General features: G+C 42.4%; 4 protein-coding genes and 2 pseudogenes across 10 annotated transcripts; 5 read left to right on the plus strand and 1 right to left on the minus strand.

Moving 5' to 3' along the window:
- The first annotated feature begins 3,700 nt into the window (after positions 1 to 3,700).
- LOC129080196 (60S ribosomal protein L29-like) lies at positions 3,701 to 5,889 on the plus strand (annotated as a pseudogene).
- Positions 5,890 to 23,422: 17,533 nt separating this feature from the next.
- NME1 (NME/NM23 nucleoside diphosphate kinase 1) lies at positions 23,423 to 29,363 on the plus strand. The gene is made up of 5 exons (XM_054585417.1): positions 23,423 to 23,470; positions 25,141 to 25,270; positions 27,546 to 27,647; positions 28,196 to 28,308; positions 29,042 to 29,363. Exons 2-5 carry the CDS (start codon positions 25,145 to 25,147, stop codon positions 29,157 to 29,159), a joined length of 459 nt encoding a protein of 152 aa, XP_054441392.1. The 5' UTR covers positions 23,423 to 23,470; positions 25,141 to 25,144; the 3' UTR covers positions 29,160 to 29,363.
- Positions 29,364 to 31,843: 2,480 nt separating this feature from the next.
- LOC129080149 (nucleoside diphosphate kinase B) lies at positions 31,844 to 35,848 on the plus strand. Its single transcript, XM_054585416.1, has 5 exons — positions 31,844 to 31,970; positions 32,331 to 32,460; positions 33,638 to 33,739; positions 34,725 to 34,837; positions 35,590 to 35,848. Exons 2-5 carry the CDS (start codon positions 32,335 to 32,337, stop codon positions 35,705 to 35,707), a joined length of 459 nt encoding a protein of 152 aa, XP_054441391.1. The 5' UTR covers positions 31,844 to 31,970; positions 32,331 to 32,334; the 3' UTR covers positions 35,708 to 35,848.
- Positions 35,849 to 39,650: 3,802 nt separating this feature from the next.
- MBTD1 (mbt domain containing 1) lies at positions 39,651 to 106,845 on the minus strand. 6 transcript variants are annotated; one of them, XM_054585421.1, is made up of 18 exons: positions 106,458 to 106,845; positions 105,474 to 105,537; positions 101,740 to 101,837; positions 80,335 to 80,536; positions 75,316 to 75,455; positions 73,908 to 74,022; positions 73,014 to 73,096; positions 64,312 to 64,429; positions 59,076 to 59,210; positions 58,716 to 58,804; positions 58,285 to 58,519; positions 57,618 to 57,673; positions 57,172 to 57,276; positions 53,402 to 53,549; positions 52,447 to 52,529; positions 51,818 to 52,052; positions 51,233 to 51,310; positions 39,651 to 42,748 (listed from the first exon to the last, which is right to left on the minus strand). In XM_054585421.1, exons 4-18 carry the CDS (start codon positions 80,486 to 80,488, stop codon positions 42,630 to 42,632), a joined length of 1,893 nt encoding a protein of 630 aa, XP_054441396.1. In that variant the 5' UTR covers positions 80,489 to 80,536; positions 101,740 to 101,837; positions 105,474 to 105,537; positions 106,458 to 106,845; the 3' UTR covers positions 39,651 to 42,629. The 6 variants fall into 6 exon arrangements, with proteins under 6 accessions (XP_054441396.1, XP_054441394.1, XP_054441395.1 ...); XM_054585419.1 differs by lacking the exon at positions 106,458 to 106,845 and adding an exon at positions 106,173 to 106,408; XM_054585420.1 differs by lacking the exon at positions 106,458 to 106,845 and adding an exon at positions 106,173 to 106,408 and having other exon boundaries at positions 105,474 to 105,553.
- UTP18 (UTP18 small subunit processome component) lies at positions 106,804 to 142,887 on the plus strand. Of its 2 annotated transcripts, none has more exons than XM_054585426.1 (14): positions 106,804 to 107,263; positions 108,884 to 108,996; positions 111,438 to 111,536; positions 113,798 to 113,865; positions 119,438 to 119,526; positions 121,068 to 121,193; positions 121,294 to 121,468; positions 125,914 to 126,014; positions 126,301 to 126,391; positions 129,019 to 129,142; positions 135,601 to 135,775; positions 140,224 to 140,366; positions 141,692 to 141,730; positions 142,741 to 142,887. In XM_054585426.1, the coding sequence occupies exons 1-13, from the start codon at positions 106,925 to 106,927 to the stop codon at positions 141,714 to 141,716; spliced, it is 1,668 nt and encodes a 555-aa protein (XP_054441401.1). In that variant the 5' UTR covers positions 106,804 to 106,924; the 3' UTR covers positions 141,717 to 141,730; positions 142,741 to 142,887. The 2 variants fall into 2 exon arrangements, with proteins under 2 accessions (XP_054441401.1, XP_054441399.1); XM_054585424.1 differs by lacking the exon at positions 142,741 to 142,887 and adding an exon at positions 142,037 to 142,135 and having other exon boundaries at positions 106,836 to 107,263.
- Positions 142,888 to 176,468: 33,581 nt separating this feature from the next.
- LOC129080265 (uncharacterized) lies at positions 176,469 to 176,587 on the plus strand (annotated as a pseudogene).
- Positions 176,588 to 288,358: the final 111,771 nt, after the last annotated feature.

Raw genomic sequence — 288,358 nt, forward strand, 5'->3', positions numbered from 1 at the left:
GAGCAAAGTGGAAAACAGAGGGACAGGGAAAGCAACCGTAACCAGGACAAAGTCTGCGTGATAAGGGAGTCTCGAATGGGATAGATCAATAGATTCCATATGAGAATAATGAGAGTAAGGATGGACTAAAACAGAGGAAGTGCAAAGCATTGTGGAGAAGGATAAGATTGTAACGCCACATCTTGGCCCTTTCCCAAACACTGAGTTTCTGGGCTTTTTCCGGCCAACTTGGGAGAGTGGCATTTCCTGGCTCCAGTCACCCTCCTTTCCTAAAGTCTCGAAGAGGGGGCGGAGCGAGGAAGTGCGGGTTGAGGAATAGGAACGAAAGGGGGTTGGGTCACTGGGATGAAAAAGCCCCGTGATCCGCGAGGTCTTCGCCGCCTGAGAGAGCATCACGTGTGGGAATGACACAGCACCGAAGCCTTCGGCGGGCTGAGTCAAGGGTCCCTTCCCGGCATTGGCATTCTCCTCTAGCTTCTGCGACTGGAACGGAAGTCACTCCCAAAAGCCCCTTCTCTCCGCAGCAGGTGACTCAGGAGTTCTGGGGCCAGCCGGGGCAGGACTTGAATAAACAAGGGTTTAGTGGGGGAAGCAGCCACCTCCCAGAATCATAAATATCCTCAACTTGACGTTTACAAGTTCAAGTTCTTCCTACCTAGCACGAACTAGTCCCTCAACGTCTCCCAATCTGGACCCATCTGGAGACCCACGAAAACGTATGGAGGTTGAGTGAGGCCCAACCTATAAACAGAGGACAAAAATGAAAATATTAAGCCATATGACGTCAGATGGGACTGAATTTGTGGTCTGTACTGTCTCCCTTTCTCACCCTTACCCACACCATCCTTATGTTGTTTGTGTATATGGCTGGATCATAGTAAGGCCAGTTACCTTGTTGTGTGGGAGCCCCAAATGCTCTTTTTCTTCTAAACCTCACATTTGAAATCAGGAAAAAAAAAAAGTCTTGCTCTGGATCTTTCTTTTTAAAAAAAAAAAAATAATATTTACTATATTTTTTCCATTACCATTTAGTCCCCTTCTACTCTCTACCCCTTAGATCTTCATTTTATCTTTTTTTCTCTTCGATAAAAACAGAATCTACATAGCCTTGGGTGTCAAATTAGCATGAAAACTTAGGGCAAGGTTTTACTTTGTCTTTCCACAATATTATCATACATGTCAGGAAATATAGAGAAAAGACAGTGTTGATTTTCAGGTATGACAAAATCATACTAAGTATGCTTCTTTTAATATAAATTAAACATAAAGTGATATGAAATATATATATTTATGTCTAGATTTGAAGTTCCTGCTGGTTAGCAGAGATTTGTTGAAAATAAAATTCAGCCAAATATCCATCAGCTGTTGAATAGATTAAATATGATGTATACATGTAATGTAATATTTATTATTTAGCAATAAAAAGAAATAAAGTAGCCCAGCTGGTGTGGCTTAGTTGGAGGGTCATCCCATGCACTAAAATATCATGGGTTTTAATTCCCTGTCCCGGCACATGCCTAGGTTATGGGTTTGATTCCTGGTTGGAGCTCATGCAGGAGGCAACCAATGGATGTTTATATCCCTTTCTCTCTCTCTCTCTATCCCCCTTCCCCTCTCTGGGATCAATAATTTTTATTTATTTAAAAAAATGAAAATCTATTTAAAAAATGAAGTACATGCTACAACATGTATGAACCTTGAAAGTACTATGCTAAGTAACAGAAACCAGTCACAAGGGACCACACATGAAAGATTAGTGGTTACCTAGGGCAAATGGGGGGATGAGGGAAAATAGGACTGCTAATGTGTACGGGGTTTCTTTTGAGGGTAATGAAAATGTTCTAAAATTGATTGTGGTGATAGATACATGGCTCTGAATAAACTAAAAGCCATTGAATTGTGCACTTTAAATAGGTGAACTGTATGGTATGTAAATTATATCTCAATGAAGCTTTTAAAGTTATGGCTATCATGACTATAAACGGAATGGAAGTACGTAACTCAGTGTGGTAGAGTGGAAAGGAAACAATTTTTAACTTCAGAACCTCATATTCTAATAGAGACTGGTCATTTTGAACAACGTAGATTGGAAATAATAAAGGAGTAGTTGCTGAGTCCTGTACCTACTGAGTGCCAGTCACTGCAATGAGGAACTGTGACCCTCCACTTGTTGATCTGCATAATGAAGAGGGGAGTTACAGAATCTGTAAAGATTTCTTGCAGTTTTGTAATCCTATGATCTTCCTTTGTAGGTAGAAGTGAAAGATAGGAGGAGAGAGGGCCTTGAGATACATTCCTGTTAGCGCCTGATTATGTAGGCAGTAATATTAACTCCTGTATTCAACAGCATGGATAAATTCCCAGCACTCAGCTCTAACCCCAAGGCCTGAGATTATTGCTGAAGACTGAGACTAAAACCCTGGCTGGGTAGATCAGCTGGTCGGAGCATCATCTCAGTATGTCAAGGTGCCAAGGATGGGATCCTCAGGCAGGACACATGCAAGAATCAACCAATGAATGCAGAAATAAGTGGAATAGCAAATCTCTCTCAAATCAATAAATAATAATTTTTTTAAAGACTAATAGTCATTCAGGAAAAAAGGTCATGTTACGGACTTCAGAGTAAATGTTTACACTTGATTCCTAAAAGGAAGGAAATTTCAAGAGATTCCGTGGCCTTGCAAAAATAGCGAAAACAGTAATGGAGCAGCGGAGGGGAGGAGTTATTGAGGGCAGGAAGGGAGGAGTTTCTTCCTAAACACAATAACTATAATCACTGGAAGACTAAAATTACTAGTCCTGTTGTTTGTCTAGCCTTCTGGAACATTTACAGTTACTGAATTTCTATGTGAATCAATTTCTCTGGCTTCACAAACTACATTTTTCCACATGGGAGGAGAAGGGCTCTCACCACTGAAAGAGGAAGAGAAAAAGGCTCCCAGTGCACAAGGCCCTCCACTTAAGGCAGTGTGAAATGATAATTGATTCATCACACCTCAAACTAGACTGTTTGATAAGGAGAAGCAGAGTTTGTATCCCCAAATACACCTATTTGGGATAATGATTATTTTAAGCTGATTATTTTTAACTATCAAAAGACTCAATCTTTTATCTTACCCCTTCCTGCCTAAAAGAATCTAGACAGAGGGTATGCTCCAGGAAGGGCGCTATCATTGTAGGTGACCGTAGTTTAATTTTTAGTTTGTGATAGATGGGAAGGAACCCAGCCATGCCCTTTTGATCAAAGTCCTGTCTGTGTCCCATTCTTAAAGATGACCCAGCAAACATTTATTTACTAAGTATTTGTTTTTCCATTTCCACGAAAATTGCCTTCCTGCCCTTTATAGTCCCAAACCCCAACTCTCCCCTCTTAGTTCAAGAAGGTTCAAAATGGCTTGTAAACATTAACTTCCCAGTCTGTCTTCAGGTCCTACCTCCCTCTGACTTACACTGAGTGGAATAAGAGGAGGCCCATCACCCACCTCTTAGTGTACTTGTTATATTTAAAGCTGAAATTCACTCTGGGGATGAAAGACTTATTTTCAAAACAGTGGGTTGGCTGGGTCCCCAGCCACATCCATTACAGATGAAATGCATACCCACTATAGGAAATTTGGTAAAGACAGAAAAGCACAGAGATGATAATTAAAATCACCGACATAATCCCATCTCCCAGATATCACATGATTAACATTTAACAATGTGTAAGGTGATCCAGGGAGTCTTCATCATCACTATGGGAGAGGAGTCAAGCGCAAGGGGACTTGCTTTTTCTGGCACAAGTAAGCATCCAGTAAGACTTCCCAGCAAAAATCCTGAGTTTTGTCTCTCCAACCTCTCACTTGAGTCTCATAAGTAGATAGGTGAAAAAAGAAATAGGTTAGAATTTTAGGAAACATCAAACAACCTGGATCCCATTTCCAAAAAAAGTACTTAAATAGATTACACTGTGGATAACACTAGAAATCCATTCAGGTTTAGAAATTAATTTTGACACATTAATTAACAGTCATACTGGGAAAGGAAAGGAGATGAGAAGAAACTAATTTTCCTAAATGCCAATTAGTTTGTGTATATGATTTTGGAGGAATGTCTCAATGACCCCCAAAGCATCACTTCGGAAATCCACCATCTTTAAGAACTCAGTGTAACTCAGCCAACACTTTTTTTTAAATACTAACTTTGTAAAAAGATTTTATTTATTTTTAGTGAGAGGGGAAAGGAGGGAGAGAAATATCAATGTGTAGTTGACTCTCTTGCGTCCCCCACTGGGGACCTGGCCCGCAACCCAGGAATGTGCCCTGACTGGGAATCCAACTGGGAACCCTTTGGTTTGTAGGTCAGCACTCAATCCACTGAGCCACACTAGCCAGGGAAACACTTCTTCTTTCTTTTTTTTTTAATTATTTACTTTTAGAGAGAGGGGAAGGGAGGGAGAAAGAGAGGGAGAGAAACATCGATGTGAGAGAGGAACATCAATCAGCTGCCTCTCTAATGTGCCCCAACCTGGGACCAAACCTGCAACCCAGGCATGAGCCCTGACCAGGAATCGAACCAGTGACCTTTTGCTTTGCGGGATGATGTCCAACTAACTCAACCACATGGGTCAGGGCAATACTCCTTACTAAGTGCAGGTCCTGTGCTAGGTTCAAGATGAAGGTACTAGACCTTGGGTTAGCACCTTCAGGCACAATACTTGCCCTCAAGGTGAGCAGTCTAAGGGAGACAGACCTGGGAAGCATAAAGTGTTTGGAAGTACAACCATTTCACATACAAGGTGAAATGATGATAAAGAGGAAAGAATAGTTAACTCTGGAGGTCATTTAGGTGATGGTCTCCTGGAGGATTTTGCCAAAGGGAAAGTAATCTAGGCAGAGACTTGCCTTAGGGGTTAACTCACAGATTCAGAAAGCCACAGAAATTTGATTTGTTTTATCCAAACCTAATCTGGCCTCCTTCCCAAGACCGTAGTCACAGAGTGGGGCCTAACTAAAGGAAAGCTAGGACTAAAGGGAATATTGAAACAGTCCCTCCAGGTCATAGGCAGTCTCTCTAGAATGCTGAGTGTTTGAGCTAACTCCTGTCCCTCCCTTCAGAGTATTCAGCATATGGGGGAGAAGTGTGTCCTCTTCCATTTGATGGAGGTAGATAAGGTGAATGGGGTCTTTGGATCCATGCAGTGAGTTTTGCTCTCTGTCTTCCAGTCTCTTTGCGATGTTCCTTGCTTGCCTGGTTTCTGTATACCAGCTGGTGTTCGAAGTTGAGATTTTGAGCTACTGGAGCTCAGGGTCCACCCTTCTGGGATCTCTCCCTGCCTAACTCGTCCCGTCTGACTCTGACGTTCCCTGAGACATCTGTGAAACCTGGCTGCAATGGTGGCGTTCCCTGCAGCCCTCACTCAGAATTGCCTGCTGCCTACCATCCAGCCCCGTCCCGAATTCCTGGGCTAAGTTCATGTTACCTGACGAAAGGGGTCCGTTTGCCTGTGTGCATCAGAGGCCAGTAAGACACAATCAGGAGTACAGGAATCTCTTAAGGGGGTAGACCCCAACTTCCAGAGAAGCATGTGCTTTGCCAGGCAGCACAAGAAGAGCCTGAAGAAGATGCAGGCCAGCGTTGCCGAGGCCATGAGGACATGTGCTGAGTCTATTAAGGCCCTCGTAAAGCCCAAGGAGGTCAAGCCCAAGATCCCAAAGGGTGGCAACCGCAACCTTAATCAACCTGCCTACATTGCCCACCCCAAGCTTGGGAAACATACTCACGTGCCTCGTCAAGGGCCTCAGGCTCTGCCAGCCAAAGTCCAAGGCTCAAACCAAGCTCCAGGCTGCAGCAGTGGCTGCAACTCATGCTCCCAAATGTGCCCAGGCCCCCACAAAGATTCCACAGTAAAGGCCTCTGCCTGCTGATGTGAGGACGGAAGGGCTGGTGTGCCCCCTGGGTTGCTGTCTGTGTGGGGCTGGTGTCCTCTTGTGCTATTTGTACAAATAAACCTGAGGCAGGATTTGTCACACATACCCACACACAATAATCAACCTCCATTTCTCCAAAAAGTGCAAAAACCCAGCACATAGCCCCGGCTGGTGTGGCTCAGTGGATTGAGCACCAGCCTGCGAACCAAAGGGCCGCTGGTTCGATTCCCAGTCAGGGCACATGCCGTGGGTCAGGTCCCCAGTGGAGATGCGTGAAAGGCAACCACACATTGATGTGTCTCTCCTTCTCTTTCTTCCTCCCCTTCTCTCTCTTTCTCAAAATAAATAAATAAAATACTTTTTAAAAAAACCCAGCACTAAGGGCAAGTTCAACCTACATCAGAGAACAGGATATAAACAAACTAAAACGCAACACACTATTGAATATGTTTTCTTTTAAAAAAAAATTTTCTATTTAAGGTATACAGCTTATCTAAAATAAAACAGAAAAAAGAAAGGCTAGTTGAGAACAAGGTGTGGTGTCTGGTCAGAAGGAAAATAACCCACAGGGCCTCTATGACCTTTGTCACTTTTCCCCCCACATATTCATGTATGAAAATGACTCAGCCCTAATTCTAGTGGTTTATTTTTAGTAGGGTCAGCAGAGCCAGTTGAAAACTTAAGCACAGTAACTATTGCCAATTGACAGCCTCACACATCAGAAGAAGAGAACAGACACTCACTTGTTCATTTCAGTGTGATACGTGTGACTCCAGGGGCAACAGAGAGCCTGCCTCTTTCAAGAGAGATATTTGCTCCTTTCTTCTGCTACAGTGCTGGAAATTCCTTGTGGGAGAGTTTCTCCTTTGGACATGAGATGTCAGCATTAGCGGGTCCCTTAGCCAGCGTGGAATGGAGTCCAAGTCCCACATTTTATAACTGAGGAATCACCCACAGTTATATGGAAAGGTACGGCTGTTTGGAACAAGTATCTAGAGCTCCAAAATTTTCAGCTCAGTGTCCCATTTGGCCTCCCTTTTTTCAAATTCCTTAGTCAAATGCCAAATAACACATTTGACATAAGACCACAGGTCTGGAAAAACACATATCCTGAGCTGATGTCCCATTCTAATGTATGTAAATGTTGCATGTAGAGGAACAACATTCTGTCGTCCACTATCAAATTACCAGAAACCAGGATTCAGAAGGAGGTATTCTTTACTGTTTTGTAAAAATGTTAAAATTCAAAACCTCAGCCAAACAGGAAGCATAAGTAACAGTGAAAGAGTACAGGGGATATGGAGTTAGCTGCCGGAGTCTGAATTGTGCTTCTGCCACTTATTGGCTGTGACATCTTGAGCAAGTTACTCTCTGCACCTCAGTGTCCTCATCTGTAAAATGAGGCTGAGAATAAAAGTACACATTGCATAGGGTTGTGAACATTCAATGAATTAATACACATAAAGCACTTCGAATAGTGCCTGGCACATAAATGTTTGATAAATATAAGATTATTAATTGTTAAAGAATTATTAGCAAGGGCCAAGCTCACCTCCCTTTTCTATGGGTATCTCTTCTTACAAGTCACTATTTCAAAATCATGCCCACCATGAGTATAGCAGTGTTCGTTCTCTTAGAAGGTTCTGAATTTTCTTCTCAAGGTTTATGGAAGGATGACTTTGTCTCTTAAAAACTACAGAGGCCAGGTATGTTCTGGGGAAATTGGCCCAGTTGGGACTTGAAGCCTTGACATGAGAAAAAAGCTTCACGCTACTGGACATAATTACGCTATTGAAGAGCAGCCTTCAAGAATATTACTGAGCTGTCTTCAAATACCTTGTCATGTTGGGGAAGGACCAGAGGAAGGATTATAACCAAAGGTACATGGAGGTATATTCTTTTCTCAATGTAAGAAGGTTTTTCTGACCCTGACAGGGTAGCTGAGTTAGTTAGAACTTCATCCCGATACGCCAAGGTTGTGGGTTTGATCCCCAGTCGGGGCACTTACAAGAATCAACCAGTGAATGCATAAAATACATAAATAAGTGGAAGGGCAAATCAATGTTTCTCTCTCCCTTCCTCTCTCTAAAAAAATCAATAATTTTTAAAAAAAGAAGTTGTGGTTTTTGTTTTGTTTTAATCAGTAGGAGTTTTCCAGAAATGGTTAGGTGGATCTTGGGAAATAGTAGGGTCCCCAGCAAAGGAGTTGTTTAAACCCAGGGTGGGCAGCACATGGCAGACATGTGATCAAGGGAAACAAAGATAGGAGTTGGAATAGGTAAATTTTAAGGTCCTTTTCATGAAGGGATAAAGAATTACAAATTGTTAGTCACAAAATAGTCCTGGGAATGTAAAGTATAGCATAGAGAATATCATCAATAATATTGTAATAGTTATGTATGGTGCCAGGTGGGTACTTGAAATATTGAGGGGACCACATTGTAAGGTATATGATTATCTATGCTATATACCTGACACTAATACAAAATAATATTGAATATAAACTGTAATAGAAAAAAATAAAAAATATTTTGAAGAAAACAAAAACAAACAAAAGAGATTTTGTTCACTAGATCTCTGCTCTTAAAATTATTAGGCTGGCAAAATTTGCTTTTAGTGCCAACCCCTTCCTGTTTATGCTATTTTTTCTAATTCTAATATTCTGCCTCCATTGGCTTTCCATTTCCCAAGATTAAACTACTGCTTTTTTGCCATATAATATCCAGTCTGATACTGTACAAGAGGCCTACCAGCTCCCATACTTCTCCTTCTGTACTCAACCTTTCGTGTCTTGATATTAACAAGCCGTTAAAGAAAAAAATGGCTCCCTGAGCTAATTTTTACTAAAATGTAAATGACTAAGTCTTTTACTTTTAAAAGTGTTCTCTTCTCGGGGATACACCCCTTTAAAAGAAAATATTTGTTTGATAGTTGTATGCTTGGCATAATCATAAACAAAGACTACAAAGTCTACCAGAATATTCTACTCCAAAATGCAGTATGCCTCTTTGGCATATGGATTATTTTGAGCTAAAGGCCATTGAGAATCAGCAGACTCAGGAAAAGCTCTACAAACAAGGCACAAGTTTTCCTTTTGTAAAGGAAATTTATATTTATAAATGAAATCTCCATTTGCTAAATGTATCTCCTTTCCTCCTAACTAGGAAGAAGATTCTTGTGAGCTCTTTTTTAAAATGATGTTTATTGATTTGAGAGAGAGAGAAACATCAATGTGAGAAACATCAATAGGTTACCTCCAATATGTGCCCTTCCCTGGGACTGAACCCACAACCTAGGTATGCACCCTGACTGGGAATTGAACCAGTGCCCTTTCAGTTATGGGGCAATACTCCAACCAACTGAGCCACACCAGTTAGGGCTTGACAACTCATACTAATGGAGAAGGCACTCACTCAAATCTCTGTAACATACCTTACTAAACAACATGTGTTTGTCATATATATATATATATACACATATATATACATATATATCTTATTTTTTAATGGTTTTATTTACTTTTAGAGAGAGGGGAAGGGAGGGAAAAAGAGAGGGAGAGAAACATCAATGTATGTCAGAAGCATCGACTGACTGGTTGTCTCTCACATGCCGCCAACTGGGGACCTGGCCCACAACCAAGGCATGTGCCCTGACTGGGAATCCAGCTGGCAACCTTTTGGTTCACAGTTTGGCACCCAATCCACTGAGCCACACCAGCCAGGCTGTCTTATTTTCCTAGTCACCTTCCCCTAACTTGCTTCCTCTGCCCAGAAACCCCACACTCTTTTTCCTTTGTTTACTCTATGATAGTATATAAACCCAAATTCTACAGCCACTCTTTTGGGTTGCTCATCACTGGTGCTTCCAAGTGTATACGCAAAGCATGCACATTTTAACAAACTTCCATTTGTTTTTCTTTTGTTAATCTGTCTTTGGCTAGTCTAATTTATAGGGTCCCAGCTACCCAAGACGAGTAAAGGAAAAGATTTCTTTTTCATCCCCTACAACTGGAAAGAAGTATGCAAATAACAATAATTTTTAGGTTGATAGTATTAATTTTTCTTACTTTTAAGTTTCCTTAAATACTGCTTCTGTAGTGTGTTTAATAAAGAACAAAAGCATGACATTATTATTCACTCTGATCAGTATGTGAATGAACTGTGGCAAAGGAAGGCATACTTCTACCAGAGGGCTTTGGGGCCCTTTCCAAGAGGTCTTTTTGTCTGACATATATTTAACTATCCTGGGGAGATAGTGATGGGGACCGCAAGAGTTAAAAATTTTTAGCTTTAGTTATAGTTAATAGGTTTAGTGATTAATGCCTGTGGAAAGCTCTTGTTCCAGGAAGTGGAGTGCATGACTGGACCTACCCTGACTCCAGGAGGCCTGCAAGCAAGTCAACCTTTGTGCCCCAGGAGGACTGCACACAATCAAGATGATATCTGAACCCTGGCTGGTGTGGCTCAGTGGACTGAACACTGGCCTGGGAACCAAAAAGTCACAGGTTCAATTCTCAGTCAGGGCACATGCCTGGGTTTTGGGCCAGGTTCCCCACTTGGGGACATGTGAGAGGCAACCAATCAATGTATTTCTTGCACATAGATGTTTCTCTCCCTTTCTCCCTCCCTTCCCCTCTTTCTAAAAAGTAAATAAATAAAATCTTAAAAAAAAAAAAAAAAAAAAAGATATCTGAGGCACTGTGTGTGCTCCAGGGAGGAAACATCTACAAACCAGGAGGCAGATAAAGAATCACTGGTCAGCAGAAGAATGGATGCTAGGAAAACCGCTGATTGCAGCTTCTATATGATTAACTCTTTTCCCTAAAATCCAAACCTCTTATAAACTCTTTTCTTCTCCTTATAAAAAGATTGGCTTGATATGAGATGTGAAGGTGTTTTTTTGAGGGGGTACATAACCCACCATCTTCTCCGATCACCAGCATCTGAGTAAAGTGCCCATGAAGAGCCAATCCTTGTCTCTACTTACTGGTTCTGGTAGGGACAGGCAGCACAAATGCCACTTTTCCCATTTCAAAAGTGAACGAGGGGTGGGCCCTGGAACTGGTTTACAGAGAATTTGTTCAACCTGCTTTTATTCCTTTAGTATTTCCCCTGTCTCCTTTTTTTCATCTCACTCCAGAGAAAGAGTGTTCCTTGCTCTTATGGACAAAAAGGGACCATATACTAAACCTGAGAAGCTCAGGGGACTCCTGTGTGGTGGCCTTACAAACTCAGAGACCTAAAATAACTACAAAGAAGGAATTGAAATTAAAACTTTTTAACTAAAAGCAGGTCATGGTGGGCACTCATGTCCTAGGCTATAATCTTCCCTGAGGTCAATCTTTACCTCTATTGAGCCTGTTTATTGTCTTTTTGTATCTAGGATAACATACCTTTTGAATGTTAAATTTCTTTTTTCCAGACCCCTCAAAGCCCTAGCACCCTACCAGAGCAGAGACCACACATCCCCTCATTGTCATTGTTACCATGTTAATTATTGACTATTAACTGCCCACCTATGTAAAAAGAAGTATGTGTCTATCATTTTACTTTTTATCCAATTCCAGAGATTCATCCCCTTTGCTTTTTCTCATCTCCCTAATCTATCACCAATGGATTTTATGTAACCGTCTTACATCTTCTCTTTTGATTATAATATATAAATTAAGGTGCTAGCATTGACCTCTATGGCTCAGTTGGTTGGGTGTCATCCTGCAAAGTGAAGGTCACCAGTTGGATTCCCAGTCAGGGCACATGCTTGGGTTGCAGGTCCCGTCTTCTGCTGGGCGCATACGAGAGGCAACCAACCAATGTTTCTCTCCCATCAATGTTTCTCTCCCTCTCTTTCTCCCTCCCTTCTCCTCTCTCTAAAAATAAATAAATAAAATCTTTTTTAAAAAATAAATAAATAGAGTCAAAATGAACTAAGGTGCAAAACTACCATATTTTGGAGCATTTTCTCAATCCACTGAGGTTTTGCTTCCTGGCAACTGTTGTCAGTTAGACTCAGAAAAACTCATAAAAATTCTTAGGTTTGGACATTTCTTACATTGACACTCTTATTAACTCCAATTTTATTTATTTATTTATCCTCACCCAGGACATTTTTTTCCATTGCTATCAGAGAAAGGAAGAGAGAGAGAGGAAGAGAGAGGGAGAGAGAAGCACTGATTAGTTGCTTTCTCATATGTGCCCTGACCAGGGATCAAACCTGCAACCTGGGTATGTGCCCTGACTGGGAATCAAACCCATGACTCTTTGGTCTATGAGATGATACTCCAACCCACTGAACTACACTGGCCAGGGCAATACCTCCAATTTTAACCAGAGAAAGTTTAGGATGTCTTTGCAGACCACTCTTAGCTGGGTAGCCCCTGGAAAATGACCAGATGCAAAACTAAGCATGAGGCTGAGGGAGAAAACATTCCACCTGTGAGGCATACCAGTGATGGGGCTGAGGCAGTATCATCTGACAGGAGATAAAACACTCCAAAGAACAAGAATCAGATTAAACTCTAATTTGTGGCTTTAGAGGTAGAAGGTTAAAGTCCAAGGTAAAAGTGGATGGGCTGTGACTAGACGGGGAAAGGAAGGAAGGTTACAGGGTAGGATCCATTAAGGAGAAGGCAAAGAAATTTCCAGCTCACACAATGCTACCTGTCCCTCCATAATTCCTAGATCCCTTAGAGTTACAAGGCCATTTTATCGGAAAGAACGGTGATAGGTGTCACCTCCAGGCCAAACCCAGCATCTAAGAGCTGTGTGACCCTCTGGGTGTCTCTGCCCTGCTGTGGTCCACACAGGCATTGTATGTGGAGATTGCAGAGCCACACATTAGAAAGAACCAGGCTTCCAGAACCGGTGTGGGGTGAGGAACTAACTACAGAGATGCTGGCCCTGCAGCAGATTTGGGGTAAGTCTGGTTTGGTTCAGTGCAATGGACTGAATGTTTATGTCCCCAGATCCCAAATTTATATCTTGAAATCTTAACTCCCCAAGCAATGGCGTTAGGAAGCAGGGCTTTTGGTAGAAGATTAATAGTCACTAGGGTGCAGCTCTTATGAATGGGATTAATGTCCTGCTAAAAAAAAGACCTAGGAAGTTCCAGCGAGCAGACTGCTATGAATGAAGAAGGGGGTTCTCACCAGACACCAAATCTGTCAGCACCATGATCTTGGACGTCCCAGTGTCCAGAACTGTGAGAAATCAATATTTGTTTTTTATGTGGACACAAAAGGGTTTCTATGGAAAGTAACCTCACAGGGTGACCTGATCATAAATTACTAGCAGGGCAGGGGCAGGTCATGGTGGGTAGTCACACCCCAGGCCTATAGCTTCTTTAGTAAAAGGTTTTAAGCCAGCCCTGTCCATTGTTCTTGTGCATCTAGGTTAACACATCTTTGAAATGATAGAAGTTACCCTCAAAGGCACAATCACCTTCAAGAGAGCACAACTATTTTATAATCCAATGCCGCCTTGCTTTCTCTCACCTTCATGTAATCTCCCTTAAAGTTTTTCCTTACTTTATTTTCTTAAAGTTTTATTATTATTATTATTATTATTATTATTATTATTTAGCCCTGACTGGTGTGGCTTAGTGGATTGGGCATCACCCTGGGAAGAGAAAGTTTGCTGGTTCAATTCCTGGTCAGGGTACATGCCTGGGTTGCAGGCCAGGTCCCTGGTTAGGCAATGGTGCTACAACTGTGCTAGAGGTAACCAATCAACGCTTCTATCCCTCTTTTTCTCCTTCCCTTCCCCTCTCTCTAAAAATGAATGAATAAAATTAAAAAAAATTTTTTAAATTGATTTTAGAGAGAGAGAAGGTAAATAGAGAGAAACACTGATTTATTCTTCTCTCAAATAAGTGTAATGAATGCACTTATTTATGCATTCATTAGTTGATTCTTGTATGTGCCCTGACCTGGGACTGAATCCACAACCTTGGGGTATTGGGGGAGGGACAATATGCTCTAACCAACTGAGCTACCTGGTAAGGGCAAATTCCCTCCTTATTTTCAAATGCATAAAAGAAACTGCAATACTGTTGTTCTCCAAAGCATTTGCGATCTTGCTTCTTGACAATTGTAAAAAGTCTCTAGATTTGGATGTTTTTAACATCAGCATTTATAAGCTGATGTAAGGATGTCTTTTGTTTGCTTTTTCGTTTTTGGTCTATGGTATTTTTGTTACACCAACCTAGATAGATTAAAACATTAAGCTACTGAAACTTTGGGATTGATTTTTTTTTTCTGCAGCACAACCTAGCCTATCCTGACTAATAGAAAAGGCACTGTAATTGTAGTATTATATAAATTACAGATTATGTGACATTCAGCCCCAATTTGGAGAGGCTGCAGAGAGCAAGGAGAAACTTGCTGAACCAGTCTAGTATCATCACCATCATCAGTAAAAACAAAAGACACCAGGCCCATGTCAAAGGCTCCCAGTAGTGGTCCTAGAGAGTCAAGCTACATGAAAGCAAGATGAAGATAGATTAATGTAAGTCATTGCTCTCAATATTGAGCCTCTTCAGCCACATAATCCTTTCCCCCTGAGAGTTTTATCCTGAAAGACTAGACGAGGATCAAGGCAAATGGAGAGACTGTTACAGGCAAAGAGCCTGTGTTTTTGCTAAAGGCTTTATTATACTTAAGCTTAGAAAGCAGAAACAAGAGGAAGCTTGTAAGAGAATGTAAAAATAAATGGGACTGAGGAGTTTAAGGAGAAAAGATCAATGCTATTAGTGTTGTTCATAGGCAAGAAAATATAGGGTTGTCACAGAAAGACAATATAGTTGAATAGGAAGAAAAAAGATGAGTGATTTAATTTGGGTTGGATTGTGACTTTTAAGGTTTCATTGGGCCAAAAAAAAAAAAATATATGATTTCTGATGACATGATAGTATATGGTGCATAGTATAGCGTGTAAGCTTAGAGCAAGAGTCAGATGGAGTCACAGCCAGGATTCTGCCACTTAGTAGTTTTGTGGCCTTGGCTAAGTCACTTAACCTTTCTGCATCTAGGTTTTCCCACCTGTAAAATAGGAATTAGAACAGTGCCCACCTCATATGGTTGTTGTGCCAGACTATGTGAGGAGTGTCTCAAGCCTTCCTTCCTCAATCAACCAATAATAGAAGTTTCCAAAAAAACTCCCTCTCTCCCTCCCTCCCTCAGGGATCAGTGCCTCACTCAGAAGATAGAGCGGGTAGTTCCCTGTGCTTAGTCTAGAGCCGGAAGCAGACAGATGAGCTGTGTGTAGTTTTTGTGAAACAGAGGCAATTATCTTCACCAAAAGATCCTGCTGTTTGATTTGTTGTTTGACTCTGGAGTCAAGGTAGGAGGGTTCATATTTCATTCTTGATTACGGGCCATAACTATTCCCTGGGGGCTCATTACCAATTACTGTTATGAATGTTCTCTCTTTGCCCTGTATCCCAAGATGGCTTTCTGTTTCTCACATGTGGGTTTATTGCATTAGTTGCTCTGATTCCTTAAATCATTAATAACAGGACAGTCACGACCTGAATCAATTCTATTCTTCAGCTCTGTGCTTTGCACAGTATTAGAGCTCGCTGTCTCATTGGTCTGGAACGATCATTTCTCGGCACCCCACTGTGATCCCCTCATGGAAGTGAGATGTAGACACAAAACTCTGAGCATAGCCAAGCAACACACACGTGGGGTTTAGAGCTAGGCTCCGGCATTGCAGGGGTTGGTTTTAAATTCTGATTCTACTTCTTCCAGGTGTCTGAACTTCAGCAAGTCACTCACCCTGAATGAGCCTCAGTTTCCCCATCTAAAAATGTGGATTATAGTAGTATTTACCTCATTAAGTGGTTGTGCAGATTAAATAAATTACCATAAGTAAAGTACTTTTTGTCTGGCACAAACCAATCTTTCAATAAACATCAGCCATTATTAATTTCTGTGTAACAAATGAATGGTGATTATCACTTCTTATAAAATACTTTTTAGCCCTGACTGGTGCACCTCAGTGGATTGTTTGTTGTTCTGCAAATCAAAAGTTTGCCTGTTCGATTCCCAGTCAGGGCACATGCCTGGGTTGCAGGTCAGGTCCCCCAGTTAGGGGTGTACAAGAGGCAACCAATCATGTTTTTCTCATACATCACTGTTTCTCTCTCTCTTTTCTCCCTCCTTTCTCCTCTCTCTAAAAATAAATAAAATCTTTAAAAAAATACTTTTTAGATCCACAGGTCATGTTTATGTAGATAATTCTCACATGTCCCTACTTAGGCCTACCATCTTTTCTGAACTGAATTGATTTATTTAATCAATTGAATAAATATCTTCAATTGGTAACTACACATTTTCTCTCTTGTATCACCCTTCATCAGATTAAACCTTACACCAAACTCATCTTCTTCTAACTGGCACCCTCTGGTCTTCCTTATTTCTGTTAATGTTATTATTGTCACTGTGGTTCTTAGATATAAAATTTGGTCACCCATAGCTATTAAAAAAAACAAACCCAAACAGCTGACATTTATTCTTTACTATGTACCAGACACTGTGTTAAATTTTATTGTATTACTTTATATAACCCTATAATATAGTGACTATTATTACTCCCACTTAGTAAATATGGGAACTGAGGCTCAGAGATGTTGAGTAACTTGTCCAAGGTCACATAACGTAAGTGACTGAGGCAAGACTCAACGCCCATGCTTTAAAACAGAGCCATGCTCTTGAGCACTACCATTGCTATGATATAGTTCCTCTCTATCCGTTCATTATATCTAATCAACACCCAAATCTTGTCAGTTCACCCTAGGAATTCTTAAAAAAAAAAAAAGATTTTATTTATTTATTTTTCGAGAGGGTAAGTGAGGGAGAAAGGGAAAGAAACATCAATGTGTGGTTGCCTCTTGCGCGCCCCCTGCTGGGGACTGGGCCTCCAACTCAGGCATGTACCTTGACTGGCAATCGAACCAGCCCATTTGGTTTGCAGGCCAGGTTCAATCCACTGAGCCACCCAACCAGGGCCCTCCTAGGAATTCCAGCATAAACATTCTTTTGACTGCTTTAATCCACTAGAGCTGTTACCATCCTCCCTTGGTTATCGATGATGGGTCCTAACGGGTCTCTGTTTCCAGCCTCTTCCCGTGCTATCTACCCTCCAGAATAGAACTTGTATCTTCACTGTCTAACAGACATGTACGACCTTTCGGAGTCTGTGTGCCACTCCAGAAGAAGAGTTGTCTTGGTGTCACAGGTGGGCACAGGTAAGCAGGTTCCTGGTGATCGTGGACAAAGAATTGAACCAGACACACAGAAAGTTTATAGCAGAAAGAGAGAGAGCAGATTTATTAAGCGATAGTATACTCCACAGAACATGGGAGCAGAGATTGACCTCAGGGGCTGGAGGGATTCTATTCTTATAGGGCGGATATTTCCTAGCTAGTTTTGGTGGGGTTTTATTGCACACATACAAGCAGTTATATGCCTTTAAAGCTACTGCACATGTGGTCTCCCATGATTTTCCTTGACTGGCCACTGGGGAAGAGGGTCCCACACTGTTAATTTATCATAATTCTATTATGATGAAGCAGGGGTCATGTAGCATCTTCTGCGCAGGCGCATTCATGATTCACCACGATTCAGTGCTTTTCCAGAAAGTGAGACCAGCCTTAGAACAGGGTCTCTGTCCTGTATCGATGTCCTTTATCTTAGCCTTGGGGCACCTCTGGAGTTTCCTCCTTCCTACCTCTTGCCTCATTGGGTTGCACATTAAGTACATTGCCACACAAAATTATAAAAAAACTCATAATGTGTTAAGTACATTTATGATTTTGTGTTGGGCCTCATTCACAGCCATCCTGGGCTGCATGCAGCCCACAGGCCGCAGATTGGACACCCCTCTCTAAAACAAAGTTCTCCCCATTGTACCAGTGTAATCTTGAATAAAGTAGGTCCTCTCATTTGGTCTGCTTGTATCTCTGTATAGTGAGTGAATTAGATGGTCTTGAGGCAGGACAGACAGAAGTCAGGGAAAATCCTAACAATTGGAATGAGGAAGTAGGAGCCCACATCCCCTCACAAGAGTCCCCACCTCCAGGCATGATCAAAGAGAAAACAGTTAATGGCAGGAAACTCCAGTTGTGGTCATGGAAGTCACAGCAACAAGGCCTCTTCCTAACCAGAAAGCAGAGTCAGAATTTGGTGCCACAAAACGTGGAGACAATCTCCCTACCCTTGGAAACACATAAAATCCCAAGAACTAACTGACCTTTCACACAGCTCACTCTCGAGTTGGCCCCATCAGATGTGAACATTCTGCTGTTTTCACCACAGTGCCTGAGCCCTGGCCTCTTTCTTTTTCTCTACCTGAATAAAACTTGCTTTGTTCTCTCTCCGATTCATCCTTGAAATCTTTCCTGGGTGAGTCAAGGACCTGGTGGTCGCCTCACACTGGAAAGCTCCCAGACCCCTGACCGTGAGGGGGCAGGGCCAGCTCTTGGCGCAGAAGCAGTCAGGCGACAGCCTCAACAGCTTTTCTAAGTTATAGAATTTTAAGATGCGTCTCGTGTCACTGTCCTGTCCTCCAAACTTCAATCACTTTCCATTAACCACAGCCCAGGCTCTCAACTTTTTAGACTAGCATTCAAAGCTTGTCACAAAAAACAAAACACAAAAAACAAAACTTGTGATTTTATCAATAGTTTCTTTTTTCCCTGCTTGCTTTCCATCCTTTGCTCTTGGCTATTTTTCTGATCTCCTGATAAGTACAGACTTACCTATTTACCATGTGCTTTTCATATATGGAAATCCTACGCCCTCTATAAAATCCTTCCCCTAACCCTATCCAGGCAGCCCAGGGACCACTCTTCCTCTCTCTAAAACACTTGATATCTAAGAGCAGTCCACTAAATATTAATCATTTTGGGGGGTGAGTATGTTTGATTAGCAGTTTGTTTGTTTTAGCAGGGAATGAGTGGAAGGCCAGTGATCTGATGTTTGAGGGAGTGAATGCCCACTCTTGGAGGTTTCAAGCAGAGGTGGCAACTCCTTGCTAGGATCTCTGGAGAGGGGATTGGTCTGTATGCCCATTGAGATTACTTTTAGTTCTAATTTCTTTTGTTTCTTAATGCTCTAAATTATTAGTTTTAAGAAACGTTTACCTGCAAAAGCCTGGAGGGCTTTGTGTAGGGTTGGGAGAGGAATGTTAGGGTGGAGTCCTGTAATCAGGATGGCTTCCAGGAAGAGCTGAGACCTTCCTGTTTTCTATTGCCCATCCCCCTTCTCCAGCATCTGCCTGGGCAAGACCTTCCTCACCTAAGGCTTCCATCAGCCATTTAAAAGAACCTGGCTCCAGGGCCTGGTCTTGCCGAGTCTATCAAACAACAGCATTGAAGTCGTCAAGCTGGCGGGCTCCCTCCCAGACCTACAGAATCAGAATCTGCATTTTAACAAATCCCCATGTGATTTTTTTTTTTTTGTATATAGAGGTTTTAAGTAACTTTTTTCAAAAAAAATCCTCTACCAAGGATATGTTTACTGATTTTGAGATAGAGAGAGGAAGGCAGAGAGAGAAACATTGCTGTGAGCAACATGGATCACTGCCTCCCTTATGTGCCCCACCCGGGAATAAACTCGCAATCTTGTGGTGTTTGGGATGACGTTCCAACCGACCGAACCACGCCTGGTTCTAACTGAAAGGTTGCAGGTTTGATTCTTGGTCAGGGCACTGGCCTAGGTTTCCAGTTAGATCCCCGGTCTGGGTGCATGTGGGAAGCAACTGATGGATGCTTCTCTCTTGTATCAGTGTTTCTCTCTCTCTCTCTCTACAAGCAATGAAAAGATGTCCTTGGGTGAGGAGGAGGAGGAGAATAATAATAATAATAATGAAAACCACTAGTACAGTGGACCCCAACCACTAAAAAAATACTTTGTAAATAATTCTATTGAACTGATATTTAATGTACCCCCTCCAAAAAAAAGAAAATACTGGGAGACAGCATCTATGTTATTCTTCTCTCATGCCCATGTCTTATCCATCAAGACCTACGGGTTCACTGTTTGTTTTTTGTTAAATTGAGTTATAATTGATATATAGGGACTGTGGGGGTTCAGAACGAAGTGTGACTCAGTGATGTGATTACATTGGGCTAACGGCAACTTTATCTGCAGGTTCAAGAGAAATTTCTGCCCCTCCCTTTACCTAGAACATGAATTAGGGGACTTGCCCATAATAAGCTTTTATCAGAGATAACTTCTTTTGACCTATTAGGGCAGGGCAAACTTCGATCTACTAAGCCTATGTTCTTGTCCTTTTGCAATGATCCTTTGAAACTCTCAAATTGTATTACTTCTCCCTAACTCAGGATGCCTTATATACCTCCATCCCCCCCTTTCTATCTCTGGATTTCTCTTGCATGTGGGGTCTCTGACTCTCATGTATGCAGGTTTCATAGATATACATTTATATCTATATAGAGATAGATAAATCAGATTATATATATGATTATATCTATATATATATATAAATAATCTGGGTTATTTTCTCTTGCTAATCTGTCTCATGTCTATTTGAGTATTAGACGAGCCAGATGAATCTTGAGGGTAGAGAAAAGTTTGTTCCTCCCCCCAGGGCTCAACCTTAAATATATATCCTATTACTAAACACTTCTCTCCCTCTCCTTTGTCACCACCTATTGCAAAACACCATCATCTCCTCCTTGAACTACTACTGTAGTCTCAGCCAGTTTTTCTGATTCTGTTTGAATATTTTTAAATTTTGAAATAAGTATAAATTCATGGGAAGTTTAAAAAAAAGTATGTACAAAAAAGTCCCACATGCCCCTCACCCAGTGTCATCTATTGGTAACATCTTATAATTATAGTATAATAGTTATACTATAATAATTATAGTATACTATTAAATTATAATTGAATTAAAATTATATAAATTATAATTATAGTATAATATTAAAACTGGGAAATTAACATTGGTATATCTATAGCATTTATTCATATATGATCAGTTTTACATGCACTTATTGGTGTGTGTGTGGGTCTATGCAATTTTGTCATATGTGTAGATTGTGTAACTGCCACCACAATCAAGATGCAGAACAATTCTTTTACCACAAGACTCCCTTGGGCTACCCCTTTAGGAACACACCCCTGCCCTCTTGTCCATCCCTAATGCTCTTAGTAACCACTCATCTTTTCTTTATCACTATAATTTTGCTATTTCAAGGATGTTTATACAAATGCAGTAATATAGTATATCATTTTTTCAATTGTCTTTTTTCACTCAGCATAATTTCCTTGAGATCTATCCAAGTTGTATACAATCAGTAATTTTTAAAAAACTTGTTTCACAAGAGGGAAGGAGGGAGGGGGGGCGGGGAAAAGGAAGGGAAGGGGAAAGTCAAGGAACATATAGCAAGGACTCATAGACAAAACCAAAGGGGAAGAGCTGAGGGAGGGAAGGAGGGAGTGGGCAAGGGAAAGTGGTGGGGGGTAGGCAGAGACAAATTTATTTGAAAAAATAAATTAAAAAAAAAATGACAAAAAAACCCCCAAACACCTTGTTTCATGGTATGGATGAACCATAGTTTGTTTAGGCATTTGCTTGATGGACATTTGGACTGTTTTCAGTTTTGGCTATTACAAATAAAGTTGCTATAAATATTTATATACAGGTTTTTGTGTGAACAGAACATGTCTTACTTAGTACTCTGGGATTAACATCCAGGGGTGAATTGTTTGGTTGTATGTTAAGTGCATGTTTAGTTTTATAGGAAACTGCCAAGCTTTTCCAGAGTGGCTATACCATGTTACTTTACCACCAGCAATGTAAGAGTGGATCCAGTTTCTACACCTCCTTGACAGCATTTGGTATTGTCATGATTTTTTTACTTTTAGCCATTATGATATCTCACTGTGGTTTTAATTTGCATTTCTCTAATGGCCAATGATGATGTTAAACATCTTTTAATGTGCTTATTTGTCACCTGTACAACCTCTTCAGTAAAATGTTTATTCTCATCGTTTGCTCATTTTCTAATTGGACTCTTTTTATACTGTTGAGTTGTGAGAATTCTTTATATATTTTAGATACAAGGCCTATGTTGGATATGAGGTTTGTTAATATTTTCTCCCACCCTGTAGCTTGGTTTTTCATTCTCTTCTTTTGAAGAACCTTTTGAGGAGCAAACGGTTTAAATTTCATTAAGATCCAGTTTATCAACTTTTTCCTCTTATGGGTTGTCTGGTGGTAAGTGTAAAAAGTCTTTGCCTAGTCTTTGGTCTTGAAGATTTTTTACCATGTTTTTTTCCACACTACAGTTTTACATTTGACATCTAAATGTACGATCCATTTTGAGTGAATTTATGTTTAAGGTAGGAGGTTTAGGTAGAGGATTTTGGATTTTTTCTCTATAGATGCCCAATCGCTCAGCACCATTTGTTGAAAAAGCTCCTGATTCTACATTGCACCTTCCCACCCCCCGCCCCCGCATCCATTCCTCCTACAGCAGTCAGAATTTTGAAAAATGTGTATCAGATGATGTCATGCCCTGATCAAAATGCTCCTATGGCTTCTCAGCATAGCATAATCTGGCACTTCTCCAACTGCGTTTTCTACCACTGGATGCCCGCTATTTTACTCCGCTTTCAGATAATCACCGGACTTGCTCCTTCATTTTATGTGTCACCTCCTCAGAGAGAGATTTCCTCAACCAACTTTTAAAATAGTTCACGCCTGCCCCGACTGGTGTGGCTCAGTGGGTAGGGCGTAGCCCACAGACCGAAAGGTTGCCAGTTAGCTTCCCAGTCAGGGCACATGCCTGGGTTGCCGGCCAGGTCTCCGGTTGCGGGTGTGCGTGCCGCGGAGAGGGGTGGCAACTGATCCAATGTTTCCCTAGCACATCGGTATTTCTCTCCCTCTCTTCCCCTCTCCGTAAAAATAAACAAAATATTTTTTTTAAAAAAGTTTACGCCTTCAATCTCCCCTGCCTCCCCTCCCCCCCCTTTTAACAGCACTTAACATAATGCCATATACATTTGTTCATTGGTTGCTCCATTCCCAGCCCCTGTGGAAGTACCAAGAGAGTTTACTGCTATACCACGAGGTCCTAGAACAGTGGCGGGCTCATGGTAGACACTCAGTAAAGAATCTACTGTTAGACTGGAAAGAATGAGTAAATGTAAAGCCAGAAGACGCGTCCACCTGAGTCAGGAGCGCGTTCAGACTTCAGGCAAAGTACGAGCGCCATCTCCCGGGAAGCCAATTTACTCCAGAACGGAGGAAGTGAGTCAGAGAGTCTGGAGAAAAAAGGAGGGGGGCGCGGAAGATGGCGGCAGCCTGCCGAACAGCAGTGCCGGAAGTTAAAGATCAGAAAGTTGCTCCCTAGAATGGCCCCCGACTCACAAGCGGAAGCGTGAGCGAGTGGTGCTCTGCAAAATGGGCTTTAGGGTTGCCGATTTGAGCAGAAGAGTTCCGCCCGTGCGGGTGCCGGGAACCACGTGGGGCCGGGGTGGGTTTCCGGTGCCGGCTACAGGAGGCGGAGTCGAAGCGCAAGCAGCTGGAGGGGTGAGAAGGGTTCAGGGTCCTAAGAGGAAAGGGAGAGCAGTGGGGTCGGGGGCGCGGGGAGGTGATGGGGTCGTATGAGTTACTCTCTGAGAGGTGGAGAGGGGAATTGGATGGGAGGGAAGGGTGAGAGAGCGCCTGTCGACAGGTACAAACCTGTCACCACACGTCCACGTGGACTCGCCTTTGCCCGTGGCTCGTGGCTGCTTTTACCATCAGGCCGCGACTGCCGGGGTTGTGCCTTATTTGTTTCTGTCGACTGCAGCCCTGGGCACGGACGGACGGTCAGTATATGATGCAGAACGAATGACAGGTGTATGTGAGAGTGAGCATGGAGGGACATTTATAGAGACTGTTTCTGGCTCTTAAGCCACATTTTCTCCTGGTGAATCCATGCTTGTCTCCAGCCTCCATCGGGAGCTCTCCGCCAGTCATTGGACTTCGCCTCTTTCTTGGAGGGGCAGGGTGATTATCACTTAAGACTTTTCTTTCTTTTTTTTTGCATTTGTTTAGTGCTATGCCCTGTGGCCATGTACCAGGGACAGACAACAGATCACTGGGGAAGACAGGCACACAAACATAAAATTCACATGTCTTGTTAAGGTTCTATAATAGATTAACTAAAGTACAGGAAGCTAGAGCCAGGAGGTGGTGCTGCTATCCACCTTAGGAACTGCCTTTCAAAGTGAGGGGCCTCCTTTCTCAACTCGTGGAGGCAGAGCAGGTCTTGAGCCCAGTCTTTTTCTCTGTAAAAGGAATGATCTGGAATAGATGCTTTTTAGGCTTCCTTCCAGCATGATGTCCTATATCAGATATTACTAATGGCTCTAGTTCTCCCACAACCCAGCGTTTATTGGTTAGTCAGAGTATTCATTACATCTTATCACGTAGCATAAATTGCATAAGGTTGGGAAATCTGGGTTTTGGCCCACATTCTGGTGCCCTAGATCTGTTTCCTTACTTGTGAAATGAAGGGGATTGTAAAGAAATAATCTCTGAAACTCCTTCCGGTTCTAATACCATGATGTGTAGTAGGTCAAACCATATTTCATACTGCCTGGAAAGAACCAGATGTCACTTTCACATTGTCAGTGTGGTTTTTCTCATCGGGGTGATTGAGATAGTTTTTTAAAAATTTATTTAATTTTTTTACATCCCCTGTATTAGTTCTGCCACAGTACTGGGCACACAGTAAATGCTTAATACAAGCATTTTAAGTAAAATAGGATATGCCCTGGCTGGTGTGGTTCAGTAGGTTGAGTGCTGACTTGTGAATTGGTTTGGTCATGGGTTTGATTTCTGGTCAGGGCACATGCCTGGGTTGCTGGCCAGGTCCCCTATGGGGGTGTGTAAGAGGCGATATTTCTCTTGCACATCGATGTTTCCCTGTCTTTCTTCCTCCCTTCCCCTCTCTTTAAAAAAATAAATAAAATCTTAATAAATAAAGGAGAGTAGAAATTATAGCTCGTGCTTTTGGAGTCTTCCCCATTCTGGAATAATAGTTCATACACGAGACGACTGAAGAGGAATTGGGTTTTTACTAGAGAGTCTTGGAGTTGACATGAAAAACTAAATCAGATTTATGGGGTAATCCGCTTGAGAAGGATAATGATGCAGGCAGGATGTTTACTGCCGTTTAACTGTTCGGTGCTGTGCCACCTGTCTGTCCCCAGGACCATGGCCAACAGGGAGCGCACCTTCATCGCCATCAAGCCTGATGGGGTCCAGCGCCAGCTTGTGGGAGAGATCATCAAGCGTTTTGAGCAGAAGGGATTCCGCCTTGTTGCTATGAAATTCATGCAGGTAAGTGGACTTTACTCTCCTTATTTCTATTCTTTTGTAGAACAAGGGAATGTTGTAGGTTAACTCTTCTGTGACCTAGCATCATGGCTGAGCCTTGAAACAAACCAAGTTATCTGTGACTTCAGCAAATAGCTTCCCCTTTCCTGGTAATGCAGAGTTCCATATTTATCATAAGACTGTAATTTCTGAATCAAAGCTCTGGTCATGTTTGAGCTCTGCTCTTGAACTTCCTGAGCAGATAATTTTAGAGATTTTTTCCTCCTCTGAGGGAGGTTGTTTTTGTCAAGGAAATCTTTCCATCATCATTTACCACCTACTTAGTGTCTACCATGTATTAGGCACCATTGAGGCACGTGGGGGAAAAGTGTGGTTTCCCCCTTTAGGGGGCCCATCTGCAACAGCAGCGAGCAGACCCTCTTGCAAAAGACCTGCAAAGCAATATTTCAAAAAATGCACAGGATTCATTGGCCAAGAATCCTTCTTCAAACAAACCTGGGAAAGGAGCGTTCACGTTCCCAAAGAAAATACATTAGGGGACAATCTTTTCTTCTATTGAAAGAGTCAACTTTGGACTCTTCTAGTGCATCTTAAACTTAGTTTGATTTACAGTTTATTTCCTATGTGATGTTTCGAAAAACTGCTTTAATATTAATGGGATTAAACTAATGTTAATGCTGAAGGAAGAGCACGATGGAATGATTAGAGCCAGGTGCTGGATAAGTAATGCTTCCCAGAGGGTTTGCATTTTGTGTTGTGTTTGAAGCCAAAGTGAAATCGAAGTATGGTTGGTTGGACATTTACCATGTGCTGGGCACATGGGTTTTCTCATCTGGCCCTCATGGCAACCCTGAGAGGCACTTATTCCTATTCCTGTGGTTCTGAGTGATGAGGAACCTGCGACTTGTAGGTTAAGTCATGTGCCTGATACAGCTGGGAGTTTAACTCGGCTGTCTCTGAGCCCTAGGCTTGGTGAAGAGTGGAAGGAGGAGTAGCTGTCATGAGTCTGCAGGGTTATTTGAAGCTAATTGGAGGAGGGAGGTGAAGGAAAACTTGAGATCCTCCCCTGCCCCCTAGAAGTCTGTGATCTGCTTTGCAGACTAAAGACAATAAAAACCAACTAATAGTAAAAGGGTGTTTTGGTAAGGAAAGGTCAAGTCAGTGTGTGTGAGGAGACTACCACTACCTTCGATTTGGATTGAAAGGGATGGTGAGGATGACTTGCTAACATGGAATGAACACATGGCTGTGCACTTTTACTTTGGCAAGTGACCATGTCCATGGGGGCTGAACATTACGATGTTCAGGACATGCTTTTTGGCAGCAAATGTCCACATTTGTGTGCATTACTGAAATGTGCAATATATTTCATACAGTGCAGTACTGTGAAACAAAAAACTAAGGAAGCTTGTTAGTGCCTTAACAAGTATCTATGCGGTGGCAGAGAGAGAACACAGTTGAGTCGAGTTGGAATTGCTAAGCAAATGGTTTGCACTTGAGCGAAATTGATTTTTTCTCACATACCAGCCTTGTAATATGAGCGAGTCTAACTCATTCTTCGGCAGAATTATTTATTGCTAGATGCCGTGAACTTTTGGGCCGTTTGCGAATGCCCGTGAGAATTGCATGATCACTGCCCCCGATCTTTACCCCCTGAGTCAGTGTGAAGTGTCCCTGGTTCAGTTTGCCTCCCATCAAATGGTAAAACCACCTCTCTCATTCCCCTCTAACGTTTTAGCTGAGGCTTGCTCTGGGAATGGACATTTATTGCATTGTTAGATTTCCGCTCTAAAACAAGATGACTGAATATGAATCTAATATTCTGTAGTTTACTGGTCAGGGCTAATAGGGGGGAAATTGGTACAAAGCTGAAGCACTTTTAGTCCTGGTAGTCTGTTTTATTTTTTTTAAAGATTTTATTTATTTACTTTTAGAGGGAGGGTAGGGAAGCGAGAAAGAGAGGGAGAAAAACACAAATCGGGGAGAGATACATCAATTGGTTGCCTCTTGCATGCTCCCAACTGGGGAGCCTGACCCGCAACCCAGGCATGTGCCTGACTGGGGATTGAACTGCTGACTTTTTGGCTCTCAGGCCGGTGCTCAATCCACTGAGCCATGCCAGCCAGGGCAGTCTTAGTAGTCTTGAGAATGAATTGGATTATAACAGAATCAATGAGCTGGGAGCTCACGTTTTAAACAGCAGGATGGGTGAGAGGGAAATAACCACTGGTTCCTAGTTTTGGGGGCCAGTTCTCATTCTTTCTGTCTTGTGCAATAGGCTTCCGAAGACCTTCTCAAGGAACATTACATTGACCTGAAGGACCGTCCATTCTTTACCGGCCTGGTGAAATACATGCACTCAGGGCCAGTGGTTGCCATGGTGAGTGTGTATGTGTGGGGTATTGATGTGAATGACTCAGTTGAGAGTGAAGAGTGAGTGTTGTGATTTCTGCTTCTGATGCCAGGTCCTCACTGATGCAGAGGCAACTGGGGCTGGGAGGACTGGACAATTAAGATACGAGTCAGCTCTTTGATCTACTAAAGACTAGACAACATTTGCTTGCTGAACTGAAGACTCATAGCTGGGAGCGATCAGGACAGGTCTATAAGCTTCTGGAGGGCAAGACCTAACATAGTAATTCTCCAAATATGTATTGGTAATCATCATTTTGCCAGGCCCTTTTCTAGACACTGGGGCTGCAGTCATGAATGAAACAAAGTAGGAACCTGTTTTTCTTAGCTTTCCTTGCCTACACATCGTGAAAGGGAGGATGCGCAGATAGTGAACACACCTTCCTCTATATACGTGCTCAGTGAGTGCATGTCATCTTAAGGGGGCTTTTACATTTCTTTTTTGAATTAGTAGTCTTCGGATTTTCTGCTGAGATTGGTTTTCTTCCTTAATCATATCTTCTTCCCTCCTTGGAGGTCTGGGAGGGGCTGAACGTCGTGAAGACAGGCCGGGTGATGCTCGGAGAGACCAACCCAGCAGATTCCAAGCCCGGGACCATCCGAGGAGACTTTTGTATCCAAGTTGGCAGGTGCTAGTTGGTGCTTTTTACCCTTTTCCAAAATCTGAGTTGCCATAAGAATTTGGGTTCCTGCAGCTAGGGATGGACATGATACCTTACACAGATCAATTTTAAATCAGCTCATTGTTTTTCTCTTAAGTTGGTGTTTGGCTTTGTAGGCTCTCTGCCTTGGTTGTCAACATCGCTGTAGCTGTGCCTCTTTTGAGGGTAGAACCTGGTATAGCAGTTTGCTGGCCAAAGTCCTTCCTGAAGCCTCTCGCTGCTTGCGTCAGCGGTGCCAGGAAGGCGGGATGGGGAGGGCATTCTCCATCCTACGGTAATGGTGGTTGTGGGGTTTTTCCTTTTATTTTTTTAAAACAAATTTGCTATTAAAAAAAAAAAAAAGGATTTATTTATTTATTTTTTGACAGAGGAAAGGGAGAAAGAGGGAGGGAGAGAAACATTGATGTGCTAGAGATACATCAATCAGTTGCTTCTCACGTGTCCCCAGCTGGGGACCTGGCCCAAAACCCAGGCATGTGCCCTGACTGAGAATCTAGCCGGCGACCTTTTGGATTGCAGGCCGGCGTGCAGTCCACTGTGTCACACCAGCCAGGGCGGTTTTTTCCTTTTAATGTGAACTGGTGGCACGGGCTTTTTCTGCTGCGGTAGTCTGTAGGCTTCTGGCAATGGGAGTGAGGGGGGCTTCTGGGCAGTTTAACCCTGTGGTCTGGGTAACGTGGTCATCTCTCTCCGCATGCAGGAACATTATCCATGGCAGCGATTCCGTGGAGAGTGCGGAGAAGGAGATTGCCTTGTGGTTTCGGCCTGAGGAACTGGTAGATTACAAGAGCTGCGCTCAGACCTGGATCTATGAGTGACGCGAAAGCGGCCGACGGTGCTTTTCTCACTCCATTTCCTCTCCCTCCCACGGCAGGGGACCAGACTGTAGCTGACCTACTTATTTCCCAGAATTTCCTTGTAATCTGGAGGGACACTCTTGCAGAGTGTTCCCTGTGCAGTGTTATGTGCTACCATTAGATTAAAATGTCTCACCCCAACTAGGACTCATCGGGTTTGTTGTGTTGCTGTATTGCTTGGTATTCTTTTCTTCTCATGTAATCTCTGGCTAACTTGAGCAAATATGGTATAAATTATAAATTTTTATATTGGCCTGACAGAGCACACACCCATGCAGAGTCTTTGCCCGTCCCTGCCCCCGCTGCATCCCACCCACTCTGTCACTGTGCCCCTCAACAGGCATCTAAGGACTTGTCAGGTTGTGCTGGGGGAGGAAGAAACTTACCTCGACCCTCAAGGTAAGTTTCTGCTCTAGTAATCGAATGGACATGAGACAGTTTAATGAGAGAAAATAACCAAATATAATTACATATGTATGGGGACACTGCATACATGGCACAGCCAGATAGATCACATGCAGAAGAGGTTCAAAGACAGAGGGAAAATGGATCTTTATGACCTTCTGAGCTAAGGATAAGGTAAGGCACCTGGGGACTTCAGAAGGTCACTTCAGGGAGAACACATGTTCAGGAATTAGTAGTTTACCCTGCCACACAGGTAGGTCGAATGAGGTTATCTCTGATAATCTCTTTTTATGGGCAAGGCCCTTCATTCAGTTCCAGGTAGTGAAGGGAAAGGCAAAAAGTTCTCTTGAGCCCTCAGCTAAAGGCAACTTTAGCTAAAAATAAGCCACATACCGCAGAAGCACATCTTGGGGCTACTCATTCTGACCTCACAGTTGCCAAGACTGTCTTGGGCGCAGAGGATTCATTGGAAATAAAAGTCATCCTTCCTGCTCTTGAGAAGTTCTCAGGACTCAGTGAATGGGAGTTGTACCTACACCAAAACGGAAAAGCTATGTGGATTGGGGGTCTGGGTCCCTGGGATGGCCTCAGAAGCAGCAGAAGAAATCTTGTAAATAGCTTCATTTGTTAGGACACTGATCTGGTTGCTCTAACAGAGGCAAATGGAAATTTACTTATCTTTTATTTAAATGTCCAGCTGGAGAGCTAATGTAGTGCGCTGTGACTGTAGTTAACAGTACTGTATAATATAGTGTTTACTTGAAACTTGCTAAAACAAAAACAATAAAAACCAAACACAAAAGAAAAAAACAAAGTTGCTAAGAGGGTAGTTCTTAACACGTTTTCACTATATACCTCCCCACCCCCCAAAAAGAAAGACATAACTATGTTAAGTGATACTTATGTTGACGATCATTTAATGTATACAGGGATGAACAAAAGTAGGTTTCCAGTTGTGAGCATGTGAAAGTTAATAAAGCTATTGTAATAATCATAACCTGCATGTCTTTTTCCCTATGGACAGCTTAAGTCTGCTTTTGCCCACCCCTTTATATCAGAACATCAATTGTATATCTAAATACATACAAATTTTGTCAAATATGCCTTAATAAAGCAGGCCAAACCCCCCCCCCCCCCCCCCCCCAAAAAAAGAAAACAACCACATCCGAGTGGGTAAGCAGGGCTGGTAATGAGCTAGGAGACTCAGTTCCAGTAAGGAAAGAAGCGCTGAAAGGCAGAGGATGTTACCAACGGTACCACAAGGAGGTGTAGTAGTGACCTGATCAGGGGCAAACAGCTCATTGAACAGTGACAGATTATAAGCATCATGCCAAGGCCTCTAAGTGATAATACCATGCCTGTGGTCAGCTCACTGCCCCGAGGAGAGAGACACACAGGGGCTCTGCCCATTTCAGAGTATAATCGCTGCTGGGCGGGGTCAGTGACTGCGTAGAGAAGGGGCTTGCCCTCCCTCAGGGAAACCAAAGGGTGGGAAGAGGAAGTGGAGATGGTCTGCAAATAGCTGGTAGACTTGATTTCTATTCAAGAGTGTGTCTCAGCCTGAAGTGGGTAACCTGACCACACAGTCATGCTGGGTGGGAAAAGAGCAGCTACTTGGGCTGGAGATGTGGGGGTGGGACAGAGGGAGACCAGGGCAAACCGTGCAAAGCGCGGGGTGTCTAGCTAAGGGGTTGGGCTATCATCTTCCAGGCGGGGGGGCATCAAAGCAGGACAGAGGATCAGACGGGCGTTGGAGGAGGGCGCTAAGGGAGGCTCGGCGTGGGAGAGGTTAGGTTGAGGCCCACTGGAGGCTGCCAGTTTGGATGAAGGAGGCGGGGGCTTGAGCCGGGGCTCCAGCAGAGGGGAGGGAAGGGGAAAATTTGGTTTCACGGTTAGGAAGGTTAGGGCCTAGGGGATGCGGAAAGAAAGCTCCATTCTGGGTGCTCGGCTGGACGGTGAAAGCAGATGGCGTTGACCAGGGTAAGAACTCAAGACCAGGGGCAAGTTTTCGTGTGTGTGTGTGTGAGAGAGAGAGAGAGAGAGAGAGAGAGAGAGAGAGAGAGAGAGAGAGAGAGAGAGAGAGAGAGAGAGAGAGAGGAGTTGGATTTGGACATTCCTAGTTTTACTTGCGGGACTTCTAGGTGGAGAAGAAATCACTTCCTGCCCTCGAGCCCTCACTCGCAAACCCGGGGCGTGGACAGGAGCCTCCAGCAGCGTCCGGCCTCGCGGGTTGGGCGGCGGAGCCCTCCGGGGTGTGGCCGCCAAGCGCTCCTCCTTCTCGGGCGACTGTCGGCTCCGGGGGTCGCTACAAGTCTCTGCTCCGGCTCAGCAGCGCAGCGCCGCCGCGGCCCGCCCGCCCGCTTTTCAGTAAGGCGATGGGGATGCTTTCCCCCTTCCTACCCGCCAGGTTCCCTCACCAGCTGGTGTCGCGGAGGGCGGATCCCGGTCTTAAGGCGCTCCTTGTCCCCGCAGGCCCCTGTGCCGGGTCCGAGCGGGAGCCCCAGGCCCTGCGGCCCCCGGGACCCTGGCGCGGCCCTCCGCGGGGCCTCGGGGGATTGCAGAGGGGCTGCGGGCCGCGGCAGGGCGGAGGCGTCCGGGCAGCCACGTGTCGCGCGGCGGGGGTGGGGAGCGCGCCCACGTGGGTTCCCGGGTCCGGGGTGGGGCGCTGGGGCCCGGTGCGGCCTGTGTCGGCCGCCCCAGGACCCTTACCGGATCGCTCGCCCGCAGGACCATGGCCAACACGGAGCGCACCTTCATCGCCATCAAGCCAGACGGCGTTCAGCGCGGCCTGGTGGGCGAAATCATCAAACGCTTCGAGCAGAAAGGATTCCGCCTTGTGGCCATGAAGTTCCTTCAGGTACGCGCCCCCTCCTCTTTGCTCTCAGTAACTCGGTCGCGTCTTGTTCGCGTCTCGTCCGATCGGAGTCCCCCATTGCTACTTCCGCCCCCGCGGGAATCCCTTTGTCCTCTTCCCTGGTCCCTGTCCGCTGACCCCTTCCCGAGGCCCGGCAGCACAGACGCCCTTGGAAAAGGTTAAGCGTAGGTAACGTGACCCCTGCTGGGGACTGGCCGCTTCGTTCTTTCGGCTGCGTAGGACCGTCTCTTGCGCATCCGTCACTGGGGGGCAGCAGAGAGTGAAGAAAGCCAGCGCCTCAGGCCCGTTCCCCTGGCCCACGTGGCTCATCTGTGTCCAGATGAGAAGCTTGGAGTCCTTTTTTGTTTTAGCTTGTAGCTCTGAGATGAGGTTTTAGGTGGGCTTTTAGGTGGGTTTTAGGTCCTTTTTCTGTAGGCTCCCTTTGCCGTAGGACAGTAATAGTGTTTTCCACATTAAATTTTGGGCACACAGATCCGGACCTGAAGGGATAAGTATCTAAGTGCTGAAATTTTAACTAAGCTCGCCAGTGAAGAGGTGAATGTTCTCAGTTAACAGCTAAAATGTTTAAACAGGCGCTGTGACAGGCCGGAGGAGTCTGATAAGACTTCCATCTGGCACATTTCTTTCCATTGCATCCAACACTTACCTCCCTAAATCTAGATCCTCAACTCAATATACTTTAAGGAAAACATCCATAACGTCATTGATATTATAAGGCTGTCGTCATGAGCAGAACAATCTTTTGGTAACATAGGGTCAGTTTAATGGTTTGTGGGATTAAAAAAAAATATTTTCATTGATTTGAGAGGGGGGGAAGAGAGAGGAAAAATATCGATATGAGGAAGAAACATAGATTGGTTGCCTTCCATACGCACCTGACCCGGACTGAACCCACAACATACTTATGTGCCCTGACTTGGAATCATACCCTCAACCTTTTGGTTGATGGGACGGGGCTACAACCAACTGAGCAACACTGGCCAGGGCTGGATGGGAGATTACACATATGCACACCGCCCCCGCCCCCCCTTATGTGGGCTAAAATACTAAATTGACTTTTAGAGATGCTACCATGTTAATTGGAGTCTGAGAGGTGGATGGAGCCATATTCAGGCCCTTCCAGTTTAGTTGCTAATTGGTACCCTCTCTTCAATGCCAGGCCTCTGAGGAGCTCCTGAAGCAGCACTACATTGACCTGAAAGACCGCCCATTCTACCCTGGGCTGGTGAAGTACATGAACTCAGGGCCCGTGGTGGCCATGGTGAGTGCTTGTCGGTGAGGAAGGGAAACCAAGGAAAATGAGGGCTTAAAGTAACTGGCCTTGGTCAATGACTGTGTGTTGTTTTTTTTTTAAGATTTTAAAAAATTTATTTGCTTTCAGAGAGGGGAAAGGAGTGAGAAAAAGGGAGAGAAACGTGGGAGAGATACATCAATAGGTTGCCTCTTGCATGCCCTTGACTGGGTACCTGGTCAACCCAGGCGTGTGCCCTGACTGGGAATTGAACTGGTGATCTTTCAGTTCACAGGCCAGTGCTCAATCCGCTGAGCCGCACCAGCCAGAGCTCTGGGTCATTTTTTAGACATCTTCCCCAGCTACTCCAAATTCCTTGTTTTACAGATGGAGACTGCTGGAGTATAGTTAACAGAGCAAAAAGGAATGTGAATCAGAGCTTAGAGAACTTTCTGTGTAATCCCAAGCTGGAAACAAAGCAGTCTTATTTCTTCCTGTGGCTTATTGTCTGATTGGGAGTGAAGAGACTAGAAGTAGAGGGTACAATAGGAGGCCACTAAATTATTGAGAAAGGAGATCTACTTCCTGTTCCGTGAGGATGACCTTTTCTTCTTTTTTCTTCCCTGGGATACTCTTTCCCCCTTCATGTCAATCTTTGCCAGCTCTTGCTCTATTTTCTGAGATGCCCTTCTCACTGATTCTATTCCAATTAGACCACTTTTCTGTACTCTTTCGTCCCCTTCTCAGTGTTTGTGGCTGCATAAGGATTCTTTAGTATTGTTTATCTTCACCTCACTGGAAAGTTACCAAGTTGAGTAAACTTTTTTTTACACTGGCAGTACAGTTGGGATGGAGCGTGGAGCATTTTCCATACGCCCCCTACTGTCTACTGGGGTTAGCTGAAACTCATGCCCCTGACTGGTCTGACTGATGTGTGTTTTTAGGAAGGGGTAGACGTGTATTCCTAATGTCCCAAATGGCAGACCTGATGCAGTTCCTTTTCCCTGCTGTCAAGGTCTGGGAAGGGCTGAATGTGGTGAAGACAGGGAGACTGATGCTTGGGGAGACCAATCCAGCAGATTCTAAGCCAGGCACCATTCGCGGAGACTTTTGCATTCAAGTTGGCAGGTAAGTCCTGAGGGGCACTTACGACTTCCTCAAAGCCATTTAAATGGGGTATAAAACAGTTTTTGGCATATCCCAATTTTAGAAGACTTTGAAGTTCTGAAGTAGGTGGTAATTGTCAGATACAAGTATTTTTAAATAGCTCCTTTCCTCAGCTGCTTGCTACTTGAAATTTTAACCAAGACATTGCACCAGGGAGCTGCATATGCTGGCAGAAAGAGTATGGGAAAAGGGTGCTGGCCTCGGCGTTGTTGTTGGGGGCATTATGCCCATGTGTCTGTCACTTAACCTCTTGGGCCCCTCACCTGTACAGAATCTGTATAAAAGAGAGTCCAGTGGAATAAAGGGATTGTCACTAAGCATGAATATCTTGGCTGGGCTTTGTAAATTAGTGTTAAGAAAATTGAGCAGAAAATGAATACATTGTATCGTGTTCAGGCTTTGGTCTGGGTTGGTTTGATTCTTCCTGTATTTTTCAAAATTGGAAAAGGAATGTTTTATGGCACAAGGATTCTTGGGATACAAGTAATATTTTGAAGGGGGGAAACTTGGAAGCATAATGGAGCTGAACCATAAGTGGGGGATGCTTTTGACTAAGTACTTTTATCATTGTTTTTAAGAGGAAATACTTTGGGGGAGTTGTATGCTTCAAGGGCAATTTGGCTGAAAAGGTCTGCAGCGGTTGTCCTTTGCTTTATCTATTAAACAGACTTTTGCACTTTGAAATGTGGTAACTAGTATTTGTTCTTTCTTAGGAACATCATTCACGGCAGTGATTCAGTAAAAAGTGCTGAGAAAGAGATCAACCTATGGTTTAAGCCTGAAGAATTGGTTGACTACAAGTCTTGTGCTTTTGACTGGATCTATGAATAAGGGGTGGACAAAGCATCGGTCCCCCTTGGCTCCGCTCGGATGTGTCCCTGGACACAGCTCTCCATTCCATTGACTTGGAAGCAATAGGATTGATCTTTGTTTTCTAAAGTATATATACCAATAAAGCCTTTGGAAACTGGGTGTAGCCTTCTGTGCTTACTTGGTACGCTGGAAGAAGTAACTTGATTCCCTGGCTAGAGTAGCATTCTTGAGCTAATTAACCCTGCTTATTACGGAAGAACGATCTGATCCTTCGTAGCACCTCTGTATACATCAGGACTCTACGTGGGAAAGCAGTGAGGCTGAAGAGGACCATTGGTAGCATGCTAGTACTCTACCTAAGGAAACCAGTAAGGAAACAATCCCCCAACCTCTTTAACTGATGCAGGAATGTACACTTATATACAAAGAATTTATTTAAACTTGAGTGAAACAGTCATCCAGATGAACTTTTTTGTGGATTGCAAGTTGGGCAAGTTATATATGAGGAAATGGAAGCCTAAAGACATCTGTAAAATGAGATCACTGCAGTGCAGGATTAAATGATGGATATAAAGGAGTTAACCTAGTGCCTGGCCTGCTGCTGGTACACACGTATGCTGTGCCACCCTGCTGGTTTCTCTTCTCTGGGGTAAAATATTTATCATGCCTGTTTCGTGGGTCAGAGCAGTTAGTGGCTACAAGATTTATTTCTACTTTCAGGGTTAAGTTTGTGGGGTTGGCACTGGTCACTGAGAGTCTGGCTTAAAACTTGGGAGATTATAGGAGTAGGAGGTGGGTCTCTGAATACCTATTTTCTGTTAGGAAACTGGTAAAAGCTAAGTCACTTCCATATGAAAGACTGTTACACATTTCTTTGCTCTTTATTTTCATTTCAGTATTACATTTTTAATGCATACTGCTGTACATGACAACAAATATACTGAGCTGGGTATAATTTTAAGTAAATTAAGTTTAACATCTTCTAAATTATTTTTCAATTTTAAAATTTAGCCACCTGGTCTGGCTCAGTGTGTTGGGCACTGTCCTGTGAACCGAAAGGTCACAGGTTGGATTCCTGGTCAGGACACATGCCTGGGTTGTGGGCCAGGTCCCCAGTTGGAAGTGTGAGAGGCAACCGATTGATCAATGTTTCTCTCATACATTGACGTTTCTCTACTTCTTCCTTTCCCCTCTTTCTGAAGATAAATAAAATCTTTAAAAGAAAGGAGAAGGGATTAGTCAAAGAACATGCATGAATGACCCATGGACAGACAATGGAGTGGGGATTCACTGAGGGAGTGAGGGGTGGGTTGAGTGGAGGGGGCAAAGGGGAAAAAATTGGGACTATTATAGAATAATCAAAAAATCTTTTTAAAAAAGTCAATTTTCATGTTTATGGTACATGCCTTCACCACAGTTAGGTAGTAAAGTTTGATGATTAGAATTCCAGATTCTGAGGTCGGCCTGGGGATCTGCATTTTAACGCGTGCTCCCCTGTGATTGTTCCACACACTGGCAGAGGTACTTCAGTTTGAAGCGGTAGTTACGTACGTGCTTACTCCGGGCTGGGGCTGGTCTACGAAGTTTGCACACATGAATTCATTTACTCTTCACAACTCCTGGGAGGTTGGTACTAATTTACCCATTTTCTTTATTAGAAACAATTTTTTTGTTGTTCCACTTATTTACGCATTCATTGGTTGATTCTTGAATGTGCCCTGACTGGGAATGGAACCCACAACCTTGGTGTATGGGAACGATGCTCTAACCAACTGAGCTACCCAAACACAGCAATATCCCTGATTTACAACTGAGGAAACAAGGGAAGGGGTCAGCCTCCTATCTGAGCAGCTGGCTTCGGACCCCATGCTCTTGGCCACTACGCCTGCCTGCCTTTATATAGTTACCCAAGTGACATGACGAAGTCCTGAGTTTGCAGGGTTAAAGTCAAATTTGGAATGGTGAGCGCGGACAGGAAGGATCCAATGTTCCGACTGAATTTGGCAGAAGCGAAAGGAGTAGACTACGGTGAGATCAAAAGCACTGCCCCCCAGGGAATAGTCAGGCTTGTGTGTGCTCCCTATGCATGGTGCCAGGTGCTGCGTGTATTGGGCAGACCACTTTGGAAAGTACATACATGTTGAACCACTGTACTGTACACCTGAAACTAATACAAAACAGTGAATGTAAACTGTAATTGAAAAATGAAATAAAAAAGTACTGCTTCTGGAGGGAGATCGGAGTTTGGACCTCATTTTGTATACCAGCTACGCGTGCAGTGGACAGCTCCTGCAGAGCCTTTCTTGCTTTCAATGGGGCTTTTGTTTTACTCAGTAAATGAACTGTAAGTGGGCAAAAGTAGGTTCCGTTTCTCGTATGGAAAATACAGTAGTTAATAAATAATACGAGAATAAACTGTTTCACGTATTTACAGCTGTAAACCTACTATCAGCAACTCCTGCATTTGAAATACATCTTTACATTATTACCTATTTGTTGGCAGTAGGCAAGCCCTGTTTTGGCCTGCTTGAAAGGCTTGACATTCTAACAGGTCAAGAAGGGTTACCCTAGCCTCAAGGGTTACTAACAGTCTACAAAAGGGAAATCGTTTCCCTGTTCTCCTGACCTCAGGAGGCCGGATAAACAAGAGTACTAAAAAGTTACTTGTTTGGGGGAACACTTGCTGCTCTTAAAATTCTGGGCATAAAGTACATTTAGAAGAATGGATCCCCAAGAGGCATGTAATGGTTTAAAGAAAAATACATCCATCCAAACTTAGAGAACCTATCTATCACAGCTTGTGGGATAATGAATGAGAGCCCACCTGGGAATTCCAGTTTACCAGGCAGCAGTTCAGGACAATAAACGTAGGAAACAGGGCAGAGAGTAGGGTCCACTTCTGTTTTTCTTGGAATGCACTGTATTCTTTTCTCAAGTGTGATGAAATTAACCTCTGAAGAGACCCAATCCATCTCATTGTCTTACAATTGTAAAACTCTCTACAAACTGCTTTTGCAGAAGTTGAATAATTTTCCAAAAACTCATTGGCAGAGTCGTCGTCTTTGAATTCTCTCTTAATGTATTAACAGCACCAGCTGCCTGGGACAATTTATTTACATCTTATTAACTTTGCCTGAGAGATTAACAGAGCTTGAAAAAAGTCCCCTAGCAGACAAGCCACCTTGAAACACCATGTTCTATAGCTCAGGCGATTTAAATCCCCCTTGGCCTCGTGGGCAGTAAGTACCCACTGGAACTGGAGTGATAATATGAGGCAGCCATGCCTCGCAGAACTGAGGAAATCAAGGACTTCCAGCTCCCAGCCACATGAAAGAATGCCCCAACTGTCAGGATATAGACACGTAAGGATAATGTGAAGTTTAAAGTCTGAAGCAGCAGATAACCTTGTATCTTGGTCATCACAGACAAAAAAAAAAAAAAAAAAAAAAAAAAGGGCAGGGAGACTGAAGCAGTCCCTGTCCGCAGGTTTGGCAGTGAAGGAGATGAAATGAACCAGACACCCTGGTCTGTTTTACGATGTTAAGACTTAAAAATAAAAACAAATCCCCCTTAAGTGGTTCACACTTACCTCTGCTCCTGTTGTGGTTTTTGCCTTTTCCGTCCGGCTCAGATGCAGCCTTGTCCATGCACCCACCCACACTCTCTTCCTTCCTTGTCAGCTGGTAGTAAATGCTTTCTCACGCATGGCCTTGCTTTACCTTATTACACTGTGGGTTTTGCGAGGAAGAAACCGATCTTTCACGGGGGCCTCTGACTGCTTATATTGCATTTGATATTTTTGATACAAAAAGGAAACCTCTCAAAGACCAAAGCATATTAAAGAAATTGCTCAAACACAACTTAACTTTAACATTTTATTTTGTGTAAAAAAGGGCAAATTTAGTGAATTATTTTCATCTTGTACACAAAGTTATAATTTTAATGCTTGCACATCCATGCTGAAAATTTGCAATTTGGTAAAAATGAAAGGAACATAAATTTCTCTGAAGAATTTGTCACGCCATTATATACACTTCCTGAGAAAGTTTCAAATACTTTCTCAATGATCACAAGTTACCAAGAAAATAAAAGATTAAATTTGTACAGATATTGGTCTATATATCAAATACATACAGAAATGATGTAAAAACCTTATGCAGTTTATTTTGACCTCTGTCCTCAAAAGATTTGCCCAGGGACAGATGCTTTTCTTTTGTATAAATGACTGTGGCTTTATTTAAAATATGAAAATCAAAGGAAGAAACCCAGTTTAATCACAGTATTTTTAAAATCCCTTCCCAATAGTAAAGGATCATTACCAAATATATAGCACCATAATACAAATATTGATGGGAGAGGGTATTCACATCACACAAAATTAATAATAATAAAAACAAACAAACACTGAAAACCCGTGTTAGTATCCGTAGAATAAGAAGTTGATAACAGCTTTAGCTTTCCTCATACACAGCAAAGAAAAGGTTAAAGAGTTTAAACTACCAAAAGCCCCAAATAATCCTAACAGGAAAAAAAAACAAAAACAAAAACAAACCCAAGGTCAGCAGTACATTTTGAACCGTAAAAGATAATGGGGCTATTGAGTTGTACAATTGGAGTTATGGCTAATACGTAAATCTCCTCTGCATCAACTTATCTTCTGTTCATCAGCAGTAGGAGTTAAAGTCTGAACAATGAAGAGGGCGTCAGATTTGTTTAGACTGTAGGAAGTCCTTACCAACCTTCAACTGTTGGTCATGGGATGAAGAGAAAACACACCATGAACAGGTGGGAAATTAAAAAACACCCAGAGCCTGGTTTTGCTCTAGAACTGGAAGCTTATAAACAAATGAGCATTTCACAGAACTAATTACCAGGCTCCAAATCAAATCTCTCCTGACTTATTCAGTTCCCCATAGAGCCCTTAAGCCCAAGGTACTGGTAGAGCATGCCATACAACTGGCTTCTTGTGCCCACATCATTAAATCAGAGTCCTGGATTTAATTCACTGAGTCTGAGAATAAAGACTGCTGTAACTCTTGCTTTGGAAGTCTTCTAGGCTTTAAGTTTATGGGAAGATCCTAACAAGTTAAAGATTTGAAAAGTGTGAGGATGTCACATTTACAGTAGGTCCCTCTCAGTAATGTTTAAGATAAATATCCAGTAATTTAAAAGCTGAATTCACATATATTTGACACATGAGAATCAACTTGGCGTTGATATGATCTACATTTATGCCCCTAAAGAATCAGTATTAAGAAATGTTGACATGCGATTCCATAAACTCTTACACTATAAAGTAACAAATTTTACTTCCAGTAGCAACTACAAAACCTTATGTTATTAACCCCTCTTGCATAGAATGAGGTAAACCTGTGCGTATTACCAATGCTATTATTCCCAAAAGTAGAGCATTATTTTAGAAAATAAATTGCTGGTTTTTAACGTTCTATGAATTTTAAAATTCAAACAAAAATCTTACCTAAAATGGTCTCCTGGGACTTTCCATGAACATTTTTTTAAAGCATTCCATAGGCTGAAGGACTGTAGAGTTTAATCATTTTGATTAATTTCTCATTAGCCCTACCTATATTCCAGAGGAGATGGTCAGTATTACCACTCTGAAGAGGCCAGGCTAAGACCCAGAAGCACTTCTAGAACAGATGCAATAATTCCTGAGAGTTTAGTTTATGAACCTCACTGGTAAACGCTAGAGCTCTCTCATTCAGTCACAACTCATAAAATTAGAAAACGCAGAGAGCAAACCTTTCACCAATTTACCCTTAGATCCTTTTTCTGAAAGGAAGCCAGGTGAATTTTAAAATAGGGAATGTTCAAAATGGTCCAAATCAGTTGTTATTGTTAAAACAAATTCTGAACACAAATAAACACAGTTCATACTATATAGATATATATGGAATTTCAAGAAAATTAAATTCTCTTTCAAATTAATTTGCTAACAAATCCAGATAGTTAAAAGCAGAGCTGGAATGATTTTGAAATCTGAAACTTATTTTGGCTTTAAACAACTTAGAATTTGATTCTCCTGATACAGAACATCTGTTTTGGGGTGTGGTTATTCCAAGTACTATCTCACAATTGGAGGGAGGTGGCAGAGAACTAATCAAAATCCCTTTTGTAGCGTATTTTTTAGTAAGGAAAATAAAAGAAACTTAGGATAATATTGCATTTTTCCCAACCCCCCAAAATGTAGACTGACATCCTGTATATCTTGTCAACCATTCCAGTTAACACTTTAGTGTTAGGATAATTTTAATCATTTTTTAATTAAAGAAGAACCTATAAAAGTATCCAGAGTTCTTCCAGTTTCATATAGAACTCCAAATAAATGTTCACAGAATGAAAAACATTTCTGTACAAACATTTAAAATGGGCTGCAATAAAATGCCAACAAGCAGAATTAATTACCCTTCCGTGATCTACGTGGTGATGAACCCACCATCAGGGGTTCAGTTGCATATTTCTGCAGCAAAGGAAGCTGGAGATGTGACTGGCCTAACTTCGAAAATCCCCAAATCTCCCAACAGGTACCAAAAAGGTTCATTTGTATTGACAGTTCACTTGCATTTTGCAACTATATCCTTCTTAAATCATTTCCTTCAATCCTGCTACCTAAACTTTAATCTTACCAAAAAGTTAGAATTTCAGTTCTTGTTAACAATGCACATAAATCCAAACGTGTAAAATATTACAAAATTCTTTCAAAAGCTTCAAATACAACACAAAAATTGTCCATCTTTATAAATTGAAAAATTTCCCCCCACGACTAAAATAGTTTCCCCACCCACCTGAAAAATCTGGAACTGAAATTTTCTATGTTTAGCAAAATGTCCCAGTAGAAGAGCCCCGCTGTACAGCTGGATGGATTACAAATCAGTCCGTGTAAAAGCCTTCCCCTCCCGCCCTCAGTTTCTGAGCCACCTCAGGGCTCCTGCTTGATGTAGAAGTTGGCAGAGCCATTGCTCTCCTGATCAGACGCTCCTTGGAGGAAATTATAATCCTCTCCGTCTATCAACTCCTCCTTCAGCTGCAATGTAGTCACTGCATGAAAGAGATAAATGTACATGGTGTATTAAGCCTTTCTGGAATATTCAGATTACTTCTTATCTTTACATTCCACCGGCTTTACATTTAAGTATAAGCATTTAACTAATGTTAATTTTCAAAGTGTATTAGCAGTTAAGGGAAGTTCCAATATAGGACAGTGCTGCATACTGGACACTGCACAATGGACATCTTCAACAAATAGTCAAGATAATAAGGATAACTAATTTGACTAGATTAGAATTTTTCTTATGGGTAAGTGTTCACTTTTATGTCAATGTCTATATGAAACGATGATATATTACCATGCATGGCCCTGAAATGTATTTAATAAGTAACACAAAAAATATGACTTTCATATAATCTTATTAACTCTATGGAGTACCTTTATTAAAAAGACTCCCTGAAGAAAGAAATTTGATATTAAATAATGTTAAAATATTACAATTATAAAATATTACCTATAGTATAAATAGGATATAAATTATATAAATGACATATACTTATTAAATAAACAATAAGTCTGATATTAGATAAACACAAGAAAACTAAAATCATGGAAAATTTGATGACCGTTTTAGGTAAAATAGAAATTTATTGACATCAGCAATGTGAAATTCACTGGTACAAAATGGCTAACATTACCAACAAGAACATTTAGCAGTAGTGCCCAACTGAGTTTTTATCTGATGACTTGCTTTTTAATGAACACAAACCAACAGGATAGGCAGTCCCCAATTTACAAAACCATTATGTTCTAATTGGTCTTTATTTTTATGGGCAATTATTTTTCAGTTTCTAATATTTTAAGTGGCTTTTAGATTTCTGGGTAGCTACTCAAGTCATGCTATTCCTAGTCAGAATTTCTAGTATGAGTAGGGCTCTTTCTAATGCATGGACAAGGATGAAGAAAAAAATTTTTTTGCTGGGCCCAGCACTGGTCTTATGCAAAAATTTTACTGTTTAATTCTGAGATTTTGCTAACTCTTTTTAAACCCCTTCTAACTTAAATCACTGTCCCTCGACACAATTACCCAGTTAACTTCACATTGCCCCAATTCCTTTCTCTGAGATCCACCTCCCTACTTCCTAGAGAACTCCTCCCTTCCAAGAAATTATTTCCCTGCTTCTTGAATGAAAATGATCTCAGGTTTTAGAAAACAAGTCTTACTAACAACTAACCTCTATGAGATGTGTTCCGGTTTCTTAAAAAGTTATTGTTTAACCAAAACTGAGTTTCAAATAATTTAAAGAACAGGCAACTTTGTATGCTAACATACTCACTGGAATCTAATCCCATGGTGAGCAATGTGAAGTTTCTTCACCCATCTACTAAAGACAGGTAACGAACGAACTGTGCTTTCCCTGTCTTACCTGTGTCTCCTGGGCCTTTTAAATTTGCCTGAATATTTTGAAACAAGGAGATTTCACATAAACCCTGGCAACACGAGAGTGGCATTCCTGAAGGGCTATGAGCAGCGGGAGCTGACCAGCTGTGTCGCGCTGGCGGAGGCAGCAGCACCGTGCGCTCACACATGTATCACAGCGTGTGACTGAGGCAGCCCGCCGCTTCCTCAGGCACTGGCCCCAAAGAAAAGGAAAAAGTATTCTGTATCCTCCACTATGGATCTTTTCCTTACAGTTGGAGTGAGGGGATGCACATATATGGAATGTGAATTGGGAACTGCTTATAGAGAAAATGTTAGTTTATGAGAATTAGGAGTCAGTATTTAGAGGAGCAGTGGGCCAACTAAGTTTTCATAAAGCAGTGACTCAGTAGCCTCGCCACATAGAGCAATATTCAAATGGCTACGCTTTTCAAAGTCAGATAGTCATATAAAATTATCATGTCTTGATTTTAGTTACAAAAGATTAGTTTCAAAAATAATGGTCTTTGATATCTTATTTAATAATTTAAAGAATCATCTTTTCATAGATGCCAATTCATTTTATTTTACTTTTTTACTTGTTTTGGTAATGATGTTAAAAAACTTACTAGTCCAAAGACAGAAAAGTGAATACACTGTAACTATAATAACAGCAAAACAAGTATCAATCAGACTGCTGAAAGAGAAAGCAAACAAGGCTGTGCAGTTCTTCTTTTCTTAAAAAAATTACTTAATGAAAATGTTTTTTATGAAGAATATCAAGTATGTAATAGTTATCCTTCTAATCTAACTAATATGTATTAATTGTTAAGGACATCTAAACAATATCATGAAAATAAACACATGAAAAGGCAAAAATAAACCCCAAGTTTCATTAAAGGTGCAGTACCCACAATAAAAGGTTGATTAAAATAATACCTTGTTATATGATGATCAGATGGCTAAATGAATGATAAAAGAATTGTCGTGCTTCAAGACCAAACATGTTCCATTCAAACAGATGTTGTTTTCTTTTTGCTTCGTTTAATGCAAGAAAAGTAAGTTGGGATTCTAAAGCATATCCTGAAACTATTTGCATTTGCTACTAACAACAAATTTCTGGATTATGCTTTTACTCATGTTAACATATGGAAACAATGTGCTTAAAAAAAAAGTAACTCAAGATAAAGGTGAAACATTCACTCAGATGTGGGATGTTTTAATGCAGTTTTGTTTTAATGGAAACTAAAGCAAAGCGGTGTCTTGTCTCTTCACACTAAACATTTCTCCTTGCCAGGTCTTATTCTCAAAGAAGGCTAGATGAACTGAAATAGGTCCGGTGGCTAGATTTCACCTTCTACACAAATGCATTTTCTTAGCTCCATTTTTAAAAGGAAGTCACTTTGCTGACTCTAATCACTAACATTCCAGGAAGACAGACAAATGGAGCTCACATTTTCCTAGCAAGGAGTCCATAAATATAATAAGAACAAAAGCTAACCAACAGCATCTTTTACACAGTTAAGATATCGTAGTCCTTACAGTTTCACCAGAGTAAAGCCAAACCGGTGCCACAGATGTGCCTCCAGCTCAGGAGACACCAGACACTGGTAGAAGAAAGAGCATCTGAGGCCTTGTGGTTTCCATCCCATTCATCTACTCTAAGTTCTTGCGTTTTGCCAATCCTAGAAGTTCCATTTCACATGAATCAGTAACCTCTCACAAAATGTGACTCTTGTCTTCAAAATCAATCTAATGCTTAAAGACATAAAAAATCCAGTAAAAATTCAAATATCTCCAGAGCTCACACTATTTATAATTACTTTGCTTAAAGACAACTACTTCGTAAGTAGTAAGCACACACAAAAACAATTTAAAGCAACAAGAAAGAAAACTGTAACGTTCTTCAGATAAACTTTGAAGGTTTTTCTGTTAAAGAGCAGGTAAACTTGGATTTGCAGCCCTGGTCTATTTTTTTAATACATAATATGTAAAAAGTATAAGGATATCAGAGAAAACGGACTGGGATGGCTCAAGGTGACCTAATAACACTGTTAGGGAGGCAAAAGCTAAAAAACAAGTCTTAAAATGGCCAAAAAAAAAAAAAAAAAAGGTCTGATAACTTGAGGTGCAAAAATATTACCAACCAACCAACCAAATACATTAGCAAACAGGGAAATGAGGAGGAATCTTGCACTAAGTCCCACCTGGGTTTTCACTGTACAAAAGGCATTTTAAACAAAAGCAATATGGTTTAAAAGCAACAGTTAGGATGCAGATACAACTTCAGTTTTCAATCGGATCTGTCCTGACGTCTACTGAAGTTTATAACATGCCAGTGAAGTTCTTCTGATAGTCTATGATAATATGTTTATTCTTAGCAATTACAAAGGGCGAACCCTTTTGCAGTTTTCCTTACAATCTGCCAGCTTGGCCTAATCAATTAAACTCAAATATAATTTAATTAATCACTATACATAAATAAATGTGAAATTATGAAAATAAATTTCACTCGAATGTAACACCAAAATCATACAGGTATTGTATTCCAAGTCCATGTCATTCAACTAAAGACTGTGGTAAATGTTACCACCAGAACCAAAATTACACTGAAACACAAAACACATTCGTTCTAATGACTGAGATGCTATGGAATGCTCTGACTGAAGCCTCGCCTTTGGATGTGATTAATCAGATCAATCCCTAATGGTGTCTCTCTCTCCTGGGGCAAGTCACACAGAATCCTGCAATGCAAATGTTCAACTGTATTAATGAAACCGTGAACTAGTCCAAGTTGCTTCACAATTCCATAAACTGAAATTATAGCTTGACCCTAATTTGAAGCTCAGAAATAGTTTGTTAACAAAATAAAAAACCTTTCTTCCTTGATGATTCATCTTAGTGAAAATGTTTAGTTGAAAGAAAAGAAAAATTTAATGGGTCAGCACCTGCCATGCCAGAGCATGCTTCGTCTCCCGCCACCCTACCCAGACTTGACCCTGTGTAGTACCTGAGGTGCTGATGTAACTGATTACCTGTTTTGAGGCTGGGACTGAACTCCCGGCTAGTGCTGGGAGGTGGGAAGGCCTCCAGGGCTGTCTGTGCTGGAAGGGTTCGATATGGAGGAGGAGTCAACTCTTCGTCACCAGAGAAGCTCCTCCGCACCCCACCTGTCATGGGCAGGCTCGACAAACTGACAGGCTTCTTCCCAATTGGCATCTTCCTCTCTAAATATCAAGTCAAACTAAAGTAAGCTTTTACTTACATGCGTGGCAAGAAAAGTGCATTATATAACTAGGAAAAGTCGTGCTGCATAGGATACTCTAAGAAGAGAACTGACGAGGCAAGGTTTGTATTTCTAAAAACAAGGAGCGTGTGCCTGTGTGTTTGGCACAGACGGGGGCGCGGGACAGGGTGGGACATTATTTTCTAGTCACTGAGAGCCTGGTGATCCTGGTTCCTGATTCTCAAATAAATTTAAAACATAACCGAGCAAAATGAACTACAGAACACATTTAGTACGGAGAATAGCTGGCTTATTTCCTTCACAAACATTTTAGCTTGAGGGGAGTTGAGAATTCTGTGCGAGAAAGAGAGGTTTTTAAGACCCTACTCGTGGAGCAGCATTTCACTGCCCACATAAGCGCAACACTGGCCGTCAGGGAGAAATCGAGGAGTCTGATGTGCTGTCTAGGTGGCAGGATTCTACCGATATAAAATGTGCTTCCTTAACTTTTGGTTTACAATCCAGTATTTTAGAAAACACTTATAATTCTTATTCTGAGGAGCAATTCTGAAATTTAAAGCTTGTTGCCTGCAAGTTCTTAAGCGGTCTCATTTCTTTCGAAACACCCTTTGGTTGTAGTTTCATAAACACATACCAGCCTTCAAAAATTTATACAATGCTTTCACTAACAAAAAAGAACATATTCTAAACTTTGCAAACATTGAACCGCCAAGCATACCGTATTAGTCAGGTTGAAAGCTGAAGAATACTTACATATATTTGTGACTATAAATTGTATTTGTTTTCTTCCGGAGTACACAAATGACCCAGGCAAGGACAATTAGAAATTACGCTTTACAGAATCAGGACTAAAAGATAAATAAATCTAAGTCAGAGAGTATTCCCATGTAAAGTGATCTGGGAACTAAACTACTAGTGAGTACACATTCAACTCAATTGCCAAACCTAAACCACACCCAGCAATCATTTAGGCTTTTTCTAATGTACTGCACACCTAGAGATGACAAGGCGAGAGAGTCTCCGATTCTCTACTACTTCTAATAGCCCCCCCGAAGATGATACAGAAATCAGTGCCGGTTTTTCTGGCTCTAAAATGACATCTTGAGGGAAAAAAGGCTTTTTAGATTGGATGGATCATATGCATACAAGTCTATACGACCCTCTTGGCAGAATATGACTTACTTTTCCAAAACACTGGTTAATAGTTATCCCTTTAAACCATGAATACAACTCATTACAAAACAAGCTAGAATAATGAAACCAATCAACTGCCTATTTCTGTAAAAAATAAGCACTACCACTGAATATACCGATGGATGATTTAGGTACCAAAAGACTGAAGAGCTACAGGAAGAAAACCGAGCCAGAATATAATAATCTGTAGGAAAAGTTCAAACAAACAAAAGGTTTCATGGCCTATCTGCTTATTGATTAAATCGGAATACAATGACTGACTTAGGTTTCTGAACCCTGAATTCTTTATTATTTGGGTAAGTTTTGTGGGAAAAATTTCTAACAAATGATTTGTTGAATAACATAAAAAAAACAAAAGCAAAAGGAGAACATAATTTCCTTATAATGAAGACTGTTTCTTCTTCATTCACATAGCACTACAGTTCCTTATCTCAATTCCAAAATCCAGAGTTTAAATAAAACTTTGGTAACAAAACCAGACCTTACTTGTTGATGCTATGTATAATCTTTATTTGGTCCATTCAATGTAAATATTTATATATTTTGCTTCATAAAAACGCTCCAGAGTCTATGAGGGGCATTGCATTAATATATGGCACACATACTGTACTTTTCTAAAATCCAAACAATTCTGAACTCTGAAATACATCTGGCCCCAATATACTAATAAGAGATTCTGGGTTCATAGTTCTCTTCTTTTCTATGTCCAAAGGACAATTTAAAGACATTAGAGATGATGTCATAATATGAGCTGTTAAAATGTTAAAGAACACATATATTTATAGCTAAATTGTTTTTTCCAGGTAATCCAGAAATCTGACAATGTTAAATGTCACTAAAAACTGGGGCAGTGATACTGTCACTTCATTAATTTTGTATTTCTTCTTATGTTCCTAGTCCATTAATTCAGAATCATCAAGCTCCATAAACCAGACACAGAGGACCCTGCAAGACGCACACTAGAAGGAGGCATGTGAACTGTGTACACAGAAAGTAGTTCTATGAAGTATTATTGTTAACCACAAAGTAATAAAAAACATTCTTAATTCAACACCTTGAAAAGAAAATTCTGAAATCTCAAAGTCTTGTCCAATAGAAAGAGAAAATACAGCTAGAACAGCATGTGCTATTCAACCTTACAAAAAGATTAGCGATCATATATACCATGGTTAGTTCACTGACAAAGCTCCGTGTGAATTCTCCCTGATCATTTCCAGATACATGGGAAATCACTTTGATCAGCCTGGGCTAGCAATGCTCTCTTAAGTTTTTTTTTAGGTGAATATCAAACGTGGCAAGCAACTTGTGGGCAAAGTAACTCTGGGCCTGTGGGAGGCTTATGCCTGTAATACGAAAGAGAGGGTAAGAGGCCTAACAGTTATCACTAATTTGAGGCTGACCTGAGTTTCCTGCTGGAAGGAAACTAAAGCACCACTGCAGTGGCTGGTAGAAGGTTTTAAGTCCCCCACTGAAAGAATTATAAACTAACAACTATAATCTGAACGGTAAGGCTATATTGATCTTTTTATGCCTCTCAGTCTCCTGGTTGTTAATGAGACAGATTAGCACTTATTTGAATTTATGGCAAGTCAGCTGGAAAAGAAAAAAGCTTTTAGTTTTAATCCTCGAATGTACTTTTTACATTTAAAAATAGCTGTACATAAAAATAATCTTATTTTAGAATGAAATAATCTATATCCATCTTCATGAAGAGAATCTATGGCTTCCTATGGTGGGGAAAATAGATTTTGAAAGAATCAGATACAGCTATCAATATATTTTATACTATTTTGGCTATTAATTCTAATAATTACTCATTGTAAGGTAAAATACAATAGAGAAAGTATATTTAGCTCTGGCCAGTTAGCTCAGTTGGTTAGAGCGTTGTCCCGATATGCGAAGATTGTGGGTTTGATCCCTGGTCAGGGCACAGACAAGAATTAACCAGTGAGACTTGGCCCGTGTGGCTCAGTTGGCTGGAGAGTAATCCTGTAAACCAAAAAGTTGCAGGTTCGGTCCCCAGTTGGGGAGCATGCAAGAGGCAAACGATTGCTGTTTCTCTCCATCCCCCGCCCTTCCTTTTTCCCTCTCTAAAATCAGTAATAAAAAAAATTAACGAATCAACCAATGAATGCATTAAGTGGAACAACTCTATGTTTCTCTCTCTCCCCGCCCTTCCTCTCCCTCTTTAAAATCAATTAAGAAAAAAAGAAATCACACTTAGAAAAATTTTCTTAAGCCTAACTTCGTTAGCCATCAATGTGAATTTCTTATAAGTACTGTTCTAGAGAGTTTTGGTTACTAAGAGTTTTGGGTTTATTAGGCTCCAAGTCTATTATAAGCATTGAGCATGTGCTTACATTTATTTTTTTAATAAAAAGGTTTTAAAAAAGAATTTCCAGTAGGTTTACATATTATTTCAAAAATTATTTGTAGACTCTGTTCTTTACCATGTTATAAATATTATGGCAATCATTTTTCCTGTCAATTAAAATATGTGTTTCTCATTATTAAAAATGTTTGCCTTTTATAGCATACTGCACCTTTAAGCATAATATACAATACACAGTCATCAGTTCTCACAAGGGATATGATTTTTCTGTGCAAAAAATACCACGACCCCAATTGGTTAACAATTTAGAAAATGTATGTAAACACAATGTGATGACCCACTTTTCTTATGTCCTTTGTATTGCTGGGACTTAGCCTTTTTCTTCTGCTTTGATGAACCTGATTGGCTTTCTCTTGACGCTGAAAAATAAAAGGGAAAATTGGTACCAGATAATTGCTTACAACTAACTACAGGTACAACTTAGATGAAATATCTTTACCAAGATCATTATACTTATAAAAAAGTCTGTAATGCTTTGAAAATAAGGGTGTTCGTTCAGGTAAAACCATGAACCTCAGTACCATACAGATTCCACTATTTATTCAATAAGTATTTATAATATACCAGTAAATCTTATGTCTATACATAATTTAAAATTCATTAAAATAAGTCTAGTTTAATTTGGTGAGCGCTCCTACTGTTGTGTTTCTATAGTCATCATGTAACTTGACTACTGAGTTCACACAGCCATGGTACGCATGGTCTGATTCTGTGATATTGTTGTTGAGTTTTAAGATCTTACCTGGCAACCAATCAGACATAGGTATATTCTTGTCCTGTGAGCTCACAAGATGACTTATGTGAGACAGTCCTCTGAAGAATTGCTGATTTTTACAAAAGGACACCTTTTCTGTATACCAACTTACACTGTGATGCTGGAGGCTGTAGTTGATATCCAGTTAACTGACACCACCCTACAGGATAGAGGTCAGGGGACTCACAGTCTACCCACTGATCATACTCTTCTTCCCATCCATCAAAATGTATCCTCAAGAGACGATGAATAATTCGAGTTACTGTGGCTACACATATTAAACGTGGCTCCATGAGATCTACTGCTTCTAATTTCATTCCTACACGAAATCCGTGATTTGGAACATCCTGACATGGAGAAGCAAAACATTAACACTGGTGAAAAGAAGAATGCATAACTCCACTTTCACTATCAGAGGAAAAAAAAGAAAGCAACATAACCAAGTAACATAATGTAAACCCAAAAAATCCCAAATAATTCTTTAGTTAGTGAAACATATAAAGGTAAAGCATTTAAGTACTAGTTAGGCAATGTATTCATTTCCATTTTATTCACATTAAAAAAATAAAACAAAGTTTGAAAACAAGCTTCACTTCCTAAGTAAAAATTTATATTGTTTTATTACTCTATTTTTTAAAAATATAAATCTCCACTAAGAAATTCTAATATATTCTGATCAAATAATGATTTACATTTGTATGTACACTTCCCCATAATTATTAGGCCATCTTTTAAATTTACCTTATTAAACAGTTTTACTGGTGCTGCAATGGAGCCAGTTTCCCTGAGGTAGTCAAACCATTTAAAAGGAAGTTTAGTGTAACCTGAAAGACACAACTAGTTTAAGTAGCAGTTCATTTAAAATTAGCATAATACTAAAAGCAGGTAAAGTAACTCAGTATACGCTCAGATTTTAGGTTATGTGACAAACTTTTAATTCATGCTCTAATACTACTGAGTCTGACAATTCCTCCATGTCATGAGGATTTTCTCCTTTTCCTAAACAGACATTGCTATACCCACTTATCTTAATGCAGAAGTGATTCGACTCGCCTTTCCTCTGATACAGGAACTACAGGCTTTTGCTTCTTCAATTCTAGGCTTACAACAGTCAAGCATTTAACACTTCCCAGTGACACTTTTCTTTCTTAGAAAGAAAGAAAACTGGCTGGACAAGTACTATTTTTACAGACCTCTGGTTTTGGCTTTTCCTCCTTTTCTTCTTAAGAGAAAAACTACAGGCTCAGATATTGAAATTAGGAAAGTCACTGGTTAGGCCACAAGAGCTATTTAAGGGTATGGTTTTTAAAAAGCCGCACGGGAACCTAAAAATGAAAAATTATCCCCATAAACCCAAAGAATCTATTTTAAAAAAAGTTAATGTATGCAATAACCTATTGAGCCTACATCACCATCTCAACAGGACTTGAGAATACTAATTCATATTATAAAGTATACAGATGCTCACAAAAAAATTCTATACTAACATGATGTATTAAAACTCGCTGGGATACAGTGCTTTGTTTTTAGACCACCCCACAGTTCTTGTTGTGTGTGCATATATACATTTGTAATATATACACACATTAGATATTCACATAGCAAGAAATCTAGGGCTGTGTTAAATGTTGTACACAGTTACCATGTAAAAGGAAAGCAAGAAGGAAAACCTAGTGCATGTATTAGCATGAAGTACCTCTAGGTGGAGTAAGTTCAATCATGTTAATTTCACAGAAACCAACAGGGAAAATAGAAGGGGAGGTTGCATGATAACAGAACCAGTCAGATCCATCTGCTGCTTCTGAGCCATCGATCCCAATCATCAGGAATCCATCAGCCAGCACCTTTTAAATTAAAAGAATTCCAAATATTTGAAATTAGACACCACTATTACAAAAATGATTCTTTAAATTTAAGTGGCATACTAAAAGAAAAGAAAATCTATTACATAAAGGTCTCTTGCAAGTGAAAAACGCTTCTCTATTTACGTTAAAGAGCTAAGATTATAATGGAAAATCTATGTAAATTCCAGTGTATACCAGGAAAAAAAGCAGGGTTACAAAGAAGTAATTTCGGAGGTCTAGGAAAAACAGTGCCTTTGCCAACGGCTAAGGCTGCCTGGTGCTATGAAATCACGAAACTGGGCTGAGTGGTCTTTCGCAATTAATTTAATTATCTAATTATGGTTAAGTTCTAAATCCTACTCACTAATAACTACTTCCTTGCTTTGGATTTATCACACAGAAGAGTTTTCCCAACTGTTTACACCTTCTTCAAGCTCCAGCTTCCTCTCACTTACCCTACAGATAACCACGCTTCGCTGTGGCAGCATCTAAGGCCAGTTAGGCAGGGTGTCCCATTCCTTCTTTCCTACCTCGGATTGTTGTAAGGAGCCCTTTTCCCCCAAACACAAACTTCTCCATTTTGTCCTATGATCACTGGTACCTCTGTCAAAACACTGTCTCTTATACTCTAATGTCTCCCAATTTCTAAATTTCCATTACATTAAAAATACTTAAACATTTTTTATTTTGAAAAACAAAAATATTTTATTGTGAAAGAGTTCATTGTACAGTGAACTCCTATATTGTCTTTACCTAAAGACCCAATTCAAGTTTTACACACACACAAACATATGTAATTCCTTGCACTCTGACTTCTGTCCTTACTCTACTAAACTGCTAAATTTACTTACTAATGACCTCATTGTTAAATCCAGTGCCTTTAGCCCAACACTCATCCTCCTTAAACTTCAGCCTCCCCGCGGTATCCAATATCCACTGACTACTTTTAACGTTTTGAAACATTTTTCTCCCAGGCTCTCACTACAGTGCAGTCAGCTGGTCAATATTCTCACCTCTCTGATCATTCCTTCCACATTTTATTGGTGGCTGCCCTTTCACCTCCAACCCTTCAGTTTCTGATATGAGCCCTTTTCTTTCTGCTTTGGTGTCCTTGTCCACACTGAACGCTTCACTGATAGGCTTCTATGCCAACAAGCCCTCAGGTTTTATTGTGAGTTTGCTTCCATTCTAGTTTCTCAGTCCTGCACTTTACCTGCAGGCTGAATATACTGTCTGAAAGTTAACGCAGGGCATCAAACTAACAGCTCCTTCTCTAACTCCTTCAAAGGTTATCAATTACAGGTCCCACAACCCCCATCAACACTCGTTCCTTTTATCCCTGCCAGTAACTCTCTCCACCATCCCACTTGATAGCACGGCTTTCGGTCTTCCTCTACGGACAGTTCCCTTTTACACAGCTACACTTCCTTTGGAACGACCTCTGTTTACGCCCGAATGCTTCACCCACTTACCCTGTGACTGGAGTAAAGCTCAGAGGGCCTGACCAAGCATTCCAAGTCTACACTACTGGGCTCCACATTGTCTTTTAGCCTCTGCTCCCAAGTTCCTGCCTTATAGTGTTTTCTACTATATTGGGTATGTACGGAGTAGGGCAAAAGTAGGTTTCCAGTTCTGAGTACAAGCAACACAGAGTTTATTCTTATATTATTACTTATTAATTATTGTATTATTTGTATCACAACTGTAAATCTACTTTTGCTCCACCCTGTATATAATAATTTTCTCTTCAAGTGGTAACAGTTTTGCCTAAGACCCCTGGAGAGAACTACCCCCACTCACATGGATTCCTTTCTCCCTTCCTAAATACAACAGAGTGAACTAGGGGCTAGTATCTAACCTTCAGGGAACCAAGAGAAAGGATGAGTTCAGCTAGATTCTCTCTCAGTAATTAGAATTAACGCACAGAAGACTGTTTGACAAGCCACGCGTCAGAGCTGGAACTGAACAAGCCTGGGGGCACCATGTGCAGACTGTATGGACACAACGTCAATCGAAGGAAGGTGGCACAGACTCAGAACAGAGCAGAGGGGGGACAAAGAGGCCCACGTCTTCCCAGTTCTCATCCCTTTTCTCCTGTGTCTACGAGATCACCCATATGTCCTTGGAGTAACTTTGCTAGAGCTAACTTGGGATGGGTTTCTGTTTCTTGTAAAGAAAAAGCCTTGTCCAGAATATTCGATATAACTTGTCTGATGTGCGCTGTGTGTGAACAACTCGTCAATTCCTACACGTGGCCTGTACTTTCCTGTCTGGATGCTTTTGTGCCTTTTCTCTTCCCATGGCAGTTTCCTTCTGTATCTCTGCTAGGCCAGGTTCTACCACCTTCAAGATTAAGTTTTAAAATGTCCTCTCTTCCATAAAGCTTTCCTCAACTTCTCTGAGGCAATGTCATCTCTCTTTTATTTGCATTCCAACAGTACTGTGTACCTTGCCCAAGTCATAGTCAATCCTGCATTAAACTTATTTTGCTACATAGTACCTTGTTCTACAAGACTGTGAGCTTTTTAGAGTCCCCTAGCACAGACGGTATTAACGAAGTATTTTCTGAGTGTCGCTTGGTATTGTACTCACTGGACACTTCTTTGGAAAAGAGCATGGGATAATGGCACTGGATCCCAAACTGGCTGATTGTCAGAGTCACCTAGAGAACTCTGTCCTTTCTTTCTTTTTAAAACAAATACAGATTTCTGGGCACTACTTCTTGTGATTCTGACTGAGTGTCTGGAGAAGGTCATGGAAATCTATGTTTGAAATCGTATCAGGTGATTCCGATCACTAGTCGGAAAAAGAACAGGGCTTGGGGCCAGTCTATTCTAGCTGCACGACCTTCAGCAGGTGCTTGAGGCACGGCAGCCATCATCACTGTTTTTAATTCTTTTGGCTTAAAGTTTTAAAAACTGAGTTGAAATGCAAATCACGATTTAAGTTATACCTTTATGTAAATACACTCTGGATCACCGGTTCTTAGCCCTGGCTGTGGTTATGAATTACCAGGGGATTTGGGGCGGGGGGAGAGGGGGGGAGCCAACTCTAGGGCCTCAAGCTAGACTGATTAAATCAGAAAGGGGGACAAGAGGCCTGGTTACCTATTTTTCTAAGTTTCCCAGGAGAGCCTAATGCCTAGCTGAACGTTGAGAACCACTCTTCAAGACCTTTTCTTAAAGCAGTTTCAGGAAAAAGGAAAAAGAGAAAATAAAAAACAGAGAAAAAAACTTAAAAAAAAAAAAAAGCACTACCAAAAGGAAGGAAAAGGCACAGCAAGTTAACACAGGAAACTGAAGATAATCTTGGCCTTGTTATAATTCTGTGTTGGACCAGCTTTGACCAGGAAGTAATTTAAATAAATATTCTTTCTCTACTTAGGATATACTCCAACAAATAAAGGTGGTAGACTCAAGATGACAATCTTAACAACAAGCTATACAAAAAGAGAACCTCTGATAAGAGAATTCAAATTTATTTTGAAATTACTAGAACCACTGAAGATCCAGGCACACACATTTTTGTGCCAAAACAAATTATGTTAGGGGTTTCCTTCTCCTATTACCTTAAATGCAGTTCCTATAACTGCATTTCTATATTTTAAAGCCTATTCTCTTACCTTTCTAATGGTTGCGACACATATTGTAGAAAGATTTAATGGGTCTATAGCTTCCAATTTCATTCCTTCTTTGAACCATTCCCCACTCTGGTCTACTTCTTTTACCTAAAGAATCACATGAAATCACATCTACTGTTACAAATGTTGTAATTTTAATAACTACAATGTTACCAATTAGAAAAGGTTTACCACATGGAAATATCAAATGCCTTCTCCTACCTACCTAATATTTTAACTCAAATTTCCATTAGGGAACAGAGAGAATTCAGGTAAACAAACACAATTTAAGAATAATTATAATCCATAGTTGTGACACCTATGAATTACAAGGTCTCAATCCTTTTTAAGTGAACATATGTAATTGTGATTTCTGTAATTTAGGAAAAAACCCACAACCCTCTTTCAAACATAATTTACAAATGAGGGTTCTTATAAAAACTTCTTACCTTAGCAAATAAATGTGGTGGTGTATCAAAATGTCCATCCTGTTTCTTTGTAATATCTACAAGGAAAAGTTACATACTAATCTGTCAGCATTTGTGAGAAGATCAAAAACCACGTTTCTTTGAAGGTTTCAAACTCACAAGGTATGTATACTCTAAAACACGGCAAAAATACATGCCTTCTTCATTCATGATGAATAACCTTTAATAGTTTTTCTCTCATCAGGGTACATGTGCCATTAAGTACAGTCAGCCAATTAGAATGCTGGTTATTTCCCTACTTAGGGAATTACAATTTTAGGAACATGTTTTAATGTGTTTAGTATTAAGTCTAACCACATGTAATCCTGCCGTTTTGATTAAAACTGAATGGAAAGGGAAAGGCTATCTTTAGATCTTTCAAATGGGCTGGATAAGAAAAGTGTAAAAAAACCAAATGTAGTTATGACCAAAAGTACATTATTTTAAAGTTGGGAACAAGTGGAAGGAATATAAAGGAATTAGGACACACACATTCTGGTGTGGAGCTTCTCTAATTAAGGTAGAATAAGCAGCCCAGACAACTGGGATGCGACTTTTGACCTATGCTATTCTGCAGAGAAAAACAGCCAAGTAGTGCACTTCAGCCTCCACGCTACTGTCAACAGGAGTTCCTGTGACAGGTGCTTACCGGATCTTTTGAATCGATGGCCTATGCTTCGAGACCAACCGATATGATGGATTAAGGGGCTGTGCATGTGGCACCAGAAGTCATCTGTTCTGTCTTCACTGTCTTCATACACTAGTCTTAATCTTCCTCCAATTACACTTTCCACCACTGCTACTCGTGTTCGACACAAATGCCTCTTGTCAACCACTTCTACCCTCATGCAGGGTTTGAAAGGATACTGCATACTTTCCGAAACCTTGACACAAAAGCAGATAAAAACTCTTTGGCATTCAGGACAGAGGTCTACAAGTCATTTTACTACAGTACTATTAAAACTACTGATATTTAATATAGCTCTGGCCACTAAATTAAAACAATTCCTTAAAAAACTTGGAAGTTACTCCTTTTTACAGAGCTCTCATTTGACACTCCAGTCCTTTCTACGTCTTTACCTTTTGTGAGAAATCGGGAGGAAGTGTTTTGGCACCAGTAAGTCGTTTCACTAGAAAAGCTTTCCAGTTTGTATACTTATGCTGAATAGCTAAAACAAAAGAAAGAACCAGTTATACTTCAGTGAAGAGTAGAACTGCTTCATAAAGTATTTGTTAAAAAAAAATGAATTTCCTTGCAACTCAGAATATTAATTAAGGTCCTGAAGAAGGGCAATAAAAAACAAGTTATGTCTTGCCAGCAAATATGTTACCTGCAACCAAAACATGTAATTTTAATTTCTATATCACTTTAATGTTACGAGTGAAACTGCATTAAACTATGTATATTTAAATTACAGTAAGGATAAATAAACTACTTACTTCTAGGAGGGACAAGAGGTTTTCCACTGGCTGCACACCAACCAACTGGATGGATATCAGAACTACATATATTGCACCAGAAGTCTAGAGTAGAGTCATTTTCAAATCCTTCATATCTTAAAAGGGCATTGTAACCTGAAACCAACAAATCAATCCCCACATAAGGAGAAATCAAATGAAATACAACAGGATCTAATGGCTGTAAAATGTTAGTATGTATCTGCGGCAGAAACACATGCAGGACTTGTGAGCAGTCAGGGGCAAGGCCCCACCCCAGGGATTTTGACTTAGTAGGTCGTGGGTGAGTCTGAGAATTTGCATTTCTAACAAGTCCCCAGTGATGTTGCTGCCACTGTTGTGTGAATCAGACTTTGAGAACCACTTGGTGCATGGGACAACGTTCCAACCGAGAACCATTTGTATAATGTAATTAGTTTAACTGTTTTCAAAGCATGGCTTCCTCCTTTGAATATATTTCAATTTTACTCATAGTTTCTTAAATTCTAAAACAGAAATTTCCAGTGAAAACAGGGTTAGGAAAGTTCTACTAGAATGTGTACTTTTGAAAAGAAAAGAAAGGAGATTGTGTGTGGTTAACTTAGTAAAACCTGTTCAAGTCATAGAAATCCAGTTAAAGTATATTTCAAAGAAATTACATTATTCAGCTGATAAGGTGACCAATTATTCTTGGATAATCTGGATTTAGCTACTACAAGAGTCTAAATTTTTCAGTCCTGTTTATTTGGAAATAAGACTTGAAAATGCTAGGTAAAGAAATTCAATGAACACAAACAATAGTATGAGAAACCATTTAAAAACTCTAAGTACTAAGCAAATATGAATTTGTGTTTAATAGAAAGAACAGAAAGTATATGATATAACTTATTTATAATTTAATAAACCTTATGTTGAAATAGATCAAGATTTAACTTAAGGCCTTCAGTGGAATAAAAGAGAACCAATAAATTTATATTTCAGGCCAGCTGCTAAGTTCAGTCAGCATTTTCATGGGTTAACATCTATAATAAAAATTTATACCATTAAACATTTAGCCTTAAAATTCAAAAATTCACAGAACAATTCATGAGTTAACTGTTGTTGAGCTCTAGTTCATGATTATCACCAGGCTCCCTTCTAAACATCACTGAAGTGGCTTAGAATAAGATCTATGAGGCAACTAGATAAAATAGAAATGTAAAATCAGAAATGGAAGGTAGATATAATTCTTGGATATTAAATGCAACTGACTTAAACACCTAGGATAGAAACACTGTATCGCTGTTTTAAATTATGGTGTAGAAAATATAATCATTTAGAGAATGCTTATTAAGCTGGGGAAATGTTTCAAGGAAAAGGCGAGAATTGAATTGGGTTATATGCTAAATGCAAAGCATGAAGCAGGCTTCCAGTCAAGATGGCAGTGTAGGCATACATGGCTCGCCTCTTCGCACAACCACATCAAAATTACAACTAAAATACAGAACAATCATCACTCAGAACTGTCAGAAATTGAGTTGAATGGAAGTCTGACAACTATGGAATTAAAGAAAACACATCCATCCAGACTGGTAGGAGGGATGCATGTGCAGAACAGATGGGTCCCTCATTCATGAGTGGTGGATAAACTTTTGGGAAGGTATCTCGGGAGTGAGGAGTCCCAGTCCCACACCAGGTCCCTCCGCCCAGGGTTCCAGTGCCCGGAAGGTATGTCCCCACAACTTCCGGCTGCAGAAACCAGTGAGAGTCGAGTCCATGAAAGATACTGCTGGAGCCCCAAGCAGTTCCTCTTAAAGAACCCGCACACGGACTCACCTACTCAGACTCACTCCTTCTGAGCTCCAGCACTGGGGTAGTAGCTTGAAAGGCACCAGTGGCATAAACGGAGGAACTAAAGTGTCTGGCATTAAGGCAAGCAGAGGCCATTGTCCCTTTTCTAAAGCCTTCCCTCACAGAGCTAGCAAGCTGGTACCATACCTGAGACCCGATCAACCTGGCCAACACTGACCCACCTTGAAGATTCCCAGAGACTCCACCCTATCCAACTTCCGGGCCCACACAAGCTGCTTTTCCGTATGAATAGCTGATCTTGGCTCCTGCTACACAACTTCCTAAATCCTCTCCAACAAGCAACCCCCAGTGACCCCCAGGCCAGGCACTAGCAGCAACCAGCCTAGATTCACAGCTTGGCTTTGCCTGGTAATCTCCAAACCCAGCACATGTAGCAGCCATCTCAGGTTGCTTTATAATCCAGGCAAACCACAGATGGGGGCTGATCTTGGCCTGCACCACCCAAGAAACCCCAGGGCCAGTGCACCCAGTGGACAAGTACTGACCACATCGGAGCATCACCCCCTTACCCTTGCACAGCTGATCCTCCACAGAGGGTGGAGGCTGGTGGTCAGTGGTCACAGCCAACCCTTGCAGCTGACTAGACTGGGTAAATCCCTCCTATTGATATACTCAGCCCACACAAAATGCACGCCTTGAGTACTCAGCTTGGGTGACAGGGGAGGCTGTGCTGCCGGACCCTAAAGGACAACTACTATATTAGGCCACGCTACCTAGACAGGGAGTCAAAGCAGCTCTACCTAAGATATAGAAACAAACACAGGGAGGCTGCCAGAACGAGGAGACAAAGAAATATGGCTCAAATGAAAGAACAGATCAAAACTGCAGAAAAAGAGCTAAATGAACTGGAGATAAGCAATCTATCAGATGCAGAGTTCAAAACACTGGTTATCAGGATACTCAAGGAACTTAGTGAGGACCTCAATGGCATAAAAAAGACCCAGTCAGAAACAATGGATACGCTAATTGAAATAAAGAGCATTTTACAAGGAAACAACAGTAGAGTGGATGAAGCCAAGAATCAAATCAATGATTCGGAACGTAAGGAGGCAGAAAACAACCAATCAGAACAAGAAGAAGAAAAAAGAATCCCAAAAAATGAGGACAGTATAAGCAGCCTTGGGACAACTTCAAGAGGTCCAACAGTTGTATCATAGGGATGACAGAAGGAGAAGAGAAAGAGCAAGAAACTGCAAGCCTATTTGAAAAAATAATGAAAGAAAACTTCCCTGATTTGGTGAAGGAAATAGACATTTAAGTCCAGGAAGCAGAGAGTCCCAAACAAGATGGATGCAAAGAGGGCCAGTCTAAGACACATCAAAATTAAAATACCAAAGGTTAAAGATAAAGAGATAATCTTAAAAGCAGCAAAAGAAAAGAAGTTAGTTACCTACAGGGAAATTCCCATTAAGACTGTTGGCTGATTTCTCAAAAGAAACTTTTCAGGATAGAAGGGACTGGCAAGAAATATTCAAAGTCATAAAAAGCAGGGACCTACAGCCAAGAGTGCTCTATACAGCAAAGATAGCATTTAGAATGGAAGGGCAGATAAAGAGCTTCCCAGACAAGAAAAAACTAGAGGAGTTCATCATCACCAAACCATTATTATATGTTAAAGGGGCTTATTTAAGAAACTAAGCAAACAAGAAGAGCAGAGACAGAGTCATGGGTACAAAAAACATTTTGATGGTTTCTAGAAGGGAGGGAGTTTGGGGGAATGGGTGAAGAGGTAAGGGGATTAAGAAGTATAAATAGGGCCCTAGCTGGTGTGGCTCAGTGGATTGAGTGCCAGCCTGCAAACCAAAGAAGTAGAAATAGGCAGTTACAGAATATTCAAGGGGGTGTAAAGTACAGTATAGGAAATCGAGTAGCCAAGGAAAGTATGCACATGACCCATGGACATGAACAATGGTGGGGGGACTGCCTGAGGGAGGAGGGGGTGCTGGGTGGAGGGGGCTAAGGGAGAAAAATCAGGACAAGTGTAATAGCACAATCAGTAAAATATAATAAAAAATAATTATTTGTATTAAACTAAAAAAGAAAAGCATGGCACATTCCTGTGGGAGTAAGCAAAGGCACAGAGGTGACAGAGAACAGATTCTATGAGGGAGGAGGACGATTAATCTCATTAGAACAGATCACTTATGTTGGGGAGCATCAAAAAATGTGGTCATTGGTATATGGTACAACTCAAATAGCTGTAAATGCTGACCATCTTCATCCTTTATGGACAAAGGAACCATTAAAGACATTTGAGCACACCCTGACCAAGCAGCTCAGTTGGTTAGAGCATCGCCTGGGAACGCCAAGGCTCCAGCCGCGATCCCCAGGCAGGGCACATACAAGAACAATGAATGAATGCATGTATAAGTGGAACAATAAATCGATGTTTCTCTGTAAAAACCAATAATTAAAAAAAAAGACATCTGAGTGTAAGAATGGAATTAAGATCATTTTTAGGTAAATTAAGTTTATCAGCAGAACACAGCGACCAGTATGCAGGGTGTTTTGGGGAGAATTTCTGGAGAGAGGACTAGAAAGAATAGGATGAATAAGACACCTCTTCCAGTTGTCCAGATAAGGACAACTTTTCTTGCTTGAGTGGCTGTCCCTCCTCTAAAGTACTACAGTGTGCTACTATACCACCACTCACTGAGCACCTTGTCATAAACATACCCAACATTTGGCAGATGTAAGCTTGCTGAAGAAAACAAGTCTTACACTTCTGCACATCACTTGCTTATAGTCTAATGTAGTAAACACCTAACGCATTTATTTCATGAGCAATTAATAAGGGCCAAAGTATACAAAGATAGTGAGGATGAAGAAAAAAAGGAAGAAGCCAAGATACATAAAATTATCAACACTAGTTTACTTTTTGGTATTACAAATCTTATCACTTTTTTTAGTGCCTCAACTATGTCCTACTTTTCAAAGTATTTTCCTGTTCCAGGGGATTGGCAAACTATATTACTGGCCTACAGATCTAGCCCGTTTTTTACACTCTGCGATCAAAGAATGGTTTTTACATTTTTAATGTTAAAAAAACAGAAAACAAAGGAAGAACAGTATTTCATGATACGTGACATTTATATAAAATTCAAATTTCAGTGCCTGTAAGTTTTATCAAAATATAGCCATGTCTTTTCATTTATGTATCACTATGGCGGTTTTCATGCTACAATGGTAGAGTTGAATAGCTACAACAGACTGTATTGCCCAAGAGCTGAAAATATTGACTGCCTTGCTTTTTACAGAAAAAGTTTGCCAACCCCTGTCCTATTACCATATTCACTTACTTGGCAACATTTGCAAACTTTACAGATATGCTTCCTTGTAAGTTACAAACACATTCAGCATTTTCTAATGTATTAAGCGTGCTTTTCACCTGCTAATTTTACAATTCCAGCAATCCAGAAGACTTTGGTAGGTAGGCTGCAGTCTGTATTGGGAACTTCTACTCTCACATTCTCTGAGATATCACCCCAGCAGGTCCCCATAGGTGCCTGTCATATAAAAATTATTAAATTATCATCTTGTAACACCTAAAACAGTCCATCCAAAATTAAGCATTACCGTCAACAATAACATGTTAAACTACAAATGCCATTTAATTCATTCACTTTTCTTTACAAATGTAATTATTTCCTTTTTCACAGAATTCTATTTGGAAAAATCCAGTGACAGGGTCATACTCAAGATGAAGAAGAGGGTTCACATATACTAGAATAGATCCATGTTGACTTCACAATTCAATACTATCCTAATACAAGACTTGAGCAGTAATTTTTGTAAAAGCTGAATCACAACTTGGTAGATTTCACAGGATAAAGTTGACTTAAGAAACTCATTATTTTTAACATATACTGAACGAATGCACTTTAATTCCTAATTTTAAAAGATCTCACCAAAGAGCTGAAAGAAAAAGAATTCCCATCAGCAATGTGGTTTCCGATAACAAAGGAGAAGCAAAACTTATTTGTATTTTCAACTTAGTTAAAATTCATAGAACAGAAAAACAGCCTGTTAAAACAGACATGTGGCAAAAGTACTGGGTAGAGTTATTTAAAAGTTGGAGTTTAAAAGTTTTTGGAGATGCATACCATGGTTAAATAATTTATTATTTCTAAATTTTTCATGTAGGAGCTACTTTAAACAAAGAAAAAAACTTTCAATGTTAGAAATGGTAATCACTAGTCTTTACACCAAATGGTTAAGATGGGGATTCAGAAAACCAACCAAATGAGCACTCTGGAGGGATTTTCAAAACTCTCACATGTTTCCAAATTACAATTTCTATTCCATTTTAACCCTTAAAACTTGAGGCCATTGCCCAGGCTGGTGTGGCTCAGTTGGTTGGAGCATCTTCTTGTCAACCAAAAGGTCATGGGTCTGACTCCCCATCAGGGCACATGCCTGGGTTCTGGGTTTGGTCCCAGTTAGGACCTGTATGAGAGGCAAGTGGTTGATGTTTCTTTACCTACCATGGATATTTCTCTCCCTCTCTAAAATCAAAGAGCATGTCCTTGGGTCAGGATTAAAAAACAAACAAACAAACAAAACCTTGAGGCCATTTACAATTATCTGGTGCATATGCAATGGCTGATTACATCAAATAAGTGAATTCAGGAAAATATAAACGCTGATAATACTAAACAGTCTCTGTTGCCCTTGCTATCAGTTCCTCATTAAATATAATTTAGCACCTTGATCATAGAGAAAAGGATTAGGTGGGGTTATAAAAGACCCGATAATACAGACAAATCAGAAAAAGACAAAATAGCTCCAAAGCTCAAAGATGAATAAACAAAGACATCTAGGACTTACACAAACTAGCCAATTTGAACACTTGGCAATGTTTTTCATGCAAGGACTCCCATACTTGGCAAACGCTAACCCAACAGGAGGATTAGCCTAAAACAATATTCAACCCCTATCCTCTCAATAGTTTATATAGGATTTCTGAAGGAGAGGAAGAAAACACCAAATACTGAACCAGGATAGGTCTGCAACCAGACACAGAATCAATTTGTGGCTAATTGCTTCAAGTAGCAACAATGAATCTATCTCAGTAACTTGGAGACAGTGGCCTATCTCAACTATTTATGATTCTGGAAGGGTACACATAACTCTCTCCTTGAGCTGTACAAAAAAATTATACATCCATTATGACTACCTCTTTCTGCTTTTTTAAAATTGAAATATTGAACTCTTCAGGTTCTGCTATCTCCCCCTATATCACTCTAGACTAGGGCCATCCCTATTGCCAGCAGATATGATCAGAAAAGGAGAGGCGGGAAAGAAGGTAGGTAACATAGATTAAGCTAAAATAAATGAACACAAAGAACATGTATTCAATTCTGCGAGGAAGAACCAATCAGAGCAGACAGATGTAGTTAAATGTATTGAATTAAGGTAGTGCATTTATCCCTCTTTATTAGCTGCCAAATCTTATGGAATGGGTTTACTTTTCATTGAGAAGAAAGAGGCGTGGTATTGCCGACCAGTTGGGGGTTATGTTGGTACAACGCTAAGTGAATTTGGTATATAGGACTCCCTTTTGAATTATATATGACAATGTCATACTGAATTTTTAAGAAAAGCTTTAATAATTGTTTGGAGAAAATAACTTTTAGTTACATTTTATTACAGAAAACACAGTATCCATATGCTCACTTAAAAAATGAAGTTAATGTTGATTTTGGTGGGGGTATTATGCTTTGGTCCCTATAGTCTGGATTGGTATAGGAGAAAGTAGCAGAAAGTGACATTTGTTCTTGCCTGTAAGTTTGTGGTTCTGCTAGGCCCTCTTAAACCAATCCATATGGTTTACTCTAAGAAAGAAAAAAGAGGAAACGAAAACAACATAAAAGAGCACCACAGTCATTGCATAGTATGTGCTCGATGTGTTGAAATATAATAAGGCAATTATATATATATATCTGCCCTTTTGTTTAAAATGAATATTCTTAAGTGTGGAAGACTAAATGACCCAGGGCTTGACAGCCATCTTCATCCAAGTCATCTGTCTTCTCTTGCTGGCAGGAGGGATACCTCTGAAAGTCTGGATTGGCATAGCATGAACTAGCAGAACCATAATTTACAGGTAACAACAAATTTACCTTCCAGACTCAGGACGAGAGGTCCACCTCAGGCTCCTCCCAAACCAGGAAGATCTGCTTCCGCACTTCCTGCTCCAGGGCCACTCGTGAGGGCTATCTGGGAGCGACTCTCCTTCCCTGTAAGGTAAGCTATCATCAGGTCCTGCAGGACATGGCCAAATCCAAACGCTGAGGGCTCCCCAGCGCAAATGTAAAAACTCCACCTGACTGTCTGTTAGAGAATAATTTGGTGGGAAGTCTTATTTTCTGCACTTCAAGAACATTCCCAGATAGTCCAATAGCCCGGATGGCTAGTACTTAGACCCTAAGAGGGCTGATACACTGCACACATGAGGCTTCACTGCAGAAATACAAATTTCCTTCCATAGAGCTGCCAACCTGTAACTCTTGATAACCACGCACAATCTTCAATATTAATAGAATTTAAGTGGGCAGAAGGTTAGCCCTGAGGTTGCACTAGGTAACCAAAAAAGAATCAATCCCAATGATAATATGACAGATGCAGAAAAAGCCACCATTAAACTACTTTAAGATTAACAGGTTTAAGATTACTAAAGTGCATCAAGTAGAAAAAGATGAAGTATTTGGCTAAAATAAGGGAGGAAAGATCAGAGGAAATGAACCTGAAAGTACTCCTAACTACTACTTGCTAGAATTAACAGGAAAAAGATTTGTTCCCTCTTTGTCCAGAAAGCCCACTCACCTTTCAATACTAGAACCTACTTTTTGGGGTGGTGGGAGCAGAGAGATGGGGGGGGTGCAAGGACACTACAAAAAAAAGGGGGGGATGCTTGGGGCAGAAGTGAGATTACGAATGAGAGAATGCCATGTGTACAACATAAAAAGAGACAGAAAGCAGGGGTCACTAGTTTGAAAGGCAAAAAACAGTACATAACTAAAAAAACAAAAACAAAAACAAAAACACAAAAAAAACACATGCCCTGGCTGGTGTGGCTCAGCAGTCTGAGCACCGGCCTGTGAACCAAAGGGTCACCAGTTCGATTCCCAGTCAGGGCACATGCCTGGGTTGCAGGCCAGGTTCCCAGTCAGGGCACATGAGGGGAAACCACACATTGACATTTCTCTCCCTCTCTAAAAATAAATAAAATCTAAAAAAAAAAAAAAAAAAAACCTTAACCAATATTGTTTAAGAATTGAGAGGCTGCAGTAGAAAAACACGTTAGAGAACAGACCAAAATTAAGAAAATAATCTAGATTTAGGTTTTCTTTAAAACTGGTGATTTTTGTTATACCACAGTTCACTGCTTTCTTGCAGAGACTCTTGTGTGGCAAAACAATAGCTAATTCACATGGAGCACTACTAAGTGCCAAAACTAATTAAGTTTTATTTCCATTAGAAAGAAATTCTGCAATCTAGGATGACAAAGTGAAGATTCCAACATGGTTAAAATGGATGAGAAGTCATTATTTATTTTCAGCTTTCAAGGGAGTCATGTGAAAGTGCGTATGTGTGGTCAAGGCTAGGGAAAACTTTTTTTTTTAACCTTAGAAGAGATTATTTTACTGGTAAGCACATACCTGACAAATAGATAAGTTTTGCTATAAACTATTGTTACTGTACATATACAAACAAAAGGGCTTTTCTTTTGTTCTTAAAATTTAAATGTATACTTGTGATACAGGTTGCGAAGAAATATCAATAACCTTATTCCCTCAAAATAGCTGGTGTACATGTCAGGTACCAAAGAGAGGATTAAAAATATCATGTAAGAAACACCGGGTAATATTTGTGGAAGTGAAATGAAAATGTACAGACAAATAAGCTTTAAAGGTACAGCTTACATGTACAAAGGACCTTTAAAAAAAATACATAAAACTGCAATTATTTTCAAGGGCAAAAAGTAGGATGATGACATTTCTGGCTTTAGCAGTGGCAATAAAACAAGACACCAGTCTATATCATCCAGGTACCAAACAAAAGAAATGTGAAACCCGTAAATACATAAAAGAAGGAGTATGACTTTAGCTTTTGTTTGATTCATGTACATTTGATATGAGAACGTTTTGTTCTGCGCTGTAATGTTTAGGAGAGAAATATTTTACTTCATTTTATAAGGCAAATAACGGGAAATAGGAGTGCTTCGATTTAAGACAACAGTCTTTAAAAAAAAATAACAGTGCTTTACAGCTAATGTTCTGTATACGCTTAGATTAACTGGGGGCTCTCTTGGGTCCAAACATAAATTTCTACTAGAAGAAAATAACCTGTGAATTTCATTAATGTATATATTGCACCTAACTGGCATGTGGTTCTATAGTAGTATTTTGGAAATTTTTCGCAGTTAGGATAGAAATGGACACTGCTTTTTGGGGCTGTGAAATAACAGAAAAAAAATACATATTGGTCTCTTCCTTGGTTCCTGGCACAGAGCTCTTAAAACCTCCCTAATTCCCTAAGCAGTAAGAGCATCAGAAGCATCTTTCACTTGAACATTTGGTCTTCGGCCCTGGTTTCTGACACAGAGCCCTTAAATCCACTGGAATTTCTTGGATGAAGGAATGTCGTTCTAAAGGGCAACTTTTTGTAGGCTTCTAAACAGCTTCGCGATGGGAGCTGGTCACAGGCACACCAAGTTATAATTGGAAGCTTGGAACTTTCAGCCCCGTCCCTCATCTCCCAGGAAAAATGAGAGGGGATGGGCAGGAGATCACGCTTATGCGATAAAGCCTCCATGACAATCCCAATCCAATGTACAGGGTTGGGAGAGCTTCTGGGCTGGTGACGCAGCGCAGGTGCTAGGAGGGTGGCATGCCTGGAGAGGTCATGAAAGCTCTGTGCCCTTTTTCACATGCCATGCCCTAGGTATCTCTTCATTTGTATCCTTTATCTTTAATAATAAACCAGTAAACATGTTTCCCTGAGTTCTGTGAACCATGTTAGCAAATTATTGAACCCAAGGGGTCATGGAAACTCTAATTTATAGCTGGTCTGTTCGAAGTACAGGTGACAACCTGGGACTTTTGACTGGTGTCTGAAGTGGGGGCTGTTTTGTGGGACTGAGCCGTTATTTTGTGGGATCTGATTGATGTTCACTCACTTCAGGTAGACAGTGTCAGATGTGAACTAAATTATAGGATACTTAGCTGGTGTTAGAGACTTGCTTACTGTGTGGAAAACCCCTAAATCCAGTGTTAGGACTATTGTGTGGTACTAGTATGTGAGTAAAGGAGAAACACAGGAGGGTTTTTCCTATATAGGCTTAATTGAAGTCGATGTTAAAAACAAACAAATAAAAAAATTTTGCATTATGAAATGCAGGTTAAAGCCCAAAATTGAAAATTACAATCTAGCTACTAAAAAAAGTAGTAAGTCTCCTTATTTATAAGAAGAGATGGATCAAATAAACTAGATGTTTTTTAAGATGACTTACAGCTTTGTGACCATACGATTCAGGATTAATTAAAAGTGATACCATCTAACTCAGTGGTTTCCAACCCCAGAGACTGCCAAGAAGGCAGAGCCAAAGGCCAGGGGCCAAGACTGGCCATACCATCCCGCCTCTTCCAGACCAATCGCGGCGGCTGCTTCTTATCCTAGCTATGTTTATCGGGGAAAGAGGGAATTCTGACGCTTAAGAAATCGTAATAAACAGATTTCTAAGTGGACATATTTAATGACAGCTGGGCTTGATTTCCATTGCTAAATTATAAAAAACATCAAACACTGTTGTGATTATAAACCACTATGAATAATTACAGCAACTACCAAAGAGAATACAGTCCTGTAATATAATATACTTGGCAGAAATTTTATTGCCAGAAGATACACCATGGAAAGAGGAATTCTACTCTTAAGGTTCTGACACTGCCCTCACCCTAAATCGCTGGTTTACTCAGAACAATTCTGCTTCCATGTTACACACTGAGTGGTGTTTTTTTTTTTTTAAGTTACGTTTGAATCCCACAAGATCAGGGAAAGGCTCCCAATCTGTGTTCAAGCTGAAGACAAGGCATATGCAGAGTCTGGAAGAAGAGGGCCCTACTGACGAACAGTGCCAGGGCACAGGTCAAGTCTGAGAAGACCAGAAGACTGATAATATAAGGCAGGATCTTGTGTCCCCAGCTGCTTTTAACAATAGGTTTTCTAAAGCCAAAGCTACTAACTCTCTTTGGAGACCTAGAAAGCTATCTCAGAGGGAGAACCATGAAGAGTCAACTCTACAGAACAAAATCAAGTGTAGCATGAAGGGTGATGTCCTAAACCAAATGGCTTTAAATAGAAGATGCTGGTTAAGGAAACAAAGCAAACTCATTTGTACTAAAATATACCAAGAAACTACCAATGTAAGATTTTTCCTATTTGATAAGGACAAGGCAGTAAAGAAAGATGAGTGGGACAAAAAGGCACTGGGTGCCAGATGCCTCACTTCTGAATGCAAAAGAGGGGGCTCCACATTATTCATTATTAATAATATGAATGAGGCTAGATGCTCTGTTCTGTGTGACAGGATACTTTAATCTTAGAAGAAGGAAGTAAAAAACAAAATTATTCAATTTCATTATTATGACATTTTCTTTCATAGAATTTTAATATAGTTTTACTATTCAAAGACATGAACGAAATAAAACATGCTACTGGGACTCTCAAATGCTATTTTAAAAAATATTCTGTCTACTTAAATAAAATAGCTTGACACGGCTTATTATATTAAAGCATAAAAAACAGAATTAAAATAAAGATAGTAAAGACATAAAGGCTATTCAGGAGACAGCAGAAAAATGTTCCAGGAATCTAGGATGAAAGACCTATTATAACTGGGAACTTAATCTAATTCTGAGCTTCTTAGTACCAGAAAGAACTATCCCAAGAGAGGACAGTTAAAAGATTTGCTTAGTTCTTTTTAAAACTGTTGTTGTCATGTATTTAATATATTTCACAAATGTGACACCATTATCAACATTACAGTAAAATAAATCACCTACTTTACATTGAGATAAAGTATCTACGATTTCACTTAAGTTGCTTCAGACAGCACGCTGTCAGGACTAAGGGCTTGACACTTGCACTTTCAAGAAAGAAAACTAGCAAATGAATGAACATACTCTAATTTATATTTCTACGACTAAATTAATATGCTTGACCTTGATCAAGATCCTGTATTGGCTGTGAATGAATGAAAATTCATTTGGATTTCCATTCAGTTGTGTTTACATGCTGTTATTTAAACGTATAGCCCTAGCTTAATGTTAAGTGTAAACAAACTTCATTCATTAATTTTCTAAATTCTCTTTTCTTCTTATACATGGTCAGTAGCAGACAGAACATTTAAATATAAATTAAACTCGTAGTCAGGTTAAAAAAAGCATTGCATATAATTTATCACAGATAATCAAATCAAAAAGCATCAAAAGGAAAGAACTTATCAGATACATTTTAAACATGGTTCTGAATTATTTCTGAGGATCTGTACAATCTCATTGCTAAAAAAAGAAAAAAAAACCTTGCAAAGGATTTTTGCATATTTATCACATATTTCAGCCCACAATACTATTATTACTAACAGTTCCTTCTTTGTTTTTGTGGTTTTACATTTGGAGACAAAAATAAATCTGGAACAAAGATCCTTTCCTTTCTGAATCACCAGGTCAAATCACAAAGATTTAGGTTACATACATGATAGATGGTTTCTATTAGGTTAAACTATATGACATTGCCAATGTACAACTATTTTTGATTACAAAACCAGCAACTTAATGCAAAATTGATGAGACTAGTAGTTGTCCTTGTTTAAAATAATTTTGGATTGCAATTTCTTTATATAAAACTTTTACTTGTAAAACAAATAGAATTTATTTTTTAGCTATGGTTAAGTATAATACAAAAAAAAAATTTCCATTACAAGGTATAAAATAAAGATCTAAGGATAAGATGCTTTGGTGTTATTGTACCTTCAGATTTAAGCAATGGATAAGTATTTCTATATGAGGTGAGAAATTCCATACTCACATGTTTAAAGCAGGTAACTGGAGCTGCTATAAAGCTATTGCTATTGATGTAGTTACCCCAGCTGAAACCTTCCATGGAGACTACTGTTGAAATAAAATAAATTTAGATATATTACAATCCTCAAAAAGGTTATTATTTTAAAATTTAAAGTGGTATAAAATTGATTTATCACCTTTAAAGTTTTTTTTCCTGTATAAGTTTAAGGAGCTTCTCTAAATGAACATGAACTTCAGCATAAATTATATTTGCAAACAAGTAGCAATTTAAGTCTTTTACATACAACATGGTTCCTCAAAGTGAGGTAGGAGCTCTCCATTATGAGAAGCTGGGAGCAGATGTGTTAATGGTAACAATGTGGCTACGCTGCTTTTGTTTTTATTACCACGCAGCTCCTACTGTGAACCTTAGGGAGAAGTCTATCCGATATCTACCACCCAATACTAGGAGTTTTCATTACCTTACTCCTTATTTACCGCCCTGCCTTTGCACTTCTGTTAAGAATCTCCTAATAGAAATGGTCCTTTCCTTTTAAGACTCTCTTCTTGCCACCCCCTTTGAAGCCTGCTAAATGTCCTATTTCATTGCCGGTTGTCCCCACAGTGCTCCCGACCATCCAAAGCACAGAGAATCAGTACGTAAAAATAAATACTAAACCAGATTAAAAAAAAAAGTTAATATAAAGGAGGCTGTCACAAACACTGGACCTTGTGAATGCAAATATCCTCTTCTAGAATAATTTACTGAAATCAAAACCATCATCAGGAAGCCTAGTGTCATGTGCTAACAGGGAACAGAAACAGCTTAGCTAAACAAAATTCAAAATTAAAATGTCATTAATAAAACCAGATGAATCAGTATCAAGTATTTCACCTCTATTACATTCACCCATATTACCTGCTTTAGTCTTTGCTTGATTTTGCAAGGTAGCTTGATATTGAGCATATGCGGCTAGTTTAGCAACTAAAGGTTGTTTCTGAAGAACTTTTGCTTTCTTTGTTGGAGGCTTACCCTAAAACAAGAAGAGTTAAGTAAATAGGATTCTTTTCACCACCCCCGCCAACACCAAAAACTAACTTGACTGCACACTACTACTTATTCTGCTTAAGTAAACACTGAGGGTTTAGAAAATTATTAAAGCAGAGGGAACATACAAGGAATTTTAACATGAGAAATGTTTTCTGGAGTTCTGCCACAATGCAGATATCTAATATGGGTAGCAGGGCTGGCATAGACAAAAATAGCAATATGCAATTAATATGTTAATAAAAAATTACATCCCATGTTAAAATATAGGCTGTGATGAATACTTGATTCTTTCTTTTACTAGATAAAACCAGTGGTTATTCACTCATGCAGGTTGCCAAGCATTGCTAATTTATATGGTAAGAAAAGATAATTTAACGTTTAAAGAGCAAGTGACTGAGGTTTATACCTTTAGTGCTAACGCAAAAGATCAATGACAAAATGATCATGGGCCAAATTCAGTGTGACAAACTGCCATCCATTTGGGTACAGACCAATGCTCAGGATCTTTAGGCACTGTCTTTCTGAAATATAGAAATACATCTAAGTGATGTATTTCCTTAATTTGGGGGACTTAAATAACCCTTTCAGTGCTACGTAATGATCACAATAATAAGTTAAAGGAGACTAAGAAAAAGATGTGATCATCAAAGTAAAATAATGACAAGAACTAGATATGTAACGACTTGAAAAAGTTGTTTATATGCTACAATAGAAGCAACTTAGACCAATGGTCAATTCGCTAGTCATTTTGTAGGTACTAATGCACATTTAGTGAAAGAGGATTTTCCTTCTGTATTAGGTATGTTTTCAAAAAGGTTAGTTGGATTAACAAATACATTTGGTCAAGGTATCAAATGGGTTGTTATCAAAAGTACAAAGCCAAGATGATGGGAAAATAAAACCAAAGGATAAATCACGTCCCCACGAGTGCTGAAAGATCTACCTTGATGTTAACTCAAAAGAAAGCGAGAGGGGAAAATGGCTTCAATTTCTGTATATAAAAGGGTATTGTACCTGTAATTTTTTAGAAAAAGGGTATTTTTAATTCACTTACACAACTCAGTTTATTCTGGATAATATGCCTTGTCTATTTATAATAGCTGTCAATTCTATAGACTGAAAAACATTGGACCTCACCTATATCCTAGAAATGTGGGGTGTAAAATGGCGACTGACCAATGGGCAGCGGTGGAGTGCAGTGAATCACAGTCAAATGACAGAGAAACGGTGAAAAGCATAGAAATAATAGATATAAAGAATAAGAAGGTTTCTGTACCGTTACCTGAAGTCTGGCCAAAATGCTTGCCTTCTTGGAATTTGACGAATAGCTTCTTGAACATGAAACGCTGCAGAAACGCTTTGTTTTGGAGTAAAAAGCATCTCGCACACCAACCATCCCACACATTTCGCAGGTAGCTAATTAACAAAAGAAAAGTCCTGGTGTTACGATAATATAAGAAGATCAATTTTAACCTAATAGTTTAATAAAACTTCTCCACGTATCTAAAAGTCTTAATTAAAAAATTTTCCTTCTAACAGAACATTTCTTCTGTTCTAAAATGGTAGAAAACCCTGGATGAAAGTGAGAGCAAAGACTGGTTATGATGCCTTGGCTAGGAATCCCAGAAGCTCTGTCAGGCTTAAAAAAGGTCAAAAGACAAATATTTAAGTAACATTTCCTTAGTGCTTACCAGGTGCCAGTTGTTTTCATATATATTATGAGTTATTTGAAAGGAATATAAACAAAAGATGAGAATTAATATGAAGTGTTGTGTAAGCCTCTATAAAATATTGCAGAGATTGGAACCTACTGTGCCTTTTTTTGTAAATTAGTAATGGACAATAATTTGAAAGGCAGAACAAAAGAACAAAAGTCACAAGAACTGAAGTTCAAAAAAGATAAACTGATATATACACCTGGGAGTGGGACTGCTTAAGTATATGGTACTTGTTATTTTTCATTTTTTTGAGGAATAGCTATACTGTTTTTTATAGTGGCTGTGCCAATTTCCATTCCCACCAACAGTGCATTAGGGTTTCCTTTTCTGGGTGTCCAACCTTTTGGTATCTCTGGGCCACACTGGAAGAGCTGTCTTGGGCCATACATTAAATACACAACAGTAATGAAAACAAAAAAACCCTCATAATGTTTTAAAAGTAAAATTACGATTTTGTGTTGGGCTGCATTCATAGGCATCTGGGCTGCATGCAGCCCACAGGGTGGGCACCCCTGCATCTAGATCCTTGTCAATACCTGTTCTCTCTTATAGTCTTTTTAATAACAGTCCCCCGTAACTGGTGAGGTATTACCTCATCGTGGTTTTGAGCTGTACTTCCCTGATGATTAGTGATGTTGAGCACCTTCTCATGTACCTAGCTGTCATATCTTTTCTGGAAGAATGTCTATTCAGGTCCTTTGTCCATTTTTAAATTGGATTTTTTGCTTTTCTGCTACCAAGTTCCATGAATTCTTTATATGTTTTGGATATTAACTCTTTATCAGATGTACACTTATCTCATTTTCTCCCATTCTGTGTTGCCTTTTTATTGTTTTCTTTGCTATACAGAATCTCTTTAGTTTGATGTAGTCCCATTGTTTTTTTTAGCGTTTGTTTGCGTTTTTGGTATCTTATCCAAGAAATCACTGCTAAGAGCAATGTCAAAAGCTTTTTCTCTGCTCTCCTCTAGGAGTTTCACGGTTTCAGGTCTCAGATTTAAGTCTCCCAGGGGTGTCCAGCCCGCAGCCCGCAGCCCGCAGGCCGCAGGCTGCACATGGCCCAGGGTGGTTATGAAGGCGGCCCAACAGAAAATCATCAATTTACTCAAAACCTTTTTTTTGCTTATTAGTTTTCGTTAGTGTTTGTGTATTTAATGTGCAGCCCAGAGATACCAAACGGTTGGACCCCCCCCAATATCAAGCTAATTTTTGTGAGAGGTGTAAGAGAGGGGTCCGGTTTCATTCTTTTGGATGCGGATATCCAATTTTCCCAACACCAATTTGAAAGAGACTACCCTTTCCCTATTGTGCATTCTTTGTGCCTTGTCAAAAGTTAGTCGACTATAAATTAGTATCTCAAAGAGGCATCTGCCCTCCAATGCTCACTGCAGCACTATTCACAATAGCCAAGATATGGAAACACTCTAAATGCTCTTTGACAAAGAAGAAAATGTGATATACAGATATCATCTATATCAAATGGAATATTTTTCACTTAACAATATATTCAGCCATAAAAAAGGGAGAAAATCCTGTCATTTTGACAACATGAATGAAGCTGGAGGGCCTTAAGCTAGTTGAAGTAAACCAGAGAGAAAAAGACAAATACTGTGTGGTACCATTTCTATGTGGAATCTTAAAAACAAAAATAAAAATACCTATTTCATAGAAGGGTGGTTGCCAGAGGTTGGGGAGAGGAGGAAATAGATGTAGGTCAAAGAGTTCAAATTTTCAGTTATAAAAAGAATAAGCTGTGAGGATGTAACTTCCAACAGTGTGACTATTGTTAATGGACTATCATATACTGGAAAATTGCTGGGAACAGAATTTAAGTGTTCACACCACACACACACACACACACACACACACACACACACACTCGACTATATAAGGTAAGAGAGCTGGGTAATCATCCCACAATATACATGTATTAAATCATCACATTGTACACTTTAAACATACACAATTATACTTGTCAATCATTCCTCAATAAAATTGGAGGAAAAAAAGATAAACAGAAGTTGGAAAAAAAGAAAACATAACAAACAACTGCCTGAGTAGAAATCAAATCTCTACCCAAACAGTTAAAACTTGAGAGATTTGTAGTTTAATCAGTATTTATAAGTCTATGAAAATTGTGGAAAACAGGTAAGGTTCTAGAAGGTGAGAGGTGAATAAATGATGTCTAACAGGAGAAAATAAAACAACGGTATTCTGTTGTAAAAGTTTTAAAACAGATTATAACGGTTAGTGATCATCTAGATTAAAAAAACTTGGATTCCAAGGGGACAGTGTATCTCTGCCAAGAATTATACATGTCAAACTAGAAATCCCATTACTAGGAAGTAATGTCCATTGGGGCAGTGACTTTATTCTACTTTGTTCATCTTTGTATCTCTAGTACTTAAAACAAGAAGAGTCTGGCACACACGAAGCCTCGATAAACCAGACCAGTATGTTGTAACCAAACTATGGCAAGATATATATTAATAGGGATTAACACATTTGATAAAATCTGCCATGTAGCGTTGTCATTAAGGACTGAGAGATTTAAATTGAAGTGGGAGACACCTGGGTGTTAACTGGCTGGATGACCACGCCCACTGGGCTCTGACAAAGTGAGATTTTTTGTTATGATCTGCAGGGCTCTGTATGCGGCTCTGTGCTGCTCAATTTTTAAATCAGAAGATTAGAATAGGACCTACCAGGCATTATTATCAAATCTGCAAGTGACATAAAACAAAGATTAGCCCTGGCTGGTGTGGCTCAATGGATTGAGCACTGGCTTCAGAAGCAGGTTTGATTCCCAGTCAAGGCACATGCCTGGGTTGCAGGCCAGGTTCCCCAGTTGGAGGTGTGCGAGAGGCAACCAATGGATGTATCTCTCACACATTGATGTTTCTCTCCCTCTCTTTCTCCCTCCCTCCCCTTCATAGAAGTAAATAAATGAAATCTTAAGAAAAATCCATAAAAAAAAAAAAAAGACCTGAAAGATTTTGTGACACAGCACTCAACAGCATATGACAGAAATAGGAATAAAACATTTTTAAGATGGTCAAATTCAGTAAAAGGTTACCTGAAGAGCCTTAAAGCATTATACCTTGTTTAAAAAAAAAAATCAACTGCAGAAGCACAAGACTGGTTCGATTGGTTTTCTAGTTCACAGAGTAAAAATCAAACTGCTTTAGTTATTTGCAAATTCAGTTTAAGTTTAAAAAAAGTTAAAGCAATTTTGGTGGCATGAATGGAAACATACTGTACTGAAAAAAGAGAGATAAAGGACTGAACCACTTTTTGCCCTAATCACATATAGCATCACCAACCATATGCCTAAGGTATTTTCCAGGATGTGGGCCTATCGATTGGGCCTATCGATCCTAAATCCAGGACAGTCTTGGGTAAATCTAAACAAATTGTCACCCTCTTACAATATACTCTGATGTATCCCGAGAAGAAACTGAGGACAGTGACGAATTAAATCACTGTGTTGTTATAAGGAATGAATGAAGCAACTAGGGTTACTCAGTGTGGCCTAGAGACACACCAGAACTATGTCGTCATAACAAAAATTAGAATTATTCTGTGTACCGTTAAAAAGCATCATTAAGCCTTGGCTGGTGTAGCTCAGTGGATTGAGCTTCAGCCTGTGAACCAAAGGGTCACCGGTTTGACTGACATCAAGGCACATGCCTGGGTTGCGGGCCTAGTCCCAAGAAGGGGGCACATGAGGCAACCACACATTGATGTTTCTTTCCCTCTCTTTCTCCTCCTCTTCCCCTCTGTCTAAAAATAAATAAGTAAAATCTTAAAAAAATAAAAAGCATCATTAAAACCAATAGACAAAAGTTAGAGTGAGGGTCATTTTGGTTCAGTATAAAGAATACTCTTGTAATTAGAGATATCTGATCACTGGAAGTGTTAACACAGAAAACTTATAAGGAACTGTTATAGAGGGAAAGTCTCTTTCATATCTGTAAGTCTATTACCGTACACACGTTCAATTACACAGTTTTGTTTTTTTAAAAGATTTTATTTATTTATTTTTAAAGAGAGGGGAAGGGAGAGAGAGAGGGAGAGAAACATCGATGTCTCAAAGAAACATCAGCTGGTTGCCTCTCATACTCTCCCAACTGGGGACCTGGTCCGCAACCCAGGCATGTGTCCGGACTGGGAATCAAACCAGTGACCTTTTGGTTTAACAGTCAACATCCAACCCACCGAACCATACCAGTTGAGACCAATTACATAGGGTTTTATTATCTAATTACAAAATTTAAGCCCACATTGAGTTTCTCAACAGCCTTCTGTTTTCATTTTGTTCTACTTGCTTTCCACCAGGAAGTGGTGGGTAGGCAAAACAGAGGTCAAACACAAACCCAGTGATTTACTCTAGAACTGTAAGTTTTTCCAACTGCACTATAAAAACGTCCTCCACTGAGGGTAATAAAATAAAAAGAAAATAATAAAAATGGTAAGGAAGGGAAAAGACAGAAGAAATAGAATCAAAACATACCCTTAAACATAAAGTTGTAAACAGATGAAGGCTGTTTATCTGAAGGCTGAGCTGTTTATACTCACCCATGCCAGATTTACCATCCGGGTATGTGTAGACTTGTCCATTGTTTTTGATAATTGGGAGATTAGAAGGTAAAGGAGCAACTTCTTCTTCACTCTCCTCTGAGCTGGAGCTGCTACTTGTGTCCTCACTGCAGCTATCATAACCGTCAAACATCCCGAATGAGTCTCTTCTTTTCCTTCCGGATTGTGAAGAATGTTCAATCTTAAAAGTAGAAGAAATTAATAATACATGACACAGCCCTCATACATACCCACTAAAAGATCTTAGTTCATATTTTGATAAATGAGATTTGAAAACTGAAAATCTAGCCCTGAGAAATGATAATTTTATTTTATAATGAAAAGCTAAATGTTTGTGTCAAAAAGGAGTCCTCCACTTCTCTGAGGCATAAATTTATTAGTTACAATGATAGCTAATAAGAATAACAATAATGATGGTAAGAACACTGACTCAATCAGAAGATCATCCTGTAGTTCAAGTTTTGCCATAAATTAGGTGTGTCACTTCTCTATAAAAAGAGGTTGGATTAGATGATTAAAAAAATTGTACTGAAATGCACATAAGAGATTTCTTAATTTCCCTTTCATCTCTAAAACTGCAAATGTCTACACCAGCAGTTTTCAACTGGTATGCCGTAAGAATTTTTAAAATATGCAATATCTGTTTCATCAGAGGCACTGACTTCTTTTCCCTTAGGTTGTTCAATAAAAAAATGACAACAGCCAACACAACAACAGCTGTCCAGTGTAAATACCCTAACTTGAACCATAAATACATAGGTCATAAAACAGAGTTGCATCTTATTGGTCACATTGTATAATAAAGTTGTGTCTGACTAGTTAATTCTTGGTACCAGAAATACTTATATACAAGTGCAGGCACCTGATTTTTAAAAAAGTCATTTTGGAGCAAAAAGGATAGGTAATTACCTTTTTTTTTTTAATTTTTGGTAAATCAATAAAAATTATATCTATTGTTAGATCGGCAAAAAAATATAATGTATTTTTTGGTGTGCTGCAGAATTTTAGTAATTAATTTATGTGTGCCATGAGATGGAACGGGTTGAAAATCATTGGTCTGGACTATAATAATTTAGAGCATCCAGGAAATATACAGATGTTTTAAAAAATTTACTGCTTAGAGCTCTGAAAGGATTGAGACTTTTAAGTTTTAGGGACAATTTTTGACAGTAGCCATTTCAAAAATGAGAGAAGATACCATTTCTACGTATGAAATCCTATTTCATTTTTTAAACATAAACAATGGTTTATAAAAACCCAATTATCTCAAACAAAATATATTTCCTTTTCAAAGGAAAAGCACAAAGACACTGTATCTTCTGCAGTGCTACTCATGCTGTTCCTCCAAAAAAACATCCTTCACTCAAGCTGCAAAACTCCACCTGAAAACGAATACGCCACTATTCCAACCTTTCCTGAAATAAATTCTAAAACATAGGTTTAGTAAGGAAACAAAATCAACAGAAAATATGAAATAGAATATTTGAAATAGAAAAATTCAATCAAACCATCATTAAACATGTAGTGAGTTATAACTAAAGCAAGTATTATCAACAAAAGAATCTTTATAGAGTTCGGCACCTATCTTTATTCTTTTGCTTTCATATTTTTTTGCATCACCTTATAGTTCATGCACAATTTCGTTCCTGGCTAGTTTAATTTAATATGACCAATAACAAAGCTGAAATCTGCTGTCCATAGCCTGACAATATAAAACCATTCAAATGCATCTCAGTTTTATCGAGTAAACTGTCATCTTCAGCTATGCTAGCATTAAATATCTGCACTGAAAGGAAAACTGATTTTCACTTATATCAGGTGTAACTATGAAAGTGACAAAACTGGTTTCTCAATCCGCACAGTGGAAATATTTTATATCTAAGTGCTCACTATCTTTTAAGAAGTCCCTAGGGAGTCTATACACATGTTCTAAAGATGCCACAACCTCTAACACTTTTTTTAATATCTTCTTTCTAGAAGTCTCATTTAGTCCCAATTAAAACAAAAGCAAACAATAAAAAAAACCCTGTTGTGTGTGGTCACTTTAGAATTATTTCCCCATCTCCAACAGTTTTCCCTAGCTTGATTAGCCATCTTATTTAGCAGATTTGGTTCTGAATAACTTCCAAATATTTCTATAAATTAAATCTATCTTCAGTGAATTAATATCTACTACCACTAGAAGATTTCAAAAAGAATAAAAAAGGCAATTCCAAAAGAAAAGTCTAACAAGATGGCAGGAAATGGGATAGTCCTTGTGTAGGTAAAGAATGGTGCTAAGAAAACAGAATTGTGAAAGTCCGAGAGTTGAGACTTAGTTTTCCCATTTACTAGCTGTGAACTTGGGCAAGTTGTGAGATTATTCTCTATTCATGCAACATTCAACAACTTTTTTATCAAGCATTTGTGTGTCTCACAGTGACTGAGGCTAAAGACAGCAGACAGGATCTGTGGTTCTCACAAAGGCAGAAATCTAAGCAAGGCCATCTGATGACAGAGTAACTAAGGCAGGGGTAGATAACTGGGATGTAGCAGTGAGAAAAGACCACTGAGACAAAAAGGGCAGTCATTTAAATATCTGCTGCTGGAATGTTCTAAGCAAAGGAAAGAGCAAGACAAAGGCTTTCCGAGTGGAATGTACTTGGGATACAGAAAGACTAGCGTGGTTGGGGCTCAGTGTGAAGAGGTGTGGGAGATGAGGTTGAAGGAGAATGGAGTGGACACATGAGGTGGGCCCTTGAAAGCCATTATGAAACATTTATCACAGTGACTGGAATACACACTTAATAAACAATTAGCTAGAATTCTAATTTCTAATAAATTCATACAGTCCACCAGCATGCAGAGATGATTTTTCATACTCATTGTTTTCATATAGGCTTGTCAACATTACAGCCAGCTAGGCTGGCAGCTAATACATATTTATTGACCCTTAAATGCCAACACCTCTTATTTGGACTCTATTTCTCAGAGAATATAAGCCTGAAATTTCAGGGGGTCAATGATTACGATTTCGGTTTCAATAATTACAGGCTAGTAACATGAGGAAAAAAAAAGTACTACGGTTCAATACATTTGGGAAATTTTCCTTAGTTCAAGCCTTCTTTAAGCCTTTAATATGCTTATGAATATTATGATAAAGAGAGATATATAGTATGCAGTCCTTCCCAAAGAATCTTCAAGGGCTAGTGTTCTGGAGAAATGCTCTCTGACCCTTTCCAAGACCCCAGCGCACAGAGAAAACGGTTATCTGCACAACACACGGGCAATAAGCCCCTGCATGCACCCAGCCCGAGGCCTCTGACGACCCCAGACACTGCAGGGATGAACACCCCGACACACACACAGTCCAGGACACACTAGCCGGCAAGATATATTCCAGCTGGGGAATGTCGCTCCCTAACTGCTTTTTCTTAGATTAGAGTATTAGTTAGTTATATAAACTGTAATCAATTTATCCTATGTAAAACTTACTATTTACTTGCTGCAGGGGAGCTTAACAGGAAATTCCTGCATCAAACCAAAACCCCCAAGGGAGCTGCAACTCCGATGAAAGGGTGGGTGGGGAAAAAAGCTGACTACACTGCAAAAGGGACCTAACAAGGGAGCCTTTTCGGCCTATGCTCTGCGGGGAGTGAATTCTCTGGGCTTATGTGATAATCATAGCCTGCCCTCCTGCCTATGTCTGAGGTCATAATTTACCATCCCCTATGGTCAAGAAATCAATATAGTTCCAGGACACTACTACCCCTTGAGACCCAGCAAAACCTAAATCACCTCAGGACATAATTACCTATAATTCAGTCCTTTTACCATCCCCACAGATTTAGTACACAATCAAATATCAAACACACAATATGCAAGCTACCACAAGCACGTGTCAGCAAAAAGAGATCAGGAATTCCGAAGTTAGGCACTGAAACTGCTGGACACGGAATGTAAAATAACCATACAAGAACTGATTAAGAAGTAATAAAAATATTACTAGAAAATAGGCAAGGGAATAAAAAGCAATCTGGCAGATTTAAAAAGAATCAAATATAACTTCTGTAAATAAAAAAAATATAACCATTATATTTTAAAATACCAAACCACCTCAAAAGATGGGATAAAGAGATTTTAGTGATTAGACATGGCTGGAAGAGAACTGGGATATGGAAGGTAAACATTAAGAAAATGCCCAAAACACCACAAAGAAAAACAGAAAGAAGGAAAGCAAGAGGTTAAAGGAGCATGGAATATAATGATCTAATAAGTATTTTCAAAGGAGGGACTTCTGGTCAAGCTGGAGGCTTAGGTAGATACCTCGTGTAACTACAGAAAGAATTACAACTAGATCTGTAAAAAATCAAGCTGTATGGAAGTCCAACAACCAAGGATTTAAAGAAGCCACATAAATCCCGATGGGGAGGAAGGGTGGAATTATGAAAATGGACAGAGAGGTGGGAGATGTGGGGTGCTGTAGAGAGGCAGTGGTGGCTGAACAGATGATCACACTCACATATGGTGTAAAAAAATCGGGAGGCATACCTTGAGAACAAGTGACCCCAGACCCAGGCAAGAGCGCACAGCCCAGGGTCCCGGCATAAATCCCCGTAACTACTGGCTGTAAAAGCCAGTGGTGATTGGGGTGGTGGAAAAAACTAAATTTTCAGGAGACTTAGCTTAAAGGGCCCGCACAGACTTGGAACGTTTGCAAACTCACCCACTCTGGGATTCACCACCAGGGCTACAGCTGGAAGGGCACCAGTTGCATACAGGAAGTAGGTGAAATGACTGGAAATGGGGTGAATGCAGAACAAACCTCCAGCAGCCAGGCAGCAAGGCGGCAGCACTGTCCCCTCTCCGAGCCCTCCCCCGACACAGAGCCACAAAGCTAAAAGTGGATTGCCCCACCCTGGAGATTACCTAAGGCTCCGCCCTACACAATTTACAGGTGCCTTTTCTACAATAGGCCATGGTACTAAGGCAGGGAGTCAACACAGCTCTAATGCACAGAAACAAACACAGGGAAGCTGTCAAATTGAGGAGACAAAGAAATATGGCTCAAATGAAAGAAGAGAACAAAACCCCAGAAAAAGAACTAAACGAAATTAAGATAACTAACCTGTCAGATGCAGAGTTCAAAACCCTGGTGATCGGGATGCTCAAAGAACTCACTGAGTATGGTAACAACATAAAGGAAGAAATGAAAATTACACTAAGTGAAATAAAGAAAAATCTACAAGGAACCATCAGTGGAGAGGTGGAAGTGGGATTCAAATCAATTATTTGGAACATAAGGAAGAAACAAGCATTCAACTAGGAGGCAGGAAGAGAAAGAACTCCAAAAAAGGAGGATAGTAAAAGGTGCCCCTGGAACATCTCCAAATGTACCAACATCCAAATCATAGGAATGCCAGAAGAAGAGGAAGAGCAAGAAACTGAAAACTTATTTGAAAAAATAATGTAAGAAAACTTCTCTAATCTGGTGAAGGAAACAGACATACAAGTCTGGAAAGCAGAGTCCCAAACAAGTAGAACTGAGGGGTCCACACCAAGACAAATCATAATTAAAATGCCAAAGGTTAAAGATAAAGAAAGAATTTTAAAAGCAGCAAGAGAAAAGCAGATAGTTATCTACAAAGGAGTTCCCATAAGGCTGGCAGCTGATTTTTCAAAAGAAACTTTGCAGGCAAGAATGGGCTGGCAAGAAGTACTCAAAGTGATGAAAAGCAAGGACCTACGAGTGTATTACTCTATCAGCAAAGCTATCATTTAAAATGCAAGGGCAGATAAAGTGCTTCCCAGAGAAGGTAAAGTTAAAGGAGTTCATCATCACCAAGCCATTTACTACAGGAATTGTTAAAGGGACCTACTTATGGGAAAGAAGATTATCAAAACTATGAACATTAAAATGGCAGCAAATTCACAACTATCAACAACTGAATCTAAAACAACAACAACAACAACAACAAAAAACCCCAACAAACCAACCCACAAACTAGGCAAACAGGTAGAACAAGAACAGAATCAGATATGGAGATCATTTGGAGGGTTATCAGCTGGGAGGAGGAAGGGGAAGAATGGGGGAAAAGGTGCAGGGATTAAGAAGCATAATCGGTAGGCAGAAAATAGACCGGGGGATGTTAAGAATAGTATACAAAATGGAGAAGCCAAGGAACTTTTATGCATGACCCATGGACATGAACTAAGGGGGCAGGGATTACTGGAGGGAAGGGGGGTAACCAAGCAGAGGGGGACCAAGGCGGAAAAATTGGGACAACTGTAATAACTCTAACAGCATAATCAATAAAATATAAATGAATCCTCAAAGGCGAGCATATGGAAAATGGAGAAAGGTAATTTTGAATGAGATGCTAGCTGAAAATTTTGCAGAAATAAGGAAAGTACAATTCTCGGATAGAACTACAGTATATGAAGCACAACAAAAAGATAAACAGATCACCTAAGCAGATTATAGTAAAAGTGCAGACACCAGAGAAGATCTAAAAAATAACCTTACCACAGTGAATCTCACTAATCAACATGCCCAACTCAGGCTCATGCAGTCCAATCAGTTGCTTTGTAACTAACCATTAAATAAGAACAGCTCTGGCTGGTGTGGCACAGTGGACTGAGCGCCAGACTGCAAAGCAAAAGGTCATGAGTTTGATTCCCAGTCAGAGCACACACCTGGGTTGCAGGCCAGGTGCGCAGTAGGGGGTCCATGAGAAGCAACCACACATTGATGTTTCTATCCCTCTCTTTGTCCCTCCCGTCCCCTCTCTATAAAATAAATAAAATAAAAAATAAATAAAATCTTTAAAATAAAAAAGGATAGGCAAGGACCACCAACCATTTGAGAAAGGCCTTTAAGAATGTGAAAGACAAAAACAAAGCTTCAGAAAAAAGGATCTAAAGGATTCTTTTTTGCACGGACCAAAACTTCAAAAAAATGAAATTAATTCTTCAGAGATACAATAGAATACCATCAGTGAACAAAGTAGATCTTGCAATTTAAAAAGAGAAGGCAAAATAATAAGTAAGTGGATAGTAAAATCAAGGAAATCATTAAAAAAAAGCAAGTGTGTCTGTTTACATGAGACCAAAAGCTATATAACAACAGAGAAAAAAACAGATTAAATCCAGAAGACCCAAAATCCAAAGAATAGAGATACTGAAGAAAAACAAAGCAGATGGTGATAAAAGTTATTTAAAGGAAGAAAAAAATACAAAAAAAAAAAAAAAATCCAGGATGAAGACAGTTTCTATATTGAGACTAGGCAAGCAGAGCTTCATGACTTAAAATCTACACCAACGTGCATCATAATAAAAATTACAGAACTCTGACAGCAAAGATATTAAAAAGCTTCAAGAAAAACACTATGCCACATAAAAAGAAAAGGGAACTGGGATATCAGTGGGCTTCTCAATGGTGAGATTAATAAAAGCAGTGTCTTTAAACTTCTAAAAGAAAAAAAGGTCTTATCTGAAAATTCCAAGTGAAAGTCAATGAAATAAGAAACAATACATGAAAGCAAAAGCTAGTTCTTTAACAAGAGCAATAAAATTGATAAACCTCAAATCAGAGATTAAAAGCGACACAAATTTTCCATTATCATGAATGAGTGGTGACATCACTAGGTTCTACATGTATTAAAAAAACAGTAAGAATTTGACAATTTAGATGAAATGGACCAATTTCTTGAAAGGCATAGAACCAAACCTCACTCATAAAAAAACAGACTATCTGAATAGGTAAAGAAACCATACTTGTAGTTAAAACCTTACACAAATTATTTGGAATACTTCCACACAGCTTCCCTTTCCTTTCCTAAAACGAAAAATGTCATTTTGTATTCATTTGAGGTTTTCACATGATTAGATTCAGGTTGTACATATCCAGCTGAAATACAACTGATGCTCTTTCTCAGGAAGCAAAGCCAGATTACGTGATGTTTATTTGCCTCTTAGTGGTGGTGATGTTTAAAAAAAAGTTTAGTCTTGGTCTAGGTGTGGTCTTGTTCTCCTTTTTATTTTCCCTCGTTTAGTAAGGAATGTATGGGGAGTTATTTAAAGACTATGCAAATATTTGGATCATCAAAAATTCTCCTCTAATTTTTGCATATGATAATTCTTGCCTAATCTTTATAATTTTTCCAACCCCAAAATTCCTCCCATATTCATCAGTTGGCACCCTTCTGGAAGAAAGGTGTCAACCTTTTCCCTATATGGGTACCAATTCATCACTGCCAACTTTTCAGTGGCATGTAATTCATTATTGCCAAGAATTGAGAGCTCAAATTGTCCCACATTTGGCCAGTGGAATCCCCATCAAGCTGACCCGTGTCAGTCTGACATATCTGACTTTTTTTTTTAAAAGCAATTTCTTACTTTGATATAACATGATAGTCCAGGCTTATCTCATACTTATTTTCCTGTTCCAGCCCTGGAAATCAACCATTTCTCCCAAGAACCTTGCTTTCTTTTAGTGGGGAATGATATCAGAAATAAAGATGTAGCCCTGGCTAGATAGCTCAGTTGGTTAAAATATCCTTTAGATACTCCAAGGTTGTGGGTTTGATCCCTGGTCTGGGCACATAAAATAAATGGAAAAACAAATTGATGTTTCTCTCTCCTTTCCCCTCTCTTTAAAAAAATAAAATAAATAAAACAAAAGGGCCCTGGTCAGGTAGCTCTGTTAGTGTCACCCTACTATGCCAAGGTTGCAGGTTCAATCCCTGGTCAGAGCACATACGAGGATCAACCAATGAATGTATAAATAAGTGGAACAACAAATTGATGTTTCTCTCTCCCCTCCTCTGGCAGGGGCGGGGGCGGGGGGAAGATCTAGGTGCTCAGTGCGCTCAAATTTATTCACAGAGGTGTGCAAAATAGCTGCACATGATTTTTTCAATTTCCTCTGTATCGTTATTTCCCCTTGTCATTTCTTATTTTGTATATTTGTAGTCTTTTCTCCCTTATTAAAGTAGCTAGTGATACATCTAGTTTGATATTTTCTCCAAAGGATTGAATCATTTTGATATATAGTTTTTGTTCTTTAACTCATTAATCTCATTATTTTTATTTCTTAGTTGAAATTTACTTATTTTTATTATGTTAAAATAACGAGATCAGGTTCAAGATGAAGTTGCTCATGAAAAGCCACACCATCAGCAAACCCAAGCGTAGTAACCAAGTTTCTATGCTCCAGTCTCTTAGAAAAGGCAGGCCAAGGTCAACCTATCAGTACTTATCTGCTCAGCACAAGTTACCTGACCCAGCTCTAAGATTTCCCTTTGCTCTATTAAGGAAAGTAGTACCTGCTTTAACCAATCAGCAAATGCCCAGTTTAACTTCCTTGTTTCTGGCTCACTTTGTGGTCTCTAAAAATCTAACCTTCGAGCTCTTTTCTGAGAGACTGGATGCTGAGCAATTTATTAATTGCTGAATAAAGCTACTAAGGTCTTTAAAATTTACTCAAATTTTGTTGTTTAAAATTAAACAGGTGCTTCAGACTATAAATTTCACTCTGCTCACTGCTTTTAATATATTCCACAGGCGCTGATTCATAGTATTTCATTATCATTTTTTAGAAACTCTGTCATTTGTTTCCAGTTCCCTTTTACCCGAGTTGTTTTTTCCTCTTCTAAGTCGAGGCATAATTTTAAATACATTATCAAGATGCAGAACTTTTCTGTCACTCTGGGAAAGGTAGTGCGGTAGCTACCTCACTACCTTTCCCAGTCTATCCCTCTCCTCTCCCTAATATTCTAGCACAACGGGTTAATTTTCTACATATCTTGTACGTATTTAAGGTTTAACATATATGGGATAAAATCGTACTGACTTTTTATAGCTAATTTATTTTACTCAGCACAGTTTTTGAGATTTATCCATGTTAGTGCATGCATAAATGGCTTATTAGTTTTTACTGCTAATATTGTACTTTATCAAGACGTTTGTTTATTCACTATCCACCTGGATTTTACTATAATAAAGTTGCTATGAACATTCTGATACAGTATGTGCTCACTTAATGTTGTTGATAGGTTTTTGTAAACTGGGGCTTTAAGTGAAACTATGTATAACAAAACTAATTTTGTCATAGGCTAATTGATATAAACAAGATTTAAATTCTTGCAGCTTATTTCTGGTCACAAAAACATCGCTAAACTTCTACAGGCAGACCCAAAACACTTCTAATATTAAACACTGAAATATAACGGGAACTATACATATATCAATGAAAGATTAATCAATTTTCAACCCACTATTCTAGTTCCAGGGAGAGGGTGTCTGGAATCCATCCTGGCAGCTGCAGTGCACGAGGCAGGACCCAGGCGCGGGGAGGACCCCCTTCCATCACAGGGCACACGCACACTCACTCACACTGTGACTAGGCAGACACGCCAAGCCACCCAGCGTGAACGTGCAAACTCAGGAGGGAATCATTTTTCCTTCTCATCAATGTTACAACAAAACAATGTTGAAGAAAATGACGTCGTTCGAGGACCTGCTGTACAAGGGTTTATAATTACAATAGGAGGTTCCTAAACCTCAAGGCCTAAGTGACCTTTCGCTTTTTTTTGTTTGTTTGTTTTCTGTATGGGACCTACTGATGTTTTCCTAACACATGAATCATTTGTGAGAATACTGTTTGAAAGAAAGTATATTCTCTATTATTTGAGCGCAGTGATGGATATACTTGAAGATTTGCCTTTTTTTGTTTACATCTTGTATTCTAACTTTTTGTCCACTACACCCATGTTGCACTGTGAAAGTCTATTTTTAGTGTTTCCTTTTACTGCTTGCATTTCTTAGTTTCTGCTTTATTCAAGATCGTTGCTGGTTCATTTGGTATATTTTTATAACTATCACCTTTATTGTGAGGTGTGACTTTTAGCATTATAAACTGTCCTCCTATGTCTTGTTCTGTGTTTTTTGGCTTTACTTCTACTTTGGTTATTGGCGTTACCACTGCTGCTTTCTTATTGTTTCTACTTGCCTGGTGTAAATCTGTCCATCCCTTTATTTTTAGTTTTAAGGGCCTTTTATAAGTAACAAAATTGGGTTTGGATTTTTGAGCGCATTTGAAAATTTTTTTCTTTTAATTGGTGGACAATACTCACTGATATGACCACTATGTTTGATTTCAATTCTGGCATACTACTTAATTATAATTATTGTGTATGTGCATTATGAAGTATTTTTCATATGACCTTTTTTCCCACTTCATGAAGATATTGCGGTTTGGTTCCAGACACCAACAGTAACACAAATACTGCAAAGAAGTGAGTCACATAGATTTGTTGGTTTCCCAGTACCTATAAATTTTGATTATACTATGCTGTAGTCTATTAATAGTGTACAGTAACATTATGTCTATAACACAATGTACATGCCTTAATTAAAAATACTTTATTGCTAAACAATATTACCCATCACCTGAGCCTTCAGCAAGTTGTAATCTTTCTGCTGGTGGAAGGTCTTGTCTCACTGTTGATGGCTGCTGAGATCAGGGTGGTGACTGCTGAAGGCTATGGTGGCTGTGGCAATTTCTTCATTTTTCAAAAATTTTATTTTATTGATTATGCTATTATAGTTGTCCTGATTTTGTCCTCCTTTGCTCGGCCCCACCCAGCACCTGCCCTCCCACACACACTCAGGCAGCCCCCCACACCCTTGTTCATGCCCATAGGTCATGCGTTTAAGTTCTTTGGCCACTCCCTTTCTTATACTATACTTTATATCCCCATGGCTATTCTGTAACTGCTTATTTGTACTTAATCCCCTGACCTCTTCATCCACCTCTTCACCACCGCCCCCCCCCCCCCCCCCCCGCTTCTTTATCGTTAACCATTGGCATTGTAATTATGCTGTGTCTCAGAGTGGGCCTCTTTGCATCCACCTTGTTTAGGACTCTGTTTCCTGAACTTGCATGTCTATTTCCTTCACCAAATTAGGGAAGTTTTCTTTCATTATTTTTTCAAATAGATTTCCAATTTCTTGCTTTCTCTTCTTCTGGCACCCCTACAAAACGAATTGCTAAAGTGAAGTTTGATTGCTTAAAGCTTCCCACAGGCCGCTTACACTACTCTTGTTCTTTTGGATTCTCTTTTATTGTTTTTTTGCTTCCTTATGTTCCAAATCACTGATTTGATTCTTGGCTTCATCCAGTCTACTGCTATTTCCTTGTAAAATGCTCTTTATTTCCATTAGTGTACCCATCATTTATGACTGGATCTTTTTTGTGTTGTTGAGGTCCTTGCTAAGTTCCTGGAGCATCCTTATAACCTATGTTTTGAACTCTGTATCTGATAGATTGCTTATCTCCACTCTGTTTAGCTCTTTTTCTGGAATTTTGTTTTTTTTTTCATTTGGGGCAAGTTTCTTTGTCTCCTCATTTTGGCAGCCTTTCTGTGTTTGTTTCTATGTATTATGTAGAGCTGCTCTGACTCCATGTTTTGGTAGCATGGCCTAATGTAGTACATGTCATGCAGGGTCCAGTGGTTACAGCCTCCCCTATCACCCAAGCTGGGTACTTGAGGTGCACCCTTCATGTGGGCTGAGTACACCCTCCTCTTATAGGTGAGCCTTGGTTGCTGTTGGCAAACCACAGGAGCAATTTACCCAGTCCAGTCAGTTGCAAGGATTGGCTGTGACCACTGAACTCTAACCTCTGCCCTCCGTGGAGGATCAGCTGTGGGGGGCGGGGGGCGGGGTGGTAGTGCTCTGATGCAGTGTGTAGCTGTCCACTGGGTGCACTGGCCTTGGAGTTTCTCAGGTAGTGCAGACCAAGAGCAGCCCCCACCTGTGTTTTGCCCAGGGCCACCCTACTTGAGTTATAAAGCAATCTGAGATGGCTGCTACATGTGCTGGGCTCGGAGGTTCCCAGGTGAAGCCAAGCTGTGAATCTGGGCTGGCTGGTGCTAGTGCTGGCCTGGGGGTCACCGAGGCCTCCTGTTGCTTGCTGCAGAGGACTTAGGAAGTTGTGAAGCGTGAGCCAAGACCAGCCATTCATATGGAAAAGCAGCTTGTGTGGGCCCGGAAGTTGGGTGGGGTGGAGTCTCTGGGGATCTCCAAGACAGGTCAAACAGTGCAAGCCAGTTGATGGAATCTTAAATATGGTACCAGCCTGCCAGCTGTGGTGGGAAGGGTCCAGAAAAGGGACAATGGCCTCTGGTCACCTTGATGCCAGATACCTCAGCCTCCCCACCGCACACCACTGGTGCCCCTCATGCCGCCTCCCCTGCACGGGAACCCAGAGGTAGTGAGTCTAAGTCACATGTGGGTTCTTTAAGAGGAACTCCTTGGGGCTCCAGAAGTTTCTTCCACCAACTCAGTCCCCGCTGGTTTTTGCAGCCAAAAGTTGTGGGGGCTTATCTTCCCGGCACTGGAACACTGGGGTGGAGGGCCTGGGACTCCTCACTCCTGCAGATTTTTATCCACCACCCATGGATATGGACCAGCCCATTCCGCATCTGTGCCCGTCCTACCAGTCTGGATGGATGTGGTTTATTTAATTCCGTAGTTGTCACACTTCCATTCAATTCGATTTCTGAAGGTTCTGAGTGATGGCTATTGTACACTTTAATTGTAATTTTGTTGTGGTGGCGCAAAGAGGCGAGCCATGTCTGCCTATGTTGCCATCTTGACCAGAGTCCTTGTGGCAATTTCTTAAAATAAGACAATAATGAATTTGTCACATCCCTTGACTCGTCCTTTCATGAACATTCACTGTGGTGTGCGATGCTGTTTGATGGCATTTACCCACAGAACATCTTTGAAAACTGCAGTCAGTCCTCTCAAATCTTACTGCTTTTCATTAAGTTTATGCAATACTCTAAATCCTTTACAGTCACTTCAACATTTAAAAAGAATTATTCTACTACAGTTGCCTCACTTTTTCCCCCTTTGCCCTCCTCCACCCAGCCCAACACCCATTCCCACAGTTAATCCCCACACCGTTGTCCACGTCCATGGGTCGTTCATACATGTTCTGACTAGTCCTCTCTCCTTTCCACCATTATCCCCTGTCCCCCTCCCCTCTGACCGCTGTCTGTTCCACGTTTCCATGTCTCTGGTTCTATTTCGCTTGTCAGTTTATTTTGTTCATTAGATTCCACTTACAAGTAAGATCATATGGTATTTGTCTTTCACTGACTGGCTTATTTCACTTGGCATAATAGTCTCAGCTGCCATCCATGCTGTCACAAAAGGTAGGCATTCCTTCTTTCTTTCTTCTGCCTAATATTTCATTGTATAAATGTGCCAGTATTTTGATCCACTCATCTACTGATGGGCACTTAGGCTGCTTCCTGCACCTGGCTAATGTAAATAGCACTGCTATGAACATAGGGGTGCATATATTCTTTTGAATTGGTGTTTTGGGATTCTTAGGGTGTATTCTCAGCAATGGAATTGCTGGGTCAAAAGGCAGTTCCATTTTTAATGTTTTGGGGAGATTCCATACTGTTTCCCACAGTGATTGCATAAGCCTGCATTCCCACCAACAGTGCACTAGGGTTCCCTTTTCTCCACATCCTTGCCAGCACTTCTTTGTTGATTTATTAACGATAGCTATTCTGACAGGTGTGAAGTGATATCTCATTGTGGTTTTAATTTGCATTTCTCTGATGGCTAGTGATGTTGAGCATTTTTTTCATGTCTATGGGCCATTTGCATGTCTTCCTTGGAGAAGTGTCTATTCAGGTCCCAACCTATGGTGACAACAGTCTTATGAAATGTATTTTTAAATAATAAGACTTGAAAGTCAAAATTATTCCTTGATCCATGGATGGGTTACAGAATGGATGGCATGTTAGGAGGTATGAAAACATTACCCTTGTTGTATGTCTCCATCAGATCTCTTGGGTTAATCAGGTGCATTGTCGTCAAGCAGTAACATTTTGGAAGGCATCTTTTTTTCCTGAGCAGTAAGTAGGTTTAAAATATTCAGTAAGCCATGTTGTTAACAGATGTGGAGTCATGCAGGCTTTGTTGTTCCATTTACAGAGCACATAGATTGAATAGATTTAGCATAATTCTAAGGGACCTGTGACTCAGGAAATGTTAAGTCAGAACTGACTTCAACCTAAAGTCACCAGCTACATTAGCTCCTAACAAGAGAGTCGGCCTGTCCTTTGAAGCTAGGCATTGACTTCAATTAAGTTTGCTGCCTTGTATGGACATGGTTCCTGGTACCCCAAAACAGTTACAATAGTAATGTCAAACAACTGATCACAGATCACTACAACAAATGTAATAATGAAAAAGTTTGAAATATTGAGAGAATTACCAAAATGTGACAGACACACAAAATGAGCAAATGTTGTTGGAAAAATGGTGCCAAAAAGCTTGCCCAGTGCAGGGTTGCTACAAACCTTCAACTTGTAAAAACAATGCAATTGTCTGTGAAGCACCACAAAGCAAAGTGCAATGAAACAAAGAATGCATATATCTTTTCCAGTATACCAGGTATCTTTTTGTTACCTAATCTTTTCTTTCAGTTTCAGATGATATCCTCTGAATCATTCCTAATAGCTAATCTATGTTCATTAATCTTATTATAGTTTTTCCTTTTCCTTCCCTTTCCCCTCAGCTAGTTTTTTAGCTGCATTCTTTGTCAAAACATGTAACATTTAGGTACTATTCTACTTATGTCCCTACTCTTGATTTTAATCTCAGCTCAAAAAGATAGATGAAACTTTTTTTGCTGCATCTACTGTGAGAATGAAGACCATTCTCAGCAGAATGCTAAAATTCCAGAAAATGTCGACAGTACTCTGAAGGTATGTGATCAACCTCAGATGCACCATGTGGAGGGACTTCAATCACATCGATGCAGAATTCAAGTCTCCTTGGAAAGAAAAAGAAGAGGCTCTGGGTTCACAAATGGTGGGGAAACAGGGAAGAGCTGGCTACCTTCCACACTATGTGCAGTCATGTACTGACCATGATCAAGGGTGTTACACTGGGTTTCAATTATAAGGTGAGATCTGTGTATGCTCACTTCCTCGTCAACATGGATAGAATGGTTCTCTTGTTGAAATCTGAAATTGCCTGGGCAAAAAAAACACATCTGCAGAGTTCACATGAGGTCAGGCATTACTTGTTTAGTGTCTTAAACCCAGAGAGACGAGTTAATGCTTGAAGGAAATGACACTGAAGTTGTATAAAATTCAGCTGCTTTGATTCAACAAGCCACAACAGTTAAAAACAAGGGTATCAGAAAATTTTTGTGATGATATCTGTTTCTGAAAAAGGAACAGTTAAACAGACTGATGAATAAGATCTAAGTTTCCAGCTACAGAAACAGCATGATGCCATATGATTCCTCAGACTTATTTGGGGGAGGGGGAAGATAAATGAAATATTCTCCATCACAGTCTTTTTGCAGAAAATTTCATCTCTACCTGATGAAGCTCAGCCCTTACTATTTACTCAGGAAGGGTTAGTGAATACAATATTCCCTGAGTTCTTGGAACATTCAAGATTGTTTTCCTACAGTCTTGACACCTGAAAAACAGTTGACTGAGTAGAAAATCACTGGTTAGAATTTTCTTTCCTCGTGCTGCTCTTCTGTTATCTTGCTTTGTATATTATTTTTGAGAAATCTGGTAGCAGTCTAATTGTCCTTGTAAGTCACTACATCTTTTGTTCTGGAGTCCCTGGAAATTTGTATCTTTAAATCTTTATTAGGACCTATCGTAGATTCTGGTATGTACTTTTGATGTACAGATTTAGATCTTTTATTTCCAGAGTTTTCTTGGATGATAGTATTAAATATTGTAAAGTTTTTTTCTCTTGAGGTACAGCAATTACACACATTAGACTTTCTGGGTCCATCTTCCATGTAAACTGTCAAATTAAAAAAATAAATCTCATTTTCTAGATTGTTTTCCTGCTTTCCTTCAAAGTTTATTATATTTATATTTGAAGCCATTATTCAGTGGTAACCTTATAACTTAGTCTTCATTCCTGATATAATTTTGTCTTATCCTTCTTTTTTCTATATTTCTTCTTGCTTTTTGTTCCCTTCCATACTAGTTTTATATTTCTGATTCAAGATTCTTTTTTCCCTCCATCAGCTGAAATGCTTTAATTCACACTGCTTTTTTGTTTTTTTCTCCTTACAGTGATTTTGTATGGATGGGGTCCACTCTTTTCTCTTTCAATTCATTTCATGGCCAGAGTTCCTAGTTCATGAGTACATTTTAAGTTCGCTTTCTTTCTTTTCCTGAATCATTGTTAATCTTTTCCCCTCTTCTTTCTTTCTCTTCACTGCCATTTCTCCAAGTCTCCATGTCTCTACCCCTTCCCCATGAAGCAGTACTTATAATTTAAGGCTACCAATTCTGGTAGTTTACTTTTAAGCTCCTCTCTGTGGTTAGAGCTGAGAACTATCAACTTTCAAATCTGTATTCAGTATTTTGGAACTCAGTGTTGGAATTTCTCTCTTTTGGAAGTGGTGTTCTGTACTTCATCTAGGTCTTCCATGCCCCTAAACTCTTTCAGTGAACCTGTTAAGCCTTCCCTCTCCCACTCTTCATACTCAGAGGAATGAACAGAAGCAGCTCTTAGAATCTGATTTATTTCTCTACTTATAGGTAATTTAAAGGTTGTGATAATGTTTCTTAATAATGCTGAAGGCATAGGTAGTGTGTGATTTATATGCGCCTTTTGTTGGTTTTATATATTTATGGGAAGGTGGGTGGAAAAATTTGATCAGGCCAAACCTGGAAGTGTACAGATGCATACTTAAATAGTAAATTAGAATATATCATCTTAGAAATATTGCTTTCGTCACTTTCTAAAACACTTCTCCTGTCATTAGATTCACTTTTTGTATCATCTGAACAGTTTTCCAGAGTAAGATGTCTTCATCTAATCTGGTTCAGAAACACAGTTTGCCCTATAGGAGTTTATCTGTAAATTCCGTAATAATCTATGTTAGGCACAGTCTAAGTACTTAATGTGTAGTGATGTATTTAATCTTTGCAAGTATTATTACTCCCATTTTACAGATGAGGAGGCTGAAGCTCCAAGAGGCTAAGGAACTTGTGCAAGGCCATCTAGCTAAAATGAACATTAGCAACATGAATCAAAAGAATAATCTTAAATATGGGTTAAATTTCAACTGCTTTTCTTTTTTCTTAATTATGGTGCTGTCAGCTAACTTCTGCAAGCTTTGAAAACAAGGATGAAATACAACTGTTTCAGATAATATGCCTTTCTGAACACTTTGCTCTTCAAAGTAAAACTGAAAAAGTCATGTTAGGTGACTAAGACCTTGCCTATAAGGTGATTAAATGACTGCAGGTGGGTGAGGGGAATCTCACCCACTATTTGGGCATATATGGGAACTTTTCATCCATCACAGAGGAAGTCAAAAGAGTATCTAAAATTCATACACCGAGTAATATAAGCCTAACATTTATAATAATGGACATAGACACTAGATAAAAAAAGCTAAAAGAATTGAAAGTATAATAGCTGTCTCATGAGAACTGAAGTGGGAAAAGGATTGCTGCAAGGGATACTTTTGTTGGCAGTACTTTTATCACTGTTTAACACTGTACTATCAAATGCACGCCTTTTATAAAATAAAGTTAATTTTTATGAAGTATAAACTACTTTTCAAAAATTCATTAAACTGATAAAAACTGAGAGATGATATCTGGCATTGGCAAATTGATGTAGGAAGGCAAATTAATGCCATCTTTTTGGAACACAATTTGACATTACTTATGACAACTTTAAAAAAAGTATCTTTTGACAATGCAATCCCACTTCTAGGAATCTGTCCTTCAGACATACTCATAAAACATAAGAATTTATGTGGAGTCCTAACTGGTGTGGCTCAGTGCATTGGGCACTGGCCTGCAAAACAAAAGGTCATTGGTTCGATTCCCGGTCAGGGCACATGCCTGAATTGCGTGCAAGGGGCAACCAATCAATGTATCGCTCCCTTTCTCTCTCTCTAAAAATAAAATTTTTTAAAAAAAGAATTGATGTGGAAGGATTTCTTGCAGCAATAATGTAATAGTGAAAAATTTGAGGCAATCTAACCATTAACAGAATGATTAACGAGAGGTAAAATACTGAGGAAAATATAAATCGTAAAATATGAGTAGTATGCTTACTTTTTATTAAAAGAAATAATACATGCTGGTATATGCACAGATTAATATACCTATGTTTGTTTGCATATATAAACAAACATAGGTATCTATGACCCTAGAAGGAACAGCTAAACTCTTAACAGGTGAGGATGGGATAGTAGAATGACTTAAACTTGTTTAAAACATTTTTCATTTTCTTTTTGTAAACAGTAAATGTATTAATACTTCTGTAATGAAAAGTAAAACAAAAAGAAGAGGCTTTTATAGTGACAAAATGTAAGGAGTCACAAATCAGCAGAATTTCATTTTTTACTGTCACCCCGATGAACCTTCCTCCCTATAAAATCTACAAAGTTAATTAGAATGTATAGCAATTAACACTGCTACAGTCAACCAAAAATTCCAATGAAAGTAAAAACTTTGCCTTGGCCAATGTGGTTCGGTTGGTTCAGTAAAGTCCCTTAAACCAAATGGTCGTGGTTTCAATTCCCGGTCAGGACACATAGGTAGGTTGAAGGTTCGATCCCCAATCCAGGCGCGTACAAGAGACAACCAATCGATGTTTTTCTCCTTCTCTCTCTCCCTTTGTTCCCTCCTTTCTCTAAAATCAATAGGCATGTCCTTAGGTCTTTAATAGACACTTCTCCAAGGAGGACATACAGATGGCCCATAGATATATGAAAAAGTGCTCAACGTCACTGGCCATCAGACAGATGCAAATTAAAACCATAAGGAGGTATCACTTCACACCTGTCAGAATGGCTATCATTAATAAATCAACAAAGAAGTGCTGGCAAGGATGTGGAGAAAAGGGAACCCTAGTGCACTCTTGGTGGGAATGCAGGCTTGTGCAGCCACTGTGGAAAACAGTATGGAATCTCCCCTAAAAATTAAAAACGGAACTGCCTTCTAACCCAGTGATTCCACTGCTGGGAATAGACTCTAAGAATCCCAAAACGCTGATTCAAAAGGGCTTATGCACCCCAATGTTCACAGTGTTATTTTCAATAGCCAAGTGCAGGAAGCAGCCTAAGTGCCCATCAGTAGATGAGTCAACAAAAAATCTGTTACATTTATACAATGGAATACTATTTAGCAATAAAAATGAAAGAATTCTTACCTTTTGTGACAGCATGGATGGCAGCTGAGACTATTATGCTAAGTGAAATAAGCCAGGTGGTGAAAGACAAATACCATATGATCTTATTTGTAAGTGGAATCTAATGAACAAAATAAACTGACAAGCAAAATAGAACCAGAGACATGGAAATACGGAACAGACTGAGAGCCACAAGAAGGGAAGGAGGAGGCTGGAACTGGCTGAGAGAAGGAGAAAGGATTAGTGAAAGAAGATATATGCATGACCCATGGACAAGGACAGCAACTGGGGAGTGCCTGCGGGGGCCTGGGGCTAGCTGGGTGGAGGGTAGCAAGGGGAAAAAACCTGGAGTAACTGTAATAGCATAAACAAAATATTTTTTAAAAAAATAGCATATCCTTGGGTGAGGATTAAAAACTAATATAAAACAAACAAATGCAAACACACATAAATATGTAACCAAGTAATAATAGCATAATTTTGATATGAATACACTTATCAAAAGTTAACAATTCGCCATTATCCAAACCCACAGGGTGACACACACAATTTTCAAAGTTTTATATCTAGTCATGAAACACAAATTTTTTAAACCCTTAAATTTCAAAGTTGTTCATGTGAACTTACAAAATTCAAAATAAAAATCAATACATGCACTATAATGAACAGACTCAGTAGGAGCTAACAAGCTATTTGGCTCTTACTGGTCTCTTCCTCATTCCACCGTAGGATGGAAAGTAGAGTCTAGTGTAGTGATACAACTTCACGGGCCTCAACAGGTAAGCCTTCATTCTTTCTAGGATTACTATTGGGAGGAAAATAAATGGTAAGGATTTGGGATTATTGGGGTTTTGTTTCCCATGAGTTCAATGTGAAAGAAAGAACAAACTCAGGTCAAAGACACAATCATAAGGAAGTGGAAAGTGGTAGTATCCTGAATAACCTACCTAAAGAAACTGAAAAGTACCCAGGGAATGATAAGAGAGGTCAATATATTGCATAACTATATTCTAAGATTGAAAGTAACAGTGAGCAAAAGGAAGTTATTCTTTAATCTGTAAAAAATACAAGTTTCTATCTCTTTGGGTTCTGGTTCTACTACTTGTGTGACTTTGGATACCATAATTACTTGGGTCTCAGTTTCCCTCTCCTCTAAATAAGGAAAACACCACTTACCACACAGGAAGGATGTATGATAAAATAAATTATTCACATGAATGGGCTTTCAGTTCTTCAGAAGAAAGCTATGAATCCTTAAGTATGAACCTGAAAAGCTATTAAAAATAAGATGATCATGTCAAAATTAAGCCCAAAATACAACAGCCTAGAGGGTCTTTAAGATCATTATTAGCTATCAATTCTATCCAAATAACAGAATTCATACTACAGCTGTAGTGCAAATATAGTTTGAATGATCAAACAGTATCACTTATGAATGTTAATATAGCAAAGCTGGTTATTCAGCATCATATTAATTCAGCATCATATTAACGTAAATGATGGTATTTCTCTTGGTGTTTACCATTTAAAAATATATTTGGGACTATTTGCTCAAAAGATATATAATCACTGAGCATTAATAACTACAGGGTATTCATAATGAAACAACTAAAATAGGGTTAAACACCTATGTGTATACAGGAGGCTATTTCTCTGGTGTAAAGTTCTGAAGTCCAAAATTAAAGAGGTGGTATTATCTAATACTTACTGAACAATATATACAAGTCATTACGCTAAGCACCAAAACAACAAAAAAGTGTTAGGTTTAATATACCCTACAACTAGATTGCAAACTATGGACAAATAGTGGAGAGAACAAAAATTTACTATTATATATTAATTAAGGACGAATGTATACAAATAGTTCCATAAGAATGAAATAGAAATTGGATAGTACAGAGAAAGGGAAAAAGAAAAAGGGATCCTGGGAAGATAACATTTAAATTAGCATTTCTAGCAGCTTACATTTTCTTACGCATGGTTACCACATCTGATAGGAGGTTTAAGGAAACCTTGCGAGGCAGGGGGGAGGGGCTGATACTGAAAGGGATTAGGCAGCTTGCCCAAGATCATAGGTCAGGAGGTGGCAGACCTAGAGCCAAGTCTGCCAACTCTGTTCAGAGCTTATTTCTGTTACACCAAGTTATCAATCTAAAGCGAGAACTAGAAAACTCAGAAATCTTCTAATGCAGTGTTTCCTTAACCAATGTGATAAAAATTCTCTGGGACATGCATTCCCAGGGATTCCCAGACCCCACTACAGACCTACTGAATGATAGTCTCCAGAAGAGAGGTTTTGTATTTTTACAAGAATTCTTAGGTGATTCTAGTGACTAGCTGAGCTTGGAAAATACTGCTGCCTATCTCTATGCCCAGCATGGCAGACATATGGCTATTTAAATTTACATTGATTAAATCAATAAAACAAAAAATGTGGTTCTTTGGTCACATTAACTACCTTTTAAGTGCTCACTCAATTGCTGCATGTGGCTAGTGACTACCATACAGGACAGCACAGGTATAGGGCATTTCCATTACTGCAGAAAGTCCTACTGGACAATGCTGATTCTACACCAACCCTTCGACTGAGGATAAGAAAACTGAGGCACAGAATATTGTCCAGTACGTGCCATGAAGCAAGTTAGTGGCAGAACTGAAACTCTAACCTCCTCTGCCAATGCCCACTTTACCCCATCTCTAATTCAGAGAATAATTTTCTTTCCACCCTTTCTTGTGGGTTCCAGCAAAGCAAGAAGAGAAATTCTAAATTTGTGGGAAAAAAATAATTCTTAAAGAAGTTCATTAAAAAAAAAATCATTATTAAATTGAAACCAAGCTTCAATCTAAGCATTAAGATTAAAAGTAATTTTGGACAGTTAAAATACGTCCTGATGTTATGGGGCATATTTTAGCTTGTTTTAACTATTTTAAGTCCTTCTTTTTCCATTTTCCTGGTTTTTTATCTTTCTTGGATTTGAAATCCTGAAACTAATGATACATTTCAATTATAATTGTATCAGTTATAATTATCTTAAAATTATAAATGTGAAATGGTTAAATCTTATTTAGTAGACATTTTAGAGATGAAAAATTGAGAAATAAGGAGCAACCAGAAGAAAAGTGACTTGTCTAATTTTTGCAGTCACTCAAACCACTGAGCACTTGTGATTTATAGTATTTATACCTTAATACATTGTTTCCACTTCTAAGCTACAGTTTTACATTTGACTACTATGTTATGTTTTAAAACTGATTTTAATTTCCAATGTAACTGAGGAACTGGAAGCACTTGAACATCTGTGAAGGTTCAGACACTAATTAGGTTAACATACAGCCAGCGGTAAAACACATAGCAATGTCTTCTTCAAAATAAAACCAGTTGTTCCTGTCTAGTATGTTCAGGATACAAATGTCTCCAAAGTCAGTCAGCTCAAGTCATGATAGTTCATGTTTAAAGCAAGCAGGAAATAACTTGGAGCTCCATATGACAGTATTTAAAGCTTTAAAGACAAAATTATGCAGCTCTATTAACTCTTTTTAGTGTCTAGCATCCACTGCCATGTTAAATTCCAGTGACTAAATTTAGAGGAAATACTGTATATTAAAGTTTGTATAATATTAAGTTAAATGGTTAAAAAACATGCCCCAGATACTTATAAACTAATACTTATTTAAGACTTTTTTTGCCATAATTTGCAAGGCATCCAGAAGCCTGAGGTGGGATTCTACATAAATAGGAGTCATTTGTTATTCAGAGGTGGTGGTGCAAAAAGACTATTTTCTATTTAAACACTCTTTCGTATTGAGGTAAACAACCTAAGAAACATACAGTCTAAGCACACTAGAGAGCAGAGCAAAAGGAGGAGAGGAAAAAAATGCCTATGCTCTAACATTTTAAACAGGGAGCTGGAAGTATAAAATGAAATCTATTCGCTAGCTTTTAGACCAGATTTATTACTTCTACATTTTATGTTATGTCTTGACTCCCACTTTACCATATTAGGAAGGGGAAATCATGTGCCCTCAAAATTCCTATGCCAACAAAACTACTTTTGGTGGCAGTAGAGCTCACCAAGTGAAGAACATCAGAAAAGTGACAGACAATAATAGAAACTGAACTCTCAACTACCAAGTGCTAAATGGTGGGGTGTACTACTAATGTAAAGAGTATTAAGAATAATACAAACTCTAAGCAAATATTAAAATGTTGCCTAAGTTTCAAATCTCATAAAAGAGTTGGGGGGAAAAACAGAAAAAAAAGAAAACATTGTGTAGGAGGGACCCTGAGAAGGAAGAGCAGCTTGAAAGGAACACTCAGGTCAAAAGGAGGGGAAGAAAGGGGCCTTTTGATCATTCCTTTACCAGGAGCTGCTTCTAACAGCTTCAGTACTCTTCCCAGGAGGCAATTTTAAGCGTCCTTCTTAGGAAAAGTGATTTAGGCAACAAGCTTTGAGACAGAAGAACTAGAGAGACGATGCTAGAATTTAACCTCAAAAAGACGCACAAATGAGAGAAAACAGCCACGAAATTGCCAGGCCGTAATTCCGAAGCTTCCTGTAGGAAAATACCCACTTATTCTCAGGCATATAAACCAGCACTTCTGAAACTGACCCAGCCGGGTGTTCAGCTGGCCCTCACTATCTCTCAAACCCTCCTCCCTCCACTTCCCTGCTGTTCTTTCCTGGCACACAAAATATAGGCCAATGAGCGGTGGGTGGGTGAGGAGGAGGATGTGAGAGAAAATTTGAGAAGTTAAAAAAGGGAGCAACTTAACAAGGACGTGAATGAGACTACAGGGTCTATTAAGGGCAGTCAACAATCCGAACTACTGAAAAACGGAATGGGCTTTCCTGGGCAGCAGTGAACGCTCAGTGTTTGCAGGGGTTTTAAGCAGAGGCCAGACTACCTACCACTTGTCAGAGAGGCTGCGGAGGGGACGGCTGCTTTGGGTGACCTCTAATGTCTCTTCCGACTCTGAAACGTTAGGATTCTTATTTCACAAAAGAGAACGCAAAGGTCACAGAAGCCCACCGACTTAGAACCCTTTTAAACTTAAAGCAGTCTAGGCGGCTGCTTCCCAAACACCACTCCCACCTCTCCCTCCCACACGTGCCCACCCCGCCCCCTTTCAATATTTCCACCTCCACGTGCGAAATGCCTCGCGGCACTCGCCCCAAAGGGGAGAGGCGCCTTGCCCAGCAAAGCACCCCAACTATGCCCCCCTGGGGGAAGTGAGAACTCCACTCTCCCACCCCAGGCAGCTGAAAAAGTCTCAAATCCAACCTCGCCCTCACACCCCCTAGCCAGAGCTGAAGGGGGAGGGGGGCGGGACACAGGAAAACTTTCTTCTAAATTTTTTCTTTCAGAAAGTGTATACAGAGTGTAGAGAGAACCCCGACGAGTCCGGGGCTGAGGGGGTGGGGGGAGGGGAACCCCCGGAATCGTTTAACGGCCGGTAGGGGGAGGGGAGCTCCGGAGGTTGAGGGGGCGTGGGGTGGAGAAGCAGGCCTGGGAGCCGGGTCAAGTAGCTGAAGGGGCTCCTGGGGTCGGGGAGCTGCAGGCGTCCCCCCCACCTGGCACACAAAGCGACTGCCGCGCTCGGCTCTCACCAGATCCTTTGTGCTTTCCATCAGGGCCTCATGGGTAGGGGTTGTCCGTGCTCCCCGGGCCCGCGGCGCCCCCTCCCCGAGCTGGGGGCAGGCGCCTCTCCCCGGGGCTACGGCGACTACAGGGGTGCCCCGGCTGGGCCCACACCGGCGGCGGCTGCGGCAGCCCCCGGATTTCCCCCCCTTTAACTAGGGTGGCCCCAGGATATCAACAACATTAGCATAGCCCTCCCTCCCAGCGCGCCTGCGCCGTGACCCGCGCCCCGATTGGCCCACTTCCCTACATACCCTCCTCGCTCTCTTCCAGCGTGGGACCCTCTGCAGGCTCCGTACTCCAAGGGCCGTACCAAAACGAAGGGGTGGAAAATGCAATACGGGCTCGTGTTAAGTACAGTGGTTAAAAAGTCAGAAGGAAGAGTAAAAGTTTCACTCAGCCATCTAAGTTTATACTGTGACTTTCTCGTACTCCTTTCAATCAGTTGCAGCTGCTAAGTTGTGTTGGAAAAAATTTTCCACTCCAGTCACGCCGCCTCCCCCTCCACCCGGAAGATTGGTCCTCCCGGAGGAACTCCCCTACGGGGAGGGGTTGGTGCGGGGGAGTGGGCGTTACGTAGGGCAGGAGTGTTGGTCACGTGCTAGTAGGCTGCGCAAGCTTCTTCCAGGGCCCCGGGCCCTCAGCGGCAGCCGAGAACGCAGTGCCTCGGCGCACGCGCAGTGAGGATCCACGTGAGCGCCTGCGTTTCTTAAACCCAACGATGCCGCCGGAACGGAGGAGCCGAACGAGACCGAACCGGAGAACCCGGGCGGGGCCGAACCGGAAGACCCGAATGAAGCCGGACAGGATAGCCCGAGGGAGACCGGGTGGGCCGCCCCGAAAGGCCGCTTATTCATCCCAGCGGAAACTGCCGGCTCGGCCGAGAGCAGCGGCTGCTGCGATCGCAGTCGCGGCAGAGGAGGAGAGACGGCTCAGGCAGCGGAACCGTCAGACGCTGGAGGAGGACAAGCCGGCCGTGGAGCGGTGCCTGGAGGAGCTGGTCTTCGGCGACGTCGAGAACAACGAGGATGCGCTCCTGCAGCGTTTGCGAGGCCCACGGGTGAGGGAGGCTGTGGCGCGCGGACCGGGAGCTCGGGCGGGGCGAGCGGTTCTCAGAGATCAGGAGGCGGAGCCTGGGCGACCTGCGGCGCCGGGAGCACCCAGGTGGGAGGGAGTCGGCGAACGCGGGCGCCGAGAGGGTCTGGCAGTCTGCAGAGGGCGGTGACCGCGCCTTTCCCCGCCCTGGTTGGAGCGGCTGTGCCTAGTGTCCAGCAAGCGCTCAGCACGTATTTGTTAAGTGAACTATAGCCATGAGCATATTTCGTGGCTCAGCCCTACTGTCCTCAGACTCAGTGTTTCTTCTTTCGTGGTCGTTCGATCCCCGGCTTTAATACGTTGTAGTGATTGAAGAATTCCACTTCGTTTTTGAAACCAGAATCGTGGGCACGGCCTTGGGAATGTGCGTTTTAACATCTCTCCATGTGATTGACTCACCAACTTTGAGAATGACCACGTATTCCTCTATTCAACAAATATTTGTGAGCCTGTTGGGTGCCAGATATTTTTCTTGGCGATGAAACCCGGCGTGATGATAATTTTTGTGCACTCATAAGAAATCATCTCTTTTATTATATACCTGTTTTTCCCCCCGAAGATAGGGAACCTCAGGCATTGTTCTAGGGCCTGGAGGAGAAACAGCATTGGAAAACACCTGACAAAAAAAAAATCCCTGCCCATTTGAAGCTTATGTACTAGGGGCAGAGGCAGAACATAAAGAGATAGGTACTGCTGTAAAAGTCACAATAAGTGCTGAAGAGGGAAAAAAGAAAACATGAGGGGGGGAGATAAGTGTGTGTAGAGAAGGCCTGTGAAATTTTACATAAGGTGGCCAAGCAAAGCCTCACTGATAACTGCAGTTTGATAAATAACCATGGACCTAGCAAGAACCTAGGTCCATGATTGCTAGAAAGTCATTTGGGTGCTTCTGGGAGGAGCTGCAGAAATCTGGTAGGTGTGCAGAGAACACTACTGGAAAAATGCTGAACCGTGTGATCGTTTCTTAGGAAAAGAAAGTCTCTGTGGGGTGAGATTTATCAGCCTTTGAAGGATCATAGGCTGGTAATAGCCAGTAAAAATCGTTCGTTCATTTCTACCAGTGCAGAAAAGGCAAGCTCACTCAGGATATTCTGAGGTCTAGATTTAGACTTGATAGTACAGTGTAACATTTCTTAAGAAGGTGGAGATCAGGAATGACAGGAAAATGGAGAAGAGGTATATCTTAGAATATGAACTATGAGTTAACCAGGACATTTAATTATTTTATTTTATGTTGGATGCTAGTCTGCCTCTGGTCCCATAAATTCTGTAGTTATTGGATTTTTGGTGCTCCTTTCTTCACCTGTCAGCTTACTTTTTGTTGTTATTGTCTTGGTCTTTTCCTTTGAGCACGTTGATGTTCTCTCCTTGACTGTTCCATCTTACCTCATCTGTCCAGTGTGGTACCATTCTCTTATTTCCTCATTTTCTGTTCTTCCCCTAGCATTTGCTGTGGTACCACTCTCTCATTATTTCATCGGAGGGCTGTAAAAACAAAACATTCCATAAGCCATCTAACTTCATGTGTGTCTGCCATGACGGGATATGAAAAACTCAGTGCTGGAGGGCATTTTGTCTTCTCTAGGTTCACATTCAGGAAGACTCAGGTGACTCGGATGTGGAGAATGAAGCAAAAGATAATTTTCCACCTCAGAAGAAGCCAGTTTGGGTGGATGAAGAAGATGAAGATGAGGAAATGTAAGTTGCCAAATTTTTCTTCCAGAATCCCGCTGGATACTTTAAAAGTTATATTGCAGGTTTGAAAAAAGTTTTCTGTACAAATAATGTGATTATAAGATTTGAGAAATACTGGAAAGTATAGGAAAGAAAAGGTCATTCATAATCCTGCCACTGAGGTTGAGCCACTGTTAATATGTTTATATACTACTCTCTCTCTCGTCTTCTGAGTGTACCTTCTAATTTGGCCAGTTCCTAACTGACCATGGGCCAGTTTGGAACTACCTTTTCTTGTTTGTAAATGGAAATAATGATAGCAACTATTGGTTTGGCCAGAGTCCATATGGTGGTTTTCTGTATAATAAAAGATGCATTTTTCATTTTCACCAATAACTTTGTTGATTTGGATATTTTGAGTATGTCACCTATATCCCACGTGGTATGATGTTGACTGTTCTCCGTTACTGTTTCAATTTGATCGCTATCAACTTCAACTGGTCTACCTGACCGTGGAGCATTGTCCAGTGAGAAATACCCAGCATGAAACCTCGCAATCTCTCTTGACATGTTCACTCAGTCACAGCACCTTCTCTGTACATTGCACAAATCTTTTGTGTTTCAGTTGCATTATTACCTTTCTTGAAATAATAAAGCATAATAAGCTGAAAATGTCACTTATTTTTTTTATCTTCAATATTTAAATGGCTACACAAAAATTCACCCAATTTTGCTAAGTTTATTTTTAAATGCCTGCTCATGTGACAGCTGTCACGATACAATCTAACAAAATTGTTTTGAATGAAGTTAAAGACAACTAAGCGCTACTGGAGCCATCTAATGGAAAACAAAACAAAACAAAACAAATGAACTTTTGGCCAGCGGAATATATCAGAAGGCTTTTGAGATAAAATGAAATGGTGTATGTAGAATTTTTAGCACGATGCCTGATATTGAGAAAAGGTTAAAAAAAGCACACACAGTATGCACTTCAGTAGATGAGAATGATTGTATTGCAAATATATCTCCCCACTTAAAAAAAAAAACAACTTCATAAATATTTTTAGAGAGGTGTGCTATATAGCCCATTGTATGGTCATAAGGTCCACAGCTTTACTGGATGGGTATGTAAAAAAATTTTTTTTAATAAGTTAATGTTGAGATATATATCTGTAAATATTGTCCCACCTTTCTAATTATTTCTTTAATAAAGATTCTTGGAGGTAGAATTACTTAATCAAGGAGCAGACATTTTTCAGGTTCTTGATAAATACTGCCAGACTAAGCATGAAGTTCTACCAGTTTCCCAGCCCATCGAGAAGTGTCCATTGCATTCCATTTTTATAAGAAATGACTTATCTTTTTTCAGACTCTGTCAGTTTAATGGGTGGAAAATACTTAATTTGTGTTGAAAACATTTTTTTTATTCATCAGTATTTCTTAAAAATATTCTCTATTATGTTTTTGTCTGTTGGAGACTTCAAGTAAAAATTATATATACTTAAGGTATACAATATGATGTTTTGATGTACATAATAAAGTTATTACTAGTCAAGCTAATTAATGTATCTGTCTTCTCATATATTTCCCATTCCTTTTATTTTTTTTTGGAATGAGAACACCTGAAATCGACTGTCAGTAAATCTGCAGTGTACAGTGCAGTATTATTAAGTGTAGTCATTATGCTGCACGTTAGCTCTCTAGACTTACTCGTCTTACATAATTGGAATTTTGACACTTCTCCCCATTTCCCTTAGGCCACCCATGGTAACCACCATTCTGCCCTCTGCTTCTATGTGTTCTTCTTTTTCTAGATTCCACATATAAGGGGATTATTTGGTGTTTTTTTCCTACATTTCTTACTTCACTTAGTGTAATGTCCCCCAGGTTCATTCATGTTGTCAGAAATGGCAGGATGAGACTTCCTGAATGATATTGCTCTATTGGCTCCTTACACATTGAGGATTTAAAGCCTTTATATGTCAGGTTTATGTAGGCTTTTCTCTGAGCTTTCTCTTTGCTTTTTAATTTTGTTTTTAATGTCTGATAGAATACTTAAATTTTTATAGTCAAATCTGTTAATCTTTGTTTTTGTTGTTAAAAAGTCCATCAGAGAGACAAATGTTTGCCTATATTTTTCCTTCATAGTATTTTAAGGTTTGGTTTTTATATGTTTAATTCTTTATTTTACCTGGAGTTTATTTGGGTGAATGGCATAAGCTGTGTCTAAAGTCTGTATGAATTTGAACTATTAGTTCTTACAGGGTAAATTGGATGATCGGAAATTTTGGAGACTCCTTTGTGTGTTGGGAAGAATGGAGAATGTGTGTCTGAGATGTTCTACATCTTACAAATCTTGACCTATATTTTTCAATTAAATTAGCTTTCTCATACTATCAGAGGCAACAACTATTTATGTTGAGTATTTAAAAATTAGTTAAAGCATACTCTTCTGTTTTTTATAGGATTGACATGGTGAATAATCGTTTTCGGAAAGATATGATGAAAAATGCCAGTGAAGGTAAACTTTCAAAAGGAGACCTTCAGAAGAGACTTAAGGAAGAGTGAGTATCCTTTTTCATATGATTTTAACTAGGAGATATTTATAACCAGTAGTTTATTCTGGTTTGCTCTGACCTTGGTCGTAATAGCTTCTTGAGTAGTATGACTTCCATTTTGAAACAGTGTGAGCATTGCTGTTGGAAGAAACTATTAACCTTTAATATTTTGGGGGAAGAGGGAATACAAGTACAAAAACAATTTGGAAAAAATTTGTAATCCCACTATTCAAATGTAATCAGTGATAATATTGCCTGCTTGTTTGTCTGTCTGTATATGGTAATCCATCTCTTTTTCACAACTTCTAGGTTCTTTTAGTTTAACAGAGCTAGGAAATATGTGTGTATTTTAAAATAATGATTTCATATTGATTCTTCCAGTTCAAACTTGCAAAACTTTAAAAATATTTTAGAGTATTTTAGTTTTGTTTCTATTGACTCTAAAAAATTAATATAGGTTTATTACATTACTACTTTTTTTAAAAGAAGGTTTATTGAAGTATAATATTCTTTTAAATATCTTTTAAAGTATCTTTATTAATTTTGTTAAACACGTACTCAGGTAAGTACCACAACAATTTAAGGAATCAAAACATAGAACATTGCCATCACCCCCAAAAGTCCCTTATACCCCTTGTCGTCTACCCTCTCTCCTCAGCTTCGAATCCCTCTAGACCCTGACAAGCACTGATGCTTTCTGTCCTTACCGATTTGTTTTTCCCAGAGTGTCATGTAAGTGAAACGTACAGTGTGTAGTCTCTTCAGTCAGCTAAACCCATTTAGTGAACCTACTGTTTCAGCTTTAGATCTTTTTAGCTTGAGACCTTGTTTTGTTTTGTTTAGTTTGTCTTCTTTTTTGTTATGTTAAATTTCATTTAAATAGTTGAAAAATTTTTGTATTAGCTATTTCAGAGTCCTTCTGTGCTAATTCTGTTAGGCCTGTCATTACTGTGTCCGTTTCTGTTGACTGATTTTTCTTCTGGTTATGGGTCATGTTTTTCTGCTTCTATGCGTGTCTTGTAATTTTGATTTGATTCTGAGGAGTGTGTTGTTCAGTGTTGATTTTGTTTTTTCTTTTAATGAGTGTTGACGTTTGTGTTGAAAGGCCATTAATTGGCTTGGAGATCAGTTTGATCCTTCCACGATTTATTTTTAGCTTTGTTCTGGAGTAGCATTTATACATTTGGCTGGTTCGGCTTCGTTGCTAAGGTACACCGTTTCTGGGATCTCCTCTGAATGTCCTGAGTGTTCAGTAAGGACCTCCTCTCTCTAACTGGTTGGAGCTTGAGTGTCTGAGTATTTTGGTATTGTGCAGCTTACAATTCCTTAGTAGTTCTTTGCTTGACCTCACGGAATTTTCACCCTATGAGTGAGCAGCTTAGTATTTAATGAAAGTATTCAGTGAAAGTGTCTGCGGACACCTGTGCAGATTTCCGGAACTCTGTTTTCTGCAGTCTCCTGCCCTGCCAGTTCCAGTTGTCTCAGCCTCTTTCAAGTCTGATCTCTTTCTCCTCTGTGCCAGGGTCTTTTTAAAGTGCATTCTGGGGAGAATCCTGGTGACGATAGGACTCACCTTGTTACTTCCCTTCTCTCAGGGACCACAGTCCTATGTGGACTGAAGAGAACTAAGTTGTCCAATTTCTGAAAACAGTTTCATGTATTTTGTCCACTTTTCTAGTTTTTATGGCTAGTGGGCTTAGTTTGGTGGGCTTGCCTGTGTTTCTGTATAGTACAGTTAAAATGATTGTTTGTACTCTTCTGGATACCAGCCTTCAGAATATAACTATCATGCTTCTAACACTTATTTTTTCCAGAGTAAAACACCAGTTTTAGTCAAAGGGTGCATGGTGGAGTTTCTGTGTTATCAGTCTGTTCATTTTCTTTCAGACATGCTCTATCATTCTGTACTCTGTACGGTAGCATTAGTTTATAAGCACAGAGACTTGTTTACTTAGTCCCAAAGTCTGGGATGTGTTGAAATGAACAAATAAGAGAACCATGTAACTAAATGTAAAAAATTAACAACTGTGTATCCCGGTATGCTGTATCCAGGACTTATTTAGATGGTTAGAGGTTCATGAAAGTTTCCAAAGTGAACATGTTGGAACTACTTTGGATGAGTAGACTTTCTGTTGTTAAAGGTAATAACTTCTTTGGAAGAGAATCTATACATGTTCTCAAGGATGAGCAAACCTATATTCTTTAAATGTATCAAGCTCTATGAACATACAGTGGTTACCATACCAGTTTTTCCTGTTTTTGCTTAGATTCCAGCATGCCATGGGGGGAGTACCTGCCTGGGTAGAGAATCGTAAGCGGAAAACCTCTTCTGATGGTAAGTACTGACAACTTTAAGTTAGTAAATAACTTTAAGTTAGTAAATAAATTCTATTCCTATTGTTGTTATTTGAGCTTTCTCAAATTTCTTTCTCATTAAACAGGGTGTTTCAAATATGTCTTTTTAATTTTTCTTTTTCTTTTTTTGTTGATGTCTGGTTTTAAAGTCTACCATTTCTCTGAGGGAATCCTTATTACAATAATCTAAGGCTTACTTAACAGCATATTCTCCATTGTAAGGACAATAGTGGCAAGATTTTATGATTTTTGTTTTCCTCAACAGAACTTTGTTGTATTATGGCATAGGATTAAAGAAAAATGAGTGGTACCGTTACTTCTCAATTCAGATTCCCCTCTGAAGATATTGGCAGCTCTCCAGGAAATAGCTTCCTAAGGAGCACGTGTCAGGTCAGGCCCAGATGATTAGTCGCTCTATAAAAACTCATTTTTCAACTCCAGGTTTTAAGTTTCGCTTGTATGATAACCATTTTGTGCTCTTTATTTTTATTTATTATTATTATTATTATTTTTAATCCTTGCTCAAAGATACGTTTTGCTGATTAGAGAGGGAGACGGAGGGAAGCAGCGGTTGGTTGCTTCCTGTACACGCCCAGAACAGGGAGTGGACCCACAGCCCTTTGGTGCACTGGATGACGCTCCGCGCAGCTGAGCCACCCGGCCAGGGGGCTGCTTTCTGCTTTCTGGATCCTTGAGTTTACATATAGTTGTGATTGTTTTAGCAAAGATCTGATTTATGTGTTGGGAGTTATGAATATTAGGCTTGGGATTGACCTTTGATCTTTAGGGAGTGCAGAATATGTCCTCCTGTGTAACTCAGGGACTCCTTCCGTAGCATTCTTGATATCTGATGAGTTTGTTTGAGTACCACCACCTCTCCTTCCCATCAGCTCACCCGTCTTAGTTCTCACGGTATTCAAGTCCAAGGAACCTATACATAGGAGCTAGTTGTTTTATATACTGCTGTTGGAAAACTCAGTCTGTTATTAAATAGAAGTTTACCTTCTGGTTTCCAGCCAGATATTTGTAGAGGTTGAGGGAACCTTAATGTTGTAGTCTGATTTTGTCCACTGAAAGAACCTTTTCTACAACATCTGTTAGGTGATAATTTAACCTCTGCTTAAATATGTCACATACTGTTGTACTCTTTCTTCCACTTTTTAAAAAAATATATTTTATTGATTATGCTATTACAGTTATTTCAATATTTCCCCCTTTGACACTCTGCACCGGGTAACCCCCTTCCCTCCAGCAGTTCCCCCCACCTCAGTTCATGTTCCTGGGTTGTGCATATAAGTTCTTTGGCTTCTCCATTTCCTATACTATTCTTGACATCCCCCTGTCTGTTTTGTACCTACCAATTGTGCTTCTTAATCTCTGCACTTTTCCCCCGATTCTGCCCTTTCCACCTCCCAGCTGTTAACCCTCCAAATGCTCTCCATAGCTATGATTCTATTCCTGTTCTACCTGTTTGCTTAGTTTGTCGTTTTTAGATTCAGTTGTTGATAGTTGGGAATTTGTTGTCATTTTAACATTCATAGTTTTGATCTTCTTCGTTTTCTTAAATCCCTTTAACATTTCATGTAATAATGGTTTGATGATGATAGACTCCCTTTGTTTTACCTTGTCTGGGAAGCACTTTATCTGTCCTTCCATTCTAAATGATAGCTTTGCTGGGTAGAGTAAACTAGGTTGGAGGTTCTTGCTTTTCACCACTTTGAATACTTCTGGTCAGTCCCTTCGTGTCTGCAAAGTTTCTTTTGAGAAATCAGCTGCCAGCAGTATGGGAACTTCTTTGTAGGTAACTCTGCTTTTCTCTGATGTTTTTAAGATTGTCTGTCTTTAACCATTGGCATTTTAATTGTGATTTGTCTTGGTGTGGTCCTCTTTGGGCCCAACATGTTTAGGACACTCTGTGCTTCCTGGACTTACATGTCTATTTCCTTTGCCAAATTAGAGAAGTTTTTCTTTCATTATGTTTTCAAATAAGCTTTCAGTTTCTTGCTCTTCTGCTTCTTCTGGCACCCGTGTAATTCAGATGTTGGTACATTTGGAGGTGTTCCAGGGGCACCTTATACTATCCTTGGGTTTTTTTTTTAATTCTGTTTTCTTCCTGCTGTGCTGATTGAATGCTTATTTCTTCCTTAATGTTCCAGATCATTGATTTGAATCCTGCTTCCTCTTCTCCACTGTTGGTTCCCTGTAGATTTTTCTTTAGTTCACTTAGTGTAACTTTCATTTCTTCCTTTATGTTGTTGCCATACTCAGTGAGTTCTTTGAGCATCCCGATCACCAGTGTTTTGAACTCTGTATCTGACAGGTTCGTTATCTTCATTTCTTTTAGTTCTTTTTCTGGGGTTTTGTTCTCTTCTTTCATTTGGGTCATATTCGGCAGCCTCCCTGTGTGTGTTTCTGTGTATTAGGTACCCTCATAAAAGGCACTGATAAATTATGTGGGGTGGAGCCTTAGGTAATCGCCAGGGTAGGGCAACCCGCTTTATTGCCTCACCTCCTGGCTCTGTGTGGGGGGAGGGCTTGGAGGGGGGACAGTGCTGCTGCCTGGCTTTTGGAGGTTTGCCTGGCATTCACCCTGTTTCCAGTCACTTTACCCACTTCCTGTATGTGGCCTACGCCCTTCCTGGTAGTGATTCTCACAGCTGGTGGGTTTGCGTGTGTTCTAAATCCATGCAGGCCCTTTAAACGAACTCTCCTGAAAATCTGGTGGTTTCTTCCACCACCCCAAACCCCACGGGTTTTTACAGCCAGAAGTTACGGGGATTTATCTTCCCGGTGCTGGAACCTTGTGCTGTGCAGTCTGGCCTGGGACTGGGACTGCTGGCTCCCAAGGTGTCCCTCCCTACTTTTGTCCACCACACATAAATGTGGGACTGCCTGTTCCACCGTTGCTGCCACCTGTGTGTCATACTATGTCTCCGTGCCTCCCCATCTGTCTCTGTGACTCTCTCCCTGCTACCCGTCTGGATGAATGTGGCTTCTTTAAATTGTTGGTTGTCCAACTTCCATACAGCTTGATTTTTTTTTTGATGGTTCTGGTTGTTACTTGTTTTGAGAAATAGTTATAATTCTCTCTGTGGTTGTGCGAGGAGGTGAAGTGTGTCTACCTATGCCTCCATCTTCCCCTTCTCTTTTCTTGAAGAAAAAATTGTCACGAATTTTTAAATTTTGAAATATGCCTCCTTATACTCCATAGTCCTACCTTTTGAAAATATATAATCTTACCTCTCTTTCATGTAAAAACATTTTTTCTGTTAGAGAAAACTTTTTTTATTTAACATGTTACATATTCCTTGAAACTAACCTTTTTCTTTTTTACATGATATAATTCCTATACCCTTGGTAACCAGTTTGCCCTCCTGGGTGAAATATTTTATTATCGGTTTTAGAATTTTGCATTCAGAGAATCACAACATTTTAGATCCGTGTAATTATAGATACAGTTATGCTAAGCTGTTGAAACAGAAAACCTCTCTGGTCCTAGTGGCTTAATTTAGAAGTTGTCTTTTTATGTGAGTAAAATTGGAGTGGTGAAAAGGTGATTATCTATTTCAGGGACCCAAGTTCATAGAGGTTCTGTCAACTTTGTGCTGGGTCTTTCACAGTTGCCCAGGATACTGACATCCAGTTGGCTTATAGGGAAAGAGACAGAGGTTCACCCAAGGGAGGTTTTTATTGGCCTGTTCTGGAAGTATCAATACATGATATTTTCATCTGTGTTTTAATGGCTAGAGCTCAGTCATGAGGCCGTACTAACTGCATGGGATACTAGGAAATGTAGTTTGACTTTGTGCCCAGGATAAAAAGGAAATGAATTAGGTCAACAATTAGCCAGTCTGCTACCCTCTGAAATATCCTCGTCTAATTCCTTCATTTTACAGATGAGAAGAACTATGATTAGAAAAGATAAAATTGAATTTCCCTTGTGGTGACTAGAACCCAGTTTCACAGTTATTTCCAACATGTTATTTTTATCTATAAGTACTTCACTGAGAGTCTTTAAATGAGAGTATTCCCCCCTTTAAACGTAACTACAGTACTGTCATGTATCTCCAAAATTAAGGGTAATTCTTTAATATTATCGATTGTTTTATTGTTGCTGTTTTAATGTATCCCTCCCCCTTCCTTGCCAACTTGTTAGCTTGCTTTGTGTTCTGCTTGGTCTTTATAGTGCTTTTGAATCTGGCTTGATATCTTTTTTTTAAGTTTTAGAAATTCTTAACTATCATCTCTTTAAATGATTATGTTCCAGTCTTCCAATTACATGCATATCAAATGTTTTTATTTTCAACATATTTTGTGTTCTTTTCTTTATTTTTAATCTTTTTTGCTTTCTGTACTTTCTGATCTATTTTCCAGACCTCTAATTCTCAAACTAATTTTAATGTGCTCCTAAAAAAAGCCTTTGGGATCTTAGTTAATTTCTCTGGTTCAATTCTGAATCTTGTCTTTCATTATTCTGAATATATTAAATATTATGTTTTTAGTTTATGTCTGATAACTCCATTATCTAGATCTCCTATGAGGATTGTGTGTTTTTCATTAGGTTTTTAGTCATGTCGCCTTATCTTGACCTGGTTATATTTCATTGAGTGCTGGGCATTGTTTATGAAAAATAGTATTGATTAGAGGCCTACGACAGTGGTATCTTTCTCCAGTGAATTTATATACAGTTGAGCTCGAAACAACGCAGGTCTAAATTGTGTGGGTCCACTTACACGTGGATTTTTTTCAATTGACCTGCGCAGTTTCTTTGGCTTGCATAGTTCAAACGTGCATTGTTCAAGGGTCAACTGTATTTTTTGCTGGGTGGCTGTGCAGAGGGCACTAGCAATCTCACAGCTGCTTATTCCAGTGAGAGATTGTGATGATTCAAAGCTGGGTTTCCGTTCCTGTAAGATTTTCTTACAGTTCTTTGATTTCACCCCTAATTCTCAGTGTTGCCTTTTGTGTCCCCAACCCAAGGCCTGATGGTTTACCAGACCCCCCTTAAGAACCTAGTAGGGCTTTTAGTGCTGTTCTGCTCCTCTCCCCTTAGTCCCAGGAATGTTTTTAAAACTCTGCTCAGCTTCTCAGCTTTCTTTACTAGAAGCGTTGGTCATCTATAGGGGAAAAGCAGCCCTAGTAGCTCCCTTTGACGTTCTGATACACAGTTTGTTAACATTGATATTTCAGTCAACTTAAAGTTCTAGTTCTTTTTCATGCAAGTTGTGAAGCTAGATCCGTTGTTCACTCTGTTACCAAAGAACTCAGTTTTAAATTAAATGTTGACTTTATTTCAACTTCTTGTCATTTTGTTTTAGTTACTGTCTGTGAATGTGTTTTTCACTCCAGAGACAGGCTTTGATTTTAAATGTATAGAGTTCTGTGTCATCTTTTTCCTCTATTCCAAATTTCTTTTGTAGCTTTATCTTTACCAGTTGCAACTTAAATAAAGTAGTTGAGGCTGGGAGGCTGGGAAGGACTGCAGACATTTGAAGTAGGTAATGGCCATCTCATTGATTCTAAAGATAGCCTTGTGGGTTTGTTTGACTTAGATGAAAGTGAAGAGGATGAAGATGATTTGTTGCAAAGGACTGGGAATTTCATATCCACATCAGCTTCTCTTCCAAGAGGAATTTTAAAGGTGAGAGTCAGTGAAGTTGGTCCTATCCAGCTAATTATCTCAAATTCTATGTGCTTCCCAGTTGTATGCATGGATTCCTTTTATCTGTGGGATTAAATGTGTTTGCTGTCATTTTTGCCTTGGTAAATACTACTTATGCTGGTATTTTTATCCTTTACAAAAATGATCAAGGAAATTAAATTATGTCCCCAGGAATCTTTTAGGAATCCTATTTAGTTTCTCCTTTTGCATTTCTCTTTATTTCTGTTGGCTCCAGCCTAGTTCACACTGCTGGCATCTGCCACTCTGTTTACTGCAGTAGCTTTGTGACTAGTCTCTCCACTTCCACCTTACTTCCTCCTAAACTATTCTACATATAGTAGACAAAGGGATGTTTTATAAATAAAGCATCAAGCCATGTCACTTTTCATTGCATTTTGAAAACTTCTAAATTTCTTATCATAGCCCACACTGCCCTTCATGATTTGGCTTCTGCCTATATCTCAAACTTCATCTTAGACCTTTTCCTCCATCTTTCTTACTCAAGCCGTGCAGGCCTTTCTGTTTCTTGAATGAGTTGAATCCTTTCTTGCCTCAGAGCCTTTGCTCTTGTTCTTTCTGCATGTCTGTCCTTTAAGCACTGCTAATGGGCAAACTCATTATTACCTTTCTGCTTAAGTGACACCTTAGAGAGGCCTCTCCTGGCCATCCTATCTAACATGGCCAACACATTACTTTCTCACTCATCCCTGCGTGTAGCTCGTTCATTGTGGTAACCAAGTGCCTACCCAGCATAGTGCTTCAGTTAAAGATCTGTCAAATGTTCAGATCTCTCTCTAACATGGATATTTTTCCCCATTATAAAACGGTGGCATGTGTATTTAGATGGGGAAGGGGACCTTATTATGGTAAATTACTAATTGGGTGATTCTGTCTCCCCCTACCTGAAGAAGACAATTCACTGAGCGCTGCATAGGGTGCGTCCACCTTCATATAAAATGTAGTGACCATAAAAATCTAACTTCAGTGGTTGCAAACAAAGCATATATATAATACTTTGTTTTTTATATAATTGAATTTTTAATGCAGAGGGAAAACCCTATAAAAACAAAGAAATAACAGAATAGTTCAAATGATGCATGAGGTGGTCATTACTTTAAACTAACAACCATGTACCCTAGAGAACATAAGAAATTGGTACTAATCATAGAACCCTAGGAGTAACCTCATAGTGCCTCTTATTTTGTGCCATGAATGCAGAGATGCCAGAGAAGGAGTTTTAAGTAAAATTTCCCTGGATGTCAAAGCCTCTTAACCCAAATAGGGTATTTCTTGGGGAAATGACTGTATCCTGAGACTCCAAGACCTTAATAATTTAATCCTCTCATTTGAAAGATAGTGTAAGTGGATTATTGTAAAATGACTTGCTAGTTGGTAGTAGTACTATTTCAGTGAGTTTTCTTCTGTAAATACACCCCTCTATAATGTCTTTCCTTAATACTCTAAAGAAAATAATGTTAACCCATTCGAACTGATAAGATTCCAGCTTTATTTCTCCATAGATGAAGCACTGCCAACACGCTAATGCTGAACGTCCTACCACTGCTCGGGTCTCATCTGTGCAGTTCCATCCTCGCGCACAAGTGGTGATGGTCGCTGCCCTAGATAACTCTGTGTCACTATTTCAGGTATGCATTTTTAAATGAACATTCGTGGTGAAAAGTGTTTACTACCAGGATACAGGGTCTGTGGAAATAACCAAAAGGAATGTTTTGTTCTTCCTTATAGGTTGATGGAAAAACAAATCCTAAAATTCAGAGCATCTATTTGGAAAAGTTTCCGATATTTAAGGCTCGTTTTAGTGCTAATGGAGAAGAGGTTTTAGCCACAAGTACCCATAGCAAAGTGCTTTATGTCTATGATATGTTGGCTGGAAAGTTAATTCCTGTACATCAAGTGAGAGGTAAGGTTTCTGTTGAACATATAGCTCATCATCCCGCACTCCCCAGCCTACAGCTGACTTTATTTAACAGTATTTATAGCCACTTATTTTCCTCCCCATAGGATTTTTTTCAAGAGAATTGTTATAAGAGTTTATTTGAGCCAAACTGACAACATATGCCAGGGAGCGAGATCTCAAATGCTCTTGCGGATTCTGATTCAATGGGTCTGGGCTGGGGACTGATTGTGCACTTTTAACAAGCTCTCAGGTGATGCTGATGTTGCTGGTCCATGAAACTTACTCTGAGTTGAAAATTCTTAAAACCATCTCTTCATATTGAAATAGAAAACACTCTATAGTAGTTATTATTTCTTTACATATTCCATTAAGCAGCAGCAGTGGGCTTTAGTTCTTCCTTGTATTCTCTTTGGAAAAGCAAATCAGGGGTTGGCCAAAATACAGTTAATGACATTTACCCTGGATCTGCAGGTATGCAGGATTGTGTGTGCAGTCCTTGGCTTTTGAGACACGTCATTTATCTTTTCCTCTCAATATTTTCCCTTCACTTTCCTTGAAAAGCATAGCTTGGTAATGATGATAATAGTAATAATAGTAATGATACGTGTATTTTTGTGGTGTTACGCTGTTGAACACTCTTCTGAGTCATCATTAAAAAACATTGTAAGTAACTCAGTTAATTAAGGATATTAGAATAAGAGGGGAAGTTGCTGACTAGTTAGGACATGCAAGCCTTATATGTTTGCAGATTTGAAAAATGAAGACTATAGACCTGATGCAGATGGTACATTTGTCCATTGATTTTTGGGTTTCATAATCTGGGGTTCATCCTCTGGGATCCATGGACTCTAAAATTCTCTGTATAGAATTAAGGGGCCTATGAAGTTGGATGGGAAAAATACTACATCTTTATTTTCACTAATCTCTAATTGAAATTTAGCATTTCCTGCAGTTATGAATGAACATCTGTCATTTTGAGAAGGGGACCATTTGCTTCACCAAATTGCCACAGGGTGAATGGCATAAAAAAGGTTAAGAACCTCAGGTTACTAGTTCAGACTCTGTAATTTGACCATTTGAGAATCAAATTAGTTGGCCGGGTAGCCACCATTTTGATGACAGACATTATGGTAACGTAATTTATGAACCTTACTTTTCTCTTCTTGTTGTAAACTCAGAGGGAAAATAAATATTAAAAGAGAAATTTTTAAAAAGATTTTATTTATGTATTTTTAGAGAAAGGGAAAGGAGGGAGAAGGAGAGGGCGAGAATCATCAGTGTGTCGTTGCCTCTCGTGTGCCAACTGGGGACCTGGCCCGCAACCCAGGCGTGTGCCCTGACTGGGAATCAAACCGGTGACCCTTGGGTTCACAGGCTGGCACTCAGTCCACTGAGCCATAGCAGCCAGAGTTAAAAGAGAATTTTTAAAGCTTCTAACTTGGCACCTACCACATAGCAAATGCTCAGTAAATGTTAACTGTTGTCATTGTTAGTAATAACATATAGTCTGTCTGATGATTGATCACAATCTGTTTATGGTGAGAGTGGCATCAGGTTTTAGACCAGACCTTGGTCAGCAACCTTTGTATTTGAATTCTGGCTAAGAAAGAATTCAGAGCCAAGACTCAAATTATAAGAGAAAGTTTATTTAAAAAGACACAGAGGCAGAAGAAGTGAGCTGTATAAGGAATGGGCCCAGGAAAACAAGTTACAGAGGTAAAAGAAAAGCCCTTGGAGCTTAGAAGATGGAGAGGTAAAGGCCACGAATGTGCTTGGAGAGAAGAGGAGGCGGGGAAAGGCTTGGCTTGCTCCCTTTGGTCCTCTGTCTTGAGGGTATTTATTTGGCCGTCTCAGAGGAGGCTCTCGAGAGAATATTCATCAGATTTCCAGGGGTGTCCTTTCAGGGTCGTGGGCTCCACTGATTGGTCAGCACCAGGGCAGGAAGTCATTAGTCAGTGAGGCTGGTCCTGGTGTCAGCCATGGGATTGATTGTCTGGTTTTGCTGCTTTTCTGCTCCTGGAGCTGAAAGGAAACTGAAACCTAGATATTATCTCTGGGGGTTATTGCTTAAGGATATGATAGTGCAAGGGCCCACGTGGGAGTTGAATGAGGCCATTCTTTGGCTCCTGTCCCTTCTTCAAGGGGGTCTACTGAATGACTGGTGACATGCCAGGAGAGGAAAGGTGAGGGGACGGTCCGAGTCACATGACTAGCAATATGAAACGTCGGTGTCTGAACCGCATGACCGGCAATATGGTGGGGCGCGGGGGAGGAAAGGTTACCTGGGAGGCAGGGTCCATGTTTTCCCAGTTTTGCCCATTGCTAGGCACTCAGGGCTTTCTCCCCTGGTGACTTTGTACCTGGCCTGTCGTCCTTGGTCTGTTCGCATCGAACTGCCTACAGCAAGTCTACTTATTGTACTGTGGAATTTGGCTCTATTCTAATTAAAGTGGCCATTCCTTTTCTTATCAATTGTCAGCAGTTGACCTAAAAATTTTACAAATCTATAAAAATATTTGTATTTGACATCTTTAAAGCATTGTATCTTCTTTCCAGGCCATATTATAAATTTCATCTAACTCCTATTTTGAAAGGTCCAGCATTTGTAAAGAGCAATTATAATACCAATACTGGTGTTTATTAGCACTATTTTTTGTAAAGTTAAAGGCAAAATGACATATATGTGCACATAACTATTATAATACGCTGTGGGCTTTGGATGAAAATACACTTATCTCTCTTATTTTTCCAATTAATTGCTAAAGCAACTGCCTGTCCTTATTTGTTGGAATTCTCCTTCCTTCTTGAGGGCAGTCCCTCTCCTTAATTGCCCCTAGACAACGGGCTTACTCAGGCCAAAAGCGCAAGTTTTCGAGCCACCTACAGGCAGCGAGCGCAGTGCACTGACTGGGGAGTGGATCCTCTGGCCCTGTGCCTCTGTTGCTACCACACTGACCCTGTGTTCATCGTGGTCCTGCACAATATGAGGGAACTTGGTTCACTCTTCCTGGATTGGTACCTGCGTAGTATGTGTTCCTCCAAGGCCCCAGTGGTGCCCAGCTGCAGGCTTCAAGGTGACCACTTTTTAGTCTTCTCTCCTGTTCCCACTACCCGATACTGTGCCGTTAGGACTAGGTCTGCAAGTGTGTCCACCTGTCCCGTCACACTGTGCCACCACTAGCCTCCCTTCCTTGCTTCATCAGGCAGTGATAGACTCCTTATGTTTGGAGCTGTTTCTGCATACTGCACTCAGTACAGTTTGCGCAGAATTTGGAAATTCCTAAGAAAATTACTTAAAAGGAATAGAGTCATTGTGAAGGAGACTGGTCATCAGCAGAAGTTACCCCTGTGATTGTCTGGATTGATTCTAAGCAAGGCACCTAGGGTGTCGTCTCTGGGGACAAGGCTGGAATGGGAGGCCCAGTTTGTAGCAGTGGAACCATCCGGACAAAGACTATTTATAGGATAGAGATGGTCTGTAGGGAGCTTAACCATCATTTTCCTGTAGGACTCTTCATTAGACTTTTCTTAATTCAGTCTCTCTGATCAATATTTTAACTTAGAACTTAAATTTTTTAAAATAACTTTTTCATTTGATTAGGCAGTCTGCTCACAGGTGCAAAAATCCAATATTTAGAAATGCATAAATAGTGAGAACTCTTTTCCACTTCATTTCTTTGGCTACCTATTCTCTTCCCTGGACGTAGCCAGTTAGGCCCTTTCTTTGTCTATCCTTTCTATTAGGCAGCTTTTTAGTGGGTAACTTGGCTTTCTAAGCAATCTGATATCAGGAGTCTCTTGTATAGTCAGCATGAACCTTTTAGGTATGGAAAAGAGACATGTTCCTTTGTAAATAAGTAGAATGACTCTGGTTTATATACCCAGCTCATTTGACTTGGTTACATGAGTCACAACTTGAGAAGCTAATCTATTCCTGAATACACTGACAACTTGTTGTTTTTGGTTTTTGGGGTTGGTTGGTTTGTTTTTGCTTTTTGTATCCGCAAGTTAAAGATTAGACTCTCAGTTCATCATGGGATGTTTATTAGGTGGACAGCAACTAGTTTCTGTATGTTGTTATGTTTTTGTCTCTCTAACGTCAGTGAAATTTGTGGCAACAGTATAATTTATCCTTTTAGTTAGTTATGGGTGTTACAGCTTACATTTGGAAAATTAGTTGGTAGGTTTTAGCATTTAGAAAGCTGAGTCTCTGGTCTGCACTTAAAATGGTGAATGTTAAGAGAAAAAAGAGTAGTTTGCTAAGCACTGTGGTGAGTGACCTTATACTTGGGTCATACTCAATGCATGGGGTGAGACTTACTCAGTATCTGAGCATAGGTTTTGTTTAATTTGAGGCCCTTAGATATTTTCAAAGGTCAGAAACTCAGTGAAAGATAGCATTATTGAAAACCATACTAATCTTTATTTGATTCATTTTCCTTTCTTAGGTTTGAAAGAGAAGATAGTAAGGAGCTTCGAAGTCTCCCCAGATGGGTCCTTCTTGCTCATAAATGGTGTTGCTGGATATTTTCATTTGCTGACAATGAAGGTGAAGCATTATTTGTTGTTGCTTGTTTTTATGGGATGAGATGTTAATGCAGGGATGGTCTTGAACCATGAGTCATGGTTCCCTTACATCTGCACCTCAGGGAGAGGAGCACGGTGGCACTAGGGGAGAAGCCGTGGGCAGTTGGGGGAAACTTTGGAGTGCAGGGAGAAACAATGTTCCGTAGGGGCTGCAAAATGGAGAACGAGCTTGTTTCTGTCCTACACAGTGTGATTCTTCTGTGTGCCTCCTGAAACAATTTGATAGGTAATATTTATTATTCTTTTAGACTAAAGAATTGATAAGTAGCATGAAAATCAATGGAAGGATTGCAGCATCCACATTCTCTTCAGATAGTAAGAGAGTATACGCCTCTTCTGGTAAGTTAAGTTAATGACATGATGATCAGACGCTTCTTTGAAGCTTTGAATATGTTCACATTTCAGATTTAACAAAAAACTGTTTGATTTTAGACTTTTTTGTTTTAGTAAGCAAATCCATTTTATTTTTCACATGTATTTTATTTTTGTTGTTGCCGTTGGCCTTCTCATTTACCATTTAACATAATACTGCTAACATGTTTGGGGAAAAGATGGAAAGTAAATGCTTATTTAAAAGAGAAGTTATTCTAAGACTGTCTTTCCATTTGAAAGTTACCTAGAATCATTGCCCCTTTTCTTTTAGCTCCTTCTGACGTATGGAATTTTCTTTAGTGTTGACCAAAAGCAATTCAGATCTGATCTTCCCTGTTTGGAATTTTCCTTAATTGTTGACCAAAAGCAATTCAGATACCATCTTCCTGACACTTCTTGCAGGACCTTTTTTTTTTTTTTTTTTTAACTACAAGAGAAAGTTTCTTTAGAAAGTCACAGAAGTAGAAGAAGTAAGCTGTAGAGGGAGGAAACAAGTTCAGAGGCAAAAGAAGGGCCCTTGGAGCTGAGGCGAGCAAGCGCTGGCAAGGAGCCCAGCGGGGAAGCCCTCCTGGCCGGGGAGTGCCTGCAGTAGTGTTGGCCAGCTCTTGATGATCCCTGATGGTCTCTCATCTTGTGCTTTCCTGCTCTTCTGCCTTTTGATTTCCCAGCATCATCTTTAACTCTTGCTCCCTTTCCTAAAGGATTTTGAGGGTTTTCCCAATCTCAGTATAGTCCACGAGGTGTGGTAGTGGGAGGCATTGGAGTAGTTCTGCCGGTGAGTGATATCTTGCAGTCTTACTTCATCAAGGAGCATTTGATAATATACCGTAAATATTTTTTAAAAAATTTTAAATGAGGATTAACTTTAACATTAATTTTAATTTTGTTCTGGTTTTGGCCTACAATCAAACTTTCATAAAGCGGAGTTATTTACATTTGTATTTTTTAACCAACTAATGTAAGAAGGTCAACAATATCTATGTTCCCTGTAATATGCTAGGTCTTCTGAGAGGTAAGAAATAAATATTGGTTTAATTAAGGACAGTAATAATCCTAATGAAATGGCCCTTAGACTCTGGGAGAGTCAAAGCTGAGAGAAGAGGTGCAGGGTCAGCAGGAGTAGTGAAATTTGGTATGTGAATTGGAGGTAGATGTAAAATAATAACAAATTTGGTCACTATGGTGAAGGTCAAATTTACAGTAAGAAAGGTCCTAAAACAAGGAAGGAGTAATCAAAAGTCAAACCTTGGTAATCAGGGGTTACTTGTATTTTGTTTGTTTTTCTCCCCCATCCTCTTTTCCTCTTCCTTTTCTTCTGAAAGTAATGTATGTGATTGGCATATTGTTCATATTATTATGTATAAACAGTGTTTTGAGATAGAAGGAGAGTTGCAAAAAAGAATTTCCCTTTTATCTTTTTCCCCAGTTTCTCTTTTCTCATGGATTCATCATTACCTCTTTTGCCTTAAGATGTCAACCACTTACGACCATTTAATGGACTTGCTTTCTAGATGTCCTTCCTGCCCTTGATCCCTACTCTTCCCATTTTAGTCTGTTGCGAGTTAATCTTTAAACACCTTTCTTTATGGTACTATTACCCTGCAGACAAACATAAAGTTTTTGAAAAATGACCCTATTAAATTTTTCCAATTATGTTTCATTGCCACCTAACTTGAACCCATATGCCAGCCTGGGAAATTTTATTTGTTAAGGAAATAGTTGAAACAGGAAGATATGTTGAATTCCCATTGGGAGGTTAAGAGTATACGGAACAGTGAACTTTAGAGCAATACTCGCAGAAAAGGAAGAGCTGAAGTAGGTCAGAGAGGAGCTACCTTTGAGATGCATGTAGGGACATTGCAGAAACGAATCTATGACGGGCGTGGAGAAGAGAGTGATCGCCAGTACTGAGTGCTACAGGAGTGGGGAAGAATGAAGGACTGGTTTTGGTGATTAGATGGCCATTTCTGTTACGAAAATATTTGTGATCACTTCAGATTGAGTGTCCATTCTTCTACAAATTCTGCCTTCTCAAAACTGCTTATTCATATTTAGTATGTCTTACTATTTAAATAAATCTGTTAGTCAATAAATTGTGTATAATATCTTAATTAAATTATAAAGTCCTTGTGGTCTGTACCAGTTGATCCTTCATTTCCTCGCCTCCATCATCAGTTTGATACCTAAGTCACCTAGCCTTACGTATTAGGTGCTGTCATACCCATTGATGGGTGTTGGAAGACCTATACTGGTGGGTATTTTGTTTTTTGTTTTTTTTTGTTTTTTGTTTCAAATTTGCTCCAGTGACCTGAGTGAAATGTAGAAGCTCTTTCTAAAAGCTCAACTCAAACCAAGAATTTGTGACTTTCACTCTGATGATACTTTTTATTAATAACTAATTGAGGATACAGTTTTCTCTACATAGGAATGTATAAAAGAAATATTTTTAGGCTAGTTTTGTAGATCCATGATATTAAAGTAGGTCTTTATTTGTAGTCTCTGGTACTATTTGAGAGGGACTAAGAATGGTCAATTCACTTGACTTTCAAGTTTAAAGCAAAATTAACCAAACCTTTTTTGGTTCTTTCATTCAGCGGATGGGGAAGTTTACGTGTGGGATGTGAACTCTAGGAAGTGCCTCAACAGATTTGTCGACGAAGGTAGTTTATATGGATTGAGCATTGCAGCATCTAGGAATGGACAGTATGTGGCTTGTGGGTAAGTAAAGAGAGGTTCTTGTAACTTAATCACATTGTACTAATGAAAAAGCACTGAAGAATTGATATACCAGATGGTGCTTAAGTATCAGTAGTTCTGTTTATGAACTATTCCGTAATAGGAAATCGGTAAACCCAGGTCTTTTACATTTTGTCATCTTAATGCAGTGTTTAATATTATCGGTGGCTTATCAGCTCTTTAGCAAAGGAAATACTGGACTGCCTTACAGACATCATTGTATTTTTTTCTTGTATTTAAAGTATCCATTTGATCACATCAAGTTTTCCTATTGCTCTTTTAGCTACTTTGCATTGATGAGGAAGTAGAATAAGGCAGGCTTTGAGTTTAAGTCTTAAAGACACTTAAAGCACTGTTGCCTTCATCTGGTGAGGTGATAGAAACTGAACACATGTTCCTTGGAAATACTGTTTGTTAGGATTGTAGAAATTTTGAAAATTTTATCTAGGACACGTTATTGTATGATCATAGGAAAAAATGGTTATGACATGGGGGAGAGATGGCTTTAGCCCCCTTGATTCTGAAGATGTACTGTGGGAGGAGGGGCAGTAGATGCTTACCTGTAATTGATACCTGCCAAACCACCTGTCAGCACCTGTGATTTTAGAGCTTTCAGCAGTCAGTTTTTAGGACTTCCTTAGACTAAACACAATTGATCCGCAAAGAAATTTCAGTCAAATCTTCCCTGAGTGGGAGGACAAATGGGTCTTACTGTCCAGAAACATAGCATACTTTCCATTTTTTCTTCACTTCACTCCTTCCTTTGAGATGAAAAATGGGGAAACGCCCCTGCCACGTTGGAAAATGGTAGAGTTTGGAGAGCAGGGTGGCGTCACCTGATCCGCCACAGGCAGTAGGGCAGTAGCTGGTAACTTGGTGTGGGAGTGCCCTGGCCAGGGCCCCTCCCTTTCCTGTGTTACCTGTAGTCACCACACCTATGCCAAACCTGGAGGGAGGGGCTTCTCAGCGTGAGCCCAGTGTTTGCTGGAGTTGCGCACACTAAGGCAGCAGTTCTCAGTTCTCAGGGCCTCTTGGGGAGGAAGGCTCCTTTCACATGAACACTGGTGTTTAAACTAATTATAGCTACTTTTAAGCAGAACTGCTTTTGCCTTTATGTGGGGAAAGAATAACTACACAAAATGACCTTTGCTCAGATTTGTGAAATGAGTCTTTTTCTGATCCTTGCCTCTCTATTTTGTATCACTTTTATTAATCCTCTTTGAAGGCCCCAAACAGGAAAGACTCTGATAGTAGTAGTTTAAATTCACTTGATTTTAATTTTAATTGCCCTTGAGTGTAATTAAATTCTGACATGTTTAGTTAAAGAACATTATTAGATTTTTATTGTTAAACCTGTAAAGAAAGGCTTTAACACTTGTTAAAGGGACTTCTGATGTCATCAGGTAGGTGGGACACAGTTACTGCGGGTGTAGGAACCAGAGGCGGGAGAACCTGGCTGAACCCGCCTGGCTGGCTGGCTGGCTGGGAGTCAATTCCCTCATCCTTCTCTTCCTCTCTCTCCCTGTCCCTTAAACTCCCTTTCTTTCTCCCCCTCCTCTTCTAGTACTGATGTGAAACCCTTCTGTCTTGTCTGCTGCTGCTGGTAATTAACTCCTCCTTTGATTTCAAAACTCTGTTAGTATCTGTTAACTCTTCTCATTCAGTGTGGTGACATAAAGTGGATGCTTTCTGTCTGCTGTTTTGCTCTGATAGGGAAATGGGGAAACTAAGGATGTTGTGAACAGAGAACTCTTTTCATTGATGTTGCCGGCTTACGCTAATCTAAGGATTGTCAGTTCTGTAAGACCACAGTCGTTGGCAGAGCAGGGTCTTGCGCGCTGTAGGCTTACTTTGCAGGTCGGTGCCCTTCTCACAGCACTGGGGGGAACCTGTAGTGCGGTTTTACCTTTGCTGTACCTTCTGTAAATAAAGCAGCGTGTTTCATTTTGTGACTCCCTATCTGGTTGACAGATCAGGCAGGAAAAAAAAACATTTGATTGACCACTACGTACAAAGCTCAATAAATTGAAGAATGTAGAGGTGTTTGAGACATAGCAGCATAGCACTTTCTCTCCCTTGCACATGACAGCCCTTAGTATGCATGGGCCCTTAGGACCTCAGGCCTCAGAACGTATCTCCGCAAATAAGGTGGCCCCAGAGGTGTCTTGGAGAATCCCTTTATTTTGTTGCTGTTGCCTTATTTTCTCTGATTATAGTGAAGTTAGGAATGTCTCATGTTGCAGCCATTGTACAGGTCAGTAGCTTGGGCTCTTGCCTTTACTGAGGGTGTGCAGGCTGCAAACCACTTTGGGAGTGTCTTTGCATTTCGAGAATTGTAGGTCAGTGCCAAAGTATTTTTAAATTTTACATATTTAACATACACTTACATATTTTATATTAATTCATATATTAAATATTTGTAAGATTTTTGTATTTCAAATCAAAGTTCTATCCAGTGATTAGAGATTTGTTGCCTTTAGCCTTTATCAGCTTCTTAAAAATACACAAATTAAGATTATCTTTTTACTGTGGTTTCCACCTAAGTATTTTCAGGTTGTATTTTGAAGAATTACTACAGGAAAAAGGTTTATAATATTAGTAGCATAATTTCTTTCAGCATTTAGTATGTGCCAAGGACTGTTCTTTTTCATTTATTTATTTATTTTTAAAAGATTTTATTTATTTTTAGAGAGAGGGGAAGGGAGGGGGAAAGAGAGGGAAAGAAACATTGATGTGGGAGAGAACTATTGATTAGCTGTCTCTTGTACATGCTCAGATTAGGGACTGAACCTGCAATGCAGGCATGTGCCCTGACCAGGAATCAAACCAGCGACCTTTTGTTTTGCAGGGTGATGCTCAACCAACTGATCCTCCTGGGTCAGGGCTGTCCGTTTTCATATATGACCATATATGTATGTGTGTACCTATATAATATAGAGGAGTCTGGCACAAATAATGCCCCTTTTTTATTACAAAATTATAAGCATGTAATTGTGTAACATAACAATATCACACTCAAGCACACCATATGACATTTTAGATGAAATGTTCAAATTAAAACTATAAAGTACTACAACCATATTATTACCCTACTAACCACACTCAAGCAGGCCTTACTTCTGCTGGACCCTGTATGTTATATAATATAATGAGGTCTGTCTGGAAGAAGTTCAGCCATTGTTAATATAATGAGAATGGTTTGCACAACAAGGAGAGTGGACTGGAACGCATGTGCATGAACAATGATGACTTCACTGCACTAGTCAGTGGGGGCAGTAGATGCTGTCGAGTGAGCATGTGTTCTCTGTGGCCATTGCATTCAAAATGACTGAGCAAGTAGAGCAATGAATCTGTCAAATTTTGTGTTAAGCTTGAATAGTCCTCCATAGAAACTATTTGTATAATTCAGAAGGCCGTGGCTATGGGCAGCTGGTGATTGGCAGCTTCATCATGATGCTGTGTCAGCTCATCCACTCAGGTATCATCATGTCTCATGTAGAGTTTTTTTTGGCAAAACATCAGATCATCCAGGTGGCTCAGCCCCACTACAGCCTGGATTTGGCACCCTGTGACTTCAGCCTTTTCCCAAAACTAAAATCACCTTTGAAAGGGAAGAGATTTTTTATCATCGATGAGATTCAGGAAAATGCAACTCAGCAGCTGACAGCAATGGGGAGAACTGTGTGAGGTCGCAAGGTGCCTACTTTGAAGGGGACTGAGGTATCATTGTCCTATGTACATTGTTTCCTGTGTCTTGTATCTTGTTCAGTAAATGTCTCTTTTTTTCCTATTCTATGGCTGGATACCTTCTGGATACATTGTATGTTAACTATGTGTATATGTGTGTATATAAATACTTTTGTATATGAACTAATTTAATTCTCATTTCCTACTCCATAATGTAAATACTATTACCTTCACTTTACAGGTGGGGAAGCTAAGGCACTGTGAGTTAAGTAACTTGGTTAAGGCCATCCAAGTAGTAAGTGGTAGAGCCAAGAATACAACCCTAAATAGTCTGGTTCCAAAGCCTGAGCTCCTAGCTATCCTGCGACTCTTTTTTAAGGCACACCTCTCTCTCTCTCTCTCTCTCTCTCTCTCTCTCTCTCTCTCTCTCTGTGGGTGAGTGTGTGTGTGTTTAAACACAAATGGTACAATTAGTAGGAGTTTTGTACATTAAGAAGTGTTACAAGAAGTAAAGAAAATTTTTTTAAAAAGTAAAGAAAATATATAGTCCAGTGTGTCTTGTGTATGACTTTTTTTGTGCCATCTGTATAATCCCTCTGGAAAATCAACTTCAGTCATTCTGTGCTTCAGCTTTTACATAGCTTTATCTTTTACCTTTTTAAGCTCTAAATGTACCTAGGGTTTCTGTTTTTCCTACTTAAATCTGGGTTTTAAATTCTTAGCTTAAAACTTTGCTTTAGGGTTTTTGTGATTTCTAAACAACCTAACTGGGTTTGGAGGATGGAAGCTAGTCTTCTATAACTTAAAACTAACAAAAAAGTTTCTCTTTCATCTTTGTACTGTAGGATATTTTCAGTATTAGTTTATTCTCATCACGATTGTTCTTTTCCTATTACTGCTCCATTTGTTTGTATGTCTATTTTTAATTTCTGGATGGAGCTTTAGTCTGCACGTCCATCACAGTAACCACTAGCTACATATGGCCATTTAAATTTGAATTAATTATAATTGCAAATTTAGTTTCTTTGTGACACTAATCACGTTTTTTTAGTTTTACTCAACATTTTATTGTTCCAGTGTATTTTTTATTATTCAGTTACAGTTGACACACTAGCCACATTTTAAGTATTCAGTAGCTACCTCTGTCTTGTGGCTTTCATATTGGGCAGCACAAGAGACTATTTCTTAATCCAGTTATTTTATTGATAAGGAAGCCGAGGTCAGTCAGGTGCAATTTCATTTTTGTTTATTGGTTGTTACGTATTAAGCTGGTTATTGGCAGAGCTGGATCTGGAACGCAGGTTGTCTATTTCCCAGTTCTGTCTTTCCATACTGCCCACCCCCCGAATATTTTGATTTTTTTAAAAAAGAGCAGTGGATAATTCAGGGCTATATAAAAGTGAAATTTATTGTGATTTAGGGCCTGGAGTTAGCAGTCCTTTAATTTTAGCACTCCCAAATATAAAAAGTGGATTTTTACTTCATCTGCAGAATCTTCAGGACAGGTGTGTTTCAAAATGCAAGGAAAACCTGTTTTATTCAGTGATGTGTTTTTGCTCTGGTTTTCTTATTCATAAAAACATTTTTTGAGCATTAAACCAGGACTTGTGAGATAGAAGAACAATGCATGCTCACCTTATCGTTCATGATCCCATGGGGAGAATACGTACTTATCTATTTCTGCTTACAGGGCAAGTCATCATAAGGGCTACAGTTTATTTCAGGTAGTGCTTTTTAAGAGTCTAAGGAATGGTGCAGGCTGTTACAAAGGAACACCTGGGAAAGCTTTTCTGGAGATCTTGGCATTTGAGCTGGGCATTTTGAGGGTCAGGTAGGATTTAGAGTAATGAATGAAAGTTCCAAGCTGTTGGAAATTACAATCCTCATTATAGAAAGAACCATGGATTCATAGCATGATCTACAAGACTTCAAATTTATAAACAAGTGGGGTTATTTCATCAGTGGGCACTGAACACAGTGGATAAAGTTGTTGTTTGGGTGGACCTAGAGGTGTCTCATGTGAAGAACTGCTTCGTTCAAACAACCGTTCATGTTTGGTGAGCCAGACGTTTGCAGCTTGTTGAGCGGGGCTGTCAACTGTAAATATTTCATAAAAAGCCAATGCCTGGCTTTTACCTCTTTGCTCCAGATCACCGTATTTCCAACATCGTAATCCACTTCTCCAGTTTCGCTTATACATTTCCTTAACTGCATTTGAGTTTCCACAAGAAGACAGAGCTTTCTGGGCCTCTTTAAGGGTCAGTGAAAACAGCCAACTAAGATCCTTGGCCTCAGAAAACCCTCACCAAGGGGCCGAATTGGAAACTGGCCGCTCATGGACATGGCACGTAGCTCAGAAATGAAGCCCTTGAGGAGTGGTGTGGGGAGGCCCACCCCTGCAGGCCGGGCCACCCCGGGCTCCTGGTTCCTTCTCCAGATCCAGAGCACGATGACCTCTGGCAGGGGCGGGGACCCTTGCACACACGGCCACCAGCAGCGCCGCCTTTGCGGCCCTCCCCTGAGTAACTCAGGATGGGGCAGGCACTGTGAGCCTCATCTGCTCCCCGAGGGCAGTGGCGGAGTTGGCTGCAGGAACTCCTGGGCCCGCGTAGCTTCTCATTCCCTCTCCCTTCCCTGGAGGAAGAGCAAGCAACAGCTATGGGCACGACTTCTTAGGGTGACGAGGGAGCCGGGGGGCAAGATGCTCAGATGGGCTTGTTTTTAATCTGTTGTATTCCCTTTTCTCTTTGCAGTTCTAATTGTGGAGTGGTAAACATATACAATCAAGATTCTTGTCTCCAAGAAACAAACCCAAAGCCGATAAAAGCTATAATGAACTTGGTTACAGGTGTTTCTTCTCTGGCCTTCAATCCTACCACAGAAATCTTGGCAATTGCTTCAGAAAAAATGAAAGAAGCAGTCAGATTGGTAATATCCCTTTACCCTTTCCTTTCATTATTGGTAACTTTAAAATTTAAGTTGAAGACATGGCAAGATAACAGGAAAGAAGAGTGTTGGATTATTTTTAAAAGAGTAGCTTCTTTTGATGTAGAAATTGCTAGTATTGTAGCTCTGGGGTGTGGTTGTGTAAAAGATGCACTGTGGCCACCAGATTTATACCATGTCAGATCTTCTGGGAAAGCTGTGCTGTCACCCTAACGTTTCTCAAGTGGCTGTTCTTCATTTCAGAGGTTTCTTTCTTTCAGCATGTTGTTAAGGAGTATGTTTAAGGCAAACACTTCTTTCCTTTACAGTTTTCTTTCCTCATCTACTATTTTAAGGCCTCTTGTCTCAACGGAGTGGCGGCAAGTCCTAGGTTTTGAAAATAAATTGTATAAAAAGACTGCCATTTAAACAGCTAGACTAGGACTTACGAACATACGTCTGTGCCAGGAGTCCCCAGGACCCCTCCCAGGTTTGGTGATTTTGTAGGAGGACTCACAGGACTCAGTGTATGGTTGTACTTACGGCTGAGAGTTATTTCAGGGAAGGGATACAGTGCAAATCAGCGTGGCACAAAGTTCTCTCCTAGTGGAATCACGGGACATGGGGAATCCCCCCAGTGAGATGGGGTAACATATGTTAAGGAAGCTCATTAGAGACTCAGTGCCAACACTTTTATTGGGAGTTGATGTAGGTACCCTCTGCCCAGCATGCACCAAAATTCTAGGTTCCCAGAAGTAAAGGCAGGTGTTTAGCGTAGACCAGATGGTACAAATGGTTTAGGCACAGTGAGCCATCCTTGTGATTTAGAGAAAGTTTCAAATCAGTGTAGAGGACTGTTTACCATTCAAGTTCCCAGATACCATGGAAGGGCCACCATTGCCAGTTGGGCTTTCTAAGGATTAGCAGCCTCAGGCCTATGTTAACTCTTCTGCCCAGTCTCAGAGCTCAGCTTAAGTGGCACTACATCTCTGTGAAGTTTCTTTCCCTTTAGGCAGACTCAGTTTCTTCATTCATTTAACAGTTACTTGCTCTTGGCACCAGGTGTACAAGATGGCATAGAACTTTGAGTAGCAGTATTGTATTGTGCTGTTGTTACGTGTATACTACCAGGTTGTAAGCACTTTACAGAAACTATTATTTTTATCTTTAACTTAGCAAAGAGTCTTGCGTACTTCATCAGCTTTGTATAATAGTGTATAGTTTACAAAGATTTACAAAACAGCTCTACAAAACACTTGGAGTCAAATAACAGTTCTCAGAGGATTAACTTACCCCAAGTCAACAGCTAATAAAGGGCAAAACTGTGTTTCTATATTCCATAGCTTTTCTAGCACTTCAGTTGTTTCCTGTTGAATTCCTGAGCCCTAGCATGTGTGCAAGACTCGCAATGGCAAGTAGGGCAAGGAGGAGGCTAAGCTCCCACCTGTGTCACGTGGAGCAGCTTCACTGTCATCTGATGCATATTGGCATGCTGTGTAACATCTTTGAGGGGGGAAGGATTCTGCTAGAATGAGGTGTTTGAAAATTACAGCATTGTTTTATTGCCTCTCTGTTGAATGACTCATTTGATAAACAGGAAGGTTCTAATTCAAGTCAGCTTTAAAATCTCCGTTCTGATGGGATTGGTGGACGAGTACATATTAATCATTTATCCTTTTAATGGTAGTAAATTGTTTTATAAAACCTTGGGATCTGTCTCATGTTAATATATTCTGCAAGATGCCTAGTGGTTCTGCCTAGTTTGCTTCAGTAATCATGACAGCATTTATGGTTATTGTGGCAAAACCATGCAAGGAATTCGTTAGTAACAGCCAAATCCTGTTTTTTAAGTGTTAGTCAATCATAATATCTAATGGGAGGAAGCCAGGCATAGGAACTTCAGAATATCTTGGTGAAACTATGTTAGCATCATTAACTGCAGTCTCTTACAATGATCTAAACAGTGCTGTTACCGCAGCACAACACAGCAAATATCAATCTAAACCGTTGCGCCACTAAGAGACCCTGAAGTTCAATTGTTATTACATCTATAATCTTGGGTGTATTAGAAAGTTGTAGAACTTCTTATCCATTAAGTTAAGGATGAATGAGCTTTTACTTGTTGAATATTGATATCTGGGCCCTTAAATGTAATGACAGAAATTTGTTTGGAGATAGAGGCAACTTTCTGAGGTAAAGACGTTTGGATTTTATGGGGCTTTTTCTTAATTAATTGTTCAATTATAGCTTTTAATACAAGGTCCATAGAGAGAGGTTACAGCATAGTCACCTTCTAATGAGGTGGAGTTGTTCGTCTGAGGGAAGACATACTAATGCACTGAGAGAGTGCACTGGGGACTTGGTACATCGCTGTAGTAGCTGTAGTCAAGTCTCTTAGGAGGACATCTTAACCAGCATTGTTTTTTTTCCTTTTTTTGTTTTTTTGTCCCCAGTAGCCAAATCAATAGAGGAGATAAAATAGAACAAGTTGTTGCTAAACTGGTGTTCATTTCCATTAGAAAGAGCACACTGGGAAAGCGTGGCCACTTGCTGTGAGTGCGAGGTTATTTGGCGGGAAGGCGCTTGCGCGGGGACTGGTGCTCTGTTCTGTTCAGTTAGCTTCAAAAGTACACAGCTGCCTTCGTTAAAAATAGTCTTTAAAAAAATTGCTGTGTCTTGTGTCCCAATTTTTGCCGTGTAAGGAGTTCCCTATTTGTGATCAATTGACTTACGTATAAAGTTACATGAATCCAAATTAGGAGGCTGTTTTTTCCAAGTTCAGTTAGAAAATAAAAAGCGTGGTTCAATATCATTATCTTAAGAAGACATTCATGTAGAAAGGTTGGTTCTGGTATATTTTATTTGGAAGAGTCAGAAAAGCAGCTCCCCAGACTTCTAAGTCATGACAGAAAAGTTACTGAGCAAGTTTATGGGCATAGTTTAAGAGTATCAGGTTATATTTAAGGTGGAAACAGAAGTAAGGCATGGGACAGTTCTGCTCTTGGCACTTGCAGTAAATGGTTATTTCCTAATGGTCTCCTCCCAGGATGCCTTGCTTCAAGGCATCACCTGTTCCAAGATAGTGCATGCTTGGAGGATGCAAACTTATAGTAACATAAGTAAAACAAGAAGTCAAACCACTTGTTGATTTCTGCATTCCCAAACTAAGTGTAAATACATTTTGCAATATCCTTACTGTGGTTTCGTTCGAAAAATGCTAGTCTGCTTTATACTTAAATTTTTCAAAGAACTGGTACAGCGTGGTGTTTTAAGAAGTTTAAAAGTTAAGATCAAATTGGGTACTTTAGCTTCTTAGCTTTAATGGGTCAGATCACTTCCTGTTAACACTAATGCCTTTGCATCGATGTCATGCTATGCAGTCAGAACCTGTTTTCTGGAGAAGTTGAGAATAATTGAAAATGGCTTGGATATTCACTATAAACTTTATACTTTCTTGACACAATAGTCAATAAATATATATCAGGGACTAGGACGTAGTAAGTGACTGCCTGTGAGACCGTTTAATAGACATATATTAATGGTGCTTGTCTATGAAAATCATCTTCATTGGAAGGTTTAAAGTCTCATCTAAAAATATGGAGGAGGACAGATAACCAAGGTAAAGAGTTGAATGATAACTATGTATTTGAACATGAGGGTGCTGTATTTCTTGGAGGAGCTAGAGAACATTTGAAAATGAGAGTTGTTAAAATCCTCCTCTGCTGAGGGAACTGATACTTGGGTTTTATTTATCTTCAAATGGGGTGAGGACTTATCTTGCATATCTTGGACTTGGGCTCATTTTTCCCAGAAGTAGACGTCCTTGGAGAAAGAGACTGCGTCTCTCTGTGTGTAGGCCTGGCCTTGAGGTGAGCTTTTGGCTCTAAATCAGACAGTTTCACTTGAAAAACTAGGTTTTCATGATTCAGTCCTCCTTGAGAGATTGCAAAAGGCAAAGAATGTGTCACATAGTTGAAAAGTAAAAGTGAGAAAACGGAAATTATATGATATTGGAATACTTGGTATGACTCTGCCTAGGCTTCAGTTATGTAAAATCAGACTCTTTGTAATGTCTAAAATATTTGTTCCCTGTGACAAGTTTTAGTATTATTTACTGTGGTCATTAAGTTAGAGCATTAATGGGTATTGCTATTGACTTTTCACATTAGTTCATTCATTCATTTATCCAGCAAATACTTGAATTTCCCAGGCACCATGTTAGATGCTGCATTAAAAACATCAAGAAAACACTTTTTTCTCTTCCCTTCCTTTCCTCTCAGTTAATAACACATTGAAAATCAAATGTTAATTTTGGAATATTTTGCTACATTAATGTGTACTACAATCAAAATGAACTTTTTGTTCCAGCTAAAAGATAGAATGAAGATTAAAATTTAAGAAAGCTTAGTGCCCAGTTGTTACAATTTAAAGCTTTTTATTATTTCCTGCAGGTTCACCTTCCTTCCTGTACAGTATTTTCAAACTTCCCAGTCTTTAAAAAGAAGAATATTTCTCTTGTTCATACCATGGATTTTTCACCAAGAAGTGGATATTTTGCTTTGGGGAATGAAAAGGGCAAGGCTCTGATGTATAGGTAGGTGTTATTTATGTTTAAAAGTCAGAAATACCTATAATCTTCTTTTGAAAATGTAAAGTGATGCTATTGTTACATTTCCTGATTTTCTAGTTATATACTGTTTGTGAATTCATTAATTACAATGATAAAGTTACTAATAAATTGTAGAATGTAGAGCTTGGCATCTCATCTTCATTATCTAACAAAATGTGCATTCTTCTACCATAAAATGTCACTAGCAGAAAATTCACCTGGGGATTTTTTTTTTTTTTTTGAACTTTATTTTGAGAATGTCAAACTGAGGAAAAGTAGTCACTTTAATAATAATGCCACTTTCTTGGTGCCTTATGTTTAGATTAACCTTTGTTGATTTGGCAATTAGCTATTTACTTCATTAGACTAAAAAAAAAAAATGTTTCTTTCCATGGAGGTGTAAGCTATAGGTAAGGATGTTAACCACAAAGATATTCAGAAGTTATGCTCTGCCCAGGTTCTTTTCTGCACTCAATATTCCTGGCTAGAAAGCAGGAACAAGTGAAATCTTATTGCATTGTTGCCAGAAGATATAGGTGACAGGTGCCTCTTGAGGGCGAAGTGAAGAACCAGAAACCTGTGACTTAAATCACAGCCCCCTCTCCTTGCTCCCTTGTGCTGGTAGTGAACGCTGCATAGAAGCTGTGGCTATGTTTGCATGCTCCAGAGAAGGCCTGCTTTCAAAATGAAATGAAATCCGGAGTGAAGAAAAGGAGGCATGTAAATTGATTCTGAGAACATAGTTGTGAAAAGAGAACATAGCAAACAATAATATGGCTTCAAGTTCTACTTACTTTGAGAGGAAAAGGGGTTATATACCTGGAAAATTGATATATTCCATCATTTTCATTTCAGATCAGTTTTGGTGATTCAGTTTGGATTTTACAAAAGAATGCAGTCTTACTACACTTTGGAAGTTTCTTCCAAAGCTTTGGTTTATTATGAGTGAATTTTTCTTTTCTTTAAGCCAGAGGACATTACAGTTTTCACCAGAGTATTTCTCTCTAGTGAGAGTTTCTAACAAGCAGGTTGGACTGACAACATTTCTTTTGGGTATGGCTGATCAGGACCCCATTTGATGCTTGGGGGCAAGCGTCATGCTTTTCTCTCAAATCTGAGGCGTTACTAGCATTAGGACCCTTCAGAACGTCCGTCTGAGAAACCCTCACCCAGCTTGCCCGGCCAGGGTGATTGCATGGCACTCCTCCCGCACCCTGCGTGCAGCGTTCCTGAGTGCCTTCTGTGACCTGATGGGCGGGATGCTCGGTAATTGCGAAGGTGTTTAGATTATTTGTCTTTTACTTTTTCAGGTTGCACCATTACTCAGACTTTTGAAGAGATTATTTGAGGTAAAAAAATCCTTTTAAATTGCTTCTTCACTTTTTAAGATCACACCTGTAGCTATCAGTGGCAGAGAAGGGACTGCATTTAGCTGACCTGTGTTTCTTTGCCCCCTGGGTTGCTATATGCACAGTTAGAAGAGTGGGATGGAAGTAGGTCAGAAAGAGCCTGGTTGGACTTGACTCTCCCATCAGAATTTTTTTTTTTAAATTTTTAAAAAGACTTTATTTATATTTAGAGAGGGGGAAAGGAGAGGGAGAGAAACATTGATGTGAAACAGAAACATGTATTGGTTGCCTCTTGCATGCCCCCAGCTGGGGACCTGTCCTACAACCCAGGCATGTGCCCTGACTGGGAATCGAACCGACGAGCTTTCGGCTTGCAGACCAGCACTCAGGCCACTAAGCCACACCAGCCAGGACTTCCTTGGAATTCCTTTCTCCAAATCATAACAGTCTGGCTCTTTTCTTCTGAATTCTGCTCTCTAATATTGTAATTACTGACCATTTAATCCACAAAGGACAATAGCCTGAACAGTGAGAGATAAATATCTTCAGATATAATGAAAGCTTTCATGAACTCAAATCCTCTTATTTTGTATATTCTTCTTGGGAGACTGTAAGTAGCTTGCCCTGTAGCTAGTTAATAGTGGCTTGTCACAGACCTAGTTAATATCTGGTCATTAGTTTTAACACAGTAGGACATGCTGCTTCTCCCATGGCTTGATCTTGAACCGAGTGAGATACGGTAATAGTTCAGAGCTTGAGCTCTGCAGCTGGCCTGTTGATCACAACTGACTAATTTGGTCTTTGAGATTCATAAATGTTGAGGAGAGACTCTGGAAATGGATATAGATTTAAATAGAGAAAAGAATTTTTCAAAGTAGAAGAATGTTAAGCAAAACATTAGGAGGGTAAAGCAGTCTAGCTCTCCTCCCTTCCAAAATTACATTCCCAATGCATGTTTATGGATCAGCAGTTACAAATCAAGTGTGTAATTTCTTCTGTTCTTTCCTCAGATTCAGTTGAGTCGCAAGAGAAGCCTGTCCTGATAGATCTTCTCAGAAACTTTCCAGAATGTGTGATAATATGTGGATAATGATTTGAGCCAGCTGTACATATTTAACAGGAATATTTTAATAAACACATGGCAACTTTTGTTTGGAAATAAACGTATGTGGTTCTTCACTCGCCACCTACACTCAGACACACTAACTTGGATGCATTTAAAACTGAACATGAGACATTGGAAACACCTATTTGTAGCCAGTTAACATAGGCAGATGTTTTCATATTTCATAGTTAACCCTTATTAATATTTCTCCCTTTCCCATAGATCTCTCCATGTTTCAGGGTAACAAGCAACAGAGGCTCTGATTGGCTTGACATGAGAGTGATGAGATCTCATAGAATGGATTTTGACCTTCCAAGATTTTCTGGAAAAGTGATTATGGAAATGGAAAGACTATTCTGGTCTTGGTACCGCACATGGTTGTGATTGTGGGAAAGGAGGCACATGAAAACCTGTTAAATTTGTCCTTCTAATTATTAGCCCACTCCCCTTCCCGGAAATATTCCTTACCCTGACTCAGTTGTTTCCTTTAAGTTCCAATGTTGACAGTTAACTCCATAATTCTTTATTGGGATTAGTCCCTATATGTCATAGGAAAACTGACACTAATACCATGTATTTATGAAGTATTGGTAATGAGAAGTACCCAGTTGGTCTGCGAGCTTTCACCCCACCTCTTTGCTAAAACATGGAAAGCTCATGTGAGAGGGAGAAGTTGTTCCAGGGACAAAAAGTGGCTCTGCCCCGAGAAGTGACAGATCCCACATCACTGTATTCAAACAGGTCAGTGGAGGGTACCCCACTGTCTGCAAGGCCCTTCCAGTTCTGTTGGCAATGACCTGGAGCAGCCCTGTGGGTGTGGATTGTGTTAACATACCCCAGCGTCTTCCTAAAAGGACATTTTTTATTAAGATGGGCTATTGTACAATTGTGGAGACCATTCCTCTGTCCTTTTGTAGCAACATGTTCCATAAAAAGAATACTAATGCTAAACATTTCATCAGATTCCCAGCTCCAGTTGACTCGTGTTATTTCTCTTTTGAGTTGGTAGAGGGCAGCATTGGATCATGAGAGTAATTGAAGGAAGAAAGCTTTTTATACTTTTTTTTTTTTTTTTTTTTACCACCTTGTCTTTAGCTTCTGCTAGACCATTGTTTGTTTCAGAAATGGTCACCAAGCCCTACATGTGCTTACTCTGCATATGGTTTTCAGAGGCTGAAAGATGTACAGGCGGTTACCATTCTAGTGAAAATGATGGAAGTGGAGTTTAAGTTTTAACTCTAACATCTCTAGGTCATTTTTTTATACTCTTGTAGGGGCAGAGTAAAGAATTTCCAGTTCTAATCCCCAAGATAGATAAATGTGCTGTTTGTTCTACAGAGAGAGGTGCTACCAATCCTGTGTCTTCTAGTGTTTTTTCTTCACTCTCTGTGGAAGTTGGGAATTTGAGTCAGGTTCTTAGTGCCTCTCTTTGTAACCAGGGCCAAGTTAACTTGTCAAGGAGATGAGAGCCACAATCATGAACTCATTTACGCAATTCTGTTGGCTAAGTTAGCATGCATGTAGCTCATACCTGCGTTTTGCAGGGGGTGGGGTGTATCTTGAGCTATGAGGTGATATGTTGCCATCACAGCCCCACAGCATATAGTTGGGTTTATTTGGAGTGATGAGTTGGCAAGTTAAAAATCCAGTGGATCCCACTCATCTCTTCTCGTTCTCATTAATTCTTCATTGAACTGAAGAATTATTAGTCTACGGGACTCTTCTATTTGAACAAATCACAGGTGAGAAGCCTCTTGCCTTACTGTGTGTGTGTTTCTGGTGAGGCTGTAATAACCCTTCTCAGCCTGCACGGAACAAGGTGACCAGCTGCAGTGTTCATGACCAGCATTTTTACACTTGAGCTTGGGAATGGCGGGGGAGGCAGGCAGAGGCCCGTGAAAATGAAGTGCTTATGCCTGCAATCAGCCCCTCTGTTACTTGGGGTCTCAGTTAAATCCATCTCCAAATTCATCATACAACAAACAAAAAGCATTGTCCGTTCTGTTCCTCTTACCTGGGGGAGACGGGGGCTGGCGTCGGAGGCGTGGGGAGAAGGGAGAAGGGGGGGTCAGAGCCGCAGTTCTGAGTGAACTGGCTTGTGCTGACGTCAGGATGTTCGTCTCATCTCAAGAAATTCTCCTTGTTCTTCTGTAAGGAAAGTTATGTTTTCTTTTTGAAGTTCCAAGAGGTCAGACATCTAATCTTAAAGCCATTATCCTTAGAGTGGTCTTCAAAGTAGGCTGTCCACACTCTAATTTTATTATTCAATTACAGTTTACATTCAATATTATTCCATATTAGTTCCTGATATGCAGCAGAGTGGTTAGATAATTATATACTTTACAAAGTGTTTCCTCCAATATTTCCAGTACCCACCTGGCACCATACATAATTACTACAATATTATTGACTATATTGCCTATGCTGTACTTTATATCTCCCTGACTATTTTATAACTGCCAATTTGTATTTTTTAATTTTCTATTACAATACATTTTTAAGTTGAATTTATTGGGGTGGCATTGGTTAATAAAATTACATAGGTTTCAGGTGTACAATTCTATAATATATTTTCTGTATATTGCATTGTGTTCACCACCCCAAGTCAAGTCTCCTTCCATCGCCACAAATTTGTACTTCTTAATCCCTTCATGTTTTTCATTCAGTCCCCCAAGTCCCCTCTCTTCTGGCAACCTGTCCTGAGTATGTTTCAATTTTGTTTGTTTATTTTGCCCTTTAGATTCCGCATATAAGTGAGATCATGTGGTACTTGCCTTTCTCTGACTGACTTCACTGAGCATAATACGTCCACCATGCTATCAGCAAATAGTAAGATTTCCTCCTTTTTGATGGTCAAATAATAGTCCATTGTATACATGTAACACAGCATTTTTGTTCATTTATTTGTTGATGGACACACGCGGGTTGTTTCCATATGTTGGCTATTGAAAATAACACAGGGTGTGCATACTCTTAACAATATGATACGGCCGATTGGATTATGGAAAGGAAACAGACATTGTATGTTGTGCAAAAGTATTTTTTGTTTTATCATGTGGATAAGTTATAAACAAATATGTTTATATCAGGGGTATATGTTCAAGGGCTTTCTATGAAAGGGCCGCTGATTTAGAGGTCCAGCCTACTGCCATACCAAACTTGGCACAGCCTAAACTGTTTTCCCCACCCTTCTCTCTGCTTTCCCAGATTTGTTTCTGTAGTCCCTATAATGTTAACGGCACCTCCATTAACCTAGTTACCTAATCTAGGTACCTAACACTGACATTAAATGTGAGATTATTCTCTACCCCAACCCCCACCACAGAGACTACAAAGCATTGTTTTTTCTTTCAACAAATCCTTTTTTCCCCCCATCCTACCATTTCCTCAGTTTTCATCAGCTCTTACCTGTTAATCTCCTAACTGGTCTCATTATTTCTTACTTCACATTTTCCATTGAAGCTTCCTGTTGCAGCCAGAGATTTCTTAAAATATTTATATGGAAACTTAATCATAGAGAAGAAGAGAGACTACTATAACAGACCATTGAAGCATCGCCAGCTTCAGCAACGATCAGCTCTAGGGAATTTTTATCCATATCCCTACCTGTAAACTCGCTGGTTAGTTTGAATTCAAGCCAAGATGTATCTCATTTGATCTGTAAATATTTGAGCATGTATTGGAATGTGCTTTAAAAATTCAAATCTCAGCATAATATTCTTGCTTAAAATCCTTTAGCAGTTCATCTCTCCCAAACTCTTCAGTTTCCCCACGTATGGAGAGAGCATAAAAATAGACCTGCCTCGTAGGACTAGTTATTAGGTTCAGAACAGCACCTGGCCCAGAGCAAGCTCTCAGTGAATGTTAGTCGCTGTGATTATCATCATGACCACGGTCAGGTACGAGATGCTAGTCGGCTCCTTCGCTTGGTGGAGGGGCCCGCTATTTCTGCCTCTTCCCATCTCTTCGCCTTTCTCACTCACCTTGTGCTTCAGAAATATTGAGCTATTTGAAATTTTCCTGAATAAGCCAGCTGTTTTTCTCCCCCATGCCCTTGTTTTTGCTGATGCTTCCTGTTGCCTTTTCTTTTTGTGCCTTTCAAACTCTGCACATCTAGCAAGAGTGAGATGGACTTCTGTTATAGTCTTTATGCCCTTTGTGGCATTTCTTTATTTATACTGTCTTTCTGTGTAAGATTTGAAGTAGCTTTCCAAATCACAGTACAAAAGGAAAATATACATGAACCAAGGCCTGTGGAAATACAGGGCAAATTAGAACTCAAAATATGTAGGCCATGCATGGTTCCTAAAGTTGAGCTGTATTCTTACCCCTCCACCCCGCCACCAATTTTTGGCCTCAGCACTTACTCTAATATATTTTTTTGAAAAATGCATTTTTTAAAAAGTGAAAGTCCTCTTTTTCCTCCCTCCCTATGGGAACCTCTGTTAACAGTTTGATGGATATCTTGCTAGTAGGTTTTTATTGTTGTTATTGAGTCAATTATGTGTTTAGATGCAAGAAACAGAACCTGGAAAATAGTGGCTTCAATCATAAGGACATTTGTTGTTTAAGAAGTCTAGAAGTGGTTGACTGACTTCAGAATCCATTTGGTGGTTCAACAATACCCATTGCTGGTTGGTGTGTCTGTGGTTCTTTGCCAGTGTGTCATGGCTACAAAATGGCTGCTGCACCTCAAGTCCTACATCTTCACACAACATGAGAGCATCCCAAGCTGGAAGGAAGGGGATGGGGAGAAAACAGCTTCTTTCCTGGCAAGGCTTTTCCTTTTGATCAAAGGAGAAAGTGGTCCTAGAAGTCACCCTGCAGACTTTGCCTCATGTTTCCTTAGCAAAGAGAACCGATTTTTCATAAAACCAGTCACGCTTCATCCCAGGAGCCTGCTGGTCCTGAGCACATAGCTAGTTGTCTGTTGCCTGAGAAAAAGCTCTGGACATTCTGTCTGTAAGGAGGCAGGGGGAACAGGGAATGACTGTTGGGAAAAAACCCAACTTTGCTTACTACAGGTACATGCACGCATTAAAAATTTTTTTGTCTTAGTTTTTAACAGCGATGGATGGAAATTATAATATTCTCCAACTTATCATTTTCACTTCACTTATCCAGCAGATATGGCAGTACATACGGATTTATTTCATTGTTTGTAACTACTGCATGGTATCTCTGACTGAGGAACATGGGGATAGTTTCCTGTCTTTTACTATCATAAAGAATGCTCCCATTAACTTTCTTATACGGGTCTCTTTGCACACATGTGTATTTCTCCAGGGGAGATACCTGGAAGTAGAACTGCTAGATAAACACATAAAAATTTTTGGTAAAAATTGGTCTCCAAAGGGGCTATGTTAGCTAAGCAGTGACAAAATTTCTTCACTAAATATTACTGTTTATAATTTAATGAGTGAAAAATGATATCTATTATTTTTTAGTTGGTTATACTCTGATTTTTATTCCTCCCTTTGAAAAAAGGACAATAAAAGTTACATGAATCACATTTTCTGTAAGAGAAGTCAATACTCGTTCGCCTGGTAAAGCAGTCTCCCCGATCACCACCTCCGCCCCCGACTGCCCATTGTTGACAGTATTTGTTAACATACTCTTCTCTTGCTAGCATTTTCTTCCTCTTTATATCTCCAGCATCTAGTTTGATGCTTGCTCCATATATGAGATATATTATTGTATGAGCTTAAAAACATCTGACTTGATAACAGAGAAAACAAAGGGTAAATAAGGGGTAACAATGACTAAGCACATTTTCTGAATCCCACATCAAGATACATGGGCTGACTAAAGATTTTTTGTGACTTATAGGTGTGAGAAACTGACTTGGAGGTATGACACAAATGTAGAATTACAGACTTCTGCCCGGCCTGGTGTGGTTCCGTGGGCTGAGCGTCGTCCCACAAACGGAAAGGTCACCGGTTGGACTCCCAGCCAGGGCACATGCCTGGATTGCAGATTTGGTTCCTGGTTAGGCGTGAGCAAGAGGCAACTGATCAATGTTTCTCTTGCACATCAATGTTTCTCTCTCTCTCTTTCTCCCTCCCTTCCATCTCTCCAAAAATAAATAAATAAAATCTTAAAAAAAGAAATTACAGACTTCTGAGGTATTTTGATGACTTATGCAGACAGCAGGTGAGAATATTTGGAATTGGGACTATTTTGGAGGTTAAATTGTGAAGAAGAACTTAAGAGGGAATGCTGAGGTATCAGGAAAGGTGAACTGTAGGCAGCCAGGGTCAAACCTCAAGTTAGTAGTTTTTAAAATAGATGATGAGTTGAAAATAAACTGAAACTCTGTGCCAATCTGCAGCCAGCAAATGCATTTTCTCATTGACAGATAAGCAGTGATGAAATTCCCTCATTGTAGGTCCTGATTTCCCTTCAGAAAGCATATACGGCCTTTACATAGTAAAATGAAATAAAACTCCCAGAAATTCCAGTAAGACAACATGTTATTCTTATATGATTCTGTTCTCTCTCAAACTCTTGCTTGCTTCCTAAAATGTACCACCTTCCTCCTGTTGCCCTCATCTGGATTTTCAAATCACCCATCTACCCAGCCGCCCATTCCATCCTGCCCAGCCCATGAATATCAACTGAGCACCTGTGTGTGTCAGACACTACGTTGTTCACGCCGGATTCCCAGCACTCATGAATGGATCCAGCCTGTTCCCTCATGGAGGCAAAGTTGCACTTTTGACATTTCAACAAGTGTGACTGAGGGGAAGGGCAGAGTGCTTTGGGGACAAGGATCAGGGAAGCTGGACCTGGTCCAAAGTGTCCGGGAAGGCTCTCTGAGGAGACCATGGTTAAGTTGAGTTCAGAAGAGTGAGTAGGAGTTAACCAGGAGGAGCATTTCATCCTAGGCCCTCCTGCCACCTTGCCCCTGCCCTCTATCGCGCTCTGTGGAGTTCCTCACCCTATTGTGAAAACTCCCTGTGCATCCTGGGTGCTTCTCTGTATTTGGAACCCTGTGTCCTCTCTGGAGCTCCTGGGTCTCCAGGGGACCTCTCTCTTCTCCTCAATGGCTCTGCACCATTCATCCCCTCCCCGCTCTCAGTTTGGTGAGAGAGAAGGATGCAGTGACTCTTTCTTCTTAGCCAGTCCTCTAATATGACTTTGAAAGAGCATTTTGTCGTGTGTCCAAGTTTTGGGTAACTTTTCTCATCCTGATATTTATAAGGCACATTAGCACTGCGTCCAGCACAGACTAAACTCTTGATATATGTTATGTTACTAGTAGTATTATTTTTAAAAGACTCTGACAGTACATTGCAGATAATAGGCACTTTATAAGTGCTGAGTCCCTTCTGCTGTCCCTGTGCCCTGGTCCAGGCAGGGCAGGAGGGTAGAGCCATAGGAATCATATTTGGTTGGAAGCTTGGAGGTCATCTGGTCCTGGCAGTGGAGGGATTTGTCCAAGGCCACATGACTTGCTCATGGCTCTTGTTGGAGCTGGACTTGCAATCCAGGTCTTGACACCTGAACCCAAGTGTCCTGACTTGCACTTTAATGTTCTTTCTGCTACAGTACTGCATGCTCTGCACTCACTGTGGGGACTCTGGCGGGGGGCGGGGGGCGGGGCTCATGTCTCTAATCACCAGAAGGGTGACAAAGGCCTTCAGGCTGTGCTCTCAGCTCCTCTTATCTCCTCTGCAAGAAGTCAATTTTCTCCCGAAACCCTGGAAACTCCCAGGAACTCTTCCCTCTCCATGGAGCACTTCTGACTGTGTCCTGGGCCAGGGGAGAGGGGTACGGTGCTCCCTCCTGCTAGTTAGTTCCCAGTCTGTCCTATCTGGAGGGTCTGAAGGACCCATATCCCTGAGTCTCCCTACATCCTTCATTCTCTGCGTGGAGATGTCCTTGAAATACCCCTTCTGCTTTGCTTGTGGAGACATTGCCTTGTAGGTGCCAAGTGGCACCTACTGTGAATCTTCCGTTGTACAGCTTTAAGGACACGGAGTCCTTTTAGAGACGTGCCCCAAGACGCAGTACAGCGTCATAGTTAAGAGCACAGAACCCAGAGTCAGTCTGATTGCTTTTCAATGCCAGCCCTAATTTGGACAAGTTATCGATGCTCTCCAAGTCTCAGTTTCTCCACCTGCAAACGAGGGACAACAATAGAGGCTACTCCAGAGGCTGATGGAGAATTAAGAGGCACTGCAGCATGCACAGCACATGGCCCATTCCTGGCACACTGCAAGCCTTCAGTGGATGCCAGCTGTTGTTATTTTCTCATTGGATTCTCCAGCAGCCTTGGGAGGTAGGCAGGGCAGGTCTTATTAACCCTTTTATACTCCTGGGAAGGCTGAGCTCAGAAATGTTGAATGACTTGATCTGAGGTCACAAATCCAGTGAATGACAGTCAGAACCCAAGGCATCCTGACTCTGAGTGCAGTGCTCCTTCCGTGCTCAGGGTGGCCTCCGGAATGAATGGTATTTCGCCCGGGGATCTATCTGCCTGGTTGACTTTCACGTCTGTGAGTTCTCTCTCCTGCTGCTCCTCCTCCTGCCAGAATTCCTCCTGGTGCTCATCTCTGGAACCCACGGGCCAGACCTCTCCCTGTGCCGCGACACAGGTCTGTCTCGGGGGGAGCAGGAAGGACACTCAGTCGCTGCAAGAGTCACCTACGCGGGGGTGCCCTGGGCCTTCAGCTGGGTCTTCGCTTAGTTGTCTATTGAGTGGAATTACTTTGAGTCCCTCCAATTTGAAGTAAGACCCACCATAAGTTTATGCATTTGAAAATTGCAGAATCATGCAATTCTTAAAATAGGTATTGTAATATACATATGTATATGTACATACATATAATATGTACATGTATAATATGTGCATATTATATATATGATATCACTGAAAAGGTACTAAAGAGTTTTTACACTATTGCCCTTTCTGCAAAGGATAATTTCTCATGCCAGAAATTGTCTTAGCTATGACTATAGGTAAGTTTTAGGTATGACCATAGGAAGTATATAACATCTGGTGGTTTTCCTTTTTTTGGGGGCTGCAAGATGATAATACTCTAATTCCATAATTTTTTTTTCACTTACTAGTTGGAATGCTGTTATAAAGAGGTGCCCTCATTTATCACTCAGCTACCCTGTGGCACAGTCAAAGGCAGGATGAATGCTGGATTGGCTCCCCTTCCTTACCAGTTTCCAGGGTGACAAGAGGCTTCCTGTCCTCCTCTGAGGATGACCGATCTTCTCTTTCTTTTCTTAAAAAAAAATGTCATGACACACCTATGGATTTACATATATTGGATGGATTTTAATCTATTGCAGTCACTATCACTGAAGCTCAAGTTGTCCCATCTTTGGCCAGTAGAGGCTTCTTCAGCTTGGCTCCTGAGTCCTTTTGACATGACACTAGTGAATTTTTTTATAGCTTCTTCACTATTTGGTATGACAAAATGTTCCAGGCTCATCTTGCATGTCTCCAGCACCAGACTTGCCACTAGCCATTTCTCTGAGGATTCCTGGACTTTTTGAGTGAGAAATCATATTTCAAGGCTCCACAGTCTGGCTGTTAGTGATGCTCATAGCTACTGAGGTTGGTTATTGTTTCCAGAGCTTTTCAGGAGACAGAATTGGAAATGTGGTGGGGAATCTATTGTATGTTGATACATTTGTCTGTGCCTTGTTGGAGGAGGTCATCGAGAGGACATGACCCCTGGTTGACCTGTGAGCTGGATCCAGGTAATGGGAGGCTCCCCATCCCCCTCCTGTGTTTGGAAGGTGCGTTCCGCTTGCCTTCTCTGCACTAGAAGTTGCTCCTGGGACTCAGTCTTGAGAGGCAAGGTGTGGTTGAGACCATCTAAAATGAATATGTGACTGAACCCAGGTAAAGCCTCTACTAAGCTTTTAAGATTCGGGCAGGCAAGTGTGGAGATCGATCCATCTTACGGTGCCCAAGACAAGCCTCATTGGTAAGTTCTGTTGCTTATTAAACCTGCTACCTACAGATCTGGAGTTGTCTCTCCTTGTCTTCTGTGTTCCGGGGTGCTAGTCTCAAATGTCACCTGGGAAACTCCCACGTTTTCGAGCCAACAGCCTTTTACACTTGAAGGTCAGTTTTACTAGATATGAAATCTTTGGCCAATACTTTCTTTCCTTGAGTATCTTAAATATGCTACTCCATTTCCTTTTGGTGTAAAGTGTTGCTGTTAAAAAGTCTGATAATTTGAATTTCTTTCCCTTATTACTTCTATTCCAGGCAGTTAGAGGCTTTTATTTTTTTCTTTAAATGTTCGATATTTACTAGAATTTCTTGGTGAGGGTCATTGTGGGTCAATCTTCTCAGGGATAAGTTATGCTCTTTCAATATGAAATTTCAAATAATTTTTCATTTCAGGAAACTCTTCTTGAATCGTGCTTTTTAGTATGTGTTCTTTTTTTTTTCTTCTTAAGATTTTATTTATTTATTTTTAGAGAGAGGGGAAGGGAGGGAGAAAGAGAGGGAGAGAAACTTCAGTGTGAGTTGCCTCTCGTGCGCACCCCCACTCGGGGATCTGGCCCACAACTGTGCCCTGACTGGGAATTGAACTTGTGACCCTTTGGTTCACAGGCCAGCACTCAATCCACTGAACCACACCAGCCAGGGCTACTTGTGGGCTCTTTCAGAGAGGTGAGTTCAGGGTCACAAGCCACTACATGGCAGAGATTTGGACATTGACTCCTTATTCTAAAGCATCACCTCTGGGGCATCTCAATTCTTCCTTTGGTGCCTGTTCAACTTTGGCATCTTGGTCAGTAGAAATAGACTTCCTTGCATATTCTCAAGATCTGATACAAAGCATTTGATGTGGGTGGATATCTGATCCCATTTCTCGAGAAGAAATAGACACTCTTTAAAATAAATTCTGGATATTTTCACAGTGGGGAAGAATCTTTTTTTGGTGATTCCCGAACTTCATTATTCATTTTTCTTTCCATGGTGGTGAGAGATGCCTCCCCATCCCCATCCAGCCTGTGGGACGCGCTGAGCTTGGCGGGGGAGGCTCTGACGCATGGTTCTTGTGATTGGTATTGCAAGCCTTGGGGAGTCTGAGGGAGGGGGAGGAGTGGGTGGCAGCCCCGCTGAGAAAGATGAGACGCACTCCCGCAATTGTGACTGACATTTGCCTCTGCTGTAAATCCTCTCAAAGAGACCCCCGTCCCTAACAGGATGCTTTCACAGGGAGATGGCATCCAGCTTGATGCATCAATTGTGGCTTCATTAGTCTCTCCCTCATATTTAGTACTAGCTGATACCTGGCCCTCCAGGGACCAGCTCAGGCACCAACATTAAGAGGTCAAGGGTCAGGGTGGGAGGGCTCACGTCAAGGGAGGAGGCTGGTATTCTTCTCCTCGGGGACAAATCTGTTCTCATGCTTCATTATTGAATTAGTTGTACATAGGAAGATTAAATAAAAAAAAAGAGAAGTAAACAAAAAACACAGGTAGAAAGACAATTAGAAAGTAGGGGAATGAATGAGACCTGGTATTTACGGAGCAGTCAAGTCCTTCCTGAGCTAAACCATTCTGGATTCTTCCAGGAATATATGTATGTCTACATATATCACCTTGTTTGATTCTCACCAAGACCCTCCGGCTATCTTCACTGTGGGGTGAAGAAATGGAGACCCAGGGAGGGTGAGATCTGGCCTGGCTGCCCAGGTGAAAGGGAAAGTTTACATTCTTGGCACTGCTCCAAGACAGCCCAGCTCAATCAAAAATCAGAGATGGACAAACTTTGGGGCTCGCAGGCTGACTCCACCCTGCTGCCTGTTTCTGTACGGCTGCGACCACAGAATGGTTTTTACATTTTTAAATGGCTTAAGGAAAATCTAAAAAACAATACTGTTTCATGTCACATGAAAATTATTAAATAAAAATTCAAATTTTGGTATCCGTAAATAAAGTTTTATTGCAACATAGACCTGCGCATTCGTTTACAGATCACGTGTAGCTGCCTTTGCCCTACGGTGACAGAGTAGCCGTGACAAAGACAGTATGACGAGCAGAACCTAAAATATTTACTGTTTGGACTTTTACAGAAGGATTCACCAACCCTGTTCAGACAGTTCCGGGTGCCCAGAATGACAGAGAAAGAGACGAACTGAGCTCAGATGTGGATGCCTACTTTATTGATAACTGATATTGTTAGACCTAATTAAGCACTCACAATTTCAGAAACAAAAAATGCTGTTTCATCTCCAGCCAGGAATGGTCCCATAAGGATTTTAGGATTTATCAGCATCTTTAAATATTGCAGTCCAGGTTGTTCACCCACTTCAGTGATTTGTCTTGAAGGTATTTAATATTTTCAAGTAAATGCCAGGGATGGGGTATTGAATGTAACTTGAAGAGTTTGCTCATTTCCTTATCCCTTGATTATTGCATGGTATTTGATTATTACAAAAAAATATTTACTTTCCCCAAAGTCACTTAGTTCAGGGTTTGTGGCTATCTAATTTATCATCATGGGTGGGATAGATCATATTTGTCTATTTCAGGTAAAAGGGAAAGCAAAGACAAAAAAAAGACAACCCATTGGAGGTTCTTACCAGCTCACCAATTTTATCACAACCTGCTTGTAAAAGAGAATGCGTGAATGAGTTGTCTCACTCTCCAATCCGAGAAAGTTTGATTCCTCTGTGGTAACAAATTCCCTGACCTGACAGAAGCCTCCCAGAAAGGAGTCAAAGGGAGGGATGCGCCCTTTTTCTGTTTTCCAAGATGGTTCCTTTGCATTCGAGAGAGCCCTCCTGTCCTTGACATCTCTGCTCTGCTCAGGATCCCCACGAAGATCACAGGTTGACTACATTTGCCCCGTGTCCTCTTCAAGTTTCATTTCTTCTGTGAGCCTCTTGGACTCCTGGTTAAATCTTACTCCCCTGTCCCTCCTGTTGCCATTCTCTCTTAAGCTCCCATTATGTTTGATTCTAGGATACTTGTCTGTCACCTTAGCTATTCCCTGCCTGTCCCCCCCATCCACTTGCCATGAGCTTCTTACTGGATGCTGTCTTTTTTTTTTCTTCCTTGTGTAGCCCCAGCACCCACACAATGGTCTTGATTAAATATTTACGGAATGAATGGTTAGATATGGCCAGGGGACGCTTGCCAGGGAGAGTGCCCGCTGGGCTGAAATTCTGGGGCTGGAATGTGTCACTCTCTTGGGAGAAGAGAGAAGAGCCACTATCCATCGGGCCTCTGGGAAGTCATCTGCCAACCACAGCGCCATTTGAACAGAGGGCAGAGGAAACATGTTTGAGAAGGTAGATGAGGATAACGGCCTTACAATGTGTCTGCACACCTGCTGGCAACCCTAACACCCACCTGTGTACAGTGCCTGGCGGTCACTGTGACCCCATGTGGACCTTCACAATGACCCTGTTGGATGGAAGGTCTTTTCTAGTTTAGAGGAGACAGAAACCAAATTCAGAAAGATTAACCTCTCTGGTATCACTTACTTAAATCAGCTAAGTGGCAACTCAAGCTTGGTTTTTTCCTCCACAACTTGGTAAATATTCCTGCACGAGAAAATTGACCCATCTTTTTAGTGGTGATTTCACAGAAAAATCTAAACACTTTCATTCTTGCTTTCTGGTAATCTTGAATCAGGCAGGTAATTTTCACCCATTCAGTGTTCTCCCCTCCAAAACAAAACAACCCAAAATGGATGCACTCATGCTCTCTGTCACTGGGCTTTTAATTGCTCTCTTAAGTTGTAGTGAAAGAGCTCCACTTGCAGGGATGATGGAAAGAGCTGGAGGGAGAACAGAGTTCTGCCCTCAGGGTGCACCAGGACTAGCCCCTGGAGAGCCAAACTCAGTCACCAGATGCAGGCCCTGGGTGAGTGGCTGAGATGGGGCTGTGGGCCCTGCCCGAGAGGCTGCTGGGAAGTGGGTTGCAAGGGATGCAAAGAGCCAGGTCACCGCCCAGCCGAAGGGTCTGTGGGTTGGCGTGGGAGGGAAGATTCAGCTTCACGCAGTGCATGAACCTTGCCTGTTTGTTTACCGCTGAATCTAGAATGGGGCCTGGCATCTTCTGGGACAGAGAGGATGTGGGATTGACTCTAGCTAGGGCTGGGAGCACAGTCAGGAGCTGCTTCAGCACTCACTGGGACCTAAGGCTTGGGTGGGGCTGGTAGGAGAGATTACGGAGCCGGGCCTTTTTGTCTGGCTGGGGCGAAGAGGAAATTCGAAGACCCATGCTCTCATGGCACTGTGCACTGTGCTGGACACACCGTAGGTGGGGAGTTCCATGAATGGCACCACTGGCCAGCCAGTTCCCTAGATCCAAAGCTAAGAGTCAGTCTTGGCACCTCTGTTTCACCCTCTGATCAATCTTATTGCTGTGGTAGCTTGTGATCTGTTCATTGTTCTCCACCCTGTGGCCTGCACCCTGGTCCAGGTAACATCACCTTTTTCCTGGGCTTCTGAGAGAGGCTCCTATGTGCTCTCCTCTTATTCTCTGGTGAGTGTAGCTTCTCCTGCTGCCGCTGCCTCCATCCTGCTCTGCACCCGGGGGTCTTCTCGAAATGCCAATCTAACTGTCCTGGAGCCCCCACTCCGGCCCCATCTTTGGATCTCATATCGAACATCGCTTTCTTCATCCAGGTCAAGCCCTTGTGTTATTTGGTCTTATCATAGTTTTTAATTATATATATATATTTTGCACGTGATTAATTTGTTTTCCCCTCCACTAGACTTTACAGTCTACAAGGAGGACAGCGTCTATTTTTTCCTCATCTATGACCATGTTTCCCAAGCAACCAACGCAGTCTGTGACTTGGTAATTGTTAAATAAATAACTAAATAACAACTAACATTTCAGTGAATGAGGGGATTAACAATAAATAGATGGTGGATGTGACAGGGAGCCATGACTCAAGGCCGCCTGTTGTGCACGTATCGAAGGGAAAACACACCAGGACACAACACCAGGCTGAGACCTCTTGCCTCCTGCAAGAAAATGAAGACTCCTTTTGAAACACTTACTTAGGAACATGTTTCATCATTGTAAAAATGCCTCCCTAAATAGATGTAGAGAACTGAAACTGGGAATCACATAATGTAATCTGACAAAAATTAAAGCAAATTGGTTCCTGTCTAGGCAAAAATAAGCAGACTAGAAATTATAACGCATCATTTGTGGATCTTTTAGAATGGAGAGAAGGGAGAGTGGAGTAGGAAAGGCAAGCGTATAAGATGAGCCTGTATAGTCTACAGTGAACTTCCTTTGGCCACTTGGTGCTGGATGATTGTGGCTGCGGACCAAAGGCACTTGCCTCACTGTGCTGCTCTCCCCAAAATACCCCCTCTCCCAACTTGTACAGGGTTAATTGCCTTCAGGGACAGTTGGTTGAGTTGACCACACTTTACAGATGGGACCACTGAAGCTAACTAAGTGACCACAATTACTAAGCCAGACGCAACAAAGACATGCTTTTTCCTTTGCCCAAACCCCTTTTTCATCCAGTGTGTATGTGTCACTCCATAAATGAAAAGTATTCTTGGCTGCAGCCGGGAATTCGTCATTTCTTACCACTGTTGGTGGAGAAAAACACTCGCCGCCCCCAGCCCCGCTCTGTGTGTTGATGTTCCCGTCCCTGTTTCTTACCTCCCTGGGGCCACTGTCAGGAGCCCGGCAGGTGAAATAGGAGGAGAGCAGAGCGAAGGGGTCGGGGAGAGAGGGCCGGAGTGTGTCAATGAGCTCTGACGGGGTGGTGCACAGTTCCCAGGCTCTGCAGTCAGACACAGCGAGCTTCAGATCGCCGCTGATCGTGCAGCAATCTCTCATTCTCATTCTTGTCTGTGAAGTGAGTATAGTAAGATCTGCTTTGCAGTGTCGCTGTCAGCCTCGGATGGGTGAAGTGGCCAGCACAGACACTGTGCCTGCATTTGGGACCCGTTAAGGTTTGCTTCCTTCCCCTTCCTTTTGTTTCTCCTTCAGAAAGCGGCATGATGCAGAGGACCAGTGTAAGTTTTGCAGCAAAGGTGAGATCCTGGCTTGGCCATGGAAATGCTGTGTGGCCTTGCACAGGGGGCTTAACCTTGGAGCCTCCCTTTCCTCATCTGTAAACAGGTGAAGGCAGGTGGGGGAGGGCCCAGCTCTCAGGCTGAGCCTTACGCAAACTAACATACCTGGTACAGAGTTGCGGGGAGTGAATTCATTACATGCAAATTCTCTCTTCCATATTCTTTTGTGAACTGATGGAGTCATTTATAGTTATTTGCCCATCTAGAGGTGGCTGAGTCTTACACACACATGCACTCCGAGGGAAATGCAAGTCCGGGAGCAGCCCAGCAGAACGTTAACTGAGACGTCTGCTTCCACAGTTCGTCTGCACCACGGGCTCTGCGTGGAGCCCGCTCGCGTTGGTATGCCAACCGAGCTTTGATGTCGGTGTGCGGGACAGAACCTGTGCTGTGGAGGCACTCGGCTCTGGCTGAGCCACGCGCCTTCCAAGATGTCCTGGCTACAAAATCCCTCTCTGTTGTCTCAGGAAGGATAGCTTCTTTTGCTTTATTTATAAAAATGGCCATTTAAAGGAAACCTAAAACTCCTATCCTAGGCTAACTGCAAGGGTGTTTTTCTACATTTGGCCATGTATGAGGCAAAAGGTTTCCTTTCTTGAGTATTCTTAGCACCAAGGTTTCCAGAAGCATGGGAAGGGCTGACTTCTCCCCACGCTGAAGGGACAGGTGTCTTCCTCGAGCTCTGCCAGTTCTCTGGAAGCTCCCAAAACATCTCCTTTTCACTGCCTTTATGTAAAAGGCAGAGAGAGGCTAAAGGATTCCACCAAACTTCTGTTTACCTACTTTGAGCAGGCACCTGATCTTTGCGAACCTCCGTTTTCTCATTGGTCTAATGGGGGAGGGAGAAGACTCACCACCTCATATGTTGTTAGGAGGATTCAGTGTTATAATGTAGGCTCCACATCTAGCATGGGACAGCGTAGCAACGTGGCAATGTTCCTCCCTCCTTCCCCTCTTTTTGGTTTAGAGCCTATTGGAAAGGGATGTGAATTAGGTGGAATAAAGCCAAGCTCCCTCAAACAGGGAATGATTCTAGATGGCCATTGAGCCTAAGAGGACAGTAGATCCTCAAGTCACTTCTAGGCAGCACTTACAAGGCCTCAGGACCCATTGGACCAGGCGAAGCAAGGCATGTGGGAAAGTTGTCATTGCCTATGTCTAGGCACAGGACCCAGGGTGCACCTGTCACCTGCTCACTAGGCCACGCCTCTTTGCCCATGCTTTCTTACCAAAGTCACTTTGCCGTTGTGGCCGCAGGGAGTGAGGCTGCCTTCTTTCCCACGGTACAGGTGCCCTCGCCTGGGCGGGCACTGGTGCTTCCAGGTGCTGAGCTGGCTGCTTGCTGATGAGCTGAGGTTTAAGCAGGGCGTCATGATCCGTCGAGCGATGCTTTCTTCAGGCTGGTTCATGTCTACTGCTCAGGCTCAGCACCTTTGTGTGTGACTTCAGAGAATTATTTTAACTTTCTGAGTCTCAGTTTCCTCATCTGCAGGGAAAAGGGATTAGGCCTGTCTCAGCATTTCCCAAAATGCCTTCTATGGAATCCCGGTTTGGGAGGATGCTATAGGCGTCACATGAACAAAGAGCTGTGATCAGACAAGTGTGGGCAACACGGGGTCAGATAAAGACTTCTTTATTAGAGGACTTCTCTCTGTGCATTGTAATTCTTCAAGAGGGGGTGTATTTGTCAATATTTCCAAATTTATTTTACTGCATTTTTGTTAGTCATGGAAGATAAGAAGGTGCAGTGGCTCAGGCCAGGCTTAGGAGCCACATTGCCTGAATACAAGCCCCACCTCTGTCACTTACTAGTTGTATTAGTTACTTACGGCTGTGTAACAAGTGATCACAAACCTAGTAGCTGAGAACAACACACATTTGTTATGTCACGGTTCCTGGGGGTCAGGAACCCAGGCGAGCTTAGCTGGGTCATTGCTTCAGTGTCTCCCCAGGCTGCAGTCAAGGTGTCGGCCAGGGTTGGGGGCTCAGTTGAAGCCTCTGCTGTGGAAGGATGCGCTTCCAAGCCCATGGGGTTGTTGGCAGAACTGAGATCCCCTGGGCGACTGGCTGGAGGCGGCCCTCAGTTCCTTGCTCTGTGGGGCTCTCCAACATGGCAGCCTCTTCCTCAAATCCAGCAAGGGAGCAGGTCGGCCTGCAAGCCAGAAATCACAACCTTACGTAGCCCGATCACAAAAGTGACGGCCTGTCGCCTTTGCCATATCCCTTTGGTTAGAAGCAGTCACTTGGGCTGCCCGCACTTGGGAAGGGAGAGACTATGCAAGAGCCAGAATGTCAGGAGGCAGGAGCCATCGGGGCCATCAGAGAGTCGGCCTGGCCCGTGAGTTGTGATTTGGGGCAATGATTTATGCTGTGCTTTCGCCGTCTCATCCGTAAAGTTGGAACGACAATGACAATATCTTTTTTATAAAGTTGAGATGAAATGAGTTAACACACAGAAAGAAAGTGTCTGGTAAATGGCAGGTACTATGTAAAGATTTGCTCTTATTATTACCAAGACCAGAGAGAGCAGAGAGAACACAGTAAACATGGGTTGAATGAATGAATCAAGAAATAGACTTGCATTGCATGGGGCACCCTTTGGGAAAGGCTACCCTCCTTAGGACTGGCGCAAGGATTAGAGGAAAGGGTCTACCAGAAGCACATGGCGCGCCCCAGGCCCCAGTCAGCGATGGTTCCCCTTTCCGTTTCCCGGTTCGTACATCCCGTCTGTGATACGAAGCCCCAGGGAGGTCAGGGCCACGTTTCCCTTTCCATTCACTTCCTCCTCAGCCATGCCCTCTCTCCCTCCCTCCTACACCAATAGTAAGTAATTTCCTCGGTGCAGTGGCTGGTTTGGTGCCATGAGCAGTTAAAGACTTCACAGGGGCTCTGGATGAGGCTGGCGATGACCATTAAGTGTGCTTGAGGGGCCTGAGCAGCAATGGAAATGAGGTGAATGGGAGGAAAAGACAATCAAGGTCTGAAGAACGCGGGGGAAAAAGACACAGGAAGGACCACTTGGAAGAGCAATGCTATTTTTTCTCAATGTACCTAAGAGTTTAAGGCGTTTTAATATTCGCTCTTAAAATCTTAAAACCACTGTCCTCATTTTTTTCACCTTAGCAGCTTTTAATCTCTAATCCAAAGCCAGTCTTCCCTCCTAGCCTTCTCCTTCGCGAATGTCTGCAACGGCAACTACTTTTTTAGCGCATTAAAAGGGATTCACTTTGCAACTTGCACAATTCTTTTTGAGTTAATAAAAACAACCAACATCTGCCTGGTGCTCTACATTTGCAAAAGTGCTTCCATAAACATTATCCTGTTTGAACTTTGAGGCAACCCCGTGAGGTGGGTCTTGCTATTGTCTTCATTTTATGGTGGAGAGAAAACCAGGGCCGAGCGAAGGGAAGCAACCTTGAGCAGGAGTTAGCGTCGGAGACTATACCACGGCACCCAGCTCCAAGCCTAGCCATCCCTCCCGGTGAGGGTGCGGGGTCGGGGGGTGGCGGGTGAAGCGGGAGAAGGTGAACAGAAGGGTATTCATAAATTGTGGGAAACAGACCCAGGTCCCTATACAGCAATGTCACCTGTTGGTTGCCACTGGAGGAACAATGAGGAAGAGTTCTTAAGGTCTTTCTACAGGTGCCTCTGAGTCTTACAAGTCGCCTTCCTTCAAAGAGCAAAGGATTGGTAGGGAGCTGGCAGGCAAAGGAGAGAGGCTGCCTAGAAGCCCAGAATGGTTTCCTTGGCTTGTCAGGAAGGCTCCCTGCGTCTGCTGGCTTCTTTCCCCTATGTTGGCTGTCCTCTTCAGAGCAGGTACATCGCTGTGACATCAGCCAGTGGGCAGCATGTGCAGGGATTCAGGCCACTCCTGCTCGTCCAATACCCAGAAAAGGACCACAGTAGCAGCTTCTGCATATATTCCCCTTTGCTCTCTGGGAGAGGCCAGTCTTGAGCAGTTTTCTCTGAGGGGTGCACTGGGTCCAGAGGCCTGGGGGCCTCTCCTCTGTGCCCATGTTGCTTTAGTCCAGTGGTTCTCAACAAGGAGTAATTTTCCTCCACTTCCTACCCCCTAGGGACCTCTGGCAATGTCTGGAGACAGTTTGGGTTATCACGACCTGGGAGTGGAGGGCTGGGACTTGCATCTAGTGGGTAGATGTCAGGGATGCTGCTAAACATTTTACAGAAAAGCCCCCACGACAAAGAATTCCCCAACCCCCAATGTGAGTCGGGCCAAGGCCGAGGACTGCTGGCCCGCACTCTCCTTTTAGGAGGTTCCATGGAATGGGGGGTTTCCAGGTGAAAGAAGAGGGCACCCACGTGGGTGTCGCCACCTCCCCCCGTCTCTGCAGCGATGGGCTCAGACTGCTGAGGAGGTACTTGTCCAAGACGCCTCATCTCTCCCCACCCGCGCCACTTCGCTAGCTCTCCCTTGTCTGTTTTAATTGTTTGAAACCAGTACTGTTTGACAGGGCAAAACCCCCTTCCCCAGGCCTGGCCTGCCTTTGGCCATGGCCTTGATGGCTCAGGTTGGGAATTCGTGTGTTACTGTTTGGAGAGAGTCATATTTTTGTACAGCAACACAAGCCATTTTACCTTTATAGTAATTGTTTTGGAATAAGAAGTAATCATCCAGGACTGACCAACTTGCTTTACTAAGCACTCCTTTCTCACTCCAGGCAAATTGCTTTGAGAATTGAACAAAGCCCGGCTCAATCATGCAGGATATCCATTCCAAAGGATGCCAGGGAAGTAAATCTCTGTTAAGCCAGCCCCAGTCATGCCTCCTCCTCCTTCCACCCAGGGATCAAACCGCCAGCGCGTGCTTCATTCCATGTGCCCCTCGTCCCGGGAACGGGAACCTTAAGCCTGGGGTTTGACCGGGGCCTTTGTGATGCTCATGGGACTGCATAGGAAGCTTGTAGCAATAGACTGTTCTATTAAAGAGCGTCAGGTCCTTGTGGGCTGATGTCAGAGTCGGCACCTCCCATGTGGCTGTTGAAGTTAATTTATGGCTGTCCTTCCCTGATGGAGGGTCTGGGGAATATTAAATAGGTATTGCATGTAAAAGCAGTCAAACGAGTTTGGAGAACCCAGGTTCTTTATCGCAGGAGTCCTCAAGGTCTTCCAGTTGTTAAAAAGCTGTATGAATTTTGAAGAGTGAGATATAATAAAGCATGTGGTGTTTCTCAGATTTATTTGTTCTCAGAGCTCTATTTTTTATGGAGTATCTCTTATGATTAGTGATCTGCAGAACAGGATTTTGGAATATTGGAAAAAGGAAGGAATAAATCTTCCCTCCTTGTTTTCCCTTCCCTCCCTCCCTCCTCCTCTCCTCCTCTTCTCCACTTCCCCCCACCCCTCTCCTCCCCGCCCCACCCCCTCCCTTCCCTCCTCTTCCTTCTTCCCCTCCTCCTCCTCCTTCTTCTTCTTCTCTCTCTCTCTCTCTCTCTCTCTCTCTCTGTCTCTGTCTTGGAGGAGGGAATATGCTACCAGGAAATGTAATGAGTTTCTTTCTTCTCTTGAGCTCCGTTAGATGGACATGATCCCAGGCCACTGTTCTGGAGTTCTCTTCATTCATATAAATGGGGTTTTGCAAGGCAAATGGCAACACCATAGGCTCTCTCACCGTAAGACTTGGAAAGTGCTCTGTCTTCTCCAGGTAGGGAATAAGCCCCAAGCTCACTCCTGCTTACTCATTTTTCAGGGCTCAGCTTAAATATCACCTCCCGAAACAAGCTCTTTCCTACCCTTCACCCAGGGGGATCTGGGACCACATCCTTCGGGGCTCAGTTACTTCTGAGCTGCACAGACTCCTCAATCCAGTGGTCAGCGTAAGATCGAGATGTGTTAGTGATCTTGATCTTAGTAATCATTTCACAATGTATATGTCTATCAAATCATCATTATCTACATTTTAAACACACACAATTATAGTTATCAAGTATTTATTCCTCAATAAAGTTTGGGAAAAAATTTTAAAAAGAAAAAAATCAAGAGAGAGCTTGTACATACTATTTCTATGTGCGCTTGCATCTGCAGTTGAACTCCAAAAGAGGATGGTGGTTATTTTGTGCTTATAGGTTGTGAGTGGTTGACGGAGATCTTACTGCCGCCTGTAGCAGGGTCCTCGCAGGAGTCCTGTGCTGCGTGTCGCTGTTCCCCCCACCCCCACGGGAGGAAAGAGCCCTGGAACAGGAGACAGGGGCCCAGGGTTCCAGGCTAAATTTCCAGTACCTTTCAAGCCCTGAGGTACTGGGCTTGAGGTACTCAGGGCAGCCTGGGAGCCTATTGTCTCAGGATGATGCTGAAACCGCAGCCTTTCTATTCATCAACAGATACTGAATTTGACCCTGAGGGAGGATCCACCCCTGCTGGGTGTGGGGGATTCAGGAATGGGTGAGTCGGGCTCCTTACCCCAAGGACATCACCCTCTGCTCCTCCAAACCAGAAACTTCAGCCCCTCCCCCACTGCAGCTCCAATCCTCACCCGGGTACATCAAACCCCTTGCGGCCATTCACTTCCCCTGGCTGCTGCCATCTCTCGGGTCCGTCCACATCACCTCCTGCCTCAGTGGTCCAGCCCCTTCCTTTACAGGTGGAGAAAATTAGGGGGCTCTTTCTCCTGCTTACCCCAGGCCCCGACCTTGGCCTGCAGAGGAGGAAACTTTTGCTGTTGCACCTCTCTGCTCAGGGAAGTGCTGCATTGTAAGCTTGGTGACTCTCCCTGCCCTCTGATTTTCTTCTCTTCCTTCAAGTCAGAGGACTGGTGCAGTCATGCTTGGCTGGTGAGCAGAGTTCCCGGTGTCTCCCCTCTCTCTTTGCCCCAGAACTCGCAGAGCTCTCTTCTCACCCCATGCCTGACCAGGTGGGAGAGCCTCATGGTCCTGTGATTCTAGGGTCCAAAGTTAGGGTCTAGAGGGCAGGAGGCCTCCACCTTGACCTCGGCCCAATTCGTGTTTGCTCTTCCATATTTGTTAGAGGGCTCTTCTTAGAGGGGCAACTGAGTGCAGAGCTGGCCACTAATGAATCTGGTACTCTAATTCCTCTTGGGTGTCTTCAGTGGCTCATTGGTTGGAGAGAAAGAGGGTTGGCATCAGCGTTCTGGCTTCAGCTCTACCCCATAACCTTAAATTTAACGGACAGAAGGTGAGGAGCTCGTGCAAGGTCATGGCGGCTCTTGGCAGATGCGGGACTTGAACTCTGGTCTTATGACTCCTGGCTCAGTGCTCTTTCCTCCAAGTCTCTCTCTCCTCAAATGAGCAGGGCTCACCAGTATCTCTCTGTTGTTAAAGAGAATATGGCCATATAGACACAGTGATAAAAAAATGGGCTCTGGACCAAAGAGAACCGACTGTCGGAATTTCTGATCTCCTCCTATGTCTCAGTTCCCTCATCTGGAACAGGGTCAATAGTGATTCCTTCCTCATGGTGTTATAATGGGCACGAGATGAGACAATCCAGTTGAAGTGCATAGCGAGTAAGTGCCAGGCACAGAGGAGTTGCTTGATAAATGTTACCTATCTTTATTTAATGCCAAATGAAACAATAAAAAGACTTTTAAGACAAAAAATTTGTATCAAGAAAAGGAAAACAGTTTCCAGCCATAGAGGGGTTTTCCTACTCAACAGCGGGTGAATCAGCTCAGCCTTTGCAGAATCCAGAATTCACGTGGGTTTTGTAATAGTTCCCCACTGGCCACACAGCCCCGGCTGAACATCTCAGTATATATGTCTAGAACGCCACAGGCACTAATATCTATAAATAGGGAGGAAGCCACAAATGAGAGTCATTAAGTTCTTACTGAGTGCTAAAAAGTAAATTAGAAAAAATAAACAGAGCTGAACATTTGCGTACACCTCAATCTTTTTGATGTTTTTCAATTAGCAGAGCCATTTTTCATGTGAAAAATTAATGGCTGTCATGTGCCACCTGGCTATAGAATCAAGTGACAAATTTGTTTTAACGACCACTGGCATATCTCTGGATATAGCTCCATAGGACTAGTTACAGGCCACCTGGGGTGGGCGGAGGCAGGAGGGAGGGAGCTGGCCTTGAGGGAGCACGCAGAAGTGCTAGGCTCTAGGGCAGCCTTGAATTTCCTCCATGTCTCCAGAAGCTACTATTATCCTCATTTTATAGAAGAGGTTCAGAGAGGTTAAGGAACTTGCCTGAGGTCACACAGTAAATGCATAAGGCAGTTGATTCTAAAGTCTGTGTCTATTCCAGAAGCCCCACTCCACAGAGGGAGAGCCTTGGCAGGAAGGTGTCTGCGAAGGGCTGGCAGGTAGCCTGAAGCTGGGACTGGGCTGCAGTGAAGTGCTGGGGGTTGAGGGGGTGGAGTCCAATGGCAGGATTCTAAGCCCATGGAGGTCTCTCTGTGAATCACTGAACAGGGGTTCCTGTCTCTGGGAGAGGGACCACATGAGCAAGGCGGAAACCAGGCAGGATGTCTGTGTGAGCAGGGACCTGAGCTCGCAGGTGCTCAGTAAACATTCAGCGAGACCACTGAGCCATTTATGAAAACAAGGCATTGGAAGCATACACCAGGGTCAAGGTCCACCCCTGATGCTGGGGCTGCCCACGAGGGTGGGGTAGCAGGAAGGCAGGCTTGGAGCTGAACCCGCACTCTTAATCTGTGGCTGCCTCCCGGGGGGTGAGGGAGGCACAGGGCCTGCACGTGGGGTCAGAGCCTCAGCCTGGGCAGCGGTGCAGAGCCAGCACCCAGGCAGGGCCTGGTGTCCATGACAACAGCTTTCATTAATTGCGGGACAGGCTCCTTTACAGGCAGAATCTTTAATTCTGGAAAAACATGAGGAGAAATGCTCCACTATCCCTTTTTGCAGGTGAGGAGCGGAAGTTCAGAGAAGTGAGGTACCTTGCATATAAGGCGCACACAGGTGTCAGCTGGCTGAATAGAGGTGCAGATCCGAAGACCTGTGTGTGTCTCACCTACCCCGTTCATGTTGTCTTCCTGCTAGTGCTACTCAAAACAGGTGATTACTTCCTCCATCCATTCCTTCCTCCCTGCCTGTGTGTGCAGAAGCGGCAGCTGCCGTGGCTCTGACATCCTGGGCGTTCCAACCTGGGCTGCAGAGAACCCCTTGGCTGTACGGACAAATCTGCTGACCTTGGCACACACACGGGCCTCCTAGGCTGGGGGTGGGGCCACTGGACCTGACAGTGGCAGCTCAGCCTCTTTTTTGGTCATGTGCCACTAAACAAGAAAAGAAGGGACCTGCCAAAGTGGTCCTTTAATTTTAAAGAGTATTTCTCCAAAGCACAGGGATGGGCCCATGGGATCCCAGCTGCTGTGGACCTCTGCTCCAGGGAAGGTGAGGCAGCAGAAGGACTTGGTGACTTCAGCAGGATTTCTTGCAGCCCCAGGCTCTTTTCAGGAGTTTTACTGATTGGTTTGAACTTGACTTTGAACCTGGTGGTAGATAGAGGTGTAAAGGTTTTTTCATCTCTTTCCTTTTCTGTTTCTAATTACTGAGGTTCATAATGATTCTGTTTGCCCTTCTGTAGTTAGGTGACTGTTATTATTATTTTTTTATTTTTTGCTGTTGCTGTTTGCTGATGAGTGCCTGTCTTCCCCTCCCCCACCCCCCCAACCCAAGCAGTTCACACTGGGTAGGTAGAGCCCGCCCCAGGGTGCTATATATGGATTGTGCTTATTTAACCTCCCTCTCTAACCGCCCCCCCCCCCCCCCCCCCCCCCCCCCGCCTCCACCTTTTGACTGGGATTTGACTCCAGAGTCTCTGATCTTAACCATTGTATTCCCAAAACCTGGTTTGTGGATCCTGGTGGTGGGAAGTGGTTTAGAGCACCAGTGAAGAACTCTGGCCTCTGGCCCACCTGCCCAGCTCTGCCTCTCCCTAGCTTATGTCTTAGGGTATGGCTCTCGCAGGGATAATGGGACTTGAATGGGATGATTTATGGAAAGCATCTTAGGATGGTGCCTGCACGTGTAAACGTGCGTCTTCAAGTCATGAGTCTGCTGGACCCTGGGCGGGACTGACCTGAGGTCGTCGGCTGCCCAGGGCTGAGGACACTGCTTTTCTGCCTGTCCCAAGAAAAGGACACAATGAGCAGGTATTGCAAAGGGGTCTTTGGGTCAACTCATTCCTCACAAGATCTGTTCCTTTCTATTCTTCTTACCTCTTCTTGGCTTTTAGTTTATTTTTTAAACCACACTTCTGGAGTACGTTAAATTGCTATTTGATGGGACAATGTGGTGTGGTAGTTAGGAACATGGATTGTGGGGCCTCGCCATTTAGAAGCTATGCCATCTTAGGCAAATTCCTGACTTCTCTGTGTTTCAGCTTCCTCATCTGTGAAACAGGGGTAATAACAGTACCTGTCTCCTGGGACTGCTGAGTTAGTGCAGGGAAAGTGTGTAGGACAAAGCCAGTCTCTATCAGCTATTACTGCTGACGGCAGACCCCTGGCAGCCCCGCGTTACAAGGCTGCACCTCTCTTTTAACCCCACAACTACCCTGTGAGCTACGAGGTGTTACCTTTATTATAGATGGGGAAACAGAGGCTCAGAGATTTGGGAACTGACTCAACGTAGAGCCAAGATTTGAGCCCGGGGGCTTTTTTTTTTCTCCAGGAGTCCTTAATCTGGGGTCCAAGAATGCCTGATGGATTATTTGCAGGTTTCATTGGGTTTGGGAACCCTCTGGAATTGTTTCAAAGTTGGGTGTTTGTGTTTTTAGGGACAGATCCATTGCTTCCTGTAGATTCACAAACTGAACCATTGCCTCGTGCCGACTTTCTTATTAGAAAAATTGTTTAATTAACTCCAAATATTTGAAACTGCCCTTGCCTAGATCATGCAAATAATCAGGCTCTAATGCAGCTGGAATGCTAGAATTAATAATTTCCATGCTCATGCTTGGTGCGCACCACACGAGGGCCGCTAGTGCTGTTTTAGCCACAGTGGTTCTGGGAAGTCCGAGTTGGTGGATAGGAAGACCCGGAAAGCCTGCAGTGGCCCCTGTAGGTAGACCCATGGTCCTGAGCTTTGCTCCCAGCTCTGCCTCCGCCTCCCAGGGCTTTATCTCCCTTGCCTGTAAAGCACAGGGGTTGCTCACATGGTCTCCAAGTCTCCCCTGACCCTCTGTGGGCCATTTTGTGTATATCTTTCTTGTATGAAATAAAGATGCAGATCAGGCATCTCTTTCCTTAGCCAAAGGGCAGGCACATGCTGGGTAGAGTACGTGGGAACACAGCCAGTCAGTCATTCATTTGCTACACCTGAGGATGAGCGACGCTGAGCAGGCGCCTCATGTGTAGCTCCTCCCCTTTTCTCTGCTGGACCCTGAGGACCCTGAGGACTCTGGAGCTAGACTTGCAAGAGGCCACAGAGGAAGCTCTTCGTTCAACCCCTCATGCTCCTGAGCAAACTGAGGCCCAGAGATAGGGAGTGTCTTACATAAGGTCCCATGGTCAGTAAGTGGCTGAATTGGGACTTCAACCCAGGTTTCCTGATTCCAAATCCAATGTCAGTTTACAAAAAGCCAAGCTATTACACCAAGTGACCTAGGTTCACTGTAAGGGCTGCCCAAATGTGGCAAACCTGTGGACACATTTTTGGAATGCTGTGCTCCTCCATCCCGTGCCTCATCATGGGCATGGCCTGCCGCTCTCTGGAGGAGGGGAGGCAAGGATGGAAGAGGACTATTGGCCCTAGGGTATGCGCCCCTGTCCTGGCAAGAGGGAATGTCCTTGCCCTTGGCTGGCCACTGTGGAGTGTGTGTTTCCAGCCTGCCAGCCTCCTTTTTCATAGGGCGATGGGACCCCTCCAAGGGGAATTGGACACAGTTCTTCTTGCCTCATTCCCAGGTGGCAGATCCTGAGATAAGAGGGAAAAGACCCCTAGGAGCTTTCCTTCCATCCCGTGAGTGTTCTCAGGGCTTCTCCTCCCCACTTTGGAAGTTCTGGGTTCATTCTTTGAGTTTGAGATGGGGAGATGGGAAGTTGGAGAGCTGGAGAGCACGCTGCCCCGCGCTCCCACTGGACAGCCCCGCATCACCTGGCCCCCTTGCCCGCAGCTCAGAGTGAGAACAGGCCCAACCGTTGGACTCCAGGGTCGGTGGCCGTCAGAGCCAGGGCACACTCCGCTTGGGCTGGGAGGACACCCAGGTCGCATCGAACGCTGGGCAGTGGCTGAGGGTGTTGAGGACGTTTGGTACCAAGATGCCCACCACAGACAGGGATGACCCTGGATTTCTTTCATGCTCCTCAGCGGCTTTGCAAGTCCCGGACAAAGGAATGTGTGGGCGCTGACAGACTTGCTTCTAGACTAGAGCATTATTCCTTGAAGGTTCATCTCATACCAGTGGTTCTTCTTTCTCTCTTTTGAACAATCACCAAACATCGGGTGAACACCTGCTGGGTGCCCCTGAGGAAGACCTGGGCAGTGCCCACAGTTTTAGCTGAACACAGAGGAGGTAGTGGTTAATTGTATCTGCGGGTATCAGAGAGAGCTTTCTAGGGATAATGATTTTGTTTTCTTTTTTGATGAGCTTTGGTGTTTCTCAGGGAATTCTTGATGTGAAAAATGGAAAAGGATCTCCAGGTAGAGGGAACAGCCTGAATAAAGGCATGAGCTTATTCAGAGGAGAGGCCTTATACATCATTCTTTAGTGATAGGAGCCAGAACTGTGAAAAATAAAGTCCTGTTGTCTGTAAGCCACTGAGCCCACGGTGCTTTGTTAAAGCAACCTGAACCGACTGAGACAGGGCTGTGTTGGCAGTGGCTTGTAGAGAAAAATCGGAGAGAGAGAGAGCACTCCTGCATCCAGCATTTCCCTGGATGGTCGGCGGTGAATAGTTTTTAATACGACTCTTTGAGGAAGTTATAGTGACCTCTTTGAAATGAACCAACAAACCAACCCACCACCCCAATTTCTCAGGATTCTAGGCGGCCCAGATTTTACTTGAGCTTGTTCAAGGATTTGAGGATTAAAAGGCAAATTTCAAATCGTCTCTGGGATTCCTTGGCTAGTCCCAATGTGGCTTGTGGCCAGATGTAGAATCTCTCTGCAGTTTATTGGAAGTAACAGGCAAATGCATTGATCATTACTTTCCCTTTGCTAGAAAAACAGCATCATTGAAAGAGCCCTGGGGTCAGACACTGTGGGTCATGAATTTAAGTCCTGGCTCTGCTTCTTACCAGCTATGCGCCTCCAGGTTACTCTCTTTGTCTTTCTGACTCTCAGTTTACCTAACTGCAAAATGGAGATGATAATATTTAACCCAGAGGATGAAGTGACGGGTGTGTGCACGGCGCGTACTGCCGTCCTCGGTGGGAGCTGGCCACCCATGGACCACGTCTGTTGGTGGGAAGCAGGAATTCTGCCAGCGTGACTTCTCAGCGCGGGGCATCTCCTGGCAGTGGCTCCTTAGGCCTGGCCTTCTGGGCCCACCTGCCAGTCACTTACTCCTCCAATACTCGTGTCGGCGCATCCACAACAAGCTGAAAGGAGGGCTGGGATAACGCGGTGTGTGGCAGAGCCGGCATCGGTCCGCGGGGAACTCAGTTTTGTGCCGGCCGCAGGATGGGCTGTCTCTCCTCATTCAGCTTCTCCCTGGTCGGCTATTAGCACTCCTGGTTCCTCCTGAGTGGGCACTGCTTAAGCTGGAGCTGCCAGGGTCGGGGGCAGTGTCCTTGGGGCCAGGCTGGCAGCAGGGGACTGAGAACCAGACAAAGCTCCTGTGGACCCAGGAGGGATTTAGCTACTCATTCCTAGGCTGTCCAATTATGGATTCCTGATCCTGCTTCTTTTCATGGTTCATACCGTTTTTTTAAAAAAACTGAAGCATAACTGGCATATAACATTATATTGGTTTCAGGTGTACAACACAATAATTTCATATTTATATGCATCGTGAAATGATCACCACAATATGTCCAGTTAGCATCTGCCACCAGCATAGTTACAACATTTTTGTGTGTGTGTGATGAGAACTTTCAAGATCTATTCTGAGGAACTTTCACATGTGCAATATAGTATTAACTCTAGTCGCCATGCTGTACATGATATTCCCGTGACTTATCTATTTTATGATTGGAAGTTTATACATTTTGAGCCCCTTTGTCCCATTTATACCACCCCCTCCCCCCGCCCTGGGCAACCATCGATCTATTCTCTGTATCTATGAGCTTGGTTGGTTTGTTTGTTTTAGATTCCACATGTAAGTGAAGTCATACAGTGTTTGCCTTTCTTTGTCTGACTTATTTCACTTGAGCATCACGCCTTCAAGGTCCAGCCACGCTGTGCAAAAGGAAAGATTTCCCTTTTTTTAATGGCTGAATAATATTGCACTGTATATAATATATAATACATTTTCTTCGTCCATTCATCTGTTGGTGGACGTTTAGGTTGCTTCCCTATTTTGGCTACTGTAAATAACGCTGCAATGGACATGGCAGTGCATGTGTCTGCATTTTCTTTGGATGGATACCCGAAAGTGGAATTGCTGGATCGTATGGTAGTTCTATTTCTTTTTATGTAAAATTATGCATCGTTAACGATCCTTCCCCTAAAAAATGTATCTTGCTCTCTGCCTGTTCATCCATCCGCCATGATAATGGCTAACTGTGAGGGTCTCCCAAGTGCCAGGGGCTGTGCCGGGTATTTCACCATGGAGTCCCCGCAGGAGCCCTGTGAGGGGGGTGCCACTGTCCTCCCTGCTTTTAAGATGAACAAAGGAAATACGCGGAGATTCCGTAACTGCCCCGAGGACGTGGCAGAGCCAGCCGGGACGCCCTGCAGCCCGGCGCTAAAGCCCAAGGCCTGCACCGCTGGGAGCCACGCTGCCTCTCTGCCTGTGCGTGGCCTGGGGAGGCGCTGCAATGACCTGCCTCCAGTGCCGGCGCTGGCTGTTCTGAGTTGTGAATTCGGGGTCATTTGTGACTGTCTTCTTTAACATCTTCAGTAGTGTTTTCATTTTTAAATGATGTGATCTATCATTTTTATAATAATGAAATAAATTGAAAGAGCTAATTGCAGATAATCCCCAAAGCGTTTGATTTGCAGGAGGCAAAACAGAAAACAGGGTTTTGTTCTGTTGAGATTTTTTTTTTTTTGCCAGGCCAAAGAAAGGGTTTTGAGAGGGAGTAAGAGGAAACAGCTTTGATCATGACCGTCATCTTCTGGGGCTCTTTGGAGGCTGTTCCACAGGTCCCCTTGGGGTCTACGAGACGTTCCCCGGCATCCTCTCTTTCTGCCACTAGATGGCAGACACAGCACAATGATGGACCAGCCTGCAACCTCCCAGAAAGAATACTTCAGTGTGTTTCCCAGCGCCGGAGACGCTTCCCCATGCACAGCGGGAGGAAGGGGCTTCGAGAAAAGGACGTCAAAGGGACATCCCCTGAGTACCCAAAACCCCAGGCAGCTGGGCAGTCATATTCAGCTGCTTCCATTCACAGTAACCCAGAGCTCTCCCCAAAACAGGGCTGCATTATCCGTTTTGTTTTCTTATGAAAGCGACAGAGACAAAATGACATAGAGGTTTCCGGGCATGGGATGAGGGTCAGCGAGCCTGCAGAATGGGTACTTTGTAGTCTATGGGGTTATTTATCCTGTGGGGTGACTCGTGTAGATTCTGTTTGCTCCATGGGAAGAAAGCGGTGCTTGGCCTTCCAGCGGCAGAGGCTACAAGGCAAGTCCCGCCCAGGACAGAAAGCTGGCAGCCTTCACCGGAGTCTTTGCAGGTCAGCTTCAGCCAAGGCCCACCTTTTAGGCCAAGGAGGAAGGCTGCCAAAAACAAGACTGGGTTCCGGTCCCGGTGGTGGAACTGGGGAAGTGCACAGGTGCTTGGGGAGAGAAACTTGGACTGGGGAGATGCCCACTAGGGCCTGGATTCAGGTTTGGGAAGTGGGGTTAGGATGTGCTGTTATGACAGGTGTAACTTCAGATCTCAGTGGCTTAATCTTCAAAATGGGTGATCCTGACCAGCAAGCAGGTAGCTCTTCCTCAAGCGGTGATTTGGGGACCCAGACTCCTTCTATATTGTGGCTCTGACAACACATGGCTTCTAAGGGCTCTTAGAAGAAGGGAAAAGCTCATGGAGGAGCATGCTTCAGAGGTTTTATGGGCCAGGCCAGGGGCGTGAGACATTACTCCCAACTCTGTTTCATTGGCCGGAAATGAGTCACATGGTCACACCTAATGACGAACGAGGCTAGGAGATGAAGAATAGCATGTGCCCAGGAGGATGAGAAAATGGGCTTTGCGCATAACGAGGCAGTCTCTGCCCCAAGGCTTATTATTGGAGGGGTTGGACTACAGTTTATCCCAAAGACATAATCAGATTTGCACACAGATATTCATGCATGAAGGTGTTCATTGCTATGTTATTGAAAAAGTAAATATTTAAGATCAACTTAAATATTTAGCAATAAGGGATTAAAGAATTTATGGTCTATTCGTGCAAAGGCGTTTATGCCGCCACCGAAAGTTGTGTGGTAGAAGGACGTGTTTTGACCCCGCAGTCAGCACGGCGCTTTATTAAATAGACGCCCCAGGAAGCTCCAGGCTTCACGTGAGTCAGGATAAAATACAATCCAGGCATCTGTTTTTATTTCCCTGTTCTGCCACAAGAGTCATACACAAAACGCTTACTTTAATATAACTTTCGAAAATATCCTCTCCGCATTTTTAGGAACATGTTTCCTCAAAAGCAAAATTTGCAATTGAATTATATCACAGACTTTGTAGGAGACGACTTCATTAACTCCCCAGTTCAGTGTCTGACCCCTACCCTGCACTATAAGCCTTGCAGAGCAGAGACAATGCCAGGCTAGTTTATTGTTCTGCACACAGTGCAGGGCAGGTAGTAGGCATTTGGTAAATATTTACTGACTAAAGTCGAATTGAATGGAATGGTGTCAAATGAAAAAAACAACTTGAGTGGGAAAAAAAAAAAGGAAGAAAATGCCTTGAATATTCAATGTGATGCCAGCTACATAAAGAGAAGTTGAGAGGCACATAAGACTGCAAGAGAACATATCAGCATAGTAGCATTGTGCCATGTTCTTTCGTTTAGAATTTTCTCTATTTTCTGTTTTTTTATGGCAACTCATTTGTATCATCATTTACATCTATCATTTGCATAGTCAAGATGAAAAGGAACAGTTGTTCATAAGAAAGGCTGCTGAAGGGGCCAGAGCTACACCTCTGAGTCTGGGCACAACACCTCCTGGCAATGGTGTGCGAGGTGTGGACAGCTACTAAAACCATTTATGTCCAGACCCTTAGCCTGGGGGCTAGGCTTGGGCTCAGGGGGCGGGGCTTGGGCTCGAGTCCCTGGGGAGAACAGAGGCAGGGGACTGCAAGGGGAGCTGACACTCCTCGCTTGGGTGTCCATCCTGAGACCTTCTTGGCATGGCTTTGGAAGGGTGAGCATGTCCCTTATCTGTGCTAAGGCTAGTGATGGTTTAGCCTCTGGGAGACAAATGTAGGGTGGGGAAGTCATGGCCCATCTCTCCCAGGTCCCTGTCTCTAACACTTGTCATGTAAAAACCAAACCATTATTTAGGTTGCTTGTTGGTTTTGAAAAGCATATCTTGTCTATGGCCATACCATCCTGAATGCGCCTGATCTCCTCTGATCTCGGAAGCTAAGCAGGGTCAGGCCTGGTTAGTACTTGGATGGGAGACTACCTAGGAATACCGGGTGTTGTAGGCTTAAAAAAAAAAAAGAAAGAAAAGTAAATCTTCAAAGGAGAGTTGTGAATAAATTACCCATGAATATGGAATTTTCAGTTTTTCAAAACATCATGTTGAACCAAGTGAAACTGCCAACACTTTTCTTCTTGGGACCTACAAAAGTAGCAAGTTATCTGCCGTGATCAAAACACTATGCACACGCACAGATATACACACGCACGTCAACATGCACAGTTGGGCACAGACTTTTATTACAAGAGGTTGGCAAATGGGCGCAGAAAGTCCAGCCCTGCCACAGACAACCGCTGGGGCTGATGTTGCTGACAGACTGTCTCCTGGAGTTTTCTCAGAATTGTAAATTGAATCAAACAAGTTTGCACAATCCCCTCTACTTATTTGGTGCTATCTTTGGAGAAACTGCTGTGCTTCTGATTTCTCCAAAAGACCCCCTCCCCCAGCCTTGGTGGAATGCGCCCCTCAGCCTGTCCCAGGGGGCGAGGAGAGAGTCCTGCTGGGGTCAAGTTCTCTTTGCTGCAAAGCCCACAAAAGTTTTGAAAATGACAGCCACGCCCTGAATTATTGTGTGTGTTGCTATTGTGAACTTATATATTAGCTGTACCTTTCTTGGAGGGGCCACCTAAGTCTTCTAGTTGTCAAAAGCTTCCTGGATTTGGTGTTTTTCTACCATTGTCCTGTGTCATGATCTTGTGATCCCCTGAGGTGTCTGTGTGTGAGAAGGAGACTAGAGGTCCCTCAGAATGTGGGCAGGATGTGGAAACCCCGTCCAGGGTGGCAAAGCAGGGTCAGGGCGGCCCAAACCAGTTAAAATAGCAGGAGACACAAAGTTTCAATGAGACTGATAGTAGAACGATCTGGAAAAGTCTAGAAACCGGAGTAGGAGAGTATTTGGTCTACGACTATTCATGTGGAACGTGGCCTGTTGCGACAAGGTGATGTCTTAACTGTCTTGCTAGCTGTATGACCTTGGGCAGGTTACTCAGCCCTTCTGAGGTTCAGTTTCCTCATCTGTAAAATGGGGGGAAGGATTCCTACCTAATAGGGTGGCAGTGAGCCTCTGATGAATAAAGAAAAAGGGAAGCAATGTTATAAACCGTGAAAGCTGTGTGTAAATGTCGTGTGTGATGAACAGTGAGAATTCCCTTCTGGAGGCCAGGTAAGGAAGGGAGGAAGCAGTTTCCCTGAGACGTGGAGAGTCATACCATTAGGGAGCGATCCCAGTAGTCTACAGAGGAAGGGTGGACTGCGATTCTGGGTGGGTGGACAGGGAGGGAGCAGGGTTGCTAGGGAACCAGCCCGAATCCCGCTGGGATGAAGGATGTGATGCTCGATGCCAAATGCTCATGATGGATTCAGGCTCGTCAGAGCTGCCAGATACTGAGGGTGCCTCTGGCACCCCCAGGACCGTTGTTTGGCTTCTGTCAAGGGTCTGGCAACCCAGAGGCCCCAGGGGTATCTTTGTTTTAGACTATTTTCCAAGCGCTGAGAAGTAATATATTGTGGTATTGTGTTTCTCAAGCTATCAGTGGCCATAAAACACTTTATAAATCATAATGTAGCAATATTCAGCAACAGTAGTTTGAACCTCAATGTTCAATAGGCAGCATTGATATCTAGAATGTACATGTAAATTACAGGACAAGCTTCCTTACATAATCTGTGATCTCCTAATAGATGCTCCTGCTATGCACTTCCATGGTACCAGGCTCTTCCCTGGTCATAGCTCTTGTCCTCCTTGCAAGGGAAGAATCTAAATAAAAGTGATGGGATGCAACTCCAGGTAGCTTAAGCCAAAAAAGAATTTCTTGGCTCAATTATTGGAAACATCAGTGGGCAAGCAAATTTTAGGGCTGTAGATCTCTTTCTCTCTCTCTTTCCTCAATTTCTTGGGCCAGTTATCTCTACTAACAGGCAAGATGATCACCACCAGCATCCCACGCTTGCATCCTACCCCTTAGCAAAACCAGTGAAAAGATAGTGTCCTCCAGGATAGCAATGGCTGAGAGTTCCAGGGAGATTCTGATTGGCTCACGTTTGGTCATGTGTCCATTCCTGAACCAATCAGTGTGGCCTGGTTGACCTCTTGGAAGGAGTGGGTAGTATCCGCCTCCTTTCTGTATCACAGGGGATGCGTCCCCTGTTGCAAAGGAGAGTTCTATTGCAAGACGAAAGGGACGTGTGGGTGCTGGAGCACAAAGAAAATGGGTGTCCCCTGCACTATTTTAAAATTACAGCTTGTTTGTTAATTGTCTTCTCTAAGCTCTTTGGGGCAAGCACTAGGTCTGTCTTGCTCACATCATATCCTCAGTACAGTAGTTGGCAAATAGTCAACGCTTAATACGTATTTTTTAAATTAATGAATAAATGAACTGATAAATGAGGTACTTCAGCAATCTAGTAAATTCTGCATTTTAATGGAACTTCCTGATATTCATAGGTATAATATACTATTTCTTTTCTAAAAAAATTGAGGTGAAATTTTCATAATATGGAACTTATGTCTAAAAATGTACCTTTCAGTGGTATGTAATACATTCACAATGTTGTACAGCCAGCACTTATATGAAATTCTAAAATATTTTCATCACCCCAAAAGAAGACCCCCTCCCTATTAAAGCAGTCACTCCTCATTCACCCCCTCCCTCAGCCCCTGCCAACCATCTGCTTCTGTCTCCCTGGCTTTGCCTATTATGCATATTTCGTATAACATACTGGTTTTTCAATGAAAACAACTCAACAAATTTCTGGGGTAGTTTTCTTTTACTTACCAAACAAACTGAAGAAAAAAAAAATACTCCTAACATTGTTTTGGATCATGAGGCTAAACCCACTGCAATTGATCCTTTGCTCCTTAAAAATACCTTGTGGCTTGGAAAATGACCCTTGAGGCTCATGTAGCATATTTTTCTTTGACTAAATGTCAAACATTTAGATTTGTGAATTACCAATAGTTTTTCAATACCAAATGCCACTTGAACATGATATCAAACATGATGTGTTCTCACTGGCAATTTATGAGTATAGAGAATTATCCTTTTATAGTGAGTTTTGCATGTAGTTGCAGAACAGAAAATCCAGTACTGTTGTAGGTAGTTGACCAGAGGAGCCCAGACCAGTTGTATCACCGTAATGTGGCCATTTTTATGGACACCCATGAACCCTTGTTTGCAGTACTCAAGAAATGGGTTTGGGTGCTAGGCAAGAACCAGAACTCCTAACAACACAAACCGGCTTGAGCTGGCCTCTGAGAGAGCGGGATTACAGACCAGCCTGAGTTCCTTCTGGAAGTCAAGCCCGGTCGGAGGGTCTGGTACCAGGGTATGAAGTCTTGCTAAACTCTGTCTTTTGTTTCTGCTTCTTTCCACCCATCAATTGCTTCTTTCTCTGATCCAGATGGGATTTCTCTGCTTGTTGGAGACGGGGGCAGAGAATGCTGTCTCTCCAGATGCCAGGTTAGTACTGCTTGTGTTCTTGCCACATTCAGAGGCTCTGGGTCCACTTTCTAATTTCTGGAAGAGGGACTCCGTTGGTCCAGCTTGGACCCAGTGTCCACCCCCTGTCCCATGATATACTGAGGGTCTTGGGGCAGGGCCATCCCATAAGCTGACAAAAACAGGTGGAGGAGGGTGACGGGACCCAAGCCAGCAGGGAGATGACCAGCGGCTGCTCCGAGGCTGAGGCTTGTCATATGGAGACCTGCCTGTTGCTCAAAAGCCAAAGGCCTGCTCTGGCTTCCTGGAGCACGCCTGTAATTGATTTTGCTTTAGAGGATTTCATGACCCTCCTTGAGATAATAAAAAGGACTAACATAAAATTCTCCCAAACACAATTAATTGCTTTCTTTTTCCCCCACCAGCACGCAGGGGCCGGCTGCCGTTCCTCTGAGCGGGCAGACCCCTGAAGCGTGGTGCCTCGGGCCCAGGGGAGGCCGGCTGCCTGGTCTGGAGGGCGTTCGTGCCAGTGTGAGGCAGGTGCCAGGTGGCAGCCTGAGTCACATGGGTCTGAGTCGCATGTTCTTCCTCGACCTTTGCTCTATTTCTTGAGGTTTCCACTTCTTTTGACAGAAGGCTTTGAAGTTGGCTGGCTTCCTAGTGCCAGAGGGGGCAAGGGTGTGCACCTGGGGCTCAGGCCTGGCGGTGACAGGTGAAAAGCAGGGACTCCCAGCTACTCTGTTCACAGAAGGCACCTTCTGGGCAATGGTCAGGAGACCCCTGTATCTCCAGGTGAGCAGTAAGCATCAAGCTGCTGCAGGCTCTCCTGACAGCTAAGCAGAAAGAGTTCTCTGCCATGGGAGCAGGACCGGGGGCTCAGCAGCCTGCCTGGACGCGTACTTCCAAAATCCAGGTGAGCGCCAGCCTCCAGACCAACTGAACTCAGTGTCTCTGCAGACGCCATGGGCGAGAAGCAGAATGAGCACACACCGCGGAGCCGGGCAAAACTGTGTTTGGATTCTGGTGCTGCTTCTTGCTAGTTGTACGGCCTTGGACAACTCAGCCTAACACCTATCTCCTCTATAAAATGAGGCCAATAATGTATATCTTTAGTTCTGTTGATGTAAGGATCATGTAAGGCACAGAGCTTAGCCTGGCAGTACAAAGCAGTTACATTTACCCCAAAGAAATAAAAAATGGTTGGCTGTCTTATTGCACAGTCAATTAGGGACAACATCTGCTGCTTTGGTGGATCCAGTGTCTTCCACGTCCTACTGAAAATTGCTGGTTGTCTCTGGACAGGAGGCTTCAACTCTCTTGGCCTCCGTTTCCTCATCTGTAAAATGAGGTTGTAAAATAAGATCACCTCCAAGGTCTCTCCTGGCAGGGAAGCCCAGGTGCACGGGGTCTTCTGGGAAGGGAGCACCAATTCCACAAGGGCTAGCCAAGGCCGGCCACTTACAAGCCTGCTAGAAAGCAAGGGTGCCTTCCTCCGAATCCAGGGGCCTGGAAAGACCTAGGGATTCTTTCCCCAGGGAGACAGTGTTTCCTCGATGCGTCAGAAGGAAAGAGGTGGCCCTGCTTTTTGACGTTCCTGGTGTTGTGCTTTGTTAATGTTGCTTGAAGTTGTCAGTTCAGGAAGATTTGTGAATTACCAATAGTTTTTCAATACCAAATGCCACTTGAACATGATATCAAACATGATGTGTTCTCACTGGCAATTTATGAGTATAGAGAATTATCCTTTTATAGTGAGTTTTGCATGTAGTTGCAGAACAGAAAATCCAGTACTGTTGTAGGTAGTTGACCAGAGGAGCCCAGACCAGCTGTATCACTGTAATGTGGCCATTTTTATGGACACCCATGAACCCTTGTTTGTAGTACTCAAGAAATGGGTTTGGGTGCTAGGCAAGAACCAATCTATCTACTCCATCCCTCAGCAAGCTCAGCCCAGGTAGTTATGTGGCGTGGTCTGCCATTTTCCCTGGGATCACAGGCCAACTGCTGGACTCTTGGAGTGGACTGTGCACTGTGATGTATCCCTATGGGTGTCAATTAGTGGGCCCTTCTAGGTGCTGGGTGAGGAGGCTGCACTGTGTAAGGAAGAGAACATTGGAGGTGAAGACAGAAACTCCCAGTCTTAGTCCTGGCACGTGTCCTTCTTTGCTGTGTGGTTTTGGGCCAGTTGTCTTATGTCTTTGAACTTCTGCTTCTTGGTCTAGAACATGGAGAGGTAGCCCTGTGCTTTCTTCTACCCATATAAGGCTGTCAGGAGAGGAGTGTGGGATAACATGTTGAAAATGCTTTGCAATTGCTTCTCGGCCTTTTGGCTAAGGTCAGGTGAAAGTGCTTGGCAAAGTGCAAAGTCCTATGTCTGTGTCCGTGTTTATGTGATGTCTGTGTCTCTATCTAGTCCATGTTCATGTTCATGTCTACATCATATCTATGTCATGTCCATGTCTGTTTATGTCTGTCATGTCTATGTCATGCCGGTGTCTAGGTCCATGTCTCTGTCATGTCTATGCCATGTCCATGTCTATCTATGTCTATGTTTCAGTCATGTCCACATCTATGTCATGTCTATTTCTACCATCTCTATCTCTGTTGCTATCTATGAGTTAGTTTGCTTATTGCAATCACTGTTGCTAGTTGATTATTATAATGATTTATTAGAGAGGATACTATCAGTCTTTGAGGTGAAGAAGGGGATTCTGGGAATATCTGGGGGCCCTTGGAGAAGGTTGTTTATTTTGTTACACCATTTATACGTGTTCATCCAGCTTGGAAGTGGTGAGGAAAGGCCTTGACCTTGCCCACCCTTGTGCAAGTGTAAATTCCTCAGTGGCTTTTGAACTTTGCTTTGTGGAACCTTAGATTGTTCATAGAGACATAAGGGATTCTGCAAATGTCAGATCATTACTGTTGTAGAAGCTGGGGAGATAACAGTGGTATTATTACTTAATGCCCCAGTGGCAGGTCTTGTATCAACTATTGGAATTTGAATCCACACCCACCACTGGCCCTTGGTTACCTTGGTTACCCCCAAATACAAATATCCAGAAATGTCTATAAACATCATGTGAAGGAAAAGCCTCTGGACCTCTCTGGGTTTGGAGATCTACTGAAGAGCATTTGTTCAGATGTGCTGCTCTAAGTTCCTTCGCCAGGCAGCATGGGGAGATAGTGGAGGGCTAGCAAGATGCTTGTCCTTGCAAAGTGCAAGAGTAATTAATGTGCCAAGAGGAAGGAGGGGGACAATTTGGATTTCATCACTTGGCAGCTTTGCTCCTTAAAAATACCTTGTAGCTTGGAGAATGACCCTTTAGGCTCATGTAGCATATTTTTCTTTGACTAAATGACAAACATCCATCATGTAATATATCCCTCGCAACATTTCAGCCCGTCACTAATGACCTTATTGGAAAGAACATTTGATTTAAGTTTTAAACCTTTCATGACAGCCTCTTAGCGTGGATACATATGTTTGAAATGAAATTAATATGGTCTTAGCCTGAAGTCAAGTAGTAAAACCATGGCTTTTCCGGGTTTAAGAATCAGCAATCTGCCCTGGCTGGGCGGCTCAGTGGATTGGGTGTCGTCCAGCAAAACTGAAGGTCGCTGGCTCGATTCGTGGTGGGGGCGCACACCTGTGTTGCGGGCTAGGTCCATGCGAAAGGCAACTGAATGGTGTTTCACTCCCTCTCTTTCTCCCTCTTTTCCTCTCTTTCAAAAAAAATAAATAAATAACATCTAAAAAAAAATCAGCAATCTCCTTCCCCCTGCTTCCTCTTCAATTCTGTAAAACAAATGTGCTTAAATCAACCCCCACTGGGTCCTGGAAATACAGTTAGATGACTTCATCCATTCTTGACCAACTGATGGTATATTTTCCGAGGTGTCAAAAGAATTATTATCTTATTTTAGGAGTCAAGGTTGGAGCAGCAAGTGTCTGTTATTCTCTCTGATAGCTGTACATCAGATTCTAAACTGATGGTGCCTGTGGCTGAGGAAGTGATTTAAGTCTGGAGGAAAGACAATGAATATTGTCGTGGCACCTGGCAGCTTCTGTAAAGCCAAAGTGATGTTGTTTCTATTAGAACTTTTACTTTAATATACATGCATCTGCATCATCTTAGTCGAAACATTTTAAACCTGCGATAGGAAAATCGCAGGTGGCCCTGTCCTTGGGAACCTTTGCTTAGGACGTTGAAGTGTATGCACTAGTTTTTTCCTAGCTGGGCCAGTTTATGGGCGACAGGCCCACTCCTGCAGCCTTTCTCTGCTTTCAGGAAGCTGCAGCTTCTGAGTTTCTCCCAGCTCCTTGAGGGGGTTTCTGGCCCTGGAGGGCAGGAGGTGGTGAGGTGTCCTCTGAACCCAGCCGACTCCCTTGCCCAGATCCTCATGCTGAGCCCCTGGCCCTGTTCCAAGCATTTGGTCCTTGCTCTGGAAGCTTAGGACAGGCTCCTGGGGACCCATCCTGCCCCTCTCAGCACAGACATGGGACCCTAAGAGACACTAATTGGTGGCAAGAATTCCAGGTGAAAGTTAAGGCCCTGCTGTGGGAACCCAGATTGCAGTGAGGGATTGCTATGTGGGGAGTGGGAGCAGACCCTTGGCCACCAGAGGGTGCTGTTGCTGAGATGAGCTGTGAGCAGAAACTCAGGCCCGGGGAGGGAGGATGGGGGGCGGGAGCTGAATGCGATGGGCCCGGCCCTCCCCAGTTCCTTCCAGGATTGGGTGGTGGCCTGCGGTAAAGTGGAGAACAGGTCTCTGCAGCACTGACTGAGGAAATCACAGGAGCCTTGAACTCGTGACCTTTCCCCTCTCAGCAGCTCCCCGTGCCTGCTCCCCTCTCCGCAGAAGGTCCTTCTCCCCTCATTTGCTTTTGGGGGGAGCCAGGCATCTCTTTGACATCCCTCTCCATCCCCTCCCACATCCAATCCATCGCTCTGTTGCCTCTTCCCCCCGAACATCTGGAACCTGTTCCCACCTCCCCAGCCGACCTGCCTCCAGCTGGGCCTGAGCCACTGTCACGGTCACCGTGACCTTTCCCCCAGACCCCCGCCATGGCAGCGTCTTCACGCTGCCCTCCCGCTGCGCTCTCCACGCAGCTCCCGGAGCCATCTTTTAAAAACGGAAATGTATCATGCCACTTTCACTGAAAGCTTTTCTGCTCATGTCACTTAGAATAAAACAGGAGATCCCCAGCTCGGCCTAGGAGGCCCTGGCTGCCTGCTCCCTGCTCACCTCTGCAGTCCGCCCGCGCTCCTCGACTCGCCGTCTCTCCCGCCCTGCGCGGCCCGACCCCTGGCCTTCAGTCAGACCTAATTCCTGGCTGTCCTTTTTGCTTTTTCCTGAGAGGCCTCCTCAGTCTAAATTAAGGGCCCCAATTACACTCTCTTATACCACCCTACCCTTTTCCTTCATTGCACTCACCGTAATTGGCAATAATATGCTGATTACAGTGATGATTTGCTGTGAGGAAAGAGACGAGGACTGTCGGGTTCAACATCCCCGAACAGAGGCTGGTGCACAGGACACGCTGACGTACATTTATTTATTTTTGACAGTCATTTTGTATTTAAGCACTGATTTTACAAAATGTGGTATAAAGGTGAACTAAATTTACAAATTAATTTGTTTATGTAAATCACCTTCAGAATATGTTGCACTTAAGCTGTGTAAAAGATTTTGCACGCATTTTGGAAGAAATCACAAAGACGCGGCTGCTTTTTAAGCAAACTTGGCCAGTTTCACGTCTCTTTAGGTCAGTTGACCACAGTCACGCGAGGTGAGAGTTTTCTGGATCTTGTAGTATTGAGCCATTCTGGGTGATGATTTATCTTTTCCGCTTGTAGAGCAACTCAGAACATAAAGCCAAATGCCTGTCTGCAATTTCTTTAGGAGAACCCTTGGTAGATGGCCCCTCTCTCTCTTCATTCCCACCATCCTGCTGCTTTAGGGTCAAGTATAACTTGGTTCCTCTTTTCTGCCTCAATAAGTGAGCATTTGTTGACATGGCCATGAGGCCCGGACTCCGACCCTGTGGTGCCACCAACAAATGCCACATTGCCACACATGGATATTTATTGAATGACAGACAGATCGACTTCAGGAATGATACTCTACCCTGCCATCCAGTATGGTAGCCGCTAGCCACACGTGACTATTTAAATTCAAATTAATTAAAGTTAAGTAAAAAAAAAAATTTTGGTTCCTCAAACACACTGGCCACCTTTCAAGGCCACCTTTCAGTGGCTAATGGCTACTGTGTTGACCAGCACAGAACATTTCCACCACCGCGGAAGGTTCTACTGGGCCATGCTGTGAGGAAGGATGGATAGCAGTCCGTTCACTCAGGTGGCTAAGAAATGTAATTTCACTTTTTTTATGTCTGAATTTAATTTTTATTTCAAGCCCTTATTCTGCTGGGTGAGGAACAGTTATTAGTCTTTTTTGGGGTCCCTCTCCCCTTTCTGGTAATGGGGAAAGACTTAGGGGTCTTATGTAATGTCAGGGGCTCCGTGGGGATTTGGTGCCATCCATGCTGTCGTTCCCAAGATGTCTTCCTCCTCACCAGGGCATCAGTCTGTGAAGGACAAACAGTACTGAAAGTCCTATAATGAAAAAGAGCAACCTTAGTTTCCCTCTCCCCCTTCTCTACTCCTTCTCATTCCCCAGAGGCATCCTCTTCCATTTTTTAAAAGCTATTTCTCCAGGTTCATAAATAATGTGTCTATGGTTCTCTTTTGATCTGTCTACTTTAGACATTCTCTCTACTGAATTCCTGTTATGGTAGATGAGAAGTTTTTGCTTTTATTCATCCCTTCAACTCTCTCCTTCTTTCAATTTAGTTACCTTACAGTTTTCATTATTATAACTATACTATTATTATTCACTATGGAACGCACTATGATCCTATGTCCTTTCTTGAACAACTCTTTTAAAGAGTTACTAATTGTGGCATTTTCTTATTTCCTTTGCATTTCTGGCTAAACCTTCTGACATCCCCCAATAATTCCCTGAAACAGTTTTTAGTACAAATGTGCACACAGTCAAACCTTTCTTACCCCTGGGGACATTCCTCTTGGAGTCCTCTGTCCTGCTCCAACCTTCCCTGGCTGCCGAATGGCCATTGTCCTGGGGCTCCTGGTATTTCTTGTCCCTGTTGAAAGCTGTTTCTTCAACCCCAAAGCTCTGTTTTTTCATGATTTAGTTTCTCATGTTGGCTGAGAATAGCTTCTGGCAGTTTCTTAAGACAGGGGTGCACAGAGGTAAAATTTTTGAGTCTATGGATGTCTGAAAGTATCTTTATTCTAACCTCACACCTGATTGCCTGACTGATAGTTTGGCCATGGCAAGAATTTAGGCTGAAATTAATTTTCAGTAAGAATGTTAACAGTTGCTTCATTATCTTGTAGCTTTCAGTATTGCTGCTGAGAAGTCCTGAATTAGCCCATAGAGCTAGCGATGAAGGAGAAAAACGGGGGGGAGGGGGGGGAGGGCGGGCGGGAGGGAGGGAGGGAGGGAGAGAGAGAGAGAGAAACAGCAGCATGAGAGAAACATCAGCTGGCTGCCCTGCTCTTGTGCCCCGCCTGGGGATCGAACCTGCACACCTTTGGTGTACTCGATGATGCTCCAACCAACTGAGCCACTCAGCCAGGGCAGTGCCCCACTTTTCAAGTTATCTGTTGCCGCTCATCCTTTTTGCCTTTCTGAGGGCCTGAGGGGACGAGCTGGTTTGTTTCTCATGATCTCTTTTTCTGAGTACTCGGCTTTGACCTTTCTCTGCGTGTCCTTTTCCATTTCTCTATCCTTCTCTATTTCTATATGTCACAGCTTGATTTTACAGATCACTTGCAGCCTCATTAATATGGAGGTTTTGCTTCTGCATCTTGCCCTCCTTGTTACTTGGGGATGACTTTTGAGAGCGGAAGGGACGGGAAAAATTTTGCTTTATCATTTAGCAATCAGAAGTCTTTCAGGAAACTTCCAGCTAGTCAGTCCAGCTTTGTTCTTTGCCATGCATCTTCTGTGCCCTAAATCCACTGAGGACTTAAGATTTGCAGTTCCGAAGCCAAGAAATGACTCCCTTGTCCTGTGTATTTTGCTGTGTGATCCCTTCCCTAAGATGGCTGGCATAGAATGGCTGCTCAGATTTGGGGATAGATAAAGGGAATGGATGGAGGCAGAACACCCAGGTAATTTATCAGAATGTTATTCTGCTACAGTCATGAACGATTAGAAGAATTAAAGATCAGGAACACTGGAAGCACCAGGGAGGAATTGGGCACTTAGTGATGAGATGTGCTTTCAAATTTAAAATGGCAAACAGAAGAAAATGCCAAGAAGAGGAAACCTTGAAGTGAGAAACCAAGAAGAGGAGACTTTGCAGGTTACCTAAAGGAACATAAGAAACATTGGCACAGCAGCATTTGATGACTTGGGCAAAGTCTAGGTAAAGGGGTCATCTAGCCTGTTCACTCACTCTACAAATGGGGCAAGTGAGGTTTAGGAGGGCAAGGGACTAGACCCAGGTCACCGAGTCAGTTAAGAACAAAGGTGGAATCTGAATTTTGGTTTTAACTTTGGTGCTTTTATCCTTGTACCATGAAGGCTTCCACATTTTTATGACATACTTCCTTTTTTTATAATCTGGGTAATGGTTTTGACAATTAGGTATCTACCTCTTTATTTCTGAAGGGCAAGAACATACTTTTTACTGATATCCTGGTGGCCTTCTCACTGTGATCAGTCTTGATAATGGCATTTCTGTGCAGGGAAGAAATACAGAAGTTCGGGATGCACCTTTTAAAGGTCATCTTTTGGCAGGATTTCATAGAGCCTTTACCCTGTTAGTGTACATTGTAATTATTCAAAGAGACGCATGGTCAGTGTATTAGTGTGCTCGGGCTGCTATAACAAAATACCACAGACTGGGTGGCTTCAACAATAGAAATTTATTTTCTCACAGTTCCAGAGGCCGGAAGTCGGAGATCGAGCTGTTGGCAGGGCTGATTTCTTCTGAGGTCTCTTTCCTTGGCTTATAGACCAGCCACTCTCTTCCTGTGTCTTTCCTCATGTGGCCTTTCCTCTTGTGTGGGTGCCTTGCTGGTATTTCTCTGCATGTCCAAACTTCCTCTTATAAGGACACCTGTCCTGTTGGATTAGGACCCACTCTAAAGGTCTCATTTTAACTTAATTGCCTCTATAAAGCCCTATGTCCAAATAGAGTCACATTCTGAGATATTGAGGGTCACGGCTTCAACATACGAATTTGGGAAGCAGCACAATTCTGCCCATAATGTCTCTGTTTCCCCTCTTCGTGGGGTGGGTGGTTGAGTGCTTTGCAGGAACATTGAGGAATTTGTGGTTTAGGGAGCAGACTTCAGGAAACGGTGCTTTTGGGAAACAAAATGAACAGGCCCCAGCTGAGAAGAGACATGACCTTGAACTAGTGTCCATATTTGGATATGGTTGATCTCTGAGGGAAGCCAGGGCCGTGGGATGGTGGATATCTAGAGGAAGGGATGGAGCTGGCTAAAAAGAACAGTTTTTTTTTAAAGAAAGTTTTTTTTTTTAAAGATTTTATTTATTTACTTTTAGACAGAGAGAGAGGAAGGGAGGGAGTAAGAGAGGGAGCGAAACATCAATGTGTGGTTACCTCTCACGTGCCCCTTACTGTGGACCTGGCCCAGCAACCCAGGCATGTGCCCTGACCGGTTCGGGAATCGAACCAATAACCCTTTCGTTCACAGGCTGGCGCTCAATCCACTGAGCCACACCAGTCAGGGCAAAATGTTTTTTTTTTTTTTTTTTAACGTATATAGGGTGGCACAGAGAATGTAAGGAAGGGCCCCAGGGACTCTGTTTCTCTGTCTCATGAGACCTCTCTCACCTCTCCCTCTCTCTGCTTGCCTTCATTTAGGTTCATTCCTTTCTCCTGTAAAGGGGCTCCCTCCAGGGTACCCAAAGCAAGCCAGCATTCCTTGTCAGCTCTGTGATAAAAACACTGCCATGGCCTCTGATTAGGGCACATTTGTAGAGAGATACAGGTTGGGTATAATCCAGAAACGGGGATGGAAAACTATGGGGCAACTGAAGATCGCATCCAGCGCAGAGAGGTAGGTAGAACCTTATCACGTTGCAGTGATAGTGACGAAATGACACAGTGGCCCAGCCCCAGAGCACACAGGACTGTTGGGGAAGAGTCTCCCCGCATCTAGGGACTGTAAGTCCAGGCTTGTTCTGTGTTCTTTTATGTGATGGTCAGTCATATGGCCCTCAGGGGAGACCCAGGAGAAGCTCAAGGAAGACAATATTTGTTTTACTCACAGGTCCCAACAGCAGGAGCCACGTAGGGGCCACATCCCTGCACTGCCTTTGACATTAGTTCCTGAGAGGAGTGTGGGGATCCTATGTTTTTAAAAAGATTTTATTACTTCAAAAGTTCAAATTCTCTCATGGAGCCAGGGAGCTGGAAGTCCAGAAGACTGCTTTCAGGCTGGAGACACCCAAAGCCTTTGCCGGACACTGAGGAATGGGAAAAGGAAGGTTCCACGTGTTTTCCTCACCAATGTCTGGTGACTTTTCCATAGTGAGGCCAGTCAAGGGTCAGCATCTTCCCACAGATCTTAGTGGTCCTGTCTCCAACTATAGTCATTGTATTGTGATTGGTTTATTTGGGTTAGTTAGTTTGGGTGCACAATTTTGAGCCTGGGGCTGAGAGTAGGCACCAATAAGAGAGAAAATAAAGAAAACTCTGAATTTCTGGGAAGCAGGTCAAAAACACTTTAGGTGTCAAAGAGTGGCTCATGACAGGGGATTTGAGGCTGAGCTGTGAAGTCAATCAGCTCTTCCTTTTTCAGGGATTCCTGCCTTCAGAATCCCTCTGGATCCCATCATGCTCAATGGCTCCTAGTTTAGAGAACATCGATGCCCATGCTTCTTTGTGTCTAAGGGTAGGTGGCCTCCATCATTCATCTCGTCCACAGTTTCCTGAGAGCTTATTATGCCTTTGGCTCTGTGGGAGGCCCTGGAAATAGAGCCCTGGGTCTTGGAAACACATGGTCAAGTGGGCAAGGGTGAAAGAAGTCTGGTGGTCCTGTTCCACGGCGTGTATAGAGATTATGGGCTTTCCTCTGGATCCTCATTGCCATTTTTAGATCATTACTCACACATCCCTGTGGAGAAAAGCTTTTCTCCTCTGAGGTTATCATTACCTAGCCAACAGGGCCAATAAGGCTTTAGAGAGGAATCATCAACATCGCTAGGCCTTGAAGGATGGGCAGTTATTCCAGCTGAAAAAGATGAGGGAGAGGCTAAAGAAGGGTGTGGGAGGCAGAGCAAAGAGCAGGTCAAATATCTTTAGAAGTTTAGGCTGCTGGGCACATCTCTCAGTTTCCTTTAGTTGCCGGTGAGATTTGCTTCCTGGCTTCAGGAAAATGCCCTGTTGCCCAACCCCTGGGAGAATATCTGCTATTCTCAATCTACTTTGTAGAGTTCAGTCTCCTAGTGGCTGTGTTTCTAGGAAATTTTGTCTTTGAAGGCAACAGAGAAAGAAACCAATGAACCGCAAGGGTCCATTTTGCATTGAAATGGATTTAACATGGGAAAGGTACAAGAATGAATGCCTGTGTGCAAATTAGGGTTCTTTTCTATAATTGTGTTTGCATAAATGCATCATGGCCAAAGATTTGCCTCCACAGAAGGTGGGGGTCTTTTCTCTTTTTCTTTACCAATCCCAGAGGAAGTGTAATTGACTGACGTTTGTGGGTTCCCTCAATAATTTACCCCGTTTACTAAAGCAGATCTGAAGAACACCGCGGTTTCATATTTTTGACTTGTATGGTGGGTGATCACCCATAATTTCCAAAACACTGATGCAATTTGCAAGAGAAGAAGCCTTTGATTAGATTTAAATGAATGCCTTGAATAGAGTCTGAAATGGGAAAAGAAAGCAGCACTGCCCTTTGAGTCTGCAAAAAAATAAAACCAATTTGTATTGAAAAAACTTATCTCAATTTCTTTCTCTTTTTCATATTTGCAAGTTAAATAGGATTAAGTCCCAATCAAACATTTATTATACACTTGCCAAGTATGTAGACTTAGACTTGGCTGAGAGTCAGATCTCCTCATGGCCAAGTTGAGTGTCAGGTGCTTGAATTTATAGGAACTTCAGGAGCTGCTTGTGGTATCACCTTTTCCTACTCAGAAAATGTGTCATTTCCTCCCCCCGCCCCCCCGGCCCATAATTTAGAGCTCTGCCTCTCACATCTAGAGATAGCACATAACTTTTCAAAATGCGGAGCATGGTCAAAGACGTTGGAATGTATAGTGTAAGGTAACATAAAAAGGATGCATAAATTCATAATACCTGAGATCCATGGCTACTCACAAAGTTCCAATGTTTTCTTTTTTGATATTTACTTTAACTTCCGTTTTGATTTCAAGACCCCATAGAACAAATATTTGTTTTCTTTTTGCCACCATGGAGAAGGGTTTTTGAAAACTGAGAATCTACTTTCATGGTGGCCAAGCCCCAGTGATTAACGAATTCCTTTCCTGACTCACTCACCCAGGGACTGAGATGTCAGAGTAGATAACTGTTTGAGAGAGGAAATGAGATTACATCAGCTACCCTGTTGCCTCCTGAGCACAGTCAGATGGTCTTTACTGAATGGAAATAAAAATGTCTCTTTCTCTCTCTTTTTTTTTGTTGGTACAAGAATTTTGGCTAAAATAAGAGCAAGGAGGACCCCTATGCTAGGGTCTTGGTAAAGGAAAACATAAGGGATGAATGTATGTACACAGCAAGCTCACTGTACCCAGAACTCTCGCTCTGTGTTTGTAACCCGTGACTGCCCTAAAGAGACAGATTATAATTCAGAGCATGCAGATCCTTGGCTGTTTGATTTCAGACATAGAATTGGAAACGGGATGATAAACATACTCAGCACGCATCCTACTCTCATTTTCTCTGTGTTCTGTTACACTGGGCTCAGCGAAGAGGCAGGACCCTGTGAACTCTGGCTAAAAAGGACCCCGCTCTCCTCCCTGATGGGCAGGAGTCCCATTGTTCCAGCTGAGAGGCTCCCGATCTCCCTCCATTTCTCCAGTATGCTTGAAACAGATGAGGACTGGAGGGGCCTGGATGGGAGCAAGCTCACGTTTATTTAGCTTCCTTTCCATGCGTGGGGTGGGGTGGGGGGGAAGTGGGGAAGGCTTACCTGCACATGAATGTCTCACCTTCCTCTTGGGAGAAGAGTCATGTGGTTGGGAGGCCCGCAAGATCTTAGTGATAAATGGCATCATTGATACTGGAGGACAAGTTGACTCTATCTCTTGTGATTTTGGGGAGTGGCTAAGGTCTTTCATTGATTAGATTCTTTCTTTTTCTCTACCTGCCTTTTAATTCTTGGCTTTTTGAGGTAAAGACACAACTCCATATTTCCTTAACTTTCGCATTCGTCATTGAAAGCTTAGACTGCAGGCTTAGGCTTCTTGTCCTGTTGGGCAATGACTGGTTTAGGTCCAAGACTATAGAAGGACATGCCTACAGTCCCAAGGTTGGGAACTCTTATCCATGTTTTAAGCTTCATGGACCTTTGGAGGAAATGAACAGCTTTGCTTCTCAGCAGCTGATAGCATTAGATTCTAGGCCCTGTTGATGTCTTTTACTATACGAGGCTGTCAGCTATAGGGCAAGGAAGTGGGAATTTGTGCTTAGCAATTCATGGACTTTTTATTCTTAATGATTAGGCAGTTCATTGATAATAATTACTGTGTATTCCAAGCACTAATAAAACAAATGATTACTTTTGACTATTAGCAGACTTTTGTGTTCCTTTCAGAAATGGGTGGTTGTCAAGTACACATGTTTTACAGTGAGTGTCCGGTCCAGATTGCCTTTTTTGAATATTGCCCCCTGTCCCCCCTGGCAAACCACCCCCCCAAAAAAACCCCTAGGTTTGTGCTATTGGATCTCAGCCCCTTAACCACACATCCAACTGAGCCAGGGGTGGACATCTAACTCAGGGAGATTGTCATGGATTGGTGTTTGTGTCCCACACAAAATTCATATGTTGAAACTCTATCCTCAATGTGATGGTGCTAGGTGGGAGAGCCTTGGGAGGTATTTAGGATTACAGGAGGCCAAGGGGGTGGAGCACTCATGAATGGGATTAGTACCCTATATGAGTTATGTGAGAGCCTGCTTTCCTTTCCTCTTTTTGTCTTGTGAGAGTACAATGAGTATTGGAAGCCTGCCACCCAGAACTTCCGACCTCCAGAACTATAAGAGATTTCTGTTTTATAAGGCACTTTGTCTATGGTGCCTTGCTAGAGCAGCCAGAGCTGGCTAAGGCAGGGATCTATGACACATCAAGGCCATTCATTATTTCTATTGGTAAAGTGAATAAAAGGCTATAGAGACTGGTTGGATGAGATGGTATTGAGCAAGGAGAAGTCACACAATATTGGGACCAGAGTTGGTACTAAGGCTAGCCAGACCTGTGAGCAAGTTGAAGGTGTTGAGGAGCGGCTCTTGAGCCTTGCCCGGAAGAAGCTGGTCCGTGGAGATCATTAGTAGAGAGAGGCAGAGATGCAAGAGCGCATGGTCCAGAGGGAGAGCTCTGGGAGTACCTGCAGTCCACTGTGGCCTAGTTTCCTGTCCCTGGATGCTCAACAGCTTATTGTTGTCCTACAGTGACTCCATCTAGTTTGAGTGGGTTTCCCTTGCTTGCAAGCAAATGACCAATGACCTTCGAAGAATGGCCTCATGGCCAGAAGTGACTCATTACAAGGCTAGGGATAGCTAGAGTCTTGACGTGAGGATATGCAGCTTCCAGGTGGCCAGAAAAACCTGCCTCGGAGACAAAGTGAGCCATTTATGCCAGGTGGGGCATGATGTACAATAGTTCCTCTGGGCACAAGCCTCCTGTAGGGAGCAGGGGAGAGAAAACAGTGGGTCCCAGGGCCTGTTGAGTCCCAGGAACTGTGTTAGGTACTTTACATGAGTGTCTCCTTTTGTCCTTTGGTGGCTGTGGTAGGCTGAATAATACACTCCTCCACTGCGATATGTCCACACCCTAATCCCCAGAACCTGTGAATATAATTTTACATAGAAAAAAAGGACTTTGCAGATGTGATTAAATGAAGGATCTTGAGATGGAGATTTTCCTGGATTATCCAAGTGGGCCAATGTAATTAATCACAAGGGTCCTTATATGGGGAGGCGGTGGGGGGGGCGGTGGTCAGAGTCAAGGAGAAGGCAATGTGAGGAAGCACGAGTTGGAGTGATGTGCTTTGAAGATAGAGGAAGAGGTCACAAGCCAAGGAACAAGCCAAGTCAGCACCCCCCCCCCCAAAAAAAAAAGAAAAAAAAAGAAAAGAAAAAGAAAAAAGAGATCTTTTCCTTAGAACCCTAGAATGAACCACTCTCCCTGACATCTTGACTTCAGCCCTGTGAATTGGGGTTCGGACTTCTGACTCTCAAAACTGTAAGACAGTAAATCTGGGTTGTTTTAAGGCACTAAATTTGTGACAATTTGTTACAATGTGTTTGTAAAAAAATCCCCATTTTTACAAACAAGGAAGCTCAGGGAGGTTGAGTAACTTGCCCAAGGACACACAGCTAGTAAGAGAGGGAACAAAACTTTGGTCCCGAGGCTGTCAGACCCAGAGACTCTGCCTCTCTCACTATCTGATTTTGCTGCCTGAGAAATCTTCTTTCCTAAGCACATTGTGGAACACATCTCAGGCTTGAACTGTGTCCAGCAGGTTAATGCAGGGCTACCTGGAGCCGGAGGATAGGAAGGATGACCTCTCAACATCCTCTCAACAGCGCCAGGAAGTGTGTTTTTGCCAACTGTGCAGAAGTGCTATGACCTCCTGTGGCCCCGGCGGCTGGGCCCTCCCAGTTAGATCTGGCACTGGGGTCTTTTCGGTACCTGCTTCTTTGAGGATGCAAGAGGAGGTCTGATTTATTATGGTGCATTCCCCAATTTCATGCCAAATGATTCAATTACAGCCACCCTCAGCACTCAGGAGGGGTTTCCTGCTGGCTCACAAAGATGAGACCGGGGGTGGCCTGGAGCGCGTCGGAAAATTTCACCTTATTATTTATTGGAGGGGAAGGTGGCATTTCTCCCACTTTGCAGTAGGTTAGTTAATCACCATGTGTGAGAGAAGAGGGAGGAAAAAGCCTCCCATTTCCAAAGTGAAGCCAGGTTTTAATGAGGAAATATGGCAATGTTTTTATTTTATTTTCCCTGGCTGCCTCCTGCCTCTCAGCTCGGGGTAACTCCTGCTCCGTCGAAAGGAATGAATGTTTATTGACTTCTCACTAACATAAAAACAATGGCTCCCATTTATTAAGTACTTACCATGTGCCAGGCACTGTGCTAGGCAATTTACAAATAATCCTCAAACGGAGCCTGCAAAGTAAATGTTACTGTGCTCATCTCATCAATCAGAATGTAAGGACTCAGATAAATGAAGGAATTTGCCCAACAATACCATCTGGTCAGCTAGGATTCCAACCTAGGTGTTTTTAAACCTGGAGTGTTTGTTCTTTCCAGAAGTGATAGCGTATTTGTTACCTGGGTATTTGATTGCCTGCTCCTAACCATGCTGCAGGTCTAGGCTCAGATGGTCCTTCCTTCAGTCGACCTTCCTTTATACTCACGTCCAGGTCCTCTGTTGTACGGGAGGTACGTGTCTACTCAGTGCCATGTTTCATGTGGTGTTGTAATTGTCTGCTCCTTCTCTGTCCCCACTGTACCATAGACCACTGAGGACAAAGCCTTTGTCCTCTTCACCATTGCATACCGGTTCTGAGCAGGCTGTCACCAATTGCTTGTTCACTACATCACACTCACGCACAAAAATGCTGTCACTGAAAATTATCATCAACTTTAGATATTATTTGGGGAAAGAAACCATAATGTGCAAAATGCATTCAAATATTATCACTTAAAAACGTGGAGCTCATGAAAAGTGACACAAATAACTGATTATGAAGAGTTTATTGGAACAACTTATTGGAGTTCAGCCAGACCTTAAAAGATTTATTGTACCATCTGCAAGAAAACTTCCTAAAATCATCAAGTCGGTTTTCTTAATGCTGATGTTCACTACAGACTGGCACAGAAGGGCTGTAAAAACATTGCTTGGATCCCAGAGTGTGCTTGGGCTCTTATTTTCAAAGTGTCCCTTTGGATGTGTTCATCTCACTTACTCACTCTGTTTTGGGCTGAAAATGCATTCCTCTGGGCCCACTTGAATGCAAACCTTAAGGGTAGGACTCTGTCTTGTTCACTGCCATATGCCCCTGGCAGGGAGGACAGTGCCCAGCTCATAGAAGGCTGTCAATTAATAATATTTGTTGGTAATTGATGGCCTCCTCCTGGTTAACATAGTGAAAAGGTTAGAGAGGGGAAAAAGGTCAGGAGCAGCAGGTGGGAGGTGGGAACCCGTAAATGACTCTCTCCCCACTGTAATGGGGGCTGGTTGCCCAGATTGCCGAGTACTCCTAGTCCACCAAGCCAGGCAGAATCGTCACACACCTTTCCTCATGCTCCTTTTACCTCCCAAACAAGTCCTGAATGCTAGAGAATACTCTATGCAATTTTTTCAAGTTTTTCCTCATTACTCACTTTTGCGCCTGATTTTCTCTCTTTTTCATTTTGTCTTCTTTTGACAGGGCCACAAGCTCTAGCTCTCAGTTTTGATCCTGGTCCCTGGTCTTTCTTTGTAACCGGAGTGCTTGGGTTTGAATTTAAGCTTTACCCATTGTCTAGCTGCGTGGCCTTGGGCAAATTCCTTAACCTCTTTGCGCTTCTGGGTCCTCATCAGTAAACTGAGGATAATAGCCCCTCCAGGCCTTCTGCGAGGATTAGATGAACAAATGCAGGTAAAGTGATTAGGCCAATGCCAAACAAGCTGTAAGCACTTAATCCCTGTTTGCTGTTATTGCTATTTTCCTGCTGTCCTTGGGCTCTTCATGGGCCACCAGGGAAAGGCAGACAGAACCTCAGCGCAGGATGGAACCCTTGGTAATGCCCATGACGCCTGCGGCGCCGTGGTGATGTAGACTACTGCAGAAAGAAAGACTTCCCTACTGCCGACTCAGCAGAACGAACGGGGTCCAGAGGCTAAAAGCTGCGTTTTTGCTCCCAGGAGACACTGAACCCTCATTGCCGAGTGCCTGGGAGGCTCTTCTGTCTCTGACCATCCTCCTTCTTCTCCACTTCCCACTCTGGGATCCTCTTGGCTTTTTTCAGGCTCTTGCTTCTCACGGAGTCCCGGCTCCATGCTGATGGGCCTCATCGCAGCCCAGCCCTGGGCACGCTGGATGCTGTCCCGTCGTCAGAGGGAAACCCCTGTAAGACCAAAAACTTCTGCTTTGCCATCGACAGCCCCTTACAGGACAGCTGGCGGCATTAGTTTCCGAGCAAAGTGCCTCTTTTTCTGCCTTCCCAAGGACCCCCGCTCAGGAAGGGCTGAGTGTAGGAAGAAGAGAAGCAAGGAAGGACCTCTTCTCATCTTATCATTTCCTGGGTGTGGCTGGTGCAGGTGTCATCAGCCTGGAGCAAGTGAATTGCTTGGGATCAAGCTGCACCCTGCAGTTTAATTTCAAACTATGCAGCTGGAGCCTGACTTTGCTACTAAAAACCACCTGCTCTCGTCACCAGGCAGACCCTGATGGAGAGAGGCATTAATTTACAAGAAGGGCGCTAAACAGCAGATGTGTGTCAATACGGGACTTTGACTCAGGAGAGGAAATAAATCTCATTGTGGAATTAACATCATGATTGACTGCAGAGCATATAAACTTGTTATGTAATTGATCTCCGAGCAAAGTGAGAATGTGACTAGCAGGTACACCTGATATTTTTCACTACCTTCTCTCCCCCATCTCCCCCTCCTCTCCTCTACCTGGGGAAGGCCGGCCTGAGACAAGAACCAATCTGTTTTTCTTTTTAATGCTACCCGGGGGAAATGTATGCTAAAGTAACTGACTCCTCAGCCTGCTGTTTTCACTGTTGTTCTGGCCATATGGTTCTGCCCTAGGTCTGACTCGCATCCCTCATGCTGTGCCCAGGGTTTACTGGTTTCAGGTTGCAGAGGATAGGAACAGAAACAGGCCTACACCTTTTCAAGGCTGTGGTGGTGGTTGCCTCCTGGTCCGTCCATTCCTAGGACACACCCACCACCAATACCGTCACGCCCTGTTTCCTCTTCTTTGCACCCTCCCTTCCTTCCACCTTGATCCTACCATCTCCCTTTTTAATTAGACCAGCGAGTGGTGGCGGAAAACCTAGTCTCAGATTCTGCTGATGGGAAAGTGTTGTAAGCTGTCATGAGAAGGATACTACTAAATTTTAGGAGTGTGAGTATCCTGGCTTTGAAGCTCGGTCTGATTTATTTATGGGCTGGCCTCTGTCACCCAGAGTACAGCATTATATCAGCCAGCATGCTGAAGGTGCCCCCAGTGGTTTATGGCTGTGATAATGGAGTTGTTATTGGCCCTGGGTGAGCTGGAATTTATCAAGGCCCAGGCTCTTCCTTGTGTGGCTGGCTCTGAGACATCACCTACCCTGGGTAAGCAACAACAGCAGCAACAGCAACGAACAGCTCATGCCTGCTCAGCCTTTCCTCTGTGCCTGCTACGCCTGCTAATGGCACATACATTAAAACTTAACATATATTATCTCATGCTCCTCCAATTGTCTTGCAAGGTAGACATCATTCAATCACTAATTTACAGGGGAGGAAACTGAGGCCTGTTGAAGTTAAGCAATGTCCCCAAGGCCATGCTTGGTAAGGATGTGAGCTGGGAATTCAAACCCAGACAGTCTGAATCCAAAGCCCCGGTTCTCGCTGCTCTTCCAGCAGCCAGGGTAGAAGGGGACGCTCATGTGAGGGGCGTCCTGTTCCCAGTGCACCCTGACTTCTATATGCATGGGAGTGTGCGCGTGTGCGTACGTGTTTGAAGGGCAACTGCAGTCAGCTTGGGAACATCCTGGACCATCCCAATGGAGAGCGCTGCTACCTGTGCACCTTGGACTTGGCCTGCCCAAGCCCACTTACTTGCTTTCTAGGGTGAGTTTCTGGATCCCCTTTGCAGTGGGTGCCAGAGAGAGCCCTCAGGGTCATTCCCTACCCACACTGCACGGCACCTCCCTCCTATTGTTCCTCCGGTGCAGGTTCACTCAGCCCTTCCGTGGGGACGCTGATCCACGTCATGCAAAAGACTTCAATGCACACGCCTCATTTAGATCTCAGCACACGCTGTGACAGAGCAGTGGGCTGAGATGGGGAGGCGGGAAGCGTGGCTGATAAAAATAAGCCAAGGGATTAAGAGACCCAGTGGTTCCTGGGCCAAGCTACAGTAAAATAGGTAGATATTAAAATAGCTAAAAGGAAGAATGAGTCCAACAGTAGGGAAACCAGTTAAATGAATTATGGCACATGCTTATAATGGGCTACCAGGCAACCATGAAATGAATGATCAAGAAGAGTAATTGGCAACATGAAAAGTTGGTTGCTATACATCATTTAGTGAAGAAAAAGTCACCAGAAAGTATATGTAATATGATTCCATTCTTATAAAGGCACATATTTATATATGCGTATACACATATATATGTATGCAAGTATATATATATATATTTACATATATACATATTACCATGTGTAGAAAAAAGGTTAGATGTTTGTATTCCAAAATATTGACTGTGCTTATCTTAGCGGTGGTATTGCAGATGATTTAGAATGTTTTTCTTTACTGTATGTTTGAAGTTTTTTTATATTGAAACTGTACTTGGAATAAGATAAATATTAAAGGAAGAAAGAACAAGCCATTCAAAGGGAGGTATTTAGTGTCAAGTCCGGAAAAATGGGGAACCAGACTGAGAATAAAAATGTACAGTGTACAGCACTGTCCTGGCCACTGAGACCTGAATTTTGGGGCCATGACAATTCCAGGCCCCGCTGGGTCCAGAGGTGGACCATGAGCTGGGCCTCACCTAGGCTGCCCGGCTGCCCTGGCTCCGGCTCTGCGCTCCCCGGCTCTGCGCCCGCCCTTTTGTCACAAGGTAGTTTTGTTTACTTGCAGCAGGTAAAGGCGGCGGGGGATTCATATCCAAAGCTCTGCTCCATGAAGGGAGGCTTAGCCAGTACTTGTACACACTTTTTGGTCAGTTACACATTGACTTCTTTGCAGTTGTTTATCCTGTATACAGCTGGTCTGCAAAATACTATGCTACATTTTAACAGCAAGAATAGTGTTGAGTAAGAATGGCCCAGACTTTGGGACCCTTGTCCTATGTAACACAAAGGTGAGCATACTGTGGTGCTACTCGAGCTCTGCCCCCCGGCCTCCCCTCTCATTCAAAACAGATTCTTCTCACTTGACCCTTATGCTACCTTGATGTCTATGGACAGCACCCCTCCATGACTTACAAAGGTGCTTGTTTTCCTGTATTTATTACTTTAAGGATCCGATGAAAGCTGCGGGGCCCCTTCTTCCTCCCCCCAAAATATATGCATATGTTCCCCATACAATTTGTTTGTGTCCTTGAACTCTTTCAAGCCCAGCTACAGACATGGTCACCCCTAACCCCCCAAGATCAAGGACCCCTAATATCTGCTGGACTACTAGAAAGAAAAGAGGATAGTGTGCTCTTCACTGGGATACCCAGAAGGATTTTGTGCTGGTTTAGGGACTAGAGCATTCTAATTATAAAAAAGGGGAACGATGTCCCCCCATGAGAAACAGGCATTTTTGGAAATCTGATTTATAACTAATCCCTTGTGAATTTGGTTAATGGGAGTCTATCCAGAAGTGACTGGTTTATCAGCTCTTGGGCCTGCCAGCTGAGGAATGGACCCCGGGATGTGGTGCTGAGGCTGTGGCCATCTCTGGTCAGAGCTGGTCAGCTGGCCTTTCTCCAGCGATATTTCTGCTCAGAAGAGACTGTGACATGCTGGAAAGGGCCTGAACTTGGAACTGGGTGGAACTATAGTCAAAACCTAGCTCTGTCATTTCTCAGCGATGTGTGTTGAGCTGCTCACTTAACCTCTCTGAGACTTGTCTTTCTCATCTGAAAGTGGGCGCACTAATGCAGTACAGAGTTCTTCTGGGAATTAAGTGAAACAGCATGTAAAGTTCCTGGCACCTGGCTGGCATGTAACAGCGCTTAGCTCTTGTTTGTCTGCAATACTGAGGTTGCAGGGATGACGGACAGCATCCCTGACCCTGGATCCAGAGAGATTCCGTGCTTTGCTCATGCTGACACAGTTAAACCACGGAGGAAGCAGAGAACCTGTCTCATACTGATAAAAATAAACCAAGAGATTAAAAGACCCAGTGGTTCCCAGGTCAAAATATAGTCAAATTGGTAGTAGATATTAAAGTAACTAAAGGGAGAATGAGTCCAACAGTAGGGGAACTGGTTAAATGACCATCACTCAGGCCTTCATGCCTTGGCTGGGGCTTCCACTCCGATATGGCCTTGGGTGAGTCTGGAGCAGGGGTTGGCACACTATGGCCCACAGGCCAACTCTGGCCCACTGCCTGTTTTTGTAAGTAAAGTTTCTTGGAAAACAGCTACGCTCATTCATTAACATATTTTCTATGGCTCAACAGCAGAGCTGAGCCTGCATGGCCCACAAAACCTAACGTAGCCACCATCTGGCCTTTCCAGTGAAAGTGTGCTGATGGCTGGGGTGGAATGTCAGTGCCTCCGTCGCGGGGAGGAACTTCAGAGTGCAGAACTGCAGAATCGCAAAAGGGAAGGAGAGAAGAATTTGGGAGAAAGCACTGGCTTCCAGGGAAGAAAGGGAGCAGAATGAAAAGAGAGTATAATCCTTCCGCAGACCTGGCAATAGCCCCAAAAGACTAGCCAGGAAATATTAGGAAATCGATAAATCTGCTCCCTTTAATTCCTTTGTCTCTCTGGGGGATGCAAAACCATTTGCAGAGATTATGAGAAAATGTGTTGAATGTCTGGCAAAAGGCCAGGTCTCAGGATGGTCCTTCTGAAAACCTGGCTGGCAACAGGGGTGTCATCTACCATTTGTCTTCCCTGCCTTTGGGCTCTGACCTCAGGACGCGGAACGTTATATTTCTTGGAAATCCATCATTGTCTATAGCCAATTGGTCCCCAAACGCTGTCTACTCTGACTCCTTAAATATACCTCCAGTCTGTCCTTTCCTCTCCATCTCCACTGCCACAATCTTAGTTCAGGCCTCATCATCTCTCGCTGGGATTGTTGTAATAACACCTGCCTGCCTATCCATCCATCCAACCATCCATCATCTCTCCAGTTGTACTGAATATCTGCCATATGCCATGTACTGGCTCAGCCCTGGGACACAAGGCTGAATGAACACAGCGCAGTATTTACCTTCAAGGATTCTCTACCTAATGGTCTTTCTCAACTGATTTCCACTTCTAGCCTCTCCTCCACCCAGGTTCCCCTTCTTCTCTGTTTGCTGGGTGTTCTTTTGAAAGCACACATTTGATTATGCTATTCCTCCAAATAAAACCTTTTACTAATTTTTCATTACCTATAGGACAAAGTCCAAAGTTATTAGTGTGGCATATAGGCCTTTGCAAATTGATCCCCATGTATATTTCCAGCCTTTTCCCCCAATGAATCTAAGTTTTAGCATATAACTCCTAGTTATAATTCAAGCCCAACATGAGGTTTCATTCTATTTTAGTCATGGTAAGTAATGCTACGTTCTTCCAAAGTAACAGATAGATCTTGAAATCTCAGGGCCTTAACACAATAAAATTTTATATGTTGTTTATATATACTTGAATGTGCTATTTCTGGTTGGGTGGCTTTCCTGGTCAGCTCTCCTGTAAGCAATGACTCAGGGATTCAGGTTTCTTCCATCTCCAAAAGTGACTGCAAGTTCATCCTGGAGTCATCCAGCCAGCAGGCGAGAGGATGAAAGTACATGCAAGTGTTAGGAGTCATAACTTAATATCACTCTGGCCATTTCATTGGCCAGAACTCAATCACATGGCTCCAGTTAACTGCAGAGGAGCCTGGGAAATGTAGTTTAGTTGTGTGCCCAGGAGGATGAAGAAATGGAATTAATGAACAGATAGCATTGTCTCTGTCATTCAGATCTTTGTGTCTTCGTCCTTTCTGATTCCTCTCTTTAGACTCTTCTTCCCCTGCTTCTCTGGACATGCGAGCATCTCCTTATCCTTCCATCAGCACTCCTAGGAAGCCTTTCCTAATTCCACGTGAGCTCCAGTCCCTCTCCTTGGTTCCATAACACTTTGTCTATAGTTAATATTGACCAGATTCTTGTACGTGTCAGACCCTGTCCTGAACTCTTCGTATGCATAACCCTAATGATCTTCACACAAACTCTGTGAAGTAACTACTGTAAGTGGTATTTACTATAAGTAGATAATAATCCTCATTCCTAAGATGAGGAACCTGTGACTTACGAGAAAAAGCAAATGTCTAAGGGCTTAATTGTTGTATCACAGTTCATTATACTGATTTGTTTTCCAGTCTGTCCCTCCTCTGGGACCACGAACTCCTTACAGGCAGGAGCCTAGTTTTATGTATCTTCTATGCTTGAAAGTGACATGTCCTCAGGAATTATTTATTGTATGAAGACATGTTACATTCAATACATTCATATATTTATTGACCAGTAAATGTACTTTCTACTAATCCATAATGGGGATGCTCAACAAATATTTATTGCTTGGTTGGTTTAAGAACTGAGTCATTAGTCAGTGGTGGGTGGCTCATTCTTTCAGACGGAGCACATGACCAGGTGAACACTCCAGTGGTGTCTGCAGATGCTACAGCAGAAATCTGCTCCTGACACAGCACTTGCCTTGCAAGGTGTTCTCTCTCGGTCACTGTGGCCTTCGCATGATGATCTCCAAACAGCTGGGCTGCATTGTGACCTGTCATGTGCCAAGCTCAGACACACTTGTTCCTGACCGCAAGATTTAAGACAAGTCAGGTGTCACGCGCTTTTAATTTGACCTTCGGGAAAGCTTTGAGACCATCAGAAAACAAGCAGTGCATTCAGTTGGTACTAATGAATTGAGCCTGAATTACGTACCGAGAAACAAGAGTGCTGGATGATGAAATCTCTAGCTTACCTCTTAGTTCTCACCTTTTCTGAGGGGCTCTATTCCTTCAGAAGCCTCAGAGCAATGCTATCATCCCCGTTCCGTGAGGTCGATGCTTTCCTCTGCCCCAAATCCACAGCTTGCTCTTGAAATGGGATCTTGAGACACTGTGTTCGGGTATCTGGGATACTTGTTGTTCCTGTGCACATCTGAAGACAGTTTCTCAAGCACCATTGACCAAAATGTGTCTCAGGGAACACTAGTCCTATAAAAGACTCTGAAAAGCAAGTTTGAGAAATGCATTCTCTGCCTCCCTTTCGAGATGCCCAGTGTATAACAGCAGGTTAAAGACTCATGATTTGGAGCCGAACAGGGTTATAATGATTAGCACAAATCCCCCAGGAACGAGATGAGTATTTGTGGAATCAGTCATTAAAGACCTCCAGAGCCACATGTGGGCAAGAAGAGTGGGAGAGTTTGTTATTTACTTCTGCCCCTAAGGGTAGACATTGCTTTCCAGGGACCAGGATCTTTATGAGTACTTATCAGAATTTAAAAAATCACTTGGTAGTAAGGATGTGGTCAGGGGATGGAATGGTGGTGAAATAAGGTTGTGGGATCAATAAAGACTGCTCCCAGAATGAGGCTCTCTGCTTCTCTGAGGGGCCGGGCAGAAATCCCCTTTTCTCAGTAGCAGTGTACGTAGCATGAGCTTGGTAGATCAAACCTTGGGTATGGAAGTTTTGGAGCCAAGCTTCTGTTTATGGAGTGACCAGTTTTCCATTTCATCTTCAAGGTTGATCCAAATGCAGAACCACTTCCTTTGCACCACATCCTCATCCTTTCCTCCCTACGTCTTCCCTGACCCCAAAACTAAGGTTTCCCTTCTTGTTCCCCAGCATCTTTACCTCGCTGCAGTTAAACCTTGCCCCCTGGAAGCCAGCCAAGCCCTATCTTTGATATGCCACCTGGCCGTATCTGGTGGAAACAAGAGAGCTTGTTGTCTGTGTCCCTGTTTTTAAAGAAAGCCTTCATGGGGGAAGGTTTGGGAGTCCTATACATGGCACATTGATTTGCGATGAGCCTTCACAGCCTTGGGGTTCTGAATATATACACTGTATCTGGTACATTCTCACCCGAACTGAGTGTTCCTATTGCTATTCCTTTACCACTTACCTTTTTTATAAGTCCAAGGATCTGAGACCAGACAAAAGCTATTTATTGGACAGAGAGAGAGCCCACTGGAAGAAAGAAGAAAAGTACTTGATAAAGGATTTCATGGTTTGGGAAAAAAAAAAACATATTTACAATGTCAGCCCTTGAAAGAGATGTGAAGGTTACACAGATCCGTCCCAACCACACCTCTTTCAGACAGACTTCGGCACAGGTTACTCGTAACAATACCAGCCAAGGAGAGGCGATATCGGATAAAAATAACGGGAAGGTCTAAGTGAACCAGGAAACGAGGTCCTTGAGCTATCTCTGGCTTCTCCACCCACATGCTAATGGAAGAGTTGTGTGGGGTTTATTTAATTGAAGCGGCCAGAGTGGAAACCACTGAAAAACTGCTGCTTCTATTTATTCTCTGGGTTTCTATGGAGAGATGGGCTCTGAGTGGTGATCCAGCTGAAGGGGGGCATAGGAGGAAAATAATTCCCTGGTGGTCAGGGAGGACCTGGGCTTGGGTGGAGTGGGAGGCTGTATTTAAGGGTGATTTGAGGGATCCTGGGGGGTGATGAGAAGGAGAGAAAAACAGAATTTATGCCCCCTTGAATTTTATTAATAGTAATGATAATAAAATAATAATAGCTCATGTTCACATGGATTTGGTCACATTTACATTTTTTAAAACTGTCTCATGTAATGCCCATCTGCATGGTGGGCAGGGCAGGATTGTTATTCCTATCGCACCACCGAGGCTCAGAGAGGTTAAGTGAATTGCCTGCAGTCACACAGCTGGGAAGGGACAGTGCTCAAATTGGAAAATGTCATGTGATCCTATCACTTGTGCTTTTACTCTCTATGCTATATGTCTACAGATACGGAGATCCAAACTCAAGGAAAAGAAAGTTTAGAAGGGCAACAAATTGGCCAGGGAGGAATCAGATTTAATTGATGACCAGATTATTAGCCATTGTTTTAGACGCCGAGTGTACTGCTGGACAGATGCGCCAAACCCTTGTAATCAAAAAGCTCTTTCTAGGGTCTCACAGTATTTTATCACCCTCTTCCTCCCGGATGCTGTGAGTGCCAAGGGATGTGTATTCTCCTTAGAGGCCATGACTCGGGGTTCTTCAGAGTTGTCTACTTTCTTACGGATCAGAATGGCATGGGGAACTCACAGGATCTTGAAAGGAGCGCTTGGCTATTCTGGGTCAGAGGGTGCCCTTGTGCCATGTGGACTCAGACAGTGCCGCCAGGGAGGCCTTCATCGTCTAGGAGCAGAGGCAAGGATATATATCCGGGAGGGTTCCTAGTCTGAATGGGAAGAGGAAAAGAATAATGAAGCCACCAGAGCTGGCGATTTGGAGCAGGTTGAGGTATGGTGTGGGTGGATCAGGCAGTTCTATGGTTATGAATGGACACTATATGTGAAGGATCTGCCTTTGATGGTACCAGCTGCATGACGAGGGGATTTGGATTATTCCCTGAAACCGCTGAACAGGACAATGCCTTGCATGTGGTGTTATGTCTGCTATTTGCACGGTGCTCTTCCATTTCCAGAATGCTCCCACTTCAGCATGCGATACATTTGCTGCATGAAACTGAATGAAAGGGGATCTCTGTTATAAGTTATGACTTGGAAGTTCACGCAGGTCCATGCACATTATGATAATTTCAAAACAAGTCACTGACTCAGATAAAGTTTGTCACACACCTCAACTTCAACTTGTAGGGTAGCTTATTATCTTGGAACAAAATGGCAGCAGGTTTGTCCCTCTGACTATCCTGGGACAAGTCTACAGCCCAGAGAACCATGGAGGAACATGCTGAGGCTGGCTCCCTGTTTGCGACAGGTAGTGAGCAGGATACCGCTGAGGGTTACCTTTGAAATAAAAGGGGGACAAGAACTTCCCGGCACAGGTAATCGACAGAGGGACAATCCGTACCACCATGGGTGACCTGTCTCATCTCAACTCCACCAGCCTTTCTCATCTGGTTCTCTCTCCTCTGTGACATGTTGAAGTAGAAATTTCTTGTTTTGGAGACACTCAGGCCCATTCCTGTTTTGGGTAACAGCACTAGAATGTCCTTCGGGTGACCCCTCCTCTCTCATTCTTAGGCCACAGTTTGGGGGAAGATGGCTCCATGGCTGACTTTGGGGGTGGTTCATGTGACCACACCTGGCCAGTGAGAACACTGAATTCTTCTGGCCACAGGATTGGTTCAGGTGTGGGCACATGACTAGGATTGGGTGGACACTATAGGATAAGAGGCCCTCTCTGACGTCTTGAACCTTAATGATGTGAGGATGGGACACTAGACTCCAGTAGTCACCTTGCTCCTGTGAGGGGATATGGAATATTCAAGAGGGCTCAAATGAAGAGAGGTTAACATCAGGACTATTTGCAGAGATGTGGGGAGGATTAAGGGAACTGAGAAACCACGGTGAACTACCCAGGAACTATCTGTAGGCTCCCTTAGTCTTGAAGGGGGCAAGGGGTGGGGCCGGTGTTTTCAGAGCCTGCCAAGAGCTGGGGACCTGGAAGAGGGCTGCAGCCATGGCCAGGCTGACAAGGCAGAGGCGGGTGGTGATGGTCTGGGGGCAAGTAAACGCTCTGACCTCACCCTCCTCAAGCCTTCCAGACTTCTCCTGGTACCTGCATTGGCTGGAGACAAAGTCAAAGGCCAGGCTCCAAGATGCAGACTAGGGTAGAGAGAGGCAGAGAATGAATCTGGGGTGGGGGAGAAAAGTGGAGGAAACCAGCATAAAGCTGCTCTTGATGTTCTGTTAGATTTGTCAGTTAGGAGAGCCCAAAATCCTCCTTTTGGCTTCAGCTAATTTGGGGTCGCTATCCTGTCATTTGTTCTGTGAGAGTCCTATGTGAAATGTCAGTCTTACTAGCTAGCTCTTCTTGTAGTTATTAGCTATGTGAGCTCTTGAGGTTGGGGACGTCCTTTTATACTGAAGTCTCAGTGAAGTGCCTGGCACAAGTGCATGCTTGATAAATGCTTGCTGAAGTTGATTGAGCTGGATCCCAGGCAGAGGGAATGGCTCACACAATGAAAGACACCGGGCCCCTACTCCATGGCAGACCGTGATGTCAGTAAATGTGCCTACTGGAATGGGTGCACTTCATTGCAAGGAGGCGGGACACCCTGGCTGCTCCACCTTCGCCCCTGCTGTGAAAGCAAAGACTTGAGGTCTCAGAAGAGGAATTTGGGCAAGTGTTTGGGAGGGTGAGAGGTAGCAGAGAGAAGGGCATCAGTATTCCACACTATGGGGAAAAATTCAGCACTACGGACAGCTAGGGTGGGATTTCACAGGTGCAGTGAGGGTTCAACAAGAACTACTGGAGCAGAACCTCTGTTAAAAGAGCCAATAGAAATCATCTGGCAGAATCCCCAACACGTGACACTGTGAATGTGGAGCTGGGGTAGGAGGGCAGGATGGATGAATCTAAAGCACCAGCATAAAGTTGATGATCCAGTCTAACATGCTAATGCCTCAGGAGAAAAGAAAATTGCAAGCCAGGGGAGGGTTCTTATTGGCCTGTCTGGGTCTCTTGTCTATCCCTTCTACCAATCACAGGGGCCAGAAGGTCTCATGCTTTTTTTCTGCACCAGTTACCAGAAGAGGTGGGGGAAAGGCTGCTGGGAAGACAGAAAGTATGTATTCTTCTATTTCGAACCATATCAGCCAGTCTGGAGCCCGTGTTCGTATCTTATTTTTCACAGATAGTGTTGCAAAGACTGCAAAACAGAAGGGTAGTCTGAGGTTCTAAGGGACCATAACATGCTACCGGCAAGAAAGATGTAGGATATTCTTAAACAATTGGCCAGGAAAACAGAAGGAACCCAGTCAAACGCTGAGTGCATTCTGGGCATTCAAATTACTATGCTTGAAGATGCGGTTTCTCAGAGTGTTGTCTGGGGAATCCCTGGAGGGCTCCGAGACCCTTTCAGAGGGCCCTCAAGGTCAAAACTGTTTTCATGATAGTATATAGGACTTATTTGCTTATTTCATGCTTATTCTCTCACGAGTGTACTGCGAGAAGGAGAGTGAAATGTTCCCAGAGACTGTCTGGCTTGTGGTAATGCACAGACAGAATGCAGAAGCAGGCATGAGAACCCAGATCTTCTATGAAGCCAGACATCAAAGGGGTCTGCGAAAATGTAAAACAGTGCCACGCTTCTCACTGCAGTTCTTTGGTTTTGAAAGTAGTTATTTCACATAAAATCAAACCATTTATATTGACCATGCAATGGGCTTACTGGTATTTGGGGGATTAATTAATATATGAATGTTTTAAACATTTCTCAATTTTAATTTCTAATATGGTAAGTATGAATAGATACAATCTACATAAATAAAAACTCTTTGGTGTCCTCATGAATTTTTAGAAGTGTAGAAGGGTCCTGGGACCAAAAAGTTTAAGGATCACCACCTTATGTTTGTGTTAAATCCCCAGCAGCAGAAGGGGAGGGGAGTTTCTGTTTTCCAGCTTGCATTTTTGTTGCCGGATAGTCTGTTTTTACACTAAGGTTATACCAAATAAATGATAATACTTGCCATCCTGTGGAGATAGCTCCATGCAGAGAGGAGTGGAAAGATCATGCATGGAATGTAGTCAGACCGCCCTGTCTTTAACTTCCAGTTCCTTTGGGCAAGGATCATGATCAAATTACTTACTAGTTCTGAACTGCAATTTCTCATTGCTAAGATGTAGATGTTAACAGCTACGCATCTCACCAGAATTTTACAAAGATTAAACGAGGTGTTTGTGAAAGCATCTAACCCTTTGCCAGCTACTCCATTAGTTATCTGTCTTCTTTCCTCCCTCTAAGATCTCTCCGAGGATCAGTCCCTTCAGAATCTCTAATAAAAGTTCTTGCCTGAAAGGGTCCCCAAAGATAGTTCTGCCTGGTCTCTGGCCTTTTCTGGTCCCATAGGTGGCTTGCCCCTGAAGAATGAGTTTACTGGCTCAAGGGACCTCTTTTTATAATATCAATGTCACTGAATTATATTTCCTGGATTTGCTTATTCTTAGTGGACATGGTGAAGCCATAAAGGGAATTTTGTATATAGAAATATCTTCAGTGATTTCTTTTGCAAACACCCCCTCCTTTTCCTTTGGGATCAGTATTGGCTTAGAGGGGAGGGGAATAGGCCCCAGTTGGAGAGTTACTTAGCAACTGTTAGAGTTCAGGTAACATTTGCTAATTAGATTGGTGTGGAGTTGCGTAGTGACCAGCAGTCTCCTGGACCCCACTGCAGGTTTTGGTGAAGGACATCTCTACCGCCTCCAGAAGGGTTCCCCTAAAGTTGCTTGCTCATGAAAATTTCCAGCCAAATCTACCCATCCTGGTGGTCTTTTGCTGACTCTGTTTCTCTTCCCCCACTTCCTCTGTTTCTCCACATTAATCCATCAACCTGGCAGCTAAAAGTAAGTTGAACCTTTTGAGGAAGTAACAAGGCCTAGTGAAAAGAGCGTCAGTTCTGGAGCCATTCTGCCACTGGCTGGTTCCGTGAGTTACGCAAGTATCTCATCTCTCCGAGTCCGTTTCTTCGTCTATGAACCGTGAGGTAGTAGAGCCAAGCTCGGAAGGCTGTTGTGAGGTTTAAACGAAATAAGACCCGGAGTGCCTGGCGCATGGCGGTATTCACTACACATTACTTCTTTTCACTCCTTCTCTTTGCAAATTGGGTATTTCTGATTCTGTATGGAATCATCAGAAGGATTGAAATATTAGAAAATGTTGAGTATACTATAGTTATTTATATATAATACTATATTTTACATAAATCTATTGGGAACCGCTTCTCCCATCAGTTCTTTAAAACTAGACATTTAGAAATAGAAAAAGAGGACAAAATATGTTTGGACATTGATAAAGGTTCCTCCCTCCCTCCCCGCTTCCTCCCTTCCTTCTTCCCTCCCTTCCTTCCTTCCTTCCTCCCTTCCTTCCTTCCTTCCTTCCCTCCTCCCTCCCTCCCTCCCTCCCTTCCTTCCTGCCTTCCCTCACCATTCTGCCCATGGAAAGTGCTGTCAGATCATGAATTTGATTTTTCTTTTTTTACACCAGAAGCCTTAGGATGCAGTGGGAGGCAGAATAGTGGCTCCTTAAAGACGCCCCTGTCCTAACCCCTGGAATCTGAGAATATTTTTTTATGTGACAAAAAGGATTTTGCAGATGTGATTAAGTTAAGGATTTTAAACCCAGGCAATTACCTACCTTAGATTGTCATGCGGGCCCTTATAAGGGAAAGAAGGAGGCAGGAGAGGAGAGGACAGAAGCAGAGAGCAGAGAGGAGGGAATTTTGAAGATGCCACCATGCTGGCTCTGCAGACAGAAGTCAAGGGATGTGGTGGCTTCCAGGAGTTGGAAAATGCAAGGGAACCAGTTCTCCCCTAGAGCCTCCCAAGGAATCCACTACTACTGACACCTTGATTTTAGCCCAGTGAGATTCACTGCTGACTTCACATCTCTAGCGCTGTAAGATGATAAATGTGTTGCTTCTAGGCTACTGAGTTTATGATAATTTGTCACAGTGACAATAGGAAGCTAATACAAATGCTTCTGGGATCTGGGGTTGGGGTGGGGGGCTTAGAAACCTGGAAACCCAACCCCGCCACGCTCCATGGCTGTCCTTGATGAGTTGAGACATGCTGATTGTTTCTCTGAACTCAATTTCTTTTCACCTGTGTATTGAAGGTACTATCTGCACCAGGATCCCTCCCGGGGCCCCACTCAGCGTGACTTTTGTATGGCTCTGCTCCAGGACCCTCTAGTGTAGACAGTTGGAGCGAGTAACTAACTGCAAGTGTTGCTAGGTTCTTTGGAGGGTTTGTGTTCATTCAGCAAACTGGTGCTTAACAGGTGCCAGGCACTGTGCTAATTGCTGGGAATACAGAGACAAATAAGCTCTTCATGCTCTTGCAGGAATCATGGTTTGGGGTAGAGGGAGGGAAGAGGTAAGACGTAAGTGCTGGCTCGGGGGATTCACAGTGCGGTGGGGCGGGGCTACGGCTGCTTACTGGCGTGAAGGGGAGGCCACTTCTCAGAAGCGGAGGAGGAGGGGAATTTAGCAGGAGGAGAAATGGATGAGGACGGTCCCCTCTGCAGAGCCTGTGCAGAAGCAGGGACATAGGAGCGCTGGCTGCCCGGGCTACACCGAAGAGAAAATGAAGCTGTGTGAGCAGAGGAGGGGACTGCGGGCTCAGGCAGCAGGCAGAGCCTGCAGGACCTCATAAGTCACACCGAGGGCAGCGGGGAGCCCCGCGAAGGTTTTCCTTGGGGCACAACAAGGCATCCTTCATGTGTTGATTATTTTTCACTTTAATATTTTAAAAATTAGAAAGACTATGAGATAAAGAGACTTTGCCAACAAGTGACTATTACATGTGGATATTGAAAAATGTAAAGACTTAGAGAAAAATATGTCAAAGCTTTAACTCTGGAACTAAAATGCCTGGTTTTAAATCTTGGTTCTATCGCTTGAAGCCGTGTGACCTTGGGCAGCTTGCTCAAGCCTCGGGGGCTCTGTCTTCTCCTCTGTAAAATGGGGTAATAGTACATCTGTGTCAGAGAACTGAGTGAATATAATAACATACTTAGAACACTGCCTGGGGTACAGCATATGCTCTTTAAGTCCCTGCTGATATAGTTTCTGATAAGCTCTCACACATTAGGGTCCTTCTGAACGTCAAAAGCACACAGTCTGGTGTGAGAGAGGCAGCTCTCCTTGGCCGTGTCCAAGGGGCCTCATTACTGCACGTGGCAAGGTTACCAAGGTGGACCTTGTTAAAACACCAGCTCTCTTTCAACTCTTTTTGGCAACATAGACTCCGAGGAGACCATTATGGTGCCACTCCAGTGTACTTCAGGAATGTTCTCTGTATCCTGCTGCCCCCGGCTGGACAGGCCTGGCAGGGGAGCCCAAGGCAAAACTTACATGAGGGCCAAGCTCATCTTTGGCTTTTACTGTCCCTTGAGAGGGGCTGCCAGGCTGCCTGACCATAGGCAAGGCACTGGCTTCCGGGAGCCTTAACTCCCTCACCCATAAACAGGGGATAATGACAATACTGTCTTTATCTAACTCAGAGAGTTGTTCTTTCACTGTGTTAGTGACCTGCTGCTGCAGTGACATATTATACCAGTATGGAGTGGCTTTTTTTTTTTTTTAATTAAAGATTTTATTTACTATTTAGAGAGAAGGGAAGGGAGGGAGAAAGAGAGGGAGAGAAACATCAATGTGTGGTTGCCTCTCGTGCGCCCCCTACTGGGGACCTGACCCACAATCCAGGCATGTGCCCTGACTTGGAATTGAACCAGCGACTCTCTCATTCGCAGGCCAGCACTTAGTCCACTGAGCCACACCAGCCAAGGCCAGAACATAGTGGCTTAAAATGACAAACACTATCTCTCGGTTTCTGTTGGTCAGGAATCTGGGCCTGGCTTTGCTGGGTGCCTCTGACTTTGGGGGTCTTATGAGGTTGTCCTCCAGCTGAGGGCCAAGGCTGGAGTCATCTCACAGTGGAGTCAGCTGGGGCTGGAGAACCTGCTCGCAAGAACGCGCACGTGTCCTTGATTCCCATCTTCATCGGCGGGGGCTGCCATGCCAAAACACTCAGGTGGGGGGCTTAGCCAGCAGAGGTTAGTTTTCTCATAGTTCTGCAGACTAGAAGCCCAAGGTCAAGGTGCTGGCAGGTTTGTTTCCTCTGAGGCCTCTCTCCGTGGCTTGGAGGTGGCAGCTTTCTCTCTGTGTCCCTATAGGGCCTGTTCTCTGTACATCTGTGGCGTCCTCATATCTTTTTATAAGGACAGCAGACATACTGGGCTAAGGCTTCACCCTGAAGTCCTCACTTAACCTTCATGACCTTTTTAAAGGACCTACCTCTACATACAGGAGTCATTTGGGGGTTAGAGCGTGAACACATGAGTTTTGGGGAACGCAATTTTGTCCGTAAGAGCTCTTTACCGCATGGGCTTCTCCATATATTGCCTCAGTGTCCTCACTCCACAGCAGCAGACCACCCTAAAGAGAGTGACAAGCACTCCCAAAACAGTCTTTTTGTAACCTAATCTTGGCAGTGACTTCTTGTCCCTTCTGTCATATCCGGTTTGTTGGAACTGAGTCACTCAGTGCAGCCCGCCCTCAAGCAGGGGAAATTGCATAGGGACGTGCACACGGAGGGTGGGGGAGGGCGTCATGGCGGCCACCGCCGAGGTGCCTGTTGCGGTCATTCACTCACACAACAAGACCGGGCTGGGCGCCCACTGTGTGCCCCGGCGGTGCAGCAGCCAGATCCTGTACGTCCTCGGGCCTGCATTCTGGTCAGAGATGGGCTGAACTGTGGTTTCACTTTCCAAAGTTTCAGTTACACACAGTCAACTGTGTTCCGAAAATATTACATGGAAAATTTCAGAAACGAGCACCTTACAAGTTTTAAATTGCAGTGCTTTTCTGAGTAGTGTGATGAAATCTCAAGCCATCCTGCCTGGGGAGGGATCATCCCTTTGTCCAGTGGCTCCACTCCCATTAGTCACTTAGAAGCCGTCTCGGTTACCAGATCGATTGTCACGGTATCTCAGTGCTTGTGTTCAAGTCACCCTTATTTTACTTAATAATGGTCCCCAAGCACGAGAGTAGCAATGCTGGCAATTTGGATGTGCCAAAGAGAAGCTGTAAAATGCTTTCTTTAAGTAAAAAGGTCAGTACATATAAAAAAATACTTTGAGAACAGGAGAGAAATCACATTCACATAGCTTTCATTATAAAATAGTGTTATAATTGTTCTATTTTATAAATAGTTGTTAAACTCTCCCTGTGCCTAACTACATTAAACTTTATTGCAGGTATGTATGTATAGGAAAAAACATTATATATATATATATATATATATATCTATGATACATAGATATATATGGTACTATAAGGTGTCATGAGCATCCATTAAGGTCTTGGGGTATATCCTCTGCAGATAAGGAAGGTCTACTGCATTAATGATAGCAGCGCATAGCATGGTTGTTCCTAGATATTTGGGCCTCCAAAATAACTAGGAACAGAAACTGAGGATGATAATAATAAAAACACTGTTTGCTTATATAGCCCTTAGTATGTTCCAGACTCTGTCCTAAGTACTTTATAAATTAATGCATTTAATCCTTACAACCACCTTACACAGTAGGACGCTGTTGTTGCCTCTGCTTTACCAGTGAGGGACTAAGGCATCGCGCAGTTGAAAGACTTGCTCCAGGCCTCCTGAGGCTCCTGACCAGCCCTGATTTTCTTTTTTTTCATTTTTCTTTTGTGTTTATGGTTTATTCTTTTTTCATTTACACAAAAGCCACACTGTGTGTGAAAAGAAAGGTAGATTTTTGTGATAGTTTTGCCAGTTTAATATCCCTCCCAGAGTATTTCGTGGCATAGTTACTTAGACACCCTAAGCATTGGAATTGCAGGAACATCAAACAGGGAGGCACGGAGCAGCTTGGGAGGGTCTGATGAGGCTCCTTTTTTTTTGTTCTATACCTGATGGTTTCTGACAGAGAGAAGGCTGGGCAGACAGGCCAGCATCACCCACGCACGGCAGAGTCTGTGCTTTCTTGGCATGCTCCCTGGGTCTCTGAGAAGGCGAGGCGTTCTCCCTGGAGTCAGGGAGGTGGGGGAGTCGGAAGGCTGCCTCATCTGCAGGCGTGACTCGTAGCCCGTGCTCCTGAATTTGTTCTTGAAGTGAGAGTTTATTGCGTTTATGGCAAATAGGCAGCTCTGTTTCCTGTTGGCTTAACTCCTTCCCATTAAGTTACTGAACTTTGGGGACTGGCAGCAGGAAGCGAGGTGAAACAGGATCAAGGTAAGACTGTCTTCAGCAAGCACTGAATTCCCCAGCAGCTTTTTCCACTTAGTGTGGACGCATTGATAAGATAGGAAGATGGGCTTTGTTGTTTTGTCCTGGTGGCAGCTTGGAAGATGAGGGTTGGCCCTCCTGCTGGGGAGCTGGCTCAGGGACCAGACATCTGCTGTGAGGCCAGAGGGAAGACTGGCAGTGCTCTGACCACCGGCTGGCACTGCCAAGAGAGATGGACCAAAGCCATGTGGGGTGTAAACTTGGGTTTCAACAAGGAATCTGGTCAAAGAGTGGGAGGGATTCCCCCTCACTGAGTTTCTCGCCTTTCACACACTTAGAGAGCTGGGAGTCGCGGCCACCCATTCCGAGCTTGCTGTGGGGGAGACAGGGTGACAGGCTCCCTTGGTACTTACTTAATCGGCACGCCAGCCCCATGTCATTTTTTTATTGTTCTACTTTATAGATAGGAAACTGAAACCTGGGGGAGATTATGTGAATCTTGGAAAAAACACATAGCATAGGATTCAAATTGAGAGCTGCTTGATTCCAAGACCATTCCAGAAATCTCCCTTTCCTTTGGGCCCTGGGACAGAAGAGCTGGGTCCTTTCTGCTAGAATATCCATCTCTGGCCATCATTTAAATGAAATGCAAGAATGCAGATCATTAACGAAATTCAGGGACAGGCATACATACTTTTGTGTTGGCTGTGGTTGTTGGAGAGGAGGTGGCAGCTGACTTGAGGGGGTATCTGCCTCAAGCGTGGGAAGCTTGTACTGAAAGCTTGGTGCCTGTACTGGGGAGGCTGAAGCAGGCTGAGGCCTTAGAAATCAGCTAGGTCAGTGGTTTTCAAAGGGTGGTGATTCTGATAATGTCATTTTGGGGAGTGGGGTGTGCTACCAGCCCCTAGTGGGTGAGACCAGAGATGCTGTGAGACACTCTTCAATGCACAGGACAGCCCCCGCATCAGAGAATCACCTGACCTAAAATGTCAGTGGTGCCGAAACTGAGAAAGCCCATCTTGGTAGCCCTGGATGTCCAGGCCCGTAAACAGACTCAAAAGGGGCGACGGGCCCCCCGCCAGGTAACACAGCTCATGTGAGGCAGAGGGGAGCCTAGAGCCCCAGTGTGCTGTACCCCAGGTCCGTGATACATACTGGCCTCAGCCAAGTAATGCACGAATGGTTTCCCATGGAGGGGTCCCAGCAGCTTCGCTCAGACTTCCCCGCTGGGTAACGATCTGCACAGGTCTTTCTCCTTGGGGAAGAGATGCCTCTAGTTTGCTGATTAGTCTGAGGGGCCCGGGGCCCAGGGCCCAGGGGAGAGAGGGGTACTGTGGGGAGCCTTTGGAGTCAGCATGAGCTGGGTCTGCTGTGCGGCGCGGGCAGAGGTCCTGGTGGGTCTCTCTTCTCTCCCAGCCCCGAGCCGCCACTTCCCCCGCTGGCCTGCAGTGATCTTCATGTCCACCCTAAGAGAGACAGGGGAACTGCCCATAGCCCCTGACGCCCGAATAGCTCTGATAGTTGAGGAGACACCTTCGAACAGTCTGTCTTTTCATTGGTTCAGGGAGTCTCGCCACAGCTTCAGGAAGTAGGCGGAGTGGGTGTGACGATTCCCATTTTAGAGACAGTGGAAGTGGAGCTCAGGGGGTTGCCCAGCGAACACGTCTGCTAGGGCCCAGCTGAACCAGAATGCTGGGCTCTGACCCAGCCCGGCGCTCTTTGACTACCGTTTAACGGCTTCCGAATGAGAGGGGAGCTTTTTGAACACTTTGGGGGTCCTGCCTCTCTTTCTGTCCTTCTCTTTATTCTTGCTACGTGTGCCATTCCTTGAGGATATGGGTATCTCAGGTTTTATACTCCAATTAACATACGTGTGTAGTGTCTGATTTCCATTTTAATAATGACTCTTGGTCCAGGTGGCATCTGCATTTGTGAGCACAGTGTCACATAGCGGGGACACGGTATTGACTGAGCCATGGTGCCATCTTACATGTTCAGAGTCCAGCAGGGGAGAGACAAAGACCGAGACAGAAGCGGGCAGCGACTGGGGAGTAAGCGAGGGGGCTACAGGATGGGCGTGGGCGCCCCACCCAGGCCTGGAAATCGCTGACCTCACATTACTGCTCTATACTGGGTTGGCCAAATAGTTCGTTTGGTTTTTTCCCATAAAATGGCTCTAGTAACAGTTGTCTTTAACTTCCTTCAAAACAATTTTGTTAGATTGTATTGTGACAGCTGTCATATCAACGTGCATTAAAAAAAAAAACTTATCAAAATGGGTGAATTTTTGTGTAGTCGTTTTAATATTGAAGATGAAAGAAAATATGCAACATTTTTGGTGTAATGTGCTTTATTATTTCCAGAAAAGTAAAAACACAACTGAAACACAGAAGAAGATTTATACAGTGTATGGAGAAGGTGCTGTGTCTAGTCAAATGTGTTAAAAGTGGTTTGTGAGGTTTCTTGGTACCATTGACATTTTGGCCAAATAATTCTTTGCTGTGGGGCTCCCTTATGCACTGGAAGATATTTAGCAGCACCCTCGCCTCTACCCACTAGAAGCCAATGGTGGGACTTAGCCAACATAATCAAAATATCTAAGTCAATGAAGTTATTGCTAAAAATGAAAAATGTGTCTTTTATTTTATGGAAAAGACCATCCATATGGACTTTCTGGTACACCCAATAATTGGCATTATGTAACTTTCTCCCTGGGACACCTCATGCTTCTTCCGGAAAAGAGAGCTTTTCTTTCCACTTTTGTCTTTCCAGCCATTAGAAGAGTGCTTGGCACATAGTTGTAGCTCAGTGAACACCTGTTCCTTTCTGTCCCCTGTTCGTGGGCAACACAGAGGAGTGGTTAAGGGCATGGCTTTGGCGTCTCAGTTCCTTAACATATTTGCTGTGTGACTTTGGGAAAATTACTTAATCTCTCTGGGCTTCAGATTCTTATTTGGAAGATGGAGATAAGAACAATGGCCACCTTATGGGGTTGCTGTGAAGACTACCTGTGTAAAGCACTCTTCACTGTCACTGCATGTGACATGTAGGAAGACATCCATAAGTGCAGCTCCTTTTTTAGTGATTGTGTATTTGGGGTGGTGACCCCATTCCTTTCCAGCACATGCATCAGAGCTACTTAGATCTCAGTAACTGTTGGTTGATTTGAATGGGTCAGGTGTCAGTGTTGTAAGAGTATGGATTCCACTTGTTAACCAACTGACAATACTTTTAGTAAAGTCACTTGTTGACATGCTCAGAAGTGCCTTTACAGAAGCATGAGAGAGGCGAGTCTGCTGTGGTTGAAAGGACAGGGGGCTGACAAGTCTTAGATTCGTGTTCAAAGTGTTTTATTTCCTGGCTTCCCTGCCCGAACCTTTGAAATTCTCCTGTTACCACATGACCTGCAAAGCATTCCCAGTTCTAAGCTCCTGAGTGCCCGACTTCGTGGCTGAAGGTGTCCACAGCCGGATCACAGGCAGTTCAGAGACCCTGAGTCCCCAAGGCCAGGACCGCTAATATTCTTTGTCCTTTCCCGTATCTGCCTCATTCTCTTGGTGCAACCTCAGGGGGTAATTTGATTAGCGATCGTAACTAACATGTTTGTAGCCATTTCCGTTGGTGGCCAAATACTGACAGCAGAGAGTATTTGGGATTGACAGCTGTCCCACTCCCCTGAACGTTGAATGTCAGGACAGCACCCCGGGGGATGCTGTTCTGGGACACCGCCCTGTTCTACGCCACCCTGAGGCAGTCTGGGACGGGCCTCCACCCGGAGCCCGCTCAGAATTCCCATGCTGTCCTTAGTACCTCTTCTTTGCACACGCCTATAAAGAGATCTTTTCTCCTTTCTGTTGGTTCACAGTCAAAATGTTGGTGTCCGGCTTCCCTCTTCCCTCTGCATTTCCAACTGCCTGTTTGAATGTTAGGCAGTTGGCCCCAGGGACCGAGGCATTTGAAGCTTTGAGGCAGCCGCTGGCTTTGAAGCGAGGACTTGGAGACTTACTATCAGTTGCGCTCTTCTGCTTTGGGGACCTGGCGGTATTGTAACCATGTCTGCAGAGCGTGTTTTGCCACGCATTGCGATGATCCTCTCCCGAGCTGTGTGGTCTTGCCTTAGGACTTCCCCCATGCCTGTAGCATGCGGCTTCCACTTGGGAGTTCTTTGTGTCCTTGGGTGCTCTCTGCACTGCACCAGCTGGCCTCCTCAGACTTGTGCCTTGGCAGGTAGAGAGTTTTGATCGATCCAAGCACGTCTTCCAGAAAAGACTTCAACTTTTATAGAAATCCAGTGTCTGTAGATGTGGATTTTTATGACCAACTTTCAGGGGACTCCTTTGCCTACTTTTACCCAAGAGAATTTCTAGACCTCAAAGTATGCATGCCTGACTCTGACATGTTACCTGTGCCCACCCCCACATTGTAAGGTTGACCTTAGAGGAGTTCTATAACTTCCGGCTGACTTTTGGGAGATACTAGGAGGAGGATATTTCAGACTGATAGGATCCAAGGGAGGTGGGGTAGGCAGTGAGTCTGAGAGTGGGAGAGACGATGCCCTTGAAGGTAGAATCACACCTCCGGATCATCACGTCGTCTGAAGCTGAATTTGAGGCCCCTTGAATCAGTTGATTGAATCAAGGCTTCTGTGCAGCGTAAGTAACATGTTTGTCAGTGGTAGGAAGAAATCCCTCTAAAGGCAATTACACAGGAAGGGTGTCCCCAGAGGGTGAGTTAGATATTCCCCCTTTATATGAAATCACTTTGAGAACCCTGGGAGTGTGAGATGAAGACCTCACTCCTGTGGGTCAGGGCTCTGTGGAAGGTGGGGAGCCACCACGTCCACATTGGGGTGCCAGCTGGGAAGTAGGTGGGTGTTTCAGCTACACAACATGTTTTGGGGTTCCCAAGATGTCACCATAAGGATGAGACCCAGAGAACATGACCTTTAGTTGAACAGAGTTCATAAATTCTCAAGTCTACAGAAGTAAATGTGGGAAGGGTCTTGGGAGGTAAAGAAAGTTCAAGAACCTGACCAGAGTCTGGAACCTGCTCCAGAGAAAAGTAGTAAGGTTTCTTGGGGGTGGGGAGGATATGAAGAGAGAGAAAAAGATTTTGAAGCATAAGGATTTTTGATATTAAATTGCAAGCTTTTTTTAAAAAAAATATTTTATTTATTTATTTTTAGAGAGGAGAAGGGAGGGAGAAAGAGAGGGAGAGAAACATCAATGTGTGGTTGTCTCTCACGTACCCCCTACTGGGGGCCTGGCCTGCAACCCAGGCATGTGTCCTGACTGGGAACCGAACCAGCTATCCTTTGCTTTGCAGTCGGGCACTCAGTCCACTGAGCCACACCAGCCAGGGCATAATTTGTAAGCTGTTATTCTTTGAAATACATTCTCATCTGTGGCACCAAATTCTCAGTAAATTCTTCTAGACACATGACTTGAGGGCGTGGTTTTGACCAAGGTCAAGAAAAAGAACTCTGTGGCTCATTAGAGTTGGTGAGGTTGAGGAAGGAAAAGGTGGTGAAGGGAATTCATAAATGAGCCAGAGAATTTGGCAAGAGCAGGTGTTGAAAACATTCATCTTTGGGGAGTCAAAGAAGTCTTGGGGAAGGCATTGGACTTTCACAAGATGTGGGTGTAGATGCTAGTGCCAATTTTATGTAAATCCAAGAGCTTAGAGAACCCTCTTCTCATGCCTGTGTATGTTTGGATGCACATAGATAAGAAACACATACCAAACAAACTGTTGAGCTACATCTGGGGAGTGTTACTTTACGTGAGTGAGTGGCAAGTTGAGAAGAAAGTCACTTTTTTCTCTGTGTAGATGTCAGCATCATTTCAACTAAAAACATATAAATTAAAAACATACCATTTTATTGGGTTGGCCAAAAAGTCCGTATGTTTTTTTTCTGTAAAATAAAGGACACGTATTTTCATTTTCACCAATAACTTTATTGATTTGGATATTTTGAGTGTGTCAGCTACCACCCATGTGGTATAACATTGATTGTTCTCAATTAATATCTCGATTTGATTGCTATCAATTTCAACTGGGCTACCTGGCCCTGGAGCATTGTTCAGCAAGAAATCTCCAGCGTTAAACTTTGCAAACCATTTTTGACACATTCAATCAGTCACAGCACCTTCTCCATACACTGCACAAATCTTTTTCTGTGTTTCAGTTGCATTTTTACCTTTCTTGAAATAGTAAAGCATAATTTGCTGAAAATATTACATATTTTCTTCCACCTTCAATATTAAAATGATTACACAAAAGTTCACCAATTTTGCTAAGTTTATTTTTAAATGCACGCTGATATAACAGCTGTCACAATACAATCTAACAAAATTGCTTTGAATGAAGCAAAAGACAACTAAGCACTCTTAGAGCCATCTTCTGGAAAAAACCAAAAGAAATTTTTGGCCAACCCAATATAAGTTAAAAACTAAAAAAAGGTATAAATCACCCATAATTTCACTGTCTAGATCTGATAACTGTTAACATTTGGTGTGTATTCTCCCTGATGTGCTTATAGTCACATGTAAACACATATGTGTATGTAAAAAAAGATTATACTACTCTTGTTGTAGTATAGACTGCTTTTTAAACATAATACATCTTTGACTTCCATGTCCTCAAAATATAGATATGTGCCATCATTTTTAAATAGATGCATGATATTCCACTGTTTATGTGTCCCATTGTTGATGTAACTGACATGAAGACATTAAGATTGTTTCCATTTTTTCCTACTATACACAGCTCTGCATCAAATATCTATGTAGCTCCATCTTTCCACATTTTAAAATTATATTCATAGAACACATTCTGAGAGGTAGTATTACTGGCTCAAACAGCAATCATGTTAAAAATATTGTTACATATTATCCAACAGTCCTCCAGAATGTACCAATCCACTTTGCCAGCTATCTGCACTCACATATATTTTGAGCACTTGCTCTAGACAAATAGACACTATTTTTGCCCTAAGGGGGTTTGCATTCTATTAGGTGGCTCATTAACATAAACTAAGATGCTCTATTTATTTAACAAGCATGCACACACTGCCTACCATGGGCCAGATAGTTTTCTAAGGACCTTAAAATATTAAGTCATTTAATCTGCATGACAACCCTCTATGTCAGTGCTATTATTGTTTCCATTTTTACAAATGCCATAGCTGAGGCATAGACATTAAGTAACTTGCTCAAGGTTGTCCTGGTGATAAGTGGCAGAGCCAGGAGTTGAACCTAAGAAGCACCCTGGCTCCAGAATCTATGCTCCTAATCCTATATGCAACAGGTAACAAACCTCTCAGCGCCAAGATACTAAACCAGTGGCTTGGGAAACCCATGTTCAGTCATGGAAGCTAGGAGGCGATGGGCTTTAGCTGCCCAAGCCCATCCCTTTAGGGCTAGGGATGGAAGGGGGCTCAAGAGGCTCAACTACTCTAGTTTAGGCACTGGAGAATAGAACAGAGGAGTGAGGGTCATGGAGCTTTTTTCTGGAATTTTCCCTTATACGGGCATCATTGGAAGAGGCCCAGGGATGGGTAAACTACCTGAGGCGCTGTGGCTGGCGCAGGAAGATAGAACTCTGGAGGTTTGAGTTGTGCATTGGTTCTGAAGGTATGAAGAAAGAGAGGGGAGAAAGAGAGAGAGAGAGAGAGAGAAAGAGAACTTGAACCAATGTTGAAGGGTCAGAGAGCAGGGTGTGTTGTTCGGGTAAGGATGGGTAAACCATGCGGCTGGAGAGCGAGCTGCAGGCGGGTTCAGTGGGAGATAAGGAAAGGTAGCTGGTTTCAAATCGCGGGAAGCTCGGTGCCCAGGCAGGAAGTTGCGCTGAAGGCAATGGGAAGCCATTTCATTTTAAAGCAGAGAAATGACTTGACCAGAGCTGCGCTTTAGGAATATCTCACAGGAAGTGTGGGAAGATTTATGAGCAGCTGGGCAGACTAAGGCGGGCGATCACTGCTATAGTCTGAGCGAGAGGCATTTGGGGTTGATTTACGGCAGAAGCAGCTGGAGCCTCAAAGTGGGAATCGTACAAAGGCAATGTGAAGAAGAAACTTAGAAGTTTGAAGTGCATGTAGATCAATTTTTTACATAATTAAAAAAGGGATTTTATTTATTTGTTTTTAGAGAGAGGGGAAGGGAAGGAGAAAGAGGGAGAGAAACATCAGTGTGTGGTGGCCTCTTACATGCTCCCTACTGGGGATCTGGCCTGCAATCCAGGCATGTGCCCTGACTAGGAATCAAACTGGCAGCCCTTTGGTTTGCAGGCCGGTGCTCAATCCACTGAGCCACACCAGCCAGGGCTAGATCATTCTTAAGGACAGACCAGATTATGGTGGAGCTGGAGGGAGAGTTAAATAAAGAGGGAACATGATTTTGTGATTTCCAGTTTGAGTATTTGGGAGGCTGCCCTTAACTGAGACAGGAAACCCAGGAGGCGGTAGGTGGAGGGTGGGGTGAAGGACAGAGTCCTGAAAGCCACCAGCCTAGGGGACAGCTGTGACACAGTGAGTGGGGATGGGATCCCACAAGGGAGACACGCAGAGCAGGAAGAGCAGGGGACAAAGGGTGTGTCCTTGAGAAGCACCTTCGGGTAGGGAGCGATTCTCAACCTCCGTCACATGTTAAAATCACCCGGAGACCAGAAAGCTCCTGATGGGTCCTGTCCTGGATGTTTGGATTTCTTTGACCTGGAAGACAACCAGGGCATCAGAAAATTGAAAGCTCCCCAAATGATGATACCGTGTGGCTGCAGTGGAGAGCTATTGATAGAAGGGGACCGCAGAAGAGGACAATGAGAAGGCTCCGTCTCAGGAGAGCAGGCGAGAACTTAGAAGTGTTTTCCTTTGTTGTGTAACATTTGCTGAGTGCCTAATAGTGACGGTGGCCACACTTAGTGAAGGCTTTGCTCTGTCAGGCCCTGCGCGGAGGGCTCTCCTCTCACTTTCTCATTTCAATGCTCATGCAACTCGATGAACCGGATTTTTTTTTAATCATATGCATCCTCTTTTGCCAGTAAGGAAACTGAGAATCAGAGAAGTGAACAAACTTGCCCAAAGTCACACATCTAATTAAGTCAGGGGGTCACGATTTAAACCTGGTATTGGATGTCTTCCAAACCCTTGGAGTTCATCGTTGTGCTGAGCTGCCCCTTGCCTGCCTGACCTTGCGCTGGGAACCTCCAGGGCCTTGCAGTCTGATGGGTGCAGAACAGTCACACACAGCGAGGAGGAAGGAACACGATGGAAGAATGTGCCAGGGGCTGTGGGGACAAGCCCACATCGGCCTGGATGACTCAAGGAAAGCTTTGCCTACGAGCTAATGCCCAAGGAAACATTTCCTACTTATTCCTGCACCCAGGAATGGGCTCCACGTCTTGATGGGGGGGTGGCATGTGTGTACAGAGAGGCAAGAATCGATGGTGGCCGCCACTACTGTGTTCAGCAACTATGGTCTTGATCAACAAATGGGAACTTTTGAGAGAGGCCTGGAGACTGGGTTAACTTTCCTTCCAGACCCTTTGGCTTCATGAAGATGACAAAGCCTCTCTGGAGGATGACAGCCTGGTTAGTTTCTGTCTGCTTTTAAGCTACCCTAGACCAAGAGCCACAAGCACTGTGAAGGGGGTCGATCCTAGACTCAGTGACACGGAAGTATTCTGCAAGGGCGGGGCAGTCAGCTGAGCCATTGGTGACACCCACTCTCCTGAAGAGAAACACCCTTTGACAAAGTGGGACAAGGTGCCTCCTGAGCTAGTGTGAGTTTCCTGGATCTGGGAGCGGGGAACGCCGTACCTAGGCTTCCCAAACTGGGAAGCCACCAGGGGGCGTCAGCCAGGGCTGTCGGCCTCTCCCCCATCAGGACTGAGACTGTGCTGACGTCATTCTCGACTCCGTGAGTCAGAACATAAAGCACGTTAACACTGTGAGACCAAGGCTGCTGCTCAGGCTTGTGATTTATGACGGAAGTCACCTTTTAAGGTCTGGCCCTTGGTGCCTGCTCTTGACCGAGGATGACACCTCTGTCAGCTAATCACACTGACTCCATCCCTGAGGCTTCCCAAGGGAGCTGGCTGGGCAACAGTAATTCACGTTCCCAAAAAGTCAGGTTGTTGAGGACTCTTTATTGGAATACAATAGTCATGTCAATGTAAGACACAGTGAGTGTCCAAATATATAATTTCATTCAAGTGGCCCTTACCAATTTGCAGACTGTATTTATTAAACTTACTCTGAGTGAAACCATTCAGTGCTAAGGTCTAAGGCATTCAACACTAGGAAGGTGAAAAACGGCCAAAAGTGTAGATATATCAAAATCAGATATACAAAATGATGATAATATAAATGAGAATAAAACTTCAAGTAAACAAGGTAAACAATATCTGTATTCAAAATAACATCCTGGAATACGATCATCAGTTTTGTTTCTAAATATAAATAAATGAAAAACTGAATTAAAAAATTACAATGAAAGGTCTTTTTCCTGAAAGTTCAGGCCAAAAACATGGGTGTATATTATACATGGGAGCACATGATACACGGCAAAATACAAAAAGTGAAAATGAGGCCATAAGGGAAGGCCCTGATCCAATGTGACTGGTCTCCTTACAAGAAAAATAGATTCAGTCATGGACCATAGATCATTAGGACCATCTGAAGACACCAGAAGAAGGCCGTCCTTAGGTCAAGGAGAGAGTCCTCAGAAGAAACCAACAATTCTGACACCTTCATCTCCAACTTCTAGGGCTCAGGCTTGTGTGAAAATAACTTTCTGCTGGTCAAGCCACCAGTCTGTGGTACTTTGTTACGCAGCCTGAGCTGACGAACACACTCCCCAAGGAATTCTGATGTGTAGTGAAGGCTGAGCACCAGTGGGCTGCTACAGAGCCTAGAAGGTAACAGGAGCTGATTAACTGGATATTTGAATAAAGTGTTGGGTTTTCTCATTCTTTCCCGTGCTCTTGCCACAACACCAGGCCCACAGACATCCAAATCTACTGGAATAATTTACAAATAGTAATCATTCCCCAGTATTAAATTCACCCTCTTCCTGAATGCTCTGCTCAAGCCAAGCTGCTTTCTGTACTGTTCCGAGCGCCCTCCCATTTTCCTGCCCCTGGGCATCTTCTCTTCCCCCTGCCTGGCTTGCTCTCACCTTTCTCATCTGCCCCACGTGCTCGTTCTCACCTAAGCTTCCCTCTCTACCCCAGTTGAGCTGTCCTTGCCCCTCTGGCTCCATAGCTATTATCAGCTGTGAGTTAACTTGGCATTTAAACACGCGCTGCCCTTGATACTTATTCTATTGTCCTCTCCCCACGCTCCCTGGGTAAGCCCTCCTGACACCTCTCTGTTGTTAGATTCTCAAGTTCAATTGGCTGCTGAGGGTCTTCATTTGTAATGTTAGAAAGAACATGTTCTAAATTCAGTTTATCTTCTCAGCCTCAAATATCTCTATCTTCCCATATTTCCTGATTCTGATAAGGACATCTCCATTTCCTTTTTTTTTTTCTTTTTAATCCTTACCTGAGGATATAATGAGCGAGAGGGAGAAAGAGAGAGAGAAACATTGATGTGAGACATAAATGTCAATCAATTGGTTGCCTCCTCTATGCAGCCTAGGTATGTGCTGACCAGGGATTGAACCCCTACCCTTTCTGATGTACGGGACAACGCTCTGTCCAACTGAGCGTACAGTGCGGAACATCTCCGTTTTCTAACAGAGAACTTTCACATCTTACAGCATAACTGACAAAAGTTGCAAGAGCTATTGTTTGCCCATGATGTGCTCTCATCTATGCTGTTTTATTCCCTTCATTTTTTCATTTGATTAACTGCCATAAAAGGAGGTTTTGAGAGTCAGATTGATCATTAATTTATTTATGCAGCTAATGTTTATGGAAAGCCTGGGTATGCCTGGTATTGTAGAAGCCAGAGGGGCAAGGACAGCTCAACTGGGGTAGAGAGGGAAGCTTAGGTGAAAACGAGCACGTGGGGCAGATGAGAAAGGTGAGAGCAAGCCAGGTAGGGGGAAGAGAAGATGCCCAGGGGCAGGAAAATGGGGGGGCGCTCGGAACAGTATGGAAAGCAGCTTGGCTTGAGCAGAGCATTCAGGAAGAGGGTGAATTTAATACTGGGGAATGATTACTATTTGTAAATTATTCCAGTAGATTTGGATGTCTGTGGGCCTGGTGTTGTGGCAAGAACACTGGAGACAACAGGGGAAAAAAAAAAACCCAGATGCAGTTCCTTGAGTTTATTTTAGCAAGAAGATAGGCCTTGAACTTGTAGTTTCAAGATGACTTGGTCCAATCCAGCAGGTCAGGGGAAAGGAGAGAGCTGTCCAGAAACCGCATCAAAACAGTAGGCCTAGACAGCAAGTGCTCCCGTCGGGATGCTGGGGCGGAAACTGCCCTGGCCTCAGATCAGCTGGACTGGATGAGTGTCCGTCCCGCTGACCCCTGACCTCCGGCCTGCGGGTCAGCAGTGCCCACGGCTCCTCCCTCGTCTTTCTTGGCCCGTTTTTTTCCAGGGTTCTGAGCACCGGTTTTACCCGCCAGCTCTGTTCACCAGACCCGCTGAGAGAGGAGCAGGGATGCTGGTGGCCGAGGGCCAGGGCTCGTCCTCTTAGCATCTGTGCTGACGGAGGCAGACGTGCCTCTGTCAGCCCTGGGTGCATGGCTTTTAACTTATTTATTCCTTGCTTCATTTCAACAAAGCATTTGGACGTGGCCTGAGAAACAAAAACTAATCGACAGTTTAAATAATGGATAAGGAAATTTGGACAAAGAGGAAAAGAAGGCGAGATGGCAAGAAGATGAAGCTGAGGGAGGGCGCTTGCCGTACATCCTGTGTGCAGCTCTCTGGCTCTAGGAAGTCCATCTAAACCCTCCGAGCTTCAGCTCTCCCATTTAGAACATGGGAGCCAAACTACCGACCTCAAAAGGTCATGAGAATTACATTATGAAAGCACTGTATCAATGCATTATTGTTATCATAGCAGAGATACCTTAAAAAAAAAACAAAAAACAAAACAAAACCCAGTCTAATCAGCTTCCATTAAAAATGAATTAGGTAGACAAGATTTTTAGGCAAATGGATAAATCTGTAGCAGCAGGCAACTTTCTTGGCCTTTTTGAGTTGTGACTGTTTCTTCCTGTTAGGTTATTAGAGAATATCAGCAGAACAGAATTTAAACCCTTTTGACAAATTATATGAAGAAACAGGGCAAGTTTTAAATATCTAGGCCTCCAGGTATCACTTTTCCAATATTTCTGGAAATTGTTTTATGGGAGTTCTGTACATGTCTCTGTAAGACGGAAATTTGTGCTTCAGTGGAAAAATATGTGTTGTTTAAAGCATACCCTTTCAGATTACTGTATTCTGATTCTGTGCAGGCTTTGAGCCTGTCACGGTTTGAATTGTGTGCCCCCACCCCCAATTCACCTATTGAAGTCCTAACCCCCAGGCACCACAAACATGACCTTGTTTAGAAATAGAATCATTGCACCAGATGTAATTAGTTAAGATGAGGTCATTTTAGAGGGTGGGGGGGCCCCTGGTCTGATATGATGGGTGTCTTTATAAAAAGGAACTTTGGACACATACTTGTAGGGAGAACACCACATGAACACCAAGGCAGAGATTAGGGTGAACACATCTACAAGCCGAGGACACCAAATGTTGCCAGCAGACCCCCAGAAGCTGGGCGAGAGGCATGAACAGATTCTCCCACACAAGCGCCAGAAGGAACCAACTCTGCCAGCATCTTGAATTTGGACTTCTAACCATGGGACAATACATTTCTGTTGTTCAAGCCACTCTGGCTGTGGTACTTGGTTAAGACAACTCCAGAAAACGAATACGTCTTTCATTGCATTTGAGATATTTTAAATCTCTCTGTGAATTGTAGATAATTGATAACAATGCAAAATAATTCTTGCCTATAGTAGACATGCAAATTTTATCCTGGCCACATAGAGGTTTAATTGGCTTTCTCCCCTACTGCGGAAAAAGCCAGTTTTGTTTCTATTTGCACATTCATTTCAATATTTTTCACCTTTAAATGTCTCTGTGCTTTGATTTATCCTTCAGACTGGATGTAACATCTTACTGGGCCTAAGTTGACTTGTTTGAGAATGAGTTAAATAAAAATTAATGTGTGTTTATTTTACATATGTAGGAGAGTCATGCTTGTACATTTCTGGGGGGGGGGAGGGAAATTATTAACAGTTTCTTATTATCAATGAGTTCTTCCATGTGTGTATTTTATACAGTGCTTTATTTACAATTTTTCTCTTTTCTGCTTTTGATAATAATGTCCCAGGGGGTCAGAGACAGACAGATCTGTGCCAGGTGGAGGAAGAGCAGCCTGTGGGACACAGCAAGCTTTTATAAAACCTGGGAAGGGCTGCCATGTGAAGGAGGGACAGAGTCATTCCACGTTTCCTCCAGCAGCTGTCAGTTACAGGCGGGGACAGGTTTGGGTTCCAAAGGAAGATGAACTTGCTAATCATCAGAGCTGTCCAAAGGCAAAATGGGCTCTCTGGGGAGGTGCTAAGTTTTTGTTGGCTGGGGTTGTCCAAGGGGGTTTGGACGGTCTTTTGGTGGGATGTTAAATCATGGTTTAAAGCAAAAGGTTGGCTGGAAGTTTGAGGTCCAGGTCCTTTATAGTCAGGAGGATCCGTAATTCAAGATACAATGTAAAGAGAGACATTAGCATCTTCTCCCCACCTGTTTCCTTGCTCCCGTTTCTAGCCCTCTCTTGCCTTCGCTAAAAATTTCAAAACCCTTCTCCCTTCTTCTCTAGTGCTGTTTCCAGCTTCTCAGCCTTTCTGCCATTTTCCCCTTCGATCTTGAGGTTTCTCTTTTTGCGGGGCCGGGCAGCGGGGCGGTTCTGCTTTCTCTTCATTAGCTTTCCTTCACCTGGCTGCCCACCAGAGGGAGGCGGGATGGAACATTCAAAGTCTTTGTCCTCTGAGCCTGGGCCTGGGCTCTCAGGTGCAAGTTGTGTTTGACAAAGATGTCAAGATGTCACTGGTAAGTGGCTGAGAGACACTGTGGATGAGGTGTTACTGCCTGTCACACTGTCTGGGGCTGCAATCTAGCGAAACACAGAGGGTATAATTAATGCCACATGCGCGTTGTCTAATGGCATCATAAATCTGCCTGTGATGGCTGCTTATGGGTGTTTTCTGACTCTGGTGCTAAGCTTCGCGCATCCCCATCACTGCTTCCCAGGCGTGCCATCATTTTGCAGGTTATCATTTGCAAAACAAGAGAGACACCTCTTAGCATAGAGCCAGGTAAGGTTACACCAGCGACTTCCTTATATACCATGCATCTTGCAGGTTTGTAATTATGTAGTTAAAAAAATATTGCCAAAGGCAGTCATTTGACATAGATGTATAGTTCCAGTCTGTAAGAATTATTGATATAATTTTGTTTTGCCTTCTTTTATTAAAAAAAGTAGATTAAAAAAATCAGTGAGTTTTGTATACATGGAAATCCCAATGCAGTTTCAATGCCTGAATTTTATCGGTGTAAAGTTGTATCTTGGATCATAAAAGAATATTAATTTGCTGCTCTTGCTACAATGGAAATAAAACCTCCTGCTCATTTATTTTTATTAGGATACTGTGGCTATAGCGTGTGTTGTGGATTCAAAAGGTGATGGTGAGATGTGAACTTGACCAGGGGCAGGCAGCTGGGTCTGTGTCCTCAGCGGCAGCATGTGTGGGACCGTGTTACCTTCATCCTGGCTTTGAAGTATGAGTCGAGCAATTCAATGCTGCAGGCGCCCAGATCGCTAGCGTGCCATTGAATCAACCAGAAAGACAGTTAACCAGCAAGTCCGCAGGCAGCTGATTATTTTTCCTTATCGCTGGAGGAAGACCTCCTTTCACTTTATTCCCCCCTGGGAATTCTTACGTCGGCAGCCAGGAGCTCATGGCCAGGGCCAGCCCAGCAGAGCTCAGCGACTGGCAGGGAGTCTGCTATTAAGTCTTCAGGGCCAGAGCTTCCTCCTTCCTCTTATCTCCACCTCCTTCCCTCCATCCCTCTTTCCTCTAACCGCTGTCCATCAAGTCCCGGTCCCTGGATATGCTCCCTTGGTCTACTATTTATTTCAGCATGTCTCATTGTACCTCAGTTACTATTAGGATGGTCCCTTGGAGGATTCTCCTTTTAGAGATGGGTGTATTAAATCTTTTCATGTGACTCTGGCTTATCCATCAGCCCCAGCAAAATTGCTCGCTCAAAGGGCATTCACACTTTATCTCTTCTTTTTCTTTCTTTAAAAAAAATGTATAACTTCATAAGTCATACTTACCAAAAACAATTATTGTTACACATCAGAGTAAATGGAATTCTCATGAACGATGTCTTATTTCATCATTGTTTACACAATCATCTCTGAGCTTAGATTTTGGCCTAATTTCTCTCTAACAACCTGCCCTCAGCTTTCACTGTCAAGTAGTGATCAGCCTGCAAACCAATCCTTTAGTTTACTAAACACTTGATATTTTCTATGTCAAAAAATTTCAGTGCGCTATCACCTCACACCTGTTAGGATGGCTATTATCAAAAAGACAAGAGGTAAGTGTTGACAAGGATGTAGAGTAAAGGAGACACCTGTGCACTGTTAGAGGGAATGCAAATTGGTGCAGCCACTATGGATGACAATGTGGGGGTTCCTCCAAAGTTAGAACTGGAACCACCATATGATCCAGCAGTTGCACTTCTGCATATATATCCAAAGGAAATAAACCACTATCTCAAGGAGGTGTTTGCTCCCCTATGTTCATCGCAGCATTATTTATAATAGCCAAGACTGGGAAAAACCTAAGTGTCTGTTGATGGATAAATAGAAAAAGAAAATGTAACGCACGCACGCATGTGCACACACACAAACACACCCTGGAATATTATTCAGCCATAAAAAGAAGGAAGTCCTGCCATTTGCAATATCAAAGAAGAACCGTAAGGGCATTGTGCTAAGTGAAATGAGTCTGACAGAAAAAGACAAATATGGAGCAATTTCAATTATGTATGGAATCTAAACAAATGACAAAAACAAACTCATGGAAACAAAGTAGATTGGTAGTTGCCAGGGACTGGCGAGGGGTGTGGAAGAAATGGGTAATGATGCTCAAAGGGAACAAACTTTTGTTTGAATAAGTTCTAGGGGTGTAGGGTACAGCACAGTGGCTATAGTTAACAACATTGTGTTGTGTATTTGAAAGTAGCTAAAATATCAGATCTAAATGTTCTCCCCCCACACACAAAAGGAAACTCTGTCAGGTGAGAGATGTGTTAACTAACCTTATTATGCTAATCATTTTGCAATATATATGTATGTCAAATCATCATGTTGTACACCTTAAACTTACACAACGTTATATTCAAACATCTCTTAATAAAGTTGGATAAAAACCAGCGAGAAGGAGGCCAAGGGTACTGATGGAAACACAGTGAGTAGATTCAGCACGAACAGCTGAGAGATCCGACACCCAATGTTGAAATGGCTATAAAATATTTGAACGTGTGGTAGCAAGTGTTGGCATTTAGAGAGTCTTATTTGGGTTTAATGGTGGGCATGTAAGCAGAAGAAGACCAAATGATACAAAAGAGAGTAAGGTGCCCATTTTTACATCCCCCCACACAAGTTTTTAGCATTTGAAGAAGGGTGCAGAGAATAGGGTTGAGCTTCCAAGGGTGAAGGACTTGGAAATGCAAGCAGAGTTTGAGCCCAAGCCAAGGTCGGTGGGCTTGAGTGAGGCCTACAGTTGAGATGGAGAGATAAAAAGGAGTAGCTGGAATCTTGGGTGAATGCAAGAATTCGGGGCTCCCCTGCTGCCCCCCACTCCCCGCCCCCGCCCAGCATACTCCAATGCCAGGGCCAGGGCACAGACGTTCAGCTTGATGTTAGACCCTCCAGGGAGGGTCTGGGGAATGCTGGGGCTGTCGCCGGTCTGGACGAGGATTTTACAGCGCTCTACGTCCCAGGAATGTGTGCACATTAATCCGAGGATATGCCTGACTTGCAAACATACCCTGCAGTGTAGCCAGCTGGACGCTGTTATGAAGTCTTACCCTGAGAGAGCTGTCAGATAATCTAGCAATTAAAATACTGAGAAAATTAACACGGGCATGAAGAAAACATCTTTCCTGAAAAAATAAAGCAAGGAGGCCAGCATTTGTTAAGTGAACTTGAAAATAAAAACATTAAAATGTATGCCTGCACATTTGCATCAATTAATGTTCAGTTTTAGAGACTGTGCATGAAGCAGTTTATTTTGAGAAAATGGTTTTTAAATAAACCTTTTCTGTACTTTAGTATTTAAAACAAACAAGCAAACAAACAAACAACCAAACAAGCAAAGCAAAAGCTTACACCTGGACACCCCCAGGGTTCTAATTTAATTGGTTTGTGATGGGGCTGGACCATTGCTCTTGTTTTTAAACTCCCTCGATGGGTCTCATGTATACTAGGGTTGAGAATCTTTGTTGAGAATCTCTGGGTTAGTTACTAGGCTCTGAAAATAGTGGTTAGTTCTGACAAGGGCTGAACTTAATTATAGGACCGAAAGAAGGTGTTAAATGGGGCCACTGACCCCTACAGGTTGACCATGATAATATGGCAAGGGACCCAGTTGAAACACAGCCAAACTTATTAGAGTAGACAGCTTCATTCTGTGCTCCCACCAGTAGGCTGAGTGGCGGGAGAGGAGGTTGTGGTACACCCATCCTTGACAGTGCTATGCAGGAGTTGCTATAATACAGCTCTTTTCCCCCCATGTCTTATACCTTCTTGATGCAAACAAATATTTAATCACCTGTTTTTTTTAACAGCACTTTATTGAGAAAAAATTTACATACCAAAAATGCACATATTTCAAATGTATGGCTAAATGGATTTCTACAATGTGATCACCACCCAGATCAAGGTATTGAATATTTTCATCACCCCATGAAGTTTTCTCTGTCTCTTTCCAGTTAATACCACGTCTAGTAGTGACCACTCTTCTGATGACAAATCTGCTATCATTTGAGGTTTTTCCCTATAGATAAGGTATTATTTTTCTCTGGCTGTGTATATATACATATGGTCTTCCATTTTCAGACATTTAATTGTGATGTGTCTTAGAGTGGATTTCTTATTGCTTATCCTCTTTGGGATTTACTCAATTTTTTTGAATCTGTAGATTTATCTCCCCTGAAAAACCTGGGAAGTTTCAGCCATTGTTTCTTTAAGTACTTTTTCAGCTCTGCCTTCTTTCTTCTCCTCTTTCTAGGACTCCAGTAACACGAGGGTTAGCTCTTTTGTTAGAGTCCACAGGTTCTTGAGGTTCTGCTCATTTTTTAAAAGTCTATTTCTCTATGTTATTCAGATTGTGTAATGTCCATTGTTCTATCTTTTCATTGTTTCTTTTTTTTAAAAAATACTCTCTATTCTGCTGTTGATCCCGTCAACTGAACTTTATATTTTCGTTGCTGTGTTCTTCAGTTCTAAAGTTTCCATCAGGGTCTTCTTTATATCTTCAGTTTCTTTGATGAGACTTTCTATTTCTTTGATAAGGCTTTCATTTTTTCCCATTTGTTTTAAAATGTGCCCAATTGCTTGTTGATAATTTGTTTTTAAACACAGTTGCATCAAAATCATTGTCAGATTATATTCTAACATCTGTTATCTCAACATTAGAATTTATTGATTTTTAAAAATTCAGTTGTTGGTATGATGAGTAATTTTCCTATTAAAACATGGACATTTTTATATTATGTTTTAAGACTCTAGATCTTATTTAAGCCTTCCATTTTAACGGGCTTTCTCTGATAATGCTTTGGTAGGGGAAAGGGAGGTGCCACCTCCTATGGACAGGTGGAGGTGTAATGCCAAGTTCCCTACTTAACCTTTGTTGACATCAATGGGCAGGCTCTTTGTTACTGTTGAGTGGGGCAGCCCAAGCTTCCTACAAGGTCCCCACCGACACTGAGCTGGGGGGCAGGGGAGCTTCTCACTCGTTGTCTGGGGTGAGAGATTTGAGTTCCTCCTTGGTTTTCTCGGACCTGGCAGGTATGATCCTTATTTGGGGGTCATATTTTCCCTCCAAATAAGGATCACCCTTTCTTCCATCAAGCAGCCAGGACAAACATTGTTCTCTTTTTCCTTCTCAGGAGTTGAGCTCATTTATTGCTTAATTCAGGTTGGAGCTCATTTATTGCTTCACTCAGGTCTACTCTGGCTTCAATGTCTTGACAGTGGCGTTGAGTCCCTCCCTGCAGCAGAACTTTGGTATCTAAACAGTATGAGTTTATATAAAGACCTTTTCCTGCTTTTCAGCCTAAACCCTGTTCCTGCACCACCACTTTCTCAGCAAAATCCCTATGGGGAAATTGGATGGTATAGAGAACTAGCCTCACATTTGCAGTTCTTCCAGATTCCAGTATGCCTTATCACTTCGCAGGCGGTCATTTGGTTGTTTTTACTTACCTCAGCTAAGTCCCTCCCCTTAGCTGAGGTAAGTAAACTCTGAACCTCTCCTGCTCTTCCTTTACTTGGTAGATGTCTTCAAAGGCAAAAGCAATGGCCACTTCTTAATCATCTCGTAAGGGCTTGTCCTTCCCTGTAATGTAATTGACTTAGACTTCCTTGCGTTCATAGCTTTTTGATGGTTCTAAAGAGTGCTCTGTCAGTGTCACGGTAAAAACAATGGTCTCCTGCAACTTTCTGCATCATACCCACCTGGACTGGGAAAGTTTTGGCCAAAGATCAGAGGACATTCTCCTTTCCTTTATTAGGCCTCAACTTAAGTAATAGATTCTTGAAATAAGGCAGTGAGTGAGTGGTTCAGAACTCTAAGATCTAGACATTCATCATAAGCGTTTGAAACACTGCTTTCACTTTCTACTTAAGATAACATGAAATAACAATTTGAATTTGGCAAAAGCGCATTTTTAGCTCTCTCTGCATGAGATCTCTCTCTCTGAACTATTTGTAGAATCTGCACAGGGCTGGAGAGCACCCTAGCCCAGTCCACTTGTGAGGGACGCATAGAAGGAGGACAGTTAAGCTCTGCAGACACGACTGAGTCACTGCTTCTTCTTCACGTAATCTGCCCATTTTACATCTAAAGTGATTGGCAGGGATGTCATCCAATTACTGCTCTTCCCTTCTCTTTCTGGGTAATGAGAGTTGTTATTTCTAAATTTTCTAACAGACATTTTACAAATTAATAAGTCCACAAAAGAAAGACTATGGATCTCACGGGCACCCATTCACTTTTCCATTGTGATTTGTAGAAATAAACTAGTCTTTTGGTCTTCTAATGAATTTTTACCAAGTTCACAAAGGGAAGAAATACTGTCTTGTGACAAGAACCAAGACTTCATCAAGGGCCCCTATACTGTAGTTAACTCCTGTCTGGATCATTACTAGATGTTAAGTTCCTTGGAGGCAGGAACTGTGTTTGGTTCACTCTTATACTCCCTGTGTTTGGACTCAGTAAATATTTATTGAGTTAATGAATTGGCAAGAGACTAATTTTACTGCCTGAAATGACGATGCACATGCAGTAGAGATATCAACAGTTGTGTAAAACATGCAAAGTTAAAGACCCAGACGGAGAAGGAGGCTGAAGAATGGACTGAGAGGCTCTGTGCCACACAAGCATTATTGTGCATGGACTGTCTGACTTGAGGACCTAATTCTGTGCATAGGCATATTTCAAAAGAAACACAACAGCCAAGATAATGACTAGCACATCATGGGAACATTTTACAAGCCATTATGTTTCTAGGAAATGATCCATGGTAACTAGAGACCCAGACGTGAATCTGAACTAATTTGGTCCCAAAGCCCGGAAGATCCAGAAGATCCTCTGTGTTGTCCCAGGAGGTATCCTGGGCGCGCGTTTACTAGAACAGTTTCGAACCTATCAGATGTTCTAAATGAGAGCAAAGAGGAGGCAAGGTAAAAATGGGAAGGCCAAAATTCTTTTCTGTAACTCAATCAAGAACGATGGGACAAAAGAGAGGAAATCTCCTGACTTTGCCCAGACGGCTGCTTGCCTCAGCGCCCCTTCGCAGTCCCTTCCCTCCTTGTCTAAGCCTCGGAGACACATAGATTGGGGAGGGAAGCGGAAGTGCTCAAAAAGCTATCATCTTTTACATTCCCCTTTTTAATTCCAGAATATTAATTTAATTTATTATTATTAATTTACTGACATGATTTTATGTATATGAAATTCAACCGAAGAAACTAATTACTGTCTGCGTTTGCCTAGCCATTACTGTTATTTGTCTTATTTTATGACTGTTCTGAAAATAATTTTTTTTGGACTAGAAGAAGAGGGAGGTTTATAAAATAATATGCCCCAGGTAACAAATATGCTAAATATTTCTTGTTATCAGAGACAATGGAACGAGTGAAACGCTGCCCAGTGTGAAATAGTGAAAAGGGAGAAAACATTTCCTCTGGAGAGAGACGGAAATCTATGCAGTTTGGTGGGTCTCAGGGAATTCAGGCCAGCTCATCAAGCATGCAAATTTTATCTTTCCCGGGCAATAACACATGTATGTGTGCACAAATGGTGGGTGGCTGATATGATAGAGCTGTGTGTTTCAAGATGACGAGGAACTATACCTTTTATTTTTTAAGGACTTAATGCAAAAAAAAAATGAGTAAATAAACAAATGAAATGACTGAATAGTCACTGTTAATTCTGGGAACTCTTCAGTGTTGTTAACCAGGGAATGTCACGATATGAATCTGCCCGAAGAGAGAATTATTTTCAAAGTGAACTAAGAGACAGCCCCCCAAGGGACTGTCCTCCCGGTTGTGGAGTGACCAATTGTGTTTCCCCAAATTCCTATGTTGAAACCCTCATCCCCAATGATGTGGTATTTGGAGGTGGAGCTATGGAGAGGCAATCAGATCCTAAGAGAAGAGCCCTCATGAGTGGGATTAGGGCCCTTACAAGGAGAGAGACATGAGAGAGAGGACTTATCTCCTATAGAGGAAGGGAGGGGGGGTGTTAGAAAACAACCTGTCAGGATGCAGCAAGCACACAGCTGTCTACAAGCCAGGAAGAAACCTCTTACCCAAACCCAACCACACTGACACCCTGATCTCAGACTTCCAAGCCCCAGAACTAGAGAAATACATTTCTGTTGTTAAAGTCACCCAGCCTGTGGTATAGGTTATAGGAGCCTGGGTCAACCAGGACCTATCACCTGAGCCAATGAGGGCGATCACTGGCAAGAGCTCCCACAGCACAGTGTCGTCAGGTCAGACAGACTGAGAACTGCCACATCACAGACATGGCCACCACACAACAAAGCAGGCTGGGGAAACAAAAACCTTTAGCAGCTGCCCCTTAATGAAGGCCAACTAGACTTGATGTTTGAGATATGATTTTGTTGCTCAAGGTATGTCTCAGGGAGCAACAAGAATCCCCACCATTATAGCATATATTTTCCCCTGTAAATAAAACAGAAAAATTTAAGGGACTTTTATGAAAATGATTTATAGCTCACTCAATGAACAATTTTTACACTGGCTATAACACATCTTGGAGCCCTTTTACAAATTGCCTGTATTGTTTTTATATAGAAGGCATGATGGAATCCTTTAGATTATAGATGCTGCCAAACTTGACATTCTATCCTGAATGTATGTAATGTTTCAATTCTTTGGTCAGAACCATTATTTTCTCAGATGTCTTCACTTTTTCTTCATTTTTATAGTCAGTACCAGCAGCTGACTTTCTCTTGGGGGCTACTTTTCATACAAAAACAAAACTCTTGTCACTTCACAGAAGCTTTAGTGTATATGACAACAAAGGAGACACTGAGTCGTATTGAGATGCCAATTTGGGGATTTCATTAAGGTCATTCACTAGCTAAGCTGGTGACTTCGTTCCTGTCACTGATCCTGCAGAACATAGGATTGAAATGTGTGTCTTAGAGACACTACAAAACAGTACATGCCATGACCTTCAGTGGCATTCGAGAATGGTTAAATCTGTCACTGCTAAATCCAAAAGGCTTGTCAATGACAGAAGTCTTCTGTACTTAAAAGCTGTATATTGAATGGCTGCAAAGGTGGAGGGTAAATAAGGAGCAGCGTTTATCAAGAGCAATCTGAAATACAAACAAAAGGCACATTGGGATAGCCCTGAGCCTGCTGATTGACAGTGACGACCAGCTTCACCGCACGTAGGAAATGAAAACAGAGGATGAGAAACCCCCGTGAGCCCCCTGCCCTTTGCTGTGTATTGGAAAGGAGAGTAACCTGGGTGGTGTCCTCACTATGGAGAAGGAACTTAGGCGGTCTCAAGAAATTATTTTGTTGCAAGATAAAAAAAATCTCTTTAGGTATTTTATGTGGGTAACCAAGCTGAGTGAATCCAAAATGACTACCCTAGTCAAGACTCTGATCCTCATAAGGACCAGATTAGAAGACCTTCCTCCCCTTGTAGAATTCTGTTTCAGTGAGGTTTTTATTTTTTTACATTTTAATTTATATTTTTTATCTTTCCTGCCTGGGAAGCCTAGCTATTACATATGCTCTCCCAATGACAGGGTACAAACACTGGAAGATGTCCTTTCTCTGTGTGTGCTTGTTAGACTTCAAGAAATTCAAATATCTAGAAGTTGAAAGTTATACATAGTTCAAAGCTTACTGACATTACAAGACATTTCTTTAAAAATCATTTCTCTGAAAAAGAAGTCATCGCTCAGTATATTTAACAAAAGTTTTGGCTGATTAAAAATCAGTTCTTGAGCCCCTTTTCGGTGGTAAACCTTGTGTGTCGGGTCCAACACGTGTTTACTCGGTGCCCTGTCTTGCCCTGGCTCACAGGCTGGTGCTCCTCTACCAGCGGCATCTACCTCACTGTGGCCATATGGGCTTTGGCACTTAATCAACTCATGACGACAGTGATGCCAGCTGCTTCTTTAGCAATTCTATTCTCCCTTGTGACCCAGTACCCTCAATGACCCTCTTCCTGTTCAAGAGTGAGGTCTCAGGGGCTCCGTAAGTTTCCCTCCTCTGTGTCCTGGTGCCTAGGGGACTCCTCTTGGCAGACTTCCGAGCCCGCCTGCTGCATCTGGCCTGAGTGTGGGCAGAGCTCTGTGAGCCCTGATTCAGCGCTGGCCTCCCTGCCTGCTTCCACAGAACTGGCGGTTCGGAAGGCTCCATGCTCCCCAGTGCCCTTGGCATGCTTTCCTCTTTCGCTTGGCTCTGCAGCTCACTCGCTGCGTGACTCAGCCTTGCTCTCTCGCTCATCAGCACGCTCCTGCAATCCGAGAAGGAGGTTTGATACCTTAACCACCAGGTGACCATCCAGATGCTTGTTCGTTCCGATGACGTTGGCACTTTCCCAAGTGGACACAGGGCCCCTCATGTGCATGCGGCTGAGGGAGGTGATGGAGCAGCTGCTCATCTGAATTCTCTTCAGGAGCACTGACCAGGTCTCTGGCAACACTTGCTTCTCTCTCATTTCCAAACACGGACATTGATGGAAATGATGCAGCGAATGGAATTCTGCACCAGGGAGGGAGGATGTCCATTCTCACTTCATTCACGTGTTTGTCTGTTAGTTGTAACGAAGGCTTGGTATGAAATCGCCTCTCCAAGTAGCGGGAGCATTACTACCTATTAGTGAGATTGTCTTTTGGAGTTTTCTTTCCTATACTGGAGATATGCTTTCTCCCATACCAAATTGGCACGCCCGTGCCCTAGCTGCAAAGAAAGCTGGGAAAAGGCAAGAGCGGGGCTTCTCCCTTGGGAAAGTGGTAGTTCTGAGGTGGAAACTTTCCTAAACTCAGGGAGACTATTCCAACAGTACTGGCTGCCAGAAATTATAAAATATATCTTTGGCATTGACTGTTCAGGCTATCGGTTCTGTTCTGCGCTTCAACAGTGGCTTTGAAATGGCACTAACGCCTTCCACTCCTCATTAGTGCCTTAGGCACCCGTCATTCCACATAATTTATTATTTAAAAAGTTGCTAGATGGAAGAAAAAGAGCCTATGAGGAAGTTCTACTTTTTAATAGAGTATTTTTATTTTCTTTAAAGTAGCACATGTCCTGGGCCAAGGGGGGGTGCATTTAAAGGGGGACACCTGCAATAGTGTCAATAGTGTCAACAATAAAAATAAAGTTAAAAAAGTACAGGCTCATAATTAAAAAAATCAAGTAGTGCTAAAAGACTTATTTAGAAAAAAACAAAAACCTAGCTGTTTCTTGCTTAACAGCTCTCCTCCATCTCTCTAGAAGCAATCCCTCTTAACTTTTAATCTTTTTTATCCTGATATTTGCCTCCATATTTCTAAATAATATGGATACACTGCTCTCTATTGGTTACTCATCTTTAGACATTATTTATTGCCTTCCTATTATGGAAAGATGAGAATTTAAACTCCCTACTACTGCTTTCTCTCTCTTTATACTTACAATATAATTAGAGAACTAGATATATAACTAGAGTGAAGTCATTATTTACTTTTTAAAGTATAACTATTTGATATTGTCTACTCCAGAATAGAGTGTATGATTTTATTTTCTACTTGAACAAGTTGTGTTTTCTAGAATTAATAATATTTTTTGTATTTCTTTTACTTTCTGGAATTTCTAGCTAAGTCTTCTGACATCTTCCCTATAAAATTTCACTCAGTACAATTTTCTACATGCACCTGTCAGATAATGTATCAGTTAACATTTTAACCTTTTTTGGAGTCTGCTCTCCTAGAACTCTCTTTCCCTTGTTTTAGTCGTAACTACTTGTTCCCTTGTTGGTTTTTCACCCCAAACATTCCCTTTGCTTTTTTTCTCTGTTGAATCTCCTATTTTCTGGATTGGATGTACTCTTTTTTCTTGGTTAACTCCATCATTTTGGTGGAGCACATCGTCCTATTGTATTCTGAGAAAAGTAAGCATGAGGGATAAATGGTCTGAGGTTCTGTCTGCCTTATTTTACTTTCAAAATTCATTGATAGTTTAAATGGGTATAGAATTTTATGTGGAAACCATTGCACTCATTTATGAAGTATTGCTCTATTTCTTTCTAGCTTCTAGTATTGTTGTTTAAAAATCTGATGCCATTTTCATTCCTGATTTTTTGTAGGTTATTTCTTTTTTTCTTTAAAAGCTTTGAAGATCTTTTGAAATCTTCCTTTTATCCATGGCACTCTAATTTCACAGATGATGCGCTTTTGTTCACTAAGTGTTATATACTTGGTGGGTCCCTTCAAGCCAACACTTGTGTCCTTTAGACCTAGGGCAATTACTTGTTGTATTTCTCTGAAAGTTTCTTCCTTATCATTTTTTTTCCCTGTTCTCTCTTTTTGGAATTCCTATTAGGCATATATTAGGCCTCTTGGAATGATCCTCTACTTATCTTTCCTTTCTTAATGCCCATCTCTTTGTCTTTTTGTTGTTGTTGTTGTTGTTGTTGAATAATTTAAGACAGCTGGATACAATATTTAAAATTTTAGGATCTTATTGTTCTTTGATTGTTATCTTTGAGATGTCAGCTTGTCTTTCTTCACTCTCAGTCATTAATTATAATTTCCTTGAAATTTTCTCTTTTTGTATTTTTTGTCTCTCTATTTTTTTCTGATTCATTTCTCCCTATTTTAAACTCTATCTTTCAAGTTGCTAGCTTTTCCCCAGTGCCTGGTGTCTGTTCATACTTGAGAGTGAGGCACTAACAAGGTGATCGACTTGGTTTGAACTTGAAGACTTACAGAGCTTTCAGGCAGGAAAATATATTGGCCAGCCAGATTGCTCCCAAATATCATTATTTGTAGGTTGTTTCCCCTCCCGTGAGGTTGTTTATTCTTCTAAATCATCTTGAGGAGTATAAGGCTAGATGACAGCGTTTTAAGGCTGGAGTAGGGAAGAAGGTTGGAGGTCTACATTTAGAATGTAGTGTGGTTAATTCTTCCTAATTTGAGTTTGACCCCTCATGCATGCCTTCCTCTTTGCCTGGTGTCCCCGAGATGGAGCTAGTCTGGTTCAATTCATCCAGAAAATCTATGTTCTATCTCTCAATGGGATGGAGGAGGGTTAATTGCTTTACAGTACACAGTGATGGTTCCACTCTTGTTTTCTGCACTCTTGGTGACTCTAGTTTCTTAGTTTTTCTTGGGCTCTTAGTTTTCAGGGTAAATTAGCTCTTTCTCTTTCAGAATACACTAAGGTTTCACTTTACTCAGTGCTGCTAAGTCATTTACCACTTCTCTCTCTGCTTTCTCGGTTTATCTATTTTGGTTCTGAGTTACAGATGTCTCCTAGTTTCATAAAAATGGAATTTGTGTTCCTTTTTCTTTTTTTCCTCCATGTTTTATAGTGTTTTACAGTGAGAGGATCCTTTTATAAACACAAGAATGGTATGTGTTAAAAAGTGAGTATGTAAATTACCTAGATTTATCCCAACAAGGACCTTAGAACTAGGGTGACCATACACTTTATTCAGCGAACTGGGGCATTTCAAAAATAAGCTGGAAGAGAAAAGAGAGTTACATGCTGAAAAAAGATAAGTTTAACCTGGGACTGTCATGGGAAAACTAGGGCATATGTTCATTCTATATAGAACCCAAACTTTCTTTCAATCTCTAGAGTACCAACTTTATCATATAGATATAAGTATGAAAAAGATCTCTCCTATAAAATTATTCTTTAATGCAGTGTCCTTCATCTTGGCTTCTGGCACGAATCCACGAGGACTGGACTAGACAATGGGCTGAAATACAGCCATTAGACTCTACTCCCTTCGTAACTCATTACTGTCCTTGGTCCAGTCTGGTTTACTTCAACTCTTTCTTCCTTTGGGATGATTATGTCCCAGGAGACTCCTTAGTGCTTCATGCAAACTGAACTTTGGAAGGCTTGCCCCGCTAACCTTCCACTCATACCCAGAGGTGTTTGAATCATAATGAATACAGCTTAAGGGTTTAAACCTGGACCTTGGAGAGTGAATGTAGTCATGCCTGTGCTGCTGGCTTTGGGTCTGCAGGACACAAGGGGTAGCAACAAGTTGAACTCATAAGTCCTCTTGGGAAGTATATATATAGCTGTGTATATAAGCTACCTAGACACACACACACACACACAGTCTCCTGAGACTTTGACTCTCCTCTTCCATTCTAGCCCCAAAGCCTTTATCACCACCTGTTAATTCAATATAGTTCAGTTTATTTCACCAGTCTTGCATCAGTGCCTATTGCATGTCAGACACTTGGAATGTACCGAGGATATGAAGCTGAACTGTTGCTATTAGGGATCTTATGGTTTTTCTGGGTGTAGATGTAAGAGGGTCAATATTTTGGGAGACTTTCCTAAGAGGGAGTTCCTTTTCAGACAGAGGAGGAAGGAAGAATCCCTTCTGGTATGGGAGGAAAGTATTGGGGATACAGAGAAGAATCAAGGGATGGTAGAAATACCCAGAAAGTTTTGGAAAACCTAGTGCAGGAAACTTTTTCCTTATTCCACATTTCTCAGGCTATAGCCTGAGAAAATTTCAAGACCCTAGAGATGCACCATTTTTACCATGTTGCCTGATATCGTGGTGCTGCGTTGGGGAAGGATGCAGATTAGAAATGGGATTGAGCAAAAAGGAAAAAGGACTCATGAACATGGACAACAATGTGGTGATTGCTGAGGGGAGGAGGGTATTAGGGGACTAAATGGTAATGGAAAAAATACAATAAAGGTTAAGTTAAAAAAAAAAATGAAATGACTGAGGAAAGTGTCCCTGCCACTGGACTTGAGACAGCTTTCCAGTTCTCCATGGTCCATGCATCATGCCCAGGAATAAGCGGTTCCTGAGTGTCTCAGTGGAGTGCTGGGTTAAGGATGCCTGATGCTGGGTGAAGGAGGCAACACCCTTAGCTGTGGATGCCACTGGCATGCCCAAAATTAACTGGGCAGAATTATTTACATGGTGGTAGATGCCCACATGATCAGTGATCGGACTAGGCCAGCCTTTCCTGAGAATATCACATTCTTCACATTCATGGTTGGAGCAATGCCCATGCCAGAGATAGGAGATAGTCCATGAGCTGGTAGATGGTGTGGTAGATACCTTTTCAGGCAGTGGCCCAGAACAACAGCCTGAAGAACACAGACGTCATGAAATGAGAGCCGGGTAGGAGAAGTACCTGGGTGTAAAATAGAGTTGGTTTGGGAGTGAGTATAGGCCTGCGAGTTTGTGACCACAAGCACACACTCTACTCCTACAGTTGGTTATTGGGTTTATTAACTATTTTGGCTGTGCCAAATTACCACAAATTTAGTAGCCTAATACAACATGTAAGTATATTATCTTACAGCTCTGGAAGTCAGAACTCCAAAATGGGTCTCACTGGGTTAAAATCAATGTGCTGGCAAGGCTGCATTCCTTCTGGACGCTCTGGGAGAGAATTCCATTTTTTGCTTTTTCCAAATTCTAGGGACCTGCATTCTTTGGCTTGTGGCCCCTTCCTCCACAGCAACATAGGGTCAAATCTTTCTCTTGATACCATCTCTCTGGTTCTTTCTCATCTGCCTCCCTCTTTCACTTACCCCTGTGATTACATTGGGCCCTAGATTATCCAGGTAATCCAGGTAATCCAGGATAATCTCTTCACTTTAAGGATAATCTCTTCACCTCAAGGTTAATCTCTTCACCTCAAGGATAATCTCTTCACCTCACAGTCAGCTGATTGGCAAACTTAGTTCCATTTGCAACCTTAATTCCCCTTTGCTATGAAAGTTAACATATTGACAGGTTCTGAGGTTAGGATTATTGCCATGTTCGGGCATCCTTGGAGGAAAATCTGCCTGCCACAGATGTTCTCCTGTAAGACCACACACAGGAGACATCTGGCTGGCCGCAGGCTTAGAGGAAGAGGGGGCAAGTTAGCTTGTTTTGTGGAAAAGCGGAGCTTAGCAAACTTTGAGGGAGAGGAGAGTAAATTTCAGGCAAGGGAGAGAATGTGAGTAAAGACTCGGAGTTGGGTATGTGGTGAACAGAATGCAAGACTGTTTGGTAACAGCAGAGGGTACCTGTGAAGGAAGGGGAATATCAGATTGAAGATGAAGGGAGGGGCTGCTTGGAAGGCACTGGAGAGACACTGAAACCTTGCATGGGGTGGGCCTATGGAAAGACCACAGAGTAAATATATAAAGCTATATGGTCATTAGATCATTTGCTTCCCTTCAATCAAGCAATGTTTGATTTTGTGCTCTTGATTTTTAATGCAATTTTTCTTAAGACCTGCTCTGCATGATTTACCAAAATGTAGCTGAAGAAGTCCATTTTGTAGTTTCCTAATGATATGAATCCATGTGACAAATGTTCCCTGAATTTAGTGCCAAGAAGTTTGTCTCTCCAAATGACATTAATATGCTTTCTAACTTAGGCACCATGAACTGTATTGTCTAGTGGTTTTGTTTGTTTTGGTTTATTTATATGTTTTGGCTTCCATGAAGCTCAGAGCCAAATGCTAACTTGTTATAATGCCTTATTTCTCTGTTTCGTACAATTATGTTTCCTAATTCCAAGTAGGCTCCAATTTTTCTTTTATGTTATATTAGTTAGGGGGTAATGCTGGCCATTAAAGAATAACCCTCTCAAATATTAGGGCCTTAAACACAGGGGAAATGTCTTGTCTTTTTCATATAAACTTCACAGGTATTCCTGACTCCAAATCCTTCTAACAGTGGTTTAGGAGCCCAGGACCCTTCCTTCTTGAGATTCCACCCTCATCTTGACTTAGGCATTCTCTCCATTCTAGTGGCATTTGGGGAAAGACATGGAGAACAGCGTGTGGGCTGGATCAGGAAGTGGCGCACGTAATTTCTGCTCACATTCCATTGGATAGAATTCAATCACCTACTGCACCTCCTCCTCACAACAGGGCAGCTAGGAAATGTAGACAGAGTCGTGTGCTGGGAGGAAAGGAAAGTTATTTGGTGAAACGCTAGTCAGTAATTTGCTGTTATGGGCTGAACATCTGTGTCCCCTTAAAATCCATATGTTGAAGGCTTACCCCTCCATGTGAGAAGATGAGAAGGGGGAGCCTTCAGGAGGTAATTAGGGTTACATGAGGTCATGAGAGTGGGGTCCTTATGATGGGATTTGTGTTCTTATAAGAAGAGACCAGAGCTTCCTTGCTTGCTGTGCTCTCTCTCTCTCCCCTCCCCCCCAACACACACCTCTCCACCACAGGAGGACACAGCAGGAAGATGAATCTCTGCAAGCCAGGAAGAGAGCTTTTAATCAGAAACTGGAATCAAATCAGTCTGCACCTTGATCTTGGACTTGCCTGTGGGTCTAGAACTGTCAGAAATAAATTTCTGTTGTTTAAACCACCCATTTTATGATATTTTATTATAGCAGCCTGAGCTGACCAAGACATCTACATTATCCATCCTTCTGGTCACCAGGTACCATTTGGTTCTTCTCAAATTGAAGAGACTTTCTTCAAGGGAGGCTACCCAAAGCCTCACCCAGTCACGTCCTCAGGCTGCAGGTGCAGGAGCTCCAGCTGATGATAGATAGTTCTCCCCACCATGTCTGGAGACGGCTCCTGTCGCCCTGCAGTGGAGAACTAAAAAGATGATTATCATGACCCTTTTCACACCCCAAAGGCACTGTATAGCAGGGACCAGATAACGCACAAAAACTCCCATTTATAAAAGGGAAATAGGGGAACTACACATGGCTGGTGCAGAACAATAAGCAGATCCTGTCAGGAAGGTGGGGTGAGGACCCAATGCCCCAGGAGTGAGGGAGTTTTTTGAATTGACTTGACTCTGCTTTGGGTGAAGAATTTCCCTATTCACTGTGTTCTGTGACCCTACTGTGCTCTCTGTGTCTACCTTGTCCCCTTCACTCCACAGCCCTCTTAGTGGGCTTTGAGAGGATGCCCCTTCTTGGAGACCGTAGAGCTTTCCTGCACGGTATCTGGTTACACAAATCTGGGAAGTCACAGGCTTCTTTGGGCCCAAAATGCCGTTCTCTCCTGATTTCTCTGATTCCAGGCAGTCCCGAGTACCAGGTGCCATGCTCAAAATCCTTTCCTAGCCACAATTCTCAAATCTGGTTTATTTCCTTGCATCTTTGTGCCAATTTGATGCCATCTGCAACAGTAAACTGTTGTAGGAAGGCCTCTTAATCTAATCTATGTCCCAGGGCAGGGTCTTGCTGGGTCGTTTTCCTTTAAAATGTTCGTCATTCGTATCTATTACTGTCTGGGCCCTCAAAATAGTAAGCTTTTCCAATCTCCAGAGGCTCCAAATTCAATCCCTTTCTTTCTACTCCTTCCCTCTCTCTACTCATTAAAAGCAGAAAAAGAATCTGGGTCTTTCCTCAACCGCTTGTCCAGAGCTGCAGGCTCAGTTGGTAAATGATCTGCCTTGCAAGTTATGGCAGGTAACAGTTTTAATGTTTACTATGGAATATTATGGATCTCACAGATCTCTCCTAGCCTGCCATTTGATTGCTAAGCCAATGCTGAGTGTATTGTTATGTCACTATGTTACCCTTGGTATTTAGCTAGAAAAGGAGAGCAAAGGGACTTAGACACTGGCTTTAATAAAGTGGGAAGCATAAGCCTGTTTGCTGCACAAGGAAGCTCCAGCTTTTCACACTTCATTGTGCTCTGCCAAGGGGATTATCACTCCTCCCTTCCCCTCTACAGTACTGCATTGTTGGGGGGCCCAGGGGGAGGTGCTAGACCACAGAAGCCTGTCAGCCTAACTAGGACTGTGGACCCATCCAAGCCCAAGAAAAAGTTTGGGAAGTTGGTTCTTTTGAAAAGGCACCTGCTCTGCCCCAAACCCAAGCTCCTGGTTATAACCCCAGGAATGCTCTCTCTTGCTCGTGACCATACTCACACGACGCACGCACTTGTTTTCTCCGTGGCCACACAGCCTTAGCAGCCACATGGCCCATGGCCTCCGGGAGGGAGCCTGGATAACGAAGCTCAGCGATGGGCAGCAGCTGGAAACACAGGCTAAGCCAGCCAGGTGCCGGACCGGACCGGACTTTACTATGGAGCATCAGCTCTGGGCAGTGGCCTTCATCCTGGCCCTCCTGAGGACAAGACTGGGCTTTTTTCCACGGTGAGATGGACAGAGGTGAGGCATCGAGAAGGTAGGAGGGGACCCCCTTAACTGTACATCATCAGTAAGCCACAGCACAGAGCCCCGTCCTCCTGTGCGGGTGTCAGAAAACTCTTTTCTTCTCCACACCACAAGAACCCCCTTCCACTGATAACAACTCTTCCTCTTCAAGTTATTAACTTCTGTTTTAAGTAAAGTAATACTGGCTGCTCCGACAAAGAATTCTTCAAATCTCAGTGGCTCATCCACAACTGGAATTTCTCTCTTTCACATGTAAAGTGGGCATGCCAATGGATATTCCTAATCATCAGGGGGTTCTCACACAAGAGGAGATCAGGAACCCGGCTGCTATGGGGCTTCAGGGACCTTGGGGTTTACCCAGAAGATGAAGACAGAGTGTGACTGGTCATGTCTTGGGAGGAGTTCATGAGCCACTCCTGGACGTGGCATATGCAGGGTTGTCCACAAAGTATCCGGCCATGCACTATGAAAAATAGAGACATGTATTGAAGAAGATACGAGAAACATTGTACATAGGACAATGATGCCTCAGTCCCCTTCAAAGTAGGCACCTTAGGATTTCCCACAGTTCTCCAAATCGCCATCAGCTGCCCTGCTGTATTTTACTGGATCTCATCGATGGTCTGAAATCTCTTCCTTTTCAAAGGTGAGTTTAGTCTTGGGAAAAGCCGAAAGTTGCAGGGCACTGAATCTGGGCGGTAGGGGAGCTGAGTCACCTGGGTGATTTGATGTTTCACCAAAAACTGCACCAGATGTGAGGCATGAGTGGGTGCGTTGTCTTAATGAAGCTGCCAGTCACAAGTTGCCCATAGCCGCGGCCTTCTAAATCATCTAAATAGTTTCTGCAGAGGAATGTTAAAATGCAAAATTTGACACAGATTCATTGCTCTACTTGTTCAGTCATTTTGAATGTGATGTCCACACAGTACACACACTCACTCGACAGTGTCTACTGCCCCCACTGACTAGTGTGGTGATGTCCTCATTGTTCATTCATGCACATTCCAGTTCACACTCCTTGGCTGTCAGGTTACATTGATGTTGCACAAACCATTCTTGTTATATTAACAATGGCTGGACCTTTTCTAGACAGACCTTGTATACTTCTGCTCATGTTTTTTTGGCTAGAACTCAGGCATTCCTATTTGCACAGGAGTTCATACTAATTGCAAAGGAGGCTGGGGGATGTGGTCTAGTTTAAGCCCAGGAAGAAGAAGAAATGAGTTTGATGAAGAGGGAGCCAGATTTGGGCTAAGCATCTTTACTTAACTGTCTTGTGTATGTGTTTGAATATTGAGACTTACCTTAGACTTTTGGAAATAGTCATGTTATAAATTAATTTTCAAAAAGGCACACAATCTGCCTCTCTTTTTTTAGATTTTTTTCCTATAAAATACAAAACAAGGAAAAATTATTTAATGGTCAGTTCTCAGTTTGGGAAGGCCACCAATATGGGACCATACCAGTGGTAATGGTCAGACCACCAGAAGGCTTCTGAGCCTCTAATTCCAGTTTAGAGATTGTCTCCAGGGCCAACTTTCTTCTTCCTTTTCTAGTGGCCTCATTCTTCTGCACCTCCTTCACCACTGACCAACCTCTCACGCAGCTTGGCTTGGATTCAAGGGCAAGGCTTTGGTCTACACACTTTCATTGAGATTCAGCACTGTATCTTGCAATTTCCTCTTAGACACCCACGTTGCATCTGATCAGCACTGGCCCTCTGTTCCTAGTTATCTGGGGTAGGAGGTTTTAAAGGCTCTGGAGTTCCCGAGACGACCGATCCGGGCACAGCCTTTGGCAGCTTGACTTTGGCGGATGGCAAAATCCCTGTTCTGGGCTCGGGTTCATCTCTCCTCCCCCACACCCTGTCCCTTGGTCTGGCCGCCCTTGCAGCACTCAGGGGCTACCCCAACTGTCTCCTGCTGGGCCATCTGCAGGCACATTTGCTTTCTGGCAAACTTCTTTGCATAAGCGGCTTTTAAGCATGATTTGTGTGACTCACCCAGGTTTCTGGTTTTCAAATCACATCTTGGATATTTACTGTCCCTCTTTGATTCACTATTTTCTGCAAAATTGAAATCTTTTTATTTCCCTGTCAATATACTTTCTGAACCTTTTACATAATAAAAGGCTTGGGCTTCAGCATTAATCATTGTGATTAATGTGATTCCACTAATCACCTTTTTCTACTTGGGAAGGCTCCAATTATAACTATATTTTGCGTCTGGCCTTGGGCCAGTTTCTAACCCAGTGATCCAGCTTTCGTTGGTTCCCTGGTTCCACAGGATGGACTTTAACCTCTCCTGTATCCACTTTCTCCTACAGATTTCAGGCAGAGCCAAATCTCCAGACCTTCTGCTGATCCGTCCTTGGATGAAATGAGGCTGACTGCCTGGGGAGAGGAGGTCTGCCTCTCTCACACCCCCAGTGTGCTCGGACACCGGTCTGTTCAGTGACTCTTAATGTTTTCCCCAAAGGTGATGTCAGGCCACATTCAGGCTCCGCAATTCTTTGGCTTCCCATTCACCCTTATAATTAATAATGGAACTTTGCCAGAACTTTTTTTTTTTTTAAAGCATGTTGTTCAAGGAGAATAAACTCTTCATAAATTCAGTATAAACTCTTCACAAACTCTGGACTCCTTTCAGACATAGTAGGTTACCTCCTGAGAGAGGTATTTAGGGGAAAGAACATGCTCTTCAAGGGAAGGATTATTTGTGTGACCTTGAGAAAGTTATTTAACTTCTATAAGTGTCAATTTCCTCATTTGTGAACTGGAACTATGATGATTTATCTTGCTGGAATGACGTAAGTATTAAATTGAATTATATGTCTAATGTGGTTCCATTTCTAGTAATGCCATAGCCTAAGGAGTCTGAAACCTTCCCACCAGAAAATACTGAGAAATGCTGAATAGAGTGTGATCAACATCCTTGAAGATGAGGGTTGTTGGTCCAGCAACAGGGGAGGCGGGGTTTACTCTTTCTGGCAAACAAAGGGTTTGGATTTAAAGTTCGCATAAAGGTGGGAGACGAGGGCTGGGGTCCTTGTGCAGCAGGCAGTTTGAACCGAGACCACTGAAAACACCTGGGGTACCTGAAAGGCTATATGCCCTTGGAGAAATGGTTAGAAAAGAGTCCGTCCACTGGCGGAGATACTGTAGTAAAATCTGTCACCTTCTGAGTTATGAGCAAGGGGAAAATTTCCTCTTGAGAATTTGTAACAATATCCCTTCACAAAAAGTCCTGGCACAAGTTTGGGGTCATAAGTCATATTACCTCTATGGTTTTAGGAGCTGCTAAGCTGACAAATGAACATACCACTTGTTGCAGCCAGGTGTTATGCTTGGAATGACTAGAAAAACACATATAAAACCCTCTTAGGAAGCCGGATAAACCCTCAAATCAGGCTACTTGCTATTTCCACGGACCATTGAAACCGAGCTCAAAAACAAAATTGCAAAATACGCAAGGAAATCATCTGCCTTAAGAGCCACCAAGCAAAGCATATAGTGAGCTTGGAGCCCCACAAACTTCCAATCACAGAGTTATTAGGTGGAGACCATAAAATGAATATACTAAAAATTATCAAAGCTATAATAGAAAGAAGTGAGAATATGGGGAAAGAATGAAGCAGGGTAACCAAAGAGAACTTGTAGAAATGAAAAAATGGAATTGTTGAAGTTAAAACTCAGTGAGCAAAGTGAAGAGCAGGTTGGCCACAATGGTGAGAATTTGAGTGAACCCAAATGCTTGCAATCAGTCAGTATATGCTTAGAAATGTCCATCGATCCCAGTTTGGGAAACAAGGAGGTGTTTACTTTCTTTTCACAGCATACTTGGGAGGTCAGGAGGGGTTAGAAATGTCCATATCTATTTTCAGATAAGTAAATGAATTGTGAGTTGAGTTTAATCTGTCTTTAATGTGGCCGACGGCTCACTGCTCTAGTGCTCTTTTTTCTGTGGCGGCTCTTTTTCTTTCACCTCCCATCATTCCTAGCAACACCAGGAGTACATGGCCTTATGCTCTCACGCCACTCCCCCTGTCAGAATGACATCTCAGGAAAGGACCTTATGGATCTACATACACACAGCATAGGATACTGGCAAATGTTCAGATTTGGAATCAGAAAACCTGGGCTTGAGTAGTGGCTCCATCACTGAAGAGGTATGTACATAATTGGAATCAAATTCCCATTTCTTACTTTACAGAGTTACTGACAAGATGAAATAGATCCTGTTGCGATAGTATATTTAAAATGGCAAAGCACAATACAAGAATATAATGCTATTATTTCTACTCATGCCAAGGATTAATTAGGAAGCTCAGGGGCTATTTCTCTAATTTCTGCTTTCAACAGGGAAGTCTATCAGCCAGATGAACAGATCTCTAATGGTGGGAGTTCCAGACATTGATGGGCAACGTGGGAAGCATTTTACTGAGCCTTCTTAATAATCCTGAAATCACACCAAATAGGTAATTACCTTCCCTCTTCATTTTCTAGCTCGTAGTTTTTTTACATGTAATTTGAGGCGGGGCATGTAGGGTGGCAAATGTCTACAAAATGACTCTGCCTATCAAAATTTACTCTTGGAAGGCAAAGCTGGACTTAGGGAGGGAAAGGGTCTGTGTCTCTATTCTCCCCAGCACAACTGAGTTGTCATATTTGACTATTTTCATGTGTTTGTTATCCATTTGTACAACCTATTCAGTGAATATTCATGCTCTTATTCTTTGCCAGCTTTTAAAATTCCTATTGGACTGTTGGTCTTTTTCTTACTGATCTTGTAGGTACTCTTTACATATTAAAGGAATTATGCCTTCTCTGTAACATAATTAAAAAATTTCCCCCAGTTTATACTTTGTCCTTCAACTTGTCTAATGTTTCAAAGATTCAGAAACATTTTTTTGTGCAGTTAGAACTGGAAATGAACACTCTCTGGCTTTGCGCTATTCTTGTTTTCGCACATGGATTCTTGTAAAATCTGGGTCCAGAAAAGAGTGAAGAAGTGCTTTGTATGTAGAAGAAGTTTCCATTATTTCTTTTTCTCTAATGACCCCTGAGAGGCCTGAGCAACCTCTCTCTCTTCTGCAACGTCAGAGCTCTCTCAGACTCTCTAGGGGATCTGGGTCTGGCCTCTGCAATTTACATGGGGGATTGGCGTGCTTACTTTTTTTTTATAATTTGCTCTACTCCTTTGAGAATTATTTCCAACAGAGGCCAGGTTTTTCTATTATTAAATATCTAAAAAATTAAATGGGTGATAAAAGTCATAGATGCATTTCAGAGCCCAATTCATCAGTTAACTAGGGGCAGCTACCAAAAGTCTCTATTTGCCAGTAAATCTGATGCAGGGAGAGGGTGGGTAGGTGGAGCTGAAAGAGAGAAGTAGAGGGTGAAATTTCTCTGGATTGAACAGGGTTCGCCCACAATAGCACAGCTCGTAAAACAGGTCACCGATGCAGAGGGTAATCGGTCCCTCTTGCATATCACAAATAGAACATCCCTTTTTCCAGTTTGCTGGAAAGCAGGTTTAGCCAAGTGAGCATGCAGTTCCTGGACGGAGAGAGTGGGAGGAAAGAAAACACCCCAGACCCTAATGTTGTATATCTGAATGAGACCACACATGTTTCCTTAAGCTTTTCTTACTCTTCCTTCTTCCTCATTTCTCTTTTTTGCTACTTCTCTTTCAGAGGTTTTCCCTGCAACTTGTGTGCAGTGGTGGTGGCAGAAGATGCTCCTGTCGCTCTTGCTTCTCTTGGAGATCATCTCACCTTTGACTTCCAGGGGTGACCTTTCACCTTAGACACAGGCCTCCTGGTCATGCACCGCCCCCAGGTGGATGATCGCTGTAGTGGATCAGTTGTCATTTTAGAACCACTATGGCCTCCCAACATTCTCTTTGTAGGGGATAGGAGCTATTTTTATTTCTCCAAAGCAACATGATTCCTGAAGCGATGTTGATCATGGGTCCTTGGTAAAAGCCTCTACAGCAATGCACTCATGTCTGCCAGTAACGAAGGGTGGGGAACGGAGTTTCGGAGAGCTATATCACATGCCTTGGTTACATATACCGGGTAAGGCTGAAAAACGAAAGCATAGATTTTCAGGATCTTTGCAATGATCGATTTAAGTGCTCTCATTTTACTGATGAGAAACAGAAGTAAATGACTTTGTTGCCCAAGGTCACAGAGCTAGTGGCAGAGCCAGAACTGGCCCCAGGGCTTTTGACTTGAATTCATTTGCTCTAATGATAGGTCATGCATGACTAGCCTCTTGAAACCCCAGACCGAAAGGTGCCGATGGCTGTCAGAGTAATGCCAGGGTTTCTAGGTGTGTTGGAGGAGGAGGGGAACTCCAGCTACAGCATTAAAAGACTGCGTTTTCCTGGTTACTTTGCAGATGGGATGACATGTGGTATAGTTCTGGCTGATGAGTTGTACGTGGAAGTCACTGGGTGGAGCCTCTAAGAAGCTTCCCTGACAGCAGGGAAGACCCAGCTAAGGCACCATTTCCTCCTTTACTCTCCTCTTCCTGTCTAGCATTTAAATGCCATGTTAGAGGGAGAATAGCCTTCTCATCACCCCGAGATGACCATTAGGCGAGGAGAACTGCACGGACTTTGGCTTTGACGTATGTGAGCGGCTGAACTAGTCAACGACCACCTACTTTCTGACCCGATTATGTCACGATAAATTGATCTTTCTGTTACTCGCAGTCGAACATAGTCCTCTAATACTGTCCAAAAAGGAATCTGTGCATTTCTATACTTTAACTCCTCAGAAGATAGGCTTCTACATTATTAAACAGCACTGAATATGTTAGCAAACAGATTATTAGAGGGTGAAATTATTCACATTACCAGAGTTTTCACATTACAAAATGATCACGGCGTCCCTTTCAGCTGCATCTTTTTAAGTGTTTGTTTATAGACCATTTCTTATTTAACAGAGGAGAAAAGCTGACCTGGTCCATGATATTGCTGATTAAGAATCAATCAGAAACAAAGATAAAACAATACTGAAAGCATAATGATCGGAAAAGACACTCATGTTATTAGTTATTTCTTTTTTTAACTAGGGGGGAAACTCAAATGCCCGACCCCTGGCTATTCTCATAGAGTGGAATTGCGCACATTTCTCCCAATGTGCCATTCTTTTTATTTTTCCCCCTGAAATAATTTTGGAATCCCCGGGGAGCCTCTTTGAAATCACTCAATATATTTCTCTTAATTCAATTCTGATTTTCAAACTTACATAAATTTTTATACCAAGAATTCTGAAGGACCTTTAAAAATACATTAAGGAGAATGATTACGGGTATTTTTCTTCTGCTACATCTAGGGATGTAGAAGGGCCATCATGCAAACAAGCTTTATCTGGACTTGCTCTGTCAATGATGTATCATTCTTTCCATGAAACTTACTCTTCAAGTATTTCGTCCCCATTTCTATTAAAAGCCCCTCTGTCCTCCTGGACATCCAGACTTCAACACTCTATCATCTTTTCTCCCCTTGCCTCAATATTCAGTTGGGTGCCAAGCCTTGGGTGGGTGAGATGGGACAGGGAGAAGAGGACCCCAAAGTGAATTTACCGAGTCATTCTCTGGAACCTCCGGCGTACAAGCTCTCTGGTATGGCCACTCATTAGCTGCCTGCAAGGGAAATACCAGTTTGCATGGTGGTAACATTTGAGGCTCACAGGATTGCTTTGATGTATTAGTTTTGGAGACCAAGTACCCCAATTACAGCCAACAGTACACTTTTAATTGGGACACAGAGGCAAAGGACTTTCTGTTGCCATAGTTTCAGAGGCGCATATGTGGTCAGCTGCCTAAAGCTGGATTTATTTTCAGATGTAAGATATGACTGACAGTGAGCTCTGGTAACTAAGGGACATCTGCTGTTCTGGTAAGAGTGGAGGGCGATCTTGAAGCTCAGCTAAAATCGGGCTCTTCGGCAAAGCACATTCTGTAATGTTGTTTTCAATGCCATCAGTTTCATATCCTTATATTCTGAGTTCATGTCTGAAGAGGGAATATTAACCTATATCTTAATGAATACTTTGCCATTGAACTATTGTTCTGAGCGGCAGAAAAAGAAGGAAGGAAAGAAGGAGGGAAGGAAGGAAAGAAGGAAGGGAGGGAGGGAGGGAGGAAATAAATGCTAGGGGATGTTCTAAGCAAGTCAGCGACTACAGCATCTGGATCTAGTTTCCACCATTGGAGAATCTCATGGAAATGGACAGGGGATAAAAGGAAGGAGAAACTTGCAGTGGATGCTAAGGATGCTTATTGCCATTGTATTGGGTTGGCTAAAAAGTCTGTATGGTTTTTTCCATAAAATAAAAGGCATGTTTTTAATTTTCACCACTAAGTTTATTGATTTGGATGTTTTGAGTATGTCAGCCCTCTTCCATGTGGTATAATTGATTGTTCTCAATTAATGTCTTGATTTGATTCTTGCCAACTACAACTGGTCTACCTGACCATGGAGCATCATCCAGTGAGAAATCTCCAGCACAAAACTTTGCAAACCAATTTTTAAAAAAATATATTTTATTGATTATGCTATTATAGTTGTCCTAATTTTCCTCATTTGCCCCTCTCCACCCAATACCCCCATTCCCTCCAGCAATCCCCCTGCTTAGTTCATGTCCATGGAGCGTGCATGTAGTTTTTGGCTACTCCATTTCCTGTATTGGTCTTAACATCCCTCTGTCTATTTTGTACCTACCAATTTATACTTATTAATCCCTGCACTGTTTCCCCCCCATTCTCCCCTTTCCCGCTCCCAGCTGATAACCCTCCAAATAATCTCCATAGCTATGATTCTGTTCCTGTTCTGTTTGTTTGCTTAGTTTGTTTTTTAGATTCAGTCGATAGCTGTGAATTTGTTGCCATTTTAATGTTCATAGTTTTGACCTTCTTTTTCTTATATAGTTCCCTTTAACATTTCATATGATAATGGTTGATGATGATGAACTCCTTTAGTTTTGCCTTGTCTGGGAAGCACTTTATCTGTCCTTCCATTCTAAATGATAGCTTTGCTGGGTAGAGTAATCTAGCTTGTAGGTCCTTGCTTTTCATCACTTTGAATATTTCTTGCCAGTCCCTTCGAGCCTGCAAAGTTCCTTTTGAGAAATCAGCTGACAGTCTTATGAGGACTCCTTCGTAGATAACCGTCTGCTTTTCTCTTGCTGCTTTTAAGATTCTCTCTTTATTTTTAACCTTTGGCATTTTATTCATGATGTGTCTAGGTGTGGTCCTCTTTGGGCAAACCATTTTTCACACATTCGATCAGTCACAGCACCTTCTCCATACACTGCACCAATCTTTTTTTTCTTTTTCTTTTTTTTGCATTTTTACCTTTTTTGAAATAATAAAATGCTGAAAATGTTACTTATTTTCTTCCATCTTCAATATTTAAATGGCTACACAAAAATTAACCAATTTTGATAAGTTTAAAAAAAAATCCACCCTGCTATGACAGGCTGTCTCAATACAATCTAACAAAATTGTTTCAGATGAAGTTCAAATCAACTGAGTGCAACTAGCGCCAAGTGAACTTTTTGGCCAACCCATGTGGGAAGCCATAGATTTTCTGTTAAAAATGAATCAAAAGAAGGAGTCATTGGATCCATGACTCCTTTAGGTTTAAAACCAGCGTGTCTGGGATGTGAGCAGGGGAGACTTCATCAGAACTCAGGGGCACCCTTTCATTTTGAGGGATGCCAGCTGGAGGAAGGGTGGGCTGCAGGCAGTTAGAGAGTCAGCTGGACCCTATAAGGAGGAGCCCGTTGGGTGTCCTGTGCCAGCCTAGGACCTAATCGCAGATGCACTCGGCACAGACGGCTCTGCCAGGCGAAGTGCGGGGGCACTCCCAAGCCAATTCTTGGCGGCCACTCCAGCGCTGCAAAGAAAAATGTGAACACAGAGATGAAACTTCTGCTGTGGTATCTCACAGCATCGGCGCCCTCCCTCTGTCTGCTGCATCTCTGGGTTTCTGCAGGAAATCTGAATTTATCTCTCTTCCCTTCATCAGGGCTGAAAGATTGGTTAAAAAGGGGGCCTAACACGCTCTCAAATTCTAAAGCAGGAGATTGCACAGGTCATATTCTCCAAGTACAATACTATTAATAAATAAAAGTTGCAATAAAAAACCCAACCACTTGAAAACTAAAACCAAAATGAAACAAATGCAAAACATTCATCTAAATAACTCTTAGGTCAAGGAAGGTATAAGAAGTACAATTAGAGTGTAATTAGCCAGTAATCACATTGAGAACACTAGATAGCAAAGCTTACAGGATGACTAAAACTATACTCAGAGAAAATGTATAGCCTTAAATACCTTGCTTTTAAATAAGGAATGAACTGGATACAAGTGTAAATTCAGCAATTAAGAAAACAAAATATACTTAATATAAAGCAAATGAAACTAATAACAAAGCTTTAAAATTTTTGTAATATAATAGACAAGTTGCTAGGGGCTGAAATCAAGAATTAGGAGAAAACCTAACACACAAAATTAGATATTAGAAAAAGGATATAATAACAGATATTAAAGGGGGATATAAAATCCCACTAGATAGAAACAAATTTGAAATTCACAGAAATACATGATTTTCTGAGTGAATATAAATTACTATGATTGACTCAAGAAGTAGAAACTACCAATAGCCCATCAATCAGGGAAAATATTTTATTTTTAATTTTGCCAGCTTTATTGCAATATTATTTACATGTAACGTGTGTAAGTTTAAGGTATACAATGTGATGATTAGATATACAACCAGGTCTGTCCAGAAGATACCCAGCCATGTAATATGAAAAATAGAGACATTTACTGAAGAAGATACAAGATACAAGTCTATGTACAAGAAACATTGTACATAGGACAATGACACCTCAGTCCCTTCAAAGTAGGTGCTTTGGGACCTCACATGGTTCTCCCAATCACCATCAGCCATCCCATCATGTTTCTTGAATCTCATCAACGGTCTGGAATCCCTTCCCTTTCTAAGGTGATTTTAGTTTTGGGAAAAGCCAGAAGTTGCCAGGCGCCAAATCTGGGCTGTAGAGGGGCTGAGTCACCAGGGTGATTTGTTGTTTTGCCAAAAAGCTCTGCATCAGATGTGATGCATGAGTGGGAGTGTTTGTTGTCATGATGAAGCTGCCAATCATCAGTTGCCCATAGCTGCAGCCTTCCGAATCATCTGACTAGTTTCCAGGGAGGAATGTTCAAGCTTAATGCAAAATTTGATGCAGATTCATTGCTCCACTCACTCAGTCATTTTGAATATGACGGCCACACAGTACACACGCTCACTCAATGTGTGTACTGCCCCTACTGACTAGTACAGTGAGGTTGTCATTGTTCAGGCATATGCACTCCAGTCCACCCTCCTTGGCTGCCAGGTTACATCGATGTTGTGCAAACCACTTTCATTATATTAACAATGGCTGGACTTTTTCTGGACAGATCCTGTATGATGGCCACAAAATGATTGCCGCAGTAAGGATAGTTCATACTTCCAGTCTCTCATGATTTTTTTCTTGTGTGTGTGTACATGCCCTTATAAAAGAGACTCCAGAGAGCTCCCTTGCCTCTTCTGACCTGTTAAGGACACAGCGAAGTGGGCTCTCACCAGATAGTAAATCTACCCATACTTTGATCTTGATCTTCCCAACCTCCAGAGCGGTGAGAAATAAATTTCTGTTGTTGAAGTCACAAAGTCTATAGTGTTTTTGTTATAGCAGCCTGAATAGCCTAAGAGAAAGACATTAATGGAAAAACTGGTGAAATCCAGATAAAGTCTGAATTTGGCTAATAGTAATCTAATAATGTCAGTTATTTAGTTTTGATAAATGTGCCCTGGTGATGTAAAAGGTTGACAATAGGGATAACTGGGTGAAGGCTATAATGGAAATCTCTGTGTTACCTTTGCAACTTTGCTGTAAATCTAAAAACTATTCAAAAATTAAAAGTTTATTTAAAAATAGAGAGGTTACCTGACTTTCACAGACATTGTGATAACTAAAGACAGTACCTTAAGTAACATGCTCAGCACATAGCAGAATAATTGTGATTGAAGCCAGAAACCTTGGGCTGGAGATATCTTTTCTCTCCCCATTGGTGCCTTTCAACTAACATCAATATAGGGAAGAGAGTAGGTATAATAGCTTTTCATCTCACCTGGGTTCTTTTTTCCCTTCTCCCCCTCCTGCCAAGCCCCTTTCCATGACTAGAGCAGCAGAAGCCTTCCCCCACTGCTATGCCAACCTTTTAACAGCTTGGTTTTGTTTATTGCCACCAGCCTAGTAAGTATAAGCAATTTGCATTCTTCATCATTTCATTGCCTTTAAAAAAAAAAAATTCCATATACAAGTGAGATCATGTGGTATTTGTTTTTATCTGCCTCACTGATTTCACTTAGGATAATGTCCTCAAGATCTATCCATGTCGTCACAAATGGCAGAATTTCCTTCTTTCTTATGGCTGAGTAACATTCCATTGTATATAGGTACCACACTTCTTTATCCATTTGTCCATTGATGGACACTTAGGTTGCTCTCATGTCTTGGCTACTGTAAATAATGCTGCAATGAACATGGGAGTATATATATCTCTTTGATTTAGTGTTTTTGTTCCCTTTGGATAAAGACCCAGAAGTGGATACCTGGCTCACATAGTAGTTCTATTTTTAAGTTTTTTGAGGGACCCCCATAATGTTTCTCATAGTGGCTGCACCAATTTACATTCCCACAAATAGTGTACAAAGATTTTTTTTTCTCCATCACCTCACTTACAATTGTTATTTCTTGTTTTTTTGATGATAGCTATTTTAACAGGTGTGAGGTGATATCTCATTGTGGTTTTGATTCGCATTTCTCTGATGATTAGTGATGTTGAGCACCTTTTCATTTATGTATTGGCCACCTGTATGTCTTCTTTGGAAAAATGTCTATTCAGATCCTCTGACCATTTAAAATTTTTTGTCATAAAGACTAAATATTTAATGGTACCAACACATTCTATTTTTATTTTTTCAATTACAGTCAATGTCCAATATTATTTTATACTAGTTTCAGGGGTACATCAGAGTGGTTAGACAGTTATGTAATTTACAAAGTGATCCCCTGATAATTCTAGTACCCATGTGGCATCATGGTTATTACAATATTATTGACTATATTCCCCACGCTGTACTTTACACCCTTGTGACTATTTTGTAACTACCTATTTGTACTTTTTAATTCCTTCACCATTTTCACCCAGCCCCCATAATCCACTTCTCATCCAGAAAGTCTGAGTTTGCTCTCTGCATCTATGAATCTATTTCTGTTTTGTTTGTGTTTTTTTTATTTTGTTCTAACCGTTTTTAAATAGGGTTATTTGTGTTTTTGCTATTGAGTTGTGTATGTTCATTGCATATCTTGGATATTAACTCCTTATCAAATATATGATTTGCAAATATTTTTTCTCATTTGTAGGTTGACTTTTCCTTTTGTTGCTGGCTTCCTTTGTTGTACAGAGTTTTTAGTTTGATGTAGTCTCACTTGTTTATTTTTTCTTTTGTTGCCTTCATTTTTGGAGTCAAGATCCAAAAAAATCACCATCAAGACCAATATGAAAGAGTTTACCATATATGTTTTCTTTTGGAGTTTTATGCTTTCAGGTCTTACAGTCAAGTCTTTATTCCATTTTGAGTTAATTTTTGTGTATGGTATAAGATAATGATCCAGTTTCATTATTTTGCATGTGGCTGTTCATTTTTCAACACCATTTATAAAAGAGGCTGTATTTTAACCATTGTATACACATATATTCTTGGTTCCTTGGTCATAAATTAATTGACTATATTTGAGTGGGTTTTATTTCTGGGCTACCTATTCTATCCCATTGGTCTATGTGTATTTGTATGCCAGTACCATACTGTTTTGATTACTATAGGTTTGTTGCATAATTTGAAATCAGGATGCATGATGCCTCCCACTTTGTTCTTCCTTCTCAAGGTTATTTTGGCTGTTCAGGGTCTTTTGTGGTTCTATACAGATTTTAGGCTTGTTTCTTCTATTTCTCTGAAAAATGCCATTTGAATTTTGATAAGAATTTCACTGTGTCTGTAGATTGATTTGAGTAATATGGGTGTTTTAACGATATTAATTTTTTTAATCCTTGAGTACAGACTATCTTTCCCTATATTTGTGTCTTTATTTTTTTTCACCAGTGTCTTATAGTTTTCAGTTTATAGGTCTTTTACCTCCTTGGTTATATTTATTCCTAGGCATTTTATTTGGCTTGATGCAATTATAAATGGGATTAGTTTCCTAATTTCTCTTCGAGCTATCATTACTCATTATATTCTGTTTGATCTTCAGCAAATTTACACACACATTTATAACATGAATTTCCTCATCTTTCAAATGTGATTATAGTACTACCTCACAGTGCTGTTGTGAAGATTCATTATGGATGTAAGTGTGTTCACCCATTTCTGTGCCTGATACATTGTGGGCATGGAGAAAAGGCAACCATATCTCATGGACGCACATAATCAGATCCACAAAATGTTGGCACTGCTTGTATATGGGGGCATGACTTCCCTGAAAGAAGAGCCTATTGTCTTTGTGCTGCCTTCCAGGGCAGTGGGAATAAAACATTTCCACAAAGCAGTGGTCCTATGTGGAAAGCCCTCTGTGCAAAGTAGTAGGCGTGTCTTACCTGCAATGATATAGCTAGTAAAATAAACCTCAATTCACAGTTCAGTGGGGCTCTCTCACATCAAGTAGTCTTTCATTTTTCATTCTATTAAGTTCCATGACAGGAGAAAGGACAGCGTCTTATCTTTTTAACTGCCAATGTATCCCTATATACTAGCACAGTTATTGGAACATGAAAGGTACTCAATCAATCAATACTTGTAGAATTAATAAATGGCCTGGGGACTTCCTTAGAGCAAGACCATGTCCTCTAGTTCACATGGACAGAGAAGGAAAACCTCTCTATCGCTGACATTTTCCCCATCAGGTGGAAACTCAGAGTGAGAGGTGGTGGCGGTACAAGGGGAAGACGAAGTGGGCCACTCAGAAGAAGCCTTTTCTCACTTCCGTCTCCAGAGAGGAGCCAGCTCTCACTAGTGGCACCTAAGGGTACAGCATGTTGTATAGGGACCTCTTCACACTGGACATGACTGCAAGGGCTCCTCACAAACTCTGGGTTCCCGGCAGTGCACCACTGGCTTCGCGTCATCACGTGATTTGTGTGATTTCAGTTTCATGAGAGTAGCTTTAGGACTTCCAGAGGGCTGCATGAGCTATTCATCAAAGAAATGAGTGTTTTCTGTTTTCAAATGGATTTCCTTCCCTGTCTTTAGGTAAGTAAGCATTTTACGTGTTTCTGAGCAGTTACTGCAAAAGGATAGATAGAAAGCTTCAGCTCAGCTACTCAAAAGCCATCTGGATTTCAAAGAGCCTTTTAAAAAATGTCGTGTCCCTGGAAATTGAAGGGCAAACCATTGTGAGCTTTTATTTGCTGGACATGTGCAGACAAGTGGAACAGACAGCGCTTTTCTTTGTGGTAATTGTCCACTTATTTTATTCCAAATTGCAGGGGTTAGAGTAGAACAAGATATTCAAGAGACACAATCCATTATCAGTCCCCTAAAAAGAGGGGGAAAGTAACTTATTTTATCAAAGGTTCATAATGTCAGGTATTTTACATGTAACTTGAGTCAGCTGACTCTCTTAAGATCTAGATAGGATTGACCCAAAAGGCTATTCCAAGAACTGTGAGAAGTCCAAAACCCTGCCCCCTAATTATGCAAATTTCCTGGAGGCTTAAGTTTTCATGCTCTGCTCTGGTTGTGAGCTCATTTTTCTGCTGAAAAAATAAAATTGAGTGTTTGGATCATCTTGTTTCCTGCTAGGCACCATAGCAACCTAGATGTGACACAACGTTCTCCATGGTCTCTTCCTTACCTTCCAGGTGTGAAGGGCTTTTCCGTGTGGGCAGAAGACTCTACTAAAGGTTGAGGAATGAGAAAAGAGTTATATCTCACCAGTGTGAGCCACCTCAAATTTACTATTAGATTTTCCTATTTTTATCTCTCTTTTGGTCACCATTATGAGTTTGGTGGCTAAGCTAGATCACTCTGCACACCGTGAGCTGACTAGCCTTTTGTCAGCTCACGGATTCTTCTTTCCAGGTAAGACTTCCTGGATTTAAATGTATCGTTCTCCCCCACTGAATTACACATGCTAACACATTTAGTACATGACAACTGCATGAAGTATATACTACTCTTTTCATCTTAGAGAAGATATGTTGGAGCTCGGAGAGGTTAAGTAATTTAACTAAGGTCCCATGGCTCTTTGGTGAGAAATTGGCTCCGACTGAGGTTTATCCACTTTTAAGGTCCATGCTTTCTGTCTTTCTTTTTATTTTTATAAATGTGATTGCTTTTGAAAGCAGCCATATGAAATCCCAGGCTCCGCCTCATTTCATCATAAGGAACCCCTGTCTTTGAAGTCACGGCTTAAGCAACATTCATTCCTTAGTTGGTTTGCTCATCGGTTCGTGCACTTGTCCTGCACCCTGAGCACCTCCTGCAAGCTTTGCACTGGATGCTAGATGCTCCAAAGGATCCAGAAACGGGGTTGAGAGAAGGACTCCTGGGTGGGAGAAGATAATATTGTTCTGAAGAGCTGGCTTCTTTTCATTAGCGTGAGACTAATTCTTGCAGCCCCCCGCCTCTGCACTACACTGTGCAGAATCAGAACAGGGCAGATGAGAGGGGACCTCTGTTCTTTAAAATTTTTAGTCATGTGTAATTGGAAGAGGGTACAATGGGCCAGAGAATGGAGTAACTCAGGATAAAATATAGAAGCTCTGATTGGAGCTGGGCCCAACTTCTAAGGTCAACCTAAGAAACAGAGTCCCTTCACAACAAGTTCCAGGACTCTGCTTCTACCTGACAGGCATTGCCTACAGGATTTCCTGAGTACTGGGGCGTTCCATGTACCAACCCACAAGCCACACTACACAGTAGAAATAAAAGCTAGACAGACTCTTGGGCTCCTATGCCTTGGGGGACGTAAGAAAGAGGAAAGTAGCCCTGGCTGGTGTGGCTCCGTGGATTGAGTGCAGGCCTGTGAACTGAAAGGTTGCCGGTTCAATTCCCGGTTGAGGCGCATGCCTGGGTTTCAGGCGAGGTCCCTGGTTGGGGGCGTGTGAGAAGCAACAAATCAATATACATCTTCCACATCAGTGTTTTTCTCCCTTTCTTTCTCCCTTCCCTTCTCTCTAAAAATAAATAAATAAAATCCTAAAAAACAGTAGAGTCCTCTAAATATAATAAAGGTAGGGAAGGGGAAAACTTGCAAGAAGTGAGGTTGGTTAGCCTAAGGAGGAAGATGGCCTGGGTCTAGGCATATAAAATAATGTACTGGACTTGAGTGCTTTCTTCAACAGTTTCTTCAAGATCTTGGGCAGGTTGCTTTCTTTCTCTTTGCTTCAGTTTTATTTGCAAACCAAGATTCTCTTGAACCCTTCCAGACCTGACATTATCTAATTTTTCACAAGTTTTAGAGACAAGGGTCCCTGCTCACTATTAACGGGGAAGACTTGGTGCTCTATTATATGGATGTGTTTGTTTTGCTTCCTGGCTGGTTCTTAGTTCTGCCCCCTTTTTCTTGCCATGGCTGGGATGGATTTCTTATCTCTATTCTGGAATCACCTTTCATCTGCTCCCTCTTTGGTCCCCTCTTCTTTGTCATCTGAGTGACAAATGGTAGAGAAACAGGCCCATGGGAATCGAAGCTGCCTGTGGCTGAAGGAGGCTTTGCTCAAATCACCGCAAAGTTCTTCAACCACGTGCCTGTGGAAGTATTGATTCTGATTTTATTTCCTCTTTTTGGTTAGGAATCTTAATTGAACTGTGGGTAGCCACGATTACCACGGGCTCACCCCTATTAAGCCCCAGACACACTCCCCTGAATTTTCTGCTCAATCAATACTACCTAGTTTCAATGAGAAGAGAAAGGTTACAGATTTTATATATAAAGGTAGGTATTGAAAAATTCCTCTGGTTGGCTCCAGGTCAGCATCCAATTCACAGCACTTTGGAAGAGTAATTCTTCCAGGGAGAGATTTTTTCAGCCCGTAAAAGTGACTTTCATGGGATAGGGGGGCCATCTGGGAAGTCAGCATGAAATCTCTTCTTTGGATAAAAAAGCAGATGGGGGGTGGGAAGAGACAGCCAGACCTGCCTGTGTCCAGCTGGGTTCGGAGGGAGGAAGAGGCTGGGGATGGTGTGGAGGCTCAGGTGGGGACTGGCAGGTGCCTGGCAGGAATCTGCTGTCTGTTCTCCAACTGCCAGCGGGAAACAGCTTTTGTGAAGTCCCTCCTCGCTAATGGTCATACAAAGTCTATTTCACTTAACTCACCCAATAAAATTGAGTACCCGTTCTAAGCCAGGTGAGGGGTGTCTGGTAGTGATCCATCTAAGCCAGGGAGCTTAATTCCTAAAACAACTCTATGCATTAGGTTTGTTCATTTGGAAGGCTTGGAGTACTCTCTTGTTGCAAAGCTTGGAAGAACTTTGCTTGTGGAGTAAGACATGTTAGCCTGGGTCCTTCAAGAAACAGACACCAAGATGAGTTCGGCAGGCAAGGGGTTCACCGGGGCACCGCTGATGCGGGAAAATGGGAAGGGAGCCAGAGAAGGCTGAAAGAGCCGTGGGACTGGGGTGCGGCTCTGACTCCTTGGAGGGAGAGAGGGAAGGGGAGAGAGAGGGAAGGAGGGAAGGAAGGCAGGGCGCGAGAAAAAGAGGGATGAAGAGAGGGAGGAAGGAGGAAGGCTGCAGGATAGGTCTAAAAATGTTTCAGCCAGGCCGAGGGGAAATCTCAAGACAAGTTGCCCTGAGAGGAATCCCACGTATCCCAGGACCTGACACGTCACACTCAGTCATAGGCTAGGAGCGGCCTGTGGCACCTGTCACTTCGTGTGAGCGCGGTGACAGCTTTCCGAGCGCAGATCGGGGCTGTGGTCCGTCACACTGCCGGGAGCAGGCGGCTCTGAGAGGTACTGACGCAGTTTGAACCCCCATTCTGCCGCTCACTATCTGGGCGACTACAAGCCAGTCAAGTCATTTCTCTAACCCTCACCTTTCCTCATCTTGAAAGTAAGATAATTCACATTTCACGGGATTATAGAGAGGAATAAATGATATGATGCATGTGAAAAGCACTTTGCACAGTGCTTGGCATATAGTGAGTTCTTGATAAATGTTAACAGTTATTAAGTTTTATTATGCCAATGGTTTAAGCGTTTTTTTTAAAAAAAATACAACATTCCTTGAGACCTACAGAGACAGACGGAGCACTCTAGCGAAGTGGGGCGGGAGGCCCTGAGTGCCGGCCCCCCCCCCCCCGCCCCGCCCCCGACCCTTGGGACATTTCTGAGGAGCCCTGCGACTGGCAAAGCAACGGGCTGAATCCCATCATACACTCACCGTGTGTGTGTATTTGAATTTTTATATAAACAATTTAAAAATGTTTAAAAAATTAATGTGCAGTAAGATTGGCCTTTGGAGGGTAAGGCCGTTCTATGAGTTTGAATACACGTATGGACCTGTGTGACCATTACTACGAAGGAAATACAGGCCAGTTTCCTCAGCTGCGTCTTCATCATCACCCCTCCCCCACTCCTAACCGCTGGCCACCACTGTTCTGCTCGCCGCCACCCCAGTTTTGTCTTTCTGAGGAGGCCAAATAAATGGCATCACATAGTAGTCCATCTTTTGGGACTGGTTTATTTCATTCGGTACAATGCTTTTGAGATTCATCCAAATTTTTGTGTATCAATAGTTCATTTCTTTTACTGCTCAGTAATATTCCAATGCATGGGCGCAACGTGGTCTGTCTCTCCATCCTTCTGTTAAAGGAAATTTGGGCTGTTTTCACTTTACAATTCCTGGCATCTAGTTGGGGGTGATCCATAAATGCTAGCTGCCTTTCGGGGGCTAAAATGGGGGCCTACATTTCTGTGCACTATAAGGGATTCTTATATGTCTTCTTTTAAAACAAATCCTACACTTTTTTTTTTTTAAACTACAATTATTTTCCTGCTTATAAGTCACTGAATGCAATGAGTCAGAACTAATTTCCTCTGGGTTTGAGTGGCTAATTGGGGAGGCAGCCACTTGGTAACATCTTTTCTTTCTCAATTTCTCTGTCTCTAAGCATCTCTCCCCAAGGTCAGACAACCCCCACCCCCAAGTCATAAGCAGTGGCTTCAGAACTAAATTGTATTATTGATTGCAGCTAAATGCACACCTAGGACGGTAGCTTGTAGCACTTAATTTCTTTCCCAGATGCTTCTACTTTATAGTCTGAAGTCACTCATCAACAGTGTGCCCTTTTATCTATCCCAGCTGACACTCTTCAAGCTTTTTAGTGACTCTGACCTCATTCTTTATTTAGCAATTTCATCACTTCAGTCCCATGCCGTTAAAAATTCATCTTCACTAATATCAACATCATTAGGATTTGTCTGAGTAATGAAGATGCAAACACTATTTAAAACGGCAACTGGAAAATGGAGCTGGTTCAACGGAAGGCCTTCCTTCCTGCTGGACCCCCGAGGGTTGGCTCTTCAAAGTCGGTCTGGAGCGGAGTTAGTTGTTAGGAGCTGGAGAATGCTGCAAAGCTTTACTTAACAGAGGGAAAAGAATTTGGAGTTTCCCGTGGTCACCCTAGATGGTGAGGACCAGGAAGAATAAAGGAAGGCTAAGCAACTGAGAAGAACCTATGATGTGCACTAGGCTTGGAAGCTTGTAAGAAGTGACTAGTGACAAATCCCCAGGAATGGAATTTCACTCTTTGCCCTGTTTTCTCTGTGATGCCATAGTCATACTTCCTTAGGGGGTTGGAGATATAAACTATTAGTTTACTACGCCCCTAACCCCGCCCTCTGGGCTGTAGCAGAGGGAGTAAGTTTAGTCTCCTAGGAATGAGGCTCCCTGGTGTTCAATTTGAAATCGTTCATGTGGACTCCTGGTCTAGCCCTTCCATTCTTGGCCTCCTTAGTAACGTCTAACACACACCCAGGGGATTTCTGAGAATGACTTTGTCCTGGAAAATGCAAGAGCTGGCTCTCATTTCCCTGTCAACAGGAATTGGGACAGAGGGAGTGGATGCTGGATGGAGACGAGATTCATAAAAGGACTTAACTGGTGAAAGCAGGAGTTTGGAGGCAGAGGTGCAGTTGCCCACCTGGCTCCCCACTGCTTCTCCACCATGAGAAACCCGCATCACGTTGAGGAGAGCTTTATACATCAGATGCGGAACGAGGGGTGTTATGGATTGAATTCTGTCCCTCCCCACAAGTTTATATGTTGAAGTCTTAACTCTCATGCCTTAAAATGTGACTGTATTAGGTTAAATGAAGTCCTGAGGGTGGGGCCCTAATCTAATAGGACTGGTGGCCTCATAAGAGGAAGAGACACCAGGGATCAGTGTACATAGAAAAAAGGCCATGTGAGGACCCACGTACAAGTCAGGGAGAGAGGCCTCAGGAGAAATTAACGCTGCTGGCACCGTAAGCTTGAACTTCCAGCTTCCAGCACTCGGAGAAATACATTTCTGTTATTTAAGCCGCCCAGCCTGTGGTATTTTGTTGGGCCAGCCCTAGCTGACTAAGTGACTAGTGACAAATCCCCAGGAATGGGATTAGGAATGGACTAATACATATGGTTAGCCAGTCTCACCTAGATCTCAAGAGGCAGGGACATCTCTGCTGACATCTGGGGTTTCTTTGGTAAGAAATGATGTCCCCATCTCATCTGATATGGAGCACGGCAAAGAAGAACCCGCTGAGGTGTAAGGGGCAAAGCACTGTGACATTGGGCCGCAAGACCTGGCTACTCTTTTTACTTGGACACTCACCAGCTTGTGACCTTGGACAAGAATTTCTCAGAGTCCCACTGTCCTGTAGCATTAACATGAGGATAGCTGCCTTGTCATGACTGCTTTATAGAGCTGGATCCAGAGAGAGAGAGAGAGCATGGGAAAGCTTGTCATTCCTTGGAAAGCATGATACCTCTTTTCTAACTTCACTTGTCTTTTACCCATGTTTTAGTGGCTGGTCTTCTCACTTCATGGATTCCTTCTCTAACACCCTGCTGCTCCTAACACTGAGCCCCAGGACCCTGCCCTACCCCAAGCCCAAGCCCAAGCCCAAGCTCAAGGCTAGACTGCTGAATGCATCATTTATATGCAGGCTAAAAACTTCTACCGAGGGGAAGCAGAAGGCCAGGAGCTGGTGCCATTGTCTTCAGGGAAGGAGGGGCAGTGACTAAGAGGCTGCTGGCTGGCCCAAGGAGAAGGGGTTGAAGGTGGCTGAGCCAAATGGAGTGAGCTTTGGAGGAAAGTGAGGAGAGGAGGATAAAGCCTAGAAAGTGGCAGAGGGATCCAGTAAAATCCACCCAACTCCAACTGGTGTGAAGTGGGGGATACGGTGTCCTCAGGTGACAGTCAGATTCTCATCAAGGGGGCAATGAGATGAAGGTTCCGCCCACAGGCTGAGGACACAGCAGTGTTTGTTAATATGAACGACGGAGTGAGCTTTCCGGTGGACGCAGTTGTAAGATTGTTTCCGTTGTGTTTTTAGAAGGCAAGCGTCTATTCTGGAGTGAAGACTGAAGAATTGTCCTTGTTGCTTCTAAAGGCCGTTTTCAAACTACTCTTATGTATTATTTATAATGGCTGCATCAAGTTCTGTACTGTTGAACACTGTGGTTACACAGTGGTTAAGGAGGCAGGAGTCTGCTGGCTGGGGTTTGAATCCCAGCTCTGCCACTTATTGGCAATGTATTGAACAGTGAGTATCCCTGGCCTCAGTTTCCTTATTTGTAAAATGGGATTAATAATAATATACACTGCCATTGGAGAGCCATATGGGCATACATGTATGATTATCATGACTTTGCCTACCTGAGCTAGGAGTTACTTAATTTAATATTTATATAACAAAATTAAAAATTAACAGTTAAAAAGATGTCTTCAGGTGAACATGCTAACAATCACTGCTTCTCTTTATAGGTCTCGCAAACTGGTCAATGGGGAAGTCTAGAGAATGGAAATCAGTTTATATTCTAATTCTTAGTGTATAGCCTTTATATGAGGTCTTGGAAAATTTATCTTTAGTAGAGTGGTAATTTTTGCAAAGGCATTTTTTGTTGACTTGTGGAACAAGCGAGATGACAAGTGAAAAGACATTGTGTTTAAATTCAGAAGAGACATTGAAAATGTAACTGTGTGCGTAATGTAATATTTTGAAGACAATGTGCCCCAGGATACTGTAATGCCACAGCAGTGTTTCTTCAAAAAATATTTTCAAGAAGAGGGTTTCCTATTAAAGAAGAGTTCTAATGTCAACATACATGGCTTCTTTTGGAAGGAGTTATCTTCTCCAATTTTTGCTCATTGTATTTTAAAATATATATTAATATTTAAACCATATACTCGTATGCCCTTTAAATCACTTTCCCTTTATTTTCTGTAGGACTTTGACTTTTTCAGCCAAGGGTTTGTTGATGGAAGGAATGAATCAATGACTGCCCTTTATTCAGATCTGCTTGATTGTCCCATAGTAACAATTTATCACTCACGACATATAAATCCAGCATATTTGCTCTATTCCTAGACATTTTGTAATTTGTGGTTAGTGTTATAGGTGAACCATTCACCCCCTCCCCATCAGTCCATTGCTTCTCCAGCTGGTTACTATTGGTATCATTGATATGCAAACACAACTACACTGCCGCAAGGCAGGTCTCCACAGTGCCACTTTGAGCAGAACACCGGGTGATATTCAAAAACATTGGAAAACAATTAAAATCTCTCCTGCAGTCTCACAGAATTGTGCAAGGGGAGCATTCCAGGGCATGGCGCACGGTGTGCTAAACTCCTCTTTAACTGTCTTAGTCATCATTGCAGCTCTGCTTCCCATCCCCCACTCTCCTCTTCCAGGTCTGTACTTGGGTTAGCTTCCTGCTCTTTTAATGTCACCCAAACTAGTTTTTCTAGGTTTATTTCAACTCTGTCTACCATTATTCTGATTAGCACCACCGAGCTGAGACCCTTGGTTGCTTGAGTGACAAAGAACCTTTTATTAGTTATTCATTGCTGTGTGACAAATTAGCCCAAATACAGCATCCCAAAACATGGTTTATCTCACAGCTGCTGTGGGCCAGGAATGGGAGCAGCTTAGCCAGTGGTTCTGGCTCAGGTGCCCTCATGAGGTTGCAGTTAGTTGTTGATCGGGGCTGCGGTCATCTCAAGATTCAGCTGCAGGGAGAAGCTGCTATCAGGCTCTCTCAGGTGGCTGCTGGCAGGTCTGAGTTCTTTGCCATGTGGGCACCTCCATACGCTGCCAGGGGGAGGGAAGTGGGGAGGGGGGAGAGAGAGAGATAGAGAGAGAGAGGGAGGGAGGAAGTGAGAAAGAGAAGACCCAAATCAGAAGAAAAGGAGAGAATAATTAAACCTCACCTTTTGAGAGAAGAAGTATCGAGGAATTGTGGACAGATCTTTACTTTAAAACCATCATGAATTCTTTCTCATAGTGTGTTGGGAAAGAATGTAAATCATTATAGGCTATTTTTCCATACTTAGCATGCATAAGTCAGCTATTGATTTCTGTGTTTGCGTTTTGCAATAAACCAGCTTGCTAAGCTCTTATTAGGTCAAAAAGTTTTCAGTTGATTCTTTTGGGGGTTCCAGGTGGATAGTCAGGTGTCTCCTTTCCTCGACTATTTACAGTTTTTTCTTCTTATATTCCCTATCCCTGGCTGGAATTACCTGAATAAGAACCATAAATAATAAAGATAAATAATGATGGTAGTAGTGGACATGCTCATTTCATTCCTCACTTTTATTGGAATGTCTTTATAAGAATGATGTTTATTCATTCTTGGTTTATTATGTTAAGGAAACACCTTCCCTGTGCTTGTTTACCAAGAATTTTGAATCCTTCCTGGGTTTTGGAGCTTGACTTGATTGCAAGGTTTTAAGCCTCGCACACTCTGAGATTTCCTGATGTTTCAAGGGAAGAATTCCAGGCTTGCAGGATCCTAGGACCTGGCTCGACCAGAACCCAAGTTCACAGAGTGCGGCAGGGAGAGTCAGACATCTTGCTTTGGACTTACCGCTCCCACGTTCCTTTCTGTCTGTTCTCTGCCAGCCTCTCACAAAGGACTTTCCATCACATTTCATTCGTTGTCCCTGGAAAACTCACCCCAATCCCTCCTCCTGCTTACCTACTCTCTCTGGAGTTCCCCTCCCAATTTCCTACATCTCTGACCCAGTAATGGACCTCTGTAAAAGGCAGGGATGTTGCAGGAGTTTAAAGTTCTATTCACTTCCATTTGACCCTGAACCCTACCAAACCCTGCCTGCTGACTGTTAAAACTGATGTCTGTAATCCACCATGTGGTAAACTCAGAGGGCACCGCCCGCGCTCACCTTCCGGGAAGGACTCGCCTCTGGTTCGCAGCTCCTTCCCTGTCTGCCTCTGCAGAAGAGCCACCTCGCCCAAGGCAGCCCATAGCTGGGGACAGAGAGGCAGGAACACAGAGGGATATGAAGGCCTGGGCACGCTGGCCTGATATCGACAGTCTCACAGGAAGTACTGAGCCCACCTGCTTTGCAATTTGATTTCTTGCTCTACCCAATCCTGCTTCCTTCTCCCTCCCTTTGCGGCTGGGGACCCTAATAAATGACTTTCACCCCAAACTGCTTCTCAGCACTGCTTCTGGAGAACTCAACCCTGCAACGTGCTGCATGAGACCATACTGCGACAGGACGGTGGGGCCCCTGAGCTCACTTTTTGAGAGGGCTGATCCTAGCGGGTGTCTACTTCCCGGCAGGGTGGTGGCAGCACATGGTGAGCGAGGCTGTTTTGTGAGGGAAGGTATTTTCTTATTTTTTCCCATCTAGTTTTATTAAGATATAATTGACATAGTACCATACATAAGTTTAAGGTGTACAGCATAATGATTTGACCTACATATATTGTGACATTATTACCACAATAAGTTTAGTTAATATTGATCAACTTACATAGATATAAAAAAAGAATATTTCTTACTTGTGAGGGAAACTATTAGGATCGACTCTCTTAACAATGTTTATATTATCATACAGCAGTGTTAAGTATAGTCTTCGTTGTATACTACATCCCTAGTACTTATTTAATGTATAACTGGAATTGTGTACCTTTGAACCACCTTCCTCCAATTTCCCCTCCCCCCACCCTGTAAGGGAAGGTATTTTCTCATCACGACAATGTTCAATGGGAGGTGTCGTCTGGGTACCTGGGCGAGCCAAGGCACACCCAGAGGTCCCCTTTGTCATTAGGTGAGGTGGGCTTTCTGAAATGTTTTCCTAATGCAAGAGTTGCCCAGAAGTGAGCGGCGGGGGGCATCTGTGACCCTCTCTTGGTCCTGTTTCTGCCCTCTGTCGTTTTCCTGTCCTGCATCCTGGTTCCTCTTCCTTCTGTTTGGTGCGTGTCATTTCAATTTGCAATTCAACATGGGATAAGGAATTTTCAAGTAAATCTGGGTTTAGTGAGACAAATTAAAATCCAATTAAAGAAATAAAATAGTGAACGGTGAAGTGCTTATGAGAGGTTGTTGGAGGTTGGTGTGGGGATTGGTTTGAGCTCACAGAATAGCTGAAGGTTACCCTCGGGGGAAGAACTCCATAGCGAAGGCTCGGCAAAGCTGAGAATAAGGGGTAATTACAGGCAGGAGCCTGTGACCTGCTGGATAGAGACGATGTACGGAGCTGGTTGCAAGGGAAATACATTTGATTAAAAAGCAGCTTAACCTCTCGATGAAGCCTGAATTGAAAAAAAAAAAAAAAAAAAAAAGGAAAGAAAACTGTTAAGCTGCTGGTGGAACTTACCACGAGGCAAATGAGAGAGAATGTGCAAGTGGATGTACTTGTTTGTATATTCTCCCGGGAGCTCTTAGAGGAATTAAATTGAGTTTAACAATGGTGCTTGAGACCCTGCCCTGTTCTAGGTACATTGAAATTAAATTTAAAGGGGCACCCCAAACCTCAGTAATCAGGATAAATAACACTGTAATGCCATATTTAAAAACATTAAAAAATCAATGCAAAAAATCATGCTCCCATATTAGCAAAATTAATACAAACACACAGGATCAGTATTCTTGATTTGTCCTTTTGCCTCAAGGTTTAGGGTGGCTTGTTGTGGCACTGTTACTGCCCTTGCCTTTGTTTAAAATTTTGGTATATTTTGAGTTAATTTTGATTTTTTAAAAGTACTGCATTAAAATATTGTTCATCTCGATTACTGAGCTTTCTGGTTCCCCCTGAACGTTTGCGCCCAAGACCAGTCCCAGCCCCTTGGGAGAGATAGATGACGTTTGTCCTCAAGGTGGCCCCAGGGACCCATTGTGAGCCTTCTGGAATGAGAAGAGTTGTCAGTTCAAGGTGAAGGGATTATTATTATTATTATTATTATTATTTTTACTAGCATCTCAAAGGATTTGAGAAGCAGAGCAGCTTCAGACACAGTGACAAAGTGTGACAGAGCTTTGGCCGAGGGGCATGTGTCCCCACCACAGATGGACCTGGGTGACTCCATGGGGTAGGAACTGAAGGGAACGAGACATCTGGACTCTGGAGGGGTTGGCCGCTTTGGGAGTGTAGCCTCCTTGAAGCATATCCCTTGTAAAGTGTGTTTATCTTTGTAGTGGTAGTTCTTGTAAATTTCTGAAAGTATTTTATTTATGTATTTTTAGAGAGAGGGGAAGGGAGGGAGGAAGAGAGGGAGAAATACATCGATCGGTTGCCTTTTGCACGCCCCCAGCCCGGGACCTGGCTCACAGTGTAGGCATGTGCCCTGACTGGGAATCAAACCTGCAACCTTTCATTTTGCAGTTGTAGTTTTTAACACATAGGAGGTACTCAGTGTCCATTGAATGCGAGAATGAGAGCAGTTTGTGATACATGCTATGGTTGGTTTGACTTCCAGTTTCCCAGGAGAAGATTTTGAAAATATTTGGCTACCTGCAAAAACATGATATCTTCCAGTCCCTGAAGTACAAAAAATACTCTCATACTCTTTTGGTTTGTTCTGGTAAAATACACATAACATAAAATTCAGCCACGTTAACCATTCTTAAGTATGCAGTTCCTGTGGCATCAGGTATGTCCACATTACTGCACAGCCATCACCACCGCCCATCAGCAGAATTTTATCGTCCCCAAGTGAAGCTCTACTCACTAAACAACAACTCTGCATTCGCCTCTCCCCAGCCCCTGGCCACCGCCGTTCTACTTCCTGCCTCTATGCATGGGACCACTGCAGGTGCCTCATATGCGTGGAGTCACGCAGCATTTGTCCTTTCGTGACGGGCTGACGTTACTAAGCGTAAAGTTCATCCCTGTTGTAGCATGTGTCAGAGCTTCCTTTCTTTTTAAAGCTGAGCAGTGTCTCTGTATGTATCGATCACATTTTGCTTATCCATTCATCCCTCGATGGATATCTGAGTTCCTTCATCCTTTTGATGATCGTGAGTTACGTGCTTTGCACAAACTCTCCCCCTAACTTTGGGAGAAATAAGAAGGACCTTGGCCCCTGTGAGGCTGTGCCTGTGAAGGCCCTGTTTTACTCCTCATTGTAGGCTTGGCCTCCAGGATGGAGTCAGCAGCTTCGCCTGAGATCCTCTGAAGACTCGTTGTGTTCTAGGCACTTGGTTTGGTGGATTTTGTGTCTCAGATACAAAATCAACCAAGACGTGCCCCTCCCCTCAAAGAACTCAGCCTGGTGTGGGGGCAGGGCAGGAGCAGATTTACAGCAAGTGATTCCATTTGGATCTAGGTTCCATCAGAGACGCGATTGAATGAGTGGGTGACTCCCAAAAGGGGAGAAGTTTTAGCTAAAGTGGGTGTTATAAGAAATGTGGACTTGCAGGACATTTTGGAGTCTCAATCAATACTCCCTGTTCAATTTACAGACCAGTCAAGGTAGGTGGGTCCCTCCGGAACAGTGAATAGATAGTTCCGATATGGAGACCACTGAGTTTGGTGCTTCCTGCCCGAGAGTCCCTGCATCAGAAAGGCAAGGGGGCTACCTGGGAGGGGACCCTGCCCATACGCCCTGCCCCCATTCTCAATCATAAACACGCCCACGTGTATCCTGAACGGGGACGGGCTTCTGAAAGTCTTTGAACCCAGGAGTCCTTGGCCGTTTTCATGGGAATGTTTCAAGGCTGAAGGGAACCCATGCAGCCTTTTTAAAGCCGCACACGCTCTTTAATGTGGATGATAAAACCTTAATTAAAGAAGTGATTAGAAACAAAGTAATAATGACCACTAATAAAGTAGTTTATAGGGATCGATAGCTTTACAAAGAGCAGCCCATCCAGTTCCGGGTGAGCGCTGCAGACAGCCCCAGAGCACGGGCTCTGACTGGGTAAAAGGATTAGAGGCAGGGTTTCCTGGAATAGAGAGATAACATAAAAGGCAATTTATAATGTGCGCCTCCAAGCAATGAGCTAGGGAAAATGGAAAGCTGTGATGTGGATGGCCTTCGTTGTACCTTTGCATTATGAATGAGCTTTACAAGATTGCAGGCTAAGGCAAGGATTTGGTTCCTTGTGTACAAATGAGCGTTATCGGCATTGTTTTTCTTTTTTTGTTGTGGTCCATGTATCTTAGGGTTAAGGGAGCAGGACGAATAAAACCACGTCTGAGAAAGCCGTTAGCGATTGGTGTCGTGCTAATAACCATAATAGTAACAAGGGTCAGAATCATAATAATAACAATAACAATAATAATAACGAAGTAATAGGGAGCACCTAAAGTGCCAACCTCCTTCATACTTCATCTTTAAACCCAATGACTCTCCTGCCAGTAAATAGTATCACCTTACCTCTACTTAGTGATGTAGAGGATGTTTACTGAGAAACTGGGTTGGAAAGGGAATACAGGAAAGATGTTCTGAAGCGTGAATTTTTAGGTTAGGATCTGAAAGGCAGTGAGAGACTTGGTTCAAGTGCACACGCATGCGCGCACACACAGTCTGTTCCGTGACCTACAAGGCTGTATAGGATCGGGCTCCTGCTGGCCTCTCCCATCTTACCTGTCTCTATCTGTCCGTCTGCATCCACAGTGGCTTTGTTTCTGACAATCAGACCTGCCAGGTTCTTTCCTGCCGTAGTTTGTTTATATTTACTATGCCTCCTCTAGAATAATCCTCCCTCAGATCTTCCCCCAGATCGCTTTCCCATCCTTTGCCTCTTCAAATGTCACCTCCTTAGAGAGGCCTTTCCCGCCCACACTGCCACATCCCCTCTTTTTCCTGTTTATCTTATTGCCCTATTTTATTTTCTTCACTGCACTGAGCATCTGAGAGTATTTTATTTATTTATTTTCACTTGTTTGGCATCCCTCCACTAAAGTATGTACTTATGTGAGGCTGTAGCCCAGGTTCTGGAATAATTAGTTAATGGCTCGCACATAGTAGGGGCTCAGTAAATGTTTGTGGAATGAATAAACAAAGGCCATCTGAGGAGCTTGTTTACCCTATGCCTCAATGTAAGGCTCCTGTTCGCCTCTAACTTGTTCCCTTGACTCTCCATGCTTTTCCCGCCCCCTCTTAATTCACTGAATACAAATTTCATAAGGATTTGGACCACAGCTCAAAACACACTTGGGACAAAATGCTGCATAATCCAGTGATTTTAAGATTCCCCAAGACCTAATTAGCATGGTGCATGGCAATGATGCTAAATGAACTGTAGTAGTCTTATCGGGTCAAAACCCAGCTTTGTAGGGCAGCCCAGAATAGAGGCTGTGCTCTCTTTGTCTTTAGTGGGCAGTTCATGGGTTCTCCAAAGGTGGATCAAGGTTTAATAGACAAGTAATGTACTTGGTAGATTGTGCAATGAGAGAGATGCTTGCAGACTCTCTGGGGTGTGGCTTCCGGATATTGAAGTTTCTATCAGGTGCACTTGGGGCCTGGATGGATAGTTTCAATTAGAATTCAGTTAGCATCAATCAAGGCAAACTCCAGGGGCTGCCAATTCACATCTGAAGTGCCCCTGCCCCACCTCCGCCCCAGCTCCCTCCCAACCGTCCCCTCTCCCAGGGCAGTTCTGAAAGGAAGCTGTGTGTAAGCACCGACATGAAAAGACTGTGCCTTCCGTTTGATGTGGCACCAGAAACCCTTCACCATCGCATCCTTGGCCATTGGGGGACCAGCCTGCCTGCCTCTCCCTGGCCATCCCGTCTGACCCAGTTCTGACCCTTTAGGTGGCTGGGCCAGCCCCAGGTTACACAGTCAGCTGCATGTAAACGTGCACTTCTGGCACCTCCCCGCCATTCACAGCCGTGCTCCTGAACCGCTTGTGACGACGCATCTCGCATCAGCAGCTTGCTGCCGGTCCTCCTGGCCTCTGCCCTGGCTATTGCCTCATTTCCAGATTTAATCCAGAAATTGCCTCTCACGGATTTTGAGACCCAGTACTTTAGATTTTTCCTTACTTAATCCTTAATAAAGAACTATACATTACACAGTTTTCTTTTGAGTATATAACCCTATCAGTGCAGTGTGGTTTTGAGAGAGAAGTCTAGTTCAGTTACTCAAGTGGGAATTTCAGCTCCAGTGGGGCACGCTGCCAGGGGCTCTGTTTACCTGGGGATTTCTTAGACCTCTCGGTTATTTGAGAGGCGTACTTTGAATATGATGGTTGATTCTTGGGGAAACCAAAATCAGGTTTCTTCAGCAAAGAGAGGGAGACAAACTATATTACCCACCCCTGGGGGAAGCTCTTGAAATGCTTAAAATTTCCCCTTGAAGGCGAGTCCCCTCCTGTTTTGAGTTCAAATTAATTATTAGCACGGAGAGAGACTGTGTGTGGCATAGATGGTGACACTCAGATTTTCTCTAACCCAGCTTCAGAGGAAACTTGTCTTGGGTTCCTTAGTGAAGGACAGACACAGTGAGGTCCCCTTCTTGGGAATAAAGGTGTCTTAATCCTGACAGAGAGAAGTCTTTCGCTCCCCCTTTTTTGTGCAAATGTAGGCATGTTGGGTCAACAACCTGGGCAGTCCCAGGATTTCTCTGTGTAAACATTACCATCAGTAGACGGAGGGAGCGGCGTAGCACAAGGTCCAAGATTTCAGTGGCCGGCAGGGGATGCTGTCTTCCTAGAACCTGCAAGATGAAAGGATCTAGCAGGTAAAAGTATAAGGCCCTACTGGATAACTCTTTTGTTCCTCCCTTAACCAGGGTGTCTAGAGATTTCTTAGGCAAGTTTGGCATCGTAGTTACGTACATTTGTGCCTACTCTTTGAATGAGGAGCTCTGGGTCCACTACAATGCCTGTACAGCTGCTTGTGCACAGAAAGAAATTAAAAAAAAAAATACATGTTAAATGCAACTGATTTAGGCCTGAACTTTTCCCAGCTACACACTGTTTGAGAAAACTCTCAGCATGTGTGAGAATCCAGGGAACCCCTGAACACTAACTGTACAGCTTGAAAAGATGAGTCAGCTCCTGAAAGAGGTGGAAAGCAAAGTTTGGCCATTGAAGAGGAAATGTCAAGCCAGGCAGGACAGGCCCGAGGGATCTAATGCATGTAGCATTGTAAGTGTCCGGATTGGAGCCCTTGGTTGCCAGCCTGACCTGGCCATCAGATGATGAGGAACAGCACTCTTGACCTTTCAGCTCTGCAGCAAAGTCTTTTGCCTGAGGAGCTGGCAAACCTAACCTTCTCCATGAATTGCAGTAGTGGATGGGTCCTATGAGGACTGGAATTTCTCTATCCAGGGTGCTGCCTCCAGGAAATCACATGCCTCCCTGGGGGACATGTGCTGCCATTCCTGAAGCCACCCAGATCCCCAGTCCAGTGCAGAAGAGGACTGGTCTCACCCCAGCCCAGTGCCAAGTGGGGTCTTTTGTGAGAGTCAATAGTTTCACTTACTTTTCATTTATTGAATGGAACCCCAGTGGGTAGTAAAGGCATCAGCTCAAGACTCAAAGAGACTTGGATTTGAATCTGATTCTGCCATGCGATAGTGGGCTGACTTGCTTTCCTCACCCACAAAATGGGGAGAAAAAGTTGGCAATGCAAAGTGCCTTGGCTGAAATGAGCAGGAAGAAAGTAACATTGTTCTCATCTTACCTGTTTTCTTTATTGTTCTAGAGTTGATTCAACCAAATGGTGAGGTCGCCCTCGTGGTAGGCTGCTGCCTTCCTATTCTCCGGAGCTTTCCTGCCCACTCCCCCCACCCCGCCCCCATCAAAACTGGCCCATCATATCTTTCATTCTCGCAGGACCTTGTTCCCAATAGGACCTTGTTCCATGTCTCTTTGTATTACATTTTCCTCTAGGGAGTGAGGTGCTTAATCTCAGGCAAACAGATAAGTGACATCTGTTTAAGACTCCACTGCCTTGTGGGTGGCTCTGAGCCCAGCGACAGTCAGGCAGGCTTTGCTGAGAGGCTCAGGCCTATGGTGTTCAGAGGCACAGCCTCCCCTAGTCTCAGCATCATTGTTCATTCTTCACAGCTGTTCCTGCTTCGGTTCCCCGTTCATCTGTGCTGCCACACTCTGGGGCTGGCGTTTGGTTCTGAATTCTAATCCTTAAACAGGGGCTCAGATGCTCTTCCTGTTCATGCCCACTCTTCCCCTAGAAGTCAGATTCTTCCCAATCTAATGGGTTCTGTTCCTACAGGACTCATCGCTGGCCTCTGCATATCGCTGCTGTCTGGTTCCTCCTGCTGCCCTGTCCTACGCTCTGAGTGGAGGTCCCGTACATTGGCCCAGCCCAACCAAGGCCGAGACCACTACATGCTGATGGAATGTGGCTTCAAACTTATAGTTTTCCCTTCAGGGGCCAGCTCTAATGCTGAGTTACTTCTTGTGATTTGAAAGCCTTTTCACCTTGGCCCCTCCCCTTGACCACACATCCATGGGGCTAAGGGCCCAGAATGTCTCATGCTCACGTCTCATGATTAAGCTTATACACACATCTTACTAAAAGCACTGATGTGTGCTTTATATCTACTCGCCTTTACAATACTTTCCAAGGTATTTCAGGAAGCTTTCAATGAACAATACTTACTATCAATCTACACAAGCAAGAACAAAAGGCTAAATCACTAAATGAAGGAGAGAGGTTGAAAGGAACAAGGATATTCTTGTTATTTTGTTCTTGCTTGTAAAAATTAAGGATATTCTTGTCCTTGAGCACCAAATTTTCAGTTGAGCTTTCTAGCAGCCAGTGAAGAATAAAAAAAAAAAAAAAAAAAGAAAGAAAGAAAAGAAGAAGAAAACATGATGAGTTGTATGGTCCTCTTTTCTGGTAAATGTGGCACACTGAGATCCTGCTGAATATGACTTAATTTTATATATTTAGGTTAATATTATATACCATTTTAGTTAAAATTACATTCTACCCCTCCTCCCCCCCAGCCAAACTGTATTCAGCTTTATTAAAGATACTTTTCATAAACAATCATGGTATTTCAGCTAGGATATGGACAGACAGTCATTAACAGTATATAACAACGTTCAAACTCTCTTCTTCAATGGACTACCAAAATCAGAAAACCACTATAAAACCCCATGAAGTCTTCATCTGATGCTCTGAACAGGGAAAGTTTAGAGGGAGGGTGGATATTTCACATTAAGCGTGTTGTTTAACAACTTTTCACAAGCCAACTCTCACTTTCAGGAAATGAAATGAAAATGGCAGAATTATCAATCTGTAGATCCACAATCTAAAAAAGGAACTGCTGCTCTTTCCAGGGATGCCATCTCAGTGACATGGCAAAATCCAGATTGCCCAACATACTGGGAACCAGATTTCTGGGTCAGGTTCCAACAGGTCTGTGGAATTATGGGAGTCAAGTCTATGCTTAAAGTGGAGAGGGAGAAAAGGATACGAAAACAAGTTTTAGTTTTTCTATCCACAAGATGTCAGTGCCAAGGTGGCTAATGTGTGTCAACCTCAAGATATCTCTCCTCCCAGAAACCAAGAAGTCTCTCAAAACCAGAAAGTAAAAGTATTTTTTTCCATGTCAGTCGGCTTTGGAGACATTCTATTAGTAGTATACGAGGTCTGTCTGGAAGAAGTCCAGTCATTATTAATATAACGAGAACAGTTTGCAAGACATCGATGTAACCTGGCAGCTAAGGGGAGTGGACTGGAATGCGCATGTGTAAAAAATGATGGCTTCACTGTATTAGTCAGTGGGGATGGTAGACGCCATGGAGTGAGCAGGTGTACTGTGTGGCTGTTGCATTCAAAGTGACTGAGCAAGTACAGCAATGAATCTGCTTCAAATTTTGCATTAAGCTTGAACATACCTTCCAGGAAACTGTTCAGATGATTCAGAAGGCTGCAGCTATGGGCAACGGTGATTGACAGCTTCATCATGACAATGCTCCTGCTCATGTATCATGTCTCATGCAGAGCTTTTTGGCAAAACATCAAATCACCCAGGTGACTCAGCACCCCCCCACAGCCCAGATTTGGCACCCTGTGACTTCTGGCTTTTCCCAAAACTAAAATCACCTTTGAAAGGGAAGAGTTTTCAGACTGTTGATGAGATTCAGGAAAATATGATGGGGCAGCAGATGGCGAGTAGGAGAGCTGCGTGAGGTCCGAAGGTGCCTGCTTTGAAGGGGACTGAGGCTTCATTGTCATATGTACAATGTTCCTTGTATCTTGTATCTTCTTCAGTAAACATCTCTATTTTTCATAATACACGGATGGATACTTTCTGGACAGACCTCATATGACCTTCCCCTCCAAAACCAAAAATGAAGTGTGCTGTGTGCTAATGACATAGTTGGAAAAAAAAAGTAAAACAAAAATTCTGCATTTTTGTAAAGCTTGATAAAAAATAGTATTTCAGACTGTACAGTCACCAGAAGGACACAGTTATCAAAATCACACACACATCCTGGCCTGTGTGGTTCAGAGGGTCATCCCATAGACCGAAGGGTCACGGATTTGACTCCTGATCAGGGCACACGCCAAGTTGCAGGTTTGATCCCTGGTTGGGGTGTGTATGAGAAGGAAGCTGATTGAGGTTCCTCTCGCATTGATTGGATTTTTTTTTTTTCTTTTCTCTCTCTCCCTTCCTCTCTCTGAGAGCATTAAAAAAAATTTTCTCTGGTGAGAATTGAAAAAAACAAAGCTGTACACTCTTCACTCGGCCTCTCCAGCACCTGCAGCTTCCTGTGCCTGGGCTGTTTCGGCCTCTCCACTTTCTGCAACGGTTATTCCCATCCTTGCTGGCATCAGCTTCCTCCTTTTCCCTTTGGGTATCTTTGCTCCCTTCCCAGCAGGGGCCTTTAAGGCTTGGGCCCTGGCTGAGGACCGACCTGGTGGGTCTTCTCTGTGGCTTGTCCTTCACCTTGGCATTATCTCCTTTGGCATCCCCTTCGGCCTTTCCCTTGGGTATGATGGTGGTAGTGGGGGACGTACAAGCTGGATGCCAGGATGTAGCAGCATGTGGGCTTTGGCCAGTCCAGGGGTCCCTCTTGCCTCTTTTTCCTGGGCATTCTTAAAGAATAAATTGAATGGCAAAAATATTAAGCATCATGATAAGTCAATGCAATTAAACTAACATTGATTTATTTTTCCAGTCACGTGTGCTTATAGGCCACCTAATCTGTTAGCATGAAACATTACAGCATATGCTGCGGGAGATGGAAAGCTACAGATCTTTCCCTTAAGTAACCCATAGTGTAAAAGAGGTGAGAGACACAGCTGTATGTCTACAAAACAAATTACAAAGTGGTAAGACTTATAAGCAGTATGGATATGGTGCTGGGAGAGTGCAGAGAGAGGGATCAGGAAGCCACAGTTCATGAGGGGATATAATTGAGGCAGTTCAAGTAGAAGGAGTGAGGGGGACAAGTAGAAGGAAAGGTCATTTGGAGTTGAAGAAACAGTGTGACTCAAGGCACTGCTATAAAAAATCAGATTGTGT

This window comes from Pteronotus mesoamericanus, unplaced genomic scaffold (assembly GCF_021234165.1).
Source record: "Pteronotus mesoamericanus isolate MK-2021 breed Mesoamerican mustached bat unplaced genomic scaffold, CSHL_Meso_final contig_84, whole genome shotgun sequence".
NCBI lineage: Eukaryota > Metazoa > Chordata > Mammalia > Chiroptera > Mormoopidae > Pteronotus > Pteronotus mesoamericanus.

Bases quoted from the DNA above. Each gene is read 5' to 3' on its own strand.
- NME1 (XM_054585417.1), top strand. From the start codon at position 25,145: ATGGCCAACAGGGAGCGCACCTTCATCGCCATCAAGCCTGATGGGGTC. The intron at 25,271-27,545 runs GTAAGTGGACTT...CTTGTGCAATAG, and splicing joins TTGCTATGAAATTCATGCAG to GCTTCCGAAGACCTTCTCAA. The intron at 27,648-28,195 runs GTGAGTGTGTAT...CCCTCCTTGGAG, and splicing joins CAGGGCCAGTGGTTGCCATG to GTCTGGGAGGGGCTGAACGT.
- LOC129080149 (XM_054585416.1), top strand. From the start codon at position 32,335: ATGGCCAACACGGAGCGCACCTTCATCGCCATCAAGCCAGACGGCGTT. The intron at 32,461-33,637 runs GTACGCGCCCCC...CTTCAATGCCAG, and splicing joins TGGCCATGAAGTTCCTTCAG to GCCTCTGAGGAGCTCCTGAA. The intron at 33,740-34,724 runs GTGAGTGCTTGT...CCTGCTGTCAAG, and splicing joins CAGGGCCCGTGGTGGCCATG to GTCTGGGAAGGGCTGAATGT.
- MBTD1 (XM_054585418.1), bottom strand. From the start codon at position 106,193: ATGGAAAGCACAAAGGATCTG. The intron at 57,674-58,284 runs GTAAGCACCTGT...TTTTCCTTGTAG, and splicing joins CCATCGATTCAAAAGATCCG to ATATTACAAAGAAACAGGAT. The intron at 52,053-52,446 runs GTAAATTTAAAA...TCTCCATGTCAG, and splicing joins CAGTAAAACTGTTTAATAAG to GATGTTCCAAATCACGGATT.
- UTP18 (XM_054585426.1), top strand. From the start codon at position 106,925: ATGCCGCCGGAACGGAGGAGCCGAACGAGACCGAACCGGAGAACCCGG. The intron at 126,392-129,018 runs GTAAGTTAAGTT...TCTTTCATTCAG, and splicing joins GAGAGTATACGCCTCTTCTG to CGGATGGGGAAGTTTACGTG. The intron at 140,367-141,691 runs GTAGGTGTTATT...TTACTTTTTCAG, and splicing joins GGCAAGGCTCTGATGTATAG to GTTGCACCATTACTCAGACT.